Source organism: Aotus nancymaae, unplaced genomic scaffold (genome assembly GCF_030222135.1).
Source record: "Aotus nancymaae isolate 86718 unplaced genomic scaffold, 86718_ANA_hifiasm-v0.15.2.pri h1tg000033l, whole genome shotgun sequence".
Taxonomy (NCBI): domain Eukaryota; kingdom Metazoa; phylum Chordata; class Mammalia; order Primates; family Aotidae; genus Aotus; species Aotus nancymaae.
In genome coordinates, this window is record NW_026988447.1 from 1350279 (window position 1) to 1626831 (window position 276553).

A 276553-nucleotide genomic window follows, 5' to 3' on the forward strand; every position below is an offset into this window, starting at 1 on the left:
CTATAAGTGGGAAGAAGAGGGACAGATATTTCAGTCAAACGTGGACCTCCCCTCCCAGCCTAGCTCTCTACACTCCAGAGATTTGGGAATGAAATTATTAAACTCTGAGACCCAAATCCAATCAATAATAGTTGCTAGGCATGAAAAATAGGGGTCTTGGAAGTCTTTTGATGTAGCATCTTTAGAGGCAGTGGAGACATATATCATTTACCAGAAAAGTCATCACTTTTTCACTAGCACACACACAAAACAGGAAAGAAGTAACTGTGAAACCCAGGCTTAGAACAGATAGTACAAAAGACTAAGGGCATCTGCTCTTCTGTCACCAATTTGTGAAGTACAAAGAACAGAAAAGATTGGCAGAGACTCAGAAATGCTTGATATGAGAGATAACTAACGTAGGGACATGGTTGCCTTTGCTATACCAAGCATGGCTCAACACTTTTACTGCAGCAAACACAGACCAAGCACCTACTCTGTGCCGCTGAGTGCTTAAGGGAATTCACAGGTAAAATAAAACCCAGGTCTGCCCTTAAGTAGCTAAGAATTTGACCATCTGCTTTGCTTTCCAGGCTCAGCTGATTGTTTTATTTTGTTTTGATCACTGTTCTACCATTAGTTTCTTCAGATACTTGATAGGCAGTGGACTTTATTTTAGATTTTTAGTCTCTCACATCGAATTTTCTAGGAGAAGAAAAAGATTAACAATATGTTATCTATTGGGACATTTTCAGTGACTCATTCCTTGGGGTTTCTAAATTCACAAGAGCTCGCTGACAGGGAAAAAACATCTCTATTTCCAAGTTGTTAATTCCTCCTTTAGGTATAAACCATCTCTTTGCTTTTAATGTAATTTCATAATGACTTCTCTTTTAACATCACCATAATAACAGAAAAAGTTTTAAATCCATCCTTTCTTACTTTGAAATGATCAGTTAGCTGCCCACACCACACTAGCCATGTTTGGGTTGCATTTGTTGCTACCTGACTGTCACTCAAAGTAGAAAGCAGAGAGAAGCTGACATCATCTAGCCTTTGGTCTACCAAAGGTCCCTAGAATTTATTTATTTATTGGACTCATAGCACAGAGGTAATAGAATGCTCTGAGGAGAAACCTTAAAAAAACTTACCTCCTGGTTTCATAGGAATAGGGAGAAATAAGTAGAATTCATGAAGGTCGTTTACTGAAAAAGAGAAAAAATGATGAGGACAGGGTACATTTCATTTTTTTTTCCCTATTCTTTTCTCTCCAGCAAGAAGGCATGCTCTGTTGAAGGCCCTCCCTGCCTGCATACTCATCAGTGAACCTGTCTCTTTGAGTTCAAGCATCCTGCAACAGGAACAGGGTAGTAAGCCAAGAAAAACAAGATAAAACGGTTTTGCTTTTAAATTCAGACACGGTTAGGGAATCTGCCCACTAAATGGTCTTTAAATTTATTTATTTATTTTTGAGACAATATGTCACTCTGTCACCCAGGCTGGAATGCAGTGGTGCCATCATAGCTCACTGCAGCCTCTATCTCCTGGACTCAAGCAATCCTCCTGCCTCAGTCTCCTGAGTAACTAGGACTTCAGGCACATGCCACCACACCTGGTTAATTTTTTATTATTTGTAGAGACAAGATCTCACTATGTTGCCCAGGCTAGTCTCAAACTCCTGGGCTCAAAAGATCCTCCTGCCTTGGCCTCCCAAAGTGATGTGATTACAGAAGTGAGCTACTGTGCCTGGTCCATTCATTTATTCATATCAATAAAAGTTTATCGTTGTCACATACATGGTACGTACAGTCTGAAGACTACAAGAGTTAAGATATTACATATAAATGACCAAAATATAAGTAGAAAGTGTTATATAGACACTACTAACATTTGCAAAAATTCAGAAGTGAAAGAGGTCATTTTTAGTTAGGAAAAACAGGGAAGTGGGTAATGAGGAGGCGGCTTTTGAATTGATCTTTGAAGGATGGGTAGGATTTCCATTGCAGAGATGACAGATAAAGAAAAATAATGACGTACTTCTGCCATGGGGTGAGCTTGTAACTCCATCTCCCTGAGATTCAGTTTTCCTTTATAAATGAAAATTTGAGGATCTAGAAGTTCCTCCGCCCCCACAACTCATCTCTGTTCTAGCATGCAATACAGACTTTCAATGAATTCATCTCTGTTCTAGCATACAATATAAACTTCAATGGAACTCATTTCTGTTCTAGTATGCAATATAGACTTCAGTTGAACTCATCTCTGTTCTAGTGTGCAATACAGACTTCAATTGAAAGTTGGCTGACATTTGCCTGGATCTTGACCAAGATCTTTTCCACCTATCTTGTCTTTATAACACTTCTTTTTGTCTTAATTTATTCCCATTTATCTTCTTTAAGTTAATAATGAAACAGTCACCACTTATATCTTTGTCAGCCATTGCCATGATTATGCTGCATTTAACCCCCCCATGGTATACTGGCTTTGACATTACTTCTCACACTCACGGGTTTCTAGGGTATCCTACTAATATGGTTTGGCTGTGTCCCCACCCAAATCTTATCCTGAAGTCCCACGTGTTGTGGGAGGGACCTGATGGGAGGTAATTGAATCATAGAGGCAGGTCTTTCCCATGCTGTTCTCATGATAGTGAATAAGTCTCACAAGATCTGATAGTTGTAAAAAGAGACGTTTTCCTGCAGGACCTCTCTTCTCTTGTCTGCCACAATGTGAGATGTGTCTTTCACCTTCTGCCATGATTATGAGAACTCCTCAGCCAGGTGGAACTGTAAGTCCATTAAACATCTTTCTTTTGTAAATTGCCCAGTCTCTGGTATGTCTTTATCAGCAGTGTGAAAATGAACCAATACAGTAAATTGGTACCAGAAGAGTGAGATGTTGCTGAAAAGATACCTGAAAACGTGGGAGCAACTTTGGAACTGGATAACAGGCAGAGGTCAGAACAATTCAGAGGGCTTAGAAGAAGACAGAAGAATGTGGGAAAGTTTGGAACCTCTAGAGACTTGTGGAATGGCTTTGACAAAAATGTTGATGGTAATGTGAACAGTAAGATTCAGGCTTAGGAGGTCTCAGATGGAGATGAGGAAGTTGTTGGGAACTGGAGCAAAGGTGACTCTTGTTATGTTTTAGCAAAGAGAGTGGTGGCATTTTTCCCCTGCCCCAGATTTTTGTGGAACTTTGAACTTGAGAGAGATGATTTAGGGTGTCTGGTAGAAGAAATTTCTAAGCAGCAAAGCATTCAAGATGTGACTTGGGTGCTGTTAAAGGCATTCAGTTTTATAAGGGAAGCAGAGCATAAAAGTTCAAAAAATTTGCAGTCTGATAACAAGATAGAAAAGAAAAACACATTTTCTGAGGAGAAATTCAAGCTAGCTGCAGAAATTTGCATAAGTAATGAGAAGCCAAATGTTAATCACTAAGACAATGGGGTAAATGTCTCTAGGGCATCTCAGAGGTCTTACCTCCCATTCCAGGTCTGGAGGTTTAGGAGGAAAAAGTGGTCACGGGGGCCAGGCTCAGGGTCCCTGTGCTGTGTGCAGGTAGGGACTTGGTGCCCTGCATCCCAGGCACTCCAGCCATGGGGAAAGGGGCCAATATAGAGCTCAGGCTATGGCTTCAGAGGGTGCAAGTGTCAAGGCTTGGCAGCTTCCATGTGGTGTTGAGCCTGCCAGTGCACAGAAGTCAAGAACTGAGGTTTGGGAACCTTCACCTGGATTTCAGAGGATGTGTGGAAACTCCTGGATACCCAGGCAGAAGTTTGCTGCAGGGGCAGGGCTCTCATGGAGAACCTCTGCTAGGGCAATGCAGAAGAAAAAATGTGAGGTTGGATCCCCTACACAGATTCTCTAGTGGGGCACTGCCTAGTGGAGCTGTGAGACGAAGGCCACATCCTCCAGATCTCAGATTGGTGGATCCACTGACAGCTTGCACCATGCACCTGGAAAAGCTTCAGACACTCAACGACAGCCTGTGAAAGCAGCCAGAGGGGGTATATACCCTGCAAATCCATAGGGGCAGAGCTGCCCAAGACCATGGGAGCCCACCCCTTGCATCAGCTTGACCTGGAAGGAAATCATTTTGAAGCTTTAAGATTTGACATCCCCACTGTATTTTGGACTCGCATTGGGGCCTTTAACCTCTTTGTTTTGGCCAATTTCTCCCATTTGGAATGGCTGTATTTACCCAATGCCTGCACTCACACTGTATCTAGGAAGTAACTAACTTGCTTTTGATTTTACAGGCTCATAGATGGAAAGGACTTGCCTTGTCTCAGATGAGACTTCAGACTGTGGACTTTGGAGTTAATGATGCAATGAGTTATGACTTTGGGGACTGTTGGGAAGGCATGATTGGTTTTGAAATGTGAAGATATGAGATTTGGGAGGGGCCACAGGTGGAATGATATGGTTTGGCTGTGTCCCCACCCAAATCTCATCTTGAATTCCCACATCTTGTGGGAGGGACCCAGTGGGAGGTAATTGAGTCATGGGGGGAGGTCTTTCCCATGCTATTCTCATGATAGTAAATACATCTCACAAGATATGATGGTTGTGAAAAGGGGAGTTTCCCTGCACAAGCTCTCTTCTCTTGTCTGCCACCATGTGAGATGTGCCTTTCACCTTCTGTCATGATTGTGAGGCCTCCCCAGCTATGTGGAACTGTAAGTCCATTAAACATCTTTCTTTTGTAAATTGCCAGCCTTGGGTATGTCTTTATCAGCAGCATGAAAACAAACAAGTACACTGACCCAGCCTGGACTTTGCTGGGTGGCCTGCTTCAGCCTCCAACCTTAGTATGCTGTGGTTTGTTTTCACTGTCACTTTCAACTGATGATTTGGACCCTTACCTTTGTCTATACCATCTCCCAAGATGTTGCTTATGAGGAAAAAGATACAGATAAATATTCATTAGACAAATCAACACAAAATCCACAAAATTTTCCAGAATCCTGTTTAATGTTAAAATAAATGTCCTATAAATAGCTAAAATCAAACCATAAGGAATTGACATCTGGAATGTTTTCTGCAAGGTTTATACACATAATACAATTACCATTCTTGTGTGTTAAGACTAATGATGAAGATTTCAGTAAAATCTCATTAAATAAACTGTATTTAACAAGCTGAGATAATTCCAGCATGGGTAAGATCACTATCTTTGTACTTTTTCAAAGAAAGTGTTTGCTAAATAAATGATAAATGAGAAAAAAAATCATGAGCGAACTATTCGCTTTCCTTAGGAAGTCCTTTCAGGGAGTCTTGAAATTCCATGGCAGCATTTATTTGCATATGGAATGATGAACTAATTAAAAATGAATTTTACCTGTTTGTTAGAACAGGTCCAAAATGAATTCCCCTTGGAAATTTCTGAGAATCAGCTCATATTCCAAGATAACTTAAAAATACAAACTCGTAGATATCAAAAAGAACTTTATAAATCAGACTTTAATTCACTTGAGCCTTTCAGATAATTATTCTGAATTAGAGTTTTCACTGTGTTAAGCTATTTTACCTACCTACTGATAACTTTTAACAAAGCATTTTGGAAAGGAAAGGATAGCAAATGGAGAATTACATCTAATATTTTAACCCAGATAAGTCAGCCCAGACAAACCTAGTTGCATATTAAGGGACCCAATGCAATACATTGCCTGAAGAGAAAGGTCATGAAAAACCTGCAAAGGTAGGAGCAGTATCCTTCCACAAGTGGCCCTGCTTGTATCTTGAGATAAGTCTTCCTCCATGGAATACAGGCGGAATGTCCCTATTTGTTCTCTCGAGAATGTATTTCTTCTCTAATAGTTCAGCATAGTTATTATGAAGCAGACGGGTATAAATGTGAAAACGTTCATGTTTGCTGTGTTATTTGCTTCCAAATTATATATGCTTTTGATTATTTTGTAATTCCAGTTTCTGGCAGCAATGGACTTGTTATCCCAAAATGTTAAATCCCTGTGCATTATAGTGAACAGCATTTTCTGCTTATTACCATAGATCCAACTTTACGATGATTTATTATTTGTGATTCTGTGGTACTTTTTAAACTTAAAATCAAGTACATTTTTTCTTAATTTTCTGTCTGTCACTAAGTGCTTCCCACCCCCACACCTTCCTTATTACCAAATCTCCCTCTCTTTACTTTCCCAATCACCTCTAGCCCCAATCAACAAAACCCATGAACTTTTGAAACTGCCTCTTGGCAAGGGTGATGTTTATCTTCAGTTCTGAAATTCATTGCCAAATATTTCAACTTAACTCGGCCTTTAATCAAGCTAATCAAGTCACAGATTAAGCCATCCAAATTCACAGCTTGCTCATGAACTAGACAAGTATGGAATGGAGGAGGAAACTGGAACGGAACACTCTGGGTACTGCATGATCCTACTCATCCCTCTGTCACCTCTTTCACCAAGAAAATTTTCTTTTTTCTTTTTAGGCAGAATCTCATTCTGTCACCCAGGCTGGGGTACAGTGGTGCAGTCTTGGCTCACTGCAACCTCTGCCTCCTGGGTTCACATGATTCTCCCGCCACAGCCTCCTGAGTAGCTGAGATTACAGGCATGCACTAACACACCTGGCTAATTTTTGTATTTTTAGTAGAGACGGGGTTTCGCCATGTTGGTCAGGCTGGTCTCGAATTCCTGCCCTCAGGTGATCCACCTGCCTTGGCCTCCCAAAGTGCTGGGATTACAGGCATGAGCCACCATGTCCGGCCAAAAATTTTCTTAAGCTTCCAGCTGATTTACAGTAATTATTAGTATTTGCTAGTGCTTCTCAATCATTTTCAACATATATACATAGTTTTTCCCCAAAGTTTGCTTTCTATAGTTTTATTACAAAAATCAAAGTGTTTCCTCCAAAAACATAAAAATACAATATTGAATTATTTTCCTCTCATCCATCCTGAGTGGAGGGGTTTCACTCTCCAGTTTCCAGCATGGCCCTCTTTGAGAATCACCAGACCAACTGTACCATTCTTTGGAGCTTGACTAGTGAACTGTCAAAATTGAGAAGGAAATCCTAAAGAGAAATTGTTATTGTTATAGGTATTCTAAATTGCATTAAACCAAAAGTTTGGGCTATAAATAGGGATGTAGCTGGTCCCTGGGGAAAACGTTTAAGTTCTAAGTTGATACTAGAACTTTACAATAATGACTTTAGATTCTAATAAAAACTAACAGCCCATCAGAATCCTTGTGCTTCCATCCATGATAAAGAAGATGTAGAGAGCTGTTTGGCTAGTTTAAACAAGTTTTCTGTTTTCAATCTGCTTTGCAAAATATGTGGTTCTGCATTGTAACTCTCATACTAAATTGGCCTATGCACAGTACTGGAAAATAAAATAAAATCCAGAAGTTAGTGATGGACTGAGGGATAAAGCTGAACAAATTGGAACAATGGAGTAAGCTTGATTCTGTGTGCGTTTCTCTGACTTTGGGAACTTCAAGCTTTCTAAAATTGACTTTTTTTTTCAATCTTCCTTGGCAAGGCACTGAGCTAGGATTCACCTATGAACGTGAAACATTGAAAATAATTAAGTTTATTCATGTTTTTCATTGGGAACTATATTTTTACTTTTAGTTATCAATATGCAATGTTTATTCATAGTATTTTTTCTTTTTCATCAAAATAAATTATCAATATTATCTCATTATAGCCCTACTACTCCCTGTGAAGTACAATAATTCACTCTCCCCCACCCTTTTTTTTTAAATTTTTTTAATTTGGCTGACAGAATCTAGAAATAAAGAAATTTGTTCAAGCTAACAGTGCTGCAGGTAGAAATATAATTCAAGATGGCAGGGTCTAAAATTTCTCAATCATGTTTTAATAGAATAAAAAATTTTGTTGACTCTATATGGTTTCAAGGAAACTTACTTAAGATAAAATTTTCTTTAGAGGATGTCGGTTGGCATCATTTTACAAAAAAAACCCTCCTAAGTAAGCATATGTAAAAATTTATAAGAAATATAAAGAACTTATTTATTGCATTCAATATTATGGAAATCTTGCGTGCAGATGTTGGTGTTTGGACATGCTTCAGGTCAGGGAAAATGAGATGAAATGTTCTTCTAAAGGTATTCAATTTTCTCTGGAACATAAAATAACCTCTTCAAATATATTTGATAGTTCAATTACCAATTCTTGTTTCTTTGCCAGAAACATGTTTCTGGCAATGATGTGCAATGTACTTGGCTTTGCCATGATACTATTTTTTGGCTTCTGGCTGCAGATTTATTTTTCTCACGGGAGCCAATGATGCTTTACAATAATGCCTTTTCTGGTCTTGTGATATACTACCTTTTAATATTTCACCACAAGAATGTCTGCAAATTCAGAAAACTTAAGTTTCTGAACACTGAATGTCACTTTTGAATATAAATGTGATATTTTGGTGGTAGAATGTTTCAAAGGGATACATGAAGCCAGGCACAGTGGCTCATGCCTATAATTCCATCACTTTGGGAGGTTGAGATAGGAGGATTTCTTGTCTGTTACCCAGGCTGGTGCAGTGGTGCGGTCTCGGCTCACTGCAACCTCTGCCTCCTGGGTTGAAGCGATTCTCCTGCCTCAGCCTCCCGAGTAGTTGAGATTACTGGAGTGCACCATCACACTCGGCTAATTTTTGTATTTTTAGTAGAGACGAGGTTTCACCATGTTCAAGACTATCCTGACCAATGTGGCAAAACACTCTCTCTATTCTAAATAAATAAATAAATAAACAAACAATAAAAAATGAATGCTACCTGAACTCTTTGAGGCCACATTCTAGGGAATGGAGTTATCTGACTCTATATGAACGAGCTTTTTTCTCAGTGTACTGGGTACCTTCTAGTATTTCCTCTGGCCACTGAGTTTTTTTTTACATTTTCCTTTAGGACTGACTAAGCGAGCTTTTGGGGGAGAAATACTGTTGACATGGTCATTGCTCTCGTGTCTGTGCCAGACTGCTAACACATGCACTGCCGTATTGAAAGGTGTCACATGTAGGGCAATATATTAAAACCAACTTATTGTTTTTTAAATATAATGCATGTTCAATGTAAACAAAATCTCACGTAACAGAAAAGTACAAAAAGGAATGTAAACATATACCTAAAATTTATCACCATAGAGAAAGCTTGATATCAGTGTGGTGAATATCCTCTAAACATTTCTCTATGCAAGTATGCACATTTATAGACAAACATAATTTTACATAAATGAAATCATACTGCACATGCTGTTCTGAGACATGCTTCTTTTCAGTCCATCATTTGTCCCAGACATCTTTCCATGTGTATCAGTACAGAGCTACTTTTCTCTTTTATAGGCTGCAGCATATTCTACTGAATGTGTGTACCATAATTTACTTAATTATCTGGGCTGATTCTGAATTTCTGCTATTATGAACAAAGCCACAGTGAGTATCCTTATGGTTCCAGCTGTTCTCATGTATTCAGTTATTCCTTTTGGATTAACTCCTGTATGTAGCAGTTTGGGTTATTTTTATGCATATTGTCAAACTGTCCTCTAGAAGTAATATACCAATTTACGTTTACACCAATAGGATGAGAAAGTATTCATTTCCTGAGACCATCTCCAGCTCTGAATGTTACTATCTTTTAAAATATTTTTAACCCTTTGTTATAGACCATGCTGCAAAAATATTTCTCAATTTGTCCTCTTTCTCTCTTTCTTCTTTGTAGTGTGAGTTGTGAGTTTCTTTTTTGTTTGATTGTTTGCAACACAGAAGTTTAAAAAGTCAAAGTTATCAATCTTATTCTTTTTGGTTCCCAAATTTTGGTGATATTGTTTTAAAAGGCTTGCCATCCCTTAAAGGGAAAATATCCATTATTTTTCTTCTAGCACTTCTGACATTTCATCAGTCACACTTGCATCCACGATTCATCTAGAAGACATTTGTGTGTAAGGAATTGAAATCTTTTTTGTGATTGACAACTAAACATATATATATATATATATATATATATATATATATATATATATATATGGTGTACAACCTGATGTGAAATATGTATATTTTGTGAAATGGCTAAATCTAGCTAATTTGCATTACCTCACATACTTATCATTATTAAGTGGTGAGAACACTTAACATCTATTTTCTTAGCAATTTTCAAGTATACAATACATTGTTATTAGCTGTAGTTACATGTTGCACAATAGATCTCTTGAATTTATTTCTCTAGTCTAACTGAAATTTCGTATCCCTGGACCAAGGACTCCCCACTCTACTCCACCACCAGCCCCTGATAACCACAAGTCTACTCAGGAGTTGAAATCTTCATCTTTTTTATCTTTTCCAGATAACTGACCTGTTGTCCAAAACCCTATGGAATAATCAATATTTTTACCACTTTTTTTGAAATGTTACCTTTATCATATAAGTGAATATGTATAAATATATCCACAATGGTGATTGTTTTTGGAATCAGACAGAATTGTATTTGGAATCAGATAGATAGAATTTGATCATTTTCTTTTCTTTTCTTTTGAGATGGAATCTCTGTCACCCAGGCTGGAGTGCAACAGCACAATCTTGGCTGACTGGAACCTCCGATTCCTGAGTTCAAGAGATTCTTGTGTCTCAGCCTCCTGAGTAGTTGGAACTACAGGTGTGTGCCACCACACCCAGCTAATTTTTGTATTTTCAGTGGAGACAAGGTTTCATCATGTTGGACAGGCTGGTCTTGGACTTCTAACCTCAAGTGATCCACCTGCCTTGGCCTCGCAAAGTGCTGGGGTTGCAGGAGTGAGCCACCAGGCCCAGCCCTGATTGCTTTCTTTACATAACACTTCTTGTCAAGGTTTTCTAATGTAAGTTACATTTTAGTCACTATTATAAATTAGTGTGTTTTCTTACAATATGTTTTCTAACTAGGTAATTTTATTGTGTATAATCAGACTATTAATTTTGTATATATTGTTCAAAAATCACCTGAAAAATAATCTTTTGAGACCTCCAGCTCTTAGTTGATTCCTTCACTTAATATATTAGCAGCCCCTCTATTTTATTCCTGACATTAATGAGTTTTTAAAAACCACTAAAGTGGTCAGGCTTGGTGGCTCATGCCTGCAATCCCAGCACTTTGGGAGGCTGAGGTGTGTGGACCACCTGAGGTCAGGAGTTTGAGACCAGCCTGGCCAACATGGTGAAACCCCATCTCTATTAAAAATACATAATTAGCTGGGTATGGTGGCAGATGCCTGCAATCCCAGCTGAGGCGGAAAAAGCGCTTGAATCCGGGAGATGGAGGTTGCAGTGAGCCAAAATCAAGTCATTGCACTCCAGCCTGGGCAACAACAGTGAAACTCCATCTCAAAAAAAAAAAAAGGAAAAAGAAAGAAAATGAATATTTGCAATAACCAATGGGTATGAATTTTAAAAATGAATGCTAAATTTTATTAAATGCATTTTTGGCATCTATCAAGATAATCATATGGTTTCTCTTTTGTGAGTTATTAATATGGTGAATTATATTCATGGTTTTTTAAAGCTATAAGCCATATTTACATTTCTGGAATAAATCCTACTTGGCCATGGAATATCTGTCTTTTAATGTGCTTCTGGCTTCTGTTCAAGATATTCAATATTATTTTTATATTTATAATTCCATTGTAAACAGTGTATTATAACATTTAATTCTTCAGTCCCACCATTTTTTGGTCCAACTTCTAAGAGTAAGTTAGTAGTCTATTAACTTAAAATATTTTATGTGTTATAAAATGGAAAAAATCACATGTGAATTCACCCTTAGAGAGTGAAACAGTCTATCTGACTTTGTTTAAACAATAGTTTAATTACAATAAAATTTTGAAGTCATGGATGAATAACCAAGAGAATAAAAAATGTGTTCATGTAAAAATATGTTTATAAATGTTCATAGCATTATTCATAATGGCCAAAAATTGGTAACAATCTAAAGTCTATCAGTTGATAACTACATAAACAAAATGTGTTATATCCAGACAATGGAATATTATTCAGCAATAAAAAGGAATGAAGTACTGACACATGCTACAACATGGATAAAAATCTTGAAAATATATGTTAATGAAAGAAGCCAGTCACAAAAGCCTACACCTTCCACTTATATAAAACATCCAGAACAGGCAAATCCATAGTCAAAAAGCAGACTAGCTGTTGCCAGGGACTGAGGGGAGTGGGGAAATGGGGAATGATTGCAGATGGGTACAAGATTTCTTTTAAGGTTGATAAAAATGTTCTCAAATTAGATAGTGGTGATGGTTGCACAGCTCTGAATATACTAAATATCACTGAATCACCCATTTTAAAAGACTGAATTTCATTATATGTAAATTATATCTCAATAAAACTCTTATTTAAAAAATTAAATGAGGGGAAAGGAGTTACAGATGGTGTTTTAGTCAGGATTCTGTGGAGAGACAGAACTGATAGCAGACACATATAGAGAGGTATATGAGAAGGGAGGTTTAGGGAATTGGCTCGCTTGATTATGGAGGCTGAGAAGTCTCACAACAGGCTGTCTGCAAGCTGAGAAACCAGAAAAACTGGTATCATGGCTCAGTGCAAGTTGGAAGGCCTTAGGACCAAGAGAGCTGATGTAACTCTCAGTGTGAGACTGAAGGCCTGAGAGTCTGTTAGTCTGAGTCCCAGAGAACTTCAAATTTTAACATCCAAAGGTAAGAAAAGAAGGGCATACCAGCTCTGGAAGAGAGGGAGCAAGAATTCATCCTTTCTTCCCCAACCCCTCTTTTAGAAAGAGACTGGGGTCTTACTGTGTTGCCCAGGGTAGCCTCCAACTCCTTGGCTCAAGTAATCCTCCTGCCTCAGCCTCTCACCACATCCAGCCCATTCCTCCACCTTTTTGTTCATCTGGATCCCCAGCTGATTGGATGCTGCCAGGTCACATTGAGGGTGGATCTTCTCTTATTCAGTCCACTGACTCACATGCCAGTCTATTCTGAAAACACCCTCACAGTCACCCCTGGAACAGCCTAATCATTCTAATCAAAAGCAAACCTACTTGGGTTTGCCTCTCAGCAGAGGAAAAACAAGCTCAGTGCCTACTGAAGCATTGAGAATGAATAATGCTTTACCAGCTGAGTATCCCATATTCTTGTTAATTTGACACCCAAAATCAACCATCACAGATGGGAAGTAGTTACTCCTTTTCCTCCCTCTTTCCAAAGGCTAGCCTAAGAATTTTGAAATTCCTTCTTAAAAACAGAAGTTTGCTTCAAAAGGAGCAAAGTACACTCTAAACCTGTTATACAAACTGAGAAATGTATGGGAGTTTCCAGCCAAAAACCATGGATTAGCACCAGAGAATGACAGACTAATAATATTCTTGATCTGTAAAATTTTCCTAACAAAGGGCTTTACATTTTGGAAGGCATAAATTTAAAATACGTTTGCACAAGTCCAGTGGACTCTCTGTGTCTTTCTGACTGCAAAGGTAATGATAAAACTGCTGGCATGGGTTGGGAGGTGGACAGGTAGGAAGGATGTGCAAAAGGCAAAGGAAGGCGTGTAGGAGAACAGTGACCTGTTTGTCAGGGAAAGGTGTTCTCATCCATAAAAGTGTTGTCTAGGCTTCATGCCCTTCCTAAGAAGGCTGTAGTTCCTGTTGTCAGACTCCAAAACCATCCTGAGACACTCATTCATCACTACAATCCTTAAAAACCACACCAACGCTTTTTCTCTCTCTTCCCACCGCCCAAGATGCCAAAAGGAAAGAAGGCCAAGGGGGAGAAGGTGGCTCCGGCCCCCGCTGTCGTGAAGAAGCAGGAGGCCAAGAAAGTGGTGAATCCACTATTTGAGAAAAGGCCTAAAAATTTTGGCATTGGACAGGACATCCAGCCCAAAAGAGACCTCACCCGCTTTGTGAAATGGCCCCGCTGTATCAGGTTGCAGCGGCAGAGAGCCATCCTCTATAAGCGGCTGAAAGTGCCCCTGCAATTAACCAGTTCACCCAGGCCCTGGACCGCCAAACAGCTACTCAGCTGCTTAAGCTGGCCCACAAGTACAGACCAGAGACAAAACAAGAGAAGAAGCAGAGGCTGTTGGTCCGGGCTGAGAAGAAAGCTGCTGGCAAAGGGGACGTCCCCACTAAGAGACCACCTGTCCTTGGAGCAGGAGTTAACACCGTCACCACCTTGGTGGAGAACAAGAAGGCTCAGCTGGTGGTGATTGCACACGACGTGGATCCCATTGAGCTGGTTGTCTTCTTGCCTGCCCTGTGTCGGAAAATGGGAGTCCCTTACTGCATTATCAAGGGGAAGGCAAGACTGGGACGTCTAGTCCACAGGAAGACCTGCACCACTGTCGCCTTCACACAGGTTAACTTGGAAGACGAAGGTGCTTTGGCTAAGCTGGTAGAAGCTATCTGCACCAATTACAATGGCAGATATGATGAGATCCACTGTCACTGGGGAGGCAATGTCCTGGGTCCCAAGTCTGTGGCTCACATCGCCAAGCTCGAAAAGGCAAAGGCTAAAGAACTTGCCACAAAACTGGGTTAAATGTACACTGCTGAGTTTTCTGTAAATACAAATAATTAAAACAATGCAAATTTTTCTTAAAAAAAAAACAACAACACACTAACTCACGCAAGTCACCAATGAAAACCCAAGTTACCTTTTTGTTTTTGTTGTCTAGAAGATCATGTTACTTCAGGCAGTCAGAGTCTGGTCTGGGGATCTTTTAGAAAAACATAATCAAGTCTGTGTTTAATACTGAATTCCCAATTTGATAGGGTATGTTAATGAACACTGACTAATTTGGAAATTATAATACTGTAGGGCGCAGTAGCACTGATTTTAATTCTCACACAGGAAAAATTCTACCTCTGTGTTTGCCCTCACCTGCAATCACTGTGTATGCAGCCATATGTCTTTGAGAAACTTGGATTTAATTTTTGAAATATCATTTTAAGGGTTTTTGTGATCTAACAGTGGTGATAGTTCAGTATCTGCCTTACAGGTCTGCTTTGAGAAACAATCACCACATGAAGAATGTTTGTTTTTTTATAAACTGTACAGAACTATATTACTGCTACTTTCAGGTCATTACTGGTAATAGTAGTAAAATGATACTTATGTAGGGCTAGACATACGCTTGTACAATACCCTTGAACTCTATCATTCATTACCATAGAATTCCTGGTAATCGATCACATTTTTATGTAGCATTTTAGTAGCATTTCTTATAAGAACAGGAATCACAGTGGGGGAAAATGTTATAAAATATGTCCTCAAGGATGAAAATGTCACTATTTATTTACTATTAATAGACATAAATTTTAAGATTCTTTCCTATAGTAGAGATGAATTTGTACTGACTTATTCTCCCTTTCTTGCCAAGATTTTCTTATAAGGGAAGTATTTGTGTGACAGATGTGACAGCTGAAATATCATGTCTTATTAGTCAGAAATAGATCACATGGACACATGGAGGATACTGGTTGGGTAGATTGGGGTTGTGCTTCGGGTTGGGTCTGCCAACTAACAGGGATGGGAACGTCACCATCCCTCCCCTCATCCATTTCTAACCTCATTGAACTCAGTGAAGCTCAGTGATAGGCAAAGGAACAGAGATGTTTTGAGGCTCATATATAGAGAAGGGTGCTTATTTCCCAAATTACTTAATAATCAACTTTACTGATAAAAGCCTAGGCTTAAAGGAGAATGGGAAAGGGTTTTCCCTACCTGCCTTTAAGACTTACTATAATATTACAGTAATCAAGAGAGCATGATATTGAAATGGGGAGAGACATATAGATACAGAGGAATAAAACAGAATAAAAACTAAAGAAATACATCCACATGTATATGGTCAATTGATTATCAACAAAAATGTCAAGGCCATTTAGTTGAGGAAGCATGGTCTTTTTTTTTTTTTGGAGACGGAGTTTCACTCTTTTTACCCAGGCTGGAGTGCAATGGCGCGATCTCGGCTCACCGCAACCTCCACCTCCTGGGTTCAGGCAATTCTCCTGCCTCAGTCTCCTGAGTAGCTGGGATTACAGGCACACGCCACTATGCCCAGCTAATTTTTTGTATTTTTAGTAGAGACGGGGTTTCACCATGTTGACCAAGATGGTCTCGATCTCTTGACCTCGTGATCCACCCACCTCAGCTTCCCAAAGTGCTGGGATTACAGCATGGTCTTTTTAACAAACAGCATTGGAATAATTGAATCTCTATATGAAAAAAACCCATATGCACTAAAATTTAAAAATTTTAACTTAAATTAATGTAAAAGCTAAAACTTCTGGAAGAAAACGTAGAAAAAAATATTTGTGATCTTGGGTTAGACAAAGATTTCTAAGAGCACATCAAAGGTACAAACCAAAACAGAAACAAATTGATGAACTGGGGTTCATCATAATTAAAAATTTCTGATGTTTAAAAGATACAGTCAAGAAAACCAAAAGGCAATACACAGAAACTATGAGTTTCCTTTCTTGCTGGTGCTCTGGAGGCAAGATGACAGATAATAGATGAATAGGCAACAAGGACGAGAAGAGTGAGGTCAGTGAAATGCCAGCCAACCTCCCAAACAACTCAAGCTTGACCCGCTTTTGATTTGATGGCATTCCCATTCCACATAACACATATTTTTTTTGATACAGAGTTTCGCTCTTGTTGCCCTGACTGGAGTGCAATGCCATGATCTCAGCTCACTGCAACCTCCACCTCCCAAGTTCAAGCAATTGTCCTGCCTCAGCCTCCCCAGTAGCTGAGATTACAGGCATGCCATCACTCCCGGCTAATTTTTGTATTTTTGGTAGAGATGGGGTTTTGTCATGTTGGCCAGGCTGGTCCCAAACTCCTGACCTCAGGTGATCCTCCCACCTCAGCATCTCAAAGTGCTGTGATTACAGGTGTGTGCCACTGCACCTGGCCCATAATAAATATTTATGAAGTCTCTACTATGAACCAGGTACTGGCAGAGCACATAGGAGGACAGAAATGGAGCTGAAAGCAAACAGGCAATTGGCTGGCACAAAGAGAAAAAGATGAATGGCTGATTTTGTGAGGCTAAATTAGTTCTTAATTTCAAAATGAGATAAAGAAGAGTCAAGGATTTAAAAGACATAGGCCCATTTTACTTATAAACCTAACTAAAATATTAGCTGTCTAATAGCTGAGCCCAGGAGGTTGAAGCTGCTTCAGTGAGCCGTGATCGTGCCATTGCACTCTAGTACAGCAGCCTGGGCAACACAATGAGACCCTGTCACTTAGAAAAAAAAAAAAAGAGGTGGCTCATGCCTGTAATCCCAGTACTTTGAGAGGCTGAGGTGGGTGGATCAGGAGGTCAGGAGTTCAAGACCAGCCTGCCCAAGATGGCGAAACCCCATCTCTACTAAAAATACAAAAATTAGCCAAGCATGGTGGCAGGCACCTGTAATCACAGCTATTCGGGAGGCTGAAGCAGAGAATCATTTGAACCCGGGAGGAGGAGGTTGCAGTGAGCCAAAATCATGTCACTGCACTCCAGCCTAGGTGACAAAGCGAGACTCCGTCTCAAAAAAAAAAAAAAAAAAAGGGCCGGGCGCGGTGGCTCACGCCTGTAATCCCAGCACTTTGGGAGGCCGAGGCAGGTGGATCATGAGGTCAAGAGATCAAGACCATCCTGGTCAACATTGTGAAACCCCGTCTCTACTAATACAAAAAATTAGCTGGGCATGGTGGCACGTGCCTGTAATCCCAGCTACTTGGGAGGCTGAGGCAGGAGAATTGCCTGAACCCAGGAGGAGGAAGTTGCGTTGAGCCGAGATCGCGCCATTGCACTCCAGCCTGGGTAACAAGAGCGAAACTCCGTCTCAAAAAAAAAAAAAAAAAAAAAAAAAAAAAAAAATAGCAATTCTATTGTTTAGGAATTGATATGTGGATAGTAAAACTGTAAAGGAAAGCAAAGAAAATATCACTATTCAAACCATATGAATGGCTCTTTGAAGGGAGGGAGAAGTTTATATTTGGGAAAGAATACTGGAGAACTAGTGATAATTTATTTTGACCTAGTTTGATTACACAGTTGTTTTCCTTAATTTGTGAAATTATATTTTTGTTTTATGTATGTGTATCTTACATTTCAAAATATACTGTTTTAGGCCAGGTGTAGTGGCTCATGCCTGTAATTCCAGCACTTTGGGAGCCCGAAGGGAGCAGATCACTTAAGGTTAGGAGGGTTCGAATCCAGCCTGGCCAACATAGTGAAACCCCATCTCTACTAAAAATACAAAAATTAGCTGGGTATGGTGGCACATGCCTATAGTCCCAGCTACTCAATAGGCTGAGGCAGGAGAATCTCTTGAACCTGGGAGGTGGAGGATGCAGTGAGCCGAGATCAAGCCACTGCAATTCAGCCTGGGTGACACAGCGAGACTCCATCTCAAAAAATAATCATAATAAAATTAAATTTAAGTTTAAAAATATATACTGTTTTAATTTTTTTTGCAATTTTTCCAGTAATCTGCTTTTTAAAAATTGTCTTAATTTTTATAAAGCAGAATAAAAAGGAGCATTTTGCCCACCAGATAACAAAATATGCTAGAAATCTCTAGGGGTTTAAAAAAATTAAAAGAGAGAGACTATTTCTCTTGAACCTCCTACCTCAGGTGACCCACCTGCCTTGGCCTCCAAAGTGCTTGGATTACAGGCGTGAGCCACTACGCCCTGCCGAGAGAAACTATTTCTAAAGATTGTTGGAAAAGTACTTTGCCAAATGGAGAAATGTAAAACTGGATGCCTAGCATTGCATACAAATATGGACTCCAGATGGACTAATGACCTAAATGGAAAAGGTGAAAACTATAAAGTTAGTAGAGGAAAAACCTATCCTTGTAACCTCAAAATGGGGAAAAAATCAAATTTTAAAAGCAAGAATTATAAGGCAAAATATTGATAAATTTGATTACAAAAACTAAAAGATTTTTACTTAAAAAAGAACATAATGGGCAGCATTAACAGACACATAGCAGACAGGGAGAAGATAACTGCAATGCCGAATTCAACAAGGGTTTAACCTAGAATAATTAATCTAGAATCTTCAAGGAAATCCTGCAAATGAACAGGAGAAAGAATTAATCCTAGTAGAAAAATGGGCAAAGAATACGAACAAGGAATTTACAACAGGGAAACCCCAAGAGGTTAACAAACATATACAAGCCATTTAAATTCATTAAAAACTAAAGTAAACTAAAACAACCATGAGGTATCACTTTGCAGCTATTAGACTGGCAAACATGAGAAAGCTGGATAATATTTTGAAGAGATTGTAGGACTATGCACTACGGATGGGAGATAGGTTCATGTACATTCTGAAGAGGAGTCTGGAAATGCTTAGTCAAATCAACCACAAGTATAATATATGGCCTGGCGGTCTCCCTCTTGGATGTTTATACCACAGACATCCTCACACAGGTCCATGACAGGGCATGCATCAGTCCATTCATTGCAGTACTGATGATGATGGAGGTGGTTAGAAGTCATCTGGATATCCATCACTGGAGAAACAGATGAGCAAACTAAAGTAGATGCCTAACTTGAAGTATCACAATTAGAGGTAAAAAGCCAGATAAATGCATAACAATGTGGATTATCCCAACAATACGTACTGACTGAAAAGAGCAAGAAACAAAATGAGACAACTCACACATAACACTATGTAAATAAAATGTATATGTACCCAAGACACGTGAACTCATACATACCTTAAACACATTTAGAAAGCTTTACCAAGGCCAGGCATGGTGGCTTACGCCTGTAATGCCAGCACTTTGGGAGGCCGAGGGGGTGAATCACGAGGTCAGGAGTTCGAGACCAATATGGTGAAACCGCATCTCTACTAAAAATACAAAAATTAGCCAGGTGTGGTGGCATGCACCTATAGTCCTAGTAACTTGGGAGGCTGAGGCAGGAGAATCGCTTGAATCCAGGAGGTAGAGGTTGCATTCCAGCCTAGGAGACAGAGCAAGACTGTCTCCAAAAAACAAAAACAAAAACAAAAGAAAGCTTTTCCAGGTATTTTTACACTAAAGCTTTGACTAACTTTCTCAAAACCCCCTCATAACAAGCAGATGTTATCATTCTTTGGCCCTCCAGAATGTCAACAAGCAAAATGCCTTGAACATCTAACAAAAATAAACTGTTGCCATGACTTTCACTCTTGACCCACCCACTACTGCTTTGACGGGCCCACTTCTCCCTCTTGGTAGCTATTGCTTGGATTGTGCTTTGTCTCTAGGATCATACTGGTAAGGTGAAAAACTTCTGATCTGCAAAAGACAATGTCAAGAGGATGAGAAGACAAGTGATAGATGGGGAGAAAATGTTTGCAAAAGAATAATATGTAGGGCCGGGCGCGGTGGCTCAAGCCTGTAATCCCAGCACTTTGGGAGGCCGAGGCGGGTGGATCACGAGGTCAAGAGATCGAGACCATCCTGGTCAACATAGTGAAACCCCGTCTCTACTAATACAAAAAATTAGCTGGGCACGGTGGCGCGTGCCTGTAATCCCAGCGACTCAGGAGGCTGAGGCAGGAGAATTGCCTGAACCCAGGAGGCGGAGGTTGCGGTGAGCCGAGATCGCGCCATTGCACTCCAGTCTGGGTAACAAGAGCGAAACTCCGTCTCAAAAAAAAAAAAAAAAAAAAAAAAAAGAATAATATGTAACAAATAATCTGAGACCTCAAAAGCATAATGCTGAATTATAAAAGCAAGCTGCAGGATATTATATACAGTGAAATACCAAAAATGTAAACTACAAAAAGCAATACTATATTTTTGAGGTAGTAATAATAAATAACTAGAGTGTATATGGGGCTCATATTCTATGTGACCTCACTATTCTATGTGCCCCTCAAATAGCCTACTTGTTTAATTCCCTGGCCCTCTGAAGGAGGTACTACTTTTATTCCCTGTTGCAGCCATGAAAATATGCCACTCAGATCTGCTGCTGGGCGTGTAATTAACTGATCACCCAGCTACTCTATGCTGACTCCATCACTTCTTTCACTCTAAGACAATATTTCCCACATGCTGCTTTAGGCCAACGACTGAGTATTGCAGGGTTCTAAAGGCAAGACTCTTCTGGTTATATGGAGACTCCTCTGATGGGTGACTTTGGTCTAGCAATCTAGCTAAAATATTATTAAAACTATGCTGCATCTGAATCTGTGCAATTCAACTCTTCCTTTCCTCTTCCCTTCAGGGATCAGACATACGTCACTGGCTGCCAGGTCTTCTAAAGTCCCCTACATGTATACATGAATATACTAGCTCTGTGGCAGACAATCTCTACCTCCTGGTAACCATACCCTTGTGTAACCCTCCCATTGAGTGTTAGCTGGACCTAGAGACTTGCTTCTAATAAGTAGAATGCAGTAAAGAGGTGGAATGCCACTTCTGAGAGTCCGTTTCAAAAACACTGTGGTTTTCATCTTCAACACACTCTAGCGCTTAGCTTTCTCCTTAACTGTGAGGTAAGTTGGGCTGGGCACGGTGGCTCACGCCTGTAATCCCAGCACTTTGGGAAGCCGAGGCGGGTGGATCAGTTGAGGTCAGGAGTTCAAGACTAGCCTGGCCAAAATGGTGAAACCCTGTTTCCACTAAAAACACAAAAATTATCCAGGTGCACACCTGTAATCCCAGCTACTCAGAAGGCTGAAGCAGGAGAATTGCTTGAACACAGGAGGCAGAAGTTGCAATAAGCTGATATTCTAAGATGACATTAGACACCCAAACTATTTACTGGGGGAACATTTGTGAGAGAAAAAGAAGATGAAATTTATTGTCTGTTGCTGCATAACAAATTACCACACTGCACTCCAGCCTGGGCAACACAGCAAGACTCTGTCTCAAAAGAACAAAAGAATTGCGAGGAAAGGCAGCAATGCTATAAGCTACTCTTTGAAGAGGCCCATGTGGCAAAAAAATGAGGAAGGACTTTGTAGGATAGCTAGTAGGAACTAAGGCTCTCTGTCCAATAGCCCATGAAGTCCTCAAGCCATACAACAACCACGTAAGGGAAATCAGAGGTGGCTCCTCCACACTCTAGGCTTCAGAAGAGACAAGACTTCTGGGTGACATCTTGATTGCAGCCTTCTGAGAGACCTTGAAACAGAGGCACTCAACTAGGTCACTCCCAGTTTCCTGGCATACAAAACCTCTGCAATAATAAATGCATATTGCGTTAAGCCACTAACTTCCGGAGGGTAATTTGTTATGCAGCAATAGACAATAAATTTCATCTTCTTTTTCTCTCACAAGTGTTCCCCCAATAAATCGTTTGGGTGTCTAATGTCATCTTAGAATATACTTTTTGGAAGACTCAATCGAATGCATCTCCATTTATAGATACAAAAACTGACACAAAGAGGTTCAAGAACTTTCCTAAGCTAACATAGCTGGAAAGTGGTAGAGCAAAGACTCATATCTTGGCTTCAGGGTCAGTGTCCTTAATGGTCATGTTATAATTCTGTATGTGCATTACAAATACGTAGTAATTAACTGGAAACACACCATATTCATTATAGTAGTTGCGTCTGGAAACAGAGGGAAATAAATAGGACTGGAGAGAGGGAGACAGGAGCATTTCAACATTACCTATAACGTTTCATTTCTTAAAAAATTCTAGGCCAGTCACAGTGTCTCACATCTATAGTTCCAGCACTTTGGGAGGTTAAGGTGGGTGGATCTCTTGAGTCCAGAAGTTCAAGACCAGCCTGGGGAACATGCTGAAACCCCATATCTACTAAAACTAAAAAAAATTTAGCCAGGCAGGTGATACATGACTGTAGTCCCAGCTGCTCAAGAGGCTGAGGTGGAAGAATCACTTAAGCCCAGGAGGCAGAAGTTGCAGTGAGCCAAGATCATTAAACTGTACTCTAGTTTGGGAGACAGTGAGACCCTCTCAAAAAAAAAAAAAAAAATTTTTTTTTTGTTTGTTTTCATCTGATAACAAATAAAATCATCTTGGGTAGCAACAGTCTGGATATTTGCTATTTTATATTTTGTACAAGTTTGTATTGGTTAGTATGGAAATAATTAAAAAGGTAGTTTAACATTTTTTTCCAACTCATTTTGCTTATTCACTCTGAAAAGCAGTAGTAATTGGGCCTGTATCTGTGGATCTATTCCTGGGGTGTTAATAGGAACTCATATTTCCACTGTGCACTACACTCCAGACCTTGTGCTACATTATTAACATATGTTGGTGTAAATATTCTCATTTTACTAATAGGAGACTGTTACTCAGACAGCAAAAATCCCTCAAAGAGGAGAAATCTCAATTAACTCTGAGTTCATCAGATGGCATGTTCTGTCTTGCATAGCTTCTTATGCATATTCATTTATTTTAGAGTTGATTTTCATTATTCATAGCAGTTGTGTTCTATAAAGTAGTTACTGAACATTGAATTAGCAAATATTGAGCCATTGCTCCTAAGACATATATACTGAGTTTCTAGGGATTGGAGGGGTACATGTGTGTATGCGTATCTCACATCATGTATAATCTTAAAACCTGAAAGCAAGGCATTCTGATAGATTCTACTTTCTTTATTTTACAAAAGAGAAAACAACCACTTTGCACTCAGTAGGATAGTTATTATTATTTTTTAAATGGAAAACAGTGTTTGCAAGTACATGGAGAAATTGGAACACGTGCATTTCTGATGGAAATGCTTTAATGATGTGGCTGCTATGGAAAAAAGTTATGCAGCTCCTCAGAAAACTTAAAACACAAAATTACCATATGACCCAGCAATTTCACTGCTACATATATACCCAAAAGAATTGAAAAATCGAAACAAGGGAATTCACAGAACGTGTACACCAATACTCATGTTAGTACTATTCACAATAGGTGGAAACAGTTCAAATGTCCATCAACAGATGCATGGGTCCAGAAAATGTGGTAATACATACAGTGGAATCTTATTCATCTGTAAAAAGGAATAAAATTCTGATACTTGCTACAACATAGATGAAACTTGAAATATTGTGCTAAGCGAAATAAGCCAGACAATAGACAAATACTTTCTAACTTCATTTTTATAAGTTTTCCAGACTAGGCAAATTCACAGAAAGTAGAATACAGTTTCCCAGGGGCTACAGGGAGGAGGGGATGGAGAATTATTATTTAATGATACAGAGCTTCGGCTTGGAATGAGAAAAACGTTCTCGAATTGGATAGTGGTCATAGTCGCAGAATTTTGTGAATGTACTTATGCCACTGAACTGTGCACTTAAAGATAGTTACAATGGTCAATTGTATGTTATGTATATTTTAACAAAGTAAGAGAAAATCACGGGGCGGGGGATGGGGGAAAAGAGAGAGCGAATGAGAATGAACGTAGTTCGAAAGCGTTAAGTGACTTGCCTGATGCAGCGTCACAAATAAGCTAACAGGTGAATGAGAGCTGGCTTTCTAACCGGTTCCAGTTGGCCCACAGCTGCAGCTTTCACACTACCCTGCACTGCCTCGTGCTCTGGCCCTCAGCATGAGCTCCGAAACGAGACAGAGTCACCTTGTTTGACCTCAGCTGGATATGCGTGTATTAGGCGACAAATTTTTCCATGCTCTGCATATGTCAGCAATTGACTGTGAAAGTACCATAAGTGTTGATTTAGAGGGATTACAAATAAATTTACCAAGTAGGGGAATTCACAAATATAGAATCTGCACAATGAGGAGGATCGACTGTATTTACTAAATTGTATTTTTAGGTTTGGCGGAGTTTGGAAGTGATCCTCCAATAAGATGGGTACACGTTTGGGTAAGGGGCATAGTATCATTCTGGCTTTGCTTGGATGTACACTTCTTCAGCCTGCTTTGAAAATATATCAAGCAGTTGTTCACATTCATTCATGCACATAAGAATTACCAGGAGACCTTGTTCAAATGCAGGTCCTGTGCCTCAGCAGAGGTTCAGATGATCTAGGGTTGACCCCAGAAATCATTTCTAAACGCAGATTCTGGTGATTCTGATGCATTCAGAAAAGACAATACATAGGAAATCTGACATATACAGAAATATATAGAAATCTGGGCCTGCCTCTCATTGATGTGCTGCAGCCAAAGACCACCGGTAACACACCTACAGTCAAACTAATCTGAGTTCACTGGCTTGGCTCATTGCAACCAGAGAGACCACACACCATGGGGAACTTTGGCGGCATTGCTTTCAGAGTTAGAAGAAACTTTCTCAAGGAATTCAGCTTGTTAGGTATTATGGGGAAGGGTTCAAGAAAGTAGGCATTACCTACGAATTGGGTGCTGTCAGGAAACAGGAATAATTTCATTATTGGGTATCATCATAATTTTTATCTAGAAGGCAGGAGAAATTAAAAAGGACTAAATTCAATTGGTAGAAAACTGGCAGTTACTCTACTGGATGAGTGGGCATTTGATCATTTTTCTGGTTTTACAGTGGCCTTGATTTTCTTCATTGCACTCAAACACAGTTACAAAGTGGTCTTGTTTTGGTTTCACTTCATCATGGACACAGAGTGATCTCACCTAACTGCTCTAAGAGATTGTTTATGTTCAACAGGAGGAATCCATAGCTTAGCCGCAAGTGCCTCGGCCCTAAAGCGAAGTTGCTAGTACCAGCTCAGCTCCCAGCTATGAAGAGCTGCTTTTTTCGTTTTTCTTTTCTTTTCTTTTTCTTTCTTCTTCTTTTTTTTAAATTAAGAGACAGAGTCTTGCTCTGTCACCCAGGCAAAACCGCAGTGGCGCAAGCATAGTTCAAGAGATCCCCTTGCCTCAGCCTTCTGAGTAGCTGGGATTGCAGACACGTGCCACCACATTTAGCTTATATATATATATAAATTGTGGATTGCAACTCCTGTAGTTACTGCTAATACATATATATGTGTACATGTGATAGAGAAAAACATCTCCCAGATACTCACACTAAGATCAAAGTAAGGTAATACTTTAAGTTACTGTTAGGTTGGTGCACAAATACTTTAAATGGCAAAAAACACAATTACTTGTGCACCAACCTAATACCTCAAGAGAAGAAATTTTGTTTTTGTTTTTTTTTTTTGTAGTTTTTGGTATATCATAAATGTTTAGTAAATATGAAAGGTGACATTGGTTGTAATCTTGGGAAGTAAAAGAAGGAAGTAATGATATTAAAAGAAATCAGGGGTAGTTTATCTAATTTTAAGTCCTCAGAGAAGCTATAAACACCTCTAATTTTAAGTCCTCAGATAAGCTATAAACACCTCTAACAGCTCTAAAAGTGTTGCAGTAAAAAAGATGTGGATTTAGCGGACAAAAGGGCATTAAGAAAACCCATAGGCCAGGCAAGGTGGCTTACCCTTGTAACATCAGCACTTTGGGAGGCCAAGGTGGGCGATTCCCTTGAGGTGAGGAGTTTGAGACCAGCCTGGCCAACATGGTGAAACCCTGTCTCTCTACTAAAAGATTAGCTGAGTGTGGTGGCACATGCCTGTAATCCCAGCTACTTGGGAGACTGAGGCAGGAGAATTGCTTGAATCTGGGAGGTGGGGTTTGCAGTGAGCCAAGATGGTACCACTGTACTCAAGCCTGCACCTCAGAGTGAGACTCTGTCTCAAAACAACACAACAAAACATAGTTTAGATATTGTAGAAATATAGAATCTACTACTTTTTAAGAATCTTAGGATGGTCAAATTAGCTTTTCCTTTGGTTTGGAGTCTGCCTTGGATGCTGACTGAGACAGATGGGTTTGCAAGGTAAAGCAAATGGTTGGTAAAACTTAGATCTTTGTAAATGGAGTGATGATTACTATAAATATGTTAATTGTCACTAACTAGAAATGCTTAAATTTAAGCATTCTCAATATACTTTTTTTTCTTAAGACAGAGTCTTACCTACTCTGTTGCCCCAGGCTGGAGTGCAGTGGCTCGATCTCTGCTCACTGCAACTCCATCTCTCAGGTTCAAGCGATTCTCTTGCCTCAGCCTCCTGAGTCACTGGGATTACAGGCACACACCAGCAATCCAGCTAATGTTTGTATTTTTAGTAGAGATGGGGTTTCACTATGTTGGTCAGGCTAATCTCGAACTCCTGGCCTCAAGTGATATCTCTATCTCACTCTCCTAAAGTGCTGGGATTATAAGCAAGAGCCATTGAGCCCAGTCTTTCAATATACTTTTACTTGCTTAGAATCCTGGAATTAGAAATGTCAAGTATTTACATAATTAAAAAGAAACAAAAAAACATGATTTGCCCTTTAAAAATATTTCTGTCCCAGCCCGGCATGGTGGTTCATGCCTATAATCCCAGCACTTTGGGAGGCCAGGTTTAAGACTATCCTGGACAACATGGTGAAAACTGTCTACAAAAAATAAAAATAAAAAATTCAGCTGAATATGGTAGTGCTCACCTGTAGTCCGAGCTACTCAGAAGTCTGATGAGGTGGAAGGATCACTGGAGCCCAGGAGGTCAAGGCTGCAGTGAGCCATAGCACACCACTGCACTCCCCGCTAAGCTACAGGGTGAGACCCTTGCACCACTGCACTACAGCCTGGGCAACAGTGTGAGACCCGGTCTCAAAAAAGAGAAGAGGAAATATTTTTGTCTTTATCACATATTTGGGCAATGTTCCCCATTACCCCATCAAAAAATTTTTAATTAAAATTTTTGAATTATTATGCCTATAAGCCAAGTCTCTGATAGTTCAAAATAACAAAATGAATGTTTTAGTTACTAAAGAAGAAGATCTACTGTTACCAAAAAAGGGAAAGTCAAGAATTGAGATGAAACCAGCTCAGGGGAAAAAGAGAAATGACATCAACTTGGCAAATGAATTATTTCTAGATAATGTATTCATAGCAGCTCTTCAAATTCCAGGTGATCTGAGTTGCTTTATAAAACAATACACTCTTTCAAACTCTGTTTTAAAAGGAAAAAAAAATCACATTGCCAAATGTAGAATACATTATTACCCTTTTACTGTCATTACCTCTTAATTTCTTTAGATGTTGTCTGGAAATAGAAAATATGTGGAAAGAGAGATAGAAACGTATAGATTATACTCTCCTTTTTTGAAGCCAATTTTATTTCAATCTTGATAGTCATATTGAAGCACATGGTTACTCTGCAAATGATCCAAGTAAAATATATGTTTTAAGATCTTTACTGATGTGTTGACAATATAGAGCAATAAACAGTTTTATATAAAGAAGCCCAGTAGTAGGCAAATGTAAGTGTATTTTAGTTTGCATCAAAAACTAAAATAATAAACTTGACTGTTTACAACATTTTAAATTAAAATGTGTACCACATAGTTATTTGCCAACCCTCATTATAAGAGTCGGAAGATGGAAAATATGTTCCTTTCATTGCATTTGCCTTTAGTTCCATTTTAGAGACACACAGGAAAATTAAAAAGCAAAATAATAGAGATATCCCAGAGTTCCGCGCGGCGCCAGCCCTTCCGCCACGGTCGCCATTGGAGGGCGGCAGCCACGGCTCCTCGCTATCCTGTGGCCGCGGGCCTTAACAAGGGCCACAGGCTAACGAAGAACGTGAGCAAGCCCAGGCACAGCCGCCGCCGTGGGCGTCTGACCAAACACACCACGTTCGTGCGGGACACGATCCAGGAGGCGTGTGGCTTTGCCCCGTACGAGCTGCGCGCCATGGAGTTATCGCAGGTCTCCAAGGACGAACGGGCCCTCAGGTTCATCAGGAAAAGGGTGGGGACACACGTCCGCGCCAAGAGGAAGCGGGAGGAGCTGAGCGAGGTCCTGGCCGCCAGGAGCAAAGCCGCTGCCAAGAAAGACGGAGCCGCTCCCCTGCCCTCTCCCTGAAGTAAACAGCTCGACCCCCTACCCCCCAAAAAAGAAAAAGAAAAATAGTCACCAAGCTTACACTTTAAGAGAAATAAGTCTAAAGAAAATCTAGGCGGATCTAGAAATGAACACGCACGGCCAGGCGCGGTGGCTCACGCCTATCCTCCCAGCACTTTGGGAGGCCGAGGTGGGTGGATCGCTTAAGCCAAGGAGTTGGAGTCTGACCGGTATGATGAGGCTTCGTCTCCACTAAAAATACAAAAATTAACTGGGCGTGGCGGTGCGCACCTGTCATCCCAACTGCTTGGGAGGCTGAGGCGAGAGAATCTCTTGAACCCGGGAGGTGGAGGCTGCAGTGAGCCAAGATTGTGCCAATGCCTCCCAGCCTGGGTGACGAGTGAGACTCCATCTCAAAAAAAAAAAGAGAGAAAGAAAAAAGAAATGAATATGCCTAGAACTAACAAGGCAGAGGTACACAGAGGTAGGATGGATAGGTACATTTGGAAAAACCATACTTAGACTTGGTCTGCCTCTCTGATCCTTGAGATCTTGGGCTTCTTAATTTTATACAACAAACTACAGTTCAAGTACTTTGCTGTTAAAATCTAGAGGATCATATTACTCTGATTATAACCATTATTTTCCTGGCTTTAAAGCCAGGTGAATTGTTTACGTAATAGTTAAAACCAGAAAAATCTCTATGGAGTTTACTCAGTGCACAACAACCAAGAATAATACCAAAGGGAAAAAAATTCTAGTTAAGAGAAGAAGAAATTCTAGTTAAAAAAAAAATTATGTTGCCAAATGTAGAATGTATTATTACCCTTTTACTGTCATTACCTCTTAATTTCTTTACATGTTGTCTGGAAATAGAAAATATGTGAAAATTGTGCTTCAATGTCATGAATGTGTTGAATTTACATATACATGTATGATTTCAGTTTGTTTATGAAATTAAACCATCTTCTCTGAGAGACACACATCTGCAAGACCTTGTGAACACGTGATGAGATCTCACAATCATGGGAATGGCATTTTAGGTGTGCTGACTTTTAGGGTGAATGCACTACAGTTTTACTCAGTCTGTTCATATGTTTAATTGCCTTCTGTTATTATTTTTTATGCAAGAAATCTAGCCAGAGACCAGTGAATCAAAACAATTATATTTGGCTTGTGTTCCTTCAAATGAGAACAGATCCTACCAATTCAGCAAAGTTCACCCTTAACCTGAGAACCTCATCCACACCTGTGCTTTCAATAATCTATCTCAGATCATCTAGTCAGGAAGAATGGAGGGATTAGGGCATTGTTCAAGTAAATCAAGCCCCCAAAAATAACTTGGAAGAAAAAATATATTTTCTAAAGTACAACATGGTTACTAGTTTACACCAATTGGTTTCAAATATGCATTTATTCACCAGATAAACAATTGCTCAACACTTCTCTTAGATAGGTAGTTAATATTCATGTAATGATGTGTGTGTGATACGAGTTATAGAAATCAAAATAGTGGTCAGGACTACATGGAAAACATTGAAACACAATGAACTGAGTCTTAACATTTGGAGAATCCTTGTAATATTTGAGCAGCAAGACTACTATTTTCATATGACCACTGACTAGTATGGAGATAGGGCTGGGTGTGGTGGCTCATGTCTGTCATCCCAGCACTTTGGGAGGCCGAGGCAGGTGGACTGCTTGAGGCCAGGAGTTCGAGAACAGCCTGAAAAACACAGCAAGACCCCATCTCTACCAAAAAAAAAGAATGGAGAGAACAATATAATTCAGCAAACATAAAATGAACATTTTTGCCTTTCTGATATTATCATGTTCACAAAGAGGCAGCCATGGTGGGAAAACTAGAATGGAGGTCATTTCCCCCAAATCTTTGACAAGACATTATCTTCTTTTTCTGCAGTTTTTAAGCTCTGATTTTCCTAAAGCATCGTTGGCTTCTCTTACACCTCTCCGCGTTAGGTCCCCTTGTGACTGGCTGAACAGGCTGTCAAGACCAGCTTACCCAGAGCTCCAGGAGAGGGATTCCAGGCTGGTTTGGCAAATGCACAGAGCTCCTCCTGGGCCAGAGTTCCTTCTCTGCAGTGATGCTGGTTTTATTCTTGTTTTTCTCACTGTTTTTCCTTTAAGTACATTTATTTCTAAAATATTACTTGTATTCATATATTTTAATGTCAGTTTTCCCCTTATTATTTAACTCTATCATCAGTTCCTAAATTCATTTATTTCGCATAACAGTTAAATTCATTTATTTCACATAATTGTTAAATTTTATCTTCTTGTAAAAAAGAATCTACTTGGGATTTATATTACATTAAACTTTTTTCCCTTATCTTTTAGTTAATTTGCTTTTCACTACATTCTAGTACATTTTTCTGTTTAATAGCATCTGAGCTACAGTTTTCTGTTGAGTTCATCCATTTAGTATCATCCCACTTTCTACAGGATATTCTCACTTTTCACGTTTATCTTTATCCCTTGGAAAAAGAAGATACATCTTTCCGTTTTAACCTTGAGATTAAAAATTCACGTAACTTGGGTAACTCAATCCTAACACTTTGTGGGAAATTTTGAAAATAGGAGTGAATTACAATGACCTTTTAGCATGGTTTGAATTATCTTGATCTCTTTAGCTATCAACAGATAGTCAAGGTTCATGTACAAACTTGGACTTGGGAGTTGGAATTCAGCATCAAAACCACCTTAAAGTAGATGAATGTGAAAAGACAATATAGGAAAAAGTAGAAGGGAATATCAACTTAAGAGGAGAAGACAAGAGCAGTGTTGGTTTTTTTAAATAAAACTTTCAGAACCAATAATCTACTTATCTGATATTATTATCTTTATTTTATTAAACTTTTCATTTTAATTTCAGTAGTTTTGGGGGAACAGGTGGTGTTTGGTTGCATGGAAAAGTTCTTTAGTGATTTCTGAGGTTTTGGTGAACCCATCACCAGAGCAGTGTTCACTGTACCCAGTGTGTAGTCTTTTATCCCTCACCCCCTCTCATCCTTCCCTCCAAGTCTTCAAAGTCTATTGTATCACTCTATGCCTTTGCATTCTCATAGCTTAGCTCCCACTTATAAGTGAGAACACACGATGCTTGGCTTTCCATTCCTGTTACTTCACTTAGAATAATGGTCTCTAACTCCATCCAGGTTGCTGCAAATGCCATCATTTTGTTCTTTTTATGGCTGAGTAGTATTCCATGTTATATATATGTATGCCACATTTTCTTTGCCCACTTGTTGGTTGATGGGCATTTAAGTTGGCTCCATATTTTTGCAATTGCAAATTGTGCTGCTATAAACATGCATGTGCTGATGTCTTTTTCATAAAATCACTTCTTTTCCTCTGGGTAGATACCCAGTAGTGGGATTGCTGGATCAAATGGTAGTTCTACTTTTAGTTCTTTAAGGAATCTCCATACTGTTTTCCATAGTGGTTGTACGAGTTTACATTCCCACCAGTAGTGTAAAAGTGTTTCTGTTTCACTACATCCATGCCAACATCTGCTATTTTTTAATTTTTTAATTATGGCCATTCTTGCAGGAGTAAGGTGGTATCTCACTGTGGTTTGGATTTGCATTTCCCTGATAATTAGTGATGGTGAGTATTTTTTCATGTTTGTTAGCCATTTGTATATCTTCTTTTGAGAATTGTCTATTCATGTACTTTGCCAATTTTTTGATGGGATTATTTGGGTTTTTTCTTCTTGATTTGGTTGAGTTCCTTATAAATTCTGGATATTAATCCTTTGTCCGTGCATAGTTTGTGAGTTTTCTCTCCCACTCTGTGTGTTCTCTGCTTACTTTGCTGATTATTTCTTTCGCTGTGCAGAAGCTTTTTCATTCACTTAGGTCTTGTCTACTTTGCTTTCATTGCATTTACTTTTGGATACTTAATCATGAACTTTTTGGCTAAGCTAATGTCGAGAATAGTTTTCCTGATGCTGTCTTTTATAATTTTTTATGGTTTCAGGTCTTAGATTGAAGTCTTTGATCCATCTCGAGATGATTTTTGTATGAGGTGAGAGATGAGAATCCAGCTTCATGCTTCTCCATGTGGCTTGCCGATTATCCCAGCACCATTTGTTGAATAGGGTGTCCTTTCCCACTTTAGGTTTTTGTTCGCCTTGTCGGAGATCAGTTGACTATAAATATTTGGCTCTATTTCTGCGTTCTCTATTCTGTTCCATTGGTCTACATGCCTATTTTGATACCAGTACCCACATACTCTTTTGGTAACTTTAGCCTTGCGGTATAGTTTGAAGTCAGGTCGTGTGATGCCTCCAGGTTTGTTCTTTTTGCTTCGTCTTGCCTTGGCTATGAGGGGTGTTTTTTGTTCCATCTGAATTTTAGGATTGTTTTTTCTAGTTCTGTGAAGAATGTTGATGGTATTTTGATAGGAATTGCATTTGATTTGTAGATTGCTTTTGGCAGTATGGTCATTTTCACAACATTGATTCGATCCATCCGTGAGCATGAGATGTGTTTCTATTTGTTTGTGCTGTCTATGATTTCTTTCAACAGTGTTTTGTAGTTTTCCTTGTAGAGATCTTTCACTTCACCTCCTTGATGGTTAGTTATATTCTTTTTTTTTTTGAGACAGAGTCTCGCTTTGTCACCGAGGTTGGAATGCAGTGGTGTGATCTCAGCTCATGGCAACCTCCACCTCCCGAGTTCAAGCGATTCTCCTGCCTCAGCCTCCTGAGTGAGTAGCTGAGTAGTAGTTGTATGACAACATCTGGCTAATTTTTGTATTTTTAGTAGCGACCGGGTTTCACCATTCTGGCCAGGCTGGTCTTGAACTCCTGACCTCAGGTGATATGCCTGCCTCGGCCTTGCAAAGTGCTGGGATTACAGGCGTTTGCATCTGTGCCCAGCAGTTTAGTTATATTCTTAAGTATTTCATTTTATTATCTTTAATTAAGTGTCTATTGATTCCACATATTCTGTTGGCTGCCTATGTTGTATTTGTGGTTTAGTTCCTGAGGAAGACTTTTCTGGACTGGGAAGTGGTCGACTTGCAGGTTGGTAAAAAAAATTTACCAACAACAGTATAGGTTTAAAAAGGAAAGTTTATTAGAAAGCAGGAAGAGGATGGGCATGGTGGCTCATGCCTGTAATCCAAGCATTTTGGAGGCCAAGGCGGGCAGATCACCTGAGATCGGGAGCTCAAGACCAGCTTGACCAACATGGTGAAACCCCGTCTTAAAAAAAAAAAGAAAGAAAGAAAGAAGAACAGAAGAGTGCTCTCTTCTGCAGCCAGGGTACGTGAGCAAGGAGTGAGCACCCTGCAGTGGATTTTTCCTTAGGAGCATTTATGGATCTTAAGGCCAGAGCTTAAGGGTAATTTGAACCATGTTGGCCACACGGGTCATGATAAATGATTACATTTGTAGACATTTTAGTGCCTTAATGTCAGCAAGGGTTGCACAAAGAGTTTCAGCATGGAATTCAGAGATGTACAGAAATTCTAGTTACTTATACATTTTGCGGAGGAAAGAAATCTGGAACCAGATGCCTGCTTTAGATAACCAGGAAGTCTGAGGCTGAACGCAGTGGCTCACGCCTGTTATCTCAGCACTTTAGGAAGCAGAGGCGGGTGGATCACCTGAAGTCAGTAGTTGACCAGTCTGGCCAACATGGTAAAACCCTGTCTCTACCAAAAATACAAAAATTAGCTGTGTGTGCTAGTGGGTGCCTGTAATCCCAGCTACTCAAGAGGTTGAGGCAGGAGAATCACTTGAACCCAGGAAGCAGAGGTTGCAGTGAATCAAGATTGTGCCATTGCACTCCAGCCTGGGTTACAAGAGAGAAATTCAGTCTCAATAATAATAATAATAATAATAATAATAATAATAATAATAATAACAACAACAATAAGGAAGTCTGATTACTTCCAATTTCCCCACATAAGGAGTTTTGCCTTTGGATGGTCTGGGTTTTTTGTTTGTTTTTGAGATGGAGTCTCCCTCTGTCGCCCAGGCTGGAGTGCAGTGGCACGATCTTGGCTCACTGCAGCCTCTGCTTCCCGGGTTCAAGCAATACTCATGCCTCAGACTCCAGAGGAGCTAGGACTAAGGCACGTGCCATCACGCCCAGCTAATTTTTATATTTTTAGTAGAGGTGGGGTTTCACCATGTTGGCCAAGCTGGTCTTGAACTCCTGGGTCTCAGGTTATCCACCTGCCTCAGCTTCCCAAAGCGCTGAGATTACAGGGGTGAGCCACCTCTCCTGGCCCAGCTGGCATGTTTGATGGTCACCAGGTGGTCTTTGCTCCCTTTTAAATTTCTCAATAAGGAGTTTTTGTCTCTGGGGCCTGTTCCGAGGTCACCAGGTGATTTTTTGCTCTCCTTACTCTCCAAGTTGTCATTAAGAGTCCTCTCTTCAGGGTGGCCTCTTTACTTCTTAAATATCCAAGTGCTTCTCAAATGGGGCAGGAGAAAGAACAATAACGAATCAATCAATAAATTCTCAGATGCCTCTGAAAGTATTTTTGCTTTCTGGAAAACAAAACAAAGGTTCTAGCCTCATCTTAATTTTTCCTGCTCCAAGACATAGGATCAGATCTTTTGAAAATCCCTTGTTTGTTTTAACAGAGAACAATACTAGGGAAAAAAGAAAAAAAAAACAAATTGGGCATTGGAGTATATGAGATTGTTTTACACAACTGTTGGAAGGAGGCAGAACGACATCGGACAAGATACTACTCATTACTGCATTCACAGCAGTAAAGTCCTAAAAACAACAAACAATGATTTCACGTTAATGTTTTCAATTTATCTCCTCCTAACTCACCTTTGTCTTGCTCTGTTAAGAGAAGTCATTTTTCCACTTTCTATTTTACACTAAATTTAACATGCCATATTATAGACTGTCGTACTGAACCACATGTCCTAATTATTGTGTTATACCTTAAAACTTCTTAGTATTCTTCTAACAATTATTATAATTCTAATTTTTTAAAAATCCTCAACCCAGGTATTCTGGAATTGCCTCTCAATAAGGAGTTTTTGTCTCTGGGGCCTGTTCAGTGGTCACCAGGCCAGTCCAGAAGGCTCTCCCTGCCCCCTTATCAGCATCACCAGAAACTCCATCTATCTTGAAAAGATAAACAAACCCATCCTCCCTCAGGAACCACGACAAATCCAACCAAGCCTGATAAGTAGGATCAATCAATGGACACTTAAGGAAGATATTAATATCTGCTTCTCCATGTTTGTTCATTTTTTTTAAACAATGCTTCTCTAGCCTCCTCTTTTTGAGTTGATTTTTCCTTTTTTTAATGCTTGTGCCAAACAAACAATATGCTCGTTTGTTTGTGTATTCATTTATTTTAAGGCTGTCTCAGGGCTGACTTCCAATTTCAGAAGTCCTTGGATACCGAACTATCATCTCTCTCTTGCAAAACCCAATTATCCAAACTAGGAAAACTAATCTGAAAATAAAACTAAATTATAGCCAAAATCATTAGGAAACTTTATTAAATGGAATAGTTAGATAATTCTATTCCTAGAAAGTTTATTTAGAATAATTGTTTTATTTTTGTTGACTCTGCTGTGCTCCATAGAATCACTTCATAAGAGACAAAAGCTCAATTGAATTATATCATACTTCCATATTCAAATTACTGCTAGTTATTCCTCTAATAGCATTACATGCAATTCTCAGACACCTTGGCCTGTCTACGGAGACTTATAGTCCAAGATTTTTTTTAACTTGGCAAATTATAGCTACAGAAAGTTTTAGTGGAACATATCCAGATTCTTGATGGATTAAAACACCCCATGGCTATACACCAATACAGAAGTCTATGATAATTGCCCAGTTACCACAGAGATAAAATACAGATTTGTCTACAAAGACCCTAGTCCCATCCCCAAGAATTCGATTATACTAAAATTTTTTAAAAGAAAAAGAAGGCCGGGCGTGGTGGCTCACGCCTGTAATCCCAGCACTTTGGGAGGCTGAGGTGGGTGGATCACGAGGTGAAGAGATCGAGACCATCCTAGCCAACATGGTGAAATCCCGTCTCTACTAAAAATACAAAAAATAGCCGGGCATGGTGGCACATGCCTGTGGTCCCAGCTACTCGGGAGGCCGAGGCGGAAGAATTGCTTGAACCCAGGAGGCAGAGGTTGCAGTGAGCCGAGATTGCGCCACTGCAGTCCAGCCTGGCGATAGAGCAAGACTCTGTCTCAAAAAAAAAAAAAAGAAAAAAAAAAGAAGAAAAATTATTTCCATTTCAATTGGAAGCATAGATAGGGAAATCTCTCAGCTAAAGAAATATGCACAATGGCTCACACCTATAATCCCAGCACTTTCGGAGGCCGAGGTAGGTGAATTACTTGAGGCCAGGAGTTCGAGACCAACTTGGGAAGCCCCATTTCTACTAAAAATACAAAAAAATTAGCTTGGCATTGTGTCAAATGCCCTAGTCCCAACTACTCATGAGGTTGAGATAGGAGGGTTGCTTGAGCCCAGAAGCTCGAGGAGGCCGTGAGCTGAAATCACGCCACTGCACTCCAGCTTGGGTGACAGAGTGAGACCCTGTCTCAGAAAGAAAGAAAGGAAGAAAGAGAGAAAGAGAGACAGAGAGAAAGAGGGAGGGAGGGAGGGAGGGAGGAAGGACGGAAGGAAGGAAGGAAGGAAGGAAGGAAGGGAGGTGCCCATCTTGAGTTTAGTGTACCATACATGTCAATCATCTTTTTGATGATGGAAGGATAGATACTCCATTGTAACCAAATGGAAGAAAGAAAAATTGAAGGTCCACATAGGCAGGTGTGTAGTTTTGTGACAGGAAAATGAGGAAGTTGAAGTTTGATGGTTTCTGTTTTCTCATGAATTATGATTTACCTTGGGTTGTCTAGAGAGAGAATCATATTAATTGCCAAGAGTGACAGGGTTGTCTCTCCTTTTCCAGTAATTTTACCTCACTTATTTCACTTGTCTTATTGAATTGGCTAGAATATCCGGTAAAATGTTGAATAGTACTACTGATTATGCAGGTTCATTTTGGTTCTTGACTTTAGATAAAATATTTCTACTATTTTACTATTAAGTACAGCACTGGCTACGGTTTTCTGGTATATTCTCTTTATCAAACTAAGAAGAAATATTAAATTTTTTGTTTTAATTCTTGCTTTGAAATCGAGAATGTGTGTTACATTTTATCAAATGTTTTTCATTATTTATTAAGCATATGAGTTTCTACCTTAATCTCTTTATATAATAGACATTATTATATTAAAATGTCACTACTATTTCATACGATTCAACAAATATTTTTTGAGTATTTTCCATGGGCCAGCTCCTAATTTAGACACTAGATATTCAGTGGTGAACAAAACACATACACAGACACACACACACACACACGTATATACACATGCACATATATATACATACGTATATATATATATATTTGGTTTTGCTTTGGGTGGTTTTTTTGAGATGGAGTCTTGCTCTGTTGCCCAGGCTGGAGTGAAGTTGTATGATCTTGGCTCACTGCACACCTCCACCTCCCAGGTTCAAGTGATTCTCTTGCCTCAGCCTCCTTAGTAGTGGGGATTACTGGTACCCACCATCATGCCTGGCTAATTTTTGTATTTTTAGTAAAGATGGGGTTTCGCCATGTTGACCAGCTGGTCTCGAACTCCTGACTTCAAGTGATCTGCCCACCTTGGCCTCCCAAAGTGCTGGGACTGCAGGCATGAGCCACTATGACTGGCCCAAAACATATACGTGTGTGTGTGTGTGTGTGTGTGTATATATTTTTTTTGAGACAGAGTCTTGCTCTGTCACCCAGGCTGCAGCGCAATGGTGCAATCTCAGCTCACTGCAACCTCTGCCTCCTGGGTTCAAGTGATTCTTCTGCCTCAGCCTCCTGAGTAGCTGGGACTACAGGCATGTGCCACCAGGCCCAGCTAATTTTTGTATGTTTTAGAAGAGACGGGGTTTCGCCATGTTGACCAGGCTGGTCTCAATCTCTGGTATCGAACTCCTGGCCTCAGGTGATCTGTTCGCCTCGACCTCCCATAGTGCTGGGATTACAGGCATGAGTCACTGCCACTGGCCAACATATATATTTTTAAAATCCCTGCCATCACCAAGTGTATATGCTAATGGATGCATCTAACCTAGCATTTTTGCCTATAAGATTTTGTTCTACAGATATATGCTTAAATGTACATAGGCACAGGGGTATTTGCTGGAGTGGTTTTCTACATTGAAGACATCCAATAATAGGCAAGTGATAAAGAAATGATAGCATATTGGTATGTAGAACTATGCAGCCATTAAAAGATTCAGAAAGACACATTTATTTTCACATAAAAAGTTCCATAAGATACATTAAATTTTTTTAAAAAAGCACACATCATAGATCCATAGAAGATGTATATGTCCATAATACAGATTTATGGACAACAAAGTAAAGGTTATAAATCAAACTGTTTAACAGTGGTGGTTACCTCTGGTAAGGGAATTAGGAATGAATAGAGTGAAAAGAAACTCCAATACTATTCTATAAATTATTTTATTGTTTGAACCATTTGCAATGAGAATTTATTTGTGTATCATTTGTGTAATTCTTAAAAGATGGAAAGAAAAAAAAACAGCATGGAACTGCTGTGAAACCAGCAAAATTTTGACAGATGGTCTGTCAGAACTAACAAGAAAAAATGCAAGCATTGGGAAAATAACAGAGAAAATGTATCAGGTCAATATCCTCAGTTAATTAAAACTGAGAGAGAAAGGGAAGAGAGAGGTAGAAAAGATTATTGGAAAAGATTATTTCCAATCCAAATAATTGGAATCTAAACCAAAGTAGGAGAAGAGAGAGACTCTGAGGAGCCATTAACTGTGACCACAGCCCATTACCTCTGTGATTTATGAAGATTATTTTATCAAAATCAGAGCATCACGAGTCTTCCAGCTCTATTTCAGAGAAGCTGGAAGGCATCGTTTCATTTCAACACCCAAGAGGAAACGATCAAGAGCCAAGAAAGATTTAAATATCTTCAGAGACAAGAGTTTTGCTTGCCAGCTTTTAAGGAGCCAGGATTCCTTGTCATGATGAACCAAAATGTTGAGCAGAGAACAGATTCTCAAGAAAAAGGCGGGGACAAAGCAGAATGACATCTGCAAGTCTGATGTTTTTTATTCAAGAGTCTTGTCTTTTTTCTTATTAAAAAAAACTGCAGGCTGGACACGGCAGCTCACGCCTGTAATCCCAGCACTTTGGGAGGATGAGGTGGGCAGATCACCAGGTCAGAAGTTTGAGACCAGCCTGGCTAACATGGTGAAACCCCATCTCTACTAAAAATACAAAAATTAAGTGTTTGTGATGGTGGTTGCCTGTAATCCCAGCTATTTGGGAGGCTGAGGCAGGAAAATTGCTTGAAACCGGGAGGCAGAGGTTGTAGTGAGCCAAGATTGTGCCATTGTACTCGAGCCTAGGTGACAGAGTGACATTCGGTCTAAAAAAAAAAAAAACTTGCAAATTAAAAAAAAATTGTACATGCTGCTCCAAACAAAATCATATTGCACCCAGCAGCTTTCTGAACCTCCAGCTGTCCATTTCACTGACCATCCTCACTTTTGCCAATTGCCCAGTGGTTTATAAAACACTTTTTCACACATTATCTCAGGCGGTTCTCACGACGACAAACCTGGTCCTGGTACCATTGATTTTATTTTATAAGTGAAGAATCCAAGCTCAAAGAAGTTGCTTCAACAAGGTCACACAAGTGAATGGCATAACTGGGATGTAAATCTATGTCTGCTGACTCACATGTTCTTCACCAACTCTGGTGCCAACTCTCTGCCCAGGCAGAGAGAGTTAATATATTTGATTTCCTTGGATAATCTTTCTATGTTGGTGCAAGAGAAGGCAAGTAAGAAGTTTTGCATGGAGCATAAGACCTGGGATAGAAAATCAGCTTGGCGAGGCATGTAAAAAACGAAGTGAATGAGCAGTCTTAATGTAGTTGGGAGGTTTTTTATCTGTTATGATTAGGCATACAAAATGCAACTGTGGAGCTCTGAAAAGGGAAATGGCATGATGAAAACTGTGTTTCAGAGAAATTATTTGAAGAATTCAGCATAAAAGGAAATGAGAAAAAAAAGGTATATTAGAAACAAGGATTCTAGGGCCATACATCAAAAAGTGATGAGATTGAGACATCAAGGGCAGCAAGATTGTCAAGGCCCAAGAAAGAAGAACCATTCAACCTGTGAATGAAGAGTGAATCAAAAGCGGCTGGGCGCAGTGCCTCATGCCTGTGATCTTAGCACTTTGGAAGGCCAAGGCGGGTGGATTACCTGAGGTCAGGAGTTTGTCCACCACGGTGAAACCCCGGACTCTACTAAAAATACAAAAATTAGCCAGGCGTGGTGGCAAGCGCCTGTAATCACAGCTACTTGGGAGGCTGATGCAGGAGAATCACTTGAACCCGGGAGGCAGAGGTTGTAGTGTGCCAAGATCATGCCGTTGCACTCCAACCTGGACAACAGAACGAGACCCAAAAAGCAAAAACAAAATAGGAATGAGTCAAAAAATATACATGAAGACTTTATACCAAGTACACCAGACTGACAGTGATGCTAGTAACTGGTGGAGATTTTGAGAGAGTGACTAGAGATGACCCAGCCGATGACAGATAAGTAAAGCTTCGGGTGTCGATAATCAAGTGAGACTCTCATAAGGAATTGGTGGTACAAATCTGGAGAAAACTGAGAAATGAGGTTAGACCTTTATATCTGCAAGTCATTTAATCAGGTGATCATTAGAGAATAGAGGGTTAAAAGGGATGAGAAAATAGAGAACAGAGAGTTGATCTTGTGTAAGAAAAGAGGTGTTGACAGGTCCGCCCAGATGTACGTAGAAGGGAACCTCTGGCTAGGCAGGAGGGATCAATCAGGTAGCAAAGGTTTCAGCGAACACAGCATCAGCCAAACCAGGAAGGGGAAATAGGGATTGTTAATCTGCCCAATAAGTTCTGCAAGTCTACAAACAGTTTCATGAACCATGGTAAACTCTGGTGTCACAGCAGAAGTTGAAATCAAATAAATATCCTCTTTGCTTTTGCCACCTTCTTACTCAGTGGAAGCAATCCTATGCTTAAACTACTTACTATGCTGGGTGTGATGGCTCAGGCCTGTAATCCCAGGACTTTGGGAGGCTGAGGCGAGCGTATCATCTGAGATCAGGAGTTCGACACCAGCCTGGCCAACATGGCAAAACCCTGTCTCTACTAAAAATACAAAAATTAACTAGACATGGTGGCACATGCTTGTAATCCCAGCTACTCAGGAGGCTGAGGCAGGAGAATTGCCTGACCGAAAATGTGGTGGTTGCAGTGGGCAGAGATCATGCCACTGCACTTCAGCCTAGGCGACAGAGTGAGACTCTGTCTTAGAAAAAAGAAAAATAAACCCTACTTATGATGAGCCAAGCACAGTAGCTCACACCTGTACTCCTAGCACTTTGGGAAGCAGAGGTGGGAGGAACACTTCAGGCCAGGAGTTTAAGACCAGCCTAGGCAACATGGCAAGACCCCATCATTATAAAAATAAAAAATTAGAGCTGCGGTGGCTCAGGCCAGTTGTCTTGGGGCTTGAGGAGGCGAGGCTATGCATTCAAGGCCAACCTGGGCAACATAAGAACCTCTCATTCATTAAATAAATAAATAAATAAAAATAAAAAATTAGCCAGGTGTGGTAGTGCATGCCTATAGTCCAGCTACTTGGGAGGCTGAGGTAGGAGGCTCACTTGAGCCCAGGATGTTGAGGCTGCAGTGAGCCACGACTGCACCACTGTACTCAGCCTAGGCGACAGAGTGAGACCCTGTCTCAAAAAAAAAATTATATATATATATATATTCATCATGACTATGAAGAGGTGACTGGAGAAAGGCAGGGTATTGGAATAACTCATTCTGAAGGTGATTATGAAAGGGACCAAAGCCAAAGGCCACATTTAAGAGATAGTTCACTGTTAAAGAACAAGAGAAATATTAGTGAAGAAGAAAGAGAAAGGAAGAGGAAGGTAGAAGGAAAAGAAAAAATAATAGCATGTTAGTAGTTAGATCTCAAGCTAAGGTAAAGTGAAACATAAAAATGTTATTAAAGGTAGCTAAAAGATCAAAAAGGATAAGAACACATCAAAAATGATTATTTATTACTCCGGAAATCCCTGGTGATGAGAAAGGGTAATGTTAGTGTAGATGTAAAGATAAATGCCAAGTTGCTGGAAAGAAAAGGCGGTTGACACTGCTCAGAGAAATCAGAGATGACACAAACAAATGGAAAAACATTTCATGCTCATGGATAGAAAAAAATCAATATCACTAAAATGGTCCTACTGCTCAAAGCAATTTATGGGTTCAATGCTATTCCTGTCAAACTACCATTAAGATTCTTCAAAGATCTAGAAATAAAAATTCGTATGGAATCAAAAAAGCATCTGAATAGCCAAGAGAATCCTAAGCCAAAAGAACAAAGTTAAAGTCATCATCCTACCCAACTTCAAACTGCTACTCTAGGGCTGCAGTAATCAAAACAGCATGGTCCTGGTACAAAAACAGACACATAGACCAATGGAACAGAATACAGAACCCAGAAATAAGACTGCACACCTACGACTATCTGATCTTCAACAAGCCAGCCAAAAACAAGCAATGGGGAAAGGATTCCCTATTCAATAAATGATGCTGGGATAACTGGCTAGGCACATGTAGAAGATTGAAACTGGACCCCTTCCTTACACAATATGCAAAAGTTAACTCAAGGTGGATTAAAGAATGAAATGTAAGGCCGGGCGCGGTGGCTCACGCCTGTAATCCCAGCACTTTGGGAGGCCGAGGCGGGTGGATCACGAGGTCAAGACATCGAGACCATCCTGGTCAACATGGTGAAACCCCGTCTCTACTAAAAATACAAAAAATTAGCTGGGCATGGTGGCGCCTGCCTGTAATCCCAGCTACTCAGGAGGCTGAGGCAGGAGAATTGCCTGAACCCAGGAGGCGGAGGTTGCGGTGAGCCGAGATCGCGCCATTGCACTCCAGCCTGGGTAACAAGGGCGAAACTCCGTCTCCAAAAAAAAAAAAAAGAATTAAATGTAAAACATAAAAGTATTAAAGCCTTGGAAGACAACCTAGGTAGTACCATTTCAGGACATAGGCATGAGCGAAGATTCCATGACGAAGTCACCAAAAGCAACTGCAACAAATCAAAAATTGACAAATGGGATCAAATTAAACTAAAGAATCTGTTACTCAACAGAATAACAGACAACCTACAGAATGGGCAAAAACTTTTGCAAACTGTGCATCTGACAAAGGTCTAATATCCAGCATCTATAAGGAACTTAAACAAATTTACAAGAAAAAAACAAACATCAAAAACAACCCCATCAAAAAGTGGGCAAAAGACAGAAACAGACACTTTTCAAAAGAAGATAGACATGAAGCAAACAAATATATGAAAAAATGCTCAACATCACTGATCATTAGAGAAATGCAAATTAAAACCACAATGAGATACCACCTCATACCAGTCAGAATGGCTATTAATAAAAAGTCAAAAAATAACAGATGCTGGTGAGGTTGTGGAGAAAAAGGAATGCTTTTACACTGTTGGTGGGAGTGTAAATTAGTTCAACTTTGTGGAAGACGGTGTGGCAATTCCTCAAAAACCTAAAGCCAGAAATTTAACCCAGCAATCCCATTACTGGGTATATACCCACAGGAATATAAATCATTATATTGTAAAGACACATGCATGTGTATGTTCACTGCAGCAGTATTCACAATAGCAAAGACAAGGAATCAACCTAAATGCTCATCAGTGATAGACTGGATAAGAAAATGTGGTGTACAAACACGATGGAATTCTATGCAGCCATAAAAAGAAATGGGATTATGTCCTTTGCAAGGACATGGATGGAGCTGGAGGCCATTATCCTTAGCAAACTAACAAAGGAACAGAAAGCCAAATACTGCATGTTCTCACCTATAAGTGGGAGCTAAATGATGAGAACACATGGACACATAGAGGGGAACAACAGACACTGGGGCCTGTCAGAAGGTGTAAGGTGGGAGGAGGGAGAGGATCTGAAAAAATGACTAACGGGTATTAGGCTTAATGTCTGAGTGGTGGAGTAATCTGTATAACAAACCCCAATGACACAAATTAACCTATGTAACAAACCTGCACATGTACCCATAAACTTAAAATAAAAGTTAATAAAAAAGGAAAAGTTGTTGATAAGGCTTCCCAATGGAAGGCCACAGAGAAATAGTAACACTGCAAGGAAATAAAATTATAGAATGACAATTGTTACAGAAAGAAGACTTCATTTAATTGAAGAAATACCTAATAACTACCTACTATGTGCATAGCATCATGTTAAGTGCAAAAAAAATGAGAAAAAAATAAACATTTTAAGAAAAGAAGTGGCTGGGCATGGTGGTGCACAGCTGAAATCCCAGCTACTTGGAGGCTGAAGTGGGAGGATTGCTTAAGCCCAAGAATTTGAGACAAGTCTGGGCAGCACAGCAAGACCCTGTGTCTAAAGAAAATAAGAAAAGAAACAGGCCTGGTGCAGTGGCTCATGCCTGTAATCCCAGCACTTTGGGAGGCCAAGGTGGGTGGATCACTTGAGGTCAGGAGTTCGAGATCAGCCTGGCCAACATGGCGAAACCCCGTCTCTACTAAAAATAAAAATGAAAATTAGCTGGACATGGTGGCACATGCCTGTAATCCCAGCTACTTAGAAGGCTGAGGCAGGAGAATCGCTTGAACCCGGGAGGCAGAGGTTGCAGTGAGCCCAGACCACACCATTGCACTCCAGTCTGGGCGACAAGAGTGAAACTTCATCTCACAAAAGAAAAAAAGAAAAGAAAAGAAAAGAAACAGTAAAAGGAAAATAAGAAAGGGTAGGGAAGAGGACACGAGCAAGGCCATCCCCATAAGGCTGACAGAAAAAACCCGGAAGGAATGACAAGTGGTCAACTAGCTGCCCAGGTATGGTGGAAGCAAGGTGGATGGCAAGCTGAGAAATGGCCAGCAGGAGCAGAGATAAACCTGGCCTTAAAAGGGAACCGATGATTACTCATCAAGTACAAAATTGGCAGCTTTGCACAGTGGCAGTATCGTAGCCAGTGAGGTTTATCCGAGGCGTGATTATTGCTAATTGAAAACTTTTCCCAATACCCCGCCATGATGGCTTGCAATACAGTCAGCATTGGCAATTTTTGACAGTCTTTATGGGGAGTGAATAAAAAACAAACAAACAAAAACAAAGTACAACACTGGCCACTCAGATCCAATTATTTACCAACGTGAGGGTGGGGCTGCAGGGAGAAGGGATCGTATACGAGGGTCTGCACAATCAAAGTGCAAAACGTGGTCAATGCTAGAGGCAGATCAGGCCATGTATAGTAGCTGTTGGTTTTGAAGTTGAAACAGATCTGCGTTTGAAATATGGTCCTGTCACCCTCTAGTTGTGTGATGTTGGGGAAGTTACTCAACTTTTTGAAGCTCCGGTTTTCCCTTCTATAAAAAGCTATCTCATAGTGTTATTCTAAAAATTATATGAAATAATGCCTGTCAAAGCAAGTGCCTGACATTCAGTTAGTACTTAATAAATAGCCAATATTATTACTACGAAGTTTCATTTATTTATTTATTTATTTAGAGACAGTCTTACTCTGTCACCCAGGCTGAGGTGCAGTGGTGCCATCTCGGCTGACTGCAAACTCTGCCTACCACGTCCAAGAGATTCTCGTACCTCAGCCTCCCAAGTAGCTGGGATTACAAGCATGCGCCACAACGGGCAGCTAATTTCTTTAGTATTTTTAGTAGAGACGGGGTTTTGCCATGTTGCCATGGCTGGTCTTGAACTCCTGACTTCAAATGATCTGCCTGCCTCGGACTCCCAAAATGCTGGGATTATAGGCTGGAGCCACCATGCCGGGCAGACACTTTTACACTTTTTATTGGCCATTTGTTTTTCATGGAAAACATTTTAACTCTTCTTCACATAAAATATGACAAACACAGAAACTTATTTTTAAGTACTGTTATTAGAACCCCGGAAATAATACTTTCTGCAAGAGATGGCTTTGTTCTGTTTTAAGATTATGGCTGGGTAATGGAGGCATTTGGCTTCAACTCCCAATGACTCTTCATTATTTAAATGATGGGATGGAAAACTCTCGTGGATATCTGAGCCTGTCAGTAACAGAGCCTTTGTTATCATCTCCCGATTGCTATTTCCTAGTTAGCTTTCATCACAGTTCATCCAAAGGCTAGTTTGAATAGAGGACATATTACATATTTTTCTGCCATGTATGATGAAGTTCCACTGCTTTCTTCAAGTTTGAAAGAAAATATTGGATATGAGAAGTGTAGACTGGAGTTAATTTCTAAACAAGGTAGCCAGTACATTTCTTTTTTTTACCTGGCTAGTGCTGGTAATTTCAAACAGTAACAATATTATTTAGATGAATAATACCACAAAGATCAAAGGTGACTGTAGTGAAAATCTATTTGCCCAAATCTCTTCCTCTGGGAACTCTTTCCCACTCTTACCTCTGAAGTTTGTCTAAAAAATCAGCAATGGATTGGTCCTACTAAGGCCAACTGTCTCCAAATGGACCAATCCCAATCCTTGGGAAGTGGAAAATGTTCTCACTAGGTGGCTGAAACTGTAGGCTAATAAAAATTTAGGAAGTTTTGACAATCAAGTTTTTTGCAGAGTGCCTTGGGAAACAGAAAATTGGTCAGCAAGTGGAGAGAAATGGTTCAGAATATTTCGTTGCTTACAAGAACCGTTTCTTGCATTCCAATGCTGTAGGCTCCCGTTCCAGTCTGTTCGGGGGATGCCCCCCACCCCCGCATTTCCTCCTCTCTCCATAGCGCAGTGTGGGCCAGGGCTCATTTCCACTGCTTGCAGACAAGATAATTTGAAATGAAACACTCAAATCCCTTTTTCTATCATGCTACCTGAAAATAAATAACTAAACTATTTTAAACTGTTGAAGAAAGGACATATTTTCTCTCTTACTGCCCTTATTCCATCTGTTCTCTTTTCTTTTTTTTTTTTGTTGCTGTTCAAAGGAAACATGCATGCCATTACACTGTTCTCTTTTCGTTAGCAGACAGACCAAAATACTTGCAAACTATTCACTTTTACTTATATAATCAATTTAATCAAAAACCCGATCAATTCAATTAATAAATATAATCAATTTAATTGCAGGAAGATGTCATTGTATAATTACCTTGGATACTCCTCTTACTCAAAAGAGTTCTTAAACTTCTAAAGGACATTTTATCTATTTTTTTTTTTTATAACTAGGCACAATCTTACAGGGTAGGCATGTTTTAAGACATAAATATTTGAAACATTTTTTTCTAAAAATATCTCCTTATTTGGGATGATGAAAACATTTTTGAATTTGTGGTGATAGTTGCACAACTTTGTAAATATACTAAGAAAACAGAATTTTGACCAAATTCAAGATTTGGGTAAAATTTTAGTGTTTTTTGGGCATACGAATTAAAAATCAATAAAAATTTATGTTTGGCCAGGCGCGGTGGCTCACGTCTATAATCCCAGCACTTTGGGAGGCCGAGGCGGGCGGATCATGAGGTCAAGAGATCGAGACCATCCTGGTCAACATGGTGAAACCCCGTCTCTACTAAAAATACAAAAATTAGCTGGGCATGGTGGCCTGTACATGTAGTTCCAGCTACTTGGGAGGCTGAGGCAGGAGAATCGCTTGAACCTGGGAGATGGAGGTTGCAGTGAGTTGAGATCATGCTACTGCATACCATCCTGGCGAAAAAATGAGACTCTGTCTCAAAAAAAAAAAAAAAGCTAATATTGTCTATTCACGCCTTTGGCTAACTAGTCTGGTGAGCAGCAGTCACCTGTCAGGGCTTTGAGGAGAGAAAATGTGATGGAAAAGTTCTCCTTGAGGTGGGTGGTTGATGGCTAAAGGGATAGTGGCAAGAGGTGGGCAATAGTCAAGGAATGGGATATGCCATTCGAAGTCCTGGACAACTAGAGGGTAGCGTTAGTGCTTGGAGTCTATGATAGAATGGTAAGGGGTTGGATTGCAGAGGAGAAGAAAGGAGAGGAGAGCAGCTGCGTGTTGGAGGATGGACGTCCTCAGAGAGTAGAAAAGTACTCACGCCACATGTTACGTCCCTTATAACTGCCCTCAAAGTACAGCGAGGCTGTTACTCTCTAGAATCCTGCACTTTCTCTAGAAATTGATGTCAAAGACAAATATTAGAACAAAACTGAATGATTAATGGTCCCTAAAACAAAAAGGACCTTTTATCTTTCTGACAACACCCTTGTTCTTCTCTGCTTGTTAACTGCTGAACACACAGCTTACACTTCTCTTTGTTCTCCAAGTGGTGCATGAAGAACGTTTCGAATTCTTGCCATATTACAGAATGACAGGATGGAGTTTCCTAAGTGCAGTGTGATAGGAAAGTCTGAGTTACACTTCACAGGCAGCCAAGTACTAAAGTTCTCATTAAGTCGGCCCTATTCCAGACAAAGAATCTTTTAAGAAAACACAATGAAAATTAATCATTTAGAAATTATATTTACTGGCCAGGTGCAGTGGCTCACGCCTATAATCCCAGCACTTTGGGAGGCCGAGGCGGGTGGATCACCTGAGGTCAGGAGTTCAAGAGCAGCCTGGGCAACAAAGTAAAACCCCGTCTCTACTAAAAATACAAAAGATAACCGGGTGTGGTGGTGCGTGCCTGTAATCCCAGCTACTCGGGAGGCTGAGGCAGGAGAATTGCTTGAATCTGGGGAGGTTGCAGTGAGTCATCACACCACTGCACTCTAGCCTAGGCAACAGAGCGAGACTCCATCTCAAAACAAACAAACGAACAACAAAAAAAAATGTTTTGGGATAAATTTGTCTTAGCCTTTATCTTTGCCCATGTAAATGAACTGCCAATGACTGATGACAGGTAAGTGAAATTAGCTACTACTTGAGTTAAGACCAATTATGACTGAATGAGATGGTTATGGTTAGGGACTAAGATACAGTTCTGATAATGTTAGCTAAAATATGCTGAGTGTTTACTGTGTACCAGAACTGGTTCTAAGTGTTTTACATTTATTAACTCGTTCAAAGTTTTATAACCCTATGATATAGATACAATTAATACCCCATTTACAAAATGCGGAAACTGAGGTCCTAGCCTGGTGGTGGCAACAGCAAAATCAACAACAGCAACAAAAAACTGCAAGGGGGCCCCAAATTTAAAGTAAAATTCAAAAAAAGCAAGTGGGCTAGTTAGTTATGCCTCCTCCCTAGAGGTTCTCCTTGCAGTGTTAAAATGAAGGTTCTGGGTTTTGTCTCATTTTGTCGATGTTAGGTTATGTTACTGTAAATGCCTTGTCCAAAGGCCCCAGGACAGTTAGAATTATGAATTCTGTGGGTGTAGATCTAGAATCTCTCAGACTAACGTAAGCTCTGATGTTCTACTCTCGTTACCTAAAAGCTATGGTAAAGATTTCTGATTGTATTCAGAGTGAGATGGCAAGCCATTTGAGCACTTTGAACAGAGGAGTGTCCTGACTTGGTTTTTTATTTTCACAGATTACTCTGACTGATATGTATAAAACAAACTGGGGGCCAGGCGCGGGGGCTCACGTCTGTAATCCCAGCACTTTGGGAGGCCAAGGTGGGCGGATCACTTGAGACAAGACTGAATGACATAGCGAAATTTTGTCTCTAATGAAAATACAAAAATTAGCTGGGCGTGGTGGCACATGTCTGTAATCTCAGCTACTCAGGAGACTAAGGCACGAGAATCGCTTGAACCCGGGAGGCAGAGGTTGCAGTGAGCTGAGCTTGCATCCTCGTATTCCAGCCTGCGCAACAGAGCAAGACTCCATCTCAAAAAAAATTAAAAATAAAAAAATAAGGCCGAGCACGGTGGCTCACGCCTATAATTCCAGCACTTTGGGAGGCCAAGGCGGGTGGATCACGAGGTGAAACCCCATTTCTACTAAACATAGTAAAACCCCATCTCTACTGAAAATAAAAAAATTAGCCAGGCATCGTGACAGGAGCTTGTAATCCCAGCTACTCACGAGGCTGAGGCAGGAGAATCGCTTGAACCCGGGAGGCAGAGGTTGCAGTGAGCCGAGATTGCGCTAGGGCATTCCAGCCTGGGCGACAGAGTGACACTCCATCTCAAAAAAAAAAAAAAAAAAAAAATTATTTTCCACTACCTCTTCTACCACCTCCCTAATCTAGACCATTATTACATCTCACCTACACTATTTCAATAGCTTTCTAATTAGACTCCATCTCAAATAAACAAACAAACAAACCAGACTGGGATTAAGATAAGGATTGAAACAGAAAAACTAATTAGAAAGCTATTGAAATAGTCCGAGTGAGATGTAATAATGGTCTAGATTAGGGAGGTGGTAGAAGAGGTAGTGGGAAATCGATTTTTTTTTTTTTTAGATGGAGTGTCACTCTCCCCCAGGCTGGAGTGCAGTGGTTCGGTCTCAGCTCACTGCAACCTCTGTCTCCTGGATTCAAACGATTCTCCTGTCTCAGCCTCCCGAGTAGCTGGGATCACAGGCACTGGCCACTGCACCCAGCTAATTTTTTTATTTTTGGTAGAGACAGGGTTTCACCATGTTGGCCAGGCTGGTCTCAAACTCCACTTCAAGTGATCCGTCCACCTTGGCCTCCTGGGATTACAGGTCTGTGCCACTGCGCCTGGCCTGGGAAATAGATTTTTAATATATTTTACAACTAGAGTCAATAGGATTTGCTGTTGACTTTAACATGAGTGACCTCCAGGTTTCTTGTTTTCTAGCCAGTGATAAGGAGTAGTCAATAGAGGAGAAGGATAAAAAATAATCAAGGGTTCTTTTTTCAGTATTTTAAATTGGAGATGCCTGTTAGACACTCTAGAAGCAATATCCTGTCATTTAAATACAGAAGCCTGTAAAAATATCTATGTATATTATTCGTGATTGGATTTCATTTTGGCCACCTTTGCCCACACAGTCTGAGAACCTGTGATATGGATAAGAACCGTATTACATTCATCTTCTCCGTACTCAAGCAAAGATTTAATGAACTAACTCACATCAAACTACACATTGTGATGAAAATGTTAAACAGTCTCCCCTTAGAAATAGTTTAATTTCAATAAGGAACAAAGGGTTATGCCATTTTCTGACAGTGAAATTTCAAATATTCATCTCAGTCCGCTTCGGGATGAATAAAAATGGCATCTTGGTTCGGCACCGAGACTCACTCCTGTAATCTCAGCACTTTGGGAGGCAGAGGCAGGAGGATTGCTTGAGGCCAGGAGGTCAAGACCAGCCTGGGTAAGACAGTCAGATCCCAACACTGAAAAAAAAAAAAAAAGGCATCTAAGTACTACTTGAGCCAAACAACATAACCAGCTGTGTATAGTACCTGTAAGATCAGTTCTGTGATAATCTCAATGTTAAAGAAGTAGATATACTTACAGAAATGTCAATTAGTGCCTTTTTTTTTTTTTTTTTTTTTTTTTTTGAGACAGAGGCTTGGTCTGCCTCCCAGGCTAGAGTGCAGTCATGTGATCTAGGCTCACTGAAACCTCCACCTCCCAGGTTCAAGCAATTCTCCCACCTCAGCGTCCAGAGTAGCTGGGATTACAGGCACACGCCACCACGCCAAGATAATTTTTTGGGGTTATTTTTAGTAGAGATGGGGTTTCACCATGTTGGCCAGGTTAGTCTTGAACTCCTGGCCTCAAGTGACCCACCCACCTTGGCCTCTCAAAGTGCTGGGATTATAGACATGAGTCACCGTGCCTGGCATAGTGTCTTGATCTTTTACTACTTTGCAAAAAGAATTTCTTAAATTAAATATGTTTTAGTTAAACATAGCTGATAAGGTTTGTCTTTTTTAAAAAAAAAAAAAAAAAAAAGAGTCTTGCTCTGTTGCCCAGGCTGGAGTGCGATTGCATAGTCTCGGCTCACTGCATCCTCCACCTCCTGGGTTCAAGTGATGCACCTGCCTCAGCCTTTCAAGTAACTGGGATTACAGGTGCACGCCACCATGCCCAGCTAATTTTTTGTATTTAGTAGAGACATGGTTTCACCATGTTGGTCAGGCTGGTCTCGAACTCCAAACCTCAGGTGATCCACCTGCCTCGGCCTCCCAAAGTGCTAGTAGCCAAAGTACCATGAGCCACTGCTACTGGTCAAGATTTGTCTTAAACTTACTTCCTTATACTCAATGAATGTCATTAGTTTCTTACTATGGGTAAGAGGGAGAGAAACAGCTAATGTTTCACAGGTGGAACTTTGTAAGGAAACACACAAAGATGAAAATCATACCATCATACCATTATATGTGAGAAAAATATAGTATATGGAAAACATTTTAGAGGTAAGGGTGGGGCACACACAAATTTTTTTTTAGTGTTTTAAAGTCAGACTTTTTTTTTTTTTTTTTTTTTTTTTTTGAGACAGAGTCTCGCTCTACTGCCCAGGCTAGAGTGCAGTTATGTGATCTTGGCTCACTGCAACCTCTGCCTCCTGGGTTCAAGCGATTCTCCTCCCTCAGCCTCCCGAGTAGCTAGGACAATTGGGGCAACAGGTGCCAGCCACCATGCCCGGCTGATTTTTGTATTTTTAGTAGAGACAGGGTTTCACCATATTGACCAGGCTGGTCTCAAATTCCTGACCTTCAGTGATCCACCAACCTCAGCCTTCCAACGTGCTGGGATTACAGGCATGAGCCACTGGTGCCTGGCCTAAAATATGCAAAAAACCCATAAATTATCTTTTTAAACTATTTAAAGTTAACTATATTTCTCAATAACTAAACTAAATTTCTTTAATTGGATTTGTAGCTGGACAAAAAAATTCCAGTAAAATAGTCCAACAGAAAACATAGCTGAAAACACACTTATTTTTATGTTTTTGTTATTTCCAAATGTTCTTCAAAATAAAAACCCTTATCATATTATATCTTGTACCAAATTTAGAGTGTTAAGTTTAACTGACATTTCTAAGACATACTTTACAAAATATACTTACACATACATTATATTTATTTAATTGGTCTCTACAAATCTCTTAGAGCAAGTGTCATTAACATCCCCATTTTGCAAGGAGAAAATTCGAGGCTCAAAAAAGTTAAGAAATATGTCTAACGTTATATAATCGATTGCCGGCTTTAAACTATGTTTCAGGCTAGTTCTTCAGATTCAATATTGTGCTGCTGCTTTTCCATTTCTCCTACTCCCAACCCACAACATCCACTCAAATGTGATCCATTTTTCTCTGCCTTGAAACAGTAACTTTTCTATCAGTAGAAGCTTTTTCAAGAAAATACACATTGACCTTCCCAAGGTGCGTGCTTGCCACCGTGAAAGGACATTCAAATGCTTGCTGTGGACCTGACAGAGGGAAGTAAAGAGCTTGCCTGTGTATGTCAGTTGCCCTTCTTTCTCCTCTGTTTCCTTCTCCTACTACAAATCCTATCCAGATCTCTATTATGAGAATATTTTCCTTTATCTCATTGAGCATAGTTAATAATAGCTGCTTTAAATTCTAACATCTGAGTCATCTCATAGCTGACCTCTGCTGGTTTTCTTTCCCTCAAGGATGGGCCACATTTTCCTGGTTCCTTGTATTTTAATAAATTTTGACTGGGCACAGTGGCTCACACCTGTAATCCCAGCACTTGTGGGAGGCCAAGGCAGGTGAATCACCTGAGGTCAGGAGTTCAAGACTATCCTGGCCAACGTGGCAAAACCCCGTCTCTACTCAAAAATACAAAAATTAGCCTGGTGCAGTGGCTCACGCCTGTAATCCTAGTACTTTGGGAGACCAAGGTGGGTGGATCACCTGAGGTCAGGAGTTCAAGACTGGCCTGGCCAACATGGTGAAACCCCATCTTTAAAAAATATAAAAAGTTAAAAAAAATACAGAAATTAGCCATGTGTGATGGTGTACACCTGTAGTCCCAGCTACTCAAGAGGCTGAGGTGGGAGGATCACTTCAGCCTGAGAATTGGAGGTTGCAGTGAGACGAGATCACACCATTGCACTCCAGCCAAGGTGAAGGAATGAGATTCCATCTCAAAAAAAAAAAAAAGAAAGAGAAAGAAAGAAAAATTTTGGATTGTATTCTGGACATGGTGCATTCTATACAGATTCTAGATTCTATTATATTTCTCTGAAAGATGTATCAACATTATTTTGTATAAATGTTAAATTCTGTTTATTTTGTATAAACAAAATTATCAAATTTTGTTTAAGCAGACAGTTAATTTGGCTAGAATCAAGCAGCAAACTTTAACTCACCTACTGTGGGTGGCAGGTGAAATCTTAGCTCTGTATTTTATATTCAGCTACACTTCAGCTTGGAGTCCGAGGCCATGCATGGCTCAGGAGTCAGCCAGATTAAGGCAAAGTTTATGTACAAAATTTTTGGCTTCCTTCACTAGCTTTTTCCGTTCTAGTATTTCTGTCTCGTGACCCAGTTGTTTGTCATAAGCTTATTCTTCAGAGCAGAAACATGGCTGTCTTTCTGCTGGAGCTGTTGCTGTGCTGTGCTCTGCTGGGACTGTGCCCTTCACTCAGAAAAAAAGCTGCAAATAAGAAACACACCCTGTCACAGTTCCTTCCTCTAAGTTTTAACTCTTCTCCAACAACTTACTGCTTTTTTTTTTTCTCAACATGCTTCACAGAAAAGTAAAAAACATACTGCTTTTGTTCATTCATCAGAGCCTCAGATAGTTGTTTTTTGTATTATTTCCAGAGTTTATCATTGTTATCTGCAGGAGGTTTGTTCTGTTAGCTTATGTACTGGAAGCGTAACTCCCCATCTGGATCTTGGTTCAGTTGCTATTGTAACTAACCACTCAAAATTTCATGACTTAAAAGACAATTTATATGCTTAAAATTCTGTAACTGGGGCTGGAGTGAGGGAGGTGGTTCTTTTCCTCTGTACACAACGGCTTGATGCTTCCAAAAAAGTGTTCCAAGAGCACAAACCCTGGTGTACAAACAGCCTCTGCTTGCATCACACTTGCTGACATACCATTGGCCAAAATGAATCACGCATCGAGGCAGTCCCTGTGGGAATGGGCTGCACAAGAGAGGCGTGGCTCACGTAGCCACCAATGTAAAGGTCTACACTGATCCCCTAGGCTCTCTCTACATTCAAGTTATAGGTTGCTTCTTCTCTCTCTGTTTACCTCAAGGATCTTTCTCTATCAGTTATTCCTCAGTCTCCTGTATCCCGAACCTCTCCCTCCCTATTGATCATCAGCATGTAGGTGAACAGGTGAACTCTGTATCTTCTTTCTTATTTCTTTTTTTTGAGATGGAGTCTCGCTCTGTCACCCAGGCTCACTGCAACCTCCGCCTCCCAGGTTCTAGCGATTCTCCTGCCTCAGCCTCTAAGTAGCTGGGATTACAGGTACCCGCCATCATACCTGGCTAATTTTTGGATTTTTGTAGAGATGGGGTTTCACCATGTTGGCCAGGCTGGTCTGGAACCCCTGACCTCAGGTGATCCACCCGCCTTGGCCTCCCAAAGTGCCAGGATTACAGGCATGAGCCACCACACCTGGCCTCTTTCTTCTGAAAATATCAACAAAACTTTCCTTCAACTTAGTACCTTGTCTCTCTGTTACCCTTCACAATCAAACTTCTTAAACTAGTAGCCCCACTCCACTGTCTCCAGTTCTCTATCTTACGGTTATTTTCCTCCAGCAGTAATATGGCTTTCCCTCACACCGATACGCTGGATTGCTTTTGTTAACCTCAGTCGCACCTCCTTGTTGCTAAGTACGACAGATGTGGCTCGGTTCTTCTAATTAAATTTCGGCAGCTGTCAACAATAGACCAATTTCTTCTAATTAAATTTCGGCAGCTGTCAACAATAGACCAATCATTCCTGAAGCACTCTTTTACCTGGACTTAACTGACTTTACCTCGATTTTTTTTTGACAGCATAGTTCTCTGTTGCTGCTTTTATTCCATGTTGACTTTTTAATATAATTTTTAATTTTTTGAAATAGAGATGGGGCCTCACTCTGTTGCCCAGGCTGGTCTCAAACTCCTGACCTTATGCAATCCTACTGCCTTGGCCTCCCAAAGTGCTGAAATTACATATGGGAGCCACCACACCCGGCCTCCTTGTCTATTTTTAAAATATGGTCATTCCTAAGGGTTTATCTTTGGCCCTCTTTCTTTTTGGCTCTAAACAGCCTCTCTTATCATCTCCTCTCTTTCTTTCTTTCTCCCTTCCTTCCGTCCTTTCTTTTTTCTTTCCTTCCTTCCTTTCTTCCCTTTCTTTCTTTCTCTTCCTTCCTTCCTTCCTTTCTCTTTCTTTCCTTCTTTCTTTCTTCTTTCTTTCCTTTCCTTTTCTTTCTTCCTTTTTGATGGAGTTTCACTTGTTGCCCAGGCTGGAGTGCAATGGCATGCTCTCGGCTCACTGCAACCTCTGCTTCCTGAGTTCAAGAGATTCTCCTGCCTCAGCCTCCTGAGTAGTTGGGATTACAGGCACCCACTATCACAGCTAATTTTTGTATTTTTAGTAGATGGGGTTTCGCCATGTTGGCCGGGGTGGTCTCTAACTCCTGACCTCAGGTGATCCACCTGCCTCAGCCTCCCAAAGTGCTGGGATTACAGACATGAGCCACTGTGACCGGCCAAGATTTGTCTTAAACAAGATTTGGGCCTGGACCATCTGATGCTTTCTAATGGCTTTAGTTAAGATCTATAGACTGATACCTGCCTAACCTAAATCTCTAGCCCAGATCTCTCTTCCTGAGCTCCCGAAGCATACATCCAACTGCCTAGTCTTCATGTCTTCTTGATTTTCTCACCAGTAACCAAATTTAACAGGTTCAAAACTGAAGTTATTTCCACGCTTCTCAAAACTATTCCTCTTCTTTTGATCTCTTTCTTCATGATTGACACCATCAATGGCTCCAGTCAAATATCTGAGTATCCTTTTACCTCCCTTTTACCCATCCCTCGTCCATCCAACTAATGACACTCATCCCAGTAGATCAGCCAGCACTTTCTCAAATTTGCACTTTTGCTCTAGACTTCTGTTTGATTTCCCTGAACACACTGTTGTATTTCCTGCCACACCCCATCCATAGCCTACTACCCCATACACAAACATACAAACTACTCATCATGGTAAATCCAGAGTGATCTTTCTATATTAAATTTATTCACTTCAGGCCAGGTGCAGTGGCTCATGCCTATAATCACAGCACTTTGGGAGGCCGAGGTGGGAGAATCACTTAAAGTCAGGACCTTCGAGACCAGCCTGGCCAACATGGTCTCTACCAAAAATACTAAAATTAGCTGGGTGTGGTGGCAGGTGCCTATAATCCTAGCTACTTGTGAGACTGAGGTAGGAGAATCACTTGAACCTTGCGGGGTGGAGGTTGCAGTGAGCCAAGACTGTACCACTACACTCCAGCCTGGGTGACAGAGAGCCAGACTCAGTCTCAAAATAAATAAATAAATAAATTTATTCACTTCAGTGACTCCCATCACTTATTGGATAAAATCTCAGTTTAGCCGGGCGCGGTGGCTCACGCCTGTAATCCCAGCACTTTGGGAGGCCGAGGTGGGCAGATCACCTGAGGTCAGGAGTTTTGAGACCAGCCTGGCCAACATGGAGAAACCCCATCTCTAAAAAAAAAAAAAAAAAAAAACAGCTTACAACTTGGGTGACAAGGCCCTTACTGACCAGATATCTACCTCTCAAACCTAATTTCTTGTCTCTCCTCAACCTTCCTTTCAAACCTTCCTACTTCACTCCCTTTCTCGTGCTGCCTCCTCAGTTACACAGTCTCACTCACCCTGGCATGGAAATCGAGTGTGTGTTTGCTGAAGTTAGACTGCCTGGCTGTTCTGCCACTCACTTATATGTGAGACCTACATAACTTCTCTGTGCCTCAGTTTCTTAACTGTAAAATAAGAATAGTAACAGCATCTACATCATAAAGAATAAACTGAAACAGGCTGAGGGTGGTGGCTCACACCCATAATCCCAGCACTTTGGGAGGCCGAGGTGGGTGGATCCCTTGAGGTCACAAGTTCAAGAGCAGCCTGGTCAACATGATGAAACCCCTGTCTCTACTAAAAATACAAAAACAAATTTAGCTGAGTGCGATGGTACGCGCCTGTAATCCCAGCTATTCTGGGTGGCTGAGGTATGGAAATTGCTTGAAACTGGGAAGCGAAGGCTGCAGTGAACAAAGATCGTGCCACTGCACTTCAGCCTGGGCGATAAAGTGAGACTCTGTCTCAAAAAAAGAAAAAAAAGTTAAAATGAGGTCTTTAGCGTGGGTCCTAATCCAATATAACTGGCATCCTTATAAGAAGAGAGTGTTCGTGCACAGACATTTGCCCGCACAGAAGATCATGTGAAGACGGAAGATGCCATCTATAAACCGAGAAAAGGACTAAGAAGAAATCAATTCTGCCACCCCCTTGATCTCAAACTTCCAGCTTTTAGAACTGAAGAAAGATAGATTTCTGTTGTTTAAGCCATCTAGTCTTTGGTACTTTCTTATGGCAACCCTAGCAAACTAACACACTGATACCCTAAAAGATGTCTAGCATGATGCCTTGCAAACAATAGGAACTCAAAAATATTTGTTTCATGAAAATGAATCATCCCATGTTCCTCCAATACCGTGAGGAAACGTCCTAATGAATTGGCCCAACACCGACTACCGAAGCCTTCTTTCCCCAACTAAAGATTCTGCAGAAATGTGAGATTAAACCACAATCTAAATATAAACACCATGTTTCAAATGCTTGCAAATCATTTCCCTTTCCTTTCCCTTTTAGAAACAGACGGCAGGAAATCTTAAAAGTTGTTTCATAAATATCTGAAGCAAAAATAGAACATTTACAATACCTATATGCTAAGGGACTTTGCTTCTGGTTGATTTCATCACTGGTTTTTTTTTTTTTAATAAAAAAATTTTAAACTTTTTTTTTTTTTTAAGACAGGGTTTCACCATGTTGGCCAGGCTGGTCTTGAACTCCTGACCTCAGCTGATCCACCCGCCTCGGCCTCCCAAAGTGCTGAGATTACAGGCGTGAGCCACCACACCTGGCCTTCATCACTGTTTTGAGTTAATAGGAGTAGGTACTGGAAAAGGTCATCAGAATTGCCAGGGATAACTGTAACCAGGTGTTAGATACCCTTAAGTTTGTCAGGTGCCTAAATTTAGCATGAAAATGGTGGAAGAGAAGGAAATATTCTAATAATCAGACAGATTCTCTTGAGGAAACAGCTTTCATTCCCTCCTTAAACTTCTGATGATAGGCTGAAGAAAACCTGAAGCAGAGAGACAAATGAAATTCCTTCACAGAGTAGGTAGGAATTGAGCAGAGACTTCTCAGATGTAGCAGTGAAAGATAGCGCAGAAAATTTTTTATTTTTCATATTGGTGAAGCTTAAAATCTTACACTACTACAAAAACAAAGCAATAACTTACATCTCAAAAAAAAGAGAAATTATTCTCTTATCTATATTATGCTGGTGTGTTAGCATGTAAAGATTATTTAATCTCTTTCCCTGGAGCAAAAAACAAAACTCCCTAAAATCTGCAGACTCACTGAATGTAACATCTGCTGAAAAATTAGAAGAATGAACTGACTCAAATTCTGCAATGAAACAGTTTTATTATTGCTTCCCATTTAGTTTAAAATTTTCAGTGGTCTGACATTTCTATAAAGGCAATATTGAAGAAAATTGTTTTAAAAAATGTGAATGTATAACATCAATTTCTTGACAACACAGTAATATTAAGTTTCCCAATCTTGTAATTTTAAAATAATTTCAGAAAACACAAAAATTATCTCCTACCAGAAACATCTGCCTTCCTTTTGTTGTTTTTGAGAGGAGTCTCACCGTTGCTCAGGCTGGAGTGCAATGGCGTGATATCGGCTCACTGCAACTTCCGCTTCCCAGGTTCAAGTGATTCTCCTGCCTCGGCGTCCTGAGTAGCTAGGATTACAGGAACCCACCACCATACCCGGCTAATTTTTGTGTTTTGGGGTAGAGATGGGATTTAGCCATTTGGCCAGGCTGATCTCGAACTCCTGACCTCAAGTGATCTGCCCTCCTCGGCCTCCCAAAGTGCTGGGATTACAGGTGTGAGCCTCTGCTCCTGGCCTGTTGCTGTTATCGTTGATGTATATGCAGTGAAAACCATGGGCTTTGGTGTCACATATACTGGAGTTTACACCTTGGTATAATTATATGACTTCGATCAAGTTTTCTGGCTTATGTGAGCCTTGGTTCAGATAAAATGAACATGATATCACTTACCTCATAGCTATACAGTGGGCATGTAGGTATCTAATAAATATTAATCTCCTTTCCCTGCTCTCCGTCTTGAAAAAGAGAAAATAAGGGCGCCTAGAATGTCTCTTTTCAAACTCACAGTTAAAGAATTTTGATTATGCGATGTGGCTTCGTTTTTCTACCCCCTGCCCCAAGAGGAGTGTGTACAGGTATACAGCAAAAGCTTAATGTTGCACTCAGAGGTCTGGCATTGGTGGGGGGGGGGCGGGAGGAGGAGGAGGAGGAGGAGGAGGAGGGGGAGAATTGAGGTACATTAGTGGAGGTCTCATATTTTAAATTCAGTCTTTGGGTGTTTAGATATATCAACCTCCTAGCACAATGCCTGACACGTACTAAGTGCTATTCAAATAATACCTCGCTTCGCTTCTTTCGTATTCGCTATAAAGCCTTTTAAAATACGTCATTAAAAGGAAACATGAACATCTATCTCTAAGTGCTTAGCCGGAAACACTAACTATTTGTCCTATTTGATGAGAAAAGATGACACGGGTTCCGCCGTCTCCTTCTGACAAATGAATGGCTGAAGCAAAAAAAGAGAAACAGCGCCACCCAGTGGGATGTCTGAGAACTGCACCTTTGAATGCAAGCGTGGTTTGGGGGACCTCACAATCAAGCTCTTCAGCTATTATGAGGTAAGTCAGTTCCTAAGGCTTCTAGATGGTTTGCAGTCCTCAAAAACATAGGGACGGGCATTGAATCCTACCCAAATCTCATTGCTTACTCTACGGAGCAGCTGCTAGAGTGGTGTAGGGGATGTGGTATGGAGCAGAGGAGAAAGAAGGGGTGATGAGATGGAGAAAGTTTCATGCCACAGAATACTTTCTCCTAGGGAGATCTCTGAGCTTATTTGAAAGAAACATTTTGATAATCTGCTTGGGGGAAAGGGTAGGTGGTCTGAGGCCTGCTCAGGCAACAAAAGATATAGGCATTAGCCGGACATGGTAGCGCAGGCCTGTATTCCCAGCTATTCGGGAGGCTGAGGTGGGAAGATCGCTTGAATCCAGGAGTTCAAGACCACACTGAAAAACACAGTGAGACTCCCTATGAAAAATTTAAACATCAGCCAGGCATGGTGCTGCGTGACTGTAGTCCCACCTACTTGGGAGACTGGGATAGGAGGATGACTTGAGCCCAAGAAGTCAAGTATCCAGTGAGTCGACACCACTACACTCTGGGCAACAGAGTAAGACTCTGTCTCTCTCAAAAAAAAAAAACAAAAAACGAAAAACCTGAATGGATATGAATGCATCAAGGAAAAAATATTTCCTTTGCTTTTGAGAAGGAGGGAAAAGTTGTTGGGGTCTGTGAGATCGGCACATCTGCCAGGGATCTCTTGACCAGCAAGAGGGTCCTAATACCTGGAAGAGAGAGTGTGCGGAAGAAAAGAGAGATAGAAAAATGGATCTGGAGGTCTGATAAGAGCTATGCTCAGATTAGCGATTTATTCTTTGTGCACAGTTGCTTATATACATTTTTTCATACAGTGACTGACGTAGGTCCCATTACAAAAGTTTTATCAGGAGGGAACAGAAAATTACAAAGTAAGCATGGGAGGGGGTAGCATACAGGTTTGTCTAAAGATCGCTGAACCCAAAACAAACAAAAGATTCTAATCCTATTAAGATTCTTATCCTCTTATCAATGACTACAGTTACAGTAAATAACATCAAGTTGAGCAATAATTTGAGGGGTAGCATTTTTCTAGTAACATGTGAGTGAACACGGGATTTAGTGAATGCAGGTAAACAGAGTCATAAAACCAGCCCAGAATGGGAACTTCAAGAGACAATAGTCTCGTAAATAGTCACGCAGGCCTCACCCAGACATGCCATTAGCTCAGTGGATCAAGAATAGGCTTCTGCAAACTCAGGCCTCTATCACTTCCTTCTTTTTTTCCTCAGTTCGACTGCCCTCAGCGTGGGGAGAATATGTCCGGGCTCTAACTCCGTCATGGCAGAGACACGGAGGGGTCTCTACGCTGGTGGAGTGATCTCCATAATTCTCCCATTATTATTATTATTTTTTAAATGTAGCTCAAAGAGTTTGAGCTGTATACGTTGGAGGGAGGAGAACACAAGTCGAAAGAGGAAGGGCAGAAGAATGAGAAGCAGAAGAACACAGCCGCCAATGGCCAAAATGCTAGAAAAGGACGGCAGATGAAAGCCATGCGTCCAGGAGGATAAAGTGTTAACAATATCACGAGCAATGGTATCATCCCGTGGGAGGTCTTGGCGTGAGAAATCAATGGCATGAATTTGCTGTTGAAGTTTAAGAATATCAAGGGACAAATTATTATGACTCCAGATACCTTGTAAATGGGCTTTAACTAAAGGCCATTTCCACTGAGTGTCATTATAGGGCGTATTGGTAACACAAATATATTTAAAGTCAACATGACAGTGTAACAGCAAACGGGACTGAATATTATACACCTTATCACCTAATAAAGTAACAGTTTGTTCTAAAGCATTAAGTTTTACCTCTAACTTCTTGTCAATATCCATTTGTGTACCCAAAGAAACAGAAACATTTTGAGCAAGATGATTAACATAAGTAGCAGTTTGAACACTGTGAGCAAGGCCTACGGCCGCTGTAGCAGCTGTGGCCACGATAGAAACAATAGCCAAAATTCCAGTAACAAGCAAGCTAATAAAACGTTTTGGGCGAATGACAAGGTCCCGAATCTGATGGAGTATCTGCAGGCTACGCTCATCATACCAGGGACCAGAAATATTAACAGGAAGCATAACGTAAGGTGGTTGGTGAACAACAAGGATGGTGGGGGTGGGAAAGGCAGAAGAATCCAAACAATTGGTAAGTGTACAGGAGGAGCAAGAAATAAAATATTGTCCAGAGGCATAAGTAATATTGATAGAACCATAAAGAAGAGCATAAGGAGCAGCAACACAAGCTTTAACATAGTGATAAGAAGGGGAGGAAGAAGTGAAGGCAGGGCTGCGGGAACCAACTTTGTGATAAGTAGGTACCAAAGCAGTAAAAAGTCGCCATAGGTAGGGGAACAGGCGGCCATAGGGAGTGGAGACAAGGGGAGTGCTCCAGCCTCCGGGAACTTGATAATGAGAGGCAGAATTACTAAGAGGAACGGGGATAGACCAGTCATACAAAGTAAAGCCAGAGGGCAAAGTATATCGTAGAGCCTGACGCTTGGTAAAACAAGTACGCCAGGGAGGGGAAGGATCAAAAGAATAGTTAGTAGGGCAACAACGGGGTCTGTCCTTATCAGGGAAATCAGGAGAAGTAAGATTCCAGGATTCCTTGATACCATAGTAAGTCAAGGACTAGTCTCGAAGAAAATAGGAAGTTTCACCAGGGAGTAAATTAGAAGGTCCTTCATAGGTAGAAAGTTGTTTTAAAGCCAAATCAAAGCAGTAAGGAGAGGGTTTGAAAGGGGTAATAGGCAAAGAAGTGGATGGAAGAGAATCTGAAAAGGCAGGGGCATGAAAACACATGGGAGGACTGGCAGCTTGAGCCGTATAAGAGTAAGTTGCAGATTGAGGAGTAATATGAGCAGAGGAAGGAAAACTGAGGACAGAAGTATCATTAAGATAGACAGGAAATGAAGGATCATTCCAGGTGACAGGACGAAGGACTGGGGGATCGGGGACATAGGCCCAAAGAACCTGAGAATCAGGCAACGGTTGAGCCTGAGCTTGAGTATTGGTTTGACATGATAAAATAGCAATCATGGCAAGAAATAAAGTGGAAGGGGTACGAGATTGTCCATTTTCCATAATTAGTCGAGAGGCTTCAGCACTGAGGCATCAGATCTGGGCCCATGTTGGAAGGGGTACACCGCATGAAGTCATCAGGGACGGAGAGCAGCGGCGAGGACGGCGTCTGCGTGGCTGGTGTGTCACATGAAGACGACGAAACCGGGGAAGGAGAGAAAAAGGTTGAGCCACCAGGACAGAGGAAGGCCCTGTTCTCTTCCCCAGGTTCTCAGAAAATCCTGCAGAATCTACAAACACCTGGTATAAACTGGTTTCCTGTGGAAAGCAGGGAAGGGAGGAGGATGAGAAGATGGCAGCTACCGTCTGGGTTCCTTCTGAAAGCCTCACCTCCGTAGCTTCCCCTCTCTTCCCGTCCTGTGAGGTGGCGGGTGACAGTAATAAGTGGCACATTACTTCCTCAGGCCCTCTGACTAACCCCAGCTTCAACGCTTCCTGTCTCTATGTTCCATAACTGTGTTATTGACCAAAGGCCCTAAAATTCAAGACATCTGGCTGTCCAGAGGCCTAGAAGCAGAGTAGTAAGATAGGTATGATAACTAACCTCCCCAAATTAGAAAAACAAGAAGCTGAGAGAGAGAGAGAGAGAGAGAGAGAGAGAGAGAGAGAGAGAGAGAGAATTATCCTTCCATCTTGGGGAAAAATGAATTGAAGCATCATTATGTGATTTGCCAAAACAACACTCTGAATTTAGCATTGGTGCCATCTGAACCTCTGCCAAGGAAAAACATCTAATCAGAGCAATTGAGCAAGGTGATTTCACCTGCTATGATGCCACTGAACTTAATCAAAAACCATTTATCAAGTATTTAATTACCTGCTGTGCCGTGATGGATCCCCCACAGAACTGTGGGCGCCTGACCTCTTCTCTCCTGCGGTTTACAATATACAGAAGTGGGAGGGTTGGTGACAGGAAGGAAGGTAAAATTTCATGAGTTCCTCATATTAGCCAATCCCATGTAGAGTAAGGGATTTAATCCTTACCATCACCCTATGAGGTAAGTTTCATTTTGTCCATTGGAGGGATAAGGTAAGTGAGGATCAGAGGGGTAAATTAGAGAGCTGGGGCTCAAGCTAAGTTTTCTGACTCCATGGCTGTTTCCCTGACACCACATCACCTCTGGGAGGAAGACAGGCCATCACAGGCAAATGTGCTCAGAATAAACAGACCCCCTAAAATAATAAGATGACATTCAAGCCTTTAGAGATGGAAGGAACAGATATCTATATCATATAATTTGGGATCAAAGAAAATATGTCCTGTAGACATTCTGGAAAGGACTTAAATTTTGTTCTTTTATTTGGTTTTAGAGATGAGGTCTCACTATGTTGCCCAATCTGGTCTCAAACCCCTGGCCTCAAGTGATCTTCCCACTTCAGACTCCCAGAGTGCTTGGCCTCTCAAAGTGCTGGGATTACAGATGTGATCCGTTGCATCTGGCCTGAAAAGGACTTTTCTATTCAGACCCTAAAATTTGAGGTGAAAACACTTTGTTTTTTTTAATTATCTCAGGCGTGAGGTGTACCATCAGGTGGTGGCCTGAGAAGCGGTTGCCCTCTGTTGCCTCTGGACTCTGAAATTCTGAGATTGCTATTGGGATTGAATGGTTGTACCCTGGATGGGAAATCCTCCACAGACCCAGGGGCGTTATGGGAGTAAAGTGGCAAGGCTCTGAGAAGAACCACAGCAAACCCGCTCAAATACGAGTCCACCGCTATTGGTGGTCTGGTAACGTGACAGGAGCCCGTCGCCCACGTGGCCATGTGCTCACCTCCTGGAGTCAGCATGCCACTCACTGTCAGCAAGTGGTGTTTGAGGATGAGGCTGCTGCCTCCCCTGCCTTGCCTTGGGCATGCTGCACTATGCATTTTCCTACAGCCCTGTTGGTGTTTCACATAGATCCTCCTGTGGCCATCTTGATCTCAATCATGAAGATCATGACTGCTGGCCCTTCACTGCCCCTTCACTGCCCCTAAGGCTTCTTCTCACTGTTCCACCACACCTCTTCTTTCCATCTCTTTCTTTCTTTCTCTCCCTTTCTTTATTTTATTTTAATTTTTATTATTAAAGAATAAAATAGAGACAGGGTTCCTTCATTTTGGTCAGGCTGGTCTTGAACTCCCGACCTCAGATCATCCACCCACCTCGGCCTCCCAAAGTGCTGGGATTACAGGCATAACTCACCACACCCAGCCATTCTTTCTCTCCCTTTCTTATGTATGTATGTATGTATATATGTATTTTAGATACAGGATCTTCCTCTGTCACCTAGGCTGGAGTGTGGTGGCACAATCATAACTCACTGCAACCTCATGCTCCTAGGCTCAAGAGATCCTCCCATTTCAGCCTCCCTAGCAGCTAGGACTACAGTCACATGCCACCACATCTGAATAATTTTTAAATTTTTTTTGTAGAGACAGAGTCTCACTATGTTGACAAGGCTGGTCTCAAACTCTGGTCTCAAGCAATTCTCTTGCCTTGGCCTCCCAAAGCATTGTGATTACAAGTGTGAGCCACTGCACCGGCCATATCTCTCTTTCTAAACTATTTTTCTTGCTCTGTTTGATCTCACTTCCTACCTTCCATTAGTATCTTATTTTTACAACTTTCCCCTCGTTTCTCTTTGTGTCCAATTCAACCACTGTTTGTCGTGCATTCAATGCTGGGCTGTGTGAGCTGGATTACACCTTAGAGTATAGTTTGGTTGATGAGGCAGAATGATGAAAGTCTTAGTGACTGCAGGAAATAATTATTATTAGGGGTCAGACAGAAAAAAATGTTGCAAACTAGGATTTAAATAGATGAGAAAAACTTTTAAAGTTTTAAAGGTTTTCTTTTAGATTGTATAAACTCTGAATCTCTAGTTTAAACATTGCTGATTTCTCATTAAAGATAGACATCAGTTAAATGTGTGTAAGGTATGAGAAAAAATACTTTCTTGTTATTTGAGATGAAGTTTCACTGTTGTTGCCCAGGCTGGAGTGCAACGGCGCGATCTTGTCTCACTGCAGCCTCTGCCTCCCGGGTTCAAGCAGTTCTCCTGCTTCAGCCTCCAGAGTAGCTGGGATTACAGGCATGAGCCACCATGCCCGGCTAATTTTGTATTTTTAGTAGAGACGGGGTTTCACCATGTCGGTCGGGCTGGTCTCCAACTTCGCACCTCAGGTGATCCGCCTGCCTCAGCCTCCCAAAGTGCTGGGATTATAGGCGTGAGCCACCACACCCAACTGAAAAAAAATACCTTCAAAGAATTTAAGATTGTTACTTCACTAGTCAGGGTTCTCCAGAGGAAAAAAGCTAACAGGATTGATGTATGTGTGAAAGGGAGTTTATTAGGCAGAATTGACTCACACGATCACAAGGTGAAGTCCCACGTTAGGCCATCTGTAAGTTGGGAAAGAAAGAGGCCAGCAGTGGCTCAGTCCAGGTCTGAAAGCCTCAAAAGCAGAGAACCCAACAGCGCAGCCTTCAGTCTGTGGCCTAAGGCCCAAGGGTCCTTGGCAAACCACTGATGTAAATCCAAGAGTGCAGAAGCCTATTCTTGATCCACTAAGCTAATGGCGTGTCTGGGTGAGGCCTGCGTGACTATTTACGAGACTATTGTCTCTTGAGTAGCTGGGATTACAGGCACGCGCCACCGTGCCCAGCTAATTTTTGTATTTTTAGTAGAGACGGGGTTTCACCATGTTGACCAGGATGGTCTCGATCTCTTGACCTCGTGATCCACCCGCCTCGGCCTCCCAAAGTGCTGGGATTACAGGCGTGAACCACCGCGCCCGGCCCCTAGTTTTTGTATTTTTAGTAGATATGGGGTTTCACCATACAGATCAGGCTGGTCTTGAATTCCTGACCTCAGATGATCTACCTGCCTCAGCCTCCCAAAGTGTTGGGATTACAGGCGTGAGCCACTGCGCCTGGCCTACTCCTGTGGGTTTTTTTTATTATTATTATTCCTATGCTCTTTAATGACAAGTTTTATTGTTATTATATATATAGTTCCAAAAACATACATATAATATATTATATAATTATATATAAGATATAATTTTTTTGAGACAGGATCTTGCTCTGTCATCCAGGCTGGAGTGCAGTGGTGTAATCATGGTGTTTCCATCTGCTGGACTCAAGCAATCCTCCCACTTCAGCCTCCTGAGTAGCTGGGACTACAGGTGTGTATCACTATGCCTAGACAATTAAAAACACTTTTTTTGTAGATAAAAACGTTTTTATAAATTTTTTATTTTTTTGATGAGTGTCTCCCTATGTTAACCAGGCTGGTCTTGAACTCCTGGCCTCAAGTGATTCTTCTGCCTCCGAAAATGCTGGGATTACAGGTGTGAGGCACTGTGCCTGGCCTTTTAATTTTAATTAAGTCCCATTTACTTATTTTTTTCTATCTGTCCTTTTGGTGTTATATTTAAGAAACTATTGCCAAATCCAAGGTCATACGGATTTGTCCTTATATTTTCTGCTAATTGCTTTATAGTTTTAGCTCTTTAATTTAGATGTTTAATCCATTTTGAGTCATTTTTATATAAAGTATAAGGATCCCAGCACCTTGGGAGGCCGAGGCGGGTGGATCACAAGATCAAGAGATCGAGACCATCCTGGTCAACGTGGTGAAACCCTGTCTCTACTAAACATACAAAAATTAGCTGGGCTTGGTGGTGCGCGCCTGTAGTCCCAGCTACTTGGGAGGCTGAGACAGCAGAATTGCCTGAACCCAGGAGGCGGAGGTTGCAGTGAGCTGAGATCGCACCATTGCACTCCAGCCTGGGTAACAAGAGCAAAACTCCGTCTCAAAAAAATAAAAATAAAAATAAGGAAAGGGTCCAACTTCATTCTATTGCTTGTGTATCTCCAGTTTTGTCAGTACCAATTCTTTTTTTCTTTCTTTTTTTTTTTTTTTTTTAATGGAGCCTACCTACTGTCACCCAGGCTGGAGTGCAGTAGCTCGGTCTTGGCTCACTGCAGCCTCTTTCTCCTAGGTTCAAGCAATTTTCATGCCTCAGCCTCCTGAGTAGCTAGGACTACAGGCCTGTGCCACCATGTCCAGCTAATTTTTGTACTATTTTATTGTGCTATACGCCTATCTTTACACTATATTGTTTTGCTTACTGTAGCTTTATAGTAAGTTTTGAAATCAGGAAGTAGGAGTCCTCCAAGTTTTGTGTTGATTATATATCTTAAAACTTCTGTGAATTAATTTATTAGCTGTAATAGTTTTTTCATGAATTCTTTCAGGTTTTTAATCTTTTCAATTAAAAAATCTTATTTTTTTTGAGAAAGAGTCTCTCTCTGTTGCTGCAATGGCACAGTCTTGGCTCACTGCATCCTCCATTTCTGCCTCCTGGGTTTAAGCGATTCTCGTGCCTCAGCCTCTTGAGCAGCTGGAATTACAGGTGTGCGCCACCACACCCGGCTGATTTTGTATTTTTAGTAGAGGTGGGGTCATGCCGTGTTGGCCAGGCTGGTTTTGAACTCCTGGCCTCAAGCGATCCACCCACCTCAGCCTCCCAAAGTGCTGGGATTACAGGCATGAGTCACTGTGCCCAGCCAGGATTTATTAGATTTAACATTATGTCTTCTATGAATAGAGATAGTTTCACTTCTTCCTTTCTATTTCGTTTTCCTCTGGTCCTTGATTCAGAACTTCTGTTCTCATTTGAATACCATTTATTTCTTTTTCTTGCTTAATTTTTCTGACTCTGTAAACTTTCATAGCATATATTTGCCTATGAAAATAGTTGAGTTTGGGATTATACTTGTACTCTTTTTTCATGGATAAAATTAAAGCATAGCTATTATTTTGCAACCTGTTTTTGTAACATATTACACATATTAAAGACCTATTTGTTTTGCCAATGTATGTAGATTTACCTTGTTTTTCAAATGGTTGAAGGTTGAATGGTCTTCTAAGTGTAGATACCATAGTTTATTTATTTCATTCCTTAAATAATGAATATTTAGGTTGCTTTTAGTTGTCATTTGTATTTTCACTTTATGTTTTCTTTTTTCTTTTTCTTTTTCTATCAGCTTTTGACTGAGCATATTTTCTTTTTTCTTATGCAAAAGTTTCAAACTTTTTATATAGTCAAATTTCTTGAACCTTTTTCTTTATTGTTTCTGTATTTGGGGTCATGCATGACAAGTATTATAAGACCATATTAAAATATTTTTTCTAGAAATTCTGTTGGTTTGGTTTGAGTTCTTCTTTTTTTCTTTTCTTTAAAAATTTTTTTTTTTTTTTTTTTGAGACAGGGTCTTGCTATGTCACTCAGGCTGGAGTGCAGTGGTGCAGTCACTGCTCACTGTAGCCTTGAACTCCAGGGCTCAAGTGATCCTCCTGCCTCAGCCTCCCAAAGTGCTGAGATTACAGGCATGAGCCACAACAGCCAACCGCTGAATTATTTTTTATGTTTTAGTCTGAACCATTAGTAATTAATTTTGGTTTAAGAAATGGGGAGTGATTCAGCTTTATTTTCTTCTAAATGGCTGGTGGGTTTTCTCAACATCATTATTAAATTACCCATCAGGCAGGGCGCGGTGGCTCACACCAGCACTTTGGGAAGCCCAGGAGGGCAGATCACCTGAGGTCAGCAGTTTGAGACCAGCCTGGCCACCATGGTGAAACCCTGTCTCTACTAAAAATACAAAACAAATTAGTTGGGCATGGTGGCAATTGTCCATAGTCCCAGCGACTTGGAAGGCTGAGGTAGGAAAATTGCTTGAACTTGGGACGGGGAGGTTGCAGTGAGTCCAGATCCTGCCACTGCACTCCAGCCTGGGCGACAGAGTGAGACTCTGTCTCAAAATAAATAATCCATCAACTGGGGATTGCTTTTAAAAGAAATATAAAAGTCAAGTTGGAAAGGAATTAGACCCCTTTGATTCCTAGAAGGGTTATACAAAGACTCAAGACTCAGGAGAATGAGTTTCCTAAAAGAGGGTAAAGCCTCTTATCGTTTGGAACTGAATCAGAGCCACTCACTCTGAGCGAGCGACTGCTCAGCTCAGTGTGGAGAATCAAAATAATTATTTGATAAGTCATTGGGGGATACCTTCAAATATTCTTTTAGACCTCAACACACAGAATTATTAATTGTATTGTAAAAGAAAAGTTTTACTTCTTAACTATCTAGAACTTAATTAAAAGAGATATTACTACAAAACACTTGAAGCCCCATCTTCTGATTATTTCTGAAATAAGGCGATTCACCCATGAGAATGCTGCCGACTGCTTGGGCTGGATGCCTGAGCCTGGTACTCGGCATTAAGGAAGAATCAGGAGTGAGTGGACATTAGACAAGGTCAGCTCTATAATTACTAAGTAGTAGCCTTGAGTTTCATGAAGATTACAAAATCCATTTCAACCCTGAGTTTCGATGTGTGTTTTCTAAAAACTTTCAGAGAAATTATGGTTTTGGTCTGAAACTTCACATATCTGGTGTCTATCCAAACATACATTATTTTTGAGATTTTTAGCAAACTTGTTTTTTCCTTCCTGAATTAGTCAGTGAAACCAAAATTTAAAAAACCTCTGACTTCAAAAATAAGTGTGTTTTTAAATGCCAGGATTTGATATAATAAGAACTTTAGGAGAAAACAATAATAAGAGAACAATTACTGAATATCAAGTCTGAAACTTTACAAGCCCTGAGACCTCTGACAGAGTCCATTGTCACTCAGATTTCAAATGTTTGGTTACAGTTGGATTCTATTTGTGGTACAGGTGCTTTGAAAGATACAAACATTTGGGCCGGGCGCGGTGGCTCACGCCTGTAATCCTAGCACTTTGGGAGGCTGTGGTGGGTGGATCACCTGAGGTCAGGAGTTCAAGACCAGCCTGGCCATCATGGTGAAACCCCATCTTATAAAAAAAAAAAAAAAAGGCCGGGCGCGGAGGCTCATGCCTATAATCCCAGCACTTTGGGAGGCCGAGGCGGGTGGATCACGAGGTCAAGAGATCGAGACCATCCTGGTCAACATGGTGAAACCCCGTCTCTACTAAAAATACAAAAAAATTAGCTGGGCATGGTGGCGCACGCCTGTAGTCCCAGCTACTCGGGAGGCTGAGGCAGGAGAATTGCTTGAACCCAGGAGGCAGAGGTTGCGGTGAGCCGAGATCGCACCATTGCACTCCAGTCTGGGTAACAACAGCAAAACTCCGTCTCAAAAAAAAATAATAATAAAATAAAAAAATAAAAATAATAAAAAAAAGGAAAGGTACAAACATTGATGAAACAAATAAAAGGAAACTGGAATGTTTCTAATTGATTGCAATATCATTAAAATTCTTTCTAGAAAAAAATTTCTAGAAAAAAGTACATAAACTAAATATAATTTGATACACTAAAATAACTGTTGATCTTTTTTTTGTCTCTTCATTGAAAGGAATTTTTCAGTGGCATCTCTCTGAGTATCTAAGAGAGATTTAGCTACAAAACATTATCCAAAGACAGAATTTTGGATGTGTGCATTTCTGACAATGGCATAGGGTAGCCTAAGAGAGCTGTAGAAATATCTAGCTAGGATCAACTTATTCTAAAATTTTATTTAAAAGGCAGCCTAAGCAAAAAAGTAAGTATGGTAAGTGGTGAATACATTAATTAGCTTGGTTCAATCACTGTGCAATGTATCCATATACTGAAACATCACGCTGAACATCATAAATATATATCATTTTTATTTATCAATTAAAAATAAATTTAGACTGGACATGGTGACTCATGCCTATAATCCCAGCACTTTGGGAGAGCAAGGTGGGAGGATCACTTGAGCCCAGGAGAACAAGACCAGCCTCGGCAACATAGTGAGACCCCATCTCTATTCAAAAAATTAAATAAATCCATTTAAAAGGCAGATTAAGATCAATATCAGTAGTGAAAGAGATCCTGCTTTAAAACCAACAAAAATATCAATGAAGTACCTATTGTTTGTATGACATGTTACCAGGGGTGCTAGGCTGAATAATAGAAGTCATAGTGAATAAAGGGCAGATTTTGATGTTGAAAAAAATCAATGAGATATTATTAACAATTTAATATTTGTGATCAGGAATGAGCACAGTGCCTGGAAAAATGCTGATAGTGACAACACTTGAAGGAAAGATGGGGCTTCAGTCCAGAATCTTCTAATGGTGAACTATTTGGTAGCATAGAGGCAGAAAGGTGTGATACGGTTCCTCCCCATCACAGGGTCATGGCTGACACTCCTATAACAAATCTACATTAACAAGAGAAAAGCAGTGACCCTAGAGCCTTTAGAAATAAAGACCCAAAGACTCAGGGAAAATTGTCTATTCTTATGCTTGGGTTTAATGAAGAATGGGCAGTTATGTAGAAATGTAGTTGAACAAAAAGGGAATGATCTAAATGACAATGGACCGAGTAGGTGTGACAGGCAAGCAGTCCAAACCCACGATGTCTTGGCCCCGGCGACTTGTAATAAGTAACTAAGGTCTGTAATTTCCACCCTACCCAGGCAATGTGTAAACTAACGCTTATCTTGACTTCTGTGAACCACTTAAGTAACAATCGGAATGTCCAGAGCCCCTCACCCTCATCTCCGCCCAGGAGGTGATTTACGGAATCCACTGGCCCTCGGAATGTCTGACGCCCCTCACCCCCACCCCCACCCCTCACCCTCACCCCCGAGGTGGTTTACGGGCATAAAAGGTCTTGACACCCTCCTTTCGGGGCCACGGGTTGGAGAGATGCGAGTCCTCCATGGCCGCCGGCAATAAAGGCCCTGCAATTTGGCATACTTTTGTCTTGGTGTTGACTTTCTATGCTCGCTCCAGTACAATATAGGGACAAGAATTTACAAGCATCTACTGTAATGCTTAGTACTAAGGCAGGACCCTTTCTAGAATAAAGGTCTTATGACAAGGTAGGTCATGGAATTTCTTTACGGCCAGCTCCTACGCAGGAAGGTAGGGGAACGTTACAGTAATATTTCTAGTTTCTATGACAGGCCTTGGAGAAGAGGAATTCTAGTTTCTATATCTTGCCTTGGGAGAGAAAGGGGAGCAGGAGACAGGAGGGTGGGGGAAAGTCATAGAGAAACTTTGCTTCGGAGGCCCTGCCAACGTGTCCTTCGCTTCAAGCACTCAGGATGTAAAAGCACCATACTTTGTGATACTATCCATCCTCTTTTTTTTTTTTTGAGACAGGGTCTTGCTGTCGCCCAGGCTGAAGTGCAGTTGCACAATCTCAGCTCACTGCATCCTCTGCCTCCCAGGTTCAAGCAATTCTCATGCCTCAGCCTCCTGAGTGGCTGAAACTACAGGCGCCTGCCACCACCACACCTGGTTAATTTTTGTATTTTTGGTAGAGACAGGGTTTTACCATGTTGGCCAGGCTGGTTGCATTTTTAAACTTTTAAATCTGAAAAGAATCTCGCTCTGTCGTCCAGGCTGGAGTGCAGCAGTGCAATCTTGGGTCCCGAGTTCAAACCATTCTGCCTCAGCCTCCTGAGTAGCTAGGATTACAGGTGCATGCCATCATGCCTGGCTAATTTTTGTATTTTTAGTAGAGACAGGGTTTCGTCATGTTGGCCAGGCTTGTCTCGAACTCCTGATGTCAGGTGATTTGCCTGCCTCGGCCTCCCAAAATGCTGGGATTACAAGCGTGAGCCACTGTGCCTGGGCAATACTATCTTCTGAGCCCCAACAGCAGGAAAACAGTTTCTCTACTCCTTTCCTTATTCCTCATAGGCAAATAAATGCAAGAATATTCACCAAGATCTTTAGTCATACAAAAATGAAGTGTCAGATACATTATAAAAATAATTTATTTATAGGTCTATGTTTATATAAATTGCTTTAACAGTCATTAAAGCATTATATGGGCTGAGATTTTAATACTATTTCCTTGTGAGGACTAAGTTTTAATTCCTGTGTATAATCTATGTCTGAAATACTATAAAAATACATTGCAAAAAATAATAATAATAAAATAAAATACATTGCAGGGAGTGGTACATACTGGACAGAGTTCCACATAATCCTATTCCTACACCTAACCCATTGTTTCTGCATATATTCCCTGAGAAAGAATATGGATGACTTTTAGTGGCAATTATATACTTTTCTTTAATTTTCACCTGGACAGACTAAAGATGAAATAGCACCTATTCTTGCAAGGCAAGGTCTAAACCAAACGGTAAGACAAGCTGGATCGTGTTCCCCTTCTTCCTTCAGCAGAGTCACTCTTGATTTTCCAGAGAACATCTTTTTCCTGGAAGTCAAGGTCTCCTACTAAAGTGTACCTCCTTGCCTGACAACCTCATTCCCCAACTCCACCAATCTCCTTCTATTAAACCTTGCAAAGTTCAGAATTCTATTTCCTGATATCATTTCTTTCTTCTGGCTTATACTGAGTAATCACAGATTATTCCTACCCTAAAGCGTAAGCAAGCCCTTTAGCCTATCTTTTCCCTTTAGACTTTATTTTGAAAAATTTCAAGCTGAAGAAAAAAAAAAATTGCTGGTCGGGAGTGGTGACTCATGCCAGTAATCCCTGTACTTTGGGAGGCCAATCTCGGCTCACTGCATCCTCCACCTCCTGGGTTCAAGCGATTCTCCTGCCTCAGCCTCCCCAGTAGCTAGGACTACAGGCGCGTGCCACCATGACCAGCTAATTTTTTTTTCTTTTCTTTCTTTTTTTTTTTAAAGATGGGGTTTCACCATGATGGCCAGGTTGGTCTTGAACTCCTGACCTCAGGTGATCCACCCACCTCGGCCTCCCACAGTGCTAGGATTACAGGCATGAGCCACCGCGCCCAGCCTTTTTTTGCATTTTTAGTAGAGACCGGGTTTCACTATGTTGGCCAGGCTAGTCTTGAAGTCCTGACCTCGTGATCCACCCGCCTCGGCCTCCCAAAGTGCTGGGATTGCAGGAGTGAGCCACCACGCTAGGCTGAAAGTGCATATATTCTAACTGATACCAAGGTTCTCTCTGAGAGCTGGTAACAACAGAAAATTTCTTTCTTTCTTTGCTTACATTTTTACAATCATGTATTTTTCTGAAAATTTCATTGAAGTTTTTTCTTTTTAAAACTCCATTTAAAAAGAAACAACGGCGCAGTGGCTCACAGCTGTAATCCCAGTACTTTGAGAAGCTGAGGTGGGAGGACTGGCCAGGAGGCCAGGAGTTCGAGGCTGCTGTGAGCTGTGGTAGTGCCAGGGCACTCCAGCGTGGGCAACAGAGCGAGACTCTGTCTTAATAAACAAATAAACAAACGCCGTAAACATTGCTTTGTTTTCCCATTAGTGAAATCTGTAAACATGTCATGGAAACTGGTATCTTTACTCTGCTCCTGTCCCTCTGCTGGTGGAGTAGGATTTTACCGCTGGTTCTACCTAGGCGTAGAGCTGTGTCTGCAAACAAAAATTAGGCAAGACCGAAAAAAAGTTAATGTTCTTAAAAGATGCAAGTGGGGCCCGAAAATAAATTCTTGGACTAGGAAGGCATCCTTTAATGCCCAAGTCTCCGGGTAAGAGCAAACCGACCGGCTAAGGCCAGAATCTCCAAGACCCGAGGTGGTGCAGGCGGTAGCCAACGCCCACAGCCCAGGTCCTCTGGGCCGGCACGCCCCTCCCACCACCTCAGCCAATCGGGGCTGAGGGGGCGGGGACCGGGCCAGCCGGGGGCGGGGACCGGGCCAGCCGGAGGCGGGGCAGACGCGGGAGGGGGTGTGTCTAAGGCGGGGCCTGGCAGGTCCCAGAAGGTGGCTATTTTCGCTGCCAGCGGCTTCCCAGCCCAGGTGGAGAGGCCGGGCTGGCCGGGGCTTCCACCTCTGGCGTCAGGAAATGGCGGCGGGGGGCAGGATGGAAGACGTGAGTGCACGGAGGCTGCGCGCCGCTGCCGGTCCCGGAATCTTCTTTTTCCTGTCTTGAGGCGCACTGGGCGGAGGCTGAGGGATGGAAACCTCCTTTGGCAAGTGCGGCCACGGCCGTAGGGGGCGCCGCCTGTGCCGGGGAGGCCTGGGCGCGGGGCTGTGGGAGGGCGCCGGGCGGCCGTGGAATCTGCGACACGCCGGGTCGGGGCTAATTTTCCCGGTGGAAACTGGGGCGGGCTCCCGGGCGGTGGGCGCGCGGCTCCAGGGGTCCCAGGCTGGCGCCCAGCCCACGTGCATGGCGCGTCTTTGGTCCCGGAACTGGCAGCTTCACGTGATGCGCGCCTGGCCTGACAGCCCTTCCTCCCCGCGAGTCTCGGGGCGCCAGGCCGCTGGGCTCCGCTCGGACGCCCCAGGGGCGCAGCGGGGCAAATCTCCCTTCCTGGCGGGGTCCCTTGCCTTGACTGTAGAGGCTGTGGACCTGGAGTGACAGCGACGCTCGGGTCGGGCGCCAGCGTCCTGCGGACAGACCTGTCGCTATCATCGCCTGAAAACCCACACGAGAGAAAAACAGTGTCATGTGCTGTTTTGAATCTAGCATGGTAGGAATGTAAAGGTTTTTAAATCTTTGATAGATTCAAACCGGATTACCAAAAAAACCCAGTGGCCTAGTTTACAGCGTGTGTAATACAGAATGATAGCATAATTACAAAAATCTTATTTCTTTCCTTAAGTATCATAAGACGTTTTTAGAGGAAACATGTATATATGTCAAGAATTAACTGGATTTTCTATTGGAAAGTAATAGAACTTTTGCTTTTGAGAAATGCAAAGTTGACAGTTACATTAAAGTACTAATTAGGGTTAATAAATTAGTAGGAATATTACTATGATCCTACTGAATGAAGTGCATTAGGAAAAGAAAGAAACGTGAAACAGTTCCAGCACTATGGTAGCTTAGATTCTTGAGCAGTGACCATAGTTAAGTAATCTTGATGAAATAAAAACCAAACATTTCTGAGACTAAAATTTTCTATTTTTTCCAGTTGAGAAAATGGAAAATTAACTGTAAGACCTGTAAGTAGACTTGAGACTCACATATATTTAAAGCAAAATCCATTGTTTCTAAGTTTTTAAGGGTGAACTTCATGAGCTGATAGTGTATGGAAAAAAATGAATATGTAAGAGGAAAATGAGAGACTCTTAGAAAAACCACGCAGTAAGTGCTTCTTGGTTGATACTGAGCTGCTCTAGCGTTCTTGGATCTGTAGCTTTTAGCTTTAGGATGCATACAGTATTAGAAATCTGCTTCATCAAACACGGAAGAACGGAGCAGTCTGGAAGGCCCATGTCTGTAATCCCAGCACTTTGGGAGGCAGAGGCAGGCGGATCACCTGAGGGCAGGAGTTTGAGACCTTAGGAGTTTAAGATCACCTAAGGGCAGGAGTTTGGCCAACATGGTGAAACCCTGTCTCTACTAAAAACACAAAAATTAGCCAAGCATGGTGGTGGGGGCCTCTAATCACAGCTACTCGGGAGGCTGAGGCAGGAGAATCACTTGACCCCAAAAGGCTGAGGTTGCAGTGAGCCAAGATTGCGCCACTGCCCTCCAGCCTGGGTGACAGAGCGAGACTCCATCTCAAAAATAAAAAAAAAAAGAAATAAAAAATAATTAGAGATTAATATTTTAACACCAATCACATATTGAAGTCACTTTAGATCTGACTAAGTCGCCTGCTTTTGGTATTTTGTAGACATGATTCCTAGCCTTCAGTAAAAAGCTAAAAATTGTGGACCATGCTTTGGGTGCAGACACTTAAATGGGTTGGATCAAAGACTTTGTGTTAGTAAGGATTCATTGTTTCCAAGCAGTGAAACCAACTCTGGCTATTAAGAAAAGGATTTATTTGAAAGGCTATAGGGTGAGTAAATGCCAAGGCCTCTGAAAGGACCCAAACAAAGGCATCTCAAGGGATTGAAGGGAGCAATGGGAGTTCTTTCAGGGTCAACCCCAGAATAAATCTGCCTAAACCATGATCTTTCTTTTTTTCTTTTGAGACAGAGTCTTGCTCTGTTGCCCAGGCTGGAGTGCAGTGGTGCAATCTTGGCTCACTGCAACCTCTGCCTCCCAGGTTCAAGCGATTCTCCTGCTCAGCCTCCTGAGTAGTTGGGAATACAGGCATGTGCCACCAGGCCCGGCTAATTTTTGTATTTTTAGTAGAGACAGGGTTTCACCATGTTGGTCAGACTGGTCTCGAACTCCTGACCTCATGATCCACCCTTCTCAGCCTCCCAAAGTGCTGGATTACAGGCGTGAGCCACCAAGCCTAGCGATCTTTTATTGCTCATGGAGAGAGTTGGATTCACCCAACTGTTGTTTTGTTCCATGACCACTTCTAGGCCAGAGGAGGAGGAAGGTTATTGAAGGATGTTTCCACTAAGACTTAACGCAGTAGACAGTGGGTCCTCAAAGGAAATAGAGTTATTGTCACAAAAGAAGAGGGAAGAGTTGCCATGTGGGCAAAAACAATGGATATGTTCTATAGGTGGTAATACAGTTAATAACGGAAATGAGGCCGGGTGTGGTGGCTCACACCTGTAATCTCAGCACTTTGGGAGACCAAGGCGGGCGGATCACCAGAGGTCAGGAGTTCAAGACCAGCCTGGCCAACATGGTGAAACCCTATCTTTTAAAAAAAAAAAAAAAAAAAGGAAATGAAAAAATCATTTGGATTCAAGAGTCCTCTTCCCCTCACCTTTACTTGCAGATGGTGAGTTAATAGAATGACTGGGTGCTGCTTGTATGGTTAGGCTGCATATTTCCTATAGGATTCATGGGAAAGTAAATACTCATAAGTGACATAGAGAAGAAGCATATTATAGTCCCCAACTCCTTCACTGTAGTTAGAAAAAACAAAAGATACATACATGGAAAGGAAAACAATACAAGGCAACGTAAGAAATACTCCAAATGACTATTATGGGCAATATGTTTAATAGGAGTTTAAAGCAGAAGGAAAACTCTTAGGGCAAGTTTTATAGAGAGCATAAACTTGATTGGGACCTTGAAAGATGCATAGAATTCTGAAGAAGGCAAGAGAGGATATTTGTAGGGATCTATAGAAAGCTTATTTAGGCTAGACAAGGTGCATGAAAGTGACATAGTAGGAGATAAATAAAGTAGATTATTGTCTTATAGTGAAGGTTTCGATGCTAGCTTTGTTGAAATTTCCCAGGTCTGGCTAGATGTAGTGACTCATGCCTGTAATCCCAGCACTTTGGGAAGCTGAGGTAGGTAGGTCACCTGAGGTCAGGAGTTTGAGACCAGCCTGGCCAACATGGCAAAACCTCTTATCTACTAAAAATACAAAAATTAGCTGGGCCTGGTGGCACGTGCCTGTAATCCCAGCTATTCAGGAGGCTGAGGCAGGAGAATTGCTTGAACCTGGGAGGCAGAGATTGCAGTGAGCCCAGATCACACCATTGCACTCCAGCCTGGGCAACAAGAGGGAAACTCTGTCTCAAAAAAAAAAAAAAAAAAAAAAAAAAAAAGCAGTGGCTCACACCTGTAATTCCAGCACTTTGGGAGGCCAAGGTGAGTAGATTGCCTGAGCCTAGGAGTTCGAGACTAGCCTGGGCAACATGGTGAAACCCTGTCTCTACTAAAATGCAAAAAATTAGCCGAGCATGGCGACGTGCGTCTGTAGTCCCAGGTACTTGGGAGGCTGGAGCAGGAGAATTGTTTGAACCTGGGAGGCAGAGGTTGCAGTGAGCCAAGATGGTACCACTGCACTCCAGACTGGGCAACAGAGCGAGACTCCATCTCAAAAAGAAAAAGAAAAAAATTTCCCAGGTCTGAGGCATACAAGAAGTTGGGCAGCCTTTCATTCTCTCAACACACATACTGAACACAGCACCTGCTATGTGTTAAGTGTTAAAAATACAAAGAACATAATATAACAGTCTCTGCTCTTGTGAAGCACATTTTATTCTGACAATTTCAATACCATGTGCTTAGTATTGTAGGTTATAATACAGGTGTAAGAGAGTTTAGTAGGGACTTCCATTCCCAGCCAACATGGAATAACCAGGAATAGATGTACCATTGTGCCTGAAACAACCAAAAAACTAGATATAACATAAGATACAACACTTTGTGAGATATTGGACGTCAGACAACAAAGGGTAACAATCTCGGAAATGGGAAACAAATGCTGTGAACCCCATCACTGCCCCGGCTTACTGCCTTGAAAGAGTGCAGGCTGTGACAAGGAATGGGGAAACCAGGCAGAGCCCAGCAGATTTCTGAGTTAGCGAAATGGAGTTGAGGATCTGGGAGACAGAGGCAACTAGAGTTCCCAAGACAGAGCACCCAGAGAGGAGAGAGCTACAAAGAGGGAGGACCCTGAAGATCTGCATGGGGAGCCCCCCAGGCATCCAGTAGAGTGCTAATCAGGGCATGAGGAAGCTCTTGGAGGCCTCAAAAAGAACCACCTTAAAGGATTAGAAGGAACAGTTTCTCCATACCGGGCCAAGAATACTGCCTATTTCACCTACCAGCCAGACAAAAACCCCATAATTCACAGAACATGCAGGTGGAGTACTCAGAAAGGCCTTGTCTCAGTAGTGGAGTAGAATTAGCCCTAGATGAAGCCCACCTAATTTCTTAACAGCAAGATCAAAAAGATCAGACTGTTTCTAAGTGACTTCGCTGTACTCCAGAACAAAGTTTAAGAATATAGGAACACAGAAAATGTCCAGCACCCACGGAGGTAAAATTGGAAATATCTGGCATTCAATAAAAAATTATAAGGCATGTAAAGAGGCAGGAAAATATGAGCTGTACTGAGTCCATTGAAACCGATTCAGACATGACATATGCTAGAAATAGCATATGGACATTAAACATTATTATGAATGCTTCTGTATATTCAGAGGTTAAACGGAGGCGTGGAAGATACAAAGTGGACCCAGCTCAAACTTGTGTAGATGAAAACTACAGTGTCAGATGAAGAGTGCCGTAGGAATGGTGCTGAGGCTGGGAATGCTGGAAAGGCAGCACAGAGAAGGTGGTTTTGCTGGGACAAGCATTTGACAGGTGGGGAAGAATAAGTAGAGGTGGTGTAGAGATGGAAAGTGTTTCATGAAAGATGGATATGATAAGCAGGCAGCACCAGGAAGGAGGGAAATGGTGAGGGGCAAATCCCTGGGCGGTCACAGTGGCTCATTCCTGTAATCCTAGCACTTTGAGGGGCCAAGGCAGGTGGATTGCTTGAGCTCAGGAGTTTGAGACCAGGCTGGGCAACATGGTGAAACCCCATCTCTACTAAAAATACAAAAATCAGCTGAGCATATTGGAGTGTGCCTGTGGTCCCAGCTACTTGTAAGGCTGAGGTAGGAGGATCACTTGAGCCTGGGAGAGGGGCATGGAGGCTGCAGTGAACCGAGATCGTGCCACTGTACTCTAGCCTAGGTGACAGAGTGAGACCCGGTTTTTTTTTTTTTTTTTAAAAAAGGGTCAGGCACAGTGGCTCACGCCTGTAATCCCAGCACTTTGGGAGGCAAAGGAGGGGCGATCACTTGAGGTCAGGAGTTTGAGACCAGCATGGCCAAAATGGTGAGCCCTGTCTCTACTAAAAATACAAAAACTAGCTGGGTGAGGTGTCGGGCGCCTATAATCCCAGCTACTTGGGAAGCTGAGGCAGGAGAATCATTTGAACCCAGGAGGCAGAGTTTGCAGTGAGCTGAGATCATGTCATTGCACTCCAGCCTGGGCAACAGAATGAGCCTCCGCCTCAAAAAGAGAGAGAGAGAGCTTTAGAAGTAACTTGATTGTAAAGCGATAGACTAAGAATTTGGACTTTGTCCTGAGGACTATGGGGGTTGTATTAGGATTATCCAGAGGGACAGAACCAATAGTATATATGTATATGTAAAAGAGAGTTTACTAGGGAGAATTGGCTCACAAGATTACACAGTGAAGTCTCACGAGAGGCCACCTGCACGCCGGGAAAGGGAAAGTGGTAGTTGCACAGTCCAAGCACAAAACCCTCCAAACTAGGGAAGCCAACGGGGCAGCCTTCAGTCTACAGCCGAAGGCCTGAGAGCCCAGGCAAGCTGCTGCTGCAGGTCCCATCAGTCTACAGCCGAAGGCCTGAGAGCCCAAGCAAGCTGCTGCTGCAGGTCCCATCAGTCTACAGCCGAAGGCCTGAGAGCCCAGGCAAGCTGCTGCTGCAGGTCCCAGAGTCCAAAGGCCGAGGAACCTGGAGTCTGATGTCTAAGGGCAGGACGGAAGGAAGCAAGCATCTGACACAGGAAAGAAAGAGAGCCAGAAGACCCAGCAAGCTGCTTATACCCCCATTCAGTGCTTGGTCCTAGCTGCATTGGCGGCTGATTGGATGGTGCTCACCCATATTGAGGGTGGGTCTTCCTCTCCTAGTCCACTGACTCAAATGTTTGTGTCCTCACAGACATACCCAGAAACGATACTTTACCATCCATTTGATACCAGTAGTGACCATCACAGGGAGCTACCCAAGGGTTTTGAGGAGAGAAACACGAGTGTTTGTCTTGGAAGAATTCTGGCAGCAGTGAAAGAGATTGCCAAGACCAGGAGACTGGAAGCTTCTAGTGAAATGGGAAATGGGAGGCCCTGGATTAAGATAGTGAGAATAGAGAGGAAAGAACAGGTTTAGGGGTTAGAATGGTAATGATTTTTTCTCTTTTTATCATGCCCCAGCCCTGAGTGGTTAGAATGGTAATTATTATAGGAGTAGTGTCTTTGTTTGTTTGGGTTGCTATAACAAAACACAGGTGGAATAATTTACAAATAGAAATTTATTGCTCACAGTGCTAGAGGATATGAAGTCCAAGATCAGGGTGCCAAGAGCCCTGGCGTGGGTTGCTCTCTGCTTTAAAGATGGCGTCTTCTTGCTGCATCCTCACGTGGTGGAAGGTGGAAGGGAGCTCATTCAAGCCTCTTTTATAAGGGCACTAATCTCATTTATGAGGGTGGAACTCTCATGGCTTAATTACTTCCCAAAGGAAAGTGGGGGACTATTGAGGGACACCAACATTTAGACCATAGCAGGGTGCAAGTGAAAAGTAAGAGTTAATAAAAAGGCTACGTGTGGTGGCTCACACCTGTAATCTTAGTACATTGGGAGTCCACTTGGGAGGATTGCTTGATGCCAAGAGTTCAAGATCAACCTGGCCAACATAGCGAGACCCCCATCTCATTTTTATTTTAAAATTTAAAAATATTTTTAAAAAAACAGTTAATAGGCTGGGCGTGGTGGCTCATACCTGTAATTCAAGCACTTTGGAGGCCAAGGCGGGCGGATCACCTGAGGTCAGGAGTTCAAGACCAGCCTGACCAACATGGTGAAACCCCGTCTTTATTTATAAAAAAAAGAACAGTTAATAAAGAGATAATAGTGGCTAATACTTATTGAGTGCTTTTCCTGTGTCAGGCAGTGTTAGGAGCACTTGCATGCCTGGTAACTCATTTAATATTTCTGACAGAGCTACAAAGCAGGTGCTATTATTAGTCTCCTTTTTAGATGTGAAAACTGAGGCATGAGAGGTGAAGTAACTTGCTCTCAGCTAGAAAGCAGTGAAACTTGTGCTGGAATCCAGGCAGTCTGCCCTTAGGAGCCTGCCCTTAACCACAGCTCTTACTGCCTTTGGTCACAGTTGATTCCCCATGTGTCCTGATAATCTCTTCCGATTAGCCCACGTCTTTGATGATGCCTGTAACCGAGTTAGAAAATACTGCAGAGACAGGTTTGGGGCACTCAATCATTCATCTATCAAATGTTTGCTGAGTGACAACCGTGAGACAGTGTTGGGTGCTGGGATTACAAAGACAAGAGGTGTAGAGTTAATGGGTCCAGTGAAGTCTAGTGGAGAAGAGATAAGTAAGAGACTATCACAGGATAGTATGATAGAAGAGGCAAGCACAGAACACTTTGAAAAACATGGAGGGTAGCATGATCCAGATTAGGGGCATCCAGAAAAGCCACATGGTGGGAATTACCCCTTCTGAGCATGAAAGAATGCACAGACATTAGCTAAGGGAGGAGCAGTCTTGAAGCTCCAACATCTGCTGACTGAGAATGAGCTAGAGGCAGAGGGGTCTTGAAGAGAACAGGAGTAATCCAAATCATACCATGACTTATAGTAAACTAAACGGGAAGCAGTCTAGGCGTTGAAATAAAAGAGTTGGCCAACTGTGGTGGCTCACGCCTATAATCCCAGCACTTCGGAAGGCCGAGGCAAGTGGATCACCTGAGGTCAGGAGTTCGAGACCAGCTTGGCCAACGTGGCGAAACCCTATCTCTACTAAAAATACAAAAATTAGCCGGGCGTGGTGGCGTGTGCCTGTAATCCCAGCTACTCAGGAGGCTGAGACAGGAGAATCGCTTGAACCCTGGAGGCTGAAGTTGCGGTGAGGCGAGGTCAAGACACTGCACTCCAGCTTGAGCAACAGAGCAAAACTCCATTTCAAAAAAATAAATAAATAAGTACAGAGTAGTGTTGAATGCCTGTGACTGGAAATTGAGGAGCCCACTCCAGCACTCCAGAGCTGGGTTATAACCCAGATTACTGTATTTACCTTTGTTATCTTAGCACTCAACAGACATCCCTTACATCATTCATCCTAGTCCCTACTTCTTCCAGAATGAAGAGCTCTCATTCTTTGTAGCCAAATCCTATTTATGAATGCTTCATTTCCATCTCATCAGTGTAATTAGCTAACCTAATTTTTCTGCATTGTCCTCTGTGCTTTTCTTTTGCTGAATTATTATGTACTTCCCATGCACCATATTCTTTTTCTTTTTTTTAACATGTGGTGGGAACACTTAAGATCTATACTCTTAACAAATTAAAAGTATATACAGTGCAGTGTGTGTGTGTATATATATATATATATTTTTTTTTTTTTTGAGACTGAGTCTTGCTCTGTCACCCAGGCTGGAGTGCAGTGGTGCGATCTCAGCTCACTGCAACCTCTGCCTCCTGGGTCCAAGCGATTCTCCCGCCTCAGCCTCCTGAGTAGCTGGAATTACAGGTGCATGCCACCATGCCTGGCTAATTTTTTATATTTTTAGTAGAGACGATGTTTCGCCATGTTGGCAAGGCTGGTCTCGAACTCCTGACTTCAAGTAATCTGCCCACTTTGGCCTCCCAAAGTGCTGGGATTACAGGCGTCAGCCACTGCGCCCGGCCTTACAATGCACTATTGTTAACTATAATTGCTATTCCGTCATTGGATCTCTGTGCACTGTGTTCTATTGTGCATTCTTGCACCGTCGTTAACTATAATTGCTATTCCGTCATCGGATCTCTGTGCGCTATGTTCTACTGTGCATTCTTGTACTGTCGTTAACTATAATTGCTATTCCGTCATTGGATCTCTGTGCGCTATATTCTATTGTGCATTCTTGCACTGTCGTTAACTATAATTGCTGTACCGTCATTGGATCTCTGTGCACTGTGTTCTATTGTGCCTTCTTGCACCGTCGTTAACTATAATTGCTATTCCGTCATTGGGTCTCTGTGCACTATGTTCTATTGTGCATTCTTGCACCGTCGTTAACTATAATTGCTATTCCGTCATCGGATCTCTGTGCGCTATGTTCTACTGTGCATTCTTGTACTGTCGTTAACTATAATTGCTGTACCGTCATTGGATCTCTGTGCACTGTGTTCTATTGTGCATTCTTGTACTGTCGTTAACTATAATTGCTATTCTGTCATTGGATCTCTGTGCACTGTGTTCTATTGTGCCTTCTTGCACCGTCGTTAACTATAATTGCTATTCCGTCATTGGATCTCTGTGCGCTATGTTCTACTGTGCATTCTTGTACTGTCGTTAACTATAATTGCTGTACCGTCATTGGATCTCTGTGCACTGTGTTCTATTGTGCATTCTTGCACTGTCGTTAACTATAATTGCTATTCCGTCATTGGGTCTCTGTGCACTATGTTCTATTGTGCATTCTTGCACTGTTGTTAACTATAATTTCTATACCATCATTGGGTCTCTGTGCACTATGTTCTACTGTGCATTCTTGCACTGTTGTTAACTATAATTGCTATTCCGTCATTGGATCTCTGTGCACTATGTTCTATTGTGCATTCTTGCACCGTCGTTAACTATAATTGCTATTCCGTCATTGGATCTCTGTGCACTATGTTCTACTGTGCATTCTTGTACTGTCGTTAACTATAATTGCTGTACCGTCATTGGATCTCTGTGCACGGTGTTCTATTGTGCCTTCTTGTACGGTCGTTAACTATAATTGCTATTCCGTCATTGGATCTCTGTGCACTATGTTCTATTGTGCATTCTTGTACGGTCGTTAACTATAATTGCTATTCCGTCATTGGATCTCTGTGCACTGTGTTCTATTGTGCATTCTTGCACTGTTGTTAACTATAATTTCTATACCGTCATTGGGTCTCTGTGCACTATGTTCTACTGTGCATTCTTGCACTGTCGTTAACTATAATTGCTATTCCGTCATTGGGTCTCTGTGCACTATGTTCTATTGTGCATTCTTGCACTGTTGTTAACTATAATTTCTATACCGTCATTGGGTCTCTGCACTATGTTCTACTGTGCATTCTTGTACTGTTGTTAAATTGCTATTCCGTCATTGGATCTCTGTGCACTATGTTCTATTGTGCATTCTTGCACCGTCGTTTACTATAATTGCTATTCCGTCATCGGATCTCTGTGCACTGTGTTCTATTGTGCATTCTTGCACCCTCGTTAACTATAATTGCTATTCCGTCATCGGATCTCTGTGCACTATGTTCTATTGTGCATTCTTGCACCGTCGTTAACTATAATTGCTATTCCGTCATTGGATCTCTGTGCACTATGTTCTATTGTGCATTCTTGCACCGTCGTTAACTATAATTGCTGTACCGTCATTGGATCTCTGTGCACTATGTTCTATTGTGCATTCTTGCACCGTCGTTTACTATAATTGCTATTCCGTCATCGGATCTCTGTGCACTGTGTTCTATTGTGCATTCTTGCACCCTCGTTAACTATAATTGCTATTCCGTCATCGGATCTCTGCGCACTATGTTCTATTGTGCATTCTTGCACCGTCGTTAACTATAATGGCTATTCCGTCATCGGATCTCTGTGCACTGGGTTCTATTGTGCATTCTTGCACCCTCGTTAACTATAATTGCTATTCCGTCATTGGATCTCTGTGCACTGTGTTCTATTGTGCATTCTTGCACCGTTGTTAACTATAATTGCTATTCCGTCATCGGATCTCTGTGCACTGTGTTCTATTGTGCATTCCTGCACCGTTGTTAACTATAATTGCTATTCCGTCATTGGATCTCTGTGCACTGTGTTCTATTGTGCATTCTTGTACTGTCGTTAACTATAATTGCTGTACCGTCATTGGATCTCTGTGCACTGTGTTCTATTGTGCATACTTGTACTATTGTTAACTATAATTGCTATTCCGTCATTGGATCTCTGTGCGCTATGTTCTATTGTGCATTCTTGTATTGTTGTTTAGTCATCCTCGTCTTTGTCTCTTACCTCCCCAATGATAACCTAATCACCTTATAGTCTTTTACCCCGGGAAAAGTGTTACACGTAATAGTTTACAGTAAGGGTCTGCGATTGAGAGATTGTTTCGATTCATTTATATGGAGCAGAGACCTGGAAGAACTGTTGCTGTCAAAATCGTACCTTTAAACATGACTTGCTGAAATGTTTAGGTGACAGCCTCCACAAACTAAGTCTTTGTTGGCCGCTTGATGACATTACAAGTCTGTAGTTGTTTTCATTTAGAATCTAGTATCTATGCCAGGCGTGGTGGCTCATGCCTGTAATCCCAACACTTTGGGAGGCTGAGGCGGGCAGATCACGAGGTCAGGAGTTTGAGACCAGCCTGAGCAACATGGTGAAACCCCATCTTAAAAAACAAAAGGGAGAGACTCTGGTATCTACAAACTGAAGTTTTCTCAAGGGCCAATCTGGGTGATCTGTTTCCATTAGTACACTAAAGTATTTCTATCATAATGGAAAGCTTGTTTTAAGAACTCTTAATAAAGCCTCCATCAACTTTTAAAAATGTTGTGGAACCACCAGAGACAGTTTAAGAACTGCAACTCTGGGGCAGCAGACCCAGGAAAGAAATGGGGAGATGTAGGTCAGAGGATACAAAGCAGCAGATACAGAGGACGAGCAAGTCTACTGGAGTTACGTACAACGTGAGGGCTATAGGGAATAAAATTGTACTGTGTGTGGGATCCATGCTAAATGAGTAGATTTTAGGTGCTCTTGCCACAAACACAAATAGTGGATTACCATGTGAGATGTTGGATGTGTTAATTTGCTCCGCTATAGTAACCTTTTTACTATCTGTATATGTCCCATAACGTGTTATTTATCTTTTTTTTTCTTTTTTTTTTTTCCAAGATGGGATTTCACCATGCTGGTCAGGCTGGTCTTGAACTCCCAACCTCAGATGATCTGCCCACCTTGGTCTCCAAAGTGCTTGGATTACAGACGTGAGCCACCATGCTCGGCCTATATACCTTAAATATACATAATAAACCTTTTTTTTTTTCCTAACTAGAATAACCAGTTTAAATAAAACTTTTTTTAAAAATTGCAACTGGGCCTGATGTGGTGGCTCACGCCTGTAACCCCAGCACTTTGGGAAACTGAGGCAGGGGGATCACATGAGGTCAGGAGTTCAAGACTAGCCTGGCCAACATGGTGAAACCCTATTTCTACTAAAAATATAAAAAAAATTAGCTGGGCTTGGTGGCAGGTGCCTGTAATCCCAGCTACTCAGGAGGCTGAGGCAGGAGAATCACTTGGAGTGAGCTGAGATGGTGCCACGGATAACCTGAGGTCGAGAGTTTGAGACCAGCCTGACCAACATGGAGAAACCTCGTCTCTACTAAAAATACAAACAGTATCCCTCAGGAGAGAGGAAAATAAAAAAAAAAAAGAAAAAGAGAAAATAGAAAAAAAAGAAAAAGAGAAAATAGAAAAAAATACAAAAAGTAGCCGGGTATGGTGGTGCATGCCTGTAATCCCAGCTACTAAGGAGGCTGAGGCAGGAATCACTTGAACCCGGGAGGCAGAGGTTGTGGTGAGCTGAGATCACACCATTGCACTCCAGCCTGGGCAACAAGAGTGAAACTCTGTCTCAAAAAAAAAAAAAAAAAAATTGCAACTGTATGTAATTATTTCAACAATATAAGTAATGTTAAATAAATCAATATGTATGTTTTTAAGGCTTGAAAAAAAATATTTCCTTAGATCTCTTTACATATTAACTTGTTTATGAGAGGTAGATATAATTGTCTGGGCGTGGTGACTCATGCCTGTAATCCCAGCACTTTGAGAGGCTGAGGTGGGCGGATCATCTGAGGTTAGGAGTTCAAAACCAGCCTGACCAACATGGAGAAACTCCATCTCTAATAAAAAAAAAAAGAGAGAGAGAGAGATGTAGATATAATTGATTTAAGACTTCCTCTACCCGTTTAAAAACTTGTTTTCCCAAGATGTACATAGTAGTTATTCATAGGAGAGTATTTTTTGTTTTTTCTCTTTTTTTTTTTTTTTCTTTTTGACATTATTATTATTTTTTTAATTGGCTTTAGCCTGAGTGTGGTGACTCACATCTGTAATCCCAGCAACATGGGAGGCCTAGACAGAAGGATCACTTGGTGCCAAGAGTTCAAGACCAACCTGGGGCTGGGCGTGGTGGTTCACACCTGTAATCCCACCTCTTTGGGAGGCTGAGGCGGGTGGATCACCTGAGGTCAGGAGTTTGAGACCAGCCTGGCCAACATAGTGAAACCCCATCTCTACTAAAAATAAAAAAATTAACTGGGTGTGGTGGCACACACTTGTAGTCCCATCTACTCAAGAGAATTGCTTGAACCTGGGAGATGGAGATTGCAGTAAGCTGAGATTGCACCATTGCACTCCAGCCTTGGCAACAGAGCCAGACTCTGTCTCAAAAACAAACAAAAAACAAAATACAAAAAAAGCAAAAGACCAGCCTGGGCAATCCAGACCCTGTCTCTACAATTTTTAAAAAATTAAGTTTTAAAAATTGGCTTTAGGTAGGGAATGTGTTTTCTCGCCTTTAATTTGTATATGGTTAAAAAGCTCGGCTGGGCATGGTGGCTCACGCCTGTAATCCAAGCACTTTGGAGGCCAAGGCGGGTGGCTCACCTGAGGTCGGTAGTTCAAGACCAGCCTGACCAACGTGGTGAAACCTCGTCTAAAAAAAAAAAAAAGCTTTATAGTTTAGTAGATTTGTCTTCGAAACATAATCCAGAAAGTGGTGATTATAGCTTGCTTTCGTTTTTCTGCACCCCAGGGTTCCTTGGATATCACCCAGAGTATTGAAGACGACCCACTTCTGGATGCCCAGCTTCTCCCACATCACTCACTACAAGCTCACTTTAGACCCCAATTCCATCCTCTTCCTACAGTCATCATAGTGAATCTTCTGTGGTTTATTCATGTAAGTTGCTGGACGAAGGGGACCTATCCAGCGGTGATGTTTATAAAAAATATATAAGTATTTCAGAGGGCAGTTGTGCTGTATCTAGCAACATTTAAAACGGAGGGCACATGGCCGGGCGTGGTGGCTCACACCTATAATCCCAGCACTTTGGGAGGCTGAGGTGGTTGGATCACAAGGTCAGGAGATCAAGACCATCCTGGCCAACATGGTAAAACCCTGTCTCTACTAAAATACAAAAAAAAATTAGCTGGGCGTGGTGGTGCACACCTGTAGACCCAGCTACTTAGGAGGCTGAGGCAGGAGAATTGCTTGAACCTGGGAGGCAGAGGTTGTGGTGAGCCAAGATTGCACCACCGCACTCCAGCTCTGGTGACAGAGCAAGACTGTCTCAAAAAAAAAAAAAAAAGCCCACCAGTAAAATGTAGAACAGATGTCCTTAGGATATCCTAACAGCTGTGTCATGGGCAAAAAGAAAGTACATACATTTTTATCTATATCTTCAAAAAATTCATTGTGGATATATTGGCACACATGTAAAGATATTGCTGATAATAGCAGTGTTGTCCATCGTATCAAGAGACTACAAACTACTTGCTATCCAGAGGACACTGTGTGCCCATTCACACTCAGCCCCTATTTGCAGTTTTTAAAAGGGAGTTGAGAGGGCTGGTGTGCACCTGTAGTCCTGTATATAATACAATATTTCTAAGGACGGGCTTGGTGGCTCACACCTGTAATCCCAACACTTTGGGAGGCTAAGGCGGGCGGATCACCTGAGGTCTGGAGTTCGAGATCAGCCTGACCAACTTGAAGAAACCTGTCTCTACTAAAAATACAAAAAGTTAGCAGGGCATGGTGACACATGCCTGTAATCCCATAATCTTCACTTGAACCTGGGAGGTGGGGGTTGTGGTGAGCCGAGATCACACTATTGCACTCCAGCCTGGGCAACGAGTGAAACTGTCTCACAATAATAATAATAATTATTATAATAATAGAATATTTCTAAAAGCATTCACAGATCTGGTTAACACATGTTGCCTCTGAAATGAGGACCGAGGGCCTTTGTGGAAGTGACACTAATATGTTTTACTGTTTACTTTTGAGTACTACTTGATTTTTTAACCATGTATATATATTACTTTTTCGGTTACAAAAAAGATGCAGAAAAGTCTATATATGGTAACATAGGAGTTTATCAATTTACTTAGACCCAGGTAATAATGTTAAGCAGACAAATCAAGTTGCAGTGGAATAATACATACAATTTTTATATGATGACAAGATTGCAAATATCTGGCATTTATAAAAACGCATGTGTGAAAGGTCTAATTGCAGGCCTCACTGGTGGTGACTCCGCTGCCAGTCAGTTTAATCACTTCCTCCATTTCGATCATTGTAGATTTGGAAGAACTAGGGGTTATTGTTGTTATCTGCTGCAGTGTGAAAACCAAGAGGGCCCATTCTCACCACTCCTTGAGTATTTATGAGGATGGTGAATGGAGTTGATTGACTTGCTCAACCTCTGCTCAGCCTCCTACCGATAAGTTTGCCTGTCTGTAGGGACCATATGCCCCAGCACATTTCCCGGGTTCCCCTGCAGCTGGGATTCCTCTCCGGCGAGGTGTACTGTGGGAGATGAGTTTGGAACTGAATCACTGGGGAGAGAGGTGGTGTCCCCTTTCCTTGAGGGAACTAGTAGCTGTGGCATGGCTCCACCATGGCCTCCCAGTCCCCAGATCTCAGCTGAAGCACTTTCTTCTCGGTCTTACCATGTGCAGGGGTGGCCTTGTGGTTTCCAGATGGTGGCCTCTTTTTCGTCTTTCCTTTGACTTTTTGTATGACATACTCTGTACCAGCCTGGGTACCATAGCAAGAACCCCTCTCTATAAAAACTTTTAAAAAATTGGCCAGGTGTGGAGCCACGGGCCTGTAGTCCCAGCTACTCTAGAGACTGAGGTAGGAGGTTCGCTTGAGCCCAGGAGGTAGAGGCCGCAGTGAGCCGAGATCACACCACTGCACTCCAGCCAGGGCAGCAGGGCAAGACCGTATCTCACACAAAAAACAAAAGTACATTTAAACAAAACAAATCAAAAATACATTTAAAAACTCATTTATAAAAGTAGGATAGTGGAAGCTATAGGTATAAGAGTATATGCTGGGATGGTGGTTATTGCTTCTTAATTCCAAATATTGAACATTAAATCCTGCTGCTCTCCTTTCCGCCAGCTTGTGTTTGTTATTTTAGCATTTTTGACAGGTGTGCTTTGTTCTTATCCTAATCCAAATGAGGACAAGTGCCCAGGAAATTACACAAACCCACTGAAAGTTCAGACGGTCATAATCCTTGGGAAAGTTATTTTGTGGATTCTCCATTTACTCCTTGAATGCTACATCCAGCACCACCACAGCAAAGTCAGAAACCGAGGCTATAACTTGATCTACCGATCGACAAGGCATCTCAAGAGACTTGCGCTAATGATACACTCCTCGGGTACGTCCAGTTTTCTTTCAGCTACGTGGTTGCTTGAGGGGCAAAAATGACAGAAGAAAGAATATATGAAGTTTGATTGTAGAATCAAATGTATTCTCTCATTTTTGTAAGGGTGATGTGTGTTGTGACCACTAAAATTTGGATCACCTTAATGTCGTAAAGCTTTTCTTATGAAATATACAGCCTTAATTTTCATTTGAAAGCTGTTATTTGTTATGAACATGGTATCGCATATGCATATGTGAAATGTGGAACTATACCCTCTTTTGTTATCAGGTGATTTACTCATCTCACAAAGATAGAAATGCTATTGCTATTTGATGTTTCTACAAAGATAGAAATGCTATTGCTATTTGAGGATAAGGAAAGGGAATTATTTTATTTTATTTTTTCTGGGACAGGGCCTTGCTCTGTCACCCAGGCTGGAAGGCAGTGGTGCCATCATGGCTCACTGAAGCCTGGAACTCCTGGGCTAAGCAATCCTCTCACCTCAGCCTCCCAAGTAGCTGAGACTACAGGTACATACCACCATACCCAGCTAATTTTTTTAAAAAAACTTTTATGTAGAAACAGGTTCTCACTGTGTTGCCCAGGCTGGTCACTTGAATCCTGGCCTCAAACAATCTTCCTGCCTCAGGCTCGCAAAACACTAGGATTACAGTTGTGAGCCAGTCCTGGTGGGAACTTTTTAAAAATGAAGCTCAGTGCTTTTCTTGTGGTAGGAGACAGTAATGGTTAGTTCCTAGGAAAGAGGGACTGTTATGCAATGAGATGCATTATATCAAACAGAAAACCTGAAAAACACACAGTCCCTAATATATGAAGGCAAGACCAGAAGACCTATATAGGACCTAGAATGCACAAGTACCTGCTTTTCTTTATTGTTGCAGACTTTTTTTTTTTGAGACGGAGTTTCGCTCTTGTTACCCAGGCTGGAGTGCAATGGCGCGATCTCGGCTCACCGCAACCTCCGCCTCCTGGGTTCAGGCAATTCTCCTGCCTCAGCCTCCTGAGTAGCTGGGACTACAGGCATGCGCCACCATGCCCAGCTAATTTTTTGTATTTTTAGTAGAGACGGGGTTTCACCATGTTGACCAGGATGGTCTCGATCTCTTGACCTCGTGATCCACCCGCCTCGGCCTCCCAAAGTGCTGGGATTACAGGCTTGAGCCACTGCACCCGGCCTGTTGCAGACATTTTAAAGATTTAGTGGACTTAAATTGAACTTCTTTAGGTAAATTTGGCATTAAGCTATAGTAAATGGCTGGGCACAGTGTCTTATACCTGTAATCCCAGCACTTTGGGAGGCTGAGGTGGGCAGATCCCTTGAGGTCAGGAGTTTGAGATCCGCCTGGGCAACATGGTGAAACCACCTCTCTACTAAAAATATAAAAATTAGCCAAGCGTGGTGGCGTGCCCCTGTGGTCCCAGCTACTCTGGAGGCTTAAGTGGGAGGATTGCTTGAGCTGAGATGATGCCACTGTGCTCCACACTTTAGCCCTGGTGACAGAGTGAGACCCCATCTCAAAAAAACAAAAAAGAAAAAGTTGTAGTAAATAACTTAGTATCAATTTCTACCTTTTAGGAAGGTCCTGTTTTTCAATTTGAGTCCAGAATCAATCTTTAAAAATTTTGAATCCAGGCCAGATGTGGTGGCTCACGCCTGTAATCCCAACACTTTGGGAGGCCAAGACAAGAGGATCCCCTGAGGTCAGGAGTTTGAGACCAGCCTGGCCAACATGGTGAAACCCCATCTCTACTAAAAATAAAAACAAACATGAGCCAGGTGTGGTGGTGCATGTAGTCCCCAGCTACTCGGGAGGCTTAAGGCAGGACACTTGCTTGAACCTGGAAGGCAGACGTTGCAGTGAGCTGAGGTCGTGCCACTGCACTCCATCCTGGGCAACAAGAGTGAAACTCTGTCTCAAAAAAAAAAAAAAAAAATTGAATCCATATGTAGTCTTCCTACTTGGTGAGGGGTGGGGGTTGGGGGGCGGCAAGAAAAATAAAAAGAGAAAAAGAAAAAAAAAAATTTTTGGAATGCAGGCTGGGCACAATAGCTCATGCACATAATCCCAGACCTTTCGGAGGCCAAGGTAGGAGGATTACTTGAGGCAGGAGTTCGAGACTAGCCTGGGCAACCTAGTGAGCCCCCGTGCCATCTCTGCCAAAAATGAGAAATTTAGTGCTGTAACAAATGAGCACCAAGTTAAGTTTGAAAAAAAAAAAAGTTGGCTGGGTGCCGTGGCTCACACCTGTAATCCTAGCACTTTGGGAAGCCAAGGCAGGTGGATCACCTGATGTCAGGAGTTCGAGACCAGCCTGGCCAACGTGGTGAAACCCTGTCTCTACTAAAAATACAAAAGTTAGCTGGGCGTGGTGGCAGGCGCCTATAATCCCAGCTAATTGAGAGGCTGAGGCAGGAGAATTGCTTGAACCTAGGAGGTGGAGGTTGCAGTGAGCTGAGATCGTACCGTTGTACTCCAGCCTGGGTGACAAGAGCGAAAATCTGTCTAAAAAATAAATAAATAAATAAGGCTGGGCATGGTGGCTCATGCCTGTAATCCTAGCACTTTTGTTGGCTGAGGTGGGTGGATCACTTGAGGTCAGGAGTTTGAGACCAGCCTGGCCAAGATGGTGAAACCCTATCTGTATGAAAAATACGAAAATTAGCCGGGCGTGGTGGAGGGCGCCTATAGTCCCAGCTACTCAGGAGGCTGAGAGTCACTTGAACCCAGGAGGTGGAGGTTGTAGTGAGCAGAGAACGTGCCACTCCACTCCAGTCACTCCAATCTAGGTGACAGAATGAGACTCCATCTAAAAATAAATAAATAGGTAAATAAATGAATAAAAATAAAACAAAATAAATAAATTAGCCAATAAATTAGCCATGTGTGGTGGCCTGTGCCTGTAGTCCTAACTACTTGGGAGGCTGAGGTGGGAGGATCCACTTGAGCCTGGGAGTCCGAGCTATGATTATGCACCGCACTCCAGCCTCGGTGAAGGAGTGACATGCCCCTCTGTAAAAAAAGAAAATAAATTGAATGCAAATTAGAGACTTTTTTTTCCTCCAAAAAAAAGCTCTACAGAATTTAATATTTTTTTTTCTTCTCAGCAGGACAGAATTTAATTTTTTTTTTCCTTCTGTTCTGTTAGTACATTTTCTTAAAGGGCAGGCTGCAAGTTCATCTACTCAGTGAAATTCTCAGTGGAGGCTGAAGGGCTATGCTGTAGCAGAGAGAAGCAGTTTATAGAGATGGGTGATCTTGGCTGCTCTTGAAGCGGGAATATTTATTGCTTTCTGTCTCTTTTGAGAGTGAGTTTGAGAATGTTTAACTGTTGATATGCAGCACTCTCTTTTGGCCAGAAGATGTCAGGATAACACAAAAATTAAAGAAAAGAAAAAACTTTTAAACTACAACAGATCTTACAAATTATATTCAGTTTCTCAAGTGATGGAAATAGCATTTTTGAAGCTCACAAAGAGATTGTCTGATCTTTAACCTTCCCAAAATCTGCCTTTCAACTTCTTATTAAACATGTGAACCTTAACATGATCTATTTCTAAATACTTGGACCTTTAGAATCACAGGTGATATCACGTTTATGTGAAGACCCAGAAAATCAAATGGAATGGAGCAGGTATTTACCTTATTTCTGTTTTTAAAAATATTTTTTATTGGCCAGGTGCGGTGGCTTATACCTGTAATCCCAGCACTTTGGGAGGCCAGGGAGGGCGGATCATGAAGTCAGGAGATTGAGACCATCCTGGCTAATATGGTGAAACCCTGTCTCTACTAAAAATACAAAAAATTATCTGGGCGTGGTGGTGGGTGCCTGTAGTCCCAGCTATTTGGGAGGCTGAGGTAGGATTGAACCAGGGAGGCGGAGGTTGCAGTGAGCCAAAATCACACCACTGCACTCCAGCCTGGCTGACAGAGCAAGACTCCATCTTAAAAAAAAAAAAAAAGACAAGGTAAGTCTGTGGAGGTATAAGACTTACAAATAACAATACTGATAATATTAACTTCAGCCTGATACATTTCTTTTTTTTTTTTTTGAGACGGAGTTTCGCTCGTTACCCAGGCTGGAGTGCAATGGCGCGATCTCGGCTCACCGCAACCTCCGCCTCCTGGGTTCAGGCAATTCTCCTGCCTCAGCCTCCTGAGTAGCTGGGATTACAGGCATGTGCCACCATGCCCGGCTAATTTTTTGTATTAGTAGAGACGGGGTTTCACTATGTTGACCAGGATGGTCTCGATCTCTTGACCTCGTGATCCACCCGCCTCGGCCTCCCAAAGTGCTGGGATTACAGGCTTGAGCCACCGCACCCGGCCTTCATTTCTTATTTATTTATTTATTTATTTATTTATTTTGAGACGGAATTTTGCTCTTGTTACCCAGGCTGGAGTGCAATGGCGTGATCTCAGCTCACCACAACCTCCGCCTCCTGGGTTCAAGCAATTCTCCTGCCTCAGCCTCCCAAGTAGCTGGGACTACGGGCACGCGCCACCATGCCCAACTAATTTTTGCATTTTTAGTGGAGACAGGGTTTCACCATGTTGACCAGGATGGTCTCAATCTCTTGACCTCGTGATCCACCCACCTTGGCCTCCCAAAGTGCTGGGGTTGTAGGTGTGAGCCACCACACCCAGCCAAGCCTGATACATTTCGTTATTTTCTAGAGAAGAAAAACAATTATTTATTTTTGGATGAGGGTGGGAGAAAGGGCTTTGCTTTCCTACCAAGTAAAAATATTTGGCTGGGTGCGGTGGCTCACGCCTGTAATCTCAGAACTTTGGGAGGCCAAGGCCGATAGATCACAAGGTCAAGAGATCGAGACCATCCTGGTCAACATGGTGAAAACCCGTCTCCACTAAAAATACAAAAAATTAGCTGGGCATGGTGGCGCACGCCTGTAGTCCCAGCTACTCAGGAGGCTGAGGCAGGAGAATTGCTTGAACCCAGGAGGCAGAGGTTCTAGGGAGCCGAGATCGCGCCATTGCACTCCAACCTGGGTAACAAGAGCGAAACTCCACCTCAAAAAAAAAAAGAAAAATTTACCTAATTTACCTGTTGTTCTTCCTTAGATCCAAATACATTTTTTTTTTTTTGAGACGGGGAGTCTTGCTCTGTTGTCCAGGCAGGAGTGTAGTGGCATAAACTCAGCTCACTGCAACCTCCGCCTCCCAGGTTCAACTGATTCTCCTTCCTCAGCCTCCCAAGCAGCTGGGACTATAGGCATGCACCACCACACTCAGCTAATTTTTGTATTTTTAATAGAGACAGGGCTTCACCGTGTTGGCCAGGGTGGTTTCAAACTCCTGACCTAAGGTGATCTGCTCACCTCAGCTTCCAAAGTGCTGGCATTACAGGCATGAACCATTGCACCCAGCCTAATATTTGATAGAGTTCAAAATGTATTTGGGCCAGGTGCGGTGGCTTACGACTGTAATACCAGCACTTTGGGAGGCTGAGGCAGGTGGATGACTTGAGGTCAGGAGTTCGAGACAGGCCTGGCCAACATGCTGAAACCCCATCTCTACTAAAAATACAAAAAAATTTAGCTAGGCATGGCTGAGGTAGTGGCAAGCACCTGTAATCCCAGCTACTCGGGAGGCTGAGGCAGGAGAATTGCTCAAACCTGGGAGGTGGAGGTCGCAGTGAGCGAAGATGGCACACTGCATTCCAGCCTAAGCCAGTAGAGTGAGACTCCATCTTAAAAAAAAATCAATTATTATTAGTTACATAGCCAAGTTGCATATTTGGGGCTCTTTTCCCATTAAAATGAAAACTTGGTCCTTCACTGAAAATATTTTACCCCATCTGATGGGTCCAGTCAAGCAGTGTTCCTTTCTGGGGCCTCAGTGTGAAGCCAGAGGCTGGGGACGTGCAAAAGTGCAGTTCAAGGGAACTGCTCTCAAAGGTAAATTTGCAAAGAATACTTATTTATAAAGCAGGTCCCAGTAGGAATTGTAGGGCCTGAGAGCGTAGTGATTGTGTCCTTCCTGCACACCCTTAGTTCTCAGGGGCCCACATTCTTTGGGAGGGCCCAGGGCTGTCTTAGTTGACTTGCGGAAATGCCTACTGGAGTCTGCACTGATATCTGGGCCTGGTGCCCTGCGGTGAGCCAGAGAGGCTAGGTCTCTCCTGTAGCATAGCATCTGGCTGCAAGTCCCCTGTGAGTTGTCTGGAGGAGGGGCTGCATAGCATGTGCCTGGAACTGAAAATCAGAATTATTGTTATAATAATGATAACTATATATGCCACTTACTGCATGTCTACTTAGGTATTGTTAGTTCATTTCTTCCCACCAGAACCCTGTGTGATAAGTATTATTTCCCCCGTTTTATACTGAAGGAGTTCAGATCTGGGTGAGATCATGGGTTTTGTTTCTAGGAGGCAGCAGGTCCTACCCTGGATCCCAGGGGTGGCAGCTCTCAGCTTGTGGTCATTAAAGAACCTCCACAGCCCACAGGAACTTATTTCTTCCAAATATTTTTAGTGAATAGCAAGTCTTCCATTAACCTTAGAATATTTTTTTTTTTTTTTTTTGAGACAAAGTTTCACTCTTGTTGCCCAGGCTGGCACAGTTCGGCTCACTGCAGATTCCGCCTCCTAGGTTCAAGTGATTCTCCTGCCTCAGCCTCCTGAGTAGCTGGGATTACAGGTGTGCACTACCACACCTGGCTAATTTTGTATTTTTAGTAGAGACTGGGTTTCACCATGTTGGTCAGGCTGGTCTCAAACCCCTGACCTCAAGTGATCCATCCGCCTCAGCCTCCCGAAGTGTTGGGATTACAGGCGTGAACCACCGTGCCTGGCCTAGAATCTTTTTAAAATGGTGACTGAAGTAAAACAAAAAACATTTAGGCTCTGTCTATGGTTATAAAACCATTTAAAAAACACCAAAGTAGGCCAGGCACAGTGGCTCACACCTGTAATCCCAGTACTTTGGGAGGCCAAGGTAGGCGGATCACTTGAGGCCAGGAGTTCCAGAGCAGCCTGACCAACATGGAAAAAACATGTCTCTACTGGCTGGGCACAGTGGCTTACACCTGTAATCCTAGCACTTTGGGAGGCCAAGGTGGGCGGATCACCTGAGGTCAGGAGTTTGAGATCACCCTGACCAACATGGAGGAACTCTGTCTCTACTAAAAATACAAACTTAACTGGGCATGGTGGCACATGCGCGTAATCTGAGCTACTCCGGAGGCTGAGGCAGGAGAATCACTTGAACCCAGGAGGTAGAGGTTGCAGTGAACTGAAATCAAGCCATTGTACTCCAGCTTGGGCAACAAGAGAGAAACTTTGTTTAAAAAAACAAACAAACAAACAAAAACCCAAAAACTGTCTCTACTAAAAATACAAAAATTAGCTGGGCATGGTGGCAGGTGCCTGTAATTCCAGCTGCTAGGGAAGCAGAGAATCACTTGAACTAGGGAGGCAGAGGTTTCAATGAGCTGAGATCTTGCCAGCCTGGGCAACAGAGTAAGACTCTGTCTCAAAAAAAAAAAAAAAAGACATCAGTTATTAGACTATTACCGTATAATTGGAGAGTGTATTTGGTTAGCACAAAACTGATAAGGAGGCTGGTGTGGTAACCCAGAGCTGAAGTAACTTTCGTCTGAACTAAGATATTGTATAGGGTGGTCTTTTTCCAGGAGGGGACTTGTGTAATGTCCACAGCATATACCATTATAGGGAATGTTTTATTTCAGTATGCCTTTCCCACCAGACTGCAAACTTCATGGTCATAGAACTTGCTGGTATATAGGATTTGCCTAGTACTTTGAAAACTCCTTTGAAAATGCTTTCATTTCTCTGCGTAAGTTTTTTTTCCTAGTATTTCTCTCCTAAATGTTGTAAAACTGTATTGGCCGGGTGCAGTGGCTCATGCCTGTAATCCCAGCACTTTTGGGAGGCTGAGGCAAGCGAATCACAAAGTCAGGAGTTCAAGATTAGCCTGGCCAACATGGTGAAACCCCATCTGTACTAAAAATACAAAAATTTAGCTGGGCGTAGTGGCAGGTGCCTGTAATCCCAGCTACTCAGGAGCCTGAGGCAGGAGAATCACTTGAACCTGGGAGTCAGAGGTTGCAGTGAGCTGAGATGACGCTACTACACTCCAGCACTGGCTAATTTTTGTATTTTTAGTAGAGACAGGGTTTCGCCGTGTTGGCCACACTGCTCTTGAATTCCTGTTAAAAGTCGTGTTCTGAATGAAGAGACCCCCAAACAGGCTTTGTGTGAGCAACATGGCTGTTTATTCACCTGGGTGCAGGTGGGCTGAGGCCGAAAAGGGCATCAGCGGAGGGCGGTGGGATAGGAGTTGGTTTTATAGGTTGTCACAGAGGCAGTGGAAAGTTACAAAAGTTACCCAGTTACAGTTGGCAGTTTTTTGCAAGCTGGGAAGGAGTTGTAGGGTGTTGAGTCGGGAGGTTGGCCAAGCTGGGAGGGGGTCATAGGGTGTGGAGTCACTAGGTTGGCCAAACTGCGTTACAAAGTCCAATGGCCTTGTCAGTTGAGGCCAGAATAAGAAACAATAGAAGAATGTCTCACGTTAGTTAGGCACCTCAGGGGTTTATCGTTTCTTTCAGGAACTCATCTGGGGTGTACGTGCAGGTCACAGAGATTATCATGGTGAGGTCAGACCTTACACTGACCTCAAGTGATCCACCTGCCTTGGCCTCCCAAAGTGTTGGGATTATAGGTGTGAGCCACCGCACCTGGCCCCTCTCTTCTTGAGTTCTGTAATTGGCTAGAATGGCTCACAAAACTCAGGGAAACACTTTACTTATATTTACTGGCTTATTACAAAGGAGATCGATGAACAGCCAGGTGAAGAGGTACATGGCATGAGATCTAGCAGGGTCCCATGTACAGGAGCTTCTGTCTACATGGACTTGGAGTGGACCACCCTCCTGGCAACCCAGGAGTTCATGTGTTGTTCAATAGTTTTTATAGAGCTTTAAATCCAGCCTCCCTCCTCCTCTGCCCTTCCCTGAGGTTCCTGGGTGGGGCTGAAAGCTCTAATCACTGGTCACCTTGGTGACCAACCCCACCATGAGACTGTAGGGGCGCCACCCTAAGTCATGTCGTCAGCATAAACTGATGAAATGTGATGGAAAGGACTTGTCATAAATAACAAAAGGCACTTCTCTCAGGAAATTCCAAGGGTTTTAGGAGCTCTATACAAAGACCAAATGGACCTGTTGACTCAGAACACCATACTCCAAAGTGCAGGGTCATGCCGGGGCATGCTGCGTACTCCAAACTAAAGGAACTTGGAGGGGCTCAGGAGCGGAGTGTCTGCCTTCCTGCCCTCCTGTTTCGTGACCTTCTTTCTCCCCAGCCAGTCGTAGAAACCAGAACTCCTCTTCCCAAAGGCAGGCCTTAGAAACTAGAATCCTCTCTCCAAAGCAGGCCATAACACCTAGAAAGGTTACTCTCTCGCTTTAGCTTGTTCCCTCTTATTTCGGAGGGGTCCTGCCCTGTATGTCAGGAGGGTTGGGGGTAAGGAGTCTACACAGAGAAGCCAAGGAGAATCTGAATAGACAGGCCTTGCTGGGTTTCCCCCTTCAGTCTATTCCCATTAGATCATATTTTGTCCAATCACATTTCTACAAGGCTGTCCATTCTTCATCAAACGTAAGCATAAGAATAGTTTTCTCACCAGGTGTGCTGGTTCACGTCTGTAATCCCAGCACTTTGGGAAGCTGAGGCGGGTGGATCATGAGGTGAGTAGTTTGAGACCAGCCTGACCAACATAGTGAAACCCCATCTCTACTAAAAATACAAAAATTAGCTGGGTATAGTGGCATGGGCCTGTAATCCCAGCTACTCAGGAGGCTGAGGCAGGAGAATTGCTTTAACCTGGGAGGAGGTTGCAGTGAGCTGAGATCACGCCACTGCACTCCAGCCTGAGCGACAGAGTGAGACTCCATCTTTCTTTCTTTCTTTTTTTTTTTTTTTTTCCTGAGATAGGGTCTTGCTCTGTTGCCCAGGCTGGAGTGCAGTGGCATGACCTCAGCTCACTGCACCTCAACCTTCCTGGCTCAAGCAGTCCTCCCACCTTAGCCTCCCAGGAGAATCGCTTGAACCCGGGAGGCAGAGGTTGCAGTGAGCTGAGATTACGCTATCCCAGGTAGCTGGGACTACAGGTGTGTGCTACCATGCCTGGCTCACATTTTATGTATTTTTTTTGTAGAGATGGGGTCTTGCTATGTTGCCTAAGCTGGTCTCAACCACCTGGGCTCAAGCAATCCTCTTGCCTTGGCTTCCCAAAATGCTGGAATTACAGGAGTGAGCCACTGCGCCTGGCCTGGGTGTTCATTTCTGAAGGCTCCAATCACTCAGGAAATTACAAGTGTTTTAGGAGCTCTGTGTCAGGAACTAGACAAAGACCAACTATATGTTGAACAAAGACCATACATGTCTTTCTCATTTCACGCTGTGTTTTCTGTTTCTCCTCCTCAGGCAACACAGTGCTTCTCCTCATACTGTGCATGCAGCACTCCTTCCCGGAGCCCGGGAGGTTGTATCTTGACCTCATCCTGGCCCTCCTGGCCCTGGAACTCATCTGTTCCCTCATGTGTCTCCTCATTTACACAGGTGAGAATTATAATCAGGCTGTTCTGAAAGGAACTTCGAACTACTTCCTTTCCTCCCAGTTTAAAGTATAGCTCATTTTCTTAGTGACAAGGAAGTTCTCTGTGTATCTGAGTGGAAACGACCTCCAGACGTCTTTAATTTCAAACCAACAGGAAGGTACAACCACCACCAGTGAGACCCTGTTCTTCTAAGATTGTGTCATTAGTAAATTTTTGTCAATGCAAGTGAAACTTGTCCCTTAAAACAAGACACAAACTTTTTGGGCTGGAAATGGCACCTCAAGCCTATAATACCAACACTTTGGGAGGCTGAGGCAGGTAGATCACTTGAGCTCTGGAGTTCAAGACCGGCCTGGACAACATGGTGAAACCCCATCTCTACCCAAAATACAAAAAATTAGCCAGGTATGGTGGTGCATGCCTGTGGTCCCAGCCCCTTGGGAGGCTGAAGTGGGAGGATCACTTGAGCCCGGGAGTCAGAGGTTACAGTGAGCTGAGATCACGTGCCCACACTCTAGCCTGAGTGACAGAGTAAGACTGTCTCCTAAAACAACAATAACAACAACAACAACAAAAACATTCACAAACTTGCTTCACTAAAGGCAGCTGAAATGTCAGCTTGGCATTTAAAATTAAAAATTAAGAAATAGGCCAGGCACAGTGGTTCATGTCTGTAATCCTAGCACTTTAGGAGGCTGATGTGGGAGGATCTCAAGCCCAGGAGTTTCAGACCAGGTTGGGCAACAAAGGGAAACCTAATCTCTATTTTAAAAAATTAGCCAGCTATGGTGGTGCACAGCTGGAGTCCCAGCTACTAGGGAGACTGAGGTGGGAGGATTGCGTGAGCCTGGGAGGTTGATTGCAGTGAGCCACGATCACCCCGCTACACTCCAACCTGGGCGACAGCAAGACTCTGTTATCTCAAAAAAAAAAAAAAAAAAAAAAAGAACAGAAAAGAAAAAGAAAGAAATGAAAAATAAATAAAAATAAGTTAATTAGTAGCTAAATTGTAGATGCAAAAAGTGTATTTATGAATCTTAAATTCAGCTGGGTAAATTTTTTTTCTTATATATACAAAATGTATATACATATATACACATATTTTATACACACACACACACACACACACACACATATATATGTATATATATATAACTGAGACAGGGTCTTGCCCAACCTGGTCTCCAGCTCCTGAGCTCTAGCAGTCCTCCTCCTCAGCCTCCCAAAGTGCTGGGATTACAAGTGTGAACCGCTGTGCCTGGCCCCCCAAATTTTTTAAAGTTAAAAGGAAAAGAAAACAAAACTGTATTTAGCCCAAACTTACAGGGTGAAAAGTATGTAAATAGTGACCAAGCCCACCTGTCTTTAGTATTCTGATATTCTAGCATGTGCGCTTTCCTTGGCTTATTATGGGAAGGAGGAAGGGAAAATTCTCGTTCCATGTAATTGCTTTGGTGTTACGTCTGACCTGTGATCTGAAAAACGCCAAATGCATTCAATTTAACTTACTTTAAGGGCTGGTTGTGGTGGCTTACACCTGTAATCCCAGTGCTTTGGGACACCAAGGTGGGTTAGGAGTTCGAGACCAGCCTGGCAACTTAGTGAGGCCCTGTCTCTACAGCATGTTTTTTTAATTAGCCAGGTAGTGGTGGTGCACACCTGTAGTCTCAGTTACTTGGGAATCTGAGGCAGGAGGATTGCGTGAGCCCAGGAATTCAAGGTTACAGTGAGCCATGATCACACCACTGTACTCCAGCCTGAATGACAGAGTGAGACGCTGTCTTTAACAACAACAAATTATTTAAAAACTGCAGAGATGAGTCTGAAAGGTGGATTTTTTTTTTTTTTTTTTTTTGGAGATGATGTTTCACTCTGTCACCCAGGCTGGTGTGCAGTCGCGATCTTGGTTCACGGCACTCTCCGTCTCCCAGCTTCAAGCACTCAGCTTCCGGAGTAGCTGGGACTACAGGCGTATGCCACCACACCTAGCTAATTTCTTGTATTTTTAGTAGAGATGGAGTTTCATCATGTTGGCCAGGCTGGTCTCAAGTTCCTGACCTCAGGTGATCCACCCACCTCGGCCTCCCAATGTGCTGGGATGACAGGTGGGAACCACCATGCCTGGCCTGAAAGATGGACATTTTTATATTGTCAGACTGTAGGTACCTCTTTTATTTCTGCCTCTTTTACTTTAATACCGTATCACTGTTATCCCCAATACTCCAATCCAAGAAACTTCTGTCTTCTATATCTAAGAGAGGAACGTGTTCTGACTTTCTTTGTTTATTTAGGAATTATTATGTTGAGATGCTATTTTAGGGAGATAAGACAGAAACATAAACAACTTATCTGATCTTTCAGTGACATTTGACTTAGTGGATCACTCCCTCCTTGAAATGGTCCTTCCCTTGTTCTGGGGCTCTTGCTTTCCTGGTCTCTTGCCTGCTTCTCCAGCTGCCTCACTTTCTTCTCCTTTGCTGAGTGTTCTCCTGGACCCTTCAGTGGAGGAACCTCAAGGCTTAGTCTCGGTCGTTCCTAGCCTGGCAGTGTGGAGCCTCATCTTCTGTGCCCAGTTCCATTTCTGGCCTTAAGATGCTTGTCATTTCTAGCTTTCTTGACTGCTAAAAGTTAAGGGCTTCTAGTTATATTTCCTCACTTGATTCTTTGGCTGCCTGCTTCCTGCTGCTTTCTGATGAACTCTGCAAATCTCCTCATCTTTTCACTTTTCTGTTTAACCTCTAGCTAGCTTCATCAACCTAGTTCTCAGCTGAGAATGCGCATCAGAATCATATGTGGGGGACAAAAAAGAGAATCATATGTAAAGTGTGCAGTTCGTCAAGGGGTTAAACATAGGTTTACCCTGTGGCTCAGCAATTATACTCCTAGGTATATATCCAAGAGAGCTGAAAACATGTATTGACACAAAAACAGGCACATGGATGTTCAAAACAGCATTATTCATAATAGAAAGTGGACACAACCCAATGTCGTTGGAGTAAACTGGTGAGTAGATAAATAAAATATGTTATATCCTTACAGTGGAATTTAATTCTACCATAAAAAGGAATTAATACATGAATTGGATGAATGTACTGATATAGATGCAGTGTGGATGTACCTTGAAAATTTGTGCTAAGTGAAAGAAGCCAGTCACAAAAAACCACATTATATGATTCTATGTACATGAAATGCCCAGAGCGGGCACTTCTTTTTTTTGAGATGGAGTTTCACTCTTGTTGCCCAGGCTGGAGTGCAATGGTGTGATCTTGGCTCACTGCAGTCTCCACCTCTTGGGTTCAAGTGATTCTCCTGCCTCAGCCTCCCAAGCAGCTGGGATTACAGACATGTGCCGTCATGCCCAGCTCATTTTGTATTTTCAGTGGAGACGGGGTTTCTCCATGTTGGTCAGGGTGGTCTCGAACTCCTGACCTCAGGTGATCCACCTGTCTTGGCCTCCCAAAGTCCTGGGATTACAGGTGTGAGCTACCAAGTCTGGCTGAGCAGGTACTTTTTTTTTTTTTTGAGACAGAGTGTCTCACTCTGTCGCCCAGGCTGGAGTGCAATGGCATGATCTCGGCTCATTGCAACCTCTGCCTCCTGGGTTCAAGCAATTCTCCTCCCTCAGCTTCCTGAGTAGCTGGGTTTATAGGCGTGTGCCACCACGCCTGACTAGTTTTTGTATTTTTAGTAGAGACAGGGTTTCACCACGTTGGTCAGGTTGGTCTCGAACTCCTGACCTCGTGATCCACCTGCCTCAGCTTCCCAAAGTGCTGGGATTACAGGCGTAAGCCTCCGCCATCTGGCTGAGCAGGCACTTCTGTAGAAACAAAAATAGATTAGTGGTTGCCTAAAGCTAGAGGGAGGGGACAAATGAGGAGTGACTACAGAGTTTTTTTTGGAGATATGAAAATGTTCCATAATTGATTGTGGAGATGTTTACACAACTCTGAATATGCTGAAATCATTGAATTGTACACAAGGGTAAGCTGCATGATATGTGAACTCTGTCACAGTAAAGTTCTTATAAAAAAGGAAAGAATCATATGTGGAACTTTTAAAAAATTTGGTGCCTGAGCCTAACCTGCCTTCCCTCCCCCAACTCATGTGCTAAATACTCTGATTCATTTGGAGCTCCACATAGATGGGTGACAGTCTGAGTTGACAGTCACTCCCTTCACTGGGACTTGTCTCATCCCATGCTGTTTCTCCCCCCTTTTTTTTTTGAGACAAAGTCTCACCCTGTCATCAAGGCTGTAGTCCAATGGCACGATCTCTGCCTCAGCCTCTCAAGTAGCTGGGGCTACAGGCATGCGTCACCACGCCCAGCTAATTTTTGTATTTTTAGTAGAGATGGGTTTCGCCATGTTGGCCAGGTGGTCTTGAACTCCTGACCTCAAGTGATACACCCACCTCACGCTCCCAAAGTGTTGGGATTACAGGCATGAGCCACCACGCCTCTTCCCAAACTTTTATATATTCATCTGCTTGGTGAATTTTTCGTCTACATGTCCCACAGACATAAACAAGATCAGAATTGAACTGAACATTATTTTCTTCAAAATTTCCCTCCATCCTAACCCTCTACTTCTAGCTCAGTTCACAATACCAGTCTGCATCCATGATAAATCAGAACCCTAGAAATGTAGGTGTCATCTAGCTGCTTCTTTCTTCTTCACTCCCCAAGAACTGGATAGGATTGGTGATTAGTCATCAGTCTTACTTGGTCTACCTGTCTTTGAACTTGGTCTCTTTTTTTTGATCCCTGCCACTGCCTTGGTTGGGTACTCATCATCTCTTGCATGACTACGTCCATAGACACATTACAGGTCTCTTTCCCTCTGTCCACTCATTCATATTCCTTATTCCTGCCAACGTGATCTTGTTCATAGTTAACTCTATTAACAGTTTCCCTGCCCAGAGTTTTCTAATGGCTGAGGGAAAAAAAAATATCTAAAGTTTTATTGTGGCATAAAAAGCTCTTTTTCTTTTTTTGAAACAGAGTTTTGCTTTTGTTGCCCAGGCTGGAGTGCAATGGTGTGATCTCAACTCACTGCAACCTCTACCTCCTGGATTCAAGCAATTCTCCTGCCTTAGCCTCCTGAGTAGCTGGGATTATAGGTGCTCACAACCATGCCCAGCTAATTTTTGTATTTTTAGTGGAGACGGCATTTCGCCATGTTGGCCAGGCTGGTCTCAAACTCGTGACCTCAGGTGATCCACCTGCCTCGGCCTCCTAAAGTGCTGGGATTACAGACATGAGCGACCACGCCCAGCCTAAAAGGCTGTCCTTGAATGGCCTCTACCATCTGCTCTTCAGGGATGATGGTGAGATCCTTTCAATGACTGCCAGTTGCTCTGAGGATAAAATCTAAATGTCTTAGGCCAGGCCCGGTGGCTCACACCTGTATTCCCAGCACTTTGGAAGACCAAGGCGGGCAAATCACTTGAGACCAAGAGTTTGAGACCAGCTGGCAAACATGGTGAAACCCTGTCTCTATTGAAAATACAAAAAAATTAGCCGGGTGTAGTGGCATGCACCTGCAATCCCAGATACTTGGGAGGCTGAGGTGAGAGAATTGCTTGAACCTGGGAGGCAGAGGCATTGGTTGCAGTGAGCTGAGATTGTGCCAGTGTACTCCAGCCTGGACGACAGAGCAAGACTCCATTTAAAAAAAATATATATATATCTAAATGTCTTGCATGACATAACAGTCACTCCTGATTTGTTCTCTGCCCACCTTCCCAGCCTCACCCCTTGTCTATACATCCTCACACCCGTACACACATTTACCTTCTCAAGACCATAGCACTCGCTCAGACTCCTCCTGCACCTGAAGCACCCTTCTTTATTCTCCTAGTCTGTGTGATTAATTCCTGTGTTAATTCTCAAGGATGGGCTCAAGCTCTATCCTCTTTCCCCTCTCTGATACCTCCTGTTGAGTTACACACTGCTTCCCAGGGCAAACAGCAGCTTGACAACTCCTTGTGCAAGCTTCTTGCGCAAGCTTCTATTGAAGGTACTTTCTAGACTGTCTTAGATAGGCTTATTATGTATATTTTCCTCTGGAGCAGAGGAAGTCATGATTTCTGAATTAGATGGCTGGCTAGTTGCTCAACTTCTCTGGGCTTCACTGAGGGGTAATAAGAGCATCCATTTCATGCAGGTGGTTATGAGAACCGAATGAGGGCATCCATGTAAACCATTTAAACTGTGCCTCATGTGTTCTAAGTGCGAGTTAAATGTCAGCTATTATTGCTGTTTTCAGTGCTAATGTAATCCCTGTATTCAGGGCTTAGTACAGGCCTGGCACATAATAGACTTTGTAATACTCGAGGACGTTAATAAGAACAGCAAATTAGCATAATTTGAAAAAATGAATAGACTTGTTTTTCAGAATTAGATCTGATAATGACTTTTATTATTTTAGTGAAAATCCGGAAATTTAATAAAGCTAAACCAGAGCCTGATATACTTGAAGAAGAAAAAATCCGTGCTTACCCCAGCAATATTACCTCGGAGACTGGATTCAGGTAAGATTTAGGTGAGAAATAAAATAATTTTTTCCCTTAGAAAGCTAGAAACCATTCTGATGCCTAGAATTTATGACCCTGTATTTGTACTTTCACAATTGCTTGATTTATTTCTTTTCAGCTGTGGTAAAATCAAGTCTAAATCAGGACATGTAAATTTATTAAATAGGTCATATATTTGATTCAAAAGTTAGATTAACCCACTTAGCCGACCTAGTTAACCTCTCAAGAGCTTTTGACATCATTAATTGGTTACTCCTTCCTTGAAGCATTCTTTTTTGTAGATGTCTTGGTTTTTTTTTTTTTTTGAGATAGAGTCTCTCTCTGTTGCCCAGGCTTGAGTGCAGTGGTGCGATCTCGGCTCACCGCAACCTCTGCCTTCCAGGTTCCAGTGATTCTCCCGCCTCAGCCTCCCGAGTAGCTGGGACTACAGGCATGCACCACCATACCCAGCTAATTTTTATATTTTCTTTTCCTTTTTTTTTTTTTTTTTTTTTTTTGAGACGGAGTTTCGCTCTTGTTACCCAGGCTGGAGTGCAATGGCGCGATCTCGGCTCACCGCAACCTCCACCTCCTGGGTTCAGGCAATTCTCCTGCCTCAGCCTCCTGAGTAGCTGGGATTACAGGCACCCGCCACCATGCCCAGCTAATTTTTTGTATTTTTAGTAGAGATGGGGTTTCACCATGTTGACCAGGATGGTCTCCATCTCTTGACCTTATGATCCACCCGCCTCGGCCTCCCAAAGTGCTGGGATTACAGGCGTGAGCCACCACACCCGGCCCAATTTTTATATTTTCTAGTAGAGACAGGGTTTCATCATATTAGCCAGGCTGGTCTCGAACTCCCGACCTCAGGTGATTTTCCTGCCTCGGCCTCCCAAGGTGTTGGGATTACAGGCATGAGCCACCTTGCCCAGCCTGTTTTATTCTTTTTAATGGATGGAGTCTCTCTGTGTTGCCCAGACTGGCCTCAAACTCCTGGGTTAAAGCAGTCCTCCCACTTTAGCCTCCTAAACAGCCAGCCTGGTCTGCCCTCCCTTGTTTCTATCACAGTCTCTCCCTAAGTGACTTCCATGGCTTAAAATATCATTCATATCTGTTGGAGATCTTGGGGCTAAAGTAGTTGTAAAAACTATATAGGTTGCGTATGATGGCTCACACCTGTAATCTCAGCACTCTGGGAGGCTGAGGTGGGTAGAACACTGGAGCCCTGGAGTTCAAGAGTAGCCTGAGCAACATGGGAAAACTGTGTCTCTGCAAAAAATACAAAAAAGTAGCCAGATGTGGTGGCAGGTACCTGTGGTCACAGGTACTCAAGAGGCTGAGGTGGGAGGATTGATTGAGCCCAGGAGGTTGAGGCTGCAGAGAGCAGAGATCATGCCACTGCATTCCAGCCTGGGTGACAGAGTGAGACCCTGACTTAAAAAACAACAACAAAAAAACTATATAAACAAAAAATGAGGTGATTATTCTAGGTAAATCAGAAGGCTGATTTACATGGCTTAACTGTGGCTAATATTTAGGTAGTGATATTGCAGATTCTGAATATTGATTTAATCCAAAATTATAATACTGCTTACTGGATTGAGAGACTGCAAGAAAGAAGACATAAATGAGTATGTATGGCCAGGTGCAGTGGCTCACACCCATAATCCCAGCACTTTGGGAGGCCAAGGCAGGTGGATCACGAGGTCAGGCGTTCAACACCACCCTGGCTAACATGGCGAAAGCCTGCTTCTACTAAAAATACAAAAAATTAGCCAGGCCTGGTGGCAGATGCCTATAATCCCAGCTACTCAGGAGGCTGAGGCAGGAGAATCTCTTGAACCTGGGAATCGGAGGTTGCAGTGAGCCAAGATCATGCCACTGCACTCAAGCCCAGGTGACAGTGCAAGACTCCATCTCAAAAAAAAAAAAAAGAAAGAAAAGAAAAAAAAAGGATTATGTATATGGATTTGGGGAAAGTAAGAGAGCTAAATTCTAATTTTTTATATAGGAAGTGTGCAGATAATAGCAAAAACTTAAAAATCAAGAAATTATATAATCTCATTGTTTAGAAATACGGAGATAAATATAGAAGAAACACAAGAGTTGAAAGAGGTTATTTTTGGGCATGAGACTCAGAGGCGGTGGGTAGTGAGGAGTGAGGGAGGGGATTGTTGTTTTTCAACTCTGAGTATTAAGTGGATATAAACAACAACAACAAAAATAGATCCCTTAGCTGGGCACGGTGGCTCACGCCTGTAATCCTAGCACTTTGGGAGGCCAAGGTGGGTGGATCACCTGAGGTCAGGAGTTCAAGACTGGCCTGGCCATCATGGTGAAACCCCATCTTTAAAAAAAAAAAAAAAAAGATCCCATAAATATGCTGCTGATTCCCAAACCTGTATCTCCAGCTGTGAATTTCTCCTGTGGTCCAGATGTGTGTATCTGACTTTCTCGTAAGCTATCAGCATCTCCAGCTGGATGTCTGCAGACTTAATGTGTCCAACACAGGGCCCTCTCCCAACTCAAATTCAGCCTTCCCCCATCTTGGGAAGTGGCATCGTATTCAACAGGTTGCTCAGGCCAGAAAGCTGGCATCATTCTTGACTCCTGTTTTCTTCACCCCACCTCCACCCAGATAAGCCATCAGCAAGTCCTGTTGGGTCTGTCTCTACTATTATAATCCAGCGGAGTGCAGTGGCTCATACCTGTAATCTCAGCTACTTGGGAGGCTGAAGAGGAAGAATCACTTGAACCCAGGAGGTGGAGGTTGCAGTGAGCTGAGATGGAACCACTGCACTCCAGCCTGGGTGACAGAGTGAGACTCCATCTTAAAAAATAATAATAATAAAAAAAAAGTATATATATATATATAAATAAAGCAAAATAATAATCCAACCACTGCTTTCTACCTCCACTACCACTAACATTTGTCACTTGGATGTGCAAGAGTCTACTTACTGGTCACCCCACTCCCATCTTTCCCTGCAGTCCCTCCCCTCTTAGCAGGATATATACCGATGGCCTCTACTTTGCCCATTCCAGAGTGAACTGACTCTCGGTCCTTGTTTTTGCCCTCTCAGTGGCAGTGGTCACAGTTAACCTTTGACTTTTCCTTGAATGCTTCTTTCCCTGGGCTCTGGGGCATGATGCTCTCCTGGTTTCCTTGCAGATATCAACCTGCCCTTCCTTTTTCAGTCTCTTTATCCTGCTCTCCTTCTCCTTCCAGATTCCTAAATATTGATGTGTCCAAAGTTCAGGCTTCAGACCTCTTTTCTTCTTTATGTGTGTCATGTCTGTGCTGCTGCTGCTGCCGCTTCTTCTGTCATCTTCCTCCTTCTTCTTTCTTCTTGGTTCTTTATTCTTCTTTCCTCCTCTTCCTCCTCCTTCTTCCTTTTCTATTTTTTTTTTTTTTTAGTGAGAGGAGTGTCACTCTGTCACCCAGGCTGGAGTGCAGCAGCACAATCCTGTCTCACTGCAACCTCTGCCTCCTGGGTTCAAAGGATTCTCCAGCCTTCTGAGTAGCTGGTATTACAGGTGCCCACCACCACACGCAGCTAATTTTTGTATTTAGAGACAAGGTTTCACCACATTGGCCAGGCTGGTCTCGAACTCCTGACCTCAAGCAATCTGCCTTCTTTGGCCTCCCAAAGTGCTGGGATTACAGATGTCAGCTACCGTGCCCTGCCTTTTTTTTTTAGAGATACATCAAGAGCTCTGTCCCCCAGGCTGGAGTACAGTGGTGTGATGTTGGCTCACTGCAGCCTTGACCTCCTGGGTTCAAGTGATTCTCCTGCCTCAGCCTCTCGAGTAGCTGGGACTACAGGCATGTGCCACCACGCCCGGCTAATTTTTGTATTTTCAGTAGAGGCGAGGTTTCACCACGTTGGCCAGGCTGGTCTCAAACTCCTGACCTCAAGTGATTCACACGCCTCTGCCTCCCAAAGTGCTTGGATTACAGGCATGATTACACCTCCTGGCTATGTCCATGGTTCTTCTCATACCACTATTGGATCTATATAATCTAGGACACAAGTTATTCCTTAACATCATCTGAAATGGATAGCAACTGACATAGGAGTAGAGTCAGTATATAAAGAAAGTGCGGGCCCGGTGGGGTGGCTTATACCTGTAATCCCAGCACTTTGGGAGGCCAAGGTGTGTGAATCACTTCAGGTCAGGAATTCAAGACCAGCTTGGCCAGCATGGCGAAACCCCATCTCTACTAAAAATACAAAAACTAGCCAGACACAGTGGCACGCACCTGTAATCCCAGCTACTTGAGAGGCTGACGCAGGAGAATCACTTGAACCCGAGAGGCAGAGGTTGCAGTGAGTCGAGATCATGCCACTGCACTCCAGCCTAGGCAACAGCGCGAGACTCCATCTCAAAAAAAAAAATAAAATGTATTCTTCAGGGGCTTAAGAAATTGACTCAGTGCTATTTCTGATACACTAGTTAAAAAACAACAACAACAACAAAACACCGATTGGGTGTGGTGGCTCATGCCTGTAATTATAGCACTTTAGGAGGCTGATCACGAAGTGAGTGGATCACGAAGTCCAGAGTTCGAGTCCAGCCTGACCAACATGGTGAAACCCCATGTCTGTTAAAAATACAAAAATTAGCTAGGCATAGTCATGCATGTTAGGCTCATTGCTCACATAAAGAGACCACCAGGCAGGCTTTCTGTGGGCAGCAAGGCCGTTTATTTCGTGCTTGGGTACAAGCGGGCCAAGTCCAAGACAGGAGTTAGGCAAAGGGGGAGTAAAGGGGGCAGGTTATGTAGTTTGGGGCAAATGGTCAGTTAAAGGTGGTAATTTACTTTAGGGAGGGGAAGGGAGTCACGGGATGCATGATCACAAGGGTAGGGGTTATCTATTACAAACAGGCGTGATCACAAGGGTAGGGGTTATCTATTACAAACAGGCGTGATCACAAGGGTAGGGGTTATCTATTACAAACAGGCGTGATCACAAGGGTAGGGGTTATCTATTACAAACAGGCGTGATCACAAGGGTAGGGGTTATCTATTACAAACAGGCGTGATCACAAGGGTAGCGGTTATCTATTACAAACAGGCGTGGTCATAAGGGTGAGGGGTTATCTATTATAAACAGGCATGATCACAAGGGTAGGGGTTATCTATTACAAACAGGCGTGATCACAAGGGTAGGGGTTATCTATTACAAACAGGCGTGATCACAAGGGTAGGGGTTATCTATTACAAACAGGCATGATCACAAGGGTAGGGGTTATCTATTACAAACAGGCGTGGTCATAAGAGTGAGGGGTTATCTATTATAAACAGGCATGATCACAAGGGTAGGGGTTATCTATTACAAACGCATGATCACAAGGGTAGGGGTTATCTATTACAAACAGGCGTGGTCATAAGGGTGAGGGGTTATTGGTTGCAAGGAGAGGGGAGGGTGCGGTAAATTACATAGTTATAGGGGTGGTGGTGGTGAGAAGCCCAGTGTTCCGGGGCGGGGGGCACGTTCCACAGGCTGAGCAGGAACGATGGTTGCAGGTTGCAGGGGGAGAGCAATTAGTTGAGGCAGGAACAAGTTGTTTCATTTGCAGCTCTCTGGTTACTTCAGACTTTCTGGCTCCTGGAGACCATCCCGAGGTGTATGTGTAAGTCATCAAGGCTGTAATGGCCAGGCTTGGACTGGGAGGCCTGACAGTGCATGCCTGTAGTCCCAGCTACTTGGGAGGCTGAGGCATGAGAATCTCTTGAACGCACGACAGGGAGGTTACAGTGAGCCAAGATCTCACCACTGCACTCCAGCCTGGGCGACAGAGCAAGAATCTGTCTCAAAAAAAAAAAAAAAAAGGTTGGGTGCGGTGGCTCACACCTGTAATCCCAGCAGTTTAGGAGGCCTAGGTGGGCAGATCACCTGAGGTTGGGATTTCAAGACCAGCCTGACCAACATGGAGAAACCCTGTCTCTACTAAAAATATATAATTAGCCAAGCGTGGTGGCGCATGCCTGTTATCCCAGCTACTTGGGAGGCTGAGGCAGGAGAATTGCTTGAACCCAGGAGGTGGAAGTTGCGGTGAGCCGAGATTTTGCCATTGCACTCCAGCCTGGGTAACAAGAGCTAAAGTCCGTCTCAATAAAAGAAAGAAAAAAAAAATTTGAATCAACTTCAAAGAAAGAAGGTGAATTTAGCCACCCATTTATCCCTTCACCCTCCCCAGATCCTTCCAAAAGGATAGTGAAGGATTAAAAAAGACCACCCTACCCACACTAAGAGAAAAACTGGAGGAGAAAGGGGCCATCAGTGGTTGAGTGATTTCTGAAAATATATGGGCTATGGAATACAGATGGAGGAGTGGTAAAATGATACTTCAGGGCAGGGCAGGCTACATTTAGAGGACACGGGGAGAAATAAAGCCAAGGAGGCAGCCATTCTTTTTGTAGCCCCAGAGAGACTTGGAACTTAGAAATGAACAGGATGCCCTTGGGAGTGGGGGACAGGGCAGGGAACAGGGACACTAATTGAAAGTCTGCTATATATAGAAGATGGCCAGGTCCAGGCCCAGTGGCTCAGGCCTGTAATCCCAGCATGTTGGGAGGCTGAGGTGAGCAGATTACCTGAGGTCAGGAGTTCAAGACCAGCCTGATCAACACGGTGAAACCCCGTTTCTGCTAAAAATACTAAAATTAGCTGGGTGTGGTAGCACACACCTGTAGGCTGTAGTTCCAGCTACTCAGAAGGGTGAGGCAGGAGATTTATTTGAACCTGGGAGGCAGGGGTTGCAATGAGCCAAGATCATACCACTGCACTCCATCCTGGGTGATGGAAAAGACTGTGTCTTGGAAAAAAAAAAGAAGATGATGGCCAGGAGTGGTAGTGGTGGTGCATGCCTGTAATCAGCCTTATGGGAGGCCAAGGCAGGCAGATGACTTGAGTTCAGGAGTTCGAGACCAGCCTGGCCAACATGGAGAAAGCCCATCTCTACATTTTTGTAAAAGTACAAAATTAGCTGGGTGTGGTGGTGCATGCCTGTAATCCCAGCTATTTGGCGTGGGGTTGAGGCAGAAGAATAGCTTGAACCCAGGAGGCAGAGTTTGCAGTGAGCTGATATCTCACCATTGCACTCCAGCTGGGCCACAGAGCAAGACTCAGTCTCCAAAAAAGAAAAATAGAAAGTCAGTATATAGAAGAGTTGACTCTACTCAGAACATAACCCTTCTCAGTTCCATCAAGATAACTTGAAAACCTTCAATATATTTTCAGTGAATAGCTGAGCTCAGGAAAAAAAAAAAAGGTAGGAGGTTCCTAGATGCTTTATACATATTAAGTGCTAAATGTTTGTTGTTATATTAACCTCTGAAGACCAGAGAGTTTAGGTAACTTATTAAGTTCACACAGCCTATGGGTGGCAAAGTCAGGATTAGAACTCAGGTAGTCTTTTTCTGAATATGCGTATAAATAATAGCATATTCAAAGTCTTTTTAACGTTATGTTTATAAATAACATGGTTATTGGCTGGGCATGGTGGCTCACACCTGTAATCCCAGCATTTGGGAAGCTGAGGTGGGCAGACCACTTGAGGTCAGGAGTTTGAGACCAGCCTGGCCAACATGGTAAAACCCCATCTCTACTAAAAATACAAAAATTAGCTGGGTGTGGTGCCAGGTGCCGGTAATCTCAGCTACTTGGGAGGCTGAGGCAGAAGAATCACTTGAACTTGGGAGGTGGAGGTTGCAGTGAGCCGAGATTATCCCACTGCACTCCAGCCTAGGTGACAGAGATACTCTCCATCTTAACAATAATAATAATAATAATAATAATAATAATGTGGTTACATAGTCCATTCATGTAACCATGTTATTTATAAGCATAACTATTTATAATTATTTCAAAGAAGAAATCTTTTTTGTTCACATGGGACCATTCTATATTTCTTATGCTGAATTTCTCACCATCCCTTGAAATATTTCCCTTTTAGCACATAGAATATATGAGTAAAACATATCAAATAACATTTTATTTCTTGAATAGGCAATTTTTAGTCACAACATTAAAATTCATCTGGCATATTTTGTCATCATTATCGTCATCACTATTCCTAGTACTAATATCTTATATTAGTGGAAGGAAATTAAAAATGCTTTATAGCTATTACTTCTGAGCAGTGAGATCAAAGTGAGTTGGGACAGTAGTATAGGAAGGAGTTAGATTTTGTTTTGTTTTATATACTTATATACTATTTTTATTTGTGTCAAGTGTAAAATACATTTTTATGGTATGGGGGAAAAAAGGAGAAATGCAAAAAGAAGCAAATGCCATACATTAAAAAAAAATGTTTCTTGGCCGGGCGCGGTGACTCACACCTATAATCCCAGCACTTTGGAAGGCCGAGGCAGGTGGATCACAAGGTCAAGAGATCGAGACCATCCTGGTCAACATGGTGAAACCTCATCTCTACTAAAAATACAAAAAATTAGATGGGCATGGTGGCTCATGCCTGTAGTCCCAGCTATTCAGGAGGCTGAGACAGGAGAATTGCTTCAACCCAAGAGGCGGAGGTTGCAGTGAGCCGAGATCACGCCATTGCACTCCAGCCTGGGTAACAAGAGCAAAACTCCGTCTCAAAAAAAAAAAAAATGTTTCTCATGGTCAGAGTTGTCTATTTTAATCGTTGCTTGATTATTGAATGATTTTGTCTTGTCTTCAAATGCCATTTAAGTTGATCACTTATATTCAATTATCTTACTCTAACAAATGAGGATTCTTCTTATTCATTTATTTTTTTTGAAATGGAGTCTTGCTCTGTTGCCCAGGCTGCAACACTGCCTCCCAGGTTCAAGCGATTCTCCTGCCTCAGCCTCCTGAGTAGCTGGGATTACAGGCACGCGCCACCACGCCCGGCTAATTTTTGTAGAGACGGGGTGTCACCATATTGGTCAGACTGGTCTTGAACTCCTGACCTCATGATCCGCCTGCCTCGGCCTCCCAAAGTGCTGGGATTACAGGCGTGAGCCACCGCACCCAGCCTACAAATCCTTCTTAAATAAAGCAATGATGGCCTTTTTTAAAACTTAGAGTTGTGAAAGTTTATAACATTTTAAATTTATTTTGAGAGTAGAAGTTACAAAAATGATTTATGGAAAAAATATTGTTTGCCAATATTGCCCTGGCTTCTGACATCTAAGAAAAGGTAGCAAATACAATATGCTGTACTAAAAACTAATAGGTATTCGTTTGCAAAGACACTAATGAGTATTGGTGAATATGTGTAACCCACTTATATCTTGATTATTTGCAGGACTATTTCAAGCCTAGAAGAAGTTGTTGAAAAGCAAGGAGACATCATTGAATACCTGAAGCGCCACAATGCACTGCTGAGTAAGCGATTGTTGGCTCTCACTTCCTCGGACCTGGGCTGTCAGCCAAGTAGAACGTGAGAGGCTCGCCCTCATGACAGCAATTGCAGAGAAACCCAGAGTGATTCAAACTAACTGACTACTGGACAAGCTGCCACAGGGAACTGCAGCTTTTGCTGAATAGCATTTTACAGTGTTTGTTGGAAACCTGAATTTGGTTCTGACTTCTGTGGCTGTTTAAAATATAGGGCTTGACTGGGCATGGTGGCTCATGCCTGTATGTAATCCCAGCACTTTGGGAGGCCAAGGCAGGTGGATCACCTGAGGTCGAGAGTTTGAGACCAACCTATCTCTACTAAAAATACAAAATTAGCCGGGCATGGTGGCACATGCCTGTAGTTCCAGCTACTCGGGAGGCTGAAGCAAGTGAATTGCTTGAAGCTGGGAGGCGGAGGTTGCGGTGAGCCAAGATTGTGCCACTGCACTCCAGCTGGGCAACAAGAGTGAAACTCCGTCTCAAAATAAATAAATAAAATAAAATAAAATATAGGGCTGTGGGTCACTTGAAAAGTGCCTGTAGAAGCCCTGATAACTTGAGGAGAATGTCCATTTTATACTTCTTGAACTGATTTAACTGCTTGGTTTATCCTAGGATCAGAGGCTAAACAACTCCATGGTCAACATTTTTCTACCTGACACTGAACCCTGTAATGATTTGGTTATGAATAGGGGAAGCCTAACAAGACATCTATTTTAAACAGGGTTTTAATCAAATAAGTTCTTCTCACTTTTAAGCTGTTGAAAGAAGTCATTATTTCTTGTGAATGTTTTTCCTGCAGAGTGTTATCATGTATTTTATATGCTTATGTGGTGTTGAATGACATCATGGGCCATGTAGCTTTCATAGAGAAATTTTCTCACCATAGGACTGAGGTCTCACTAGGTGATATACTATGCAAACTCCTACAGCTTTCTATTCTCAAGAAATAAGATAGGCCAGGTGTGGTAGCTCACGGCTGTAATCCCAGCACTTTGGGAGGCCAAGGAGGGCAGATCACGAGGTCAAGATTTCAAGACCATCCTGCACGACATGGTGAAACCCCGTCTCTACTAAAAAAAAAAAAAAAAAATTAGCTGGGCATGGTGGTGCATGCCTGTAGTCCCAGCTACTCGGGAGGCTGAGGCAGGAGAATCGCTTGAACCTGGGAGGCAGAAGTTGCAGTGAGCCAAGATGTCACTGCACTCCAGCCTGGTGACAGAGTGAGATTCCATCTCAAAAAAAAAAGAAGTTGTGATAATTATTTGGGCCAGTGTTAGACCGACCTGTGTTACACAAACCTATGTTGCCTGTTATATTGGCAGCACATTTCATTAGCAATAGCTGCAAAATGCAGAGAAGAATTTAGAACTCCCACTTTGTTTTTATCATTCTTCAAGAAGTTGCCATATATTTCAGTCTGGTTATACCTTCATTGGATCAATAACTTGTTATAGGAAGGGCATCTTCTGTGATTTTAAATTACTGTAAAAAGAAAAAAGATACCTTTTAAAATCTTGGATTATACTTAAAAATTATAATGGGGATAAAATGCATATTAAGTTATTTGCAGATATTAAACATCTGATTCTCAAGATAAAAATGAAGTTGTTTTCAGAGCAAATGGCATTATTTCTCCATTTTTCCTAGTATGCTCCTTTTGCCAACTTGCCATTAGCATTGTTATATGCTGCCGTAGAAAGATTTTTGGTTGAAGGCTGAATATGAGGGGAGGGGATATTTGTGACTGTGTTAATCTTTTTTCATCATTAGCTGAATATTCAATACTTGATATGTAACTATATAGGGATATATTCAATATAACTATATAGGCAAGAGATATATTGATTTGGCCACATCCATTTGATTTATGGAGCACAAATACTTGTTTCCTTTAGATATAGCCATTGCTGGGGCATTCTAAGTTTTCCAGTAAGATACAGATGATTGTGTATGGCTGGGAAGAGTTGCTCATGCCTGTAATCCCAGTACTTTGGGAGACTGAGGCAGGAGGATCACTCAAGTCCAGGAGTTTGAGAGCAGCCTGGGCAACATAGTGAAACACCATCTCTTGAAAAAAAACGAAAAGATCGTGTGTCACCTGCACACAACAGTCACAAACTTAAAGCCAAATTGTATTTTTAAAATTCAGATTGTGTTCAAGGTCGCTCCCTTCTTTCTCCCTTCCGTTTTTTTTTTTTTGTTTTTTTTTTTTTAGATGGAATCTTGCTCTGTTGCCCAGCCTAGAGTGCAGTGGCACGATCTCGGCTCCCTGCAACCTCCACCCCTTGGAATTAAGTGATTCTCCTACCTCAGCCTCCCAAGTAGCTGGGATTACAGGCATACACCACCATGCCCATCTAATTTTTATATTTTTAGTACAAATGGGGTTTCACCATGCTGGCCAGGCTGGTCTCAAACTCCTGACCTTGTGATCCACCCTCCTTGGTTGAGATTACAGGCATGAGCCCCTGCACCCGGCCTTCCTTTTTTTTTTTTTTTTTTTTTGAGATGGAGTTTTGCTCTTGTTACCCAGGCTGGAGTGCGATGGCGCGATCTCGGCTCACTGCAACCTCCGCCTCCTGAGTTCAGGCAATTATCCTGCCTCAGCCTCCTGAGTAGCTGGGATTACAGGCACGTGCCACCATGCCCAGCTAATTTTTTTATTTTTAGTAGAGACGGGGTTTCACCATGTTGACCAGGATGGTCTCGATCTCTTGACCTCGTGATCCACCCGCCTCGGCCTCCCAAAGTGCTGGGATTACACTTCTTTCTTTTTAGTATGTTTCAAAGCCATTGCCTTCTCTAGAAATCTTTTTCTCTGTTCTGGAAGAAGAGCCTATAAACTTTGGTTTCAGTTGTTTTTCTTTTCAAAAAGGAACAGCAGTGTTAGTTAGATGATACCTCTTATTTATTTTTAAAATTTAATTTGGATCTATAGAGTTTCTGAGATTTATGGGGTAAACTTTGGTTTACAAGAAACGGTGTCGTTAAAAAGTTAGGGTGCCCAGGTTCTCATGTAATATTTGTATAACCATCAACATTTTTCTGAATCCAGTAATGAACACTTCAAACAATAAATGAAAGTGAAACTAAGTATCAGAAGTAGCAAAACGGCCAGATGTGGTGGCTCATGCCTGTAATCCCAGCACTTTGGGAGGCTGAGGAGGGTGGATCACCTGAGGTTGGGAGCTCGAAACCAGCCTGGCCAACATGGTAAAACCCCATCTCTGCTAAAAATACAAAATCAGCCAGGTTTGGTGGCGCATATCTGTAAACCCAGCTATTTGGGAGGCTGAGGCAGGAGAATAGAATCCCTTGAACCTGGGAGGCGGAGGTTGCAGTTAACGGAAATTGTGCCACTGCATTTCCAGCCTGGGTGACAGAGCTAGACTCTGTCTCAAAAAAAGAAAAAAGAAGTAACGAAACAGAAAAATGAACAAAACGATTTTTAAAAGTTTATTTATTATACTTTAAGTTCTGGGGTACAAGTGCAGATGATGCAGGCTTGTTACAGAAGTATATACGTGCCCTGGTGGTGGTTTGCTGCATCCGTTGCCCTGTCGTCTATATTAGATATTTCTCCTAATCCCATCCCTCCCCAATCTCCCCACACCCTGCTATCCCTCCTCTAGCCCCCCATCCCCCAGACCCTGGTGTCTGATGTTCCCCTACCTGTGTCCATGTGTTCTCATTGTTCAACATCCACTTATGAGTGAGAACATGTGGTGTTTGGTTTTCTGATCTTGCGGATCCCTTCCTTACACCTTATACAAAAATTAACTCTAGATGGATTAAAGATTTAAATACGAGGGCTAACGCTATAAAAACTCTAGAAGAAAACCTAGGTAATACCATTCAGGAAATAAGCATGGGCAAGGACTTAATGACTAAAACACTAAAAGCAATGGCAACAAAAGCCAAAATAGACAAATGGGATCTAATAATGACTAAAACACTAAAAGCAATGGCAACAAAAGCCAAAATAGACAAATGGGATCTAATTAAACTTAAGAGCTTCTGCACAGCAAAAGCAACAGTCATTAGAGTGAACCTGCAACCAACAGAATGGGAAAAAATTTTTGCAACCTACCTATCTTGACAAAGGGCTAATATCCAGAATCTACGGAGAACTTAAATTCACAAGAAGAAAACAACCTCATCAAAAAGGATATGAACAGACACTTTTCAAAAGAAGACATTTATGCAGCCAACAAACATATGAAAAAATGCTCATCATCACTTGTCATTAGAGAAAAATAATTTAAATGTTAAACATTCTATTCAGCAGGCTAGTAATTGTGCCAGTACTGTGGATAACAGAAAGAAAAGACTCTGGTTGGTAGCTTACATTCTAAAGAGACCGAGGAATAGATTTCCAGACGTTGTGCTGAGTGCAGTAAGGACATTGGCCCAATGTGCTGTGCCAGATCCACATCAGGGGACACCTGGGGGCAGGAGGGTAGAGGGTGTAGGAATGCCAGGCAAAACGATGAGTAAAGTAGCAAGGCAAATAGCTACAAAATATCACAAGCACTGTGTGTAGCTGGAACCAAAAGTGTGAGGCAAGACCTGGGTGGAGAGGTGGACGGGGTCAGAGCTTGGAGGGCCTTTATACTACGCCGGAGACCCGCACTTTATCTTGTTGATAATGGGATCCTCTGAAGCATTTCAAGCAGGAAATGACGTCAGTTTTAGTTTCAGGAGTATCAGATCATAGTTCAATATGGACAAAATATAAATGGCAGAAAGATATGGCCCCGAACTAGGGTAGGTGTCGTAAACCTTTTGTTATAAGTATATATGTGTATATGTATATAGATAGATATAGGTATATATATATGACACAGTATCATGACTTAGAAAGTTAAAAGCTTATTTTTTTTAATGGCAATATGGAAAAACATAAAGCAAAAAAGTTATTTGAAATCTCACTACCAAGGAATTATACCAATGTACACTTTTTTTTTTTTAGTCTCACTCTGTTGTCCAGGCTGGAGTGCAGTGGCGTGATCTGGGCTCACTGCAACCTCCTCCTCCTGGGTTCAAACAATTCTCCTGCCTCAGCCTCCCAAGTAGCTAGGATTACAGATGTGTGCCACTATTTTTTAGTATAAAATACTAAAAATTTTATATTTTTAGTGTGAGCCAGCACATTCAGTCTCCATATCCTTACCAATAGTGGGTGTTATCTTATTTAAATCTTGACCCATCTGATGAGTATGTCATTGTTTCAAATTGCATTTCTTTGGATACTAACGAAGGGTTAAACATTTTTTTCCAAATTATTTGGTCATTTATATAACTTTTATGACATGTATATTCAAGTCCTTTGCTTATTATTGTCCTGTGATATTCTTTTTCTTAACAAATATAATCTTCTGAGCAGGCATGGTGGCTCATACCTGTAATCACCAGCACTTTGGGAGACTGAGGCGGGCAGATCGGTCAGGAGTTCGAGACCAGCCTGGCCAACATGGTGAAACCCTGTCTCTACTAAAAATACAAAAATTAGCTGGGCATGGTGGCAGGTGCCTGTAGTCCCAGCTACTCAAGAGGCTGAAGCAGGAGAATCACTTGAACTCTGGTGGTGGAGTTTGCAGTGAGCCAAGATCGTGCCACTACACTCCAGCCTGGGTGACAGAGGGAAACTTCATCTCAAAAAAAAAAAAAAAGACACACCACACACACATGGTTTTTTTACATACACATATATATAATATGTGTATATCCGCCCACCTTGGCCTCCCACAGTGCTGGGATTGCCGGCGTGAGCCACTGCACCCAGCTTGCATTGGATATCTTCTTGTCATGTGAGAGCTGCCAGTGGCTTAAGTGAATTTTAGTATATCCAGGCTTCTGCCATAGGCCCTCTTTCTTCTTTCAAGGATTCAAACAAAAGTTTTATTTGAGACTTTTTTATACACACACACACACACACACACACACAAAATCTTCCTTTATATATTAAAGATAGTCCTCACGTTTGTTAGAAATACATCCTAGTTACTTACACTGGTTATTCTAGTTAGCAAAAAATAAAAAAAATAAAAAATAAAAAATAAATAAATAAATACATCCTACTTTGTTATTTTGGGTTCTTTTGTCATTTACTTTTTAAACACTGCAGTCTGGATTCTTCCTCCACCAGCACTGGTGAAAAAGTTTACACTAATGAATCACTAGAGCCACATTGGATATCTTCTTTTTCTTTTTGGAGACAGGCTCTATCTCTCAGGCTGTGCAGTGGCATGCTCACGGCTCACTGCAACCTCTGCCTATCAAGTTCAAGCGATTCTCCTGCCTCAGCCTCCTGAGTAGCTGGGATTACAGGTGTGAGCCACCGCGTCTGGACTGTTGGTTTTCTTTCCTTTTTTTTTTTTGAGACAGTTTCACTCTTCTGCCCAGGCTGGAGTGAAGTGGTACAATCTTGGCTCACTAAAATCTCTGCCCCCCAGGTTCAAACGATTCTCCTGCCTCATCCTCCTGTGTAGCTGAGATTATGGGCGCCTGCCACCACGCCTGGCTAATTTTTGTGCTTTTAGTAGAGACGGGGTTTTACCATGTTGGCCAGGCTGGTCTCAAACTCCTGACCTCAGATGACCCGCCTGCCTCTGCCTCCCAAAGTGCTGGGATTACAGGCGTGAGCCACCGTGCCCGGCCATATTACACTCTCCTTTATATATTTTCTTTATGTGACTTCCAGGTCAGCACAGTCTTGTGGTTTCTTTCCACCTTGTTGGTGACTTCTTCTCAGTCTCCTTTGCTGTTTCTTCTTTTTCTATACTCATTTTAATGTTTATATTCAGTAAAATTCACTGTTGGCATATAGTTCTATGACTTTTGAAAAATGGTCATAAAGTCGTATAACCAATATTACAATAGTAATAGGGTGAGACTTTGGGGATGTTGAGATGAGGTGAAAGTATTTTGCATGTGGGACAGATGTGCATGTTTGGGTCCAGAAGATGGACTGTAGTAGACAAAATCATGTCCCGGCCCCAAAGATGTTTATGTCTTAATCCCAAGAAACTGTGAATATTTTAATTTACATAACAAGAGAATTTGCTGTGTAATTAAATTAGGGATTGAGAGAGATGGTGAGATTTTCTTTAATCAGCTGTGTGGGCCTACAGTAATTTAAAAGATTCTTTTTCTGTTTGTTTGTTTTTGAGATAGTTTTGCTCTTGTTGCCCAGGCTGGAATGCAATGGCATGATCTTGGCTCACTGTAACCTCCGACTCCCAGGTTCAAGCAATTCTCCTGCCTTACCCTCCCAAGGAGCTGGGATTACAGGCATGCACCTCCATGCCTGACTAATTTTGTATTTTTAATAGAGATAGGGTTTCACCATGTAGGTCAGGCTGGTCTGGAACTCCCGACCTCAGGGATCTGCCTGCCTCATCCTCCCAATCAGCTGGGATTACAGGCGTGAGCCACCATGCCCAGCTTCTGTTTACCTTTTAAATTTAATTTTTTTTTTTTTTTTTTTTTGGTAGAGGTGAGGACTCACTATATTGTCCAGGTTAGTCTGGAACTTCTGTCCTCAAGTGATCCTCCAGCCTCAGCCTCCCAAACTGCCGGGATTACAAGTATGAGCCACTATGCCCATCCAAAAGGAGGCTTCTAAAAACCATGAAGATACAAGAAAATATTGGAGACCAGTTTTACAATTGTGGTATAGGAAATGACTTTCTAAATGATTTGAAACCAGAATCTACAACATGTTTAATGTTTTGTAGTAATTTACATCAAGAAAAAATTTTTAATTGAAAAAAAATTGCGTGTATCAGGATTAAAAATAGAGGTCAGGAGATGGGAAATCCCTCAAATTCTCGTAAGGAATTTACGAGACCTATATCTGATCTCATGCACTCCTCCTTACCTTTTAAAAATGTTTATTATCTATGTTTTTACAATTCCACTGGAACCTTTTTTATTTTTTATTTTATTTTTTGAGATGGAGTCTTGCTCTGTCACCCAGGCTGAAGTGCAGTGGGGTAACATCCACCTCCTGGGTTCAAATGATTCTCCTGCCCCAGTCTCCTGAGTAGCTGGGACTACATGCCCAAGCCACCATGCCTGGCTAATTTTTGTACTTTTAGTAGAGACAGGGTTTCACCGTGTTGGCCAGGCTGGTCTCGAACTCCTGACCAAAGGTGATCCGCCTGCCTTGGCCTCCCAAAGTGCTAGGATTACAGGCATGAGCCACGGCCCTCAGCCAGGAACCTTTTTTTTAAATCAAGGAATTACCTGTCCACATGTCAAAGGTTGAACATTCCTCTTGTGATTTGTATACCATCCTCTTTGCTTGTGGAACTTTAAAATTGTAATATTCACTTTTTTTTTTTTTTTTTTTTTTTGAGGAGTCTTGCTGTGATGCTCAGGCTGAAGTGCAATGGCGCTCCACTTGGCTCACTGCAAACTACACCTCCTGGGTTCAAGCAATTCTCCTGCCCCAGCCTCCCAAGTAGCTACGGGTGCGTGCCCCTATGCCTGGCTGATGTTTGTATTTTTAGTAGAGACAAGGTTTCACCATATTGGCCAGGTTGGTCTTGAACTCCTGACCTCAGGTGATCTGCCTGCCTTGGCCTTCCAAAGTGCTGGGATTACAGGCATGAGCCATCATGCTTGGACTAGTTTCTATGCAGTTACTGCTGACTTCTAAATTTATATATCCAGCTGAGACCAATATTCGAAATTTGAGTGATACAGCCAATGAGATAGGAAAATCTGATGATCTCAGTTCCCTGCTTCAAGCTTTTCATTAGCTTCCCATTCTTCTTAAAGTCCCAAATCCTTAATGTACTAACAAGTTTATGATCTACTTTCTTCCTATCTTTTAAAGCTTAATGTTGGCCTTATTATAGATTAGTTCATATTAAAATAATGTATATAAACTAGTTTATGTAGGCCAAAGAAATCTCTATAGATATATACCAAAAATGTGTGCATGTGTGTGGATAGGTGAGGTTATACTAATAATTTCTATTTATATGCCTATTATTTGATTTTTTTTTAAGCGACGGGGTTTCACCTTGTTGGTCAGGGTGGTTTCGAACTCTTGACCTCAGGTGATCCACCTACCTTGTCCTCCTGAAGTTTTGGGATTACAGGCGTGAGCTACCACGCCCATCCAATTATTTGATTTTTAGTAAGCATGTTAAATTACTAGTATAAGAATCAAAGAGTTACCCAATTGGAAACCAAAGGTGAAATGTGGCCAGGCACAATGGCTCATGTCTGCTATCCCAGCACTTTGAGATGGGTGGTTCGCTTGAGCTCAGGAGTTTGAGACCGCCCTTGGCAGCCTGGGTAGAGACCCTGTCTCTACTAAAAACACACAAAAATTGCCAGGTGTGGCGGTGCAGGCCTGTGGTCCCAGCTATTTGGGATGCTGAGGTGGGAGGATCGCTTGAGACCGGTGTGGTAGAGGGGCTCAGAGGTTGCAGTGAGCTGAGATGACGCCACTGCACTTCAGCCTGGGTGACATAGGAAGACCCTGTCTCAAAAAAAAAAAAAAAGGTTGGGCAAGGTGGCTTACGCCTATAATGCCAGCACTTTGCCTGAGGTTGGGAGTTCGAGACCAGCCTGACCATGTCAAAACCTTGTCTCTCATAAAAATACAAAATTAGCTGGGTGTCATGGTGGGCACCTATAATCCCAGCTACTCAGGAGGCTGAGGCAGGAGAATGGCTTGAAACTGGGAGGCAGTGGTTGCGGTGAGCAGAGATCATACCATTGCACTAAAGCCTGGGCAACAAGAGTGAAACTCTTGTCTCAAAAAAAAAAAAAAAAAAGGGAAGTGTACTCCTAAAAAGTTTATAATAACATAATTCATATAGAAAACTAGGTATTAATAGAAGAGGCTGGGCCGGGCATGGTGTCTCATTCCTGTAATCCCAGGACTTCGGGAGGCTGAGGTGGGCAGATCACCTAATGTCAGGAGTTTGAGACCAGCTTGGCCAACATGGTGAAACCCTGTGTCTACTAAAAATACAAAAATTAGCTCAGTGTGATGGTAGGCACCTGTAATCCCAGCTACTAGGGAGGCTGAGGCAGGAGGAATTGCTTGAACCCGGGAGGCGGAGGTTGCAGTGAGCTGACATCATGCCATTGCACTCCAGCCTGGATGACAAGAGCAAAACTCCATCTCAAAAAAAAAAAAGAAAAAAGAAAAAGGCCAGGTGAGGTGGCTCACACCTGTAATCTCAGCACTTGGAGAGGGCTGAGGAGGCAGATCACCTGAGGTCAGAAATTTGAAACTAGCCTGACCAAGATGGCTCCAATTCTAAGGAAATGGACAGTTAATAAAATTTATAGTTCAATAGCTAGTTTCTCAAATCTTAAGAAATTTGAAACTAGCCAAAATACACAATTTAACTGAGTTTTAGACAGGGGAGTAGGGATGAATATGTTCATTCAACTATAAGTGTGCCCAATCAAACCTCAGGTAGAAATGGCAGTCATACAGAAACCATAACTCAGAACATATGGATAAAAGGAAACAATTTTACTTGTTCTTTAAGGTACAAAGAATAGTACATAAAGTGAAATGTCCATCACCTAGACACAACAATTATTGATATTTTGTCACATTTGCTTCATTGATTGTATTTTTTTTTTTTTTTTGGCTAGAGCTCTTTAATAAAAATCACAGAAATACAATTTCACCCCTAAATATTTTACTCTGGATAAAAGCATTTCCTAAATTGTAATGCTATCACACCTAACAGAATTAACAGCCTTGTTATCACCTAATGCCCTGCCATACTCACATTTTCCTGAGTCAGAAATGTCTTTTTTGGGTTGGGCATGGTGGCTCATGCCTATATTCCCAGCACTTTGGGAGGTCGAGGCAGGAGGACCACTTGAGGCTAACAGTTCAAAATCAGCTTGGTCAACATAGTGAGACCCAGTCGCTACTAAAAAAAAAAAAAATTAAATTAAAATGGCCTGGGGCAGGTTGGGCACAGTGGCTCATGCCTGTAATTCTAGCACTTTGGGAAGTGGAGGCAGGAGGATCACTTGAGCCTAGGAGTTTGAGCCCAGGCTGGGCAACAAAGTGAGACCTCATCTCCTCAAAAAATCAAAAGTTGACTGGGTAGCAGGTGCCTGTAATCCCAGCTACTCAGGAGGCTGAGGCAGGAGAATCGCTTGAACCCAGGAGGCAGAGGTTGCAGTGAGCTGAGATTGCACCATTGTACTCTAGCCTGGGCAACAAGAGCGAAACTCCATCTCAAAAAAAAAAAAAAAAAGTTAACTGGGCATGGTGGCATGCATGCCTGGAGTTCCAGCTACTCGGGAGGCTGAGGTGGTAGGATTGCTTGAGCCTGGGAGGTTGAGGCTGCAGTGAACATGATCCTGTCACTGCACTCCAGCCTGGAGAACAGAGTCAGACCCTATCTAAAAAAAAAAAAAAAAAAAAAAAAAAAAAGCTAATTGTGATGGTGTGAGACCATTATTCAGAGGCTGAGGTGAGACAATCCCTTGAGTCCAGGAGTTCAAGTTTAAGGTTATGATAAGCTATGATTGTGCCACTGCACTCTAGCCTGGGCAACAGGGTGAGACCTCATCTCGAAAAAATTAAAAAAAATAAGTTAACTTTGGTGCATACACACACATATAACTTCACCTTCATAGCTTTCATGCAAAATAAGTATTATGTCCATCTTACACATGAGTTTAGGCCCACTACCAGACATTAGTGGAATCTAGATATAAGCCCAGATCCTTCTGGTTAAGTTAGTTTAGCGTTCTGAGAGTTTAAACATGTACCTGTGGACATCTCCTTTCTCATAGTCAGAGGGAAAAATAATACCTTATTACTTCCTGTGTATGTATAAAGCATTCCATTGACAAACCATTTAAGGGGCTGGTTTTGTCAGTGATTGAAGGCATCCCTAGATATTTCTTTACCACTGGCTGATTCACCTTAACTAGGATACTTTTTTTTGTCTCAAAACTGTTTTCTTAACTTTAAATCCGTTTTTTTTTGTTGTTGTTGTTAACCTACTGCCTACATCTCAGAGTTGTTTTGAAAATACTGCAACTTCTGGGACATAGTTAGGGCTCCATAAATGTTAACAGTCTTTGAAAGAAAACATTCTGAGTCAATATAGGTGCACCATCCTGCCCAGTGATTCATCTTTTAGTCTCTGACATGGTGTCTAACAGTAATGTCCATTAGTAACGAGATTTCCCAGGTCTCTCTAGTGTCATAACAAGTCACTCTCTTCCAAAATACTGTGCACAGAATACAGGAAGAGATGAAATAGCAAAGAATACAGGAAGAAATGAAAATGATGTGATGCAGAAGGTTTCTAAGAAACCTAACGTAGTGATTCCCACCAGTAGGTGGCTTCTGGCGATAACAGAAAAAAACTGTTAAAGCCTCACATGTTAAAAGCTAAAAATGCTTACCCTCTCCCTGTGGTCCCCACTCCATCCCTTTAAATTGTGCCCTATGGTTTAACTAAGGATTACAAGCTGCTCCCTGCCTAGTATGTGTCAGGAATAGCACAATCCAACCTTTACACTGAGAAGGCAAAGTTGATAAGTTTGTTCTAGTTCATCCCCTGGAAGCTCTATCTGCACTTTCTGAAAAACAGAAATAATCACCCTTCTACTCAGCGATGCACCAAGTCCACGAACATGATAGGTAACCCCCACAACATTCCCGAAAGGTAACCAATCCTAGCACTGTTTCATAGACAGTTGTCGGAGCAACATAAAACTTTCTTCTTGGAAACTGTGAGAGAAAAAAAACTAGAGGGATTATATCCGTAGATACATTAATACAATAGCCTCTGCATCTTCCATTAAAAAAAACAACTAGAAAATTAGTTCAGCCTCACAGGTGAGTTTTTATTCACCAGTGGTTCCTGTATAGATTCTGAGAGGTTGTGAATCTGGTCCAACGTAGAAATAAGGCCAAAGAGGTCTGGTAAAAGTGTCAGAGAAAGTACAGATGTGAGATTTCTCAGCCATGTTATACAATGAGATCTCACCCAGCTCCTAGTCCACCAAAATGCCAATGGTCCTAGCTTTCACATCTAACAAGAGAGGGGTTGGAAAAGCCCCTGGTGCGTGATAGCCATCATCCTGCAGCTCAGTTCTCCAACATCCCTATTGGGCTGATGAGGGTCTCCTCGCCTTTGTGGGAAGAGAATCTTTGCAAATGCCAATAGCCCATTCCAACTTATCTCCCACTTCAATCTCCCAGAAATGCCTGCCAGAAGGAAAACATGGAAAACCCAGAACAACTGGCTTGACTGTCAATCTTTTTGGGAAACCAGGAACTTTTTGTTTTCTTTTTGTAAATTTCACACATTTTTTATCTTCGGATACAATCAGGTTAGCGTGTGCTGTTTCAGAGTCTAGAATTACATCTACTTTAAATTTCTTTATAATTCTCCGCAGAGCAGAATACTGGGGAGGAAAACTGCAGCCATCTCTCTTCAAATGAATTGAAAAGATTGACGGGCTACTCTCATTTTCAGACTCGTAGAAAAGTTTAATTTGTGACAGCAGTTCCAGTTCAGACAGCTCACTGAGCTCTACCACCTTACTTAATTGGCTTTTGAGTGTGCTGATGTAGTTTGAAAATGCTGTTATGTTTGCACTGAGTTTCTGTTGATTGTCCTTCTCTTCTTCAGCTAGTCTGGAGAGAGCTGCCTGTTGCTCACGGTCTAAAAACTGGGTGAGGTGCTCAAATTCAGAGGACAGTTCCTGCCTTTGGCTTTCCACCTTCTCTCTCAGCTCTAAGAGTTTTTTGCTTTGAGTGCTTATTAATTTTTGGAGGTCTGCCAATTGCTTTTTCAGGGGCTGGATGTAACTGCGAAGCCTTTCCCTGTGATGAGAGGCAGCCTCCACTATGGGCCTCACATGGTGGCCCTGGTGGTTAGGGGGCTGAGTGCACAGGGGACACAGCACCACCAGGTCCTCCTCGCAGAAAACACTCAGGGGCTGGTTGTGCTTCTCGCACAAGTTCCTCTTTTCCTGCCTCTTTTTCTTGCTCTTAGCGCTCTCGAGTATCTCGGCAATTTCAGTCATCCTTCCCATCTGGGTGTTGCTCCTGAAGTGCCTGTCTTGACATTGGTGACGACAAACAGGGCAAGGGAACAGTTCCTGCAGATCCATCCGGGACTGTTGGATGCAGGAACGACAGAAGTTGTGCCCACAATCGATGGTGATGGGGTCTCTTAGATAATCCAGACAGATGGAGCACTTGGATTCTGCTTTGAGTTTGGTCACACGTGCTGCTCTTGCCATTGGTCTGTCAATGAAGGTCTTGACCAAGGTGGTTGAGCTCTGTGGGTTTCTCCAGTGAGAAGCAGATATGCTCTTAGATCTCACCATCCTTCCTGGAGACAGTCACTGGAGACAGACCTCACTACAGTCCCGCTGATTTCTCACATTGGTGGTAGCCCTTGAAGTCCTTTGAATCATCAGACCCTTTATTCCAGCTGCCAAAAGGAGTCCCACACACAGCCTGCTGGCAGTCACAGCTCAGCCAGACAATTACTCTTCCAGCCTTTGGCTGCACGGAGAAAATGAAGCCAAGCTAAGCAGCTCTGTTAGGAAAACATCCGATGCCTCAAATCATTAGTTGCTGTAGGTGAGAAGATATTTCTTTCTTAAAAACAAAACAAGGTGAAACAGACCTGAATTTATTTCAGGTGGTCCTAACTTCCACCACATTCTAGCCAAACACAAATTATCCTCCCCTAGCCCCAGTCTTTTATTTCCATGCCTTTATTATCGTGCCCTAGCTACTCCACATACTCGGTACCACAATCCCCACATCCCATCTACCTACCAGTCATCCTAACTGGGGTTGTGGGAACAGCCTAGGCCCTGAGGCATGGAGACCACCCAAATTAGAGACATCTTCGGTTACCTATCTCTGTAACTTGGAGAAATTTGCTTTACATCCCAAATTCTGGGAATCGGGTAAATAATGACAATCTCCCTTTAAATTTTTGTCTTGATAAGGTATCTCTAGCCTGGGCAACATAGAGCGAGCCTGTCTCTCCAAAAAAAAGGAAGAAGAAAAACAACAACAAAATGTAAAAAATTAGCTGAGGGTGATGGTGTGCACCTGTAGTCCCAGCTACTTGGGATTCTGAGGCAGGAGGATTGCTTGACCCCATGGAGGTCAAGGCTCCCATGAGCTCCAGTGAGCTGTCATTATGCTACTGCGCTCTAGCCTGGGTGACAAAGTGAGACCTTGTCTCTAATTGAAAAAAACAAAAGTGTCTTTCTGATGGCTCAAAATCACATCTACCAAATTTACCTTGCTCTTTCATCCTTGCTTCTCTACAGCTGAATAGGCCACAGAAGACCTATCCATTTGTGAAGTGAAATCAAACGAGATAAAAAATTGAATATAGACAAAATTTGGAAAAATACTTTTAGTATTTGCTAAAATGTCATTATGTCTAAATGCAAAATATCTATAAGAAAATAAACAAAAACTGAACATATTCCCAATATATAGGAACATGCTCCCCAAAGGAGCATAGAAGTAACAGTTATGGAAAGATGCAGGACTTTATTATCTAAGAGTTGAAACGTAGATATTCCAACACTGTAGGCATGTGAAATAGAAACCTCTTTTTTTTTTTTTTGAAAGCAATGCTAAAATTCCAAAGGCTGAGCTTGGTGGTGGCTCACACCTGTAATCCTAGCACTTTGGGGGGCTGAGGCAGGAGGATCCCTTGAGGTCAGGAGTTCAAGACCAGCCTGGACAACATGGCAAAACCCGGTTGCTACTAAAAATACAAACAAATTAGCCTGGCATGGTGGCACACGCCTGTAATCGCAGCTACTTGGTAGGCTGAGACACAAGAACTGCTTGAACCCAGGAGGTGGCAGTTGCAGTGAGCTGAGATCATGCCACTGCATTCCAGCCTGGGTGACAGAGGCAGATGCTAACTCAAAAGCAAACAAACAAACTAAAAACTTTTTTTTTTTTGAGACAGAGTCTCGCGCCAGGCTGCAGTGCAGTGGGATCTTGTCTCACTGCAACCTTCGCCTCCCAGGTTCAAGCAATTCTCCTGCCTCAGCCTCCCGAGTAGCTGGGACTACAGGCACGTGCCACCACGCCCAGCTAATTTTTGTATTTTTAGTAGAGACGGGGTTTAACCATGTTGGCCAGGATGGTCTTGATCTCTTGACCTCGTGATCAGCCCGCTTTGGCCTCCCAAAGTGCTGGGATTACAGGCGTGAGCCCCGGCGCCCGGCCTAAAAACTTAAATTGAGAAGTTTTTCCTATGCCGTTGTAATTCTACAATACTAATCCTATAAAAATGCATATAACTTGAACAAATATTCAAACATATATACGAAGACTTCTTTTTTTTTATTTTTTTTGAGACAGGGTCTCTTTTGGTCACCTAGTGGCGTGATCATGGCTCATTTCAGGCTAATTTCTTGTTATTTTTTCTAGAGGTCATGCTATGTCACTCAGTCTGATCTCAAACTCCTGGATTCAGGCAATCCTCCTGCCTCACCCTCCCCAAATGCTGTGATTACAGGTGTGAGCCACTGCAAAATACAAAAGTTAGCTGGGTGTTGATGGCGCATGCCTTAGTCTCAGCTACTCTAGACGCTGAGATGAGCGAGTCACCTGAACCAGGAGGCGGAGGTTGCAGGGAGCTGAAATCGCGCCACTGCTGAGCGCGGTGGCTCACTCTCTCCTACGATCCCAGCACTTTAGGAGGCTGAGGCAGGCGAATCACGAGGTCAGGAGTTTAAGACCAGCCTGGCCAAAATGGTGAAACCGCTTGTCTACTAAAAATACAAAAAAATTAGCTGGGCATAGTGGCTTGGGAGCTGGGCATAGCTACTTGGGAGGCTGGGGCACGAGAATCGCTTGAACCCGGGAGGCGGAGATTGCGCCTCCGCACTCCAGCCTGGGCGACAGAGTAAGACAATGTCTCAAAAAAAAAAAAAAAAAAAAAAAAATTCAGAGCCCCGCTCCCACGGCGCCGCTGCTCAGTTGTCTCGCCCAGCCGACCCACTGCCCACGACCCACCGACCCACGAATCGGCCCAGCCCTCGTGCACCATGTCTGGCTCCTCCAGCGTCGCCACTATGAAGAAAGTGGTTCAACAGCTCTGGCTGGAAGCCAGGCTCAACCGCATAAAAGTTTCCCAGGCAGCTGCAGACTTGAAACAATTCTGTCTGCAGAATGCTCAACATGACCCTCCGCTGACTCGGGTATCTTCAAATACAAATCCCTTCAGACCCCAGAAAGTCTGTTCCTTTCTTTTTTTTTGAGACGGAGTCTTGCTCTGTCGCCAGGCTGGAGCGCAGTGGCGCAGTCTCGGCTCACTGCAACCTCTGCCTCCCAGGTTCAAGCAATTCTCCTGCCTCAGCCTCCCGAGTAGCTGGGACTACAGGCGCGTGCCACCATCCATGTCCAGCTAATTTTTGTATTTTTAGTAGAGACGGGGTTTCACCATGTTGGCCAGGATGATCTCGATCTCTTGACCTTGTGATCCACCCGCCTCGGCCTCCCAAAGTGCTGGGATTACAGGCGTGAGCCACCCCGCTCAGCGCACTTCTTGATCAAACATAAATTTCTGGAGCAGAGTGCAAGTATATTTCTCTTGCCCTGAGCCATCTCCAGACAGCTATCTAGAGTACTGCAAAGCTCTGGTCCTGCCACTAGTTTCCTTCCTTAGCTCCTCCTCTTTCTTCAGATCTCAAGCTTCCTCTCTGGCCTCATCTTCCAATTTCAAGGTTCAGTATCAGACACCTCTCCTTTGTAAAGTGAATTACCTTACCGGGCACGGTGGCTCATGCTTGTAATGCTAGTGCTTTGGGAGGCAGAGCTGGGAGGATCACTTGAGTCCAAGGAGTTCAAGACCAGCTCGGGGCAACAGAGTGACCTCAGGGCCTTGTATCACGGCTCTAATCCCTCCCACTCCACCCAACTCTATACACAACCCATTCCTCACTTCTACATCCTGGAAGATAACTCCACACTCACCATCAGACCAGCATTTCTGGGAATGTTCCCAGACAGATAATCAGTCACCTCTTTTTCTGACTCCTTAGGACAGAGTGGTCTCTGGGCTTACATATTTTTAGCAAGCATTTCGGTGACTTAGGACAAAACTAGTAAATAAATCGGGAACCATAATAAATGGTGGCTGGGCATGGTGGCTCACGCCTGTAATCCAGCACTTTGGAGGCCAAAACGGGTGGATCACCTAAGGTCGGGAGTTCAAGACCAGCCTGATCAACATGGTGAAACTCTGTTTAAAAAAGTAAATAAAAATAAAAACAAATAAATAGCATGCGTTTTTAAATAAACTTATGCTGCAGGTGCGGTGGTTCACACCTGCAATCCCAGCACTTTGGGAGGCCGAGGCAGGAAGAACACTTGAAGTCAGGAGTTTGAGACCAGCCTGGCCAACATGGTGAAACTAAAAATGCAAAAATACTAAAAATACAAAAATTAGTCTGGCTGGTGGCAAGTGCCTGTAATCCCAGCTACTCGGGAGGCTGGGGCAGGGGAATCACTTGAACCTGGGAGGCAGAGGTTACAGTGAGCCGAGATCGCTCCACTGCACTCCAGCCTGGGTCACAGAGCAAGATTGAGTCTCAAAAAAATAAATAACTAAAAATAAAAACAAAATAACCAGAGGTTGCAGTGAGCTGAGATCGCCCCACCACACTCCAGCCTGAATCACAGAGTGAGACTGCATCTCAAAAAAAATAAATAAATAAAAATAAAAACATAAAATAACCTGATGATGAGTTCGGGTTCCCTTGTGAGGGGCAAGCTGCCTCCAGGCACAGAGCAGATGCTCGAGAGGCCACAGGTTTCACTCCAGTCTCTGGCACCCACAGAGTCTCACCTCCAGGCTTATCTGGAGCAGGGGGAACCCTGCGGCGGTCCCTTATCCGTGCAAGCGGCCACACACTAGACACTAACTAAACAAACCTGGAATGTGCAGCAGTGAGGACTCCACCCAGCTAAGACCGGCTTCTACCCGGAAGTGGGAGGGGTGGGGGCAGGAGAAGGTGGGGAAGGCTTCCGGCCTGTAAGCAGTTAAGTGTCCTTGGCCTTGATCCAAGAACTTTAGAGTCTTTTTTGTAATAAGTGAATAGGACAGGTTTGCATTTGCTCATGCAAATAACCAGAGCCTGCTTTATTTAGATGAGTAAAAAGGAACAGAGAAGTTGAGAAAGACTAGAGATTTCAACCCAGAGCCTGCAATTGGGCTACCTGCTGAAAGATATTCCTTATAGAAGATTAACAGTGAGGGTGTCGGCCAGGCGTGGTGGCTCATGTCTGCAATCCCAGCACTCTGGAAGGCAGAGGCGGGTGGATCACTTGAGGTCAGGAGTTCGAGACCAGCCTGGGCAACATGGTGAAACCTTGTCTCTACAAAAAATACAAAAATTAGCCATGGGTGGTGGGGCAGGTGCCTATAGTCCCAGCTACTTTCAGGGCCTGAGGTGGAAAAATCACTTGAGTCCGGGAGGGTGAGACTGCAGTGAGCTCAGATTGTTCCACTGCAATCCTGCCTAAACAACAGAGTTGAGACCTTGTCTCGAAACCCAGTGAGGGTGCTCATATAAAACTTTGACTGGCTGACAGATGCAACCTGATTTTATAAAGATATGTTTGCAAAATAATCGAAGTCATTTTTTCTTCTTTTTTCAGACAGAGTCTGGCTCTGTTGCCCACGCTGGAGTGCAGTGGCGGGATCTTGGCTCACGGCAACCTCTGCCTCCCAGGTTCAAGCCATTCTCCTGCCTCAGCCTCCAAAGTACCTGGGATTACAGGTATGCATCACCACACCTGGCTAATTTTTGTATTTTTAATAGAGATAGGGTTTCACCATGTTGTCCAGGTGGGTCTCAATCTCCCCTGTCTCAGCCTCCCAAAGTGCTAGGATTACGGGTGTGAGCCACCGAGTCCTGCCCGAAGAAATTTTTATCTACTATAAATAAAAAAAAAATTCTAAGCCTGGCACGGTGGCTCACGTCTGTAATCCCAGCACTTTGGGAGGCCGAGGAGGGCAGATCACAAGGTCAAGAGCTCGAGACCATCCTGGCCAACATGGTGAAACCACGTCTCTACTAAAAAGACGAAAAAAAATTAGCTGGGCATGGTGGTGCGCACGCCTGTACTCCAGACTACTCGGGAGGCTGAGGCAGGAGAATTACTTGAACTCAGGAGGCAGAGGTTGCAGTGAGCGGAGGTTGCCCACTGCAATCCACCCTGGCACCCTCTATCGAATACGGATGGAAGGGAAATAATTCTCAGAAAGAAAACTTCTCAAAGGTAAGGCTGTGGAAAGGTGCGTAAATTCTACCAACCTCATGTTTTCCTCCCTCAGGAACGAAACTCTGTTTTCCTCCTCTGCTTCTCTGGGAAAACTGCAACAACAACAACCACCACCACAGCAACATCAAACCTCCAGACCATATCCAGTTACTGCTTAAGGAAAAAAGAAGTTTCCTCCGTCAAACATGCTCGCTTAAATTAGGCTCTTGGAACATTATCTAGTTCTCATTCCTATTTTATGGGACCACTACATTTTCTGACCATTGATGCCATGGTATCCCAGGCCACGGGAGCGGTCACTGTGACGCGAGCCCCGGCTGGGAGGTCGCTCTTCTGATGCGCCGCTCGCGCATGCGCATTGGCGTGCCCGGCTGACCAGCCGCAATGTCCGCGGCCCCCCACCGGCCGGCCGCACCGGCATGGGAAAATGCCGGCGGCCGTGTCCGAGGCGGCCACTGGGAAGGAGGCTGCCTGCCACCAGCAGCGCAGGAGCCCGACCTTCCTGACCTCAGTGGCTCCCCGAACCGACTTTCCTGTTCGGGTCCGCTGAACGGGGAGGGCGCTTCAGATCGCGAGGTGGGCACTGGGGAATGCTCTCCCCAGGAGATTCCGGATCGGACGGCGTGGGCGGGGATCGGGTCCCACGGGGTTGCAGATTCACTCTGGTGAGGTGTGGCGGGGGTCGCCGGAGCCCAGAAAGATGGCTGAGACCCTCCGGGAGGGTGTCGGCGAACGTTCCCCAGCTCCCTGAGCTCACCGCCTCCCTTTCGACCTGGGCCACCCACCAAGGGGCCCTGCCTTGCTCTCCAAGCCCAGGGACCCCTGCTTCTCATCACTTCTGTCCGGTGAAGGCGGGAAGAACGACAAAGCGGCGGCAAGCGCAGCGTGCAGCCGAGGACTCAACACCTGGATCGGGCCCCCCCTGGGGGCAGATCGGGTGGAGACAGCGTCTCAGAAGCTTTCTGGGGCCAAGCCAAATCCCGAGACGGATGTCCAGGCATGCCGCTGAGGACTCCCACGAAAGCCAAGCACAGCATGCTAACGGATCTTAGTCACTTTATTGGTTTCACAGAAAACAGAATCATCTTGCTACCGAGTGTTTCGATCCGACTGCCTTGATGGCCCATACACAGAGACCCGTTGTCAACTTGTCCTGTCGAGAGAAAAAGAATTCCCGCTGTTAAAAATGCAGATTCTCACTCTTCCCGACCCCAGAGTCCAGAGTGTAACCGGGTGTGGGAGGTTCATCAGTGGATGAAATCTGGTTCTGAAGGACCGTTTCCACTTAATCATCTTTTCACGAAGGTCCTACCCTGCCATTTGGTTTGACATTTTTGCCGTGATGAGCAAGTCAGAAACATGGAACCTTCATCCCCTCCACACAAGCTTTTAGCATCCAACATACCTGACGGGAGTTTCATTGTCTCCAGTTCCCTTGCAGGTTGCACATTCCGATCTCCAGTCTTCAGCCTGGGGCTTCTTTTGCAACACAGACCATCTTTGATTTCTCTCTCTAGGAACTATTTCCTACCATACAAGGGCTAATCAAAGAAAACAGAAGAAAACCGGATAAGGTTAGAAGGCAAACAATTTTCAGAAAGAAAACTTCTCAAAGGTAAGGCTGTGGAAAGGTGCGTAAATTCTACCAACCTCATGTTTTCCTCCCTCAGGAACGAAACTCTGTTTTCCTCCTCAGCTTCTCTGGGAAAACTACAAGAACAGCAACCACCGCCACAGCAACATCAAAACTCCAGACCATATCCAGTTACTGCTTAAGGAAAAAAGAAGTTTCCTCCATCAAACATGCTCGCTTAAGGTAGGTTCCTGGAACATTATCTAGTTCTCATTCCCATTTTATGGGACCACTACATTTTCTGACCATTGATGCCATGGGAAATAAAAGGGACCCAATTCAATGTACTTTATAGATACTGTAATAAATGTCCCTGATTAGGATTGACTCAGTGTGTGTCAGTTTTCCTAACTTGTGTGGTGTGACTTCTACAGCTGATAGGCTAAACCTGGGATCGTCCTACACACATTGTTTGCCCACATGTAGGCAGGTGCGTTCGTCTTTACGGAAAGAGAGAGTTTTTCAGCAGCAGCAGAAGAACGGAAGGAAAAGGCCTCACAGCTCCTAAGTCCTAGTTGAGGTCAAACCGCTTAGAATTCCATAGAAAGGATCCCTGTAAACTAATTCAGCTAAAATTCAAATCGTACAGTTCAGATGACATTGACCATCTCAGTGAAGGCATACAGATGTTGAAAGGAACTGTAAGTACCTGAGTATTTGCAGCCCATAGGTTAGAAATCTCCACCAACCACAGCACAGCCTCTGTGTAGCTGTTGCCACGAACACGTGCAGACCACTGTTCCTTAGACACTGGAAGGGAACGCGGGCACTGCTCCCCAGAATTACCTGGACAGCTGAGATCAAGGATCATTCCCAAGCTAGAGGAGGTACCAAATCATTCTCAACACGATGACATGATAGTGGAAATCTATAAACGTTTTCCTACCTTACCGTCATTTCAATTTTTCCTGATACCAAGCCCACTGGGATTTCGTCCCATGGCTAGCTGCATACCATTTCATCTGTCCCTACAAAAGCAAAGAGTCCACTAAATGAGTCATTGAAGAAAAGACCATTTAGGACCTATCTCTCTGTTTCCATCAGTCTTGCCAATCAGTGTGTTTGAATCATGTTACCGAAGAAATTAGGAAGAAAAGTGAAAACTGTCTCCAGAAGACACCTTGAAATGCACACCCTACCTCTAGAATCATGACTTCCAAAGAGCAATAGTGAGACTTGCTCCTGGAAATATCGATCATGTCCCAGAAGCACTGGCATCCCCTGAGGGCCTACTCCAAATGCAGAATCTCAGGCTCACTCTGACACAGGAATGACAATCTGCTTTCCTAACAAGAATCCTAAGTGGGAAACCTACCAAGAGTGTAGTCCCCGAAGGGGTCCCAAGGACAGCACCAGCCCTCCGTGTGTCGCACGACCAAGGGCCCATGGAAGAGTTTCCTTTTGGGTGTGCTGTGCTCCTCTTCTTTCAGGAGGATTGGCCCCCCTCGGGATGGGCAGGTGATTAGGAGGCCTGCGGGTGGGAGCCAGACCCCCACTACACTAAGGCTTCAGAGACCGGGAGCAACACAAAGAAGGCGGGGTCCCACAGCCCCTCAGCTAGCCGAGGACACACGTGCACCAAAAGCTAGACAGACTCCAAACAGCGCTGGAGTGCACTGGCCACACTTCTGTCCAGCATCCACGGCTCTCACACACAAATGAAAACACACAGAAAGATACACAGACACGGACACATAGAGGCACACACAGACACACACAAACAGAAAAAAGACACACGGAGACATCCAACAGTCGCAGGCAGCTCCTGAGGCTGCGGAGCTCTGCTCTCTGCCGGGAAGCCCCTCGGGGAGAGAGCAGCCCCGCGGCACACAGGCTGGCGGTACCTTGAAATCCCAGCAGAGAGAGCTTTCGAGGAGGCGCACCGCCCACAGCGTCTGAGCAGGCCGGAAGCATCGTGGGGATTCCTGGGGATCGCCCTGGGCATCCCTGAAGCTCCGCTGCAGCTTCTCTCAGCCTGGCTCGGCCCTGCCCGACTCGTGAAATCGCGGCACCGTGACCACGATCCCCGCCCGGGAGAGGGGGTGCCGTCGCCCAACGCCAAGGGACTGCCACGGAGGGCCCCTGCTTGGCCAAGCCGTTGACACGGTGGTTTCCCAGGCCACGGGAGCGGTCACTGTGACGCGAGCCCCGGCTGGGAGGTCGCTCTTCTGATGCGCCGCTCGCGCATGCGCATTGGCGTGCCCGGCTGACCAGCGGCAATGTCCGCGGCCCCCCACCGGCCGGCCGCACCGGCATGGGAAAATGCCGGCGGCCGTGTCCGAGGCGGCCACTGGGAAGGAGGCTGCCTGCCACCAGCAGCGCAGGAGCCCGACCGTCCTGACCTCAGTGGCTCCCCGAACCGACTTTCCTGTTCGGGTCCGCTGAACGGGGAGGGCGCTTCAGATCGCGAGGTGGGCACTGGGGAATGCTCTCCCCAGGAGATTCCGGATCGGACGGCGTGGGCAGGGATCGGGTCCCACGGGGTTGCAGATTCACTCTGGTGAGGTGTGGCGGGGGTCGCCGGAGCCCAGAAAGATGGCTGAGACCCTCCGGGACGGTGTCGGCGAACGTTCCCCAGCTCCCTGAGCTCACCGCCCCCCTTTCGACCTGGGCCACCCACCAAGGGGCCCTGCCTTGCTCTCCAAGCCCAGGGACCCCTGCTTCTCATCACTGCTGTCCGGTGAAGGCGGGGAGAAAGACAAAGCGGTGGAAAGCGCAGCGCAGCGTGCAGCAGAGGACTCAACACCTGGATCGGGCCTCCCCTGGGGGCAGATCGGGTGGAGACAGCGTCTCAGAAGCTTTCTGGGGCGAAGCCAAATCCCGAGACGGATGTCCAGGCATGCCGCTGAGGATTCCCACGAAAGCCAAGCACAGCATGCTAACGGATCTTAGTCACTTTATTGGTTTCACAGAAAACAGAATCATCTTGCTACCGAGTGTTTCGATCCGACTGCCTTGATGGCCCATACACAGAGACCCGTTGTCAACTTGTCCTGTCGAGAGAAAAAGAATTCCCGCTGTTAAAAATGCAGATTCTCACTCTTACCGACCCCAGAGTCCAGAGTGATACCGGGTGTGGGAGGTTCATCAGTGGATGAAATCTGGTTCTGAAGGACCGTTTCCACTTAATCATCTTTTCACGAAGGTCCTACCCTGCCATTTGGTTTGACATTTTTGCCGTGATGAGCAAGTCAGAAACATGGAACCTTCATCCCCTCCACACAAGCTTTTAGCATCCAACTTACCTGACGGGAGTTTCATTGTCTCCAGTTCCCTTGCAGGTTGCACATTCCGATCTCCAGTCTTCAGCCTGGGGCTTCTTTTGCAACACAGACCATCTTTGTCTTCTCTCTCTAGGAACTGTTTCCTACCATACAAGGGCTAATCAAAGAAAACAGAAGAAAACCGGATAAGGTTAGAAGGCAAACAATTTTCAGAAAGAAAACTTCTCAAAGGTAAGGCTGTGGAAAGGTGCGTAAATTCTACCAACCTCATGTTTTCCTCCCTCAGGAACGAAACTCTGTTTTCCTCCTCTGCTTCTCTGGGAAAACTACAAGAACAGCAACCACCGCCACAGCAACATCAAAACTCCAGACCATGTCCAGTTACTGCTTAAGGAGAAAAGAAGTTTCCTCTGTCAAACATGCTCGCTTAAGGTAGGCTCTTGGAACATTATCTAGTTCTCATTCCCATTTTATGGGACCACTCCATTTTCTGACCATTGATGCCATGGGAAATAAAAGGGACCCAATTCAATGTACTTTATAGATACTGTAATAAATGTCCCTGATTAGGATTGACTCAGAGTGTGTCAGTTTTCCTAACTTGTCTGGTGTGACTTCTACAGCTGATAGGCTAAACCTGGGATCGTCCTACACACATTGTTTGCCCACATGTAGGCAGGTGCGTTCGTCTTTACGGAAAGAGAGAGTTTTTCAGCAGCAGAAGAAGAACGGAAGGAAAAGGCCTCACAGCTCCTAGGTCCTAGTTGAGGTCAAACCGCTTAGAATTCCATAGAAAGGATCCCTGTAAACTAATTCAGCTAAAATTCAAATCGTACAGTTCAGATGACATTGACCATCTCAATGAAGGCATACAGATGTTGAAAGGAACTGTAAGTACCTGAGTATTTGCAGCCAATAGGTTAGAAATCTCCACCAACCACAGCACAGCCTCTGTGTAGATGTTGCCACGAACACGTGCAGACCACTGTTCCTTAGACACTGGAAGGGAACGCGGGCACTGCTCCCCAGAATTACCTGGACAGCTGAGATCAAGGATCATTCCCAAGCTAGAGGAGGTACCAAATCATTCTCAACACAATGACATGATAGTGGAAGTCTATAAACGTTTTGCTACCTTACTGTCATTTCAATTTTTCCTGATACCAAGCCCACTGTGATTTCATCCCATGGCTAACTGCATACCATTTCATCTGTCCCTACAAAAGCAAAGAGTTCACTAAATGAGTCATTGAAGAAAAGACAATTTAGGACCTATCTCTCTGTTTCCATCAGTCTTGCCAATCAGTGTGTTTGAATCATGTTACCGAAGAAATTAGGAAGAAAAGTGAAAACCGTCTCCAGAAGACACCTTGAAATGCACACCCTACCTCTAGAATCATGACTTCCAAAGAGCAATAGTGAGACTTGCTCCTGGAAATATCGATCATGTCCCAGAAGCACTGGCATCCCCTGAGGGCCTACTCCAAATGCAGAATCTCAGGCTCACTCTGACACAGGAATGACAATCTGCTTTCCTAACAAGAATCCTAAGTAGGAAACCTACCAAGAGTGTAGTCCCCGAAGGGGTCCCAAGGACAGCACCAGCCCTCCGTGTGCCGCACGACCAAGGGCCCGTGGAAGAGTTTCCTTTTGGGTGTGCTGTGCTCCCCTTGTTTCAGGAGGATTGGCCCCCCTCGGGATGGGCAGGTGATTAGGAGGCCTGCGGGTGGGAGCCAGACCCCCACTACACTAAGGCTTCAGAGACCAGGAGCAACACAGAGAAGGCGGGGTCCCACAGCCCCTCAGCTAGCCGAGGACACACGTGCACCACAAGCTAGACAGACTCCAAACAGCGCTGGAGTGCACTGGCCACACTTCGGTCCAGCATCCACGGCTCGCACACACAAATGAAAACACACAGAAAGATACACAGACACGGACACATAGACACACACACACACACACACACACACACACACACACACAAACAGAAAAAAGACACAGGGAGACATCCAACAGTCGCAGGCAGCTCCTGAGGCTGCGGGGCTCTGCTCTCTGCCGAGAAGCCCCTCGGGGAGAGAGCAGCCCCGCGGCACACAGGCTGGCGGTACCTTGAAATCCAAGCAGAGAGAGCATTCGAGGAGGCGCCCCGCCCACGGCGTCTGAGCAGGCCGGAAGCATCGTGGGGATTCCTGGGGATCGCCCTGGGCATCGTCTTGGGCATCCCATAAGCTCCGCTGCAGCTTCTCTCAGCCTGGCTCCGCCCTGCCCGACTCGTGAAATCGCGACACCGTGGCCACGATCCCCGCCCGGGAGAGGGGGTGCCGTCGCCCAACGCCGAGGCACTGCCACGGAGGGCCCCTGCTTTGCCAAGCCGTTGACACGGTGGTTTCCCAGGCCACGGGAGCGGTCACTGTGACGCGAGCCCCGGCTGGGAGGTCGCTCTTCTGACGGGCCGCTCGCGCATGCGCATTGGCGTGCCCGGCTGAACAGCCGCAATGTCCGCGGCCCCCCACCCGCCGGCCGCAGCGGCACGGGAAAATGCCGGCGGCCGTGTCCGAGGCGGCCACTGGGAAAGAGGCTGCCTGCCACAAGCAGCGCAGGAGCCCGACCGTCCTGACCTCAGTGGCTCCCCGAACCGACTTTCCTGTTCGGGTCCGCTGAACGGGGAGGGCGCTTCAGATCGCGAGGTGGGCACTGGGGAATGCTCTCCCCAGGAGATTCCGGATCGGACGGCGTGGGCAGGGATCGGGTCCCACGGGATTGCAGATTCACTCTGGTGAGGTGTGGCGGGGGTCGCCGGAGCCCAAAAGATGGCTAAGACCCACCGGGAGGGTGTCGGCGAACGTTCCCCAGCTTCCTGAGCTCACCGCCCCCCTTTCGACCTGGGCCACCCACCAAGGGGCCCTGCCTGGCTCTCCAAGCCCAGGGACCCCTGCTTCTCATCACTGCTGTCCGGTGAAGGCGGGGAGAAAGACAAAGCGGCGGCAAGCGCAGCGCAGCGTGCAGCAGAGGACTCAACACCTGGATCGGGCCTCCCCTGGGGGCAGATCGGGTGGAGACAGCGTCTCAGAAGCTTTCTGGGGCCAAGCCAAATCCCGAGACGGATGTCCAGGCATGCCGCTGAGGACTCCCACGAAAGCCCAGCACAGCATGCTAACGGATCTTAGTCACTTTGTTGGTTTCACAGAAAACAGAATCATCTTGCTACCGAGTGTTTCGATCCGACTGCCTTGATGGCCCATACACAGAGACCCGTTGTCAACTTGTCCTGTCGAGAGAAAAAGAATTCCCGCTGTTAAAAATGCAGATTCTCACTCTTCCCGACCCCAGAGTCCAGAGTGTAACCGGGTGTGGGAGGTTCATCAGTGGATGAAATCTGGTTCTGAAGGACCGTTTCCACTTAATCATCTTTTCACGAAGGTCCTACCCTGCCATTTGGTCTGACATTTTTGCCGTGATGAGCAAGTCAGAAACATGGAACCTTCATCCCCTCCACACAAGCTTGTAGCATCCAACTTACCTGACAGGAGTTTCATTGTCTCCAGTTCCCTTGCAGGTTGCACATTCCGATCTCCAGGCTTCAGCCTGGGGCTTCTTTTGCAACACAGACCATCTTTGTCTTCTCTCTCTAGGAACTATTTCCTACCATACAAGGGCTAATCAAAGAAAACAGAAGAAAACCGGATAAGGTTAGAAGGCAAACAAGTTTCAGAAAGAAAACTTCTCAAAGGTAAGGCGGTGGAAAGGTGCGTAAATTCTACCAACCTCATGTTTTCCTCCCTCAGGAACGAAACTCTGTTTTCCTCCTCTGCTTCTCTGGGAAAACTACAGGAACAGCAACCACCGCCACAGCAACATCAAAACTCCAGACCATATCCAGTTACTGCTTAAGGAAAAAAGAAGTTTCCTCCGTCAAACATGCTCGCTTAAGGTAGGCTCTTGGAACATTATCTAGTTCTCATTCCCATTTTATGGGACCACTACATTTTCTGACCATTGATGCCATGGGAAATAAAAGGGACCCAATTCAATGTACTTTATAGATAGTGTAATAAATGTCCCTGATTAGGATTGACTCAGAGTGTGTCAGTTTTCCTAACTTGTCTGGTGTGACTTCTACAGCTGATAGGCTAAACCTGGGATCGTCCTACACACATTGTTTGCCCACATGTAGGCAGGTGCGTTCGTCTTTACGGAAAGAGAGGGTTTTTCAGCAGCAGAAGAAGAATGTAAGGAAAAGGCCTCACAGCTCCTAAGTCCTAGTTGAGGTCAAACCGCTTAGAATTCCATAGAAAGGATCCCTGTAAACTAATTCAGCTAAAATTCAAATCGTACAGTTCAGATGACATTGACCATCTCAATGAAGGCATACAGATGTTGAAAGGAACTGTAAGTACCTGAGTATTTGCAGCCAATAGGTTAGAAATCTCCACCAACCACAGCACAGCCTCTGTGTAGATGTTGCCACGAACACGTGCAGACCACTGTTCCTTAGACACTGGAAGGGAACGCGGGCACTGCTCCCCAGAATTACCTGGACAGCTGAGATCAAGGATCATTCCCAAGCTAGAGTAGGTACCAAATCATTCTCAACACGATGACATGATAGTGGAAATCTATAAATGTTTTCCTACCTTACTGTCATTTCAATTTTTCCTGATTCCAAGCCCACTGTGATTTCATCCCATGCCTAACTGCATACCATTTCATCTGTCCCTACAAAAGCAAAGAGTCCACTAAATGAGTCATTGAAGAAAAGACAATTTAGGACCTATCTCTCTGTTTCCATCATTCTTGCCAATCAGTGTGTTTGAATCATGTTACCGAAGAAATTAGGAAGAAAAGTGAAAACCGTCTCCAGAAGACACCTTGAAATGCACACCCTACCTCTAGAATCATGACTTCCAAAGAGCAATAGTGAGACTTGCTCCTGGAAATATCGATCATGTCCCAGAAGCACTGGCATCCCCTGAGGGCCTACTCCAAATGCAGAATCTCAGGCTCACTCTGACACAGGAATGACAATCTGCTTTCCTAACAAGAATCCTAAGTGGGAAACCTACCAAGAGTGTAGTCCCCGAAGGGGTCCCAAGGACAGCACCAGCCCTCCGTGTGTCGCACGACCAAGGGCCCATGGAAGAGTTTCCTTTTGGGTGTGCTGTGCTCCTCTTCTTTCAGGAGGATTGGCCCCCCTCGGGATGGGCAGGTGATTAGGAGGCCTGCGGGTGGGAGCCAGACCCCCACTACACTAAGGCTTCAGAGACCAGGAGCAACACAAAGAAGGCGGGGTCCCACAGCCCCTCAGCTAGCCGAGGACACACGTGCACCACAAGCTAGACAGACTCCAAACAGCGCTGGAGTGCACTGGCCACACTTCTGTCCAGCATCCACGGCTCGCACACACAAATGAAAACACACAGAAAGATACACAGACACGGACACATGGACACACACACACACACACACACACACACACACAGAAAAAAGACACATGGAGACATCCAACAGTCGCAGGCAGCTCCTGAGGCTGCGGAGCTCTGCTCTCTGCCGGGAAGCCCCTCGGGGAGAGAGCAGCCCCGCGGCACACAGGCTGGCGGTACCTTGAAATCCCAGCAGAGAGAGCTTTCGAGGAGGCGCACCGCCCACGGCGTCTGAGCAGGACGGAAGCATCGGTGGGATTCCTGGGCATCGCCCTGGGCATCGCCCTGGGCATCCCTGAAGCTCCGCTGCAGCTTCTCTCAGCCTGGCTCCGCCCTACCCGACTCGTGAAATCGCGACACCGTGGCCACGATCCCCGCCCGGGAGAGGGGGTGCCGTCGCCCAACGCCGAGGCACTGCCACGGAGGGCCCCTGCTTGGCCAAGCCGTTGACACGGTGGTTTCCCAGGCCACGGGAGCGGTCACTGTGACGCGAGCCCTGGCTGGGAGGTCGCTCTTCTGACGCGCCGCTCGCGCATGCGCATTGGCGTGCCCGGCTGGCCAGCCGCAATATCCGCGGTCCGCCACCGGCCGGCCGCAGCGGCACGGGGAAAATGCCGGCGGCCGTGTCCGAGATGGCCACTGGGAAAGAGGCTGACTGCCACATGCAGCTCAGGAGCCCGACTCTCCTGACCTCAGTAGCTCCCGAACCTCCTTTCCTGTTCGGGTCCGCTGAAAGGGGAGGGCGCTTCAGATCGCGAGGTGGGCGCTCGGGAATGCTCTCCCCAGGAGATTCCGGATCCGACGGCGTGGGCAGGGATCGGGTCCCACTGGGTTGCAGATTCACTCTGGTGAGGTGTGGCGGGGGTCGCCGGAGCCCAGAAAGATGGCTGAGACCCTCCGGGAGGGTGTCGGCGAATGTTCCACAGCTCCCTGAGCTCACCGCCCCCCTTTCGACCTGGGCCACCCACCAAGGGGCCCTGCCTGGCTCTCCAAGCCCAGGGACCCCTGCTTCTCATCACTGCTGTCCGGTGAAGGCGGGAAGAAAGACAATGCGGCGGCAAGCGCAGCGCAGCGTGCAGCAGAGGACTCAACACCTGGATCGGGCCTCCCCTGGGGGCAGTTCGGGTTTAGATAGCGTCTCAGAAGCTTTTTGGGGTGAAGCCAAATCCCGATACGGATGTCCAGGCATTCTGCTGAGGACCCCCACGAAAGCCAAGCACAGCATGCTAACGGATCTTAGTCACTTTATTGGTTTCACAGAAAACAGAATCATCTTGCTACCAGGTGTTTCGATCAAATTGCTTTAATGGGCTATACTCAAAGACTCTTTGTCAACTTGTCCTGTGGATAGAAAAATATTTAGAATATTGTAGACATAAATGGTCACCAGCCCTTGCACTCTGAAACTTCAAGAATGTACTGATTTTTACTTTTCCTTATAAATATTACTGTCACTAGAAACATAAATTTAAAGTTAATATTTTGTGATCTGGAAATTCATGGCTTTTAAATTATTTATTTATTTATTTATTTGAAACACAGTTTCTTTCTTATTACCCAGTTTGAAGTGCAGTGTCACTATCTTGGCTCACTGCAGCCTCTACCTCCCACGTTCAAACGATTTTCCTGCCTCAGTCTCCTGAGTAGCTACAATTACAGCCACCCTCGTCCACACCTGACTAATTTTTTGTATTTTTAATAGAAACGATGGTTCACCATGTTGATCAGGCTGATCTCGAACTTCTGACCTTATTTGATCCACCTCTCACAGCCTCCTAAAGTTCTGAGATCACAGGTTTTAGCCATTGCACCCAGTCACATGCATATTTTTCAAGTACTCATATATCTCTGAGACAGTGAAGAAGGAAATATTAATACCTTAATTGAACAAATCAGAATAATAAGGTAAGGCAACAAACATATGAAGAAAAAACTCTCAAAATCACTGATCATTAGAGAAATGCAAATCAAATCCACAATGTGATACCATCTCACACCTGTCAGAATAGCAATTATTAAAAAATCAAGAAACGATAGATGTGTCAAGATTGTGGAGAAGTATCAATGCTTTTACACTGTTGGTGGGAGTGTAAATTAGTTCAACCATTGTGGAAGACCGTATGGTGATTCCTCAAGGATCTAGAACCAGAAATACCATTTGACCCAGCAATCCCATTACTGATTATATACCCAGTGGTATGAGATCATGTTCTTTGCAGGACATGGATGAAGCTGGAAGCCATCATCTTCAGCACACTAACACAGGAACAGAAAACCAAACACTGCATGTTCTTACTCATGAGTGGTAGTTCAACAATGAGAACACAGGGACACAAGATAGTGAATAACACACACCAGGGCCTGTTGGGTATGTGGGGGGCAAAGGGGAAGAAACTTAGAGGGTGGGATAATAGATGCAGCAAACCAACATGGCACATGTATACCTACGTAACAAACCTGCACATTCTAGACATGTATCACACAACTTAAAGTAAAATTTTTTTAAAAATAGAAAGAAAATTAAGGTAAGGAGAAATTACATAGCTAAACTGATGTGGTATATTTAGATGACAGGAAGTAATGGAAACTGACTGAAGTCTCCCGACCAGATAGACTACCCAGCAGATAAGCAACATGTCTGCTGCATGATCCTTGAGTAACTGCAACTAACCCAGTATGTACTGAGTAAGTTAAAAATCCTTGTTTTGTCTGGAACCTCCTACTAAAAAATTAAATTATTTTAGAAGATATGTAAAAAACCAGATGACTCCTTTTAAAAATACCCAAACAGTTGAAGTTTATTTTTAATAACTTCCAAGTCATATAAAATGTATTTTGATCCTTGAATATATACTGTTCCATAAATATTTCAGAATCTATATTCCAGGTTAAGGGCTTAGCATCAAAAATAAAAATCACAGTCCCTGCTTTAAACAGCTTGAACACATCTGTTACACTAGAATGTTGGTAACTTGTGGACGCCAGTGAAATATATGTCCCTCTGTATGGAGGGGAAAAAAGGTGATTTGATAGACTACATTTTTTCCTTTAAATATAGGGCCCAAACATGATAAAGGATCAGGCAAAAAGTCTCTTAGGATATTTCAAGCATCTAGCTGGTATTGAAGTCTTCTATTATACCAGTGATTTCAAAAAACATAAAAGTTTAAATGTCTTCATAAATATAAAAAACAAATTAATTAAAAATATTTGTCCAATTAATACAGGAAAAATGCTTGTCCATTTTATATCATTAAATAATGATATGTTTGTATTACCATTGCAAATAAAATGTATATAATTTACTAGGTCTGCTGGAATTAATATTCATAAAAATTAAAAACATTTCTTCATTTGAAATCTCAGATGAAAACATGAGTTCTTATCATTAAAAATGATATCACAGGCTTGCTTATTTCAGTTAAAATGTTTTTCAAATTGGATGGTGTTTATTGAGTACGAAAAAGATACTGCTACCCAAGAGAACAAAATCAACTTCATGAGTGAGTTCTTAATTTTTCTGAAGAGCCTATTGTCAAATAATTTGTCTTTTCCACAATGTGCTCTGTGACACTTACAGCATATCTCCTTATATAAAACAATTGGCTGTTAATATATATTTTGGTTGGCATGCTCTTCATAGTTGTGCTTTAAAGAACTTCTTAGTATCCACCAAAGTGCCTAATTAACATGGTGAAACTCTTATTATAAAAGTGCACCACAAAAATGATAAATTATTTCTTAGTTATCGTTTCTCTGTCTCCTTACTGAGGTTCTCATTCTTGGCTCAGATTGAAAGCGAAAATGTATACAGATGATTTGCAATTAAATCATATTTTTAATTTTTTAAAAAATGTATTTGATACAAATAATCTTATATGTTTAGATGAGTTGTCCGCATATCTATAATTCTGCTTTGCAATTCATTCTTTAGGGGGATTCAGGAGGACCACTGATGTGCCAAGAAAACAACTGATGGTTCCCGGCTGGCATGACCTCATTGGATTCCAGTGTGCCCTGCCTGATCGCCCAGAGCGTACGCCAGAGTCTCAAGGTCTGCAGAATGGATCCAGAGTTTTCTACATTAGAGCATTTCTTAAACCAAATGTGAAAGTCAGGTTATTTTCACATTCTACTCTAGAAATCATGGAATTTAAGTGTTTTGTACAAAATTTTTAAAAAGTTACCAGAAGTATTCTTACCTATGCCAATTAAATGCTAGGGGGCCAGGGAAGCAAAATTTTAAAAATAATAGAATTCATCTTGGCAATAGAGAGTAACTTTAAAATACCATTAAATACATTTTTATTTCATTGTGAACAGTTATTTCTTCACAGTTCTCATTTTTTAAATTCTTAATCATTATTTTTATTATTTACTGTTATTTAAAGGGGTGCTATTTTAAAACATATACCATCTACTTAAGAAATTTTGAGCGTAATTAAAAAAGAATGAAAATAAAATGTTTTGCTCATAGTATGTCACTGTTGGAAATAAACTGCCATAAATTTTCTAGTTCCAGTTTAGCTTGCTATTAGCAGAATCTCAATAGTTTTCATCTCAATTACTTTTCTGTTTTTTTCTATCAAAATGCATTCTTATTTTGACATATGCATAACCTTAATATTTTCCCCACTAATTGAAAATATTTACTGTAAGCTTATATCACAGGCCTGGACTGAATTGACTTTACCGTCCTCTTAAATAAGCAAATTAAATAAAAGATAAATTAATTAATATGGTCATTATATATTAGATAAATTTTTACTTGGATTATGTATAGTGTCTATTTATTTCAAGCTAGTATTTTTAAGTCCCCCCCAAAATAATCAGACATACCAAAGAAATGCACCTATTGCAAATGTTGGTCTTGGTTTATGTGTGTTCCGGTGAATATTTCTAATATGTGAAAAACTTATTTAGACACAGCTGAATTGCCCATGAGAAGGTCAAATGTGTGTAATAAATGAATTTGCTTCGCTTGTTTCATCTGTTGGATCATCTCCAGAGTAAGTGCAGACTTCAATTTAGCTCACCATACAGAGTCTGTTGATGTATTTGGGGAGAAAAAATTCATACTTAGTTAATACAAAACAACACACACACATGCACACACACACACATTCTTGCATGGACAATATAATAGAAGAGAGCGTAAGGTTAAAAGAAGTTGAAATAAGGGACTAATCTGTGTGGATTGGCCTTATGGAAGAAAGGATACTTGCACTTCACCGGGAAAGAATAATTATTACAGAGGCACTGAAGAGGATATTGGGGACCCACTGTGCAGGTGGGAGTCAGTTAAGGGAAAGGGGTCAATAGAGAACCATGTGTTGTCATACCAAAAGACTCTCTCTCTGGCAAATAGTCAGATAAAGGGGAAAAAGTGTTATATGAAGATGTGGCCAGATGATGGAAGACTGTAAATTCCTGTTAAGGAATTGTAGAATTCATTATTTGGACAAAAATCAGAAGCCACTTGTTTAAGTCCATTTTCATACTGCTAATAAAGACATACCCAAGACTGGGTAATTGATAAAGGAAAGAAGTTAAATAGACTCACAGTTCCATGTAGTTGAAGAGGCCTCACAATCATGGTGGAAGGGAAAGGAGGAGCAGAGTCACATCTTACACGGAGGCAGGCAGGAGAGCATTTGCAGGGGAACTCCCATTTATAAAACTATCAGATCTCTTGAGACTTACTCACTACCATGAGAACAGTATGGGGGAACCAGCCCCATGACTGAATTATCTTCACCTGGCCCTGCCCTTGACACATGGGGATTATTACAATTCAAGGTGAGATTTGAGTGGTGACACAGCCAAACCATATCACCCCTGAACACACTATTCTTTTTCACCTTTCCAATGGTCTGATTCTAACAGTTGGGGAAGACAGACTTACCAGCAGGGTGTTTGTTTTTAGTACCTGAAGATTGTTCCATATTTCTGCTCCATTTCCAACATATAGCAAAAATATATTCTAGAAATGCTAACACTTAAAACAGATACAGCATGTATTTCTTTTCATTTTTCAAAGATTAGCTAAAATTTTAAGAAACTGTTAAGACAGCATCACTACCATTTTCTAATAAAAGAGTTCTTTTTTTTTTTTTTGGCTCAAAAAGTGACATTTATTCAATGAAAAAAAAATGACCAGATGTTCATCCCTTGATTCCCTTCCCTCCCTCTTCCTGCTGCTCCTCAGCTCCCACCAAGACTGAGCTCTGGCTGGGGCTCAGTGGCAGGACAGCCCCTCAGATGAGGTCAGCAACATTGTTTCACCTCTAGTCGCTTATAGGTTTAGTTGTTGATACCAGAAAAGTTACCCAGACCTAGATAAAGATCAAGGGCAAAAGCAAGGCGTATCTGCATTGATTTGCTGTTTTTCTCTTGTAACTGTTATAGTCATGACGGCAAAGACAAGGGGGAACACCTGGTTTTCCTCCACGGTGTCCACACAAGAGGGAGAAATCCATGATAGTAGTTTGGAGGAAAAAGATTAGGTCCCAGCAGCTGGTCTCCAGTTCTACCCAGAAAGACAGGTAGCCAAGAAAAGAAGGAGGAGTGCTAGATGTTGGCAGATCTCAGCTTCAAATGCAGCTGCTTATTCTCTCAGTCTATGAGCAGCTGAAGACAGGCAATGCTCATTGATTTCTCTTTTGCCTCCTAGCTTTGCCAACCAATGTTAGTTGTGAATTGTGTTAAAGAAAGTACCTTATTATGTAACTGAAAAGAATTCATAGGGAAAATATTAGACATAACCATGCCTTCCATTCTTAGCACACTTAAAGAGTAATTTGTTTTCAACTTTATATATCGATGCAAACATATCTGTACTTTTTTCACATAAGAGTTTCAGACAGGACTAGTGATCATTCTTCAGAAACAAGAACTCTTTATTTGATTAAAAGGAGCACAGGGACATATGAAGACCAGACAGTTACAACTCTCTCTTGAGAAGATCAAGGTACAAGCATTGAAGAAACTAGGACATAAGACAGAAAGGACCCACCGTTTTCTATCTCAAGCAAACTCTCTTCAATGAAAATGTGGTCACTGATGGGTTCCAATCCATTTTCACACAATTTTGTGGTTCCTTTCCTTCCTGAAATGTCTGTGTGTTGTGCTTATCTCCACACTGATGGTGACTATTCACCTGGTCTCAACCACAAGACCTCTTTGTATACTAATATAGTTAGAGGCTAAATGCAGCTAGGGAAACTTAGACAAACTCTGCAACTATCTGTCTCAAGTGTCAATTCCAAACCCCAGACAACCATCTTTGTTTAGTGGTCAAGAGAGGGACCACACTGATTCCAGAACCCTCAGAGAGCTGCTTGTCATTATACAGGCATCGTGTGAAGACATATGATTTATATTGTGTATGCCACTTTTGTTCAAATTGACTGCATTACAAAGTTACATTATTACAAAATCTGTTGAATTTTAAACTAAAAATAATTATAAGGCACGTGTCTTGCACAATTGAAATCAGACAATCCTTGCCTCTAAGTAAAATGTTTGAGGAGGTTTATATCACACTTAATGAAACAGCTTCTTATTTCTGAAGAGATTTCTTAGACTTTTGACCAAAAGCAGAGAAACTGAAAGATGAATCATTTCTAGAAAACAAACTTTTCCATGGTGCTACATTTGTGTGTGTGTGTGAATTCCACTGATAACAGTAATAAATTTCTTTAATCAAAACAGCATGTATTAAAAAATAAGATGCCATAAAAATAAATATTAGAACAGTTAAATTTTATCAAACACTTATGCAAACGTAAAATATTTTTGCACACTGTAAATTTCAATACAATATACATTACATTAACTACATTACAACTTTTGAAAGGTGAAAGAAATAAAAATAATTGCTTCTAACACACGTAATCCCAATGTGTTGATAATAACTTGATCTGCATTGTCCAATTCATTTGCTTGGTGTTTGGGTGCATCCTTTAGCAAAACAAGCATGTCTCACTCCATCATTAGCACAGAGGATTTTGTAAGTGAAATAATAAACATATAAAAAATTACTTTAATATTTGCCTCAAGGGGGGAGCTTACAGTTCGTCTTGCAGATCCTTTGTGATTTCAAGCCATTCCAAGCTAATGCTCTGATGCCATTCCTTATACAGATCCCGAATTATAAAACTCTGGAACCAAGTCGATGAGTTATTATACTTCCATGCCACTTTCTTTTCTGGTGCTCTTTGAAATCCACAGTGTAGACTGGTTTGGACTAGTTTTTGTTCTTCCTTTACTGAAAAACATAAGAAAAAATATGTTTAGTTCCTAAAACCTCTTATTAAACTAAGCATGTCTTGAAGGGAAATATCTCAGACAATTATTTATGAAAGAGCCCTTCTCCTCTCAGTAGTATATTTTCCCATTCTTACAAAAAATTCTAGATTATTCAAATATGTGAAGATGGCAAACAGTTTTTGTGAATTATGGAGAAAACAAAACACATCTTTTCCTGTTGGATCTTTCCTAACTTAGAATTCATTATTTTTGTTTTGGTTGTTGTTCTTTTAATTTGTTTATTGCCATAGGTTATGGGGAACAGGTGGTGTTTAGTAACATGAGTAAGTTTTTAGTGGTGATTTGTGAAATTTCGTGGCACCCATCACCTGGTTAGTATACACTGTGCCCAATTTGTAGTCTTTCATCCCTCACCCCCTTCTCACCCTTTTCCCTGAGTCCCCAAAGTCCATTGTGTCATTCTTATGCCTTTGCATCCTCATAGCTTAGCTCCCACGTATGAGTGAGAATATATGCTGTTTGGTTTTCCATTCCTGTATACTTCACTTAGATTAATAGTCTCCAATCTCATCCAGGTCGCTGTGAATGCCATTAATTCAGTCCTTTGTATGGCTGAGTAGTATTCTACCATATAAATATACCACAAATTCTTTATCCACTCAACATTTAGGTTGGTTCCACACATACAAACATGTGCCTGACACAATATTAAAAATTTCTGTTTTATTCACTACTTAAAAACCTTTATTTTCTTTGATCAATTATTTTGGAAGTCTTCTGTCACTAATGTCTGTTGAATTCAATGCCAAATTATCAAAACAATGTTATTATACTACGTGTAAGGATGCGTCTATTCCCCTCGTCCCGTCCGTTCTCCAGTCTTGCACCTAAGTCACTTGATTTCTGGAAGCTTACTGGTGCCTCAGTCTCTGAAACTAATGTGGTTCAGTAGCAGGTTCGGGCTTTGGTAACTTAACGGTATCTGAGTTCCTCCAGATCTGAGAGACAACTGCACCCTTGTCAGATTTGGAATTCTGGCCCACATTTCCAGCCTGTGTCTAGGGTTCTGCTATCTTCTGTCCTCCCATAAAATGGTAACTTTTCAGGCACCTGCAGAAGTTATCTGTTCCTGAGTTTACCCAAGTCATTCTCTTTATTTTATTATATGATTTTTTGAGGTGGAGTCTCACTCTGTCACCCGGTTGGAGTGCTATGGTGCGATCTCAGCTCATTGCAACCTCCCCCTCCCGGGTTCAAGCGATTCCTCTGCTTCAACCTCCCAAGTAGCTGGGATTACAGGCACCAGCACCACACCAGGCTAATTTTTGTATTTTTAGTAGAGATGAGGTTTCGCTATGTTAGCCAGGCTGGTCTCAAACTCCCAACCTCAGGTGATCCGCCCAAGTTGTTCTCTACTAGATGCCCTGTCAAAATCTAGATTTCTTTGGGCTGGTTTCCTCAGGATAATCTTTTGCCTGGAACAAAAGTGTTTGTGTGTCCCAGTTCACCGTGTTGTGCACTTACTTGCTCCCTGACCACCCCAGCCCCGGTTCCCAGCATCTGCCTCAGTCCTCACAGGCTTCTCCTCATCTTCTCCTCTCCATCCACCAGACATTGCAGAATTCCCTCAAAGATAGAAAACAACTATTTCTAAACACACCTGACCATTACTCTTTTAAACTATTGCTTAATTCACTTAGATTTAACCATTTTTATTATGAATAAAATATTATGTCCAAATTTTACGGTTTGTGAGTTCTCATCCAAATAAGTAAGATCAACACAAGTTTATTCTACCAAGTCATCTAACATCGATGATGTTAATAAGCCAAGAAAGTTTATTAAAAGCACAAAATGTTCTGAGTGGTAAAAAAAAAAAAATTACTAATGTGGCTTTTGTGTAGAATTAGTATTTCATTTAAGGATTACTACCCCATAAGGAGGCTGAGGGTGGTGGCTCATGCCTGTAATCCTAGCACCATGGGAGGCTGAGGTGGGCAGATCATTTGGGGTCAGAAGTTCAAGACCAGCATGACCAATATGGTGAAACGATCTCTACTAAAAATACAACAATTAGCCAGATATGGTGGTGCGTGCCTGTAGTTCCAGCTACTTGGGAGGCTGAGACAGGAAAACTGCTTGAACCCGGGAGGCAGAGGTTGCAGTGAGCCAAGACTGCACCATTGCATTCCAGCCTAGGCAACAGAGTGTAACTCAATCTTAAAAAAAAAAAAAAAAAAGAATTACCACCCTGTAAGGAAACAAGAATTATTTTGAACAGTACATGGAATGATAGAAACCATTGTGTCCACCAGATTGGAATTTAAACTTTCTGCAAGGTACCCAGATAATAATGGAATAGACTCTTTGATGAAGTTTCTCCTTGCTTTCCTGGAAGAAAGAAAAAGGGGAGGATCTAAGAACAAATGAATTCAGTACTACAATTAATCACAGCATCTGGAGGTGCTGTGTTTTGGTTTATGTTCTCACTCTGAGAATTTCAAACAAGTGAAAACTCCACAGATCTTTAAGCTGTAAAAGCCTGGGAGAGATTTTCGAATGAATAGAATCACCACTATAATATACTACTTGGAAGAAAGGAAGCGAATAAGGAAGCAGTTACTTGGCACTTTAATGACTTTTACTTTATAAAGAGGAAGATATGAATAAAAAGTTCAAATCATCTTTTCAAGCACATTTGCTACTTTCAGGTCTTCCATAGCAGTTTGGCTGGAAGGAAGGATTTATGTCAAATTCTCCCTCTGTTTCACTCCTTTCCACAACATTAAATCATCTTTCCATCTATAGTCTTAGAAATCAGAGCAAGAAATTACATATTTACTGTTCTTTTATTCTATACAAAATACAAAAAGAAAAATTTTTTTTTTTTTTTAGAGAGTCTCACTTTTATTGCCCAGGCTGGAGTATAGCAGCATGATCTTTGACTCACTGCAACCTCCACCTTCTGGGCTCAAGTGATTCTCCTGCCTTGGCCTACCAAGTAGCTGAGATTACAGTCACACACCATCAAGCCTGGCTAATTTTTGTATCTTTGTAGTAGAGGTAAGGTTTCACGATGTTGGCCAGGTTGGTCTCAAACTCCTGACCTCAGGTGATCTGCCCACCTTGGCCTCCTTAAGTGCTGGGATTACAGGCCTGAGCCACCTCATCTAGCCCAAAAAATATTTTAACTGTGATCCACATATACTAGAACTCCAAAAGGACACAAAGTATAATATTAATTCACCAGGCTTTATTTATCATTACTCAAAATGTTTTACTTCAACATCCAGCTAGTTACAGTTTGGATTCTTTGGAAAATTTATGTGAATCATTTAAAACTGACATCTACTTAATTTTTTTCTGGGTCTTTTGTTACTTGATGGGTTCTTTGGGGTTTATTTCAGAAAAAGAAGGAGACGCAGAAAGGTCAAAAAGAAAAATGAATTTGTTTGCAGGTTTTCCTGATGGGGGTAGTCTCTTGACCAGTTCTTAGTTAAACCACTCAGACAAAGATGTCTACTTTATTCTGGAAAATATGCTCTTTTATAAACAGAACAGCTTTTCTTTTTCTTCTTTTGACACGTTTACATGTCATTTTCATTTGAAAATGAAAAAAAATTATTTAATTTTTTTCATTTTTATTAAAAAATTGACACACATGGAAAAACTTCTCTAACTCAAGGTTATGAGTAAGCAGATACAAAAGTCATAATATTCCCCCAGAAAACCTGCTGGTAAAATACAGGATTTTATTTCAAGATACCTGCCAAAAAGTGGCCTATTTTAACCACTGTATTTTATTTCCTATTCTTAAAAGATCTTTATGAAATAAAATAGAAACCTGTAGCTTGAATTTTGAAAAGTAATACAAAGTGAACCTACAAACATCAAGTCTTACATATAGCTTGATGTCTAGATTGAAAAGTTCAGCATTAATTCTTTTATTTCATAAACAAGAAACAATATAGTGTAGTGCATATGTTGGAAGTTTACAAATATTCAAATTTCAGATTCACCTTAAACACTAGCTACGGGACCCGAGGCAGAACAGGTAACCCATCTAAGACACCATCTGCTCAGCTGAGAAATACAAACAGAAGGGTAACTGCTTAATAAGGCTTGTGAAGATTAAATGATACATTAATTCTGTAATCAATGTATATCTTATTAGATGTATGTGTAGGATTGTATGTGCAGGGTTTCTTAAGGCATATTAAAATATAATTAACTTTATACTAATAGTTTGAAAACATTTCTGAAAACCTATTTAAAGTTTTTCAAATTGTCTCTACATGTGTTAGTTATTCACCTTTCATGTAGCATCTGGAAGCAACAGGTTCCAAAAGCAGCCAGCATCAGTAAGAGCAGCGGTGTTGTTACAACAACATAAATCAGGTTGGGAATTATATCTACAAAATCAAACAGTCTTCGTGTGAAAAGATAGTTGAGGAAGAATTCTAACACAAAAATTTGTAAGAATGTTTCAAAAAAAAAAGAAGGTGAAGTTGAGTTCTCACTAAATTGATCCCAAAGTTCTTCTCAAAATGTTGACAAATCTAATGAAATAATTGACAGTCCTGTACCACATAGTGACATTGCAGGCAGTGATGCACCACACGAGACAGTGGGCCTGGAAGGTTACAATGGAGCTCCCCTGTATAGCTGCACCATCTTTTATAGTTCATATCCCATTTTATGCATTTCTATGCTTAGATAGGTTTTGAGAGATACCGTTGTGTTACAGTTGTCTACAGCATCAGTACAGTAACATGCTGCAGGGGTTTGTAGTCTAGAAGAAATAGGCCATATCAAATAGCCTAGTGCATAGTCAGCTGTATGATCTAGGTTTAAGTACACTCTACGATGTTCCAACAATGACAAAATCACCTAATGGTGCCTTTCTCAGAACATGTCCCCATTGTTAAGTGGTACGTAACTATTCATGTTCTGGTAAAAATTAAAAACAGAGCTTTACTGAACTGAAAATTGAATTGTACTGATCTGTAGTGGTATCAGACTCTTCCAATTTGATATCCATACCTCCAAAACTATTATTAAATCAGCAATTCAGACATGGACTAGCTTTCACAATATATTAATAATCTTAGGTAACTCATTTCATTATTCCTTCTCAATCATTACTTACAAAAATAAGTGCTTATTAAAAATAATTATTATTAATATTATTGTGGATATATTGGATATATCATTACCTAGCCAATAAGCTTAGTGCTATGATTATACACTAGTCACTGGGATTAAAATGAAATATGTAAATATTAACTGATGATACAGTAATGACTCAGAGACACAAGACTCCAGTGGCACAAAGACTTGATCTTAATTAAATTCTAAAATGAATTATTTTTTAATCCTGTTCCATAACATTTGATAATGCTAGATGTTCTTAGTAAAATTAAAAAACTGTGACACCAAAATCCCATACAACTTAAAATTACTTTAGTAAACATTTGTTCAATTTCATAAGAGAAAACATGTTTCCAATGTGATTATTTACCGATTTTTTTCTTTTTTGAGACAAAGTCTTGCTCTGTCTCCCAGGCTGAAGTGCAATGGTGCAATCTCGGCTCACTGCAACCTCCACTTCCTGGGTTCTAGCGATTATCCTGCCTCAGCCTCCCAAGAAGCCATGCTTACAGGCACCTGCTACCATGCCCAGCTAATTTTTATATTTTTTTAGTAGAGACAGGGCTTTGCCATGTTGACCAGGTTGGTCTCAAACTTCTGACCTCAGGTGACCCACCTGCCTTGGCCTCCCAAAGTGCTGGGATTACAGGTGTAAGCCACCGTGCCTGGCCTACTGACCTTTTTAATTACTTTTAGATGTTCTGAATGGTTTTAAAACCAGGCACCTGAAAAGTGAAAAGCACTGAGCCTTAATATCATGTCTATGCAAGAAAAGCAAATTGAAGAACTATGCATTTAGCTTGCAAATTAAAAGTCATCATCATGACTAATCTAAATAATTCTGGTCAAAGTGGACCAGATGTGTAGATAAAGCTTTCCACTGAAATGCACATCACTTCATTTGTTAACAGAAGACAAACTCATGAGGTCCAACAATAGGGTATCTGAGCAATAATTTGCTGTTTCCACCCACTCTTGTTTGACTTCAAGCAATTTGAGGATTCAACCAATCTCTAGACATGTGTCAGCACACCTTGGTTTGCTCTCCACTGAATGTGCCAATTTGCATCATGACACCTACGTTAGAGAAGTTTCTTGTAGACCCAAAGTTGTTTTTGTTGATGTTGGTGGTGTTTTTATCGTTGTTGTTTGTTTGAGACAGGGTCTCACTCTGTTACCCACTCTGGACTGTGGTGTCATGATCACTGCTCATTGCAGCCTCAGCTTCCCAGCGTCAGGTGATTCTCCCACCTTAGCTTCCCAGTAGCTAGGAATACAGGTGTGCACCACCATGCCAGGCTAGTGTTTTGTATTTTTGTAGAGATGGGGTCTTGACAGGTTACTCAGGAGTCTTGAATTCCTGGGCTCAAGTGATCCCCCTGCCTCAGCCTCCCAAATTGCTGGGATCACAGTGGCGTGAGCCACTGTGCCCAGCCAGATCCAAATTTTCACGTGGATCACATAGTTTAGTAACACTTTAAAGAAAACCAAACAGATTTTTCTATTCAAATACTAGCTTAACATAATTTTTTCTAATCTAGTTCAAAAGTAACTTTCCATAGTACCAAACTCAGTGCACCACTTCCCCAGGCAAGAAAAGTTTCACTGGAGTCAACATGAAGCAGCGTTTGAAAGTGCAGTTCAGTTCTTGATGAAGTTAAAGACACATGAAGTAATTACCTGCTTCAGTAACAACCACATTTTGATGGGTGTCTCCTGGTTGATTTGTAAGATAAGGCTTTCCTACAGGTGCTGTTGGATTAATCTCTGTAAATAATAAGTATCAGCATCATATATGATGATTAAATAAGAGAATTGAAAACATATATGAATATGAATGTTTATTATAAAACCATAAAAATATACTTTTGATTTCTGAACATCTTACAGCTAATAAAACATATTCTGAATTTATATTTACATGAAATTACCTATCTTTGATAACATTTAAATATATTTGAATAAACATTTAATTATCTTTGAATAAAAGATGCACTTGATACATTCTCCCTTGAAACTCCAAACTCCATTCAGCAATTAACAGTGGGTCTGTGCTGACGGCAGCCTGCTGCAGGCAATAATGGTAGACCAGGAACAAAGTTCAGCTAGGATAAACAAAAATTGGTAAGTTGAAGAGTGTGATATACTCAATGCAATTCAGAGACAAAAAAGATAATTTCTTTAGTAATATCAGTGTATTATTTAGGGTTTCCCTTGCGATAATAATCAGATGACTGTATGTGGATTGCATTTGGAATTGATTCAAGCCACAATGTTCTAAGGCATATTTCTGTTCTGCACATACAATGCCATCCTTAGATTTGCTCTTCAAGAGTGTCTACTGTTAAAAATAATAATAATATTGAATTAAAGCCTGCAAATTTCTTTCAGTAGTTTTATAGATGTCTCTTCTATTGACACACGCTTTGTTTTTGATTGGTTTTCTAACTTTTACTTTAAGTCCAGGGGTACATGTGCAGAATGTGCAGGTTTGTTACATGGGTGAACATGTGCCATGGTGGTTTGCTGCACAGGTCATCCCATCACCTAAGTATTAAGCCCAGCATCCGTTACCTATTCAGTATCCATTAACTATTCTTCCTGATTCTTTTCTTCCTGCCACACAATTTAAAATTGTTGACATTTCTTGTCACAATTTGGTATTGCTCTATTTTCTATTTTTATTTTCCTTAAGGAACTATTTGTTAAATTAATAATTCAATGAAAGTAAATGGAATTATTATTAAAAACCTGTGCATTTGTTAGCATTTGTTCCAAAAGTGTAATTTTCTGCTTACTTTTGTCAATTGAAATAAGAACACATGTAACATCTTATATAGTTTTTAGGATACAAAAGAATTTTAATTTAATGTTTACCATTATTACATTGTCTTAGAATGTCATAGAGTCTCCCTTTGTTGGAAGTTTGACCGTATACCATCCTGTAGTAATATTTGTTACTCTTCTATACAGATTTTACCCTGACATCTTAATAGCCTCCTCTGATTCAGTCCTAAACTATACCTGCTCTTCTGGAGTATTTAGTCACCCTATGCCTACTCAATTGGCATTTTTTAACGAATAATATAAATATTATGCAAAATATCACTAAAACTCAAGCAGTGATTACATAACCAAGGAATTTAATCTAACCAACATCCTTACAAAGCAGACACTAAGCTCAAGGAAGGTTAACTAAGTAGGAAAAAAAAGGTTAAATCATGAAATAAAAAGTTGAAATCCTGAGCGCATTAATAAGACCAACAGTAAACCTGTGAATGTGGGTCAAAATAATAACTACATAAAAATATTTTAATCAATACAGATTATTTGAATATTTGGGTAGAATGTAGAAGATAAAAAAGAATAATTTGATATCTTAAATGCTCTTGCATGAGTAATATAAACCTAGTAATGTAAACAAGAAAAGAAGATTGTAAGATTTATAGTGTTCTAAATAATGGCATAAGTTTGAATGCAAAACTTAAATTATATATAATACAATGAAGGGTCAAATAATTGATCTGTGAACTCAAAAGAAAGGAGAAGGCAACAATAATGTGATATTAAGAATAACGTATAATATTGTATTTGTTTTATTCAATAGTTTTAAGTACATAGAATGTCACAAATTAAAAATATCAGAGAATTTCAACTTTATACTTCTCCAAGAGAAAAATAAAGGACATAAGTGTGTAACAGACTCAGCTTTGCAAAGGCTTCCAGGAGGGTAATGATGGGTTTAGCAACCAAGGTGTTTAAAGAATAAACTCACCAGGGATGTAAAAAGTTGCCCAATACACTCAAGAGCAGGTTAAATCTAAGAGAAGGGTAAGTCTAATCCAAATAAACCTTTGTGCTTTATGCTATTATGAGAAAAAGAATAATGTAATTTCAAGAGAATAATGGAAGCAGCAGTACTCAACTATAATTACCTTCTGTGAACACATATTATGAGTTCAAGAAGACACCCCTTCAGAAGAGTTAAAATGACACAAACACTGGGGAGAAAAACAGCTAAGAGATCTCAAAGCCTAAGGATCTAACTTGACTTTCTCAGATGATTTAAAAAAATGGGTCCATGGAGTTTTTATTAATCTCTCTTTCAGTCAAATATCTATATCCAGATGATCTGCCCCATTCAAAGTAATTCAAAATTTACCATATTTTAATCTAGAACCCACGCCAGTATAGCCCAAGTCAATGTAATCTTCCCATTTGCTGCATATGACAAGTAGTGGGAGATTTCAAAAGAAAGCTGACTGAGGAGGCATATTTCAAGAATGGGAATCATAGGGAGAACAAGCCACATCTTCCCACTTTTTTCCACGATGGGGCAATGAGCTATGATAGTCTTATTTTCACTCAGTACCACAGGTCAAGTATTATACCATAAATGATAAGCAAATTATCCAGGAGAAAGTGTGTTCTTCTCTTAAATTCATGAGATAAAGAACTGCTGCTCACGTGTGCAAGTCTACAGGTGCTTTGGTAACTTACACCTACTTCCCACGTTATAGTAACTGTTTAAAATAATTTAAAATAGATATTTATTGTTTATAAAATCTATTTACAAAAATCAAATTATTTTTAAAGTTAGAAATGATTATTTTCTCTTAAAGACACCACTTCTTCAGATGTTTGTATTTACTCTCTTCTTTGAGCTCATTGCGGAGTTTGCTCTACAGGATATGATAGGTTTCAGTACACAAGTGATATGACAAGCTGAAGGTAATTTTCTATTTCACAGCAGAAAAACAAAAAGAGCCAAAGGTAGTGAAAATTAAAGACAAAACTTAATATAATGAAATATGCACAAAATCTTGTATACCTTCTTTTGCTACAGCTTACCTGGTTCACACTTGCAAATACAACTGGGCTTCATGTTGCACCTGTCATCATTCCACTGGTAAAGGTAGCGACCCCCAAGGCCAAGATTGGCAGTTGGTTGGTGATACATCACAACACACTTTTCACTTCCACAGGAAGGTTCATCTGTGCACCAGTTTCTGCAAACAGAGTAACACAAACACTCAGATATAAGCCTCCTAAGTGATTCTTCTTCTTCTACTCTTGACATCCTCTACAGGCAACAGAGTCCTCTCCCCACCTTGTGGAGTTCCCCAGAGCACCTGTCAACTGCTCAGGATCCATACTCACCAGTACTGTGAACTGCTTCCATCAGACCACTGGTAGAGATCCTGGCAGGCACTAGAAGTTTGCCCATTTCCACTCCTCCAAAGCCCTATCCAGAAATCGCCATCAGAAATCCCTGTTCCAGGTTTTGTCAAATTTTGCAACATGCTCTCTATTAACTTCTGTTCTGCTTCATTCTCAAAGCTGAGGAGGACTCCTCCCTCACTCTCACAAGCCAGGCGCACCTCCTGAAAGCTCACTCGGCTGGACAGTTCATGGAGGTAGGCCATTTTGTCGCAGGGATGCTTGAAGTCAGCAAAACACACCTTTCAGCCTGAAAAAGAAAAAAAAAGATGCCAATATATTGATAATCTGAACTCTATTTGTAACACCACTAAACCAAAATTTAAGAACCAACGCTTCTCCCACTGAATTATTTCATAAAGTTTATTTTCTAGCCTATTGTTTGCATTTGTAAAAGCAAATTGATTCCCTAGTAAACTTGGAACATAAACTTTTAAACCCAGTACTTCAAGAAACGTTTGTTAAGGGAAGTTATAACTCTTCTGGCTTAGATTTTATAAACCAATTCGCATAGGAAATGAAAACAGCTAAAAGAATTTCAGGAGCGTATATTAAAGTGAGCTAAAACTTTATGAAAGAAGAACAACTCATAAACCGATTTAGTTATCAAAACAAGTAAAGTAAAATGAAACAGTTTTATATAAGGTGTTCTGAAAGAGATACACAGTGGCAAATTTAAGGTATAAATATTTGCTTTTATTTTGTATACCCAAAAGCAAATCTATCAACATTGAAAGTTTAAAGAGGACAGAATGAAGGTAATTGGTAGTATTAACTAATTAGTATAATATTACATTGGAAGTGACAGAGTTGATTTCTAAAGTACTCATTATCTCTGAAAAAAATCTCATTACCAGTTTTTTGAGTATTTTCTGGGGGCTTCTGGGGAGATATTTTGTGTAAATTCCAATTCCTAGGACAATGTCTTCTCTCATTTTACAAAGATAACTCTGATAAGTGATCAATTGCAAATAAAAACTCCCAGCTATGAACATAGAGAAATAAGCACTTTTTTAAAAAAGAAATATATTTTAAATGTGAAAAAATGATGGCTTAGAAAACAGTGGAACAAATATATCACGAAATAAAGGAGCTAGTAATATCTTATCAATGGCTAACTAGTGTTGATGTCTCTCAATTTGGATGGAGACCTAAATAGGCTGAAATTTGGCCAAACTGGTCTTTCAAAGACAGTTAAATAATTAGCTGGAAACAAGGTAATAAACATTTTGCAAACTTGAGAACAAATTATTTGTCAGCTTTAGAGGCTCTACTTACATATTAACACATATGAAATAACAATGGCTTCCTCTCATTTAAACTTAAAAGATTCCATTAGTTCCTTTATGAGTTTGAAAGTAATATTACATTTTTAAACCTTCCCTAACTCAGAATTTTATTAAACTTAAATACAAATTTATTTAAATTTACCTTTCTCTGTAGTTAATCTTACTACTGGTGGTTTTGTTGCGTATTTCTTCAGGAATAAAGATTAGGATGAACAAAATATCCAAAATCTATGAATAAATACATACCTACTCTAAATTTGAAAGTGAAGCTTACAATCTATTTTTTATTTTAAACCTGTATTTTAAAGGTTTTTATATTACAGGATTCAGTTTAACCACCTATCCTGACATCTATTGACTATGTACACTATATACTATACACAATAAAGTCGTTATGTGTAGTATACTGAAAATCAATTTGTTTTAAAATATTAGACAGAACCACAAAAAAAAAGCTTAAAAGAATTTTTGAGACCTCATAATGGAATTCTGCTCTAATAACATTTGTGAAATCTTAAACACATAGGCAAAAAGAGTTTGAAAAAAATCTCAAAACTAAATTTTACATACCTCTACATGAAGTGGTGTGAATTTTCCTAATAACCTAGTGAAATAACTGTAAATATTCATGATCATATCAAGTCATAATAAAGTCATGTATATTTATATTTACATATATATGTCAGAGAAAGAAAGAGAAAAGAGGGAAGGAAGGAAGGAGGGAGGGAGGAGGAAAGGAAAGAGAGAGAAAAAAGAAAGAAGGAAGGAAGGAAAGATAGAAAAGAAAAAGGAAGAAAGAGAGAGAAAGAAGGAAGGAAAGAAAAAAAGGAAAGAGGTCAAGAATACTATGATGTATAGGATTTATCTAGCTCTACCAGCAATAGATTTTCTATTGTTCTATTGTCCACACTCATCCTTGTCTACCACTAAGAATGTAGGCCGAAATTATAGACAATCTCCAGAATGATCATTCTGGCTTGTTTTGGTTTTCACCGCTTCTACTTTTATTCACCTCTGGTGTCTGCTGTCAACTTTTTAAACTGCCAAGAATCCCTCTCTGTTGCAATTTCTTATGCCCAAACTGCTTTCCATAGCCGCTTCTACTTTCTCAGTCTCCCCCTCTATTTTAGCTTAGATTTGGACTTGGAAAATAGACTATCTATTACTTGTGTAAAATTAAGACAAATTACTTTATGCTAAGAGATTACAACATCGTTTCACTGCTTTCTTACAATTCATCTCCATTAATATTATTCTTGTTGGTATTTGTGGCCTTTTCTACTATGTATTTAGTTTTGTAGCCTACCAATAGAAGTTGTCGGTAGTCACAGATTTGTGGGGGTGGGGGAGATTCTTGTATTTAAGTACTGGCAAGAAAAAAAGCATTCAAACTTTGTACTGTAATTACAGTACATCACACTGAGCCAGTGTATCATATCCATCCCCTTCTGGAGTCAGCAATTCATGACCTATGATGACACTCAGAGGTAGAAAGGCTCAGAAATCAGTTGAAGGTCACTAACTTCTCAACAGTGTTCGAGTGATAGGCATTCAATATCTTGACACAAACTGAGAACGCCTATCATAAAATAGTAGTTCTGGCAATGCAAGCAGGCCAAGAGTTGTTTCCCTGTCTCGTTAACCGTGATCTGGACCCAGGAACAGTGCACTGAAAAAGGTGAACAAATTAACAGGCTGCCGAAATAATTAATTAAAAATAACATGAGTATGAATGACAATGGGAAATGAGTTGGAGGGAATTCAGGAGGACACATCAGTCTGAAAATACACATTCTTTGAGAGATGATCATGAAAGTCCCAATGGTTGACTCTGAAAATTAATGTATTATTTTTAAAATAGCTGAAGATTTTATTAGGTTTTGTGATGATTTTGTCATTTAAAATGGTTGTTCTCAGTCAGAGTTTAACAATACCATTAAGCCTATATTTTAGTGCCTGTATTTTAGAAGCAAGCTGTTTCCATTTTCACCTACTACATCCTTTACGTAGTTCTAAGTGTCCAAATATATCTTAATTACATTCCCTTAAGTTTTCAACTTGTTCAATTTTTCACTCCAAGAGTTTTCTGCCTTGGATTTTATACCAGCACTTTTTAAATATCAAATTTGTCCAAAAAGATTGTTTTGCAAGATGTCTAAAATGTCATATTAAAAAAAAAAGAGTAGCCAGACCTTTTAGTGGGTAACAAGTGTTATATGTAACAAAGCCCCACACATTCAGGGGATTCCTGGGTATGACGCATATGCTAAAAGTCACTGTTCATTATCTCTGATTCATTAAAAAATAAACGCAACACAGATTTATTCATGATCATACAAAAATGGTGAAATGAATTAACTCACTTATAACGTTAAGATAGCATTTCTAATTAAATGCATGACAGCCTTAGGTTTCATGTGGAAATTTCTAACACCATTATGTTAGTTTATATAGATATAATAATAGTAATTATCATCATCATCTATGGGCAGGGATTATATTTAAAAGAATGAACAATCAATACTGTGCAGACCCTGGATAACAGCCAGCTTGACACGTTCTGTGCCAGGCCATGTCTCTGGCTGTGGATAATGGAGCAGTCCTCAGGTCCTGCTTCAGGGAGTGGAGACTGTGATGCCTGCACAGCAGGGAGACTCTCAGGGCATCCAGACAGCAGCCCATTGACAACTGGAACAGATACGTTAACTCTAAAGTTTGATCATCAGCTGTATCTAGAGTTTGAACTGAAAAGTCACTAACAGTTCAGATCTAGCAAGGCATTTTTCAGGAAATTATAAATATATTGCACAATTTGTATGGTTTATATACAATCAGTTAAAGCTGACACTGTGAATTTCTTTACATTCAATTCTATTTTATTACTGATTTCCACCTTAGCGTGCAAATTCGGTCCAAGTTGCAGCAAAATCAGCAGAAGCAGCAGCTATCGAACCTCTCACCGCTATTTCAGCTGATCACATTTGGCCACTAATGCAGTGAAACTACAACCGCTGGGAAACAAACGTTGACCTAATTCCCAGAAAAGATTTGTTACTGCAGATCTTCTGGAGGAAACTTTCCCACTTCTGCAAAAGCCAATCTTCCTAGAGAACAATTACAATTCCCTCTTTTCTAATTATGGAGATAACATGGAGAATTTCTCTGTCTCTTATTTTCAAATGTGACGTTCAGATAAAATCTTCCACCAACATTTTATGGGATAGGTATTCAGAGAACCATAGAATGAGTTCTATTACACTAAGGTTACATTTATGCTAACTATAAATTACTACATGTCAACTAGCACCTGTAGTTGAAAACATCCTTTAATGGTGGGCTTATCTATAAGAAAGAGAAAAGATCTACCCAGGATTCTACAAACACATTGAGAAATAAAATTCAAAATAAATTCTCTACAAGTATATTTAATAAAATACAAGATAATTTATTTCCTAGATGTGCACTAGGAGCTAATTTTTAAATCTAAAAAGTATTTAAATATGTAAGTTTTTCTGCACTGAATTTTTTAACATTTAAGTTCACGGGTACATACACAGGATGTGCAGGTTTGTTACATAGGTAAACGCGTGTCATGGAGGTTTCTTGTACAGATTGCACTGAATTTTTATAGAAATATCATATAGAATATTTTCTTATATATAAAAGAGACTTTTTAAAATAAAATATATAAATTATTTTATGTATTAAAATATTTATTTTATATAATAAATATTCATCTTTATTGGTTTCACACACACAGCTACATAAATAAACAGGCCTTTTTATTTAGACAAAGTTACGATTATTAACATTCCTATCACTGTCACAACAAAAATTTCATCACTATTTCCGTGAATAAGTAGATTATTTTTGTCTTTTACCTTATACATTAAAATTTCGATAGAGCTAACTATTGGCAGAGGTTTAAATGCTTTTGGCAATGATATAAAAGTTGGGCCAAACTCATGCAGGCATGGTAGCTGCTTTTTCTTTTGAATAGAAAGGATCTATAATTTGGTTGTCTTATTGCTTATATTTATTTACTTTCTGACAGTTGAGTGCTCAGTTAGTTATGAAAATAATAAATATTTTCTTATGTCTCACACTGTACTTATATATTATCAATATTAGATGAGCGTCGAATTTATATCACACTTTTCAATAAAAATATAAAGGATGTATCACAAATTCCTACTGTTCAATTATGATCTGCCATGAGTTGCAAAAAAAAGTAAAAAAGAACATCCACATGGTAAATATTCCCTAAACCAGAATGACCTTAGAATGTTTTATTAGAATCACATAAGATATTTTTTCATAATTTCTTTTTTTTTTTTTTTTTTTTTTTATTTGTGACAGAGTTTCACTCTGGTTACCCAGGCTGGAGTGCAATGGCACGATCTCGGCTCACCGTAACCTCCGTCTCCTGGGTTCAGGCAATTCTCCTGCCTCAACCTCCTGAGTAGCTGGGATTACAGGCACGCGCCACCATGCCCAGCTAATTTTTTTGTATTTTTAGTAGAGACGGGGTTTCACCATGTTGACCAGGATGGTCTCGATCTCTTGACCTTGTGATCCACCCGCCTCGGCCTCCCAAAGTGTTGGGATTACAGGCGTGAGCCACCGCACCCGGCCCCATAATTTCTTCTTATCCCCCTCACAATCACACTGAGAAATATGTTGATACTACTATGCAAGGCCGGTGACACCAATGCCAGCACTTTTGAACTAAAAAGACAAGGACTGGTATTCATTTTAAGTGTTCTGCTTTCAGCATTCAATATTATACCAACTTCCTAAAATTTTTTCTTATAAAGAAAGAGTTTTATTATAATAAACTTTTATTTTTACAATACAGATTTTATAATGCACTTAATTGCATAGTGCGCTATAACTGGAATGCGTTCTCTCACTTTAATAAACAAAACTAAATCTGTAGGTTGTGGTCATTTTATAATGGTGGCAGCAGCAGCAAGCCCTGCTTCTCCAGTTGGAAAATGCCATAAGCTTTCTGAGAAGAGGATGAGACTATTTTTTAAAAAATTCACAATATTTTTTAGAGTAAGTCAAGTATCAGTGTGACTTAAGAGTTCATGTAGCCAATCAGAATGAATTAGCTTTGAAACCAAACTCTACATTTAAATTGTGGGTACTTGGGATTATTTAATCTCCCAAAGCATGTTTTCTTACTTAAATAATGAGACCAGTGATGAGTTTTGTAGAAATAATGATTCTAATAATACAGGCCTGAAATTTAGCAATAATTTAGAGTGCAACACCTCACTTCCACCAGAATCCATGCTTTGGGATAAATTAGGAGAAGGTGACCTCTCCTGGTGAGAGATGGCAGAAAGGTCCCCCTTATAGACTGTTCAACTAGAAAAAGTTGATTTTGCCTCCAGGAGGCCTGAGCTCCAGGGACTGGGTTTGCCAAGCTCAATTCCTTCTTCTATCTTTTGGCATGTACCTCGGCACAGTGCACAACCTGCACAACTGTGTTTGAACTTTTTTAATATTCCTAGCAATCCCATGACAAAGGTCTTATCCGTTTTCAAAATGAGGCAAAATGGGCAGACAATAGCTGACTAATTTGCCCACATTTACACAGCTCACAAGTGCTGAAGCTGAGGTTTGGCACCAGGCCATCTGACTCTACAGTCCATGCCTTTACCAGATATCTCTGCTGTCTCCATATGTCTCAAATCTAATATAAAGGTGAAATATTTCATGAACAAAAGGGATTTATGAATACATGCACTGTGCACGTTGTCTATGTCAGAATCATTAGCATTAATCTGTTATTCATTATTTAGTGACTAATATATGCAAGAGTTTGTGCCCTGAGAGCTTGTTTCTAAACAGGTTCAGATTTTCTGTTACAAATATTTAAATAAGAATTAATGTTGCCTCCATCTCAGATTTTCAAACCATATACATCTTTCAGAATTTTTTCCCTAGTCTTTTTATTTTCCAAAATAAAACTATGTCCAAATTGAATGCGTTCCCCATTACAAAGAGGACAGCTTTAGCCAAGCTGCCATCCTGTGTTATGTCATTAGGAATATGTTAAAACAATGAAGCACTCTCGCCTCGCAGTTGCACACATCCGTCTACTTGTATGTGCGTGCCTGACACAGAACGTTGTTGTAAATAGTAAAAAGCGTTTGTGAGTGCATCTTCTGAATTTTTATCTTGGACTCCTTTATATAATGCTGCTTGTTTTCTAAAGGTAATGTAACAGATATTTCCATCTTCAGGAAAAATTATAAAAATAAAACCATAAAATGATAACAAACGGCAGTTAAAGAATAATGGCTATGATAAACGGTTAGTTTATTAAATGACTGGTAATAAGATTAAATTGTTCCTTTCATGCCCAAGAGATATTAAAGTAATTGCAACTTTGAAAACTGCACTGTCATCATTTTATGTTTTTGATGATGTCATAGAATAGTTCCATAGGCTGAGATATGTTCCTCAGTTTTTCTTGTATCTCCCTTGCTATTATATTATATTATGTTATGTTATATTATATATTAATCTATGTGCTACTGTTCACCACCCATGCATTTGTAATATTCTGTGGTATCTGCACGACAAGAAGAGAGGTCTCTAAGTCACCCAGTCTCCTAAATAAAATGTGTGCCAGTTTTAATAAAGATAACTAGCATATGTTAAAGTGTTCTGGAGAAATCTGGAAGTGCCATGAAATACTCCTAATGTCATTTTGCAGCAAAAAAAGATTGGGGATCACTGCTATGCACACTACAAAGAAAAAGAAAAAAAAAAAAGAAACACATTATTTGAAAACACTTCAATTGTTTCAAATTATCACTTGTGCTTCCAACATACCCTCCCAACTTAGAGAACTGAATTTTGAATCCTTCATATTCATCCTTATGCCTACAAGTAAAATCTTTTTACCTTTGTCCTAAAGAAGACAGCATTACTCACTAGTCACTTCACAAAATTAAATGATTGCAGCTCCCACAGACATTCTCTACACATCTGTGCATAGTAAGAAATTAGTACAGGTCTAAGCGCCTAAAAGTAGTTTCCAAGTTAATATCATAAATTCAATAAATAGGCTTTGATTACTATCATCATGTCACATATTACTTTACATTTTCATACATCAAAATAAGCATGACCATTGACCTAGAAAAAATACTTCTGTATTACTACTAGATGCCACTAAATCTTATCGGTCAGATTATGATGACCAAGTTGTTTGAAATGCCATTTCTTGCTAAAATATATCCACTTTATTTTTTTTTTATTTTTTTATTTTTTTGAGACGGAGTTTCGCTCATTACCCAGGCTGGAGTGCAATGGCGCGATCTCGGCTCACCGCAACCTCCGCCTCCTGGGTTCAGGCAATTCTCCTGCCTCAGCCTCCTGAGTAGCTGGGATTACAGGCACACGCCACCATGCTCAGCTAATTTTTGTATTTTTAGTAGAGACGGGGTTTCACCGTGTTGACCAGGATGGTCTTGATCTCTTGACCTCGTGATCCACCCGCCTCGGCCTCCCAAAGTGCTGGGATTACAGGCTTGAGCCACCGCGCCCGGCCTCCACTTTATTTTTAAGTAATACTCTACACTTTAGAAAAGGTGATGTATTTAAAAGTATTGGAAAGTATCTTATTGAATATTTTAAAGTATTAAAGATAATTTCTGTGGAGAATTATTTTGTGTCTATCTTTTTTTCTGGAGTAAGTGATTATTTGAGTATCCTACATAGAAGTTCTAAGTTGTTGCACTGAAACTTAACAAATAGAAATATATTCCATATGTGGTCAGTATGTTCCTGCTAACAGCCCCAAAGAGGCTCTTACACTTCAGTAAAGATTTGGTGAATGGTCCCAAGTGGCATGAAAAAACTGATGCACCAATTCAAAACTTACATTGACCAGGTAGACAATAGATCCATCAGAAACTATTACTACAAAAATGTCAGGCTTTAGGCTGCTGTGTTCTCCAGCCATTGTGGTTAAAATATATCTTTTCTAAAAATTAGTCTTCAAAGAACAAATGTTACAAATCAATTTACAGATAGTTAAATTTCAATGTGAATTTAATGACCAAAGACAGTTGAATTATTAATAAGAAAAACATAACTAATTATTTTGATATCAAATAAACATCATCATTTATGCTAAATCAAATAGATCATGTTCAGTTAATTAGAAATTTTCCAGATGTCATCTACAAGATGACTATAAATACATAATAAGAAAACATAACAAAAGGTTTGGAAAAAATTATGTACTCACAGAACACAAAATACACCTCTTCAACAATTTTTTAAGCTCTGTTTTTACTTTAGATATTATTTTGTCTCCCTTGCGATTGTTGAGGCCTAGGAACAAGGTATATCTGAAGGATATTATTTAGGTCAATGATGTTTGTTTAAAAACAAAAACACTTATGTTCAAAGCATGGTCTCTGCTGTTCATTCAGTTGCATGAATAATTCTGATAAACACAAAGACAGTCAGATAAGTAATTTACACAATCAGATGAATCTGATTGAACTTTTTCTTTGCAGCTAAATTAGGGAGGAAAAGGATCTAATATCACAGATTCTGAAAATTCTGAAAAAATGTAGAGTGATTGGTAACTACACATTTAAAAATTATATTCTGAAACTGCAGAACATCACAAATTGCTAAGGGGAAGATCAGTAACAATTAAGCTTCATATGTCAATGTCTAGAGGTCTGGCTTCACAACTGAATTAGTTGCTGTCATCTGTCATCCATTTCTACATCTAGTGACACCTGTTGTATAGATGTACAAAAGTGAAAAGGACTATTTGTGCTTTTTATGTTTGAAAAAAAAAACTTTCACCTTGAAAACACATATATCTAACAAATACTGCAATGTTTCAAAGAGCATAGCAAGAGATTTCTATAAAGTGCAGTTATGTTCCGCCTTCATGTGAGGCCCTGATCACATTCATCCTAGGCCACTGAGAATATGTATCCTTTTGAAGAGACCTTCGCAAAAAGTAACGGAGAGTAGATGCAATATAAATTGTTACACAATAGGACAGTGAGAGTCAAAAAAAGAAAAATCAAAGAAAACCTGGGAAGCTTGCCAATTTTGATCCATTTCCCATGCACTGACCTGACAGACCTAATTGTGCACCTACTGTGTGCCAAACCTGCAGTCATTACCAAGTATACCTCGGCCCAACTCCAGCTGACTTCATTTTCTGGGAAGTCCCCAACTTGGAACGAAGTGTGTAAAGGAAAACCATCTACACACACGAGCACACTCCAGGTCCTCGCCAGTAGTCCTGCTGAGAACAAAGACTGGATGCCCAGGCATCCGGAGGCGACCCACGGCGAACTGATCTGGTCTCAGAAATCATCCGAGTGAACACGGTGCAGGGACCAAAGTCCAGTCAGAGCCACAGAGGGTGGCATTTCTGCGGTGGCTCTTCTGTCTCTGGGTTCCCTCTGCCTCCGCCCTACCCCACCCCCTCTGCAGGTACTGAGCCCTACCCTTTGACCAACTCACTCACAAACAAAGTGGAAATCACTCCAGAAAAAGGCTGTGCCGCTCCCGATGAAGCAGAAGCTCGCTCCGCGGAGACTTAGGCAAGCGCTTCACAAAAATTTAAACTTTTCTGCGAGTGTGTTACGAGAGAGAGGAGAGTAGCAAAATCAATTTCTTCCCGCCTCCTCCCGGGCCCTCACACTGTCCAGGTTTCAAACGCCCCGGAGACCCTCCGCCCGAGGACAGGCTGCCCCGCCGCGCCCCGTGGTCCCCTCTCCCAGCCCGTCCTCCGGGAGGACGGCCCGTGACTCACCGCTGACCACCCGGCGGCAGAAGGCTCCGTGGCCGCAGAGCAGCGCGGCGCCCGGCAACAGCGAGACCACGCGGCTCATCGCGGCGCGGTGGCAGCAGCAGGTGTTGCGTGGAGCGAGGGCGGCCTCTGCCTGGGGCGCAGCCCGCGGCTCTGACTCCGCAGCCTCCCTGCCTCCCTGCTGGGCCCTACTCCCGCCGCCGGAGCCCAGCTGCCCGAACCCCTGCGCGCATCGCCTTTGGCCGGGCCCTGCCGCCGGCCGCGCCTGTGCCGCGCCTAGATGCGGCGGGCTGGAGCCCAGGACTTCGCGGGTGCGTGTTTGCGGATTGAAGTTAGGCAGTCCCGTGTGTGTCTCAGAGGCGAGGCAGGAGCCCCGGCTTGGACCGCACCGTTGCGCTTTGCTTCTCTCCCCGGCCTCTGACAAGTGACAGGCTGAGTCCGTGCGCCCTGGTCCTGGGTCACAGCGGCAGCAGCAGCTCTGCGCTCAGGCACCGTCTTATATACCCACGTCCCGAGGTTCCAGCTCCTCGCTAGTAATAAATTTTAACTACTTCGTCTCTTCCGTCATGTGGAGCATCCCAGTCCCTCCCCTAAAAACGGAAGCCACTTCGAAAATAGTCCAGTCAGCTGCCCCACCTCCTCTGGTCCCCTCCTGAATTGAGCTTTAAAACGATTTACCATATAGTTTTAAATATTTATCATTTTTTAAAAAGTTAGAACAATGCATCAGTTGTGTTAATCTAAATAGCACCTTCTAAGAAAAGTAATTACTTTTCAAAAATAATTAAAAGAAAGCATTGTTTTACAATGTTACAAATATATTTAATATTTGTCTTACTAAAAGCTGGATTTTCATATCTGCTTCTTTATCCTCTCTGTTGTGTTGTTTTGGTTGAAGTATATGAAGAAAATCCAGCCTTACACAGTTATGTAGTTGGAAAAGAGAGGAGTTTTTTAATAATGGCCTTTACAGATAACTGGGTATTCTTTTATATACACCAACACGTGACAAGTGGTTGTTACTTAAAGGGTAGTTGCAGTGTGGAATCTGAAAACCTAGTGATGAACTTTTCATCCTCTATCACATTAAAATTCATTGACCTCTCTTGTACTTTAAATAAATCATTTACTTATGCATGATTTTATCATGTCATTTGAAAATATTGGTTCTCTAACAAGCATATCTTCTAAATGTTCACACATTTCATTATGTAATACTCCAAAATCACATGCATTAATATCACCACCATCTCACCAAAAAAGCCTGTAAATAGTGAGCTTTCAAGATTACTGTGGTGGATACAAGGCTTCTGTTCTTCTAACTTTTACTTCAGAGTTTGATTTTTACCATTTGCAACACATACAGTAGGTCATTTACCTTGAAGTGACACACTCATTGTATTCATTCCTTCGAAAATGTCCACCACACACGCAGGCTTGAATAGCTATAGTTGAGTTATCTAAATCTATATTTTTTATTAAAATTATTTAATAAACTACCCTATCTTTTAGTATAGAACTAGGTACAGGCTTTCAAAGGAATAAGATGAAGCCTCATGTAATAAAATAAAAGCTTTGTAACATATAGTAAGAAAAAAACAGTTAGCTGAATAATATATTTAGTATCATTCCACTTTTATAATTAAAAATGATACAAATGCATACTTATCCCAAAATTCTGGGGGTATGTCACGTGTCAGTTATGGGTAAGTAAATGGGATTGATGGTGGCAGAGATGAGGCAGGAATTTCATATTTAAATCCATACTCTTTAAACACTCTACAACAAATTTATACATTATTTTGCAATTTAGAAAGCAAAGGAAAAATCTATCTCAGCATAGTAAACTTGGAAAAGTGGGAAATACGCAAAAATAACACAAAGACACTGAGAAGAGAGAAGCTATGTGAGGATAAGAAGGTGGTTTTTGTTAAAGTTGAATGACAGGAAAAGGGTTTCCTAAATTATGTAAATAATTCACACTGAATGTTATGCTTGAATAATTATGTCCATAAAAATATTAAAAATATTAGATCATTTCTATAATATTTTCTCAAGCTGCTATATATTTATATTATATATATGCACACAAACTAATCTCTGATATTTGCTTGAGAAACTATGATTAACTGAATATTACTAAACAGATATTCTTAAAAATACAATTTCCCCCACTAGAAAAAAAAATCAATAAGAATAGTTTTATACTGAAAAAGGATTTTTCATTAATTTTAGTGCAGTTACTTGTAAGAAGCATGATGAAACATATTAAAACTTCCATGACTAGAAGCTAATAATCATAACTTACGTGCCACACATGCTACCAGTTAATTGCTTCTTTGACATTTTAGGGTGGCCAAATGATATAGTCACATTCATTCCTGAATATAAACTCTAGGTAAATGTAATTGTTACATGAAATTACCACTATTATTTCCCTAGTAATCTAAATGATGCTCATTTCCAAGAAACTATTTAAAATTAAATTGTTGTACTTACTTTCAACGATTACTTGTCTGTCTTCCCAGTTATCTTTAATAAGCTGTATATTTCCAAAGTGTGCATCACTGCAAAAGATTCAGTTGGTACCTTTTCTTCTTTGATTATAGTCAAAAGCCAAGGCTATGACATTTTTGAAATAATGTGGATTCTCATATGGCCTTATTGGGGAATTTAAATTGGTTTCATCAGAAAGATGTATACTTTTTAATATTGTTCTTCCTGAATAGAGCAAATAGCCTTCATGCCTTAGGCAAGTAACTCCATCCTCTGCCAAATATCCATAGGCACAAGCACAAGTTCTCTAGGAATCTCCTTGATAAAGACAGAGTTGCTTACAGCCACCATTGTCCCTGGCACAAACATTGGTCCCTAAGGGCGAAAAAATATATATACACACGCACGTTTATGTTTTTCTTTTGTTTTTCAAACAAAATTCTCCACATAGAAATATTAAAACTTTGATATTGAATATTATTTTTATTCTTAATGTAAGCTAGTCAATAACAAATTTTAAAAGACTATATTTTAAAAAAATCACAGCAGTTTAAAATCTTGGATTTCTTTATTTGGAAGGAATATCATATTCTGTTTCATTCACCATCCAAGTAAATCATTACACTTCTTCCTTAATGGGTCAGTTACGTACATAAATCTTTTTTGAAACTTGATCCTTAAATTATAATATTTCATATAGTGTTCATTCAAAACACAAATCGATTTAACCAAAAATAATGCACTGCTTTAAACTCTATGAGATATGTAAAGTATCAAAGAAATGCCTAACCTCCTAAAGGTATTGAGCATCAGTTCCTACTCCAATTTTGAGTGAAGATATAATATGCACTTAAGATTTCTTCATCAGGCCAATTCTCCTCTGTGATTTCACTATTATTATTTCCAAGATTAATGTATCTTCCTTTGATATAAAAAGTACAATTTATTTTAATGAAGGAAAACAAATTTAAATACCCAAATCATTGTCCTAAAAGTTTAAAGATAACTATTTTAAGGAAGTAATGACTTTGGAAATATTTTACACTAACAGCATCATCTCTGGGGACCATAAACATTTATATATAATATGATTCATATAATATATAAAAATTTCAACTTCCTTTTACTCTCTAATATCCCACTTATGCTTAATGTACTCTGCTTCATAACACAGATTAGAATGGCAAATTTCCACTTGCATTTCCTCACATTATCATTTGTTATTAATAGTTTTTGCCCCTACTAAACTGTAGGCTCAACAAGGACAGTGATCACTTCTCTTTTTTTTTTATTCACTTTGCTCCTTCAGCACCAGATAATCAGAAATTTAGTGGTCCATACACATTTAATTTATGAATTTATACATGAATGCATCATAACGTTCTAATTTGTCCACTTAGATTGCTAAATGTGACTATTCTAGTTTGTACTTTATCTTGTGAAGTCATCCTAAAATACAGTTTTATGCAAAAGCAGAATTTCTTATTTTAGTAATCTTATAAAACAAAATGTAATGGGGGAGGAGTGTGCAGGAAAATATAATGCAGAAAGAACACACAGAGTATGCCAAAATAAAACAACATGTCATAAAATATAATGTAGAAAAACAGAATGTATACAATCCATGAATTTCACTCATTCATTCAAAAAATTCAGTATTTATAGGACTACACAGAAGTCCATGCTTTTAGATAAATATAATTCCTTCTTAATTTGAAGGTGCATCTATTGAAGTATTTATCCAACTATCAGATATCAGCAGTTAATAAAGTTTTTAAAAATATGGCAAGCATTGATTCAAAAACTGGGTACAGATTTCCTCATTTAAAAAAATTATTTATATTATTATTATTATTTAATGGGTATATTGCACCTAGATAGTGAAAATAGTACCCAATGGGTAGTTCCCCCCACAAGTAGTCCACAGCATCCATTGCTCCCATGTTTATGTTCATGTGTGCTCAATGCTTAGCTCCCACTTATAAGTGAGAACATGCAATGCTTTCTTTCCCGTTCCTGCATCAATTCATTTAGGTTTATGGCCTCCAGCTCCAGCCATGTTGCTGCAAGCGGGATGATTTCATTCTTTTTATTGCTTCATAGAATTCCATACTATCTATGTACATTTTCTTTATCCAATCTACCATTGATAGGCACCTAGGTTGAGTCCATGTTTTTGCAATTGTGAAAAGCAGGGTGATGAACATATGAGTTCATGTGTCTTTTTGGTATGATGATCCATTTTCCTTTGGGTGTATACCCAGTAATGGGATTATTTGAACGGTAGCTCTGTTTTAAGTTCCTCGTGAAATCTCCAAGTTGCTTTCCACAGTGGCTGAACTAATTTACATCCTCACCAACAGTGTATAAGCGTTCCCTTTTTCCTGCAGCCTCATCAGCATGTTTGAATAATATGTGTGAATAGTCATGTAAGAATCAGATTACATACAGAAAAAATTAAAGACATATTCTGTTTATATTCAATAGAGTTATTTAAGTACAAATTGCTACTTAAACTACATAAAATATATGTATTATTTATGTATATTCTTTTAATTTGTTTTAATAGTTGACATTTTTTTCTTGAAAATGCTGTGTAAAATAAACACATTAGAGTTTTCCAGACAAACAAAACGAGGTATGGCTACAATCTCAATTCTATTAATCCCGAAGAAACTTTCATTCATATTTACAAGCTTTATAAATCAGAAAGGAAAAAATTTTGTAGCATAAAATCCAACTAATTTTGTTGGTAAGATATTATTGAAGAAGGCATTTAAAAGTTGGCCAGGTGCGGTGGCTCACGCCTGTAATCCCAGCACTTTGGGAGCCCGAGGCGGGAGGATCACGAGGTCAAGAGATTGAGACCATTCTCGTCAACATGGTGAAACCCTTTCTTACTAAAAATACAAAAAAATTAGCTGGGCGTGGTGGCGCGCGCCTGTCCCAGCTACTCAGGAGGCTGAGGCAGGAGAATTGCTTGAGCCCAGGAAGCGGAGATTGCAGTGAGCCGAGGTCATGCCACTGCGCTCCAGCCTGGCGCCTGGTGACGGAGTAAGACTCTGTCTCAAAAAAACAAAACTACACGTTTATTAAAGTCAAGATGTTTAAGACTTTAAGGTATGCTCTCACTGGATGAAAAACATTATTTAAAATAAAATAACTAACTGGCAGATAAAATGTATTGCTACACTTAACTTTTTAAGAAAAAATATGTTTTAAGATGGCAGGTGATATACTGTGAAGGAGGCAATGTGAGACCAGGACAGAAGCGTGCTTACTCATCTAATCAGATTCTCGTTATCTATTTTTAACATACTCCAAAGTTCAAACAAAAAAAGAAATGTATGCAGTAAACATTTTACTTAATATTAATCTATTTGCAAATGCACTAATAAAAATATTATTTTCAGTGAACAGACCAAATAAACTAATTATAGGTCGGTGCACAAACAATTGTGGGTTTTGCTATTAAAAGTAATGACAAAAATCACAATTACTTGTGCACCAACTAGCCTACTTAGCCCTAATTCTCACAGCTATGGTAATTACGGATTAGGAAGTAGAGGATCCACTGTCCACATGGCCAATAACAGGGCAAGCCAAGAACCACACTTAGGCTTTGCTAATCCAAGCCTATATTGTCTTCCCTAGAATATGTTGCCTCACCAAACAGAAAGATAATACAGCAATATATAATGATATCATATCAAAGGCTGTTTTTCATTAGCTATAAGAAGTGTAACAAGAAATCTCCATATTTAAAACCACAAAATAACGCACACAAAAGGTCTTAGCATTAAGAAAGAAGTCTCTTTTTTTTCCAAATAATCCTTATCCATTTTAAATGTAATACTTCCATGCTGAGATGAATGTAAAAAATTATGTATAAAATTATGCTAAGTAAAAGGATTTTTAATACAGAATTTACACAATTTTTTCTGTGGAAAACAGTAATAATTGGATAAACTATCATTATACGTGAAGCCAAATCTTACTGTGTAGGAATCATTTTACAGTTAAATAATTTATCAACTTAATAAAAGTAAAAAGTTTTACATCTATCAAAATTAAGCAAACATTTTATGTCAAGCGAAAAATGATTTATTTGCTCCTTAAACTGAAATTGAAAGTAAAGAAATGAATAGAATTTGCACCTTAAAATCTTTGGGGATTATAAACCAAACGTAGAGAAAGAAGCCTCTCCAAGCCTGTAAAACTGGAGGAAGAGATTTGTAATTTAAGATAATAATTTACACAGATGCACCTGAAATATCATTAATGAACATAGATTCTTCATATCTAAATCTGGTCTTTAGTGGTAGGAAGAAATGAAAATAATTGTTCCTGGTTTTTGAAACTCTACTGATAGTAACATTGAGTGACAAAATTACTATTGATTGGGACTCTATTTGGGTTCAAATTTTGCAATTGTGAAATATGTGTTTACTATATGATACAGCCAAGAAAACTAACTTTAGAGTATCAACTTGGTACATCTAGCCCTGAAAATACTTTCTCAAATCCAGAAATTATTAAAATTGTCCAAACTAATGCTACTTTGTATATTTAAATAATAAAGTAGTATTTGTTAAACTAAACCAAAAACTTCTTTATTTAAATAAGATTGCACTTAAAGAATTAAAAAACATAAAGTTTTAAAAGGGACATTAAAAAGTGGCTTTTAGAATTACAGAAATTCTATCAAAAACTGTCATAATACAAATATTCTATTGTCTTAATTAGACTACAACAGTTTTGGTAAGGAAAACAGTGCAATGAACACATATCATGAGTTAATTTCCAACTAATTATTGACATTGGATAATAAGTAAAAAGATCACATTTGGTAGTACTAGCATGCCTAAAGGCCTAGCAGACTCTTAATGGACGCTGAACGTTAATTGTATTTATCATATGGCAACTGTACAAATTGGCATCAGAATTAGTTTAGATATGGGTAGATTTTTCTGAAAAACTTTTGTTTTTTCTGTCACAGGTAGTTATATTCAAGCTGAAAAATATACTTCAAATTATTATAAATGCCCATAAATAAATTTGAGAAAGCTAACACTGGTGACAAAGCTATGATTTTTGTGGGAGAAGAATAATGGAGTGTGAGAAAAAAAATAAATCTAATTTTGAAAGGGAAACAGTATTAAATGTTATCCTTATATTCTAGATATATGAACAGTTGTCAAAAGTAAAACTAATTGGAATTAATCATTTTCTCTGGATTTAAAATTCTCTCCTTTGACTGCTAAACTGTTTCCCTGGAGCTCAACTTAGAGTTGCAATTCTTACAATAAATGTGCTATTTCTTCCTACTTTTTTGCCTTCCCTAAGTATGATTTAGACCCTTTGTCATATATGATAAAGAAAACCTGAGATAACCAAAAAATGTTCATGCTGGCATAAAAATGAAGATCAGGTAATTCTCTTCTGTCAGCATTTGGCCTTGGTCAAGAAGAGAATCGAGAATGTCATTGTGTCCTCTCTTAGCATGGGGCTCAACAGTGGGTTATCCTATCTGCAAAAAGTAAAAGAAACAAAAAAGAAAGCAAAGTAAAAACCCTAAAGACAAACAATAGTCGGTAGCCTTCACATGAGCATATGCTTTTAATTGGACAAAAGATGCTTATTATTTCCAATCTTACAGATGCAGTAGAATCGCTTAAAATTCACACAAACGGAATGCCTTATAGGTCAACATGTTCATGGCTCCATCTTCAGATCATAAGTAAAATAAGATAAAATTGTAAAAGTTTGAATATATTTTATGAGTAAATGATTGGACATTTTTTATCCCCTGAGGAATAAATGAAATGTAGCACTTTCTCTTTTCCTGTGAGACATTCTTCACATTTTGTTTTTTTTCTTTTATGTCAAGTTTTGTTGAGAAAGTATTACAGGCCTATCTCAAATCATTTTTCATGTCTTAAATATGTTGCTATTTATGAAAGAATCCTGTAATATAAAAAGCACTCAACCGCAGGTAGCAGAACCCTGTGCTAAAAGGATGAAAATACAGAACCAGTCTACCCTTGGGCACTGTTGCCCTTTTCAAAGTTTTTGTTGTTGTTGTTGGTTTTCTGGTTGATTCTCAAACTTATTCTTGCACTGCAGTCATGCACTCATCAACACATATTTAATTAGGCATCTATTATGCGCTGGGAGTTGATGATACAAAAGAAATTGGATTTAGGTACCCTCATAAAGCTAATTGTTTAATGGCAGAGGCAAATGGATAAATAAGTATCTGAGAAAGATGCTGATTAGAAATACTTAAAATTTGTTAGTCTCTTTAAGTCATAAATGTAGGGGCTTCAACAATGAAAATGTTGCAGTGTTGTGGTGAGAAATGTATCTTTCCTGTCAACAACTTCAGAAATATATATATTTTTTCTTTTAGGTCAAATAAAGATATAGGTCATTTGAGTTATTCTTTCTATTTAAGCTTCAACATTATTTAACTTATTTTTTAATTTGTCTCTTTCTTGCTCTGCTATTCTTAAGTTTACAGTTGAGTCTTTCTTGATTCACTACATTGTAATTTTGAGTAATTATATAGGACAATTACTATGTGTATGGATAGCACACACTGGAGAAGAAAAATTATTCACCAACAAAACAGTATATATATATTCATATATATACGCACATATATAATATTCCATAGCACATTTATTATATCATATTGTAGTTAATTTATCATTTTATATATGTATTTACACCCTGCCTCATTCTTCTCATTTAAACAAATAACATACACACGTACATATATATATATAAATTAGCTTGTTCACATTTATCATTCTCTTGCATAGATCATGTTTATGCACTTTTGTATATCCAATATATATTTGATACTTTCTTATCAGTATAAACTTGCCAAATATCTAACATCTAGCCACCTAGAGCCTACACTTCTAGAGCTCATGAGCTGACTTAGAATCATCAAAATATTAGAGAAGTTTTAAATGTGTTTCTTGACTTACAATCTATCTTACCCAACATTATTCCTATGGTAAATCAAATTCATTCAATTTCCTTTATATATGTGTTGCCTTGCTTTAAGATGCAAAATACACTCTAAGAGATGCTATTAAACTATACTACACTGTTGTTATCTTAACAGGTGTTAAACTGTCCTCCAAGACCTTTCACATATTGGTGGGCATACTGTAAAGTGTATACATAATCAAAGAGCATATGACAATATGTACTTACAGAACAGCAGGATCCCATGTCAATAGGAATATTTGCCATGGAAAGAGAAACTTTTCAGCACATTATTTACAGTCACAGAAATATACAGCTAAGTTAAGAGAGGCAACATACATCCTGGTGCTTAAAAGGAAAGGAAACAAAATCACAATATGTGTGTTTCCATTGGAGATTATATACCATGGGAACTTAACCAAAATTTTAACATCATAAGTGATTTCCTACATATCTTTTATCAGATATGTAGGTGAGAACAGGCAACACAGCACAGCCTCTCTGTTCACCTGAGAGTTCTGAATCTGACACCTTCAGGGCTTATAAGCCTGTGGAGAGTGTCCTTTCTGTTTCCCTATTGGACAGAATGCAGATGAAATTAGCCTTTGGCCAATGACAGGCTCCAATGAACATTTTCCACCTTCTTCTCTGATTGCATTTTAAGCCTGGGAGGTGGGGTGGGTGGGGAGAACATGATTACATTAAAAGCGGAAGATTGCATTTATCTGTCTCTCACTAGTCCATTGAAACTCCTCTAACTTAATCAGTGATTTGGTCTGGGGTGAATTAAATATTGGAAATATTTGTTGGCTAGCGTTGACCTTTTCTTTCTCAGGCAGTTTTAATTTTTTTGTCCCTTGAAGGTTGTGCTTCCAGAATCAGTCCTTGCCTTTGTTTTCTGGATTCCCAAACTCATTCCAGAGTTTTCAGCATCCACAGGCTCAGACATTGAAGACAGACTGCTGGTAGAGATATTTATTCTTATTTATTTATTTATCTATTTATTGAGACAGAGTCTTGCTCTGTTGCAAGACTCGAATGCGATGGCACGATCTGGGCTCACTGCAACCTCTGCCTCCTGGGTTCAAGTGATTATCCTGCATCAGTCTCCGAGTAGCTGGGACTACAGGCGTGTGCCACTGTGCCCAGCTAATTTTTTTATTTTTAGTAGAGATGGTATTTCACCATGTTGGCCAGGATGTTCTCGATCTTTTGATTTCATGATCCTCCTGCGGAGGTTGCAATGAGCCCAGATGGCACCACTGCACTACAACATGGGCGCAGAGCAAGACCCAGTCTAAAAAATAAATGAAGACATAAATAAATAAATAAATAAATAAATAAATATTAAAAATTCTGGATAATTTTTAGGACCCAATTTCAAATATTCAACTATGTGTTATCTTTCTAGAACTGAATTCTGAAAACTGTTACATCCTTATTTTCTTAGATAATAGTGGTCACAAATACTTGAGTACAAAAAAGTGATTGGAAATATCCTTAGGAGCCTGACTGGGTTTGAGTGTCAGTTGTTCCTTTTGCAATATATGCAATGTTGGGTTTATTATCTACAAAGCGGGAATAAGGTTCTTACTTTACAATATGTAAAGTGGACTGACTAATTTGTTAGGTGCTTGGCCTGCTACTGCCAGCTGCTCTTACTTTTCCACATTATGGACACTAAGATACGCACTTTATGCAAACACTTACTAAATTATAACCACCCCTTGAAATGGCAATTATTGTCTCCAGTATGCAAACAGGAAAACAGGCTGTGAATTGTTCTTTTTCTGAAATTTAAAATCTTTATTTTCTTTATTATACAGCCCAAGTTTTGAAATTACAGGCATGAGTCACCCGTCTGGACTGTGAATTGTTAAGAAACATGTCTGAGGTTCAGAGCCACATTCTTTTTCCCCAGGCTCCCAGAATGCCCCATCTCCATCTATGTCTTCAATTTTTTTGAGATGGAGTTTCACTCTTGTCACCCAGGGTGGAGTGCAAAGGTCCAATCTTGGCTCACTTCAACCTCTGCCTCCCAGGTTCAAGTGATTCTCCATCCTCAGCCTCTCAAGTAGCTGGGATTACAGGTGACTGGCCATGGTGGATGCCTAATTTTTGTATTTTTAGTAGAGAAGGGGTTTCACCATGTTGGCCAGGCTGTTTTCAAACTCCTGACCTCAGGTGGTCCACCTGCCTTGACCTCCCAAAGTGCTGGGATGACAGGCATGAGCCACTGTGCCTGGCCCAATGGTTGTGGTTTTAATCAGTAGTAACGCCATAGGGGTTGGGGCTGGAAAAGGCCCCTTATAGGAACAGCGTCTCAGAGGGAACCTTAGCTCCACATTGGGTTACCCTAAAGTCTGCCTAGTTTTGCAAATAGTCCCTTTATTAAATGATACAGAAATCACCATATTTGAATGTGCTTTTCTGTTTAAACCCTGGCTGAACCCAAGGCAATGAAACACAGAAAGTCCTGCTTCTCCACCAATCTAGGGTGAGAGCGACCATCTACTTTAATATATTGTAGGTAACAGAGTGACCACAGGAGGTGTCTAGCAGATGATGGTGTTCCTGCAGTAGCATGTCATCCTTGCAAACTCTGATGATTTTATTTTTATTTCTTGTTTCAAAACTATGTTAATATTTGGCTTTGTCCTCAGCTTCAGCCAAATGTTAACTATAACATTGAGCCAGTTGGCATCTGACTGAAATGTGAATTATTTGTACTCCAATTCTATTTGTGTACATATATATATATGTACATGTAAATATATTTAGTGTGTGTTGTGTTCAGTATGATATACAGAAAATGCATAGATCAAGTTAGTGACTGTGGATGTCCTAGAGGGTGGAGGCAGGATTGTTTCACTTTCTACTTCAACACAGTTCTCACTTTGAAAATATATCTGCAGGGCACGGTGGCTCATGCCTGTAACCCTAGCACTTTGGGAGGCTGAGGTGGGCAAGACACGAGGTCAGGAGTTCAAGACTGCTCTGACCAACATGGTGAAATCCTGTCTCCACTAAAAATATAAAACTTAGCCGGGTGTGGTGGCAGATGCCTGTAATCCCAGGTACTCAGGAAGCTGAGGCAGGAGAATCACTTCAACCTGGGAGACAGAGGTTGCAGTGAGCCAAGATGGCACCAATGAACTCCAGCCTGAGTGACAGAGCCAGACTGAGTCTCAAAACATATATATATATATATATATATATATCTATATATATATATATATCTATATATATATAGATATATATATATATACACATACACACACACACACACACACACACACATATATTTTTCAACAATGGAAGCATCTTGGATGCCTGGTTGTTTAATCAAGCCATTCTCTGAGACATGTTCTGAGATTTTTCTGAGAATGAGACAAAAGATTTTAGAGCCAGGTCCTCAACATGGTTTTTAGATCATACTTACCTGGCAGTGCCCTGATGTTGAGATTTGCCTAGAAGCTGTTGTACCTTTAGAGTCATTTGCAGTCTCAAAAGGCTAAGAACTTGCAAAATCAGCAAGTCCTGACTTCATTAGCCTCTCTGTCCCCTCCCCCATTTTCCTTTAAGTAACAAGAAGCAACCAGGCAGCATCTTCACTGAATAGGGCTCATTTCTGAAAACACTGAGACGTTGCCGGTATGACAGTGTAGAACTTCCAGGACAGTCGCTGCAGCTCCCACTTTACTTTCTACTGGATGGATTACTCTGGGGGAGCCCAGCGACCACGTCACGAGTCAGATGTTCAAGAGTGGCTTAGCTGGCCCATTCTGGCTCAGGTTCTCTTATAAGGCTGCCATCAACATGTTGGCTGGGGCTGCAGTTATCTAAAGGCTGGCTGGGGCTGGAAGATTCACTTCCAAGGTGGCTCGCTCACAGGCTGGAATTTGGTCTTGGAGACTTCAGGTCCTCCGTACGTGGGACTCTCCACAGGCTGCCTTCTTCTATTTATTTTTTCTGCTTTCCTGTTTCTCTCTCTTTCATTTACTTTGCAGGTTATGATAGCCTGTTGCCAAGACAGCCCCCAAAGATCAGAGCTAACTCAAAAATAGTTGAAGCCATGTTACCAGTTCTAGCAACAAAATAAATGCAGACACCATGTGTATTATTTCCTGCTTGGCATGTTGGACCAGACCAACAAAATGTTCTCTCACTTTCTTCCATACATTTCCATATCTCTTTATTTTTGCATAGTTTTAGATTTACAGCAAAGTTGCAACAGTACTACAGAGTTCCCATGCATCCTGTACCCAGGGTTTTCTATTGTTAGCATCTTACATGACTTTGGTACATTTGTCACAACCAGTTATCCCATATTGGTACATTATTAACTAAACTGCACTTTCCATTCAGATAATATTAATGTTTCCCTAATGTCCTTTTCCTGTTCCAGGATGCCATCTACTATGCCACATTGCATTTAGTCATCGTGTAGCCTTAGCTTCCTCTGTCTGTGTCAGTTTCACAGACTTCTATTTTGATGATCCTAACAGCTTTGAGGAATACAGAGGAGGCATTTTTGTAAAATGTACCTTCATTTTGTTTGTCATGCTATCGTCATGGTTAGACTAAGGTTACCCACATAGGAAAGAAGACTCCAGAGGGGCAGTGTTATCCTGATCACATCACATTAAGGGTACCTGCTATCAGCATGACATATTGCTGTTGACCTGAACCTTGATAACCTAACTAAGGGAATGTTTGCAAGGAGCAAGTTACTAAACTCTTTGGGAGCATATCACAGTGCTCTCTCTACCTCTGCTACAAAGCCTGAGATGGTGTGTCACAAGGTCACGGTACATGGGTCTCAGAGCCACTCAATAGAGCCAAAGATCCAATATTGGGGGGAAAAAAAAGCATAAATTTTGTGTTCCTAAGCCATCAAGAGGTCAGAATTTACTTGTGACAGCAGTGTTGGAGAGTCAAATTTCACTAAAAACACCTTTATATGGTATTTTGCTCAATGAAAGAGATAAGAAATAGAAAAGCAAAATGAATACACACACAAAACCCAAAAGAAGAGACAACTAAGTGTATAGAAGTAGAACAAAATATCTGCACACAGATTTATGTTGAGGTGTTTCTTTAAAGTGTGAGAGAATAACAGATCAAATGCTACTCGTTATTTCATTTATTTCAGGTGATTCTCAAGTTGCAATGAGGTTTTATTAAAATAAACCTATAGTAGAGTGGAATTTTTTATTTTTCATTTTTTTGAGACAGAGTCTCATTCTGTCACCCAGACTGAAGTGGTGTGACACAATCACAGCTCACTACAACCTCCACCTCCCAGGTTCAAGCAATTCTCCTGCCTCACCGTCCTGAGTAGCTGGGATTATAGATATGCACCACCACGTCCAGCTAATTTTTCTATTTTTGGTAGAGATGGGGTTTCACCATGTTGGTCAGACTGGTTGAGAACTCCTGACCTTGTGATCTACCCCTTCGGCCTTCCAAAGTGCTGGGATTAGAGGTGTGAGTCACCGGGCCTGGTCAATGGGAAATTTTTAAGTCAAAAATGCATGACAACACAGCATATGGTCCCTGAATTATAAGCTTCAAGTTATAATTTTTTGACTTTACAATGGTGGAAAGGCATATGAATTCAGTAGAAACCGTAACCCCATCAGAAGTCTTAAGAAGCTCCTTGACTTTCATTGTGGTTATGTCCTGATAAACCTGTCGCAAAGTTGAAAAATTGTTGAGCCGAATCATAATTCAAAGACCATCTGTAAGAGTTTTTATTAATGTGATTTACTTTCTTTATATGCTTTTTTTCTAATTTTGTAAATTTTCTTTTGTAAATTTTGTAAATGACCTTTGTATATAAATCTAACACCTGTGCAACTGGGTGGGTGGTGATTAGGGACTTTTGTATTCCTATGCTTAAAGCATAAGTGTGTAATACTGTCACCAGCATTCTCTTCAAAGCCTGCATAGGACAGTACAGTTCAGGAAAGAGGAACGGTAGGATCAATTAAAATGACATAGATGGAAATGTTTTCTAGAAAATGGAAATGGCAAGTTACATTGAGATGTGTCTTCTGGCAGCAAATAATTTTATGAATCCCTTTTCAAAGTTGATAAAGTATTTAGAGTCCCTAAAGAATAACTCCACTTCTATTTAATTTTATCCACCTCTTGTAGATGTGCACAGACTGAAACTGAGGGTTATAGCCTGCCCTTCACCCACAGAACATATTCTCTGCATGGACAAGATGAGCCACAATCAGTTGCTTTGGAGATCTGGACAGCCTATTACATATGAACTTACTTATCTCTAAGAAATGGAGTTCTCCCCAGAGCTCAGGACATCCTATGTGGTTTTGCAGGTGGTTTACTGCACAAATCCACATAAACAAGGGGGCAAATTGGTGACAAAATCTGTACTAGGTTCCCAAGTCATGGTCACTGATGCTGGTCTGTGCCACGCAAAAAAGGACAATGTTTGCAAATTACTGATAGGCCAGTGGTAGCAGCAGTACCAGGTCTTGGTCCGGCCCAGGCTCCAGCACCAGCACTGACACCAGCAATTCCTCAGCCTCCAGCTGCTCAGGAAGCTCCAGCATCCCACAGCTCCAGCAGCTCGTCCTGCTCTCCAGGTTCTTCTTGACACAGACACAACAGGAGGCACTCCCACTCCAAGTCCAAACCACCTGAAAGAGATGAAAGGAGAGGAAAAGGTGGAGCCCGTTCCCTAAGCCCACCAAAGTGCACACGGGAGACTCACCAGGAATGTGACCAGGAATCACATCAGGGAGATATTTTCCATCTATGGGAAAATTAAAACGATTGGCATGCCTGTGGATAGGATACATCCCCATCTGTCCAAAGGCCCTGCATGAGTAGAGTTTGAGAATCTAGATGAAACTCAGAAGGCGCTGGAGCACGTGGACAGGGGACAAATAGATGGCCAGGAGAGATCACTGCTACAGCTGTGCTGGCCCCCAGGTCTAAGCCACCGTCAAGGTGATTCTGCCCTCCCAGAAGAATGCACAGGCCCCCCACAGATGAGGAGAAGGTCCTGCTCCCCGAGGCCCAGGTCCCCCACTCACTGGTGATCACTATCCCCAGGCCGACACCGCCACAGGAGCCGCTCCAGCTCCACCTCCTCCCGATAGATAAGCAGACCACCGAAGCTCTCAGCCCTGTAACTTGTACCTCACCCAGCTCAGTTTAGTCACTTTTCTAGTGAAAGGAAGAACAGTAGGAAAGCAAATCCCTGACTCGGGCAGACATTGTAGGCAGCGGTCAGCACCCCTCTACTGGTCGGGGTCTGGCTGCAGAAATGCTGTCTGTTTGGGTTTGTCTGCCAAGATGCCCTCCAGTTTTCTGTCTGTAAACTGTTTCCAGTTTCTAAGAGTCAGTGCAGTGGCAGAGCCAACAGGGATGAGTGAGGCTCTGGGGGTGATGTGACCCTGCCTGTGTGGAAGCATGCTTTTCCCTTCCCTGGTGACCTGGGATGGTGGCCAGGCCATGCCCTTGCTGTTGCTGTGCAGTGTCCTTTTGGAAAGGGAGCATCCTGGGCTTTAAAGCAACTTCCAACCCTGTTAGGCCCAGCCTCTTGAAACCTCTTCCGATTTCAAGGGTCAGACATCCCCTAAGAGCCTCTCACCCATGGCAGTTGCTATGCATGGTTCTGTCTGTCCGTGCAGCCATGCACACACCCCACCCCACCACCCTATTCAGAAACTGGCCAGTGAGCTGAGAGTCAGCTCGGTGTGGTCATCATGCAGCCCCGGTTCTTCCTGCCCTTCATGGTGGTCTTTCAGGATACCTTGGCAACATGTACACTGATTTATTTTTTCTTTTTTTCATTTATTGCATAGTCAGTACTATGAAATCTCTGTTAGAGTTTTATAACTTTGCAGCATTTTTGATGGCATTGTGTTTGTACTTTGTTGTGTAGAGTGGAAGAATTGTGTTGAATAAATGCACAATTGGAATGCAAAAAAATGTGAGGAGATTTTTGTGAACTGTGATGGGAGACAATGGCAAGAGGGATTTTAGAACTTTGAATTGCAGCAGAAGTGAAAGATGAGCCTCAAAAAGAAAGTAAGAGAGAAGCTGGTCTGGCTTGGAGACACTGACACAGAGACCACTGGCTTTTGGCGCCTGAAAACTCTGGAACGAGTTTGGGAATTCAGAAAACAGGCGAGGACTGACTCTGGAAACACTTCCATTAAGGGACAAAATGAACTAAAACTGCCAGAGAAGGAGGAGGCCAACACTAGCCAAAAAGTCCTACATCCGCCTGCCTGAGAAAAACACGATGAAAATATTCTCAAACTTCAATTAACCCAGGAACAAATCACTGATTAAGTTAGAGGAGTTTGAGTGGACTAGTGAGAGAAATCCAATCATCCACCTTTAATCTCCTGTTCACCCCACCCACCCCACCTCCTAGCCTGAAAATAAAATCTGAGAAGAAGATGGAAAATACTAATCAGAGCCTGTCATTGGCCAGACAGTAATTGCATCTGCAGTCTGTCCAATAGGGAAACAGAAAGGAAACTTTCCACAGGCTTATAAGCCCTGAAGGTGTCAGATTCAGAACTTTCAGGTGAACAGAGAGGCTGTGCTGTGTTGCCTGTTCTCATCTGGACCAAGAAGGACGCCACTGACCTGCCAGGGCAGGAGAAGCCATTCTTACCATCTCGGCAGTGCTGCTGAGGGAACCACCCCTCACATCTGGAAATTTAAGGGCAGCTCCGGAATACTCACAGAGCCTGGACCCAAGTGGAGATTTGGCGTCAGGAGAGCGCCCCTTGGACCACAAGTGCAGGTGAGCAGGGACTGAGGGAAGGAGCAGGCACCTTGGGTGGGTTTCGGGGTTGGGGGAGGCCTCGGAGGCTCAGGCTGCAAATGGAGCGGCCCCGTGAGGGCTTCTGCTCACAGTCCATGAGGACGAAAATGGGAAAACTCCCCTAACCAGGGTGGAGTAGGAGGCTACTTTGAGGAACTGCTTAGGAAATTCCCTTTGCAAACACCTGGCCAGTGGAGTGGATAATGTAGGCAAGGTCAGAGGAGGATGGAGCAGATGGGAGCAAGGGAGAAGGGGCAGCTGTGCTTGTGGTCAGTGACCCCAACATAGGAGCGCTTGAAACCATAATGCCTGGCCTTGCTCTTGCAACATTAATTTGGTTTGTCTGAACTTGGGAGATTTGTGTGACCCTAGAGGAGTCAGGCCTGGAAGCCTGATGGAGTTGGAGTAGAAAAAGAATGTAGAGAGATTTGTGTGAGCTGTGAAGAAGGGAGAGGAAGGCAGAGGGGATTTTAGAGCTTTGCGATATAGCAGAAGTGACAGATGAGGCTCAAAAAGAGGGTAAGTGAGGCAGGCTGATCACAAGGTCAGGCTGATCAAATGACCTGGCCGACATAGTGAAACCCCATCTCGACTAAAAATAAAAAATGTATATATATATAGCCTGGCATGGTGGTACATGCCGGTAGTCCCAGCTACTTGGGAAGTTGAGGCAGGAGAATCGCTTTAACTGGGAGGTGGAAGTTACAGTGAGCTGAGATCGTGCCACTGCACACCAGCCTGGGCAACAGAGCAAGACTCTGTCTCAAAAAAAAAAAAAGAGGGTGGTAAGAGAGAAGCTGGTCTGGCTGGAGACATTGACACAGAGATCACTGGTTTGTGAAGGCTAAAAACTCTGCAATGAGTTTGAGAATCCAGAAAACAGTCAAGGGCTGACTCTGGAAACACTTCCATGAAGGGTCAAAAAGAATTAAAACTGCCTGAGAAGAAGCAGGCCAACACTAGCCAAAAAATTCTATATCTACCTTCCTGAGAAAAACAGGATGAAAATATTCCCAATCTTCAATTAACCCAGAGCAAAATCCCTGATTAGGTTAGAGGAGATTCAATGGACTGTTGAGACAGCGAAATCCAATCTTCCACTTTTAATGTCTTCATTTTCTCCCCACCCACCTCCCATCCTAGACAGAAAATGCAATCAGAGAAGAAGGTGGGAAACGTTCATCAGAGCCTGTCATTGGCCAGATGCTAATTACATCTGGAGTCTGTCCAATAAGGAAACAGAAAGGAAGCTTTCCACAGGCTTATAAACTCTGAAGGCACCAGATTCAGAACTCTCAGGTGAACAGAGAGGCTGTGCTGTGTTGCCTGTTCTGAGCTAGAAAAAGAAAGACATAAGCAGCCACTCTTAGTAGGCAGTGGTGTTGAGGGAACCACCCCCACATCTGAATTTAAGGGCAGCTCCAGAATATTCACAGAGCCTGGATCCAAGTGGAGATTTGCATCAGGAGAGCGCCCTTCAGACCACAAGTGCAGGTGAGTGGGAACTCAGGGAAGGAGGAGGCGCCTTAGGCAGGGTTAGGGGTTTGGGGAGACATCGGACGCTCAGCCTGTGCATGGAACAATTCTGCGAGGGCTTCTGCTCAGTCCATGTGAGGATGAAAATGAAAAAACTCCCCTAAGCAGCGTGTAAAAGGACACTGCATTGAGGAAGTGCTTAGGAAATTCACTTTGCAGACACCTGCCCAGTGGAGCAGATAATGTAGGTGAGGTGAGAGGAGAATGCAGTAGTTGGCAGTGAGCGGGGCGGGCCAGTTGTGCTTCTGCTCACCGACCCCAAAATATGAGAACACAAATCCGTAATGCCTGGCCTTGTTCTTGCCACTAATTTAGTTCATCTGAACTTGGGAGATTTGAGTGGCCATAGGGGAGTCAGACCTGGAAGCCAGGCGATGTTGGAGTAGAAAGAGAATGTGGAGAGATTTGTGTGAAGTGTGAAGAAGAGAGGAAGACACGGGGATATTTATTTATTTTTATTTTTACTTTTGAGACAATTTCACTCTTGTTGCCCAGGCTGGAGTGGAATGGCACTGTCTCGGCTCACTGAAATCTCCACTTCCTGGGTTCAAGTGATCCTCCTGCCTCAGACTCCCAAGTAGCTGGGATTACGGGCACCCACCAACACATCCAGCTATTTTTTGTATTTTTAGCACAGATGGGATGAAACCTCATCTATATGTTGACCAGGCTGGTCTCAAACTTCTGACCTCAGGTGATCCACCCACCTCAGCCTGCAAAAGCAGAATTACAGGTGTGAGCCACCATGCCTGGCAACAAGAGATTTTAGAACTCCGGGATGTAGCAGAAGTGAAAGGTGAGGCTCATAAAAGAGAGGAAGAGAGGAGCTGGTCTGGCTTGGAGACAGTGACACAGAGACAATAAGGCTCAGCTTTGATTTTATTTTATTTGAGACAGGATCATGCTCTGTCCCTAGGCTAGATTCCAGTGACACAATGACCGCTCACTGCAGCCTCACCTCACAGGCTCAATTGATCCTCCTACCTGACCTTCCTAGTAGCTTGAACTACAGGTGTGCGCCACTAAGCCTGGCTCATCTTTGTATTTTTTTGAAACCGTGTTGTCAGGGCTGTCAGCCTTTTCAATAATGTTTTCTACTGGAGAGCATCTAAAGTATATAATGTAGTAGCAAAGTTACTACAACAAACACCGTGTATCCACTTACAATTCATATCCCAATTCCTGTACTTTGTAATACTGTGTGGCAAACCCAGGATCACGTATAATCTTGTGGGTAAATGCTGCACTATGAATGTCTGAAATATAGAGTCTCTTTCAAATATTCAGCTCATAATATCATTATCAGAAATCACAGCTTGTGAACACTTATGAGATTTCCTCTATCCCAATGCACTTTATTTTTAGAAGGGTTTATGTAGAAATAAGGAAAATTATTAGGTAGATATTTTCACTGATATACATGTTCTTTATTGCTTTAATAGATCCTATTCTTTTTTCTCCTTTTGTAGTTGAAGACAACTGCCTTCTTGTTCTGTTCAAAGTCTCACCCTCTGGAGTATTTTACGTGGTCATTATTTTCCATTGCCTCTTGTAACTGTGGCTTTCTCTGAGAAAGAGCCCAGCTTGAATTTGAGTAAAGGAGGATCTGGTACCAAGGGATCAGCCGGTGCCCTGGGCCCTCCCTCCTGCTGGAGCTGCTTCTAGAGCCAAAGGGAAAGAAACAGACTCAGGCCTGTGAAGTGCTTGCAGGAGAGAACACAGAGGAGGCGCCAGCTTCTCACCTTCCCTCCTTCCTGGAGGATCACATCTTCTGAAGGGAGTCTCCCCACACAGATCCCTCCCTGCACCATGGCCCTCGCAGCATCCCTGGCTGAGCTCCAAGCACAGGCCAGCTGCCCCATCTGCCTGGGTTACCTGAAGGACCCAGTCACCACTCATTGTGGGCACAACTTCTGTCGCTCCTGCATCCACCAGTGCTGGGAAGACCTACAGGACATCTTCCCCTGTCCCGTCTGCCTCCACCACTGCCCTGAAGAGAACCTCAGGAGCAACACCCAATTTCGCCACATGACCGATATGGTTCAGCAGCTTCTGGCCACGAGGAGGAAGAGGAAAAGGCAGGAGGAGGAGCCGCTGTGTGGGAAGCACTGTCAGCGTCTGGCCCTGTTCTGTGAGAAGGACCTGGAGCTGTTGTGTCCCGAGTGCAGGGTCTCCTCTGACCACCAGCATCACCCCCTGCTGCCCATCGAGCAAGCGGCAGCCAGGAACAGGAGAAGACTCAAAAGCTACATTCAGCCACTAAAGGAGAAAATTGAAGATGCCAAGATGCGACGTGAAGCGACAATTTTGAAATCTTTTAATGTGAAAATAAAGACGGAAACATGGAGGAAGGAGTTACAGTCTGAATTTGAAGAAATTAAGGTTTCCTTGGTAAAGGAACAAGATGCAATTTGTGCCTCTTTACTTGTTGAAGAGCACGATGCTGAAGAAAAACTCACTGAAAACCAAAGACAAATTTCAGCCCATTTATTTGTTCTACAAAATCTGTTAAATGAAGTAACCGAGAAGTGTTTTCAGGGAGACCTGGATGTGCTGACAGGGATTGAGAACATCTACAACACATATGAAAACCTGAAAGCCCCTGCAGTCTTCTCACATGAATTCAAGAAGGAGAATTTGAGGCTCCCTCCACATTATTTTGGCCTGCAAAGAATGATGAGCACATTTCAGGAAGATTTGACACTAGACCCGGAAACAGCCCACCCTAGTCTTATTATCTCAAGAGACAGAAAAAGTGTGATATTTAGTAGGCTGAATCCATGCTTTATTGACAATCCTCAGTCATTTCGTTTTTACCCAGCTGTCCGGAGCTGTGAGGGCTTTGATGCTGGGAGACACTTTTGGCACGTAGAAGTGAGAGGCACAGGTGCATTGTCCCTTGGTGTTTGTAATGAAACGTTTCCCAGAGATGGTCTGACATCCCCAACCCCACAGATGGGGTGCTGGGAAATTCAGCCATTCTGTAGTCCATGCATTACAAGGAATACAGAAGTCCTACAAATGGGCATTTTTCTGGACTATGAGTTGGGAGAGATTTCATTTTATAATTTAAAAACCAGATCACATGTGTACACTTTCACTGATAAGTTTACAGAAAAGCTTATGCCTTATTTCTCTGTTGACCCTTCTTCCCAAGTTATCACAATCAGTATTGTCATAGACCAATGATGGGCTCTTAGAGAGCCCTTTACATGTGGCTATCTTTTCTTCCTGTGTTGTTGGAGGGCATTTGTAATAAAGCCTCTGATTCCATGTTTATGTATGACTCGATAATTTGGGGGGACACACTCTTCTCATCCTTTCTGTGCATCTGGAGAAGCTGATGAGAAAGCCTGGGTGATCCCTCTGTTGCTGCAGGTGGGAGTTTCAGCCCCAGGTAGTGGAGGACCCTTTCAGCAGCCCCACCCATGACCACCATCGCAGCCCCAAACTAGTCTCCTTTCCCTGCTCTCTCGAGTCACTTTTGTACCAACTGTGTAGACACCCTGTTTCCCCCATAAACCTTATTACATGATTAAGAATCCAACTCACACAGTCTTGGAGTATGTGGCATCAGCAGTCTGAACACTGAACCAAATTGTCAGGGAGGGTCCACCATATCTATGCAAACTGACCCCTACATAGGCCATTGTGAGCAGGATTATCCAGCTGTTGGCTGCCACTGTCAGGGAATTGCTGTTCCTGCTCTGCATTGCTCACTGGCTCTGCGCCCCATGACAAGCCTGCACTTTCAGCTCTGCTGCTTTGTGCTGCTTTTACTGAGTTCAGCTGAGGCTCTTTCAGAGATTTCTCTGACCAAACTCAGTAATTTAGAAATATTTTGGTATTTAAGAACAGAAATATACACTCACATCCCTTTTAATGTCTCCCTGAGTCATGCATTTCAGTCCAGACATATCACTATGTCTTTTATAATTTAAAAAACAAATGCTGTGGGTATACTTTCACTGACACCTTCAGGGAAAAGTGTGCCTTATTTCTCTATTAAACCTTCTTCACAAGCTGTTAAAATTAGTATTGTCATAGACAATAATTACATTAAATAACTACTATGTCTTGACAAAGCATAGTCACCTTAGAAGAAACAACCTGTGAAGTGTATTCAATGTCTATAAAAAATAAAAAGATAAAAAATAATGGACATGAAGGTCAGATAGAGGAGAATAAAGAGAAAGAAAAATAAAACCAAATTACAGATACACAGAGAGGGAAAAAAACAAACAAAAACCTCTAACAGAAGTTCCTAATTTGCAATTTCCAGTTAAAAATGCAAAATTTACCAGAAGAATCTACACAACACAAAAGATTCAAAAGTGCTCATTGACTTTTCTGCCCCGGTAACCTGGATGATTGAACCTCGGTTCGTTAAAATGCATCAGTTGAAAAACCTTCACAGACTTAATCCTTTTTCTCCAATTAGCTAACCAGGGATCCCTCTAAGTTTAAATGAAGAGTCCTCTATTACCTTGGCGAGGTTGCTGACATCAAGTAAAGGTAAAAGAGGTATCCTTTATCCTAACTATGAGAATCACTGGCTTTCCTACATTTTCCATGGCGGGTTTCTAGATTCTAAGAGAAGGTGTGACTGATATAAGTTCAGGGGGAAGACTCTAATCTGACCAATTGGTTGTGTGTCTCAACTCCAAATAGGTGCCTGTCCTATAGAGCACTTAGGGGAAAGATTGTACCCTGTGCCAAACATGGGCTCATTTGGTGGTCACAGTGTGAAGCAAGAACATTCACTCATCTGTAATCCCAGCACGTTGGTGAGGCAGGCAGAACACCTGAGGTCAGGAGTTTCAGACCACACTGGCCAATGTGGTGAAACTCCATCTCTACTAAAAATACAAAAATTAGCCAGGTGTGGTGGTGAGCACCTGTAATCCCAGCTACATGGGAGGCTGAGGCAAGATAATTGCTTGAACCCGAGAGGCGGAGGTTGCAATGATCCAAGGTTGCACCATTAAACTCCAGTCTGAGTGACAGAGTGGAATGGAGACAGAGACATTTTAAAAAAGAGAAAGATAGAAGGAAGGAAGGAAGGAAAGATGATCTAGGTTACACAAGAAGTACAGATGTCTTTACTTGCTCATGACACGATTATCTATGCAGAAAATCCAATGGAATCTACATAAGAGCTCCTAGAAATGAGTTTAACAAGCTTATGGGAAATAAGATTAACACACAAAAATCAATTATTTATATATTCTAGTAATAAACAATTAGAATTGAAATAATTGACATAAAATATCAAATACTTAAGGACAAATTTGACAAAAGATGTTAAACACATGTACACTAAAAATTACAAATTTTAGTCAATTACATAAAAATTCATGGAATAGACTAGATTTAGATTCGCTCTCAGTTATGTCTACTAGCTGACATGTTAAGATGCTAATTTTCTCCATACTAATATAAAAAGATACAACACATAATCCCATCAAAATCACACCAGTCTTTTTTGTTAACACGTTTTTCCAAAAGTTACATATTTTTCATCTATTGAAAGATACTAATCCCTGAATTAATCAAATAAACCTAAGGAGGAAAATATGGAACTAAGTTAATACAGATTCTGAGCCTAGAGCTCGGTTCCCAAAGAGAAGTGAAGGACAGTAGCTGACTACACTAGAGGGTACTCTGTGCAGTGGGAACAGAAGGAGAACAGATGTTTTACTGACTGTGTGTGTACAGTATACAAGTGTGTGTGTGGCAGAGGACGATGTAAGAGTGCCATCTCTTTTTTTTTTCAGACGGAGTTTCACTCTTGTTTCCCAGGCTGGATTTCAATGGCACAATTCAGCTCACTGCAATCTCCGCCTTCTGGGTTCAAGCAATTCTCCTACCTCAGCCTAATGAATAGCTGGGATTACAGGCATGTGCCACTATGCACGGCTAATGTGTTTGTATTTTTAGTAGAGATGGGGTTTCACCATTTTGGCCAGGGGTTCAACTTCCTGATCTCAGGTGATCTGCCCACTTCAGCCTCCCAAAGTGCTAGGATTAAAGGCATGAGCTACCATCTCATTTTCTATAAAACTAAGGTAGTCCTGACAAAGACACACTGAATAAAAAATTAAGTTACTTAGAAATATTGAGGTAGACAGATGAAAGGGAAAAGTGGCATTGGGCATGGAGGTTCATGCCGTTAATCCCAGTGCTTTAGGAGGCTAAGGTATGAGAAATGCTTGGTCACACATTCAAGACCAGCCTAGGCAAAATAGAAATTTAAAAAATTAATTAAAAAAAAAAGTTGGCCAGGCACAGTGGCTCACACCTCTAATCCCAGCACTTTGGGAGGCTGAGGCAGGCATATCACAATGTCAGGAATTTAAGACCAGCCTGATCAACATGGTGAAACACCGACCCTACCAAAATACAAAAATTAGCCAGGTGTGGTGGTGCGTGCCTGTAATCCCAGCTACTCAGAAGGCTGACGCAGGAGAATCGCTGGAACCCAGGAGGCAGAGGTTGCAGTGAGCTGAGATTGCGTCATTGCACTACAGCATGGATGACACAGTGATTAATGAAGACAATCTTTCTTAAAGGAAAAATACATAGGCAATACTGAAAAAACATTATTGGGCTTCTATTGGCAATAACTGGAGTAATAATTTTTTTTTTACATAATACATTACTTTATAGTAGTATATATTTCTAGTATTTTATTTTAGGATTTTTTTTTAATTTACTTTTTTCTTTTTTTTTTTTTTAAAGATGGGGTTTTGCTATGTTGGTCAGGCTGGTCTTGAACTCCCTACCTCAGGTTATCCGACCGCCTTGGAGGCCGACAGCCTTGGCCTCCAAAGTCCTTGGATTACAGGTGTGAGCCACTATGCCTGGCCTTATTTTAGGATTTCTAAAGTAGTTTGTCTTTGACCCCGTAATTTGTTATAAGGTAGGTCCTATAATCACATTTTTTAGTGCTGAAACTGAGATATAAACAATTCTGGGATTTTTTTGTGGGAAAAATAGGACAAAATACAGAATTATCAAAACTAGATTCACTGACTCTATTATGTTTGCTAGGTGTCAGAAAATGACAGTTTTCTAATAGTTATTTATTCACAATCTGTTACTCTAGAAATTTTAAGAGGTTTTGAGTCCATTCCAGTATAAAAATAAGGCCAAAGTCATCCTGTAAAATCATCATTAAAGGTATACCATAGAGATTTAGCATTCAAATTATAAAAGGAAACCTCATTCATTTCATAATCTAAAAAAATACCAGTCTTACTAGGTGTTACTTTTGGTAGCAGATTAATTTCCTCATGACCAAATACAATGTAATTATCCTGACCAGATCACCGAATTCCCCACAATCCATTCTGTACTGAAGTTGGTCGACTCTTCCTCCTTCTGGAAAGAGTCATTACAGACACCAAGGATCCATTCAGGCTTGTCTTTCACTTCTACTTCCCAGTACTGCCGGCCACAACTATAGCCCTTTAGCCCTTAGAACCCACAACAGCTGGGAGGCGATAAAATCTTCTTGGGTTTGGAGGTAAGTTTTGCACTGTATTTCCATATCGCACAGCTTTTCTATCTGCTGAGACTTTAAGTTTACGATGTGCTGTTTCAGGATCTAGAATTACATCCACTTGAAATTGCTTGATAATTTTGTATAGGCCAGAATATTGTGGAGGCAGACGGTAACCGTATTCTTTTAATCTGAATGAAAAAGGTTCAGGGAATTTGAATTTTTGTATCTGTGATAGATGTCCTTAACATTTGCCAGCAATTCCAGTCCTGACTTCACATATGTGCGCTCTATCTCCTTTAGTAGCTATTTTAATGAGGAGGTATGATCTGAGAATTTTCTTAGGCTTTCATTTAGTTGTGCTAAAATATCCATCTCTTCATCTTGTAATTGCCCAAGAACAGTCTCTTGCTCATTTTGGAGAAATAATCTCAGTTGTTCAAATTCAGACCTGACTTCTTCTTCCCTATGTTTTACCTTTTTATTCAGTTCTAATAATTTTCTGGTTTGTATAGTTATGATTTTTTCAGTTAGTTCCACTCCCTCCTTCCATGGTACATTGTACTGCTCCAGTTTTTTCCTGTGACAGGACGCAGCCTTCTTTATGGGCCAAACACAGTGAAGCCGGTGATCAGTGGAGAAACTGCACCTTGGACATAAAAGCTCTAGGTCTTCCTGACAGAAAAAGGTCAAAACCTGATTATGCTTCTTACATACATGCTTCTCTTCCTGCCGCTTTCTCTTGCTTCTTATCTGGAGGTGCTTAGCAATTCCAGTCAAACGACCCAGCTGAGGATTGCTTGTCAATTTCCTTTCTGGACAGCAAAAGTGGCAAAAAGGGCAGGAAAAACTATCATCTAGATCCTTCCAGGATTTAATGATGCAGGAGAGACAGAAGTTATGCCCACAACTGATGGTCACTGGGTCTTTCAAGTAGTCCAGACAGATGGGACAGCTAGCCACTGCTTGGAGGTCAGCCACTGAGCCTTGAACAAAGATGGTAGGTAAAGTAATTATTTTAATAAGGCCTAGGTCTCTAGACCTCAAGTCCCAGTAAGCAGTAGATATCTTCCCCCAGACCTTGAAATTTGAATTGGCTTTCAGTTTTACTGCTTTGGCATGTTGATGGCAGCTTCTAGAAACTTCTCAGCTCCTTAGCTTCAGAGTCTATGGCCATGAATACTTCACAGACTGCAGCCTATTGCACATTTCAACATATTAGCTGGGCTGCTGTTCTTCCCACTTAATGAAATAAAGTCAAGTTTTCTTCAAGAAAGTAGACTCAGGTCCAAGATAAGGAATCCTTCCTATGAGTGAGAAAAAACACCACGTTACAAATCTGATTACATAATCACAAATGTACTAAACATTCACACAGGAATCATCAAAGAATGCTGAAATCACTGGGTGGATGTTCTTGGAAAAACATGATATTCATGTTGCAGAGATTCACAATGTACATTACTTACACACACACACACACAATATCTTAAAAATGTGGAACAAATTTATGTGCTTCCTGATACAATGCAATGGCAAGTTTATAGCATTGCTCATATCATATTCTTTCCAAAAACAATTGACTTTCAAGCTAACCATGAGAAAATTACTCTAACTCAGATTGTGGAGCACTCCTACTAGACAACTGGTATGTATTCTTCAAAACTGTCAATTATAGGAAAAACAAGCATAAAAAAAGATTTCCAGATTTAAGGAGAGGAAAGAAACATGAAAAATACAACATATGATACCTGATTGGATCTGAAATCTTGAAATTTAACAACAACAACAACAAAAAAAAACTAAAAAATGCTGGAAACAGGCCAGGTATGGTGGCTAACACCTGTAATCACAACACTGAGGGGCCAAGCCTCGTGACTCCCTTGCAGCCAGGGGTTCAAGACCAGCCTGATCAACAAGGTGCAACCCCATCTCTACTAAAAATACAAAACATTAGCTGGGCAAGGTGGCATGTGCATGTAATCCCAGCTGCTTGAGAGGCTGAGGCAGGAGAATCACTTCGCTGGACCCCGGGAGGTAGAGGTTGCAGTGAGCTGAGATTGTAGGACAGCACTACACCATGGACACTAGAGTGAAACTATATATCAAAAAAAAGAGAGAAGAAAGAAAGAAAGGAAGAAAGGAAGGAAAGGAAGGAAGGAAGTAAAGAAAGAAAGAGAGAGGGAGAATTGGGAACAAATAAATGTGAGAATCTTAGTATGGACTCTATCTCACATGATGTTCTACCAGTGTTAAATTGGGTACAAAAAAATTATAGTAAAAAATAAATGGCTTCATTGTTAGGAGATACATATTGATACACAGTGGGAAGCCATCTGGAAATCTGAAACTTTCAGATATTTCCACAATTTAACAAAATATATAGCCAAGCATGATAGCTCACATCTTTAATCCTAGCACTTTTTGAGGCCAAGGTGGGCAGATCACCTGAGGTTGGGTGTCTGAGATCAGCCTGACAAACATAGAGATACCCTGTCTCTACTAAAAATATAAAATTACCCGGGTGTGGTGATGCCTTTAATCCTAGCTACTCAGGAGGCTGAGGCAGGAGAATTGCTTGAACCTGGGAGGTGGAGGTTGCAGTGAGTTGAGATGACACCACTGCACTCCAGCCTGGGTGACACAGCAAGACTGTGTCTCAAACAAACAAAAACATATATAAACAGAGAAAACATGAATGTAACAAAAAGTTAACAATGGGGAGAATCCAGGGAAAGAGTATATAAGGATACCCGCCCTTTCAAACTTTCTGTTGGTCTGACACTTTCAAAATAAAAGTAAGGGATCAAAACTTCCTGGCTTGCTTTCAAGACACTTACAGGTACCTGATTTTAAGCAAGTCAGATTCCTCCATCAAAGCTTGCAAGCTACCTAACCCAGCCTGACTAACATGGAGAAACTCCATCTCTACTAAAAATACAAAATTAGCTCGGTGTGGTGGTGCATGCCTGTAATTCCAGCTACCCGAGATGCTGAGGCAGGAGAATCACTTGAACCTAGGAGTCAGAGGTTTCAGTGAGCTAAGATCATGCCATTGCACTCTAGCCTGGGCAACAAGGGTGAAACTCTGTCTTTATATATATATATATGATGTAAATGGCAGCCAAATATGTGCCATTCTTCTTGGCCAAAGGAACTTTCTGCTGGATATCCTGTAATCTGAAACCAAACAAGAGCCATGAATTGCATTTGCTTATTAGTTCTTTTAAATCTTTTTCAATCTAGAAGAATGCTCCCTGCCCCCACCTATGTCCTAGACTACCCTGAATTCAAGATTTGCCAATTGCTTTACTGGTTCTTCTTTTCTTTTCATCAGGTAGAGTCTTGCTCTGTTGCCCAGGCTGGAGTGCAGTTGCAGGATCTTGGTTCACTGCAGTCTCCATCTCCTGGGTTCAAGTGCTTCTCCTGCTTCAGCCTCCTGAGTAGATGGGACAACAGGTATACGTCACCACACCCAGTTAAATTTTGTATATTATGTGGAGACAGGTTTTCGCCATGTTGTTCAGGCTGGTCTTGAACTCTGGACCACAGGTTATCTGCCTGCCTCGGCCTCCTAAAGTGCTGGGATTACAGGCAAGAGCCACCGCTCCGGACATGCCTATTGCTTGTTGACCTCATTTAATTTGTACCTCAGGCCTTCACTTTTTAAACAAATTACATGTTTCCCCTCTTTACAATCTGTTAATAACTCCCCATAAGTCACTACAAAGTTTTTCATCCTGAGCTCACCATTCAGAGCCCTCCGTATTTCATAGGTATCTTGCTTTCCCTCTTCTGCACAAACCACTTTCTGCTTAGATTACCCTACTCTCACTTCTTTCCTAGGATTGTTTTGCAACTAGAGACTCAGCACAAGAGACATGTTCTCAAGGATAATTTATTATATGTCAGGCACTATGTTAAGGATCTTCCATATAGTCACAGGTTCAACCAAAGCATCAGAACAACTCCATCAGTTAGGAGCTATTATCCTCACTTAGAGCTGTAAAAGCCGAGTCCACAAGACTTTGAACACGCTTATCCAGCATTACGCTGATTGGCATAGCCACTGGCATGACAATCACTAAGTTGTAGCGCTCCTTCCTTAGACTCTCACAGCAGCCTATGCATCTCTCTATATGAAACCACCTTACGTCTTTCATATTTGATATGCTCAGTTGTTCATACTTAATAATGTCTCCAAATATTTTAACAGGGAATAATGCACTTACTGGTCCAGCACTACAATGGTGAAAACAGGTAACATACAAATTGAGAGCTAACAATACCCAACAGAACTGGGTTTTCATCCAACTCTTAACACTTTGCTCCCTACATGTACTTGGTCAAGTTAATTTCTGAGTTTCGCTTTTCAGAAAGTAGGAAATAACACTATCTCAGGTTTTAAGCATAAATGAATAAATTACATAAGACATTTGTCACAGTCCTTGGCATTTAACACATGTTTAATAAAAAGTGTTATAAGACTATCTCAGAAAATCTCTCAAGAGGTCACACAAATTTAGCTGAATCCACATATTTCTATTACAGGCATGAGCCAACTTACCCAGCGTACTTTATTTATTACATGTAATACATGCATATATAGAGATATCTCTATTTACTTACATATAAAGCACATTGCCAGGGTAGATCACACCTGTAATCCTAGCAATTTGGGAGGCCAAGGTAGGCAGACCACGAGGTTAGGAGTTCGAGACCTGCCTGACCAACACGAGGAAACCCTGTGTCTTCAAAAAATACTAAAACATTCCATATGAAAGTCTTAACTACAGTGGAAAAAAAAATATGAAAACATTAACAGGGCATGGTGGTACACACCTGCAAGCCTAGCTACTCAGGATACTGAGGAAGGAGAATCATTTCAACCCAGAAGGTGGAGGTTGCAGTGAGCCATGATCGCACCACTGTACTCCAGCCTGGGTGACAGAGAGAGATGCTCTCTCAAAAAGACAAACACACAAAGCATATTGGGCCAGGTGTGGTGGCTCAAACCTGTAATCCCAGCACTTTGGGAGGGAAAGGCAGTGGATCACTTGAGGTCAGGAGTTCGAGACCTGCACGGTCAACATGGTAAAACCCCATCTCTCCTGAAAATAAAGAAATTAGCTGGCATAGGCCAGGCATGATGGCTCAGGTCTGTAATTCTAACACTTTGGGAGGCCGAAGTGTGTGGAACACCTGAGGTCAAGAGTTCCAGACCAGCCTGAGCAACATGGTGAAACCTTGTCTCCACTAAAAATACAAATATTAGCCACGCCTGGTGGTGGGCATTTGTAACCCCAGCTACTAGGGAAGATGAGGCAGGAGAACTGCCTGAACCTGGGAGGCAGAGGTTGCAGTGAGCCACAATCGTGCCATTGCACTCCAGCCTGGGCAACAGAGGAAAAAAAAATCTCCATCTCAAAAAAAAAGAAGAAGGAAACATTTTAGGCTGGGCGCAGTGGCTCACACCTGTCATCCCGCACTTTGGGAGGCTGAGGCAGGCAGATCCTGGCCAACATAGTGAAACTCCTTCTCTAAAAAAAATAAGAAAAAAATTAGCTGGCAATGGTGGCGTATGCCTGTATTTCCAGCTATTTGGAAGGCCGTGGCAGAAAAATCACTTGAACTTGGAAGACAGAGGTTGCAGTGAGTGGAGATCTTGCCACTGCACTCCAGCCTGGGCAACAGAGCAAGGCTCCGTCTCAATAAAAAAACACATTGACATTTCAACCTAAAACCTGTTATTTCTTATAAGGTTGTTAATCCTCAAATGATTAGTAAGGGTAGTAGCTTCCAAAGGCTCACTGCAGTAATGGTGTGCTTCAGAAAATTTTTCCATACTAATTGTGGAATAAAACAGAAGTTTCCAAATTTTAAAATACATCCCTTATTTTAAATAGCCCTCCGTATCTACAAGCTCAGCATCCACTAACGCAATCAACTTTGGAAAGAATTGAAAATACATATTCCTGGGATGCAGAATCTCCATCCACTGGTCATGAGCATTCATATGGACTCATGGCCAGGAATGGTGTCTCAGGCCTGTAATCCCAGAACATTGGGAGGCCAAGGTGGGCAGATTGCTTGAGCCCAGGAGTTCAAGACCAGCTGGAGCAACATGGAAAAATCTCATCTCTACAAAGTCCCATTTCTACCAAAGAAAAGAAAACAAATATAAAGAATGCTGTCTCTTACAAATCGCTCTTCCCATCTGCCCACACTAAGTGTGGCTATGGTGACTCCCAATACTTGCCTAATACTTTCAAATGGGTACTTTCGAGCAGAACAAGAAAGTTCGAACATGCACGGTAATGGGGTGAGGTTGCATAGGGCGCTCAGAGATTGGAAAAATTGAGGCTTTAGAAGTTTTAAGAATCCTTCATGTCCAGGTGTGGTGGCTAATACTTGTAATCCCAGCACTTTCCGAGGCCATGGCAGAGGGATTACCTGAGGTCAGGTGTTCAAGACGAGCCAAGACAGTATGGCGAAACCCTGTCTCTACTAAAAATACTAAAATTAGCCAGGCATGGTGGCATGCCTGTAGTCCCTGGTACTTGGAAGGCTGAGGCAGGAGAATCACTGAAACCTGGGAGGTGGAGGTCCCAGTGCACTGAGATTGTACCATTGTACTCCAGCCTGGGTGACAAAAGCGAAACTTTACAATCTTGCATGTTCTTCAAATGTACCCCAAAACCTAAAATGCAATTACAAAAATTTTAAAAATAAAATAAAATAAATCACAAAAAACTCAAAAAAATATATGAGCATACTGTAATCCAGATATATATATATATATCTGTAATCCCAGAACTTTGGGAGGCAGAGGTGGGTGGATCGTGAAGTCAGTAGGATCAGCCTGGCCAAGATGGTGAATCCCTGTCTCTACTGAAAATACAAAAATTAGCTGGGTATGGTGGCGGGCGTCAGTATTCCCAAGTACTTGGGAGACTAAGGCAGGAGAATCGCTTGAGCCCGGGCTGCAGAGATTGCAGTGAGCCGAGATCCCGCCACTGCACTCTAGCCTGGGCGACCGAGCAAGACTCTTTCTAAAAAAAAAAAAAAAAAAAAAAAAAACTTGCCCACACATAGTAAACTGCAAAGCATCATTGGAAAAAATTATAAAATCAAAAGAAAATATTTAGTTTTGAAAAAACGGCCAGGGAGCAATAGCTCACTCCTGTAATCCCAGCATTTAGGGAGGCCGAGGTGGGCGGATCACCTGAGGTTAGGAGCTCAAGACCCACCTGGATAACATGGTGAGACCCCTTTTCTTTTCTTTCTTGCTTGCTTGCTTCTTTTTTTTTTTTTTTTTTTGAGACACAGTCGTGCTCTGTCACCAGTAAATCTCAGCTCACTGCAACCTCTAAGTCTCGGATTCAAACAATTCTCCTTCCACAGCCTACGAAGTAGCTGGGACTACAGGCGCGTGCCACCACACCCTGATAATTTTTGTATTTTTAGTAGAGACGCGGTTTCACCATGTTGGCCAAAATGGTTTCCATCTTCTGACCTCGTGATCCACCCACCTTGACCTCCCAAAGTACTGGCATTAGAGGCGTGAGCCATCATGCCCGTCTGGTGAAACCCCATTTCTATTAAAAACAGAAAAAAATTAGCCGGGCGTAGTGGCTGTAATCCCAGCTACTCCCAAGGCTGAGGCAGGAGAATCTCTTGAACCGGGGAGGTGGAGGTTGCAGTGAGCAGAGATCGCGCCATTGCACTCCAGCTTGGGCAACAAGAGCAAAACTCTGTCTCAAAAAAAAAAAAAAAAAAGGAAGATAAGAAAGAAAGAAAAGAACAAAAAAGGAAGAAAAGGAAACATATACAAAAAAAAGGACTCTCGCACAGTGCAAAGGACAGAAGTACTCACTCCAGGTATCATTGTGCCCCTCTTCCCCCAAGCACACACACAAAGCAGTCTTCGCTACTATTTAAAATCAGGACATTAAACAGCTCTGTAGGCAGGATCACCACCCTAGTTTAAGCCGCCTAGGTCTCTTTCCTACATACACAATGGTGCCTCCAACTTCCTAATTCTGTAGCTAAATTGATCTTTTCAAATACAAATATAATTCTTTCATCTTGCAACTGAAAACATTCCACTGGTCTTTTATTACTTTATGGAAGCAGTTGGCAAACCTTATCTTGCATTATAATCACCTGGAGGTGCTGGTAAAAGATTGTCTGGGCCACTTCCCCAGTTTCTGATTCAGTAGATCTGGTTTTTTCCCCAAGTTTCCAGATGATGCTGCTGGCTGGCAGACTGTACTTTGTGAAGGAAAACAAAGCAAAAAGATCCATTAAGATCTAGTCCAAGTTTTTTGCCTAGCTCACCATCTCGTCACATATCACAATTATAATGTGATTTTACAGCTACTCTGCAATTCTTTACCTAACGTGCAAAAATCCGTCACTAGGCAGCAAGCTTCTTGGTGGGAATATGTATCTAGCTTGTCTGAGGAATCAAAACCTGTGGTAGATTCCAAGATCTCAGTTTCAACCATCGTCATACTGGATGATTCTTAACATGCCTGCACCTAAAGCGCCTCATCTGCAATGGTGAAATGATAATTCGTACCCGTATGACCCTCGTGAGGATTAAAGGATGCTTCCATAGGTCAGGGGTGCAGGTGATGGAGGCCGGTAGGTTCTCAACTGGCAGCTACCACTTCACTCCTTTAACTCCCCATCCCCACACCCAAACATTAGTTCTTTGAAGATAACATGGCCACTTCATAAACCCTAATTCAGATCATAACATTTAAAGCTTAATTGACACAGGCCCACCACCCCCTTTCTAACTCTACAATCCTGAAATTTTCGCAAGACCTTCTCTGGAGACTAAGGCGATCCAGTTGTTGGCAGGCTGCCACTCAGAGGTTTAGGCACAGGGAATGTTCAGGAAGCCCCTACCCTGTTAAGCCTCCTATGGAGGGCCCTCCCGGACCTTTCCTGTGGCCCTCCCAGCTCACCTGGAACAGACGGATCAGTGGCCCTGCCCAGGGGTTCCGCAGGACTCACCGAGCACCGGCGAGGAAGGACTCGGACCCCAACCCACCAAGTGCTCGGTTTCCTGCCTGGGGCTCAGCCTGTGCGGGGGTTGGCGAGTCCTCCGGAAGTGGGAGGTGAGGACCTGCGCATGCTCTGTGACCCTGGGTGCAGGGACAGTGTGAAGCTTATGAGAGCTGGGGCGACCTTCTCCATGATCAGGGCCTAGTTGGCCCCAACTGGCATTTAATTCCCCTGGCTATCTTTTCAGATTCTTACCATTTTTTATTTATATGAGCAAACTTGAGGGTCCAAGTGAGGCTGCAAATTGGTTAAAAGCTTCACCAGCACCGCGTCCCCTCCCAGATGGTGAGGGAGGGGAGCGCTTTGCAGGGTCAAGTGCTTCCCATACCCTGGGGTCCTTGTTTATATGTTACTCATAACCAATTTATGTAGGCACCCTGTAAGTCCTTTCTCCTTTGCAGCTTTTCCGAACAACAGGGGTTTCACTGTGTTGGCCACGCTGATCTCAAACTCCTGGGCTCAAGTGATCCACCTGCCTCAGGCTCCCAAAGTGCTGGGATTACTTACAGGAGTAAGTCACCATGCCCAGCCTTTATATTATGTATTTTAAATTGAAACTATGCAGCTGGGTATGGTGGTTTCTTTCTCTGTCACAGTACGTGGCATTAAAAATTACATAAGATACTCAAATGATTATAAACCTTTCTAATATAAAGACACACATATATTTATATCTAATGCAGCACTATTGACAATAGCAAAGACTTGGAACCAACCCAAATGCCCATCAGTGATAGACTGGAAGAAGAAAATGTGGAACATTTACACCATGGAATACTATGCAGTCATAAAAAAGAATGAGATCATGTCATTTGCAGGGACACGGAAGAAGCTGAGAATCATCATTCTCAGTAAACTAATACAGGACAGAAAACCAAACACTGCATGTTCTCATTCATATAAGTGGAAGTTGAACAATGAGAATACATGGACACAGGGAGGAGCAACACACACGAGGGCCTGTTGGGGTTTGGGCAGGAGAGGATGGAAAGCATTAGGACAAATACTGAATGCATGAGGGGATTATAACCTAGACGATGGGTTGACAGGTGTAGCAAAACACCATGGCACATGGATACCTATGTAACAGATTTGCACATTCTGCACATGTATCCCAGAAAAAAAAATACTTAAGAGACCAGGCATGGTGACCGATGCCTGTAGTCCCAGCACTTTGGGAGGCCGAGGTGGGTGATCTCTTGAGGTCCCAAGTAGATAGATAGATAGATAAATAAATAAATACTTAATATAAGAACCCCATCAATATGAAACTGAATCCTGCAAGGCTGACTATACCTCACTGGGTACAGGATAATTTAACAGGATAGGGTCCACCTGCTAGATGCTAATTAACCTGAAAAGATGTAATTTAATTCTTCTTCTTCTTCTTTTTTTTTTTAAGATGGGGTTTCACCCTGATGGTCAGGTTTGTCTTGAACTCCTGACCTCAGGTGATCCACCCACCTTGGCCTCCAAAAGTGCTAGGATTACAGGCGTGAGCCACCACGCCCGGCCCGTAATTTAATTATTCTTCTGGACCAGTTGCTCTTAAGAATTTTCTTCTTCCCTATAAGAAGAGTTCAGAAGCAAATCTGGCTTTCACCCTTACTCCTCCACTGAGACTGTGCCAAGTTTATCAATCATCAGCCAAGGAATATTTTCATGCCTGTCACATTCTAAGATGCTTTGTAGCCATGCTCTGTGTCTGTTCCATCTGGATATAGCAGATTACTCTCCTTCTTTCTGTCCATATATATATGTGCGTGTGTGTGTATATATATGTGTGTATATATACGTGTGTGTGTGTGTGTGTGTATATATATATGTAAAGGTCTGCAAGGACACATGACAGACTTTTTGCAGGTAGTTTGAAATATGTATGTATGTGTATATGTGTGTGTGTAAACATGTGTGCCTGTGTAATTCTGCAGATTGAAGGAAGAAAGTAAAGAATGGTGGTGAAGGCTTCACTTTAGAACCAGGCTTCCAGGAGTTCAAATCCATGCTCTGTCCTCTTCCATCTGTGTGACCTTAGCCGTTACCTTTTCTGCCTTTCTCATCCAGTTAAATAAAAAGGAAGGATGGGGCAATAATAGTTCAACTTACTTTTTGGATTTAGGAGGACTAAATGAGTTTTCATGAGTTAAAGCACTTTGAATAGGGTCACATATGGTAAATATAGTGTAAAAAATATATAAAACATACATTTTATAAATATAAATACATGCCAATTATCTATACATTCGTTTGAAAAAGTTTTTTTTTTTTTTTTCTCCTGTTTCTCTCTGAAGACAGAAGTAAGATTATACAGGGAAGTGGTCAGGTGAGGTGCTCATGCGTATAATCCCAGCAATTTGGGAGGCCAAGTTGGACAGATCACCTGAGGTCAGGAGTTTCGGACCAGCCTGGCCAACATGGCAAAACTCTATCTCTTCTAAAAATACAAACATCAGCCAGGTGTGGTGGCAGGTGCCTGTAATCACAGGTACTTGGGAGGCTGAGGCTGGAGAATCACTTCAGCCCAGGAGGTGGAGGTTGCATTGAACCAAGATTAGGCCACTGCACTGTAGCCTGGGCAACAAGAACAAAATTCTATCTCAAAAAATTTATTAATAATAATAATTTTTAACTGTTATTTTAATTTTTATCTCTTCTATTTTGTCAGTGTTCATAAATTTTGATTTTTTTTTTTTTTTGAGACAGTTTCATTCTTGTTGCCCAGGCTGGGGAGCAACGGTATGATCTCATCTGACTGCAACCTCTACCTCCTGGGTTCAAGAGATTCTCCTGCCTTGCCTTAGCCTCCTAAGTAGCTGGAATTACAGGTTCCCACCACCACACCTAGTCAATTTTTGTATTTTTAGTATAGATGGAATTTCTCCATGTTGGTCAGGCTGGTCTTGAACTCCTGACCTCGTGATCTACCCAACTTGGCCTCCCAAAGGGCTAGGATTAGAGGTGTGAGCGACTGCACCCAGCTGGATCATTTGTTATTTGATATGCAAATGCCTTTTAGATGTAACATCTGTTTTGTCTGATGACCACTGCTCTCTTTTGGCTTCTGTTTCCATGAAATACCTTTTTCACTCATTCACTTTCATCCTGTTTATGTCTTTGGATTCAAAGTGAATTTCCCTTAGACCATATACATGTGGATCATTTTAGACTTAATTCTGCCAATCTGCCTATGAATAAAGAATTTAAGTCATTTACATTTAAAATAATAACTGATAAGAAGGGATTTACTTTTGTCATTTTACTATTTGTTTTCTAAAGGCTGCGTAGCATTTTTGTTTCTCATTATTTCCATGCATAGCTGATGCTAAAATAAAGGCTAAAATTGACTGACATTAATGGCAATTTATCCTCCAAGACTTCCCCTGGAATCTGCAAGCCTTAAAGACTGCAGAGGCCAGGTGCAGAGGCTCATGCCTGTAATCCCAGCACTTTGGGAGGCCGAAGCCTGAGGATCACAAGGTCAGTCATTCAAGACCAGGCTGTCGAATATGGTGAAACCATGTTTCTACTAAAAATACAAAACAAAAATTAGCCAGGTGTGTTGGTGCATGCATGTAATACCAGCTACTCGGCAGGCTGAGGCAGGAGAACTGCTTGAACCTGGTAAGTGGGGGTAGCAATGAGCCGAGATAGCGCCACTGCACTCAATCTGGGTGATGACAGAGGGAGACCTTGTCGCAAAAAAAAAAAAACACCACTCCCGAGTTCAAAACAGTTTTATCGGTGAGATTTTGTTAGTGCACTTTATGTTTAAGTAGGGAAAAAGGTTCTTGGTTTTCTTACTTCTCTTTCTTCCAAGAATTCTTCCCTGTTGCTTATTTCAATGTGTAAAACCGTACTTATGAGTTGTTATGGTGAAACCCCATCTCTACTAAAAATATAAAAATTATCCGGGCATGATGACAGGCACTGAATGTGTGTGCTGCCCCAAAATTAATATATTTTTGAAAATTCATGTTTAAACCCTAATTCTTAGGGCTTACATTCTTACATTCAAAATAATTTTTTAATTCAATATATTCTTAAATTCAAATTTTCTTTACATTCTTAAATTCAAAATTCATATGTTTAAGTCCTAATCTGAACTTAATGACTTCCCAAAAGTGTCACCTTTATATCTTGCACAGTGAAAAAATATAAAGATGGCGCCTTTGTGGAGGTCATTAGGTTTAGATGAGTTCATGAGGGTGGGGCTCCCATGATGGGATTAGTGGCTTTATCAGAAGAGGAAGAGAGACCTGAGCTCTTTCTGTGAACACACGTAAGAGAGAAAAGGCATCAGAATGAAACCTATCATGCTGGCACTTTGATCTTGGACTTCCTAGTGTCCATAATATGGAGAAATAAATTTCTAGTTTTTAGGCCACCCAATGATGGTGTCTTGTTATGGTAGCCAAAACAGTCTAAATCATGATAAATCAGGTTTGCTGAATTTTATAAGCTTTTATCATGAATTATTGAACCTGAAGGTAGGCTTTAGGACCTCCTGAACTTGTAGTGGTGATTAGCAAGATTTTTTTCAGCTGGATGTGGTGGCGCAGGTCTATAATTCCAGTACTTTGGGAAGTCAAGGCAGGTGGATCACCTGACGGCAGGAGTTTGAGAGCAGCCTGACCAACATGGTGAGACCCTGTCTCTAATAAAAATACAAAAATTAGCCATTTATGGTGGCAAGTGCCTGTAATTCCAGCTACTCAAGAGGCTGATGTGAGAGAATTGCTTGAACCTGAGAGGCAGAGGTTGCAGTGAGCCAAGATCACACCACTTCACTCCAGCCAGGGCAACAGAGCGAGACTCCATCTCAAAAAAAAGAAAGAAAGAAAGAAAGACAGATTTTGTTTTCTGCAATGCTAGTCTGAGAGTGTGCAGAAGAGATTATACAGTTTGCATAATATTCTAAGTGTGGTTGTACAGTGAATTACTTCAATTGTTGGATTGTTTAAAAAATTACAGGTTTTTTACCATTGTATGTAATATTATGGTGAAATCTGACACATGTATTTTTAAATTACATTTTTCATAACACATCATGAGACCTACCCATTCAACTAGGCTTCAAGTGTATAATATCCTATACTTGGTCATAGGTACAATGTTGTACAGCAGGTCTGTAGAGATTATCTATCTTGTTTATCTAAAATGGAATGCTTGTTGATTAGTAACTTTCCATTTCTACTACTCCCAACCCTTGGCAAACACCATTCCCCTCAGATTTTGTGAATTTAACTCTTTTAGATACCCCATACAAGTGGAAACAAGCAGTATTTCTTTTTTCTGTGACTGGCTTTATTGCCCTATTCTAATGACCTTAAGATTCCTCCATGTTCTCACATATTACACAGTTTTCTTCTATTTTAAGGCTGAATACTATTCCATTATATGTATCTGTCATATTTTCTTTATCCACTCATCTTCAACGGAAAATTAGATTGTTCATACATCTTAGATACTGTGCTGTGTTGCAATAAACATGAAAGTCCTAATATCTCTTCAAGATCCTAATTTTAATTCTTTTGTATAAATATTCAGAAGTGAGATTGCTGGATTATATGGCAGTTGATAGCAGCTGCACAATTTTTCTTTCCCATTGAAAGTGTGCAAGGGTTAAAATGTTTCCATATTATTACCAACACTTGTTGTTTTTTGTTTTTTATTTGATAGTAGCCATCCTGACAGGTGTGAGGTATTATCTTAGATTGTTTTGATGCACATGTTCCTGATGATTAGTGATTTGTGGCTTCTTTCATATGCCTATTGGCCATGTGTATATTTCCTTTGGGCACAATGTCTATTAAAGTCTTTTGTCCATTTGAAATTGAGATTTTAGATTTTTTTTTGAACTACCTAGTTGTAGAAGTTTGTTAATATGTATTTTGCATATTACACACTTTTTGAGACATACGGTTTGCAAGTATTTTCTTTGAATTCATAGATGGGATTTTCGCTCTGCTCTTTTTTCCTTTGTTGTGTAGAAACGATTTAGTTTGAGGTAGTCCCACTTGTTTATTTTTGTTTTCATTGCCTGTGTTTTTATCCTTAAAATCATTGTCAAGACCAATATCATGAAGCTTTTCACCATTGTTTTCTTTGGTAGGAGTTTTACAGTCTTGGGTCTTATATTTAAAGTGTTTAATCCATTTTGAGTAAATGTGTATGTGGTAGAAGACAAGGGCTCAATTTCAAGCTTTTGCATGTGGATATCCTGTTTTCTCAACACCATTTATTGAAGACACAAACCTTTCCCAATTACATATTCTTCACACCCTTGTCAAAAATTGGTTGAATATATGTGCATGAACTTATTTCTGGGCTTACTATCCTGTTTTATTGGTCAACATGTCTGCCTGTATTCCAGTCCCATAATGTTTTGATTACTGTGGTTTTGTCATATATTGTTATATCTGGAATTGTGATACCTCCAGCTTTGTTTTTCTGTCTCAAGACTGACTTGGTTATTTACATTTTTTGTGGTTAGTTCCATGTAAATTTTGAGGTTTTTTTTCTATTTTTGTAAAACTGTTATTAGGATTTTGATAGAAATTGTACTGAATCTGTAGGTTACTTCGGGTAGTATGGACATTTTAACAAGAGTAATTCTTCCACTCCATGAACATGAAATATATTTCCACTTTTTTGTGATCCTTGTGTAAATTTTTTTTAAATAATATAGAATGGAAATCTTCACGAATTTGCATGTCATCCTTGTGCAGGCGCCATGCTAATCTTCTCTGTATCATTCCAGTTTTAGTATATGTGCTGCTGAAGTGAGCACTATTTGTGTAAATTTTTTAATCAATATTTTGTAGTTTTCATTTTACAAATGTTTCACCTCCTTAAGTTTACTTCTAAATATTTTATTTGTTATGATAGTAATATAAATGGAATTGTTTTTCTAATTTACTTTTCACATAGTTAGTATACAGAAATGCAACTGATTTTTGTATGTTGATATTGTGTCCTCAACATGATTAAATTTATTTATTAGTTCTAATAGACTTCTTAAAATATCTTCAGAGTTCTTTAATATATAATATAACCTTCAAACAAGGACAATTTTTCTGCTTTCTTTCTGATTTGCATGCCTTTTGTTACTTTTGTCTTGCTTAATTGCACTGATTAGACCTTCCAGTACTATACTGAACAGCAGTGGTGAGTGGGCATTCTTGTCTTCTTCTGAATCTTAGAGAAAAGCTTTCAATTTCCCACCATTGAGTATGATGTATATTTTTTCTATACATAGGTCTTTTAGAGTTGCTATCATAAAATGTGTATTGAATTTTGTCAGATGTTTCTGCATCAATTGAGATGACCTTTTTTTTTTAGTCTATGAAAGCAGTGTATCACGTGATTTGTCATATGTTGAATCACTTTGAGAATAAATCCCACTTAATCATAGCAGATGATCCTTTTAATATAGTGTTAGATTTGGTTCCATAGTAGTTTGTTGAGGATTTTTGCATCTGTGTTTTTCAGGAATATTGGCCTGTAGTTCTTTTTTTTTTTTTTTTTTTTTTGATGCCTTTGTCTTGATTTGTTATAAGTGCAGCACTGGCCTCGTAAAAGGAGTTAGAATATTGCCCTCTCTTCCAATTTTTTTTTTTTTTTTTTTTTGTGATGGAGTCTGGCTCTGTCACCCAGGCTGGAGTGCTAAGGTGCAATCTTGGCTCACTGTAACCTCTGTGTCCCGGGTTCAAGCAATTCTCCTGCCTAAGCCTCCCGAGTAGCTGGGAGTACAGGCAGCTGACACCACACCTGGCCATTTTTTTTTTTAATTTTTAGTAGAGACTCATGTTATCATACTGGCCAGACTGGTCTTAAACTCCTGACCTCGTGAACCACACACCTCGGCCTCCCAAAGTGCTGGCATTAGAGGCGTGAGACACCGCGCCTGGCTTCTCTTCAATTTTTTAAAAGACTGAGAAGTTTCCTGCTGACAAGTGGTGGTTTAAAAAAAAAGTTTAAAAAATAAGAATAAAAAAAGATTGAGAAAGTTTGCAATGAATTGTTCTTTAAATATTAGGCAAAATTAATCAATGAAGACTTGTTTCTGGGTTTTTCTTTGTGGGGAGGTAATTTTGAGTACTGATTTCGTTTCCATCCTAGTTTCAAATCTGTTCAGACTTTCTATTTCCTTATGATTTTGTCTCAATAAGGTGTATGTTTGCAGGACCGTACCTATTTCCTCTTGCTTCTCCAGTCTGTTTGCAGTATAATTTTATACGAGTTTCTTATAACCCATTTTATTTATATGACATCAGCTGTAATATCATCTATTATTTCTTATTATATTTATTTGCATGCTTTCTTTTTTCTTCGTTAGTCAGCCTGTTTATCAATTTTATCTTTTTAAAAATGCAAATCTTTGTTTTTTTCTCTATTGCTTTTCCATTTCCTATTTTATTTGTTTCTCTTGTAATCCGATATTTTCTCCCTTCTGTTAACTTTGAGCTTAGCTGTTCTTTTTTTCTAGTTCTTTACCATGCAAAGTTGCTTACTGAAGATCTTTGTTTTTGTTTTGTCGTTGCTGTTTTTAATGTAGATATTATCGCTGTCAACATCCCTCTTAAAATGCAGGTCATCTGTGAGGAGCAATCCCAGGCCCCTGCGGCGAACTCAAAGGCAGATTCTTGGCCACCGCGACCCTGACTACGTTCCCGTTTTCCTGGATACTCCTTGGACTCCATCCCGAGACCGTGGGGAGGCGCCTTCGCCAGGTTCCCCCAATCCGAGCCGCGGCTGGTGCTGTCGCCTTTTGGAGTCCACCCGCGCTCCCTTCTCCCCGGCGCTCGCTGGCTTCGCTGGGCTCCAGGAAGCTCTGCTCCCGGTGGGGAGCGGCGCTCCTGTCTGCGTGGCAGGGGCGCTGCGCCGGGACAGGCGGCTCCTGGGGCGGACAGCCCCTCCCTTCCCTGGGAGCAGATGCGTTTTCTCAGCCATCTCAGAAGACCGGACACACCCAACTTCCCAGTTCACTCTTTGGGTCCCTACCTGGCCAGAGTCACCTTCAAACCCTGTAGGGAGTTTCCCTTTCAGCTGTCAGCTAGGTGTTAACAGCTGCTGAATCTTGACCTTCAGCCCTGATCTTCTGGGATCTTTTCATTAATAAATCCAATCACCGGCTGGGCGCAGTGGCTCCTGCCTGTAATCACAGCACTTTGGGAGGCGGAGGCAGTGGGGATCACCTGAGATCAGGAATTTGAGACCAGCTTAACTAACCAACATGAAGAAACCTCGTCTCTACTAAAAATATAAAAATTAACTGGACGTGTTGACTTGTTTTGTTTCATTTTTTGTTTTTGATTTTAGAGACAAGGTCTTACTCTGCTACTTAGGCTGGAGTGCAGTGGGGTGATCTACACTCTGCAGCATTGACCTGCTGGGATCAAGTGATCTTCTCACCCCAGCATCCCAAGTAGCGAGGACTATAGGACCGTAACCCCAAATCTGGCCTTTTTTTTTTTTTTTTTTTTTTTTTACTAGAGACAGGGTCTTGCTACACTGACCAGGCTTGTCCAAGAAATCTTGGTATAGTGATTGCTACATAATAGTTACTCTATAAATAACATTATTCATAGTCCAAAAATAAGCAAATAAAATTAGGGGATGAGACTACAATCTTCAGAGTAACAAGCGAGTGCAGGAATTATGTACTTTAGAAACCTGCCGTCTAACTAAAAACTCATAATACTAATCTATTTGCTATGTCATTTATACTAAAACAAAGCAGTGATTAGAAAACATGTTTTGTATTACCTGGATTATAGTCATGCTATAGTGTAACCTTTAAGCGCACAAATTTTAGATAAGTCTTGTTCATAATTTAAAAATCTCTGTGCAAATGTGTGCTACAGAAGTAATACAATAAAACAGTAATAATTGCATATAATATGGCAACGTGTAATGTAAAAAAGCATCAGTAACAAATTAACAGCCGAGTGTGATGGTGTGCACATCTGAAGACCCAGCTACTCAGGAGGCTTAGGTGGAAAGATCTCTTGAGAACCAGAGTTCGAAGCTTCAGTAAGCCATGGTTCCATCATTGTACTCTAGCCTGAGTGACAAACCCTGTCTCAAAAAAAAAAAAAAAAAAAAATGAAGAAGAAGAAACAGAAGCCACAGCATTCAGCATTCATATATCTTGCCACTCACTTTTCACCTACCCCATCAGCTACTTCCCCAAAGTAAACTGTTGGAAATGTGCTTTGTATTCATCTGGATTTCTTTTCCATAGTACCCTGCCATCTAGATTCAATTACTCACTCAAAAAATACATGGATTTACTTTTTGCTGTTATGTATCATGTTAAAGAATTTTTTTTTTTTTTCTGAGACAGGGTCTTGTTCTGTTACCCAGACTAGAGTGCAGTGGCATGATCATAGCTCACAGCAACCTCAAGCTGCTGAGTTCAAGTGAATCTGTGGCCTCAACCTTTCTAGTAGCTAGGAATACAAGCTTCTGTGACCACAGCTGGCTAAGCTAAGAAAAAAAAATTGTAGGCCAGACATGGTGGCTCACACCTGTAATCCTAGCATTTTGGGAGGCCAAGGGGGGCGCCTCATGAGGTCAGGAGTTTGAGACCATCCTGGCAAATAACCTGTCTCTATTTAAAAAATACAAAATATTAGCTGGGCATGGTGGCAGGTGCCTATAATCCCAACTACCTGAAAGGCTGAGGCAGAAGAATTGCTTGAACCCAAGAGGCAGAGGTTGCAGTGAGCCGAGACTGCGCCACTGCACCCCAGCCTGGATGACAGTACACATGGGAGCCACCCCACCTGATCTGTCTCTTTTTTATTTTGCAAACCTATAGAGAAAATGTGTAAATTATTTCATAAAAAAATAAAATGGAAAAATGCATAAAAATGAAAGTCTTGGGAGGCCAAGGCGGGTGGATCACAAGGTCAAGAGATCAAGACCATCCTGGTCAAGAGATCGAGACCATCCTGGTCAACATGGTGAAACCCCGTCTCTACTAAAAATATAAAAAAAAATTAGCCGGCCATGGTGGCGCGTGTCTGCAATCCCAGCTACTCAGGAGGCTGAGGCAGGAGAATTGCCTGAACCCAGGAGGCGGAGGTTGCGGTGAGCCGAGATCGCGCCATTGCACTCCAGCCTGGGTAACAAGAGTGAAACTCCGTTTAAAAAAAAAAAAAATGAAAGTCAAGCTCAAGAAAACTTGTGGTGCGGCTCAGTGGAAGCTGACTCCTAATCTCACTGCACATACAGAACAGCCAGCATGGAGGTGGAGAAGCTGGGATTTCTCAACTGCGGGTCTGTGATTTCATGGAAAGTTTGTGATGACATTTGGAAGTTTTTCTCTTTTTAAAAGGTGGGAGACAATCATAACTTTCTAGTTCTCTTAAAAGCAAATTGCTGGATAAAATAATTATGTAGTCTCTTTCTCCTTCTCTAAAAAACTAGAATGGGAATTTAGAACTATGCTCTGTGATGAGGGACGGCCCAGTCAGTCTACACAAGACATGGGCTGTCACCTAAACAACCACCTGAACTCCACTAGTAACAGTTGTGGTTTCAATCACTAGTAATGACGTAGGGGTTGGGGCTAGGAAAGGCCCCATATGGGAACAGGGCCTCAGAGGGAACCTTAGCTCCTTACTGGGATTCCCTGAAGTCTACCTATAGTTTTGCAAACAGTCCCTTTATTAAACTTTCCTTAAATCCATATTTTACTGTGCTTTTCTGTTTGGACCCTGGCTCAGCTCAATACAATGAATCACAGAAAGTCCTGTTGTTTCACCAATTTAGGGTTAGAGTGAGGATCTGCTTTAATATTTTATAAATAATCGAGTGACAACAGGAGGAGTCTAGCAGATGACGGTGCTGTGAAAGTATTGTTCCTGCAGTAGCACATTATTCATATAAAATCTGATGACTATTTTTAAAAAAGTTATTATTTATAATCAATTTTTTGTTAAAATCTGAGATTTATTCTTGGAGCACACAAGTTTCTTCTATTATGTTGATAGTTGGCTTTGTCCTCAACTTCAGCCAAATATTAACTGTAAAATTCAACCAATTGGCATTTGACTGAAATGCAAATTACATATACACCCTATTTACTTATATATAGAGATATGCACGTAAATATATTTAGTATGTGTTATGTTCAGTATGCTATGGTGAAAAAGCATAGATCAAGTTATTAACTGTGGTTGTTCTAAAGAGTAGAGGTGAGATCCTTTCAGTATCGACCTCAACACAGTTCTCAATTTTAAAATATAACTAAGCCAGTGTGCACTATTATAAGAGAAACAAGCATTTGGGAGAAATTATGATTTTTTTAAAGAGTGTGTAAATGGGTAATTTACATCTTATTGCAGATTTGTAGTGAGTTTTGAAATTGGAAACTGTGAGTCTTCCTATTTTGTTTTTCTTTTTCAATAGTGTTTGTTTATTAAGGATCTAATGTCATTCCATATATATTTTAAGATAAGCTTCTCTATTTATTAAGAAAAAATAAGCCAGTAGGGTGTTAGTAAGGACTGCACTGAACCTGTAGGTTGTTTTGTGTATTGCTGTCATCTTGACAGTAGCTTCTAATGTATAAAGGCAGAATATATTTTTCTGTAGTTAAGTCTGATATTTATTTTACCGATGTTATGTGGTTTTTCAACATGCCTCCTCGGTTAAATTTGTTTCTAAATATTTCATTATTGTTAGTGCTATTGTAACTGGAATCATTTTCTGAATTTCTTCTTAGGATTCTTTATTGCTAGTATATAAAAAATACAAATGGCAGGGCACAGTCGTGCGTGCCTGTCATCCCAGCTACTTGGGAGGCTGAGGTGGGAGGATCGCTTGAGCCCAGGAGTTCTGGGCTGTAGTGCGCTATGCCGATCAGGTGTCTGCACTAAGTTCAGCATCAATATGGTGACCTCACAGGAGCAGGGTACCACTAGGTTGCCTAAGGAGCGGGGAACCAGTCTTTGTTGGAAACGGAGAAGGTCAAAACTCCGGTGCCGATCAGTAGTGGGATTGTGCATGTGAATAGCCACTGCATTCCAGCCTGGGCAGCATAGAGACCCTGTCTCTAAAAATAAGTTAATTAATTAACTTGTAAAAAATACAAATAATTCTTGAATTTGGTTCTTGCCTCCTAAAATTTTGCTGAATTCACTTATTAACTTGAGTATGTGTGTGTGCTTGTGTGTGTGTGTGTGTGTGTGTGTGTATCCTTTAGGAGTTTTTACATTTAGGATCATCTGAATACTCATCTGTTGACAGAGATGGTTTTATATATTTCTTTCCAATTTGGGATTTCTTTTGTTTTTCTTGCCCAGTTTCTCTGTCAAAAACTTCCACTATATTGTTGAACAGTAGGGTCAAAAGCAGGCATTTTTGTTTTATTGTTCTTCATCTTAGGAAAAAATCTTTAATTCTTTGACCATTGAAAATTATGTTAACAGTCAGTGTTTCATAAATGGCTGTGTATTCCAACTTCATTGAGTATCTTTTAAATTTTTGTTGATTTAATTTGTATTAATTAAGGCTAGTCACATGAACCAGCTGGATTGGAGAAGATGGAAGACATTCTATAACTGGTGGTGATCAATTGATTATAAGCAATACTGCACTTGGACAAGCCTGCTGAATGTTTTTATGATAAAATGATATTGGATTTTGTCAGCTACTTTTTTGTCAATTAAGATGGTCGTGTTTTTCTCCTTCAATTTGCTAATGTGGTATTTTACAAAGAATGATTTTTGTGTGATGAACTATTCTTGCACTCCTGGAATAAATACCATTTTGTCCTGGTGTATAAGTTCCTTAACATGCTGTTGGGTTCAGTTTACTAGAATCTTATGAGAATGTTCCCATCTGTATCCATAAGGAGTGTTAGTCTCTAGGTGTCTTTTCCTGTAGTTCATTGGTCTGGCTTTCGTATCAGGGTGATTTAGGCTCATAGAATGAGTTAGAAAGTGTTTCCTCCTCTTCTGTTTTGTAAGAGTTTGAGATGAATTGATTTCAATTCATTCAATGTCAGGTGTAATCCACTAGGAAAGCAATCTGTTTGTTCTTTTTTCAATGGGATTTTTAAAAATTAGTGAGTAAACCTCTGTGCTTGTATATTAGTCATGGTTTTCCAGAGACTCAGAACCAATAATAGCATATGCATTTTATATATTATCTATATATATACTCATGTATATATATATATACACATATATATATAGAGAGAGAGAGAGAGAGAGAGAAATTAAGATAGGAAGAGTGAGAGAGAGTGATTTTGTTTCTTTTTTTGAGACAGAGTCTTGCTGTGTCACCTATGCTGGAGTGCAGTAGCATGATCTCAGCTCACCTCAACCTCTGCCTTGTGGGTTTAAGCAATTCCCCTCCGTCAGCCTCCCGAGTAGCTGGGATTACAGGTGCACCCTATCACACCCAGCTAATTTCTATATTTTTTTAGTACAGATGGGATGTCACCATCTTGGCCAGGCTGGTTTCTAACTCCTGACCTCAAGTGATCCACCCACCTCAGCCACCCAAAGTGCTGGGATTACAGTCATGATCAATGCTGTCCGGCCAAGAGAGTGATTTCCTATAAGGAGCTGGCTCACATGATTATGGAGGCTGACAAGTCCCTAGATCTTCATGGTGAGTCAACAAGTTGAAAACCCAGGAGAACTGAAGGTGTGCTGCTCCTTTCAGTCTGAAGACCTGAGAAGCCTGAGAGCTGAGGTTTGGTTCTAGTTCAAAGACTAGCAGGCTTGAGATTCAGGAAGAGCTGAACTTTCAGAGTGCAAACTCAAGAAACACTCAGTCATCCCGGTTGAAGGCAGTCGGACAGGAATAGTTCTTTCTTATGCAAAGACAGGTTAATGCTTTTGTTCCATTCAGGCTTTTGACTGATTCGATTAGGCCCACCCACAATAGGCAGTGCAATCTACTTTATGTGGTCTGCCTATTTACATATTAATTTTATCCAAAAACACCCCAGCAGAAACACCCACAATACTTCTTGTCCAGATATCTGGGAGTCCTGTGGCCCAGTCAAGGTGACACATAAAATTCACCTTCACGTTTCTTATATATCTATTGACATTGTCTACTCTTCTTGAGTCATTTTTGTTAGTTTGCATAATTTTAGTATCTAATTTGTTGGCATACGATTGTTAGGAATCATTTCCTATAACTCTTTTTATTTCTGTAAGGTCAGTAGTAACGTGCAAACTTCTATTTCTGATTTTACCAAATTGGGTCGTCTCTATGGATTGTTATGGGGGGGATTGATTTTTATCTTTTTCCTCAGTTGACCTCAAGCTTTCTCAATTTTGTTGATCTCAAAAACCATCTTTTGATATCATTGATTCTCTTATTATTTTTCTATTCTCTATTTCATTTATCTCTGTTCTAATCTTCATTATCTCATTATTCTGCTTACTTTGATTAGAGTTTGCTCTTCTTTCCCTAATGCATCAAGATTTAAATTTAGGCTATTAATTTGATTTTTTTTTAAGGTACAGCCATAAATTTCTCTCTTAGCAGATTTCACTGCATCCCATAAATTTAGGAATGTTGTGATTTGGTTTTCATTTATACTAATGTAGTTTCTAATATCTCTTGTGATTTCTACTTTGATCAACTTGTTGAATAAGAATTTGTTGTTTAAGCGGTCTATAGTTTAGAATAGCCAAAATTCCTTCTCTTACTGATTTTTATTTGTCTTCTATTATGATCACAGAAGCTGAAGTGCACTAATTTCATGCTTTAAAATTTACTGACACTCGTTTGTATCCTAAGATGTTTTGTATTTTGAAGAATGCTCCACGTGCACTTGAACAGATTGAGTGTCTGCCTGTTGCTGGGTGAACTGTATGTGTATGTCTATTAGTTCTAGCTATTTTCCATGTTGTTCATGTGTTCTGTTTTCTTGCTCTCGTAATTTCTATCCATTCCTAAAAGTAGGCTAGTGAGACCTCAAACCTTTATTTTTGAACTGCCTATCCTCCTTTTACTTCTGTCAGTTTCTGCGGCATGTATTTTAGGGCTCTGTGATTACATACATATACACCTATATTTTAGGTCTTTTTGATGCTTAGATCTTTTTATCAGTAATATAATGCTCTTCTTTGTCTCTTATAACTTTCTTTCTTTTATTTGTGTTTACAGTATATACTTCATAGGGCATTTCCCCTTTATCCTATTCATATTTATAAGCTAACCCCTTCACTGTGCCAGGAAGTACTTGAGTGTTTTTTCCTGTAACCCTGAGGTTCAGAGTGACAAAGGCACAGGCACCAGCAGCAGGAGATGCAGGCATTGTGTATGGTCCTAGTGAGGCATCTGTATTTAGGAGTGTGGACCTCAGTAACTCAAATCTTCAAATACTGATGACACTTTAAAAAGTGAGTAGTCTTGCTGCATACAAGTTACCTCCCAATGGGCCCACATATGAAACAGGCATGATCACTTCCCTGAGTAATGTATAGTATAGGGGCTAATGTCTGTTTCAGACACACAGTCACTTGGTCACAGGTTAAAATCTTTCTCGTGAACCTCTAGCAGTCTCATTGTATGTAAAAATCTAAACACAGAATTCATTCTAAGAAATAGAGATAGGTCTGGATTCAGACGCACGACCCAGAGCCACAATAAGAGGTACCAGAATGCATATTCCTGTCCTCAAATACCAGTAATTATAAAGGTTTCTGACACAGGTTAGTTCACTCTCTAATACATGCCCAGAACTCAGCAAATGCAGCACAAAATCGCAGAGCTGGAAGTGCACGCTTATAATCGAGAGCAGAGCCAGTGAGCACAGCATAAAAAGAAATTTCCTCATGGTCGTAACCGCCACCATGACAACCCTGCTCACAATGCCAATAGTAGGGGCGAATGTCCACAGACAGTGTAGAGCCTCCACACTTAATAATATTTGGTTCAGTATTGAGATTGCTGATGCCATGCACACACCAAGGAATTACCAAATGGATGACTATTTACATAACGAAGTTTATGGGGAGAGGAGGTACCTACAAAGTAAGTCCAAAAATTACTTCCACCAGCAGGGAAAGAAGACCAGATTGAGGTTGTCATGGTGGTTTCAGAGCGAGGCTGACTGTGCTTCCCACACGGGGGCTCCTCTTCTTGCCCTTTCCTGGCATTCCTCGTGGTGGGAAGCTGCTGAACAGTATCAGTCACGTGGTGTAATTGGGCGTTGCTCTTGAGGTTCTTGTCAGGGCAGTAGTGGAGGCAGATGAGACGGGGAAGTCGTCCTGTACGTCTTCCCAGCACTGGTGGATGCAGAAGGGACAGAAGCTGTGGCCATAGTCAGTGGCGACTGAGTCTGTCAGGTAATCCAGGCAGATGGGGCAGCTGGCCTCTGCTTGGAGCTCAGCAAGGGCAGTGTCAAAGGACATGCTGCAGGGAGGGTGTGTCTGGGGACACGTCTTTCAATAGATGTGATTCTCCAGGAATGATGGAAAGTGAGAAGCTGGTGCCTCCTCAGAGTTCTCCCTCCCACCAGCAGCCTGATGGCTTCCCAGGGTCCTCAGTAAGCTGTCACCACACAAACCTGTGTCTGCTTCCTTCTTCTCAGCTCTAGAAGCAGCTCCAGAGGGAGGGATGGTCCCAGGGCACCTGCTGGTCCCTTAGCACTGAATCTTCCTTTACTCAGATTCAAGCTGGGCTCTTCAGTCATCTTTCTTAGGAAGGGTCATGACATCAAGAAGCTGTGAAATTAGTGTCCACGTAATGTATTTCAGGTCATGGAACATTAACAGGACAGTAAACCAGTCTTCTTCAACATAAAAAAAAAAAAGGAAAATCATAACAATATACAGTTGACACTTAAACAATGTGGGGATTACAGTGACAAACCCCACTCTGTGTACAATCTTTGACTCCTCAAAAACTGGACCAATAATAGCATACTGTTGACGGAAGGCTTCCTGATAACATCAACGGCTGAGTAACACGCATCTCATGTTCTGTGTATTATGTACTGTATTCTCACAATAAAGTAAGCTTAAGAAAGGCAAACTTTATTACGAAAATCACAAGGAATAAAAATATATCTACTCTTTATTAATTTAAGTTATCGTCATAAAGGTGTTCATCCTCATTCTCTTCACACAGAGCAGGTGGAGGAGCAGGAGGAGGAGGAGGAGGAGGAGGGGTTGTTCTTGCTGTCTCAGGGTTGGTAGAGGCAGAAGAAACTCTGCAAAACGTGGACTTGCGTAGTTTAAACTCATGTTTTTCAAGGGACAACTGTATATTAAAGCAATGAAGAGAATGTATATCAATCAAAAGGATTTACCTAATTTCTTTCTTTCTATTTTCCTTCCTGCCTTCCTTTCTTCCTCCATTCTTTCCTTCCTCCCTCCTTTCCTGCCTTCCTTTCTTTTCTATCTATTTTTGTTGTTGTTGTTTATGGCAGGGTCTCGTTCTAGGGTATTGCACTCCAGACAGGAGTGCAATGGTGTGATCACAGCTCACTGCAACCTCCACCTCCCAGGATCAAGCCATCCTCTCACCTAAGCCTCCCTACTAGTTGGGACTACAAATGTGTGACACCATGCCCGGCTGATTTTTGTGTTCTTTGTAGAAACTACCTTTTCCATGTTGCCCATTCTGGTCTCAATCTCCTGGGCTCAGCTGATTGAACTGCCCTGGGCTCCCAAAGTGCTGGGATTACAGGCATGAGCCACCACGCCCAGCTGCTTCTCTCTTAATCTCCTTTTTGAACCTCATCTTTCACTTTCACTGCATTGTGAAGGTCTAAAATTCCTCCTGTCTTTCTCTCTTCATTTTCACAATTGACACAAATTTCTCCCCATTCTCTGGCCACTCCAACTCCATTTTCTCCTTGCCCTGCTTCTTCAAAGGCCAGAGAAATCTCCAAATTGAGATGAAAGAAGTCTGTGGCAAGAGGAAGGCCAGGCATCAGGGCTCAGCGTTCTAAAGTTATGTGGTCTCTGTCCTCAGACAAAGCTGTCCCGCCTGCCTCCCTCACATGGACTGCATCTTCCTCTTATGAGCTTTCATCATCCAGTATCCGCTCTGCCGGCCAGTCCACTTCAAAATGAATCTAAACGGCACTTCCTCCAACCTGCATCCCAAACCACCCCAATGTCATCCTCATGGATTGTTGTGAGTCACCCTCACAGGATCATCCCACGGGCTGACTGGTCCAGTGAGGTCACCTCCCACCCCCCCAAACCTCACCCAAGGTTCCTGCCCCTTTACTGAGTCCAGGCCCACCTGCCCTCCAGGGGCCCTCGGCATTGGTGAGCCAGCCCTACATTCCTGTGCGTTTCACTCTCCGAAACTCTATCATGTTCTCACAGTGAATATCAGAGAAAAATCCTTTACACTTTTGCAGAGGCAAGAAGTACGCTTTTCACTTTTTCTTTTATTTTTATGTTTTATTTTCAAAATAAGCTTTACATTCACAGCAGGATTGGACAGAAGGTACAGAGATGTGCCACATATGCCCTCCCTCTAAATAAGCACAGCCTCTGCCACTATCAGCATCCCATCCAGAGTGGTACGTTAGTTACAATTGATGAACCTCCATTGACACAATAGCATCACTTGAGTCCACAGTTTACACCAGGGTTCAGTCTTGCTGGTGTGCAGTCTATTGGTGATGACAAATGCATAATGACATGTATCTGCCACCATAGCACCACACAGAGTGGCTCCCGGAACTGAACATATCTCTGTGCTCCGCCTACTCATCCCTCCCTCTCCCCAACCCCTGGACACCACTGACTCTTTTGCTGTCTTCCGAGTTTCCCCTTTTACAGAATGTCATATGGTTGGAATCATACAATAGTAGCCTTTTCAAACCATGTTCCCACAAGAACCTCTTTGAATACATAGTCCGGAGCAATCAGCGCCTTGCTCTCAGCAGATGCAGAAATGGGGGTGACCTTTAGAGAACTGTCTCCACAGTCACGTCTCCTCTGCCACTGCTACCTGCCATTTGTAATGTACATGAAAGAGTTACAGGAGGAGATATAGACAAGATGGAAATGTACACAAAATCTATCAGACTTCTGAGATTACAATTTCATAAACTCCAAATTCCAAATTCCAGAAACACTTTACAGTTAATCCCCACAACTGTTAGTTCCTACATCCCTTGAAATTGAAACAACATAATTTTTTTAGACAAGGTCTCACTCTGTCACCCTTCCCCCCAGGCTGGAGTGCAGTGGTGCAATCTGGGCTCACTGTAATCTCAAACTCCTGGGTTCGAGTGATTCTCCTGCCTCAGCCTCTGGAGTAGCTGGGATTAAAGGCATGTGCCACCACACCCCACTAATTTTTGTATTTTTAGTAGAGACAGGGTTTCACCATGTTGGCCAGGTTGGTCTCAAACACCTCACCTCAGATGATTCACCTGCCTCAACTCCCAAAGTGCTAGAATTACAGGTGTGACCTACTGCGCCCGGCTGAAACAGCATAATTTTTGAAAAGAAAAAAGAAAACTAAACCTATAAAAGTATTTTATAAAACGTGTGGGTGCTACATTCACTAATGGTTGTATAAAACTCACCCTTTGTTCATAGGACAGATGGAAGCAAATGAAGCATTGTCACAGTTCATTCATCGTAATCAGTCGCTGGGCAGATTCTAAGAGGTTTTGAATCATGCCCCATACAGAAATAAGGCTTTAGTACTTCTGAAAATGTATCAGTGAAGGAATGGATGTGAGACCTGTCATTCAAATTGTAAAAGGAGATCTCACCCAACTCATAGTCCAGATAAACGCCAATTCCTCTGGGCTTCTCCTTCAGGGGAAGGTAGACAGTGGCAGCACCTCGGGCCACATACTCACCCTTCTGCAGCAGGATAGCCCAGCGCATGCTCTGTCCTGACAGGGGCCATTCTTCCTTCTTCTTCCTGGGCAGGGAGTCCTTACACACCCCCACAGCCCACGTGGGCTTGTCATCCACTTGCACCTCCCAGTAATGCCGGCCACAGGTGAACCCCTCAGAACCCAGGACCACGGGATGGCACAAAAATCTCTTTGGATTCCAGCGAACTCTCTGACTTTTCTTAACAAATGTCACACATTTCTTATCCTCAGAGACACGCAGATGAGGATGTGCAGTTTCGGGATCCAGAGTAACGTCTTCTCTAAACTTCTGTATGATTTTCTGAAAAGCCGAGTACAGTGGGGGAAGCCTGAATTCTTCCTTCTGAGGCTGCACGGGGTGGACAGCCGGGGACTGCAGGCCGTCACACCTGGGCAGGACGCTCCTGACATCCACCAGCAGGTTCACGTCTGCCATCACGCTCGTCTCTGCCACCTGCGTGAGTAGACTTTCCACGGTGGAAATGTGTTCTGAAAATGCCCTCATGTTTGCATGGAGTTTCTTCTCAATATCCTCTTCTTCTTCATCTAACCTGGAGAGGGCGGCCTGTTGCTGACGGTCTACAAACTTTATCAAGAGATTCAATTCTGAGGATAATTCCTGCCTTTGACTTTCCATCTTCTCTCTCAGCTCCAGCAATTTTCTGCCCTGGGTGGCTCGCAGCTTCCTAACTTCAGCCACCCGCCTCTTCAGGGGCTGGATGTAACTGCGGAGCCTTTGTCTGTGATGAGAGGCAGCCTCCGCTATAGGCCTCACGTGGTGGCCCTGGTGGTCAGGGGGCTGAGTGCACAGGGGACACAGCACCACCAGGTCCTCCTCGCAGAAAACGCTCAGGGGCTGGTTGTGCTTCTTGCACAGGGGCGTCTCTGCCTGCCCGCCTTCACTGGCTCTCTGGAGTAGCTTGGCAATGTCCATCATCCGTCCCATCTGGGTGTTGTTCCTGAAGTGCCTCTCTGGGCATTGGTGACGACAGAGAGGGCAAGGGAACAATTCCTGCAGATCCATCCAGGACTGCTGGATGCAGGAACGACAGAAGTTGTGCCCACATTCGATGGTGATGGGATTGCTGAGGCCGTCCAAACAGATGGAGCACTTGGCCTCTTCCTGGAGTCTTGCCAGGGCTGCTGCCTCCGCCATTGGGCTGTGGATGAAGATCTGGACAGAGAAGCTGCTCTGCTTTCAGATCTCCCTGACCTTTCTGTCCTGAAGGTGTTCCTGTCAGTTGAAGATTGTCCTTGACGTCCTCTGGGGCCACCAGCCTCAGCAGCTGAGAGCAGCTTTGTGGCAGGTCACAGAGTAGTGGGGCGAGTAGCTGTGAAGGAGAGAGAATTTGAAGCCGAGCTCAGCAATTGTCTGGGTCACAAAGACGACACGACTCTAAAGTGCCTGTGAGGTCCTGGGGACAAGAAGGAATTCCTTCATTTAGAAAAGGCCGACATTTTCCTGGTACCCACAGAGCCCATCCTGCTGCGGGAAGCCCACCTTGGAGCAGACCTTCCTTCCTCCAATACCCTGCTCACTCCCACGTTTGAGGCAATCAATGATTCTTCTTTCCGCCCCCAGCCCCCACATCCAAATCAACCACATGGAGCTCTATGGTTCTGTGGAAAGGGCAAGGTCTTTGGGACCAGATGCTCTGTGTCTGAGATTGATTCCAGACCTAGTCACACGCTCTGTGTGGGATCTGGGGAAAGTTACTTAACCTACTGGACTCTAGGAGAATCAACTACAGAAGGATAAAAATGGAAACTTCAATCATTGCAATTCTGTGAAAAACCTACAATAGCATCTGGCACTTTTAGGGTTAAACCACAGATATTTCTGATGGTGCTGGATTCATAGTAACCCGATGTGTACTGGTGTTCTGAGCCTCTCACCTGCTGCACGTGCCAACTGTGCACATAGATGGCTGGAGGTTTAATGAGATTTGATTGACCATGAAGACCCTGTCAAGTAAGAAAACTGAGTTTTCCCATGATGCTCAGAATGAAATTGGAGATTAGGATTCCAGTGTGGAATGAAGCTGGGAAACACACACTTACAGACACACAACTCGTCTTTGAAGTCATCTGGGAGCTACCATCTACTAAAGGATTTGTAGGAGGAAGATTTTGAGTAGGACTGCAGCTTACTGTTAGAAACAGGTACTGATTCTGAAATGGAAGATGAAAGGCCGAGAGGCTGACAGAGCTTTCAGTGGCCTTTCAAGTGTGGGGAAAATTCAGAGCACTCTACAGAGGGTGTGTCATGGTTGCAACCCTGATGTTTAAATTAGGATGGGCGAACAGCTACCCACTAGAAGGTAGAATAAATCAAAATGATGCCAGCCCTTAAAGAGTCTGATGATTCAATTATCTCAATGTCCTTGGGGGCATAAGACATCCTGGGTTTGATGATTAGAGGCCAAAAGCTGACATTGCAAGTGTTAAAATGTAAAGAGTGCTGGTGATCAGTAGTGTCACAGAAAGTGTCATACATAGGTGCTGAGAATGTAAATTCTAGAAACCAGTAGACAATCAGGAAAGCAAAGCAGATCATTTACGCAATGCAGACACATCGGAGTGGAGAACAGCAGAAACGATTCTTTGTGCCTCACCTGACGGGCAAGGTTAAAGTGACTGAAGACACAGGGCAGGGAAGCAGGAATGAGAGGAAGCCTGATGGGTTGAGAGCTGGGGCTGAGCTTGGCTTCCTGGGCCAAAATCCTGGCTCCTCTGTTTATGGTCTGGTGACACGTGACCGGCCAGGAAGGACTAATTCAAGAGATGTTCCTAGCAGCAGGAAGATACTCAGTGGTGTGTAATATCATACCCCGGGCTGCCCACACTTGGAATCTCATTGTCATGGGGCCCACCATTGGTCATCCCCAATATCATCCTTCACAAACTACCAGCTTGTCCCTCAGGGCCCCTGCCCCTGCCCCTGACTGCCCACCCCACCAGCCCTCACTGTGGGCACCTCTGATCCCCTGTCAGGCTTGAGGCTCTGCTCATGCCCCTCACCGACAGGCCTGCTGCTCCCATCTGAGGACAGTGTGCCCACACCCAGGTCTCCTGGCCCCAGCTCTCTGCAGCTCCCACCTTCCCTCACATTCTCCCAGCACCTTTGTACAAGCAGATCCCTTAGTGCTCTCCTGTGCTACCGCCAGCTCTCAGCTCATGTGTCACCTCCTCCTGACCAAGCGTCCCCTGGCCTCCATGAGGACTCACCTCCCTGACACAGTGTCACAGAGGAGAAAGGACAGTACCATGAGCTCTCCTAACCCTACGACTGTTGTAAATCTGCCCATTTGGATATCCGCAGTCCCAGTAACTGTGACCTCTATCTTCCACCCACCACGATTCTGTCTGGTCAGTCCCTGGGAACCATAATAAATGGCATGTGTTTTAAAATAACCAGATGCCGACTGGGCACGGTGAATCACACCTGTAATCCCAGCACTTTGGGAGGCTGAGACAGGTGGATCACTTGAGGTCAGGAGTTTGAGACTAGCCTGGCCAACATGGTGAAACCCTATCTCTACTGAAAATACAAAAATTAGCCAGGCGTGTAATCCCAGCTACTCGGGGGGCTGAGAGAGAGAATCGCTTGAACCCAGGAGGCAAAGGTTGCAGTGACCCGAAATTGCACCACTGCACTCCAGCCTAGGTGACAGAGCGAGTTTCCGTCTCAAAAAATAAAATAAAATAACTGGATCCCGACTTTGAATTCCTTCTAGAAATGCTGGCTTCTGCCAGGCAGATCAGATGCCTAGGAGGCCACGGGTTTCCCTATGCTCCAGCTTCCTACAGGCACAGGGTTCCACTTTCCACTTACCTGGGGTAGGTGACTCAGAAAAGTCTTGCAGACGGGTATCTGAGAGCGTCCTGAGAGCCACTTCCGCATCAGATTGGGAGGTTGCCGCTGAGACCAAGGCTTATATACACCAGCAGGAGGGCGGGGCTAATGGTCCCACCCACACAGGAGCGCGGCTCCAATCCCGAGTTGCCTGGGCGGGGCCAGGCTGTGGACGAGAGGGTGTTCAGAGGTCCTAAGGGTAGGAGGAGCCTCTCATGATTGAATTACGACAGTAAGCCAGGCAACGTGAATGTAGGTAACCTAATTTACATCTTGTTAATCCTTGATTTTCTCAAAGCACTTTAATCCCATCTTTGCAGATGAGGACACAGGAGCTCTGAAAGGCTCCATGGTGCCTCTTCGGGTCTCGCCCAGCTGTGTGTGCGCTGAAGCCCACCAGTTTCACTCTCTTTTCCGATGCAATTTTCTTTTTTTTCTTTCTCTTTTATTCTTTCTTTTTCTTTTTTCTTTTTTGTTTTTTTCTTTCTTTCTCTTTCTTTCCTTTCTTCCTTCTTTCTTTTCCTTCCTTCCTTCCTGCCTGCCTTCCTTCCTTCCTTCCTCTCTCTTTCTCTCTTTCTTTTCTTTTCTTTGAGATGGAGGTTTGCTCTTCTTGCCCAGCTTGGAGTGCAACGGCACAATCTTGGCTCACTGCAACCTCCACCTCTCAGGTTCAAGCTTTTCTCCTGCTGCAGCCACCCAAGTAGCTGAGATTACAGGAATGCAGCACCATGTCCAGCTAATGTTGTATTTTTTTAGTAGAGACAGGGATGCTCCTTGTTGGTCAGGCTAGTCTAGAACTCCGAACTCACGTGATCTGCCCACCTCCGGCTCCCAAAGTGCTCCCAAAGTGGAGTGAGCCATCACACCGACCAGCTCCGATGCAATTTCTAGCACTGCAGGAAAATGGTGGACTTTACCCTTCGGTTGTGGAGGCCTGGATGGAGTCCACCTCCTGCTCCCTGCCCCTCACAACAAGTTGAACCTATTTCAGTGGCTGCAGAATTCCCCACCAGCAAGTTGAGGTTTATAGAGAACAACTCTGGGCCCGCCTGAACCCAGGAAGCAAAACTCAAAAGTCTGAAGCCAAGGAGAAGTTGTGCAGCTGTTTGACGGTTCACGTTCCAGGAATCATTGTCTCCAAGAGATGACCTGGGTACAAGGAAACCTTGGGAGGAAAAGAGAACCCGGGACAGCCGCAGTGAAACAGGAAGCCCCAAGGCCAGGAGGCAGAAGGGCCCAATGGGGGGTCCTGGCCTCTCAGCATCTGCTGACGCCTTTTCCTGTTTAAACCCCACAGGGTAGGCCCAGCAGCCATTGGAATGAACCCCTCTTTCTCCCATGCTTCAGCCCACCCCCACCCTGAGGCAGATCCCAGGTCCTACCTGAGTGGATTTTCCACGTGATGGTCTCCACCCGCCTGCACCTCATGACCCCTTCAGTGATTTGCTCCACTTCACTCTACCTCACGCCTTTACACTCTCTGCATGTGATCTTTTTCCAAATTGCAATTTTAATCACGCTCCTTCATACACTGGAGCCACTTTTACAGCTCTTGAAAAAAAGCAAGCGCCTTATGATGTTCCCAAAGGGCCTGACAGTCTGGGCCCCACCTAATCGCCATCTCACCCTTCACCTCTAATCCACACTCAGCACAGGGAATTCCTTTGACAGGGAACCTTTGCAAAGATGGCTTTTGTCCATTGGAATTTTCATGCTGTAAGACATTGTTTACTCCCTGATTTCCAACCACTCTTTCTTCAGATGTCTGCCTAATCTTACTTTCTCTACAAATCATTGTCTGAACTCTGAAATTCTGTGACATCTTATATTTATTCTTTTTTTTTGTTTTGTTTTGTTTTTGAGACGGAGTTTCACTCTTGTTACCCAGGCTGGAGTGCAATGGTGCGATCTCGGCTCACCGCAACCTCCGCCTCCTGGGTTCAGGCAATTCTCTTGCCTCAGCCTCCTGAGTAGCTGGGATTACAGGCACGCGCCACCATGCCCAGCTAATTTTTTGTATTTTTTTTTTTAGTAGAGACAGGGTTTCACCATGTTGACCAGGATGGTCTCGATCTCTTGACTTTGTGATCCACCTGCCTCGGTCTCCCAAAGTGCTGGGATTACAGGCGTGAGCCACCGCACCTGGCCCTATTCTTAACAGATTTTTCTTAAGTGAGTTTCAATTCAAAAATGGTGGCATTTGCAATGATTTAGCAGTCATTCGTGCACTTTTGTAAAAAAGAATATTTCATTGTATACTGCAAATCTATCAAACAGATTATTCAGCCAGGCACGATGGCTCACACCTGTAATACCAGAATTTTGGGAGGCCGAGGCAGGCAGATCACTTGGGACCAAGAGTTTAAGACCAGCCTGGCCAACATGGTGAAACCTGTCTCTACCAATAATATAAAAATTAGCCTGGTGTGGTGGTGGACGCCTATATTCCCAAGTATTTTTGAGGCTGATGCAGGAGAATAACGAACCTTCACAGAATTGGACTGTGCTTAATAAGTCTTTTGCAGCTTTGCTATTTGTGTGTGTCACATCCAATTCTTTATTTGCAACACCAAGATCCTTAGACTTTACAGTATCAGCCAGTGACAACCTGAAATTCCTACATTTATATTTTTAAGAATAATCTGGTTTTTGTTTGCTTTTTGTTTTGTTTTTTGACATTGAGTCTCACTCTATTGCCCAGGCAGGAGTGTATTAAGTAGCACAATCTCCACCTCTCGGGCTCAAGCGATTCTCTCTTTTTCTCACTCACTCAACTTTATCTCTCATAAGCGAATTGCTCTTCCTGCCTTTTCCTTCTTGTCCCTTATTGCTGACTTTCTTTGTATCCTGTATGTTCTTCTTTTGTTATCATTCATATTCTGTTTAAATAGCTTACGTCCAACGGGGTCCCATTCAGAACCAACTTCCTCTGCTATTCTCCTGCCTCAAGATGGGCAGATTATGAGAATTGACTGAGTAACATGCGTTGAGTTTGACAACTTTGTAAATGTCTCCAACATTTTATGGGGTTTTCATGAACCCTCTGCTTTGAACTCTCACTGTAGGTAGAAAATGGTTTGCAAATTATATGGAAGGTAAATTTTATTAAAAAATAAACTGCCTCACTGGAGTCTATAAAGGGGTCCCCTTTTGACCCCATTCTTAAAAATCAAATGCTTTTGAAGATATTTTTGTTTGTTTGTTTGTTTTGTTTGAGATGGAGTTTCACTCTTGTTGTCCAGGCTGGAGTAAAGTGGCATGATCTCAGCTCACTGCAACCTCCATCTCCCAGGTTCAAGCGATTCTCCTGCCTCAGCCTCTCGAGTAGCTGGGACTACAAGCATGTATCACCACATCTGGCTAATTTTTGTATTTTAGTAGAGACAGATTTTTGCCATGTTGACGAGGCTAGTCTTGAACTTTTGACATCAAGAGAACCTGCTGCCTCAACCTCCCAAAGTGTTGGGATACAGGCCTGAGTCACTGCACTCGGCCACTTTTAAAGGTATTTTGGGCAGACTCTGGAGCATTCTGGAGACAGAAGGTTGCAGGTCTGCAGTTTCCTGAGACACTCACATGGCTGAGCCTGTCAGGTGGAAGCTCACATTGCTGAACCTGGTTTCTTCCTAAGTGCTGCCACAGCCAGAGAGCCAGGCCCTTCAATCGTGTCTGTAAATCCCTACGTGAGCAGAGTCAAGAGTCAGGGACTTAATAAACCACGTCCTTACTTTGCCTGGTGCTGCCTTCTGAGTCCAGCTTTTCTACTCAGCACCCCCCAGCCCACATGACACATGTCCGTGTCACCGATTCCTGGGGAGAAGTCCCTCAGGTCACAGACCTTGACAATTGGCGGATGGAAGCAGCCAGACCTAAAGTACATGGAATCTTAGGGGTTTCGCCACACAGTGACTGTTCTTCCTCATAGTGGACGGTGAGTGAGAGGCAGGGGAAGAACCTTTTCTGGGAGTCCATGGTGCTGGGGGAGGCTCATTCAGTGCATGAAATTAATGAGATCTGTGCCCTGCACAGAACTACACATGCTGCTTCATCTGATGCACCCTCACAGCATTGATGGTTCCAATCCAGAGTTGAGAAAATTAAGGGCCAGTGTTTTGTTTTTTTTTTTTTTCTGAGACAGAATTTTGCTCTTATTGCCCAGGCTGGAATGCAATAGTGTGATCTCAGCTCACCACAATATCCACCTACTGGGTTCAAGCAATTCTCCTGTCTCAGCTTCCCGAGTAGCTGGGATTACAGGCATTCCCAACCATGCCCGGTTAATTTTGTATTTTTAGTAGAGATGGCATTTCTCCATGTTGGTCAGACTGCTCTTAATCTCAGGTGATCCATCCACCTCACCCTCCCAAATTGCAGGGATTACAGGCATAAACCACCACACCCAGTCAGAAAGCCAGAGATATTAAGAGTTGGAGAGTGAGATTGCAACCCTCCCAAATCTTACTCAGATCCCAAAATTGCGGCCACAGTGTATCCTGACTCCCATTCAGGCAATGGAGAGCTCAGTGGTGGGGCTCTCTGGGAGCACCTCTTTCCTGTGAGCAGGAGCCTGAGGTGACATACTGAGCTCTACCCTCCTGCTTTGTTTCTAGAAACTTGTCTATTTCACCTAAGTGTTACTTCCTTGACATACAATTGTTCTCTTAAAAACACTTTCCTGGTCAACATGGTGAAACCCAGTCTCTACTAACTCCAAATTTAGCTGGGTGTGGTGGCAGGCACCTGTAATTCCAGCCACTTGGGAGGCTGAGGCAGGAGAATCACTTGAACCTGGGAGGCAGAGGTTGCAGGGAGCCGAGATTGAGCCACTGCACTCCATTCCTGTTTTTTGAGACAGAGTGTCACTCTGTCTCAAAAATAAAAAATAAAAAACTTTCTGTCTCTGTTCTAATCTTTCTTACTTCCTTCTTCTTTCTTCTAGCTTTGAGTTCAGTGTTCTTCTAGTTCTTGAAATTATAAAATTAGGTTGTTAATTTGAGACCTTTCTTGTTTTTTAATGTAGTTAACCGCATGAATTTTCCCTTTAACTTAGCTTTTGTGTTCCCATAATCTTTGTCTATTGTATTGTCATTCATTTTTAATAGTCTGTATTTTGTAATTTTTCTAGGAATTTCTTATCTGTTTACTCGTTGTTTATGTGGTTTTGATTTTCCATAAATTAGTGATTTTATCAGTTTTTCTTTTTTTATTAATTATAACTTTATTCCATAGTGTTCACAGAAAAATATACACCTTTGTATGCATATTTTGCATAACATTCATCTTTTGAAATCTATTGAACCTCAATTATTCCAATGTATGTCTGTTCCAGAAAATATTCAAAGGCACTTGAAAAGAATGTGAATTGTGTGACTGCATAGGATGTTCTTTATATGTCCGCTACATCTAGTTGGTTTATTGTGTTGTCCAAGTCTTCTGTTTTCTTACTCATCTATTTTTTTATCTTTGTTGTTTTTAATGAGGTATTAAAGCCTCCCTTAAAGTAGAACCATTTCTCCCTTGTGTCAAATTTTGGTTCAGATATTTTGATGGTCTACTATTAAGTGTGTAAAAGTTTATAACTGTTATTTCTTCTTCCTGTTTTGAATCTTATATTAGAGTATAATGTTCTTCTTTGTCTCTTAGAACCATTTTTTGTTTGTTTTTTATTTTTTAGACAGAGTCTCACTCTGTCACCCAGTCAGGAGTGCAGTGGCACGATCTTGGCTCCCTGCAATGTCTGCCTCCCGGATTCAAGTGATTCTCCTTTCTCAATCTCCCAATTAGCGAGGTTACAAGCACACGCCACCATGCCCAGCTGCTTTTATTTGTATTTTTTGTACAGGTAGGGTTTCACCATGTTGGCCAGGTTGGTCTCAAACTCCTGGCTTTAAGTGATCCACCTGCCTTAGCCTCATAAAATGCTGAGATTACAAGTATGAGACACAGTGCCAGGCCTAGAACCTTTTCTGATTTAATGTCTACTTTGTCTGATATAAGTATCATGACCCCTGGCTGGGTGCGGTGGCTCACACCTGTAATCCCAGCACTTTGGGAGGCCGAGGTGGGCAGATCATGAGGTCAGGAGTTCAAGACCAGCCTGGCCAATGTGGTGAAACCCCATCTCTACTAAAAATACAAAAATTACCCAGGTATGGTGGCAGGTACCTGTAGTCCCAGCTACTTGGGAGGCTGAGGCAGAAGAATCCCTTGAACTCAGGAGTCAGAGGTTGCAGTGAGCCGAGATCATGCCACTGCACTCCAGACTGGGCAACAGAGCAAGACTCTGTCCCCAAAAAAAAAAAAAAAGTATGATGACGCCCTTCTTTCTTTTGGTTACTGTTTGCATGGAATACCTTTTTCCATCTATTCACTTGTTTCTTTTATGTTCTGGAAAAGACGTATGTATATGTAATCCATCATCTATTCAAGTTCAATCTGTTTGTGTCTTTGGATTTAAAGTGAACCTCCTGTAGAACATACATATGTGGATTATTTTAAAATTCATTCTTTCAATCTGTATCTAAATAAACAAGTTAATCTATTTACATTAAAATGACAAGGGATTGACTGGGAACAGTGGCTCAACGCCTGTAATCCCAGCACGTTCAGAGACCTAGTGGAGCCCATTGCTTAAGTTCAGGTGTTCAAGACCAGCCTGGCCAACACGGCAAAACTCCATCTCTACTAAAAATACAAAAATTAGCCAGGTGTGGTGATGCACGCTTGTAGTCCCAACTACTTGGAGGCTGAGGCAGAAGAATTGCTTTAAACTGGGAGACAGAGGTTGCAATGAGCCGAGATCCCACCACCACACTCCTGCCTGGGCAAAACAGCAAGACTGTACGGAAAAAGAAAAAAGAAAAAAAAGAGAGAGAACTGTTAAAGAAGGACTTACTTTTGTCATTTTGCAATTTGTCTTCTACATGCCTTAGAGCATATTTGTCTCACGTTATTTCATGCGTATCTGAGGCTGAGCTAAAAGCTAAAATTGACTGACATTAGTGACAATTGACCCTGCAAGACTTCCCCTGGAATTGCAAGCCTCCAGAACTGCAAAATAGTTTTACCAGATTTTGCTGCAATTACTGTCTAGTCAATTGTTGTTCCTATTCATCTTCCCAGAATTCTTCCTTGTTGCTGATTCAACTTGTGTTCTTTTGTTCTATTAAACTGTGCTCATGAGTTGTTATGTACTGAATGCATATGTTGCCCCAAATTCATTAGTTTAAGCCCTAATCCTCAATGTTTACTATATTTGAAGGCCTGAGGGAGGTAATTAGGTTTAGATGAGTTCATGAGGGTGGCTTCCCTATAATGGAATTAGTGGCTTTATAAAGAAGAGGTCTCGGCCAGGAAGGTGACTCACACCTACAATTCCAGCACTTTGGGAGGCTGAGGTGGGCAGATCATGAGGTCAGGAGTTTGAGACCAGGCTGACCAACATGGGGAAACCCCATCTCTACTAAAAATATGAAAAAAAAAAAAAAAAAATTAGCCAGGTGTTCTGGCACACACCTCTAAACTCAGGAGGCTAAGGCAGGAGAATTTCTTGAACCCAGAAGGTGGAGGTTACAGTGAGTCAAGATTGCACCATTGCACTCCAACCTGGGCAACAGAGTGAGACTCCATCTCAAAAAAAAAAAAAGTCTCACTGTGCACAGAAGTAAGAGGACATGTGAGCACACAGTGATGGCTGCCTACAAGCCAAGAGAAAAGGCCCCAGATTGAAACTTATCTTGCTGTCCATTTGATCTCAGACTTCCCAGCTTCCACAATTATGAATAAATCAATTTATTTTGTTTAAGCTGCCCAGTCTATTGTATTTTATTATGGTAGCCCAAGCAGATGAAATCTTACATAAATCAGCATTGCTAAGTTTTGTGAACTCTTCTAGTGAATTATTAAACCTGAGGGTAGTCTCAAGGACCTCTTGAACTTGTAGTGTGATTAGAAAGATTTTATTCTGGGCCAGGCACAGTGGCTCACACCTGTAATCCCAGAAATTTGGGAGGCCAACGTGGGTGGATCACCTGAGGTCGGGACAGGAGTTCGAGATCAGTCAGACCAACATGGTGAAACCCTGCCTCTACTAAAAATACAAAAAAATCAGCTGGGTGTGGTGGCATGTGCCTGTAATCCCAGCGACTCTGGAGGCTGAGACAGGAGAATTGCTTGAACTCGGAGGCAGAGGTTGCAGTGAGCAGATATCATGCCACTGTACTGCAGCCTGGGCAATAGAGCAGGACTCCATCTCAAAAAAAAAAAAAAAAGAAAGATTTTGTCTTCCATGACACTAGTTTGAGAGTGTGAAGAGATTATACCGTTATTCTAAAAGTGGATGTACAGTAAATAACTTCATTTACTATATTAGTAATAAGTTAATAATTTTTTGCTATTGTAGATAACATTTTGGTGAAATAGATGCAATGTATGTATTTTTAAGAAACTTTTTTAGTGGTAAGAGCACTTATCATGAGATCTACCCACTCAAACATGTTTTAAGTTTGTAACACACCATTGTTGAGCACACATACAATGTCGTGCAGCTTAACTGTCTCGTGTAACTAAAGTGGAACGCCTGATGATTACTAACTTTCCATTTCCCCAGCCCTTGGCAAACTCCATTCCTTTCAGGTTCTGTGAGTCTGGCTATTTTAGATAGCTCATACAAGTGGAAACATGCAGGATTTTTTCTGTGACTGCTGACTTTACTTTGCATAATGACCTTAAAGTTCATCCATGTTTTTATATATTGCACAATTTTCTTCTATTTTAAGGCTGAAAAGTGTTCCCTTAAATGCATGAGTCACAGTTTCTTTATCCAGTCATCTGTCAATGGAAATTTAGGTTGTTCATTCATCTTAGGTATTGTGGCAAGTGTTGCAATAAACATGAGAATCCTAACAGCTCTTCAAAATCCTAATTTTTAGGCCAAGCACAATGACTCATGCCGGTAATCCCAGGCCAAGGTGGGTGGATCACCTGAGGTCAGGAGTTCAAGACCAGCCTGGCCAACCTTGTGAAATTCAGTCTCCATTAAAACACACACACACACACACACACACACACACACACACACAATTACCCAAGCATGATGATGTGTGACTGTAATCCCAGCTACTCTGGAGGCTTAGGTATGAGAATCACTTGAACCTGGGAGGTGGAGTTTGCAGTGAGCCTGGGCAACAGAGCGAGACACCGTGTTGAAAAAAAAATTCCTAATTTTAATTATATTGAATAAATATTCAGAAATGAGATTGCTGCTGGGTGCAGCAGCTCACGCCTGTAATTCCAGCTCTTTTGGAGGTTGAGGCTGGTGAATCACAAGGTCAGGAGATTGATACCATCCTGGATAACAAGGTGAAACCCTGTCTCTACTAAAAATACAAAAAAAAGAAAAAAAAACAAAATAGCTAGGTGGTGGCACACACCTGTTGTCCTAGCTACTCAAGAGGCTGAGGCAGGAGAGTTGCTTGAACCCAGGAGACATAAGTTGCAGTGAAACAAGGTCATGCCACTGCACTCTAGCCTGGGTGACATAGAGACTCTGTCTCAAAAAAAAAAAAAAAAAAAGAATGAGATTGCTGGATTATATATTAATTCCATTTTTTATTTTTTGAGAAACTTTCATAGTGTTTTCATAGCAGCTGCACCATTTCGCTGTCCCATTAAAAGTGTCCAAGGGTTACAGTTTCTCCACATTGTCACCAACAGTTGTTGTCTTTCGTTTTATATTTGTTAATCGCCATCCGGACAGGTGTGAGAGGGTATCTCAAGGTTTTCATATGCGTTTTCCTGATCATTAGTGATGTTTTGCATTTTTGCATTTTTGCATATGCATGTTGGCCATGTGAATATCTTCCTTAGGGAAAAATGTGTATTAAACTCTTTTGCTCATTTTTAATTGAGTTTTATGTCTGAGTTTTTGTTTGTTTGTTTTTACTATTGAGGTATAGAAGTTTTTTACAAAAAAAATTATTTTAGGCCGGGCGTGGTGGCTCAAGCCTGTAATCCCAGCACTTTGGGAGGCCGAGGCGGGTGGATCACGAGGTCAAGAGATCGAGACCATCCTGGTCAACATGGTGAAACCCCGTCTCTATTAATACAAAAAATTAGCTGGGCATGGTGGCGCGTGCCTGTAATCCCAGCTGCCCAGGAGGCTGAGGCAGGAGAATTGCCTGAACCCAGGAGGCGGAGGTTGAGGTGAGCCGAGATCTCGCCATTGCACTCCAGCCTGGGTAACAAGAGCGAAACTCCATCTCAAAAAAAAAAAAAAAAAAAATTATTTTAGTGATTATCCCCTTTTTACGATGTATGGTTTGCAAATATTTTCTCTCAATCCATAGGCTGTTTTTTTGCTGTAATTTTTGCTTGACTGTGTACAAACATTTTAGTTTGATATAGTCCCACTTGCTTATTTTTGTTTTCTGTGTTTTTATTTTTGAAGTCATTGTCAAGACCAATATCAGGAAGCTTCTTACCTGTTTTCTGTCATAGAAATTTAAAGTCTTGGGTCTTATGTTTAAGTGTTTAATCTATTTTGAGTGAGTTTTGCGTGTGGTATAAGATAAGAGCTCGATTTCACACTTTTACACGTAGATACCCAGTTTTCCCAGCACCATTTGATAAACTATTAACCTTTCATCATTATGTGTTCTTTATACCCTTGTGAAAAGATAGATGAATATATATGCGTGATCTTATTTCTGGGCTCACTATGTTGCTTCATGGTCTAGATGTCTGTCTTTATTCCAGTACCATGATGTTTTGTTTTGGGGTTTTGTAATATGTTTTCACATTTGGAATTGTGATACTTCCAGTTTTGTTCTTTTTTCTCCAGATTGACTTGGCTATTTATACTCTTTTGTGAATGCTTTATAATTTGAATAATATAATTATTATATAATATAATTTTTATATATATTATATGATATATTATACATAATTATCTATAATATATTATATAATTAGATAATTATCTCATTCAATATTATATTATTGAAATTATAAACTATTCACAAAAGAGAGTAAATAATAATTTGAACTATTATTCAAATTATAAACTATTCAAAAAAGAGTATAAATAATGATTTGAACTTTTGAATTTTTTTTAAGTTTGTAAAAAAATTTTATTGAAATTTTGATATGGATGGCACTGAATCTGTAAATCACTTAGTGTGGTATGGACATTTTAATAACAGTAATTCTTCGTCTTCTTTTTTTTTTTTTAGATGGAGTTTTGCTCTTGTTACCCAGGCTGGAGTGCAATGGCGCGATCTCAGCTCACTGCAACCTCCGCCTCCTGAGTTCAAGCAATTCTCCTGCCTCAGTCTCCTGAGTAGCTGGGACTACAGGTGTGCACCACCATGCCCAGCTATTTTTTGTATTTTTTAGTAGAGACAGGGTTTCACCTTGTTGACCAGGATGGTCTCGATTTCTTGACCTCGTGATCCACCCGCCTTGGCCTCCCAAAGTGCTGGGATTACAGGTGTGAGCCACTGCACCCAGCAACAGTAATTCTTCTAATCCATAAACATGAAATGTCTTTCCATTTTTTGTGTCTTAATTAAATTTCAATCAATATTTTATAGTTTTCACTTTATAAGTCTCTCACTTCCTTAATTAGATTTATTCGTAAATATTTTATTCATTTTGGTACTATTGCAAATGGGATTGCTTTCTTAATTTTCTTTTCAGATAGTTGATTGTTGGTGTATAGAAATGCAACTGATTTTTATATGTTGATTTTGTGTCCATATGACTGAACTGGAGACAGATCCAAGAGGGCCGATTAGAAGCAGCTCAGGCTTGCATCTCCTAATGAAAGTGCAGAGGGTGAGTGGACGACGCATTTCCAGATGGATTTTTATTGCCCACAGACCAGGAAATTCCCAGGTGGAGGAACCCCATGGGTCACCAGCGTGGCTGCTTTGGCCAGTGGGGCTGTTTTGGCTGGCGCAGCTGTTTCAGCTGGCGTGGCTGTGTTGGCCATCACCCTGGTGCGCTGTTTCTCTGTACAAAATACACAGATCCAGGCATCGTTTTAGCTGGTGATTGGAGCTCCAGGAAGACAGAGTCACCCATTCAACTGATAGAAAAGGGGACTGAAACAGGGAGCCAGGCCAGGAGAATCCTGGGCAAAAAAGCGCCATGAATCTCACAGTGGCTATTTCAGCCAGTGGAGTGGGTCACTGCACAGGAAATCACACAGATTCTGGTGCATTTTCAACAGGTGACTGGAAAACCTGGGAGACAAGAAAAAAAGGCTCTGAGGCAGGGAGCCAGGTAATCAGGCTCGGCTGGTCCCACCCCCACAAAAAAACAGTAATCTGAAATGCTCTGGATTGCGAGTTTCACAGCAAGCACAGCTGAACCCAGAAGTGTCCAGCTCTGTGGGGAAGGGGCATCCACCATTACCGAGGCAATCCACAACCACGGAGGTAGTCCACCATTGCTGAGACAGCCCCCATTGCCGAGGCAGCCTGCCATTGAGAGAGAGTCCGCCACTATAGAGGTGAGCTGCCATTGCCGAGGCAGTTCTAACTATACCCGTATAAACAGGACTGCAGGGAAGTTCACACAGCAGCTGGACGGAGCCCACAGCAGCTCCACAAAGCCTCTGCAGGCAGACAGTGACTAGTCTGCCTGTTTGCTGGGCAGGGCAGGCCTGAAAAAAGGCAGCAGCACAACAGAAACTCATAAATAAAGCCCTAACTTCCCAGGACAGAGCACCTGGGAAAAAAAAAGTGGGGGTTTTATGAGTTCTGCTTCAGCAGACTTAAATGTACCTGCCCATCAGCTCTGAATGAACAATGGAGCTCACAGCTCAGCACTTGAGCTCCTATAAAGGACAGACCCCCATATATCCAAAGAGTCACCTGATATAGGAGAGCTCTGACTGACATCTGCCAGGTATCCTTCGGGGACAAAGATAGCAGAAGAAGAAACTGGCAGCAACCCTTACTGTTCTGCAGCCGCTGCAGGTGATCCCCAGGCAAGCAGGGCCTGGAGTGGACCTCAGCAGTCCTACAGCTGAGGGACCAGACTGGTAGAAAGAAAACTAAGAAACAGAAAGAATAACTTCACCATCAACAAATGGGACATCCACTCAGAGACCCAATCTGAAAGTCAACAACTACAAAGACAACAGGTGGATAAATACACAAAAATGGGAAGAAACCAGTGCAAAAAGAATGAAAACACCCAAAACCAGAACGCCTCTCCTCCTACAAGGGATCACAACTCCTCACCAGCAAGGGTACAAGGCTGGATGGAGAATGAGTGTGATGAATTGATAGAATCAGGCTTCAGAAGGTGGGTAATAAGAAACTTCTGTGAGCTAAAAGAACATGTTCTAACCCAATGCAAAGAAACTAAGAACATTGAAAAACGATTTGACGAAATGCAAATCTCTAAACAAATTAGAGAGGAATATAAGTGAATTGATGGAGCTGAAAAATACAACATGAGAACTTCACGAAGCATGCACAAGTTTCAACAACTGAATTGACCAAGCAGAAGAAAGGATATCAGAGGTCGAAGATCAATGCAATGAAATAAAATGAGAAGGCAAGATTAGAGAAAAAAGCATAAAAAGGAATGAGCAAAGTCTCCAAGAGCTATGGGACTATGTGAAAAGACCTAATCTACATTTGATAGATGTACCTGAATGTGATGGAGAGAATGAATCCAAGCTGGAAAATACTCTTCAGGATATTATCCAGGAAAATTTCCCCAACCTAGCAAGGCAGGCCAACATTCAAGTCCAGGAATTACAGAGAACACCACAAAGATATTCCTCAGGAAGAGCAACCCCAAGGCACATAATCATCAGATTCACCAGAGTTGAAATGAAGGAGAAAATGCTAAGGGCAGCCAGAGAGAAAGGTCGGGTTACCCACAAAGGGAATCCCATCAGACTCACAGCAGATCTCTCAGCAGAAACCCTACAAGCCAGAAGAGAATGGGAGCCAATATTCAACATCCTTAACGAAAGGAACTTTCAACCCAGAATTTCATATCCAGCCAAAGTAAGCTTCATAAGTGAAGGAAAAATAAAATCCTTTACGAACAAGCAAGTACTCAGAGATTTCATCATCACCAGGCCTGCTTTACAAGAGCTCCTGAAAAAGGCACTAAACATAGAAAGGAACAACCAGTACCAGCCACTCCAAAAATGTACCAAATGATAAAGAGCATCAACACAGTGAAGAAACCACATCAACCAATGGGCAAAACAGTCAGCTAGCATCAAAATGGCAGGATCAAATTCACACATAACAATATTAACCCTAAATGTAAATAGGCTAAATGACCCAATCAAAAGACACAGACTGGCAAATTGGATAAGAAGCCAAAACCCATCAGTGTGCTGTATCCAGGAAACCCATCTCACATGCAAGGATACACAAAGCCTCAAAATAAAGGGATGGAGGAAGATTTACCAAGCAAATGGAAAGCAAAAAAAAAAGGAGGAGTTGCAAATCTTATCTCAGATAAAATAGACTTTAAACCAACAAATATCAAAAGAGAGGAAGAAGGACATTACATAATGGTAAAAGGATCAATACAACAAGAAGAGCTAACGATGCCAAATATATACGCACCCAATACAGGAGCACCCAGATACATAAAGTAACTTCTTAATGACTTACAAAGAGACTTATAGTCCCATACAATAATAGTGGGAGACTTTAACATCCCATTGTCAATATTAGACAGATCAACAAGACAGAAAATTAACAAGGATATCCAGGACTTGAACTCAGACCTGGACCAAGCAAACTTAATAGACATTTACAGAACTCTCCACCCCAAATCCACAGAATATACATTCATCTCAGCACCACATCACACCTACTTTAAAACTGACCACATAATTGGAAGTAAATCACTCCTCAGCAAATGCAAAAGAATGGAAATCATAACAAACAGTCTCTCAGACCACAGTGCAATCAAGTTAGAACTCAGAATTCAGAAACCAACCCAGAACTGCACAGCTTCATGGAAACTGAACAACTGGCTCTTGAATGTTGACTGGATAAACAATGAAATGAAGGCAGAAATAAAGATGTTCTTCAAAACCAATGAGAATGAAGACACAACATACCAGAATCTCTGGGACACATTTAAAGCAGTGTCTAGAGGAAAATATATAGCAATAAGTGCCCACATGAGAAGCAAAGAAAGATCTAAAATAGATACCCTATTATCAAAATTGAAAGAGCTAGAAGATGAAGAACAAAAAAAATCAAAACCTAACGGAAGACAAGAAATAACTAAGATCAGAGCAGAACTGAAGGAGACAGAGACACAAAAAACCCTGCAAGTGGTTCACACCTATAATCCCAGCACTTTGGGAGGCCGAGGTGGGTGGATCACGAGGTCAAGAGATCGAGACCATCCTGGTCAACATGGTGAAACCCCGTCTCTACTGAAAATACAAAAAATTAGCTGAGCATGTTGGCGTGCACCTGTAATCCCAGCTACTCAAGAGGCTGAGGCAGGAGAATTGCCTGAACCCAGGAGGCGGAGGTTGCGGTGAGCCGAGATTGTGCCATTGCACTCCAGCCTGGGTAACAAGAGCGAAACTCTGTCTCAAAAAAAAAAAAAAAAAAAACCCTTCAAAAAATCAATAAATCCAGGAGCTGGTTTTTTGAAAAGATCAATAAAATAGACCACCAGCCAGATTAATAAAAAAGAAAAGAGAGAAGAATCAAATACATGCAATAAAAAATGATAAAGGGGATATCACCACAGATCCCACAGAAATACAAACCATCATCAGAGATTATTACAAACATCTTTATGCATATAAACTAGTAAACCTGGAAGAAATGGATAAATTCCTGGACACTTGCATCCTCCCAAGCCTAAATGAGGAAGAAGCTGAATCCCTGAATAGACCAATAACAAGGTCTGAAGTTAAGGCAGCAATTAAGAGACTACCATCCAAAAAAAGCCCAGGTCTAGATGGATTCACAGCCAAATTCTACCAGACATACAAAGAGGAGCTGGTACCATTCCTTCTGAAACTATTCCAAATAATCCAAAAAGAGGGAATCCTTCCCAAATCATTTTATGAGAGCATCATCCTGATACCAAAACCTGGCAGAGACTCAGCAAGAGAGAAAAACTTCAGACCAATATCCACGATGAACATAGATGCAAAAATCTTCAATAAAATACTCTCAAGCCGATTGTAACAGCACATCAAAAAGCTTGTCCACCATGATCAAGTAGGCTTCATCCCAGGGATGCAAGGCTGGTTCAACATACACAAGTCTATAAGCATAATTAATCACATAAACAGAACCGAAGACAAAAACCACATGATTATCTCAACTGATGCAGAGAAGGCCTTTGACAAAATTCAACAGCCCTTTATGCTAAAAACCCTCAATAAACTAGGTATTGACGGAACGTATCTCAAAATAATAAAAGCTATTTACACCAAACCAATAGCCAATATCTTACGGAATGGGCAAAAACTGGAAGCATTCCCTTTGAAATCTGGCACTAGACAAGGATGCCCTCTCTCACCACTCCTATTCAATAGAGTACTGGAAGTTCTTGCCAGAGCAATCAGGCAAGAAAAAGAAATAAAGTGTATTCAAATAGGAAAGGAGGAAGTCAAATTGTCCCTATTTGCAGACAACATGATTGTATATCTAGAAGACCCCATTGTCTCAGCCCAAAATCTCCTGAAACTGATAAGCAACTTCAGCAAAGTCTCAGGATACAAAATCAATGTGCAAAAATCACAAGCATTCATATACACCAATAACAGACTTAAAGAGAGCCAAATCAAGAATGAACTGCCATTCACAATTGCTACAAAGAATAAAATACCTAGGAATACAACTAACAAAGGATATAAAGGACCTCTTCAAGGAGAACTACAAACCACTGCTCAATGAAATAGGAGAGGACACAAACAGATGGAGAAACATTCCATGTTCATTGTTAGGAAGAATCAATAATGTAAAAAATGGCCATACTGCCCAAAGTAATTACAGATTCAACACTATCCCCATCAAGCTACAAATGACCTTCTTCACAGAACTAAAAAAAACCACCTTAACCTTCATATGTAACTAAAAGAGAGCCCACATAGCCAAGTCAATTCTAAGCAAAAAAAAAAAAAAAAAAAGTGGGAGGCATCACACTACCAGACTTCAAGCTATACTATAAGGCTACAGTAATCAAAACAGCATGGTACTGGTACCAAAAGAGAGATATAGACCAATGGAGCAGAACAGAGGTCTTGGAGGCAACACCACATGTCTACAACCATCTGATCTTTGACAAACCTGACAAAAACAAGTAATGGGGAAAGGATTCCCTGTTTAATAAATGGTGTTGGGAAAACTGGCTAGCCATGTGCAGAAAGCAAAAACTGGACCCCTTCCTGACACCTTACACTAAAATTAACTCCAGATGGATTAAAGACTTAAACATAAGACCTAACACCATAAAAAGTCTAAAAGAAAACCTAGGCAAAACCATTCAGGACATAGGCGTAGGCAAGGACTTCATGACCAAAACACCAAAAGCATTGGCAACAAAAGCCAAAATAGACAAATGGGACCTAATCAAACTCCACAGCTTCTGCACGGCAAAAGAAACAGTCATTAGAGTGAATCGGCAACCAACAGAATGGGAAAAAAATTTTGCAATCTACCCATCTGACAAAGGGCTAATATCCAGAATCTACAAAGAACTAAAACAGATTTACAAGAAAAAAACAAACAAGCCCATTCAAAAGTGAGCAAAGGACATGAATAGACACTTTAAAAAAGAAGACATACATGAGGCCAACAAACATATGAAAAAATGCTCATCATCACTGGTCATTAGAGAAATGCAAATCCAAACTACATTGAGATACCACCTCATGCCAGTTAGATGGGGATCATTAAAAAATCTGGAGACAGATGCTGGAGAGGATGTGGAGAAATAGGAACACTTTTACACTGTTGGTGGGAGTGTAAATTAGTTCAACCATTGTGGAAGAGAGTGTGGTGATTCCTCAAGGACCTAGAAATAGAAATTCCATTTGACCCAGCAATCTCATTACTGGGTATATATCCAAAGGATTATAAATCATTCTACTATAAGGACACATGCACACGAATGTTTATTGCAGCACAGTTTACAATAGCAAAGACCTGGAACCAACCCAAATGCCCATCGATGCTAGACTGGACAGGGAAAATGTGGCATATATATGCCATGGAATACTATGCACCCATCAAAAACGATGAGTTCGTGTCCTTTGTAGGGACATGGATGAACCTGGAAACCATCATTCTCAGCAAACTGACACAAGAACAGAAAATCAAACACCACATGTTCTCACTCATAGGTGGGTGTTGAAGAATGAGAACACATGGACACAGGGAGGGGAGCATCACACACTGGGATCAGTCAGGGGGAAATAGAGGAGGGACATCGGGGGGTGGGGAGTTGGGGAGAGATAGCATGGGGAGAAATGCCAGATATAGGTGATGGGGAGGAAGGCAGCAAATCACACTGCAACGTGTGTACCTATGCAACAATCTTGCATGTTCTTCACATGTACCCCAAAACCTAAAATGCAATTTAAAAAATTTTTAAAAAATGACAGAACTAATTTATTAGTTCTTTTAGCTTTTTAAAAAAAACTATAGAATTTTTTAAGTATATAATATCATATTATCTGCATACAGGAACAATTTTTCTGCTTTCTTTCTGATTTGAATGCAACACCTTTTATTACTTTTTTGTTGGTTATTTTGTTTTGTTTTATTTGTTGTTTTGTTTTGTGATGCAGTTTCATTCTTACTGCCCAGGTTGGAGTGCAGAGGCGAGATCTCTGGCCATTGCAACCTCCCCCTCCTGGGTGCAAGCGATTCTCTTGCCTCACCCTCCTGATTAGCTGGGATTACAGGTGCCTGCCACCATGCCCGGCTAATTTTTATATATTTTTTAGTACAGATGAGCTTTTGACATGTTGGCCAGGCTGGTCTCCAACTCCTGACCTCAAGTGATCCACCAGCCTCAGACAACCAAAGTGCTGGGATTACAGGTGTGAGCCACCATGCCTGGCCACTTTTTGATTGTTTAATTACACTGCCTAGACCTTCCAGTACTATATGAACAAAAGTGGTATGAGCACCCTTGTCTTCTTCCTGTTCTTAGAGGAAAGGTTTCAATTTCCTCTCACCGAATATAATGTTAGCTGTGGAATTTCAATAAATGACATTTATTATATTGTGGTATATTCTTTTTATGCCTAAGTTTTTAGGTGTTTTTATTATTAAAAATGTGCTGGATTGTGTCAGATGCTTTTTCTACATCAATTGAGATAATCATGTTGTTTATGGTATAGTATGTCAAAGAAGTGAATCATATTAACTAATTTTCATATGTTAAATTACCTCAGGAATAAATCCTATTTAATTGTGGCTTGTGGTACTTTAAATATGGTGTTAGATTTGGTTCCATAGTAATTTGTTGAGGATTTTTGCATCGGTATTTATGAGAGATAGTGGCCTGCAGTTTCCTTTTCATTTGGGGGCTTTGTCTTGCTTTATTATAAAGGCAACACTGTCCTCATAAAAGGAGCTTGGTTGTCTTTCCCTCTCTTCAATTTTTTTAAAGACTTTGAGAATGCTTGCAAGTAACTCTTCTTGAAATATTTCGCAGAATTCACCAATGAAGACTTGTTCCTGGGCTTTTCTTTTGTGGGGAGGTTTGTGAGTACTGATTCAATTTCCATCCTAGCTGTAGGTCTGTTCAGACTTTCTATTTCTTCATAATGTTGTGTCAGTGAGGGGTATGTTTGTAGGAACTTAGTTTGTCTCACTAAGGTGTATGTTTGCAGAAATTTATCTACTTCTCCCTTGTCCAGTTTGTTGGTGTATAATAGTTCATACTAGTTTCTTATAGTCCGTTTTATTTTTGTGCCATCAGTCATAACCTCTTTTATTTATTTATTTAGTTTTAGGTTTTTGTTGTTCTTTCATTTTTGATTGTTTTGTTTTTGTTTTGAGATGGAGTCTCACTCTGTTGCCCAGGCTAGAGTGCAGTGGTACCATCTCTGCCCACTGCAACCTCCACCTCCCGAGTTCAAACGATTCTCCTGCTCAGCCTCCCTAGTAGCTGGTAGCTGACATTACAGGAATGCACCACCACACCGCAGCTTTTCTCTTCTTTCTTCTCTTTCCTTTAATTTTTTCAATTTTATTTACAGTAGAGACTGGGTTTCGCCACGTTGGCCAGGCTGGTCTCAAACTCCTGGCCTCAAGTGATCCACCCACCTCAGCCTCCCAAAATGCTGGGATTACAGATGTGAGCCACCGCGCCCGGCCTCTTCTTTTATTTCCGAATTTATTTTCATCCTCTCTTTTCTTCGTTAGTCTAGCTGAGAGTTTGCCAATTTTATCTTTTCAGCAAACCTACTCTTAGTAACTGTTTTTCTCTATTGCTTTTCTATTTTCTATTCTGTCATTTCTCTTATAAACTTTATTTTTGTCTCTCCCTTCTGCTAACTTTGGGCTTACTGCTCTTCTTTTCTAGTCCCGTAAGGAATAAAGTTATGTTGTTTATGTAAGATCTTTGTTGTGGTTTTTGCTGTAGGTGTTATCGCCGTAAACATCCCTCTTACAATGCAGGCTTCTGTGCAGGGAGCAATCCCAGGACCTCGCCTCCGTGAGCCTCTGTAAGGGAGCTTCTTTTCAGGGGCGACTCTCTCCAGGAAGCTTGAGGTCCAGGGGCTGCGTTCCTGTTTTCCAGGAGACTCTAAAGACCCCGCCCAGAGACCATGAGGAGGCGCCCTCGCCGGGTTTCCCAGTCCCAGCTCGAGTCCATCCACGCTCCCCGCTCCTGGGCTCACTAGCCGCGCTGTGTTCTGGCGAGGCTCTGCTCCAGGTGGGGAGCAGCCCTCCTGTCCGCATGGCGGGGGCTCTGCTCAGGGACTGAGGGCTCCTGGGGCTGATCGCCCCCTCCATTCCCTGCCAGCGGACGCATTTTCTCACTCATTTCTGAAGTCGCGACATATCCAACGTCCCAATCCCCACCTAGCCTGAGGCTTTCAAATCTTGTAGAGAGTTTCCTTTTCAGCTGCCACCCAGGAAATAAGAGCTGCTGAATCTCGACCTTCAGCTCTGATCTTTGCCAAGATCTTGTTAATAAATCCATCACTCCCTGAAAGTTCGTTCCTGTAGTCATTCACTCAACCGATCAGAAGTGCTCACTTAATAAATGAGTCATTAGATCCTGGAACGCAGAGAAAATAGCCACAGCATCTAAACCCAGGTATCCGGCAGACCAAGGCAAAGAGGCAGAAACAAAGCAATGCAGCCTGCGCCCTGCTTCAGTGTGGAAGGGGTCCAGGTGGAAGCGCTCCATTCAGATAAGAGGATTAGGCTTTTGTGGTTTTGTTTTGTTTTTGTTTTTGTTTTTTCTTTTTGGAGACGGATTTTCACTTTGTCGCTTAGGCTGGAGCTCGTTGGCCAGATCTCGGCTCACCGCAACCTCTGCCTCCTGGGTTCAAGTGATTCTCCTGCCTCAGCCTCCGGTGTAGCTGAGATTACAGGCTCACACCACCACGGCCAGCTATTTTTTGTATATTTAGTGCAGATGGGGTTTCACCATGTTGCCCAGGCTGGTCTTAAACTCCTGACCTCAGGTGTTCCGCTCGCTTTGGCTTCCGAAACGCCTGGCCCTAGGCTTTCCTTTTATTCAGGAATGCAAATACCTCCATCCAGAACTGAGCCACTGAATAGTGTCTAGCACCATCTGCTGGAAAGCTCCCGGAAAACCGAAATGACATGCTTAGAAATCTTTACGTTGAAAGGGGAGCGGTAGCGCATGCCCGTAATCCCAGCACTTTGGGAGGCCGAGGCGGGTGGATCACGAGGTCAAGAGATCGAGAACATCCTGGTCAACATGGTGAAATCCCGTCTCTACTAAAAATACAAAAAATTAGCTGGGCATGGTGGCGCGTGCCTGTAATCCCAGCTACTCAGGAGGCTGAGGCAGGAGAATTGCCTGAACCCAGGAGGTGGAGGTTGCGGTGAGCCGAGATGGCGCCATTGCACTCCAGCCTGGGTAACAAGAGCGAAACTCCGTCTCAAAAAAAGAAAAAAAATGACTTTTACAACCTGCTTTGTTTTTAAAAATTATATTCCAATTTTAATCATTGTTTTTAAAAAAAGCACTTGGAGTTGCAAAATATATGAATACTACCCAGTTTCTGTCCCCAGAGTCAGGCACCACAGCTAGTCTTTCGGGGCAGATGTTCACTTGAACGTTTTACTTGAGGTTTTACTGCTCTTGGCCATATGGTAAAAAGAGCCTGAGACATAGAAGAATTCCAAGAGGACATTATGTGATTATGTGTCAGAATTTCAGACACGGATGAGAAGTTTTTAATTGTTCTTTTTGTTTGATTTTGGAATTCAGGTGCACTCTACTCAAATGTGAGGATATCAGAAGCTTTTTTTATTTAAAAAAAATTATTTTTGGAGATGGGGTTTCACTCTGTTGCCCAGGCTTGAGTGCAATGGTGGCTCACTGCAACCTCCCAGGTTTAAGCGATTCTCCTGCCTCAGCCTCCCAAGTAGCTGGGATTACAGGCCTGCACCACCACACCTGGCTAATTTATTTGTATTTAGTAGAGATGGAGTTTCACCAAGTTGGTTAGGCTGGTCTTGAACTCCTGACCTCAGGTGATCTACCCACCTTGGCCTCCAAAAGTGCTGGGATTATAGGCATGAGCCACTGTGCCAGGCCCAGAATTTTAGATAAAGCCTTCTTGCTCCTCCTCAAAACAGTTTTTAACCATCCCATTTCCAGATGAATCCCATGAGCACTGCTTACTGTTGAATACCTAGGTCTGGGGCTCTGCTTCCCATAGACACATCACGTGGTCTCCATCCAGTGGCCTTTTCTGAAGTCACAGGAAACACCAACGTAGCAGGCAGTTGATGAAGCAATGGCCAAGGAAACACGTAGGCTGGCTTCAGGGTAGTACCGTGAGAAAACGGGCTCTGTTGATACTGTGAATGTTTCTTTTCCAAGCTATTTTATACAGGTTTGTTTTTCCATGGTGTAAGGTATTTATGATAAAGAAATGTTGTGAAGGTTAAAGATCAATTAAGATGAGCCACCAAATACTAAAAATGCTGATGTGTAAATCACCTTTATCGCTTCACCTCTTCTACAAGCTTCTGTGGCTTGAGGGCTTTTGTTTTTGGCGTTTGTCTGGATGAAAGTTTTGTTGAGTGGGGTTTTAAAGCGATTCCTTGTGAACACTAAGATTAATTGTGTCTGTATCCCTGGAACTGGGAGCTCATGTTGGTTTTAATGAGCTAGCAACCCTTCCCAGTTTGCTTTGTTTAAGGAGATGTCTCTGTTCTTTGTGGAGGAATGATATGGAGCTTTAAGTGTGTGTGTGGTGTGTGTGTCTGCACACACGTGTGTGTTATTGTAGCAATAACAAAATTAGCCATCTCCTTGTTCCAGTTGAAAACTTGCTGTGAGAGTTTTGACAGAGCACTTCATTTTAACCAAGTTTCAAGTCTGAGTTCAAAACCAGCCCTGATCCCTTATGACAGCTACTCTACCAGCTGCCACTCAATGACAAATTGGTGCCATTTAGATTTTTTCCTGGGTTTTACTGGCCACATCTATAGATGAGAGTTGCAAAGTTTCTCTGAGCAGAGAGGGAAAGATCCATTTACATTGGCGGCCACCAAAGGTGGGTGTTTCCTGGGTAATAGACTCACTACTCTTAATCTGGAAACTTCTGAGTACAAATTGGTGGACGGTGGAAATCAGGACATTTATCTCTGTCAGATGGAAACAGACCTCTGGACTGGCATAAACCCTGCTGCCAGGCCCTCTCCCCACTGCCCCAAACTGACCCAGACACGATGACCAAAGCATCCTGCACAGGGCAAGGCCTCTGTGGAATCCTGCAGGGCAAACTCAGGTTACCTTGGGCCCGTGACCATTTGCATTGGAAACACAGTCCACTGCCCTGTTCCCCCAGCCAGCAGCTGGGCAGTAACACACCACTCATCATTGAGGCTTCTGGTTTGTTGTTTACTCTAACAATGTTATGTCAAAACTGCATTTTAAAAAGAAGAAAATGGCAGGTTTTCCCGGTCCTCGGAAAGGATTGGCCTGACGCTGGAGTGCAGTGATGAACTTTCGTGACAGTGATTGTATTCCTCAGTAGCACTTTAAACGCTGAAGACAGCCCTGCACCTCGCCTGTGCACAGGCTGGGTGGCTTCCTTTGGAGAAGATGTGGCTGGAACACAAACAATCTTTGAAATAAATAAATGTGCACATGGGAAAAAAAAGATAAACACCAATAAACACAGATCTTCTGGAAAACTATTTTATTTTCTTTGAGACTGAGTCTCACTCTGTGACCCAGGCTGGAGTACAGTGGAGAGATCATAGTTCACTGTAGTCTCAATCTCCTGACCTCAAGCAATCTTCCTGCCTGGACCTTCCACACTGCTGGGATTGCAGTCTTGAGCCACAGAGCTCAGCCTGGAAAACCTTTTTTAAAATATAGAATTTGGTGTGGCACAGAACTCAAGATATTCCAAGAATGGTTTGTGTTTCTCATACTTCTGTTTACTGTTTAATGGTAGATACGCTGATTATGCAGAACACCTCAGACATAATTAGATGTAATTAGGGCAAAACCAGTGTGAACCCCCTTATGAGAAGTCCAAATCTGTGATTCTCATACAACATACAAAAGAACTTTCTCATGTAAGATGTCAGAGTAAAGAGTGAACCACATGTATACATATAAATATGTGTGTACATATATATATATGCATATATATGTATATATATGGTTCCCACTTCTTGTTCACCAATATCATGACCTCAGAACAATTCAGTCTTATACCCTGTAGGGAGTTTTCTTTCTTTATACAATCAGCATAAGGGAAGTGACACATCTCAGAGGACAATTGTATCTTGTTCTCTGATTGATTCTCCAGGGTCCGGTTTGGTGGAGGGGACAGGGGTAGGGACTTAAAGATTGGTCATGATGGGGTGAGAGCTGCAGAAGTAACCCATCATCCACTGAGTGGAGCATGAGGGCAAGTGCTGGGTTTTTAAATTTTTTTTGGTGGGGGGCACAGGATGTTGCTCTGTCACCCTGTAGTACAGTGGTGCAATCATGATTCACTGTAATCTGGAAGTCCTGGGCTCAAGAGATCCTCCAGCCTCAACCTTCCAAATATCTAGGACTGCAGACACACATTCCCAGGCCCAGCTAATTTTTAAAAATTATTCTTTTTGTAGAAATGTTGTCTCACTATGTAGGCCAGGCTGGTTTGGAACTCCTGGTCTTATCCTCCTTCTTTGACCTCTCAAAGTGCTGAGATGACAGCCATGGCTCCCAGCCAGTCATTTTTTATTTATAATGAGCCCCTTTGGATCCACTGGACTTATGTTAAGGAGGTGGGTTGAGTTGGGGCCCTGGAGGATAGGGCTGCTCAGCAGAAGACCAAGTGATTAGTACTTTCAGCAGAATGGTGGGGGGAGGGGGCTGGAAAATAAACTATATACAAACTCTTGAAGAATCTCATAGGAGGAGTGGAGATTCATGAACACTCTGAAGTGCCAGGAGGGCGGGCCACCCAGAGAGGGAATGCACCTATATTTATATATTTAAGGTGATACTTACACTGTACTCATACTTTTAAATGGTTCCTTTAGTGATTTATTTTAAGATATAGATACAGTGATAAGATGTATGATTACTGCATTAAAATGATTTGGGGAAAGTAGAAAGAGCATGATCTTGATAAAATAAAACTGACCATAATAATTATTGAAACTGTGTAATGAATCTATGGGGGTTGCAGGAAACAGAGATCATACAGCATCCTATGTATTATTGTGTCAATCCTGCATGGGAAAAATTGAACACTGATCAAATTTAGTCCAGATATAAACACTGATGATGCCGCACACCCCCCACACACTAGAATGATAGAAACAGGTGTGTTTCTCACATGCTGGAGTGTTACAGGAGAGCACAGAGGCCTGTCTGTGGTCTGGAAATGGACTATGAGAGCAGAGAAAGAAGACAGGCTAGGTGTTTTCTTGAGGTTAAGGTGTGATCAGGGTGAAGGATCACTTGCTCAGGATGAAACTTCTGTGGTTTGAATCTCTTTCCTGCACTGAAGGAGGGAGTACCTGGGCTTTCTTAGCAGATTGCCCAGATGTGCAGCCAAAGAAAAGAATGAAGGTGTGAGAATTAAAAGTCATCAAGAGTGAAAAACTATACAAATAGATTTCAGCTACTTTTTTTAGGATCCTCCCACCCCAATGTTTAACTGTTGATTAGATGCACCATGTTTTATTTTCTTAAATTTGAACTTGTTTGAGTAAGCCTTTATGGTGCTCAATGAAGCTGACAGCTTAATCTAGTAAGGGAAGTATAGTTCCATTGAATGCTTTCCCTAGGAACCCAGCATTGCATATTCTGGGAAGTGAAATGAGTCCTTGGTCCCTCTCAATAATGGCTGGAACTACAAAGGAGTTCCAAATCCTGCTGTGGCTTTGTATTGTGGCTTTACTGTATATAGAGAAATGTATGACCTTGAGTTAGATTTTGGATATTTGTGAGGCAAGAATTACGTACTCTGAAGCAGGTAACTCTGAGCATGGCCCCATAGTTAGTAAAACTGTGCATATTGGTCAGACTGTTGGTCAGGGGCTCCAGTTCTGAGAAGTTTCATCCATTGACTGACCCTGGAGTCCTGTTGCTTATTAAGAATGTCCTGATTAATCAATAAAAAGTAGTAAATCCCTACTGAGCTCATCATACATGACAATAGTTTTGTCATCCTTACAGTGTATAATGCTCCTCTGCTGTTTCTCATTGGATCCTGGGGTGAGGGGTAGGAAGGAGGTTCTCTCGGTAGCTTATGGGCCTATGAGGGCAGTGATCTCCCAAACCCATGGCATAAAGCAGAGACTAAGAACAAGGTAGGCAGGCTGACCCTTCCTGCAGAACAAATACGCAGAGGGACTGCGTCTGACTCTATGATGTAACAAGGATTCCTCCTCTACCTGTGCTGAGCTAGTGGGGTGCTGCTTCTAGAATCCAAGGCATGCTGAGCAACTGAGTACAGACAGCTACAAGCTCAGTGCCTGTGAGAGCCTAATGTACTGCAATTTAGAGTCTGTAAGCCTTTTGTGGGGTGGCACCACTGAAGATGGGTGGATTTGGAACTAACAGCATAAATGACCTTAAGCAAAATCTATACATGATGAATATGTTTCCTCCAAAATCCAAAAAGGGTTAAAGGTTTTGGCTTGTTTTCATATTGCAGGTATTGAGAGGTTTAATAACTGTTTCTCCACAGTGTCAGACATGGAGTTGCTTTTGTTTACAAAATAATTTTCAGGCATTTAATCAAATAAAGGGCTTGCACTGTATGGGGGTAATGACCCATTCCCTTTGTATAAACTACTTTGTGTTTTCATGGCCTGCCTGAATGAGTGTTTCAAATGGATTACCATGGAGGAGAATGTCATCAGTGTAAATCATACCTGCAGTTCTGGAAGAAGTTGAATGAAGTTGAGATCTTCCCTGCAAAGTTTGTGTGCAAAGGCAAGACTGCTGAGGTGCCCATGATTGGTGGGTTGATGTGCATAAAATTCCTTTGAGGTAAAGGGAAAGGATGGCCAGCAAGCTGTTGAAATAAGCTGGAAAAAATGTAGCCAAATCTGTAGTAGCCTGATATTTACCATTTGCTGATTGGATGGAGTAGCCATGTCAGTAACAATGTGAGAGATCACCCCATTAAAGCTGTCATCAATTCACTCTGTGATGTCATACTTCTTTCAAAGTGGAAGAGCACAGAATATTGGGGTTGAACCCAGAAACAGTGGGATAATCACTCCTAAGTCTTGCATCATGGGTTTCAATATTTGAGTATTCTATTTTAACTAATATTTAGTCATATTATCTTTTTTCACTGGGGTCAGGAACATCCATTGAATCCCATTTTGTAAAGCTATTGAAAAATGCAAAAGACTTAATTTAATTGCATATTACTGATTGTATCTCTATATTCTCTCCTTATATATCATTCCAGTGTGTGCTCTCATCTTGGAAACTTTAAGGAAACCAGTGACTCTCATGATTAAGACAAAGGACACCTCTTTTGCCTCCATTTTATGTTTAGTAATGTCATTAAGGTAATAGAGGATTCGTCATTTATTTTTCTTTTTATTTATTTTTGTAATGGAGTTTCTCTCTTGTTGCCCAGGCTGGAGTGCAATGGCGTGTTCTCAGCTCACAGTAACTCTGCCTCCTGGGTTCAAGGGATTATCTTGCTTCAACCTCCCAAGTACATGGGTCTACAGGCATGTGCCACCAGGCCCAGCTAATTTTGTATTTTTAGTAGACATGGGGTTTCCCCATGTTGGTCATGTTGGTCTCAAACTCCTGACCTCAGGTGATCTGCCTGTCTCAGCCTCCCAAAATGATGAGATGGAGAAACCCCATCTCTACTAAACATACAAAATTAGCCGGGCATGAGCCACTGTACCTGGCCAGATTCGTCATTTAAAATCAGATGGATCTTTGGTTAACTCATTAAAGGCAAAAGATTAAATATATGAAAGTTTTCCAATTGATGCATTTTAACAGATGCTCATTTTCAATCATCACCCAAGTTACAGAGAAAGAAAAGTCAACCATTACCTTTTAATCTTTTGTGTAGATTCTTTTGGTAAATTTTGTATTTTCAACTGGAAGTTACAAATTAGGAACTTCTCTTACAGGTTTTATTGTTTGTTTTTTTTCCTCTCTTTGTACCTCAAATTTGGTTGCATTTTTCTTTCTTTTTATTCTTTGTTTATCTGACTTTCCTGTCCACTATTTTTTTTTGTTTGTTTTTTGTTTTCAGACATTCAGTACACTTTACAGGTTATTTCTTCTAAGGTGACTGTGCTTTGTCAAGACATAGTAGTCATTTAATGTAATTATTGTCTGTGACAATACTAGTTGTAGCAGGTTGTGAAGAAGGTTCAGTAGAGAAATAAGGCATGCATTTCTGTAAAGGTGTCAGTGAAACTATACCCACAGGATGTGTTTTTTAAATTATAAAAGACATAGCGATATGTCTGGACTGAAATGCATGACTCAGGGAGACATTAAAAGGGACCTGAGTGCATATTCCTGTTCTTAAATACCAAAATATTTCTAAATTACTAAGGTCATATAAATCTCTGAAAGAGCCTCAGCTGAACTCAGTAAAAGCAGCACAAAGCAGCAGAGCTGAAAGTGCAGGCTTGTCATGGGGTGCAGAGCCAGTGAACAGAGCAGAGCAGGAACAGCAATTCCCTGACAATGGCAGCCAACATCTGGATAATCCTGCTCACAATGGCCTCTCTAGGGGTCAGTTTGCATAGATTATGTGGACTTTCCCTGACAATTTGTTTTAGTGTTCAGAGGCTAATGCCACACGCTCCAAGATTGTGAGAAATGGACTCTTCTCCCTGTAGGGAGGTTTATGGGGAGAGCAGCGTATCTACAGAGTTGATCCAAAAATGACTTGAGAGAGCAGGGAAAGGAGACCAGTTTGGGGCTGCGATGGTGGTCATGGGTGGGGCTGCTGAAAGGGTTCTGCAATACCTGGGGCTGAACCTCCCACCTGCAGCAACAGAGGATGCACCAGGCTTTCTCATCAGCTTCTCCAAGTGAGCAGAAGGGAAGAGAGAAGAGTGAGTCCCCACAAAATATCAACAGTCAAACATAAATGTGGAATCAGAGGCTTTATTACAAATGCCCTCCAAGAGCACAAGAAGAAAAGATAACTACATGCAAAGGACTCTCTAAGGAGCCCATCATTGGTCTATGACAATACTGATTGTGACAGCTTGGGAAGAAGAGTCAACAGAGAAATAAGGCATAAGCTTTTCTGTAAACTTATCAGTGAAAGTGTGCACATGTGATCTGGTTTTTAAATTATAAAATGAAACATCTCCCAACTCATAGTCCAGAAAAATGCCCATTTGCTGGACTTCTGTATTCCTTGTACTGCATGAACTACAGAATGGCTGAATTTCCCAGCACCCCATCTGTGGGGTTGGCAATCTCAGACCATCTCTGGGGAATGTTTCCTTACAAACACCAAGGGACAATGCACCTGTGCCTCTCACTTCTACGTGCCAAAAGTGTCTCCCAGCATCAAAGCCCTCACAGCTCCGGACAGCTGGGTAAAAATGAAATGACTGAGGATTGTCAATAAAGCCTGGATTCAGCCTACTAAATGTCACACTTTTTCTGTCTCTTGAGATAATAAGACTAGGGTGGGCTGTTTCCGGGTCTAGTGTCAAATCTTCCTGAAATGTGCTCATCATTCTTTGCAGGCCAAAATAATGTGGAGGGAGCCCCAGACTCTCCTTCTTGAATTCATGTGAGAAGACTGCAGGGGCTTTCAGGTTTTCATATGTGTTGTAGATGTTCTCAATCCCTGTCAGCACATCCAGGTCTCCCTGAAAACACTTCTCGGTTACTTCATTTAACAGATTTTGTAGAACAAATAAATGGGCTGAAATTTGTCTTTGGTTTTCAGTGAGTTTTTCTTCAGCATCGCGCTCTTCAACAAGTAAAGAGGCACAAATTGCATCTTGTTCCTTTACCAAGGAAACCTTAATTTCTTCAAATTCAGACTGTAATTCCTTCCTCCATGTTTCCATCTTTATTTTCACATTAAAAGATTTCAAAATTGTCGCTTCACGTCGCATCTTGGCATCTTCAATTTTCTCCTTTAGTGGCTGAATGTAGCTTTTGAGCTTTCTCCTGTTCCTGGCTGCTGCTTGCTCGATGGGCAGCAGGGGGTGATGCTGGTGGTCAGAGGAGACCCTGCACTCAGGACACAACAGCTCCAGGTCCTTCTCACAGAACAGGGCCAGACGCTGACAGTGCTTCCCACACAGCGGCTCCTCCTCCTGCCTTTTCCTCTTCCTCCTCGTGGCCAGAAGCTGCTGAACCATATCGGTCATGTGGCGAAATTGGGTGTTGCTCCTGAGGTTCTCTTCAGGGCAGTGGTGGAGGCAGACGGGACAGGGGAAGATGTCCTGTAGGTCTTCCCAGCACTGGTGGATGCAGGAGTGACAGAAGTTGTGCCCACAATGAGTGGTGACTGGGTCCTTCAGGTAATCCAGGCAGATGGGGCAGCTGGCCTGTGCTTGGAGCTCAGCCAGGGATGCTGCGAGGGCCATGGTGCAGGGAGGGATCTGTGTGGGGAGACTCCCTTCAGAAGGTGTGATCCTCCAGGAAGGAGGGAAGGTGAGAAGCTGGCGCCTCCTCTGTGTTCTCCTGCAAGCACTTCACAGGCCTGAGTCTGTTTCTTTCCCTTTGGCTCTAGAAGCAGCTCCAGCAGGAGGGAGGGCCCAGGGCACCGGCTGATCCCTTGGTACCAGATCCTCCTTTACTCAAATTCAAGCTGGGCTCTTTCGTGGTCTTTCTCAGAGAAAGCCACAGTTACAAGAGGCAATGGAAAATAACGACCACGTAAAATACTCCAGAGGGTGAGACTTTGAACAGAACAAGAAGGCAGTTGTCTTCAACTACAAAAGGAGAAAAAAGAATAAGACCTATTAAAGCAATAAAGAACATGTATGTCAATGAAAATATCTACCTAATAATTTTCCTTACTTCTACATAAACCCTTCTAAAAAAAAAGTGCATTGGGATAGAGGAAATCTCATAAGTATTCACAAGCTGTGATTTCTGATAATGATATTATGAGCTGAATATTTAAAAGAGACTCTATATTTCAGACATTCATAGTGCAGCATTTACCCACAAGATTATACGTGATCCTGGGTTTGCCACACAGTATTACAAAGTACAGGAATTGGGATATCAATTGTAAGTGGATACACGGTGTTTGTTGTAGTAACTTTGCTACTATATTATATACTTTAGATGCTCTCCAGTAGAAAACATTATTGAAAAGGCTGACAGCCCTGACAACACGGTTTCAAAAAAATACAAAGATGAGCCAGGCTTAGTGGCGCACACCTGTAGTTCAAGCTACTAGGAAGGTCAGGTAGGAGGATCAATTGAGCCTGTGAGGTGAGGCTGCAGTGAGCGGTCATTGTGTCACTGGAATCTAGCCTAGGGACAGAGCATGATCCTGTCTCAAATAAAATAAAATCAAAGCTGAGCCTTATTGTCTCTGTGTCACTGTCTCCAGGACAGACCAGCTCCTCTCTTCCTCTCTTTTATGAGCCTCACCTTTCACTTCTGCTACATCCCGGAGTTCTAAAATCTCTTGTTGCCAGGCACAGTGGCTCACACCTGTAATTCTGCTTTTGCAGGCTGAGGTGGGTGGATCACCTGAGGTCAGAAGTTTGAGACCAGCCTGGTCAACATATAGATGAGGTTTCATCCCATCTGTACTAAAAATACAAAAAATAGCTGGATGTGTTGGTGGATGCCAGTAATCCCAGCACTTGGGAGTCTGAGGCAGGAGGATCACTTGAACCCAGGAAGCGGAGGTTGCAGTGAGCTCAACAGCACCATTCCACTCCAGCCTGGGCAACAAGAGTGAAACTGTCTCAAAAGTAAAAATAAAAATACATAAATATCCCCGTGTCTTCCTCTCTTCTTCACACTTCACGCAAATCTCTCCACATTCTCTTTTTACTCCAACTTCATCTGACTTCCAGGTCTGACTCCTCTATGGCCACTCAAATCTCCCAAGTTCACATGAACTAAATTAGTGGCAAGAACAAGGCCAGGCATTACGGTTTTGTGTTCTCATATTTTGGGGTCACTGAGCAGAAGCACAACTGGCCCGCCCCGCTCACTGCCAACTACTGCATTCTCCTCTCACCTCACCTACATTATCTGCTCCACTGGGCAGGTGTCTGCAAAGTGAATTTCCTAAGCACTTCCTCAATGCAGTGTCCTTTTACACGCTGCTTAGGGGAGTTTTTTCATTTTCATCCTCACATGGACTGAGCAGAAGCCCTCGCAGAATTGTTCCATGCACAGGCTGAGCGTCCGATGTCTCCCCTAACCCCTAACCCTGCCTAAGGCGCCTCCTCCTTCCCTGAGTTCCCACTCACCTGCACTTGTGGTCTGAAGGGCGCTCTCCTGATGCAAATCTCCACTTGGATCCAGGCTCTGTGAATATTCTGGAGCTGCCCTTAAATTCAGATGTGGGGTGGTTCCCTCAACACCACTGCCTACTAAGAGTGGCTGCTTATGTCTTTCTTTTTCTAGCTCAGAACAGGCAACACAGCACAGCCTCTCTGTTCACCTGAGAGTTCTGAATCTGGTGCCTTCAGAGTTTATAAGCCTGTGGAAAGCTTCCTTTCTGTTTCCTTATTGGACAGACTCCAGATGTAATTAGCATCTGGCCAATGACAGGCTCTGATGAACGTTTCCCACCTTCTTCTCTGATTGCATTTTCTGTCTAGGATGGGAGGTGGGTGGGGAGAAAATGAAGACATTAAAAGTGGAAGATTGGATTTCTCTGTCTCCCTAGTCCATTGAATCTCCTCTAACCTAATCAGGGATTTTGCTCTGGGTTAATTGAAGATTGGGAATATTTTCATCCTGTTTTTCTCAGGAAGGTAGATATAGAATTTTTTGGCTAGTGTTGGCCTGCTTCTTCTCAGACAGTTTTAATTCTTTTTGACCTTTCA

The 276553-nt window shown here is 41.9% G+C and overlaps 4 protein-coding genes, 3 long non-coding RNA genes, 2 other non-coding genes and 4 pseudogenes across 20 annotated transcripts; 6 read left to right on the forward strand and 7 right to left on the reverse strand.

Moving 5' to 3' along the window:
• The first annotated feature begins 13710 nt into the window (after positions 1 to 13710).
• On the forward strand, positions 13711 to 14562 carry LOC105732481 (large ribosomal subunit protein eL8-like; annotated as a pseudogene).
• Positions 14563 to 23891: 9329 nt separating this feature from the next.
• LOC135277814 (large ribosomal subunit protein eL36-like) lies at positions 23892 to 28800 on the forward strand. Its single transcript, XM_064384077.1, has 2 exons — positions 23892 to 23909; positions 28360 to 28800. The coding sequence occupies exons 1-2, from the start codon at positions 23892 to 23894 to the stop codon at positions 28798 to 28800; spliced, it is 459 nt and encodes a 152-aa protein (XP_064240147.1).
• Positions 28801 to 45938: 17138 nt separating this feature from the next.
• On the forward strand, positions 45939 to 46079 carry LOC135277896 (U4 spliceosomal RNA). The gene has a single exon (XR_010345463.1). It is a non-coding gene; the product is annotated as a U4 spliceosomal RNA (small nuclear RNA).
• A 31628-nt stretch (positions 46080 to 77707) lies between these two features.
• On the forward strand, positions 77708 to 123225 carry LOC135277775 (transmembrane protein 192-like). Of its 3 annotated transcripts, none has more exons than XM_064383755.1 (6): positions 77708 to 77827; positions 92217 to 92363; positions 94596 to 94860; positions 105340 to 105474; positions 111902 to 112004; positions 121275 to 123225. In XM_064383755.1, the coding sequence occupies exons 1-6, from the start codon at positions 77801 to 77803 to the stop codon at positions 121411 to 121413; spliced, it is 816 nt and encodes a 271-aa protein (XP_064239825.1). In that variant the 5' UTR covers positions 77708 to 77800; the 3' UTR covers positions 121414 to 123225. The 3 variants fall into 3 exon arrangements, with proteins under 3 accessions (XP_064239825.1, XP_064239827.1, XP_064239826.1); XM_064383757.1 differs by having other exon boundaries at positions 111902 to 112015; positions 121275 to 121362; XM_064383756.1 differs by lacking the exon at positions 77708 to 77827 and adding an exon at positions 78286 to 78428.
• Positions 123226 to 132817: 9592 nt separating this feature from the next.
• LOC105732473 (tripartite motif-containing protein 75) lies at positions 132818 to 141887 on the reverse strand. The gene is made up of 2 exons (XM_064383712.1): positions 141716 to 141887; positions 132818 to 135983 (listed from the first exon to the last, which is right to left on the reverse strand). Exon 2 carries the CDS (start codon positions 135728 to 135730, stop codon positions 134498 to 134500), a length of 1233 nt encoding a protein of 410 aa, XP_064239782.1. The 5' UTR covers positions 135731 to 135983; positions 141716 to 141887; the 3' UTR covers positions 132818 to 134497.
• On the forward strand, positions 138443 to 138655 carry LOC135277815 (guanine nucleotide-binding protein G(I)/G(S)/G(O) subunit gamma-5-like). Its single transcript, XM_064384078.1, has one exon. It carries the CDS (start codon positions 138443 to 138445, stop codon positions 138653 to 138655), a length of 213 nt encoding a protein of 70 aa, XP_064240148.1.
• An 835-nt stretch (positions 141888 to 142722) lies between the features above and the next one.
• On the reverse strand, positions 142723 to 143434 carry LOC135277718 (uncharacterized). The gene is made up of 3 exons (XR_010345313.1): positions 143334 to 143434; positions 143089 to 143224; positions 142723 to 142836 (listed from the first exon to the last, which is right to left on the reverse strand). It is a non-coding gene; the product is annotated as an uncharacterized LOC135277718 (long non-coding RNA).
• Positions 143435 to 145654: 2220 nt separating this feature from the next.
• LOC135277776 (uncharacterized) lies at positions 145655 to 148543 on the reverse strand. Of its 5 annotated transcripts, none has more exons than XR_010345342.1 (5): positions 147439 to 148095; positions 146807 to 146927; positions 146562 to 146697; positions 146250 to 146309; positions 145655 to 146078 (listed from the first exon to the last, which is right to left on the reverse strand). It is a non-coding gene; the product is annotated as an uncharacterized LOC135277776 (long non-coding RNA). The 5 variants fall into 5 exon arrangements; XR_010345343.1 differs by lacking the exon at positions 145655 to 146078 and adding an exon at positions 148105 to 148543 and having other exon boundaries at positions 146196 to 146309; positions 147439 to 147757; XR_010345344.1 differs by lacking the exon at positions 145655 to 146078 and having other exon boundaries at positions 146196 to 146309; positions 147439 to 147583; positions 147676 to 148095.
• Positions 148544 to 149385: 842 nt separating this feature from the next.
• Positions 149386 to 152171, reverse strand: LOC135277780 (uncharacterized). Of its 6 annotated transcripts, none has more exons than XR_010345350.1 (4): positions 151607 to 152171; positions 150309 to 151259; positions 150064 to 150199; positions 149386 to 149811 (listed from the first exon to the last, which is right to left on the reverse strand). It is a non-coding gene; the product is annotated as an uncharacterized LOC135277780 (long non-coding RNA). The 6 variants fall into 6 exon arrangements; XR_010345349.1 differs by having other exon boundaries at positions 150309 to 151085; positions 151178 to 152171; XR_010345346.1 differs by having other exon boundaries at positions 150309 to 150426; positions 150941 to 152171.
• Positions 152172 to 159358: 7187 nt separating this feature from the next.
• On the reverse strand, positions 159359 to 181790 carry LOC135277778 (chondrolectin-like; annotated as a pseudogene).
• A 1620-nt stretch (positions 181791 to 183410) lies between these two features.
• Positions 183411 to 198342, forward strand: LOC135277816 (RNA-binding protein with serine-rich domain 1-like; annotated as a pseudogene).
• Positions 198343 to 208648: 10306 nt separating this feature from the next.
• On the reverse strand, positions 208649 to 217583 carry LOC135277817 (tripartite motif-containing protein 60-like; annotated as a pseudogene).
• Positions 217584 to 224828: 7245 nt separating this feature from the next.
• On the reverse strand, positions 224829 to 224935 carry LOC135277835 (U6 spliceosomal RNA). The gene has a single exon (XR_010345417.1). It is a non-coding gene; the product is annotated as a U6 spliceosomal RNA (small nuclear RNA).
• Between the last annotated feature and the right edge of the window lie 51618 nt (positions 224936 to 276553).

What these genes read in the sequence shown, in the direction of transcription:
- LOC135277775 (XM_064383755.1), top strand. Translation starts at nt 77,801, where the DNA reads ATGGCGGCGGGGGGCAGGATGGAAGAC. An exon ending in GCTAATGATACACTCCTCGG is followed by an intron (nt 94,861 to 105,339) that starts GTACGTCCAGTT and finishes TCTCCTCCTCAG; the next exon opens with GCAACACAGTGCTTCTCCTC. An exon ending in ACCTCGGAGACTGGATTCAG is followed by an intron (nt 112,005 to 121,274) that starts GTAAGATTTAGG and finishes GATTATTTGCAG; the next exon opens with GACTATTTCAAGCCTAGAAG.
- LOC105732473 (XM_064383712.1), bottom strand. Translation starts at nt 135,730, where the DNA reads ATGGTGAGATCTAAGAGCATATCTGCTTCTCACTGGAGAAACCCACAG.
- LOC135277815 (XM_064384078.1), top strand. Translation starts at nt 138,443, where the DNA reads ATGTCTGGCTCCTCCAGCGTCGCCACTATGAAGAAAGTGGTTCAACAG.